This window comes from Python bivittatus, unplaced genomic scaffold (genome assembly GCF_059951505.1).
Source record: "Python bivittatus isolate LINGU-HERP-01145 unplaced genomic scaffold, Pbiv_v1 ctg000020_np1212, whole genome shotgun sequence".
Taxonomy (NCBI): domain Eukaryota; kingdom Metazoa; phylum Chordata; class Lepidosauria; order Squamata; family Pythonidae; genus Python; species Python bivittatus.
In genome coordinates, this window is record NW_028277030.1 from 110387846 (window position 1) to 110676203 (window position 288358).

General features: G+C 37.0%; 2 protein-coding genes across 5 annotated transcripts; one reads left to right on the forward strand and one right to left on the reverse strand.

Annotated features, from left to right (window-relative positions):
• Nucleotides 1-25950: 25950 nt before the first annotated feature.
• On the reverse strand, nt 25951-118149 carry SPATA17 (spermatogenesis associated 17). 2 transcript variants are annotated; one of them, XM_088146602.1, is made up of 10 exons: nt 117946-118149; nt 113061-113152; nt 112084-112165; nt 108920-108970; nt 104738-104841; nt 87578-87701; nt 64761-64955; nt 57769-57917; nt 48860-48992; nt 25951-26432 (listed from the first exon to the last, which is right to left on the reverse strand). In XM_088146602.1, the coding sequence occupies exons 1-10, from the start codon at nt 118147-118149 to the stop codon at nt 26352-26354; spliced, it is 1215 nt and encodes a 404-aa protein (XP_088002728.1). In that variant the 3' UTR covers nt 25951-26351. The 2 variants fall into 2 exon arrangements, with proteins under 2 accessions (XP_088002728.1, XP_007423374.1); XM_007423312.3 differs by lacking the exon at nt 117946-118149 and adding an exon at nt 117670-117822 and having other exon boundaries at nt 113061-113150.
• Nucleotides 118013-233677, forward strand: GPATCH2 (G-patch domain containing 2). Of its 3 annotated transcripts, none has more exons than XM_007423310.4 (10): nt 118013-118203; nt 128113-128826; nt 132467-132528; nt 134999-135181; nt 137423-137502; nt 191574-191641; nt 193130-193169; nt 195441-195511; nt 214577-214659; nt 231458-233677. In XM_007423310.4, the coding sequence occupies exons 1-10, from the start codon at nt 118148-118150 to the stop codon at nt 231625-231627; spliced, it is 1527 nt and encodes a 508-aa protein (XP_007423372.1). In that variant the 5' UTR covers nt 118013-118147; the 3' UTR covers nt 231628-233677. The 3 variants fall into 3 exon arrangements, with proteins under 3 accessions (XP_007423372.1, XP_088002704.1, XP_088002705.1); XM_088146578.1 differs by lacking the exon at nt 231458-233677 and adding an exon at nt 229440-231451; XM_088146579.1 differs by lacking the exon at nt 231458-233677 and adding an exon at nt 229440-231451 and having other exon boundaries at nt 137423-137478.
• The last annotated feature ends 54681 nt before the right edge of the window (nt 233678-288358 follow it).

Sequence of the window (288358 nt, forward strand, 5' to 3'; positions counted from 1 at the left end):
ATTCACTGTGCAGATGTTCCTGCACACAATGCCAGCTACTTGGTTGTGCTGTTCAGTGTATGCGGTTCCTGCCTGCATCTTAGAACCTGCCACTATGCGTTGAAGTATCTCTGAAGCCTCTCTGCACATTCTGCACCTTGGGTCCTATCTAGTGTGAGAGACCCCTTTCTTTGGATCTGGTGCTTTGATGTCAGGCCTAGCCCAAGAACAACGATGAAACAGTTCAGTTCAGTCCAGTCCAGTCCAGTCCAGTTCCTTTATTAGCTTACACCTTATAGACAGAATCTTGCCAAACTAAATCTATACTACTGCAACTATTGGATTTCCCCGTGAGATTCTATGGAGTGGCTACCCTGAATCTCTTTCTCTTCTCATGCTCCCCCTGCAGACTGTATTGCCTCTTGCCACCTCCCCCCTCCTGGAGTGCATCCCCTCCTTTCTGATAGCCTTGATCTCCCACATCACTCTCCTCCATGTAGATACATTCCATCACATTAGTGCCTGTTTTTATGCTGCTATTATCAGTGCCTCAGTGCTGTCCAGATCTTTCCAGCCACTGGTAGGAATTCCCAATATCGGCCACCTCACCTATCTGGCGATGGTACATCCCACACAGGGTCTTGTCTTGCCATGGGACTTCCTCTGCTTGAGCTTCCTCCCATGTCTGCTGCTGCCTCAGGCATTCTCTCAGCAGCTCATCTTTGGATGCCATCTTGCTGATGTACTCCTGGGTGCTCTGGGTTTTGTCCAGGACAGTGGCTTTGACACTTACCAGACCCTGCCCACCCTCTTTCCTGCTAGTGTACAGTCTCTGGGTGTTGGACTTGGGGTGAAAACCTCCGTACATTGTGAGGAGCTTCTGGGTCTTTACATTGGAAGCCTCCATGTCCTGCTTTAGCCACCTCACTATACCGGCAGGGTATCTGATGAGTGGCAGGGCATACATCTTGATGATATGGATGTTGTTCTTCCCATTGAACTGGCTCTTCAGGACCTGTCTTATCCTTTGGTGGTACTTGGGTGTTGTTGTCTTCCTTGTCTCCTCATTGTGGTTCCCATGTGACTGTGGGATGCCAAGGTACTTGTAGCTGGTCTGTATGTCTGCTATGTGGCTTGCTGGTAGTTCCGCTCCATCAGTCTTAACTACCTTCCCTCTCTTTACTACCATCCGGCCACACTTCTCCAGTCCAAAAGACATCCCAATGTCCTCACTGTAGATCTGCGTCAGGTGGATCAGCGAGTCAATATCTCGTTAACTCTTTGCATACAGCTTGATGTCATCCATGTAGAGGAGGTGGCTGATGGTTATTCCACTTGTATCTCTCTATATATTCCCATTTGCTCTTCTTGATGAATCTGATACTTGAGGGATAATGTGCCTAAAAAGTCAGAGACCATCTGAATGAATGGAAATGGCACAAAAGTAATGTTAATGTGATTCACAATTGCTCCTATTCTTTCCATGTTCTGGCTTTGCAAAAAATACCATCCTGATGGATTACTCCTTTGGATTTTATCTATACTATAACTTCAGAAAGAAGATTCAATTAAATTGCTGAAATACATAAATCTATAAAGCATTTGGAGAGGCTGGACGATACATTTCATTGCTTTACATGGTTGTGTGAGGGGAGGATCACACTTATTATTTTTTTTTTTATTATATTCACACATTTTTACATTTATTGTAGCTGTCTTTCAATGATCTTATCAGTCAATCTGATTTATCTGCTACCAGAACACATAATTTAGGGCAATTGAGTTATATTTTCAAGATACATTTATTTTGCAATGTTGTCTTCTGAGGACTACTGAGCTGAAAATAGGGGGTTGGGATACAACTCCCCCCCCCAAATACTGGGGACAATGTTAAGCCAGTCTGGCTGAAATATCTTCCAAAAAATTCCATGTCACAGCAGTTTTAACATGTAACACAATTTGATGTGCAGGGCTATAAAGTTCATGGAAACCTTCAGACTGCTACCAAAAATATTATTGTGAAGATTTCTGGAAGCCACTGCTAATAGTACCTGGAACTGTAAGTCAGTAACATTTGGAGAGCCACAGGCTATCCATCCCAGGTATGTGAAGGATTCATAAAGTGGGGCTGTAATGCCAGCAGCATGGGGAAGCTATCAGTCTATTTCAACTGCCTTGCATTTGTCTAATGTAACATAAAAATTAGCACTAAATCTTCCAATCTGGGCTTGTTCACATCTGCAAACTGATGCCTACATTCCTACAGTAGTTCAGAATTAGAACCAACCAGAATTACCGGCAATCGATGCAGGTAATTCATGTCAATGGAAAAGTAAATATATTTCTCCCTGGCAGCCAGCCTGTAGATTGCTCAGCCCATAGAGGCTCTGCATCTATACTAAGTATGTAGATTTGGCATAAACAGAATGGCTTGCAGAGCTTTTGGGTCCATTTCCCATTATCCTTAGCAAAGATGGCTAATAATGAAGGAAGATTTGAACTACAGTCCAATGATATCTGGAACAGTATATACATTATTGCCCACCAACAATGGAGATGAATTTGGGACCACTGTAAATGGAAGCCTCCCACTTAGTGGGATATGAATGGATAATGCTTGAGAACTGGACTGTCCTTTCAGTACCTCCTCTGGCTTATCAAAGGCTGTCACATTCTTGAAAATACAGTCACTCCAGAGTTGGTTGCAAGGTCCTCTGCTTTACCATGGTGGCAGAACCTCTAGATAGGCAGACATTTTTCCTCAACAACTATTTGCTGAGCCCAACAGTCTGGAGATTATATTTTCCCAGATTAACAGCAAGAACAGCTTTGAAGTGACTGAAGCTTTTGGGTTACAGGACACTCCCATGTTGTAAATATTGTGAAATAATTATTGTGAAAAGTTGGTTGTAAACCTTGTACTTAAGCATAACTAGTGGAGGTTTCTGCCACAATCTGTGGTGAAACCATGGTCTGTTATAGTAAGGCAATCTTAAACATGGTAGTATGTCCACTGAACTCATTAAACCTTGTTCATGTCTTCCAGGTCCAATAATAGCTGTGAAGGATCTCAGCTATAGCATTCCTACTAAAGCTTTCTTCACCTACCCTCAACACTTCTTTTATACTCAGTGATATTACAGACATTCATTGCAGTAAGCCATGGCTTGTTTAATTATAACTTCTTGAATAACCACATTGGCTGGGTTCATACAACACAAAAATATAAGCCACTGACACACTACAGTGGCTTCACACGTTCCATGACCCAAGCCAAAGAAAAGAAATAAAAATGACTTTTTTCCCCCTTGGCACCACCCAGAATTTTATGACATCAGTATCTGGTTTTTGTTTTCTTTGTCCTACTTACAGTATATCACAGAATTGGGAAGAGTCCTTCTCAGAGTTTACTGCAACACCACTGAGCCATGCTCTTCACACTCAGGTGCTCCCAAAGAAGTTGCTGTTTTTGAAGGCTGCAACTTGGTGGCTCAGCCCATAAGTCTTTAGTCTTTTGCTCATTTCCCATGAGGGTTTCAAACATCAGTGATAAAGAATTTCCTATATCCACTTTCAGACTGTTGATTAAATGGATTGATAGTGATAAAGTGACACCAGAAAAGCTTTATTGCATAAACATTTCATCTTCCAAATCCGAGAACCATTGAATTTCTTGGTCTTATTTTTTTAAAAAAATATTAACTTGGTTTCTCCCCAGGAATAATTGAAGTCTGTAATATCTCTCCCATTTATTTTTAACAAACAACCACAATGCTGTTTTCCATCATTTGTAATGAAGAGACCTGCTTGGCAACATTTCATGTCAGTCAAAAGTCTAGGTCAGACACTTATCAATTGACCCTGTGTTAAAGGTAGACACTCATTTCAGCATCTGTCAATAGCATCTTTTGATCCATTTATAGTGGAGGCTGCATCACTAGAATGATTTATACGTGAGCGTGCATAGACTTTCAAGAAAGGGAAGCACTAACGAAAACTGGGTGGAGGAGAGCAGAGGAGGCACATACCCCCTCCCCTGCCAATGGACAATCTTGTTTATTGGAATTTTAGCCCTTGATTGGAATGCGTCATTTGTGATGCTGTAATTTAGGATCTCTTTGACTTATCGTAAATTTGGCATCACTCCTTAACAATGAAAGTCCTTATAATAGCAGCACCCTTTTTGGAAATCAGTGCCTATTCATAAAGCATTCTATTATCTGTTCTGTACTTATCATTATGAGCAGTGCTTCCTGCTATTTCATAACCTAGGCTTGGTCTCAAACCTTCCCTGTTGAGGTTTTAATTACAAATCTGCCAATTCCGAATCATTTTTAAACAAGACAGGAAAAGGAATGTAGACTTTTTTTTTTTAAATGACCCATATACACCACGTCGCAGAGGGGCCCAGGAAATATTTTCTTGACACACACCTGCTGTGATACTACAGCAATGGAAGAAGCTGTCATTTGCCTGTCAACCTTTGACCTCACCCAGGCATATTATGAAATTATTTGAAAAGAAATATCAGCACCGTAGCATTGTCTTCTGCTAGCTTTGCATGCCTGTCCTTGATGTCAGTTGGGGGCACTTAACTAGCATCCAACCAATCTTTTTTTTTTTTAAGAAATTCCTCACAAAATATCAAAAATGTCCTTTGTTACCAAGACCAGCTATTGTCAAATAATGGCTTATGACATAAGGTATTGTTTACTTAGGCATTCTTCTCTTACTTGCATTTTAATGAGCCTAATTAATAATAAGTTAGAAGTCCTCTGCTACTTCTTCACAGCTGGACCATATGCACTAATTACACCAAGAGAGTAAATTTCAACTAATCCCTTTGATCGAAAAAAAAACACTTTAATTTCAGAAAACCCTCCATGCAGTTAAAAGCAACATAAAAATATCATAGTTTGTACAGAAATTGAAATTAATGTTGAAGGGATAACAGCCTATGCATTTAATATAGAATCAGACAACCATAGAGTTGGAAAAGGCTATTTAGGCCATCAAGGTCTACCCCATGCTCAGTGCAGAAATCCAAATGAAAGCAGCCTAGCCAGATGGCTGTCTAGCCTCAGCATGAACCCATTCACTGAAGGAAAGCCCAACACCTCTCCTCAGTAATTGGTTCCATTGTTCTTATTGTTACAAACTTTTTCTACAATTCCTTTGGAAATGGCCATCTTGTAATTTAATTCTATTATTCTATGTCCTACCGTCTGAGTGAAGAATAGGGCCTGGCCTTATTATGTGCAACATCCTTTCCAGTATTTGAAGAGGGCTATCCATCTTCCCTCAGTCTTCTCTGCTCAGGATTTTTTTTTTTTTAATCCATTCAATCATGTCTGATTCTCAGAGACTGCCTGGACAAGTCCCTGCAGTTTTCTTGACAAGGTTTTTCAGAAGTGGTTTGCCCTTGCCTTCTTTCTAGGGTTTAGAGAGAATGACTGGCCCAGCTGGCTTTGCATCTAAGGTGTGACAACAACTCCCGGTCTCCCGGTCTCTAGCCTGGTGCCTTACCCACTACACCAAACTGGCTCTTTCTCAGGGTTAAACCTTCCCAATTCCTGCCACATCTTTTCATTGGACTTAGTTTTGAGTCTACTAATCATCCTTGTTGCTGCTCTCCAAATTGATTCCAGTTAGTCTGAATCATTCTAAAAATGTGGTGCCCAGAACTGGAGCCACTACTGAAGGGGGAGGTCTGATCAATGCAAAATAGAGTAGAAATAGTATACTATTTTTCTCAGTGTTGGCTTTATTCATTCAAGGCCCAGCCAAACAATGACTACCTCTTCATTGCCACCAGAAATAGCATTGCTTTCAAAAGCGTATTCACAGATTTTTTTTTTCAAACAAACTCACTGGAAAAGCACACTGTACATCTAGAAAGTCTCTTTTTCAGTCCCTGCCATCTACAGTAGAAGTCCCACATGCAAATCCAGTGAGTCTTTTCACTGGCATCCTAGCTTGATTGAAAGCAATGGCCTGAACTATATTCTGCAGGGATATTCCCTGGTTGGTGCTCTCCAGCTATGTAGACCTGGATCCACAGCAGCATAGCACATAATAATTCAGCTTTGAACACCTCCAGGAAAAGTGCTGAGTTCTGGTCTTTGGTGCTTCCTTCAGACTGTGTCCTGAAGCCGGACATTTTTATTTTACAAGAACAGTTTTAGAGGCAGACCTGTTTATTTACCAGCTGATTTTCAGTTTTTCCAGTACATTTCCAGTGGAAAGATGAGGAATTCTCAAAATCTCTCCAGAGGCACATGGCAGTGAAGAAGAGAGATGAAATCTCCCTTCACTACATGCAGAGTACCAATGAAAAATCAACCTAAGTCTGTTATATGTTTAGATCATGCAACCACAAGGCCCTATTTGTTATGAATGATGTATTTTTTAGCATTATGCCCAAGTTTGATCAGATATATCCATATTGGACTGTTGTCTAATTCTTTTTTTACTGATCCCATTATCTCTGAGTGCAATGCCAAAAGTGTATTTATTGCTGACCAAAGTACAGTCATAACTACTGCTGAGAAATGAATGGGGTGGGGTAAGGGTGAGCTTCTTATCCAGCTGAGTGCTTGGGAGATTGTCCTACCATGAGTTAAACTAATATTAACAATATCCATTCCTTTCCCAGAAAATATTTATTGTCCTTTAGGAAATGCTGCCTGATTCATCTGGCCTAAATTCCCTGTTGGGTGTGTTTCCCTTTATTCCATTAGCCCTTGTTAGATCATACTGGATGACCCTAAACAATTCTACTAAACAATTAATGATTATCTTATCCATCCTTCATTGGATGTTTAGCTACAACTATATGCCTTTACTCCTTTTAATCTTCAGTTTAATGAAGTGTAATTAATCAGGCTCACAATGAAATATTGGATCTTGAAATTTCTCAATTCTTTCATAATAAGCTACTTCATGCATAAAAAGCTGACTTGGAAGAAGAATGATCACAGCTGCTTTCTCTCCCTTGTTTGGGTAAACAATCTCTGTCAAAATGGGAATATCACTTAACAAACCTGTAACAAGTGTTATTATAGTTTGCAACAGAGAGAAACTTTCCAGAGACACAATTTAAACGAGCTTGAGGTTTCTGTTCTGCGGCGTTCACTTAGAAGGCTGAATGCTATTGATTACTTGTCTAATTTGTATTATTTTCCAAGCTTCCCAGACAACTTGACTGTTTTGTTATCCAATCTCCTCTCAGGCTTGCATTTGTGTTCAAATCCTTGCAGCCACATTCAATACTCAGAAGTCTTTTGGCCCATTTTGGTCATTTTCTTTAGATGGCAGGATGCTGAGGGGAAGAGGAAGAATTGACAACTCAACTAAAGAAAAAAGAACCCCTCCCTGCTGTGCTCTTTGGTTTCTTACGCTAAGGAATGTTAGCCAAAGAAAACCCTCCCTTTGTTGCACTGGGGAATTAGAGAGTGTCCCCGGGCCCTTTCAGATAGGTAGACAATCAGACAGTTATCTCAGCCCCCCTACATAGAAGGGGCCACATCCAAAGGATAATTCAGTATTTGAAATGATCTGATGGATTAATGCTTTTCAATCAAGGCTGTGAAACTGATCCCTTACTACAAGGGAGGTTGTGCTACGAATGGTAGGTTATCATGGACATCCATGAGGCCAAAAAGTCAAGATGGCAGCTGCAGCTGTGCAACAGAAGTCCCCCTTTTTTATATGCTTTGCACCTGTGATAAAACACAATCTTTTAATCAGAGCATAAACTGTGTAATAAAAAATGGAACTTCAATTGCAGTTGTCTTCCTGCCTTTTTTTGATATTTTCCCCCAATGTCACTGGTGGTTTCATTGTTTTGATACTGTAAGGTGGCTAGGGTCTGGTGGAACAGGCAGCATAAAAATCTTTGTAATGAATGAATAAAATTATGTCAAGCATTCTTTCAGGGTCTGAATTTCACCACATGCTTGTTATTCATCTATTGACTTTAGAGGGGAAAAATGGAGGCAAATGTATACTGACATTGCAGAAAGAAGGCAGGGTGTATCTGTGTATGAACATTTTGCCCAAGGGCCCCTGAGAGCCCTAAAGTACACCAATAAGAGAACCCTCATTTTAGTAGGTTTCATTAGAAAGTTTTCAGATTTATACTGAGGAGTATATCCCATTTAATTATAAAAGCGTTCCTGGTTCTGAGTAAACATCCCTAAGCATGACCAATTTTTCACTCTGTTTGAATGCTATTATGCAGATTCTCCATTTTCCAGTGGCTGGCTTATATACACATAACATCCACTTCTCAGCATCTCTTCAGTGTAGCATTTCAATAGATTCTTCAGAATCATGTCTTTCTATTCCTATACTGTTTTGGCAATATATACATTTTTTTAAAAAAATGTATTTAAAATGTTTTAAAAAGGGGTGGTGACTTCCCAGGACTTATCATGACTGATGATGATGATTATATGCCATCAAATCATTGTCAACTCTTAGTGATCACATCAATAGATTTTCTCCATGGTGATCTTTCCCTAACCTGGTCCCTCAGCCCTTCCAACTGTGCACTCATCGCCACTGTAACTGAGCCCATCCACCTTGCTGCTGGTTCTTCTTTTCTTCTCCTTCCTTCCACCTTTCCCAGCATTAGAGACTTTTCTAGAGAGCTAGGTCTTCACATAGCGTGTCCAAAACAGGATAATTTCAGCCTGATCATTTGGGCCTCGAGTGAGAACTCTGAGTTGATTTATTCGATGATCCATTTGTTTGTTTTCTTGGCTGTCCACAGTATCCTCAGGAGTCTTCTCCAACACCAGAGATCAAAGGCGTCAATACTCTTCTTAATCTGCTTTTTCAAAGTCCAACTTTCACTTCCATATTTCACAGGGAATACCTTGGCTTGCAGAATTCTGATCTTTGTAAGTATAGAGATATCATGGCATTTGAATATCTTTTCCAAGGCCTTCATGGCTGCTCTACAAAGTGCTACAGAGTTTTTCTGGAGTGCATGTTCCTTTACTATTGATGGTTGATCCTAAAAGCCAGACGCTATTATCCACCAGTTTGATATCTTCATTATTAGTTCTAAGGCTGGTTATTTTACTTATTGTCAATAGTTTGGTCTTCTTTAAATTTAATTTTCATCCCATTTTTTCTTTGTGCTCCTTGACTTTTATTACTAAGGCTTGCAGATCCTTTGAATTTTTGGCTGCCAGGGTAGTGACATCATCATAGCGTAGGTTATTGATGTTTCTTCTTCCAATCCATCTTCCCTCAAAAGATTTACCATAGTTGTGAGTTCTAGTCCTGCCTTAGGCATGAAAGCCGGCAGGGTGACTTTGGGCCAGTCACTCTCTCTCAGCCCAATACACCTCACAGGGTTGTTGTTGTGGGGAAATAGGAGGAGGAAGGAGTAGTAGGTATGTTCGTTGCCTTGAGTTATTTATAAAAAAATAATAAAGGCGGGATAAAAAAAATCTAAAATCTAAATCTAATCTAAAAATTATTTTATGCACGGTGGCAGTCGGATTTAAAAGTAGTAGAGTTTCTTTGATGAAGCTCGGAAGTTTTCAATCTCAGGAGTCTCAAGGGTGATAAAATAGTGAGCAGAGGCAGCCAAAATTGCCAGGTGGCTATTGCAATAGTTCACACTGAGGTCAAAAATATGTATGTAGGATAGGCAACTTCCTGAAAGCATTGGGATATGAGCGGTCCTCTAATGAAACTACCCAACTTTCTAAGACTGGGAACTTCTTGCAGCATTGTGATGGTTAAGATGTTAGGATTTGAAAACGGGAGAAATAAAACTTTTGTCCAAATCCAAAGGATGACAAATGTTAAGAAATTGGACCAATTTCTAAACTGTCCAAAGCTTTGGCTTCCTGACCTGAATGCTTTTAGAAAAAGGAATTTTAATGCATACTGACAGATATGTTGTTGAAAATATATATGAATTACCCTGATTGAAAGTGATATGAGGGCTATTAGAGCTGTGTTCAAGGCTTGAGCCAGGATAATCTGCTCCATACGTGCATACGATATGGTCAGCAATGGACCATCCATTCTGCCCTAGCACCGGTAGATACATGTTGCAAATTAGCAGAGAAGTAGGACAAAAATCAAGCTGATTATTTTTTGATGAAAAAGCAGCTTCAGCGGTAACCCTATTTGGTAAGAGTGTTTGCGTTACTAATTACAAGTTAAGAATTGCATTTCTGAGTTCAGCAGCTTATTCCCATCTATGCACAGGACTGTGAGATTCATATTATTTTGGTTTAACTGGACCACTAGTTCCTCTGAGCATAAATAACAGAAAATCTGTGCATGTACATGTGTGTATTTATTTCAGTTATTTGTAATCAAAGGAATTAACACTATGGTTAAACTCTATAGCTGTGGGGTTCAACACACTTAACCCAAAATTAAATTAAACATGGTTTTTCTTTACCCAAATTTTAGGGTTCATATAATATACTGAGCCATAAATTAACTGCCCAGGCCAGGTCCAGGGTTCACACTAGGCTAGGGCCACAAAAATCCAGATTACCATTGGATAGCATGTAATACGTGTTTTTTTCTTGTCTCTTTGCTGCCATCTAGTGATTTTCTGAACCTTTGCATCCCAGGTCTGGGAGACCTACAGGAGGCCAAACTGCACTGCCTAGTTTTTTGTTGTGTGTATCCTGTGAAAGTCTCTCCCTGTTTATTTTTTCCATCCAATAATGTGATCTGGTCACCGTCTTGAGCTCCTCAAGGAAAGATTAACTATAAATCAATCAACTAATGAACTAAATAACATTTCAAACAATTCTATCTTCTTTCCACTTTCATGTGGATATGAATGTGGATTCTCTTATGGAAGGAGCAATGGGGCCATCATAACAATCTTCTCCATTTAAAAATTTACAGCTGTACCCCCAAGGCCATATCCCTGACTGTAGAAATTCCTATAATAATTTAACCCAATACAGGAAGCAGAGGCAGGGTTATGATTTAGTGATTTCATATATTTATACACCACTTTCTGTGCTGAAGAATCTCAAAGCTGTTCACAATAACAGCAGTAATGAAACACATAATAAATGAATATTTATTAAAAAGTTTGGCTTTTCTATCTATCATATCAGGAAGGCACAATGAACACCTAGAAGGAAAAAAAATCAGAAAAAATAGCATAACCAATGCATATTCCATTCAAGAGCTTCCAATGAGCTGTTCTTCTCAATGCCTGAGAAGAAGAACTGGGTTTTCAGGGCTGTATGGAAGGCCAGTACAGTCAGGGCCATTCAAACCTCAGGGGGAATGTTATTCTACAGGGTAGGCACTGTGGCAGGGAAGACCAGCTTCCTGGGACTTGCTAAGTGACATTGTTTTGCAGAAGGGCCCTGAAGCATCCTCATCCTGCCAGATCTCATGGGAGAAGCAGAGAAAATTGGAGACAGACAATCCCACAAATAACTAAGCCCTGTGCCATGAAGGGCTTTAGAAGTATTAACCTGAACTGTGAATTGTCTTTAAAGCTTACAGGGAGCCAGTACAGCTCCCAAAGGAGTGGTTATTATATGGGCATACTGAGGTATACCCATAGCTACTCGTGTTTTTGCTTTCTGGACCAATTGCAGATTTGGGGTGATTTTGAAATTAGGTTAGGATGTTTCCATCCAGGAAAGAGCATAGCTGATATATGAACCAAAGCTGGAAATACACACTTCTAGCTGGAGAGATCACTTGGGTCTTCAATGACAATTATGCTGGTTATTTCTGAGGGAGCACCACATGTTCTAAATGTTCCATATCTGGGAATCACCACCCAAAAAGTCTCTGTCTTGTTGGGAATCTCTCTCAGTTTATTGGCCATCTTTCACCCCCTCACTGCATCAAGGGAATCATTTAGGACAAGCACAGCCTCTCCAGATTCTGATACTATAGAGCTGAGTGTTATAAAATATAAAATAAAATGCATTTATTTCTTGCCTCATCCTAATTCCAGTGCAATGATTTGTTTTAGTTGGGGGGGGGGAGTGTAAAATTCATTTTAGGGATAGCAATAGAGGTCATGTGATGTCAATTTAGGGGTCATGTCAATGCAAATTTGAGAACCCTTGCCACAGGCCATTCATCACATTCCTTATGTCTGTGGGACAGACTATCTTCATGATTCGTCACTCCTTGGAGGCAGGGATATGATGCCATCAGGCCAACCAAACTTCACCAGATGGTAGTCTGTGACAACTATATGGTTCCTCATTCACACTGGTAGCAGGGAATCACACATGCAAATTGAAAGATCTGCTCTGATTGCCAGCTCTTCAAGTACATTCTAAGAAAACTGGGGTTAAAACTTTAAAGAGTTCAGGGCTTGACTACCAAAGAATAAGACTTTCTTGTTCTGAATCTAGGAATGAAGATTTGCTAGAGGGCCATTCTGACAATACTCTTTCTCTCTGTGGCTTGTTTGTTAAGCAAACAGGAGAGGAATTTCATTGCCTTCCCCACCCCCACCCCCATCATCCAGGCCTTTAAATGTCAATAGCTTTAGTATTGGGGTTCTAATTTGTTTTAATCCTTTGTAATTTTGGACTGTTAAAATGCAAGTCATTTTGGACATTCAATATGAACAAAAAAGATGACACCAATCATTCAACCTTTCCTCAAAACCCACCCTTCCCGTAATCCCAAGAGGCTGCATTTCCTGCATTTTTCATTATGTTTGGCACATTATAAGTTGAATATATCCTGCTCATTCATGATGCAGCCTCCAAAAAGAAGTAGCATTTTCCCCTTCAACCTTTCTTTTTAATAGTTTTCTTGGGAAATGATGTTTAAATACCAGCACACTGATGGTTGGGCTTTTCCCCAATGGAAGTCTTACTTAAGAAACCAAATGTTTGCCAGAGGAAGCTCATGACATGCTGTATGTTTAATTATGTTCAATTCATTAACACAATTAGAGTAGTGAACAGTTTATTGACACAGCCAGAAACACTTAGAAACAGCCAATAAGTCATAGATTATAGAAACTCATTCTTTTGCAATGTGAGCAATACTCTGGCAAACTCTTAAATCACTTCAGAACATCGCCTGAGTCATAGTTTAGTTTTTCCAGTCTCTGATGCAAACCCTTCCAATAATTAAACAATGTTTGGGAAGAAAGGGCTACATATATTGTGGCCTATTAAATTAAACCATTAATCACAAGATATCACTTTAGCTCTGGTATAACTGGAGTTATTTCTTGGTTTATAATTTTCCTTTAAAAAAATATATGTACAAAGCAATTCTGAGGCAAACTGACATTCTCAATGGTTTGTTGTTACAGCTATAGGAGTCTGCCATTCACTCCTATATTAGATACAGGAGCATTGGGCCAAAACCAGAGAGAGCCAGTTCAAGTCCAGCTCCCTTGTTCAGCTCCAGCTGGTCACTCCCTCTTTTAAATCGCTGTATAGATGGTGGTGGTAAACAAAGGCGAAGGGATTTATCCAGCGCCTCAAACTTCCTGAGGCACTGAAAAACATAATTATTGTGTTCGTAAATTAGCATTGAGTTGCCACCTTTTTTTCTAGCCAAGCTCCTCTTCTTGCTTTATCTATCTGTAAGAAGGGCTAAACTTCAATAGGGACACTTTCCCCATCACTGTCTGCCCACACTGGGGAAAGCAATGTTTATTATATTTTTGTTCATCTTGGCAAGATGGTTGTCAAAATCAACAGAAGTTCTGATTTACCATAGAATCTTAAAGTTGGAGGTGAACATAGAGGTGTGGCTGGGGAATTCTGGGAGTTGAAGTCCATACATCTTAAAGTTGATAAGGTTGAAAAATCCTGCACTAGAATATCTCTAATAAATGATCATTCAGTCCCTGCTTGAAAACTTCTAGTGAAAAAATAAAATAAAAGACAAAATAAAAGGTCTGTTTCAAGGATAAAATAAGTAAAAGAAAATACAATAATAAAATATATATGTCCTAAATATAAAGAATCAATGTTCAGATAAATATATCACCTTTACATGATACCCTGATCTGTTTAATATAATGAATTCTTAGCTGAACTGCTTTGTCTATAGACTTAGCAGTCCTGCTCACAATGTATATGTTAGACCCCAGGAGAAAATAGGACAAAATTCAGTTCAGGTCCCAGTAGGCTGTCCTTTCAAGTAGGGATTTTAAACATCTAAGCCTAAAAGGGGCATAGAGTTGATACTCAAACAAAACATGAGCAGTATCTTTGATGGCTGGGGCACCGCATATACACGTCCTCCATTGATATGGCAAGTGATGGAAGTGCCCATATTTGGCCATAGAATCCAACAACTCAAAACCTGCTCTAGAATAGGCCCTTCTTAGGAATTGCATCATTCATTGACAGGCATTTTTGGATTTGGAAAGTGGTTTTGTCCTTAGCCAACCAATTTAAAGATCTATTTTTTGCCAATAACTCTGTGTCTGTTTGGGCACTGATATTTAAGACTCTCTGTTTAAAAATTTCCTTTGCCTGGGAGGCAGTTGAGAGTAAATATTGGCTGGAAAACCCATGCTGTAAAATAACGGCTTACCTAGGAGGTGGGCTGAGCCATACTTGTTCAGCTAAACGTATTTTGGGTAGCCTATCAGGGTCCATTGAATAGATCCTCTGCCAATAAGTAAAAAAAAATATTATTGAGTGGCTATGTATGGAGTGGATACCTGTTTCTGCTCTGACCGCAGGGGCTGACGTGTTCTTGTCACTTCCCAGTATGCTTCTTAAAAATGGGTCTGAACTTGCTCAAGTGTGGTAGCATTTGTAAGGCCCCACAGTTCCATGCCATAGGTCAGCATCGGGACTATTTTTGCCCTGAATACTTTCAATATGGGGGTCAAGGTACCTGGGTAATTGTAATTAAACAATTTATATAATTTTGGGGTACTTTCCTCAGCCCTCATCAAGCTTCTTTTAAAATGATTTGCCCACGACTCTGTGTTGGTAAAGGCCACTCCTAAATAGGTGAAAGAATTCACTTGTTCAGTAGGCTCCCCATCCAGCTGCCAGTTATATTTCACACTTTTTTTTTTGCTAAATACCATCACTTTAGATCTGGTTTTATTGATGTTTAGAGAATTGAGAACGCAATATGTATTTAGCTTTCACAACAGTCTTCTCAGACCTATTGAGAATGTGCCATTAGAATCATCAGCATATAAAAGAATATTAATACATTTATCATGGCTCTTTGGCATATGAGGGTCTGAAGCATACAGGAATCCTGGAATATTGTTGACATAGAAGTTAAAAAGCTTTGGGGCTAGAATACAACCCTAGCACCTTTATGAGTAGGTATACTCTGAATTAGAGAATCATTTACACCCATACACACTTTCAAGTGGGTGTTTGAGTAGAGGGCCTTAACCAGGAGTAAGAGTCTGGGTTCCATGTTGAAGGTGGCCAATTTCTTCCACAGAATGTTTCTGTTTATGGAATCAAAAGCCACACTGAGAACTATGAAGGTGGTAAACAGTTTCTTCCCTTTAATTGCTTGTTTTGTTATGAGATGGTATAAAATAAAACAATTGTCTATTGTGGAGCACTCTGGTCTAAATCCAGCTTGTTCCTCCACTAAGAGATTTTTTTCCCCATTACCCAGTCTTCTATTTTACTCATAAGGTGTTTTGCATACATCTTCGCCATGATTCCAGGTAAGGCTTATAGTCTATAATTTTTTGGATCACTCTTGTTTCTTTTTTTATATACGAGGACTGTAACTGTGACCTGTGTTATTTATATGAAAGAACTGCCCTGCTAACAATGGGGCCCACCAATCAATATGTGTTCTGAAGTGTTTCGGGGGTAGAAAATCTTCCCCAGGTGCCTTGTTGGATTTCGGAGAATAAATAATAGATTTGATTTCTGAATCACTGGAGGCTGGGGGGAAGGTTTTCAAAGGCTAAGGGGTCAATGATTTGCTTAAAAATGCATAAAAATCCTCCAAAACTGAAGCTGGAATAGGGATATTGAGTTGGAATTTATGTTCCTTCAATAAACCAGGTACAGTACTCCAGAAAAACAATGAGTTTGTTCCTTTAGCTGAAATTTCCAGTTCTGATCAGATTTTAGCTGTGTACCAAGCTTTTTTAGAGGCTATCAGTTTCTTATAATCATGCCTAATTTTTAACATTTTAGTGTTTTTTTTGGTAGGGTGTCCTGGGCCTGGCGCAATTGCTGCCCTCAGTAACTTTCTGGTACGTAGACAGAATCAAACCAGTTAGAACTTACTTGCTGTTGATTTCTGGTAGGGAGTTTATCTATTAAGAATTTTCCTAACAAAAGATACAGATCAGCGTTTTGAGTCAGGATTTTTATCTGGGCCTTGGGTAGGGGAGGAAATTGCATTTCTCCAAGTCTGGGCCTGTTCTGAGTTCGGAAAGGTGGATATTGCCTTAGTATCTATCTTAGCCCAATTGAGCCTTCTATTTTGCCTCACTTTGAGATTAGCTAGTAGCCCCTTATCATGAGGCACAGATAATCTAATATCAGGTCTGCCTTGGAAATGTCCTGTGATTGGTTGGTAGTTGCTGTCCTCCCTCACGTGGGCTTGGATGTCTGAAAACAGCCCAATTTTATTTTGCGCAACACATATATAGTCTAAAACACTGGAGTTTCTTGAATGACATGTAAAAGGATATATAAAACCAGGTTCTTTACCTCCTAAAATGTGGAGGTTACATTTATACATCAAGGAGACCAATTGTGAACCTGCCATATTTCTTTTGGGGTCTCTAGAGTGTTGGGGTGGGTCATTTATAAGATCTTCAGGGACAACACCCAGATGTACAAGATTGTGTAAGGAGACTGGCACTGAGGTCTCCCACTGGAATTACAGTAGCTTTAGGGTGATTTGAGTTTATCTTTAACACTGTTTTTTCTAGGTTCATCCAAGTATCAGGGAAAAAGTAGGGAGACAAGTCTGGGGGTAAATACATGTTCAGTAGCACCATTTCAGAGAATCTGTATGAAAATTTAACAGCTAAGTAATGGGGAGAGTCATCTCCGAGGACCAGTTCCTGTCCTTGCCCACCCAGCTGTGCTTTGGCAAGTGTAGTCAGTCCTTTTGATGCCCACTCTTTAGTCTTATATTTCCTTCCAGGAATAGTCCGGGAACTAAAACCTGGTAAGTGAACCTTTTCATCATATGTGGTCAGCCATGTCTCTTGGGGTGCTATGAAGTCAAAGTCAGAAAGGAACTCCACCAGGTCCCCATCTGTTACTCTCCTCTTCCAACCAACGATATTCAGTGACAGTAACTAGATAGAATCTTTGTGGTTAATATCAGTGGGGGTCATTGGGAAAATATTGTAATTTGAGGTTAAAGAACATGAGTCTTTCAGGAGTGATGTTGTCCAAAATTCCTTCATTGTTGAAAAAAATGCACTGGTTTGAAATTTGTCAACCTTCACTACTACCTTGCTGTTGTATGAGCTCTGACAGGTTTTGAGGTAAGCAGCAATTTGGGTGGGATGCTTTTGCAGGTTGGCAACTCTGAATAGTATCAATGTCCAGAAGGAATGCCTTACCCCTAGGCGATGGTGATCTTCCTGCTAAAATTCTCTCCTTAACCCATTTTGGACTGCCTCATGAGCTATAGCCGTAACAGATAATTTGGGGCTTGTGTCTATTTTTAGAAGCATTGAGCTAAAGGTGTCCTCCTTGTAACTCTGTCCTACTCTACGGCCAGCCTGTTAGTAACTCACAAAGATTTGAACTGCATCTTGCATCTTCTTGTCTATTGGCCTCAATTATGATTCCATTCCTTATGTTCTCTGCATAGTATAGTATTTCATCAGGAAGCAGGGGGAGTATGGTAGAAACTACTCCCAAGGACTCTTTGTTGTTCTTTTACATGTCAATATTCTGTATTAAGATAGGAGGTGAACCAGCAGAAGGTTTCTCAAGATAGGTACTATTTTCTTGGGCAGCTAGAGTGACCAGTTCTATTAAAGGTTTAGCAACTTTATGTGTTATTGATAATAATTCCCTCAGATTGTCTTGCCTTTTTATAATATCCACTTGTTCAGTATCTGGCAAGGTCCTGAAAGAGTTAATCGAGTTTGTCTCTAAGGGTTCTTCAGTAGACTGACTTGCTGTGGGAGGTACAGATTGTTTACTCGGACTGTCTCTTCTCAAGGACAGTGGCGATAGAACGTCCTTGGAGCTACCTACTTTTATGTTGCTACAATTAAACTTTAAGCTAAAAGCACTCTTATTGCCAAGATGAGTTATTAATGGGCTAACTCCCTCTGTGTGAAACACACATAATGGAAAGAATTCAAACTTGCTCAGAAAAGGCTTTATTTTAAACAACATGCTGGCAATAGTAAAATGCTTAAATGTTAGAAGGATTCGTTTAGAGTCTCTCCTGGATGGAAGGAATTCAACCTTCTGCAAATCAGTCAACTGCCTTTCGCAGTGTAGAAGCTGACTGAGGGAGAGAATAGCTGCACTTCTGGATCCCCATTTTCCTCTGTTATTTTGGATTTGTAGAGTAATCTGATTTGACTGTAAGTGACAGTTATGATTTATTTGCCTTTGGTCCAATACTTCCTGGGAGAGTGGTGCTTGCCTCGCACACTCCTCTGGATGTAGGTTTAGATCTCTTAACTTATTCCTCACTTTCTTTTTAGGTTCCAAAGTAGAATCCACCTTTCCACCACTATTAGTGGCGTTTGAGATGCAGTAGTTGCTAGATGTGCTTGTTTTGACTGTCTCAGCAGTAGCATTTGGATGACTGCGTTTAAGCTTAATAAAGGCCTCTTTTAGAGCGTCCACTTTATTGTTAACTGTAGTTAGAAGCTCAAACGTTGGCAGTACTGTTTGTGTCATCAATAGGCATTGCCTGGTTATAATTTCAGTAACATTTTTGTTTTTTAGGTCCTCATCCCTTTGTTGTATAAGCCTTGCAGCAGCTGGGCAAATGGCTGCAATCTGCGAGGAAGAGGCTTCCTCAGACAGAGAAGCAGAAAGATCTAAAAGTTGGGAGCTCTCTATCTCCACCTGTAGATCCCATTCCAGGGGGTCATATCTATTAGAAAGGCTATCAGGAAGAGCGATGGGGGTTGGATATTTATGGCAAGTAGCTGTTTGCTTTTTAGATATCTGTCAACTTTCCGCTGTTTGGTAGTCTTGAGTGAAGTCTGGGAAGCAGAATGTGAGTGCTGCCTCTTCTTCCTTTTCCCCATAGTAAAAATACAGATCTCCAGCAGAACAAGAATGAAAATGAAAATAAAATAAAATGGAATAAAAGCAAAAGAGTTAATTAAAAATTGTCTTTAGAGGGAGCTCTTAGCAACAGATGCTACCTCAACGCCATCTTTCTGGGCTCCCCCGGATATAGTAAAATCAGTTTCCCGCTATAGGACCCTGCTTTAATTTTCTTGAAAGGGTTTTTTTTGTTTTTGGTGCTCCTAAAATTGAAGATGCACATCCAACTACGCTGAGGCCATTGCCATTGCAATTACACATTCCAGGAGAACACTTGAACTTCATCAACCAATTGTCCCCAGTTACTCAGGGTTAAATCCAAGGAATACATTCCTCTCGTTTAGTTCTGCATGTTCTGAAAGATGAAACTCGCAGCAAAGCAAGTGCTCCATTTTTAACAGAGTCTGCCTTCCAGCAGATGTCAGGGTAATTGAAATCACTCATTATTACTATGGCAGGAATTCAGAGGCATTAAAATCTCATCCTTATCCTCATTCCAGAAGCCAGCTCTTGTTTCTTGAAATGTTGGCTCACTCATCTGTACTTGGCCTTCAGCTGACTGAAGCATTGGAGAGTCAACATCTCTTGGTCTTGAAATCCTTTCACTCAGCCCTCGATTTACCTAACAGGAGAGGCAAGTGCCAGGCGAAGCTAAGCCACCACATAAAGGGTTTAAGAGCCAGTTTTCTGGAAGGGCCTCAGCAGGCAACTGGTAGGCCAGAGAAGAACTCTAAAGGGCTGAATTGGACCTGCAGGCCAGAGGTTTTCCATCCCTGCAGACATGCTACAAAATAAGCTCAATATGAAATTGTGCGTTTCCAATAATCTTGTAGACACAAGCAGCATGAACTTGATATTGTGCATGAAATTAAATTCTTGAACAGACCAATTCAGTAATCTCCAGCTAATCTGCCAGTAACAACAAACCTCCTCTTCTCTTTTTCAACATAAAAAAAATACTCACTTTGCCATGCCCTTTTTGTTGTTTTTCTGATGTTGGGAAAACTGGGTTCTAAGGCCAGTTGATGTCATAAGAATATTAGCTTTTAAAGGCAAGTTTCTAGTCTTGCTCAGACAAGGATAAGGGTTGCATGGGAAAGAGAAGGGGGATCCAGTGACAGTCTTTATCCCAGTATGCATGCATTCATCAGATTTTCTTCACTCTTTCTAGCAGTATAATCATAAAATTGCACACTCAGATGCAATAACTGGGATTAGATAAATTGCCAATCCATCATGTGCCTTTCAATTTTAGCTCAGTATGTTGTGTGAACTCAGCCACTGTGGTTTGTAAACCGTGATTTTGCGTATTGTGTGAAACCAATTGTGGTTTCATCAATAAATCATAGATAAGTAAAGCACAACACAAACCTGCCTTATTCATTTCATGCTTTTTCTTAAATTCAGATCTTTCCCTGGTAGTGTAGTGTTATATTTCTAAATCTAAATATATTGGTTTATTCTAAGATGATCACATAGTTTACCAGAAATATGCAGCAAAGTGTTAGTTTCCACCATTCTTTCATGTTGTCTCTTCTCCTTTTCACTCTAAGATGAAATGTATAATTCTGCTTGCATATTAGTGTTTTCTTATCTGTTATGGAGGCTGCTGGATTTACAAGAAGCAGATATGGGCAAAGCTTAAGAAAAAGTTGAAAAAAATTAACATCTTGAAATTGAAGGAAATGAAGATGTGCTTGAATTTCCCTTACCAGGGGTATCCACAGGGGAGGGGGGCAGGGTAAAAAAAAATCAAGATGGCATCTGTGACTGCATGTTAGAAGCTCCACCCCTTTCTAGGTGCATTACATGCAGGACATATATACATATAAGGCAAGGCTTCAATTGCATGGTTGCAGCTGCAATTTGTTTGGTGAGCGTGTGCACACACACATGGACACGCTTGTCCCTTAATGTTGTATCTTTTCTAGTGATCAAACAAAGGACTCTAAACGCAGGAATAGGTATTTCTGCTGCGCGCTTTACTGAATCTTCCAGAATAATTAATTTCAGTGAGTCTGTAAGAATTCGAATACAGCATATACAGCCAGCCCAAAGTAACTGAGTAACAATATAAAATCACAGGCAAGCTTAATCAATCATAACTATAATCCAATACACTGTATTACCTTCCTGTGAATCTCTGGTTACTTGTCTGCATCTTTCTTAAAATGCAACTCAATCATGCTGTAGTTTAATCAATTGGCTCAATCTGAAATCAAACAAATTAGCGCCCTGCCATTTTGTCCATAAAAGTATATGATTGTGTGCTCCTAATATTCAGGTGCCTGAGTTGCTGAGGAAAGAAGCACCTGAAATTTAATTTCCAGCTGACTTTTTTCCGTTAGGAATAAATACAGTGCATTCAGAAAGTATTGAGACCCCCTTCACTTTTTTCAATTTTGTTATGTTGCAGCCTGATACTACAATTGTTCAAATTCATTTTTTTCTCATTAATCTACACTCAGTACCCCATAATGACAAAGTGAAAACAGAATTTTAGAAATGTTTGCAAATGTATGAAAAAGGAAAAACTGAAATATCACATTGGCATAAGTATTCAGACCTTTTGCAACAGCACTTGAAATTTAACTCAGGTGTCTCCCATTTCTCTTGATTGTTGCTGAGCTGTTTCTACACCTTGGTTGGAGTCCACCTGTGGTAAATTAAATTGACATGATTTGGAAAGGCACACACCTCTCTATAGAAGGCCTCACAGCTGACAATGCATACTGTATCAGAACAAAAGCCATGAGGTCAAAGGAACTGCCTGCAGAGCTCAGAGACAGAATTATTGCAAGGCACAGATTTGGGGAAGGCTACAAAAAAATTTCTGCTGCACTAAAGGTTCCCAAGAGCACAGTGGCCTCCATAATTCTCAAATGGAAGAAGTTTGGCACAATCAGGACTCTTCCAAGAGCTGGTCACCTGGCCAAACTGAGCAATCGGGGGAGAAGAGCCATAGTAAGAGAGGTGACCAAGAACCCGATGGTCACTCTGACTGAGCTCCAGAGATCCTGTGTGGAGATGGGACAAAGTTCCAGAAGGACAACCATCACTGCAGCCCTCCACCAATCTGGGCTTTATGGCAGAGTGGCTAGATGGAAGCCTCTCCTCAGTGCAAAACACATGAAAGCCCGCTTGGAGTTTGCAAAAAAGCACCTGTGAGGAACAAGATTCTCTGGTCTGATGAAACCAAGATTGAACTGCTTGACCTCAATTCTTAATGTTATGTCTGGAGGAAACCAGGCACCGATCATCACCTGCCCAATACCATCCCAACAGTGAAGCATGGTGGTGGCAGCATCATGCTGTGGGGGTGCTTTTCAGCAGCAGGGACTGGGAGACTGGTCAGGGTTGAGGGAAAGCTGAATGGAGCAAAGGACAGAGATATCCGCAATGAAAACCTGTTCCACAGTGCTCAGGACCTCAGACTGGGCCGAAGGTTCACCTTCCAACATGACAATGATCCTAAGCATCCTAAGCATCCAGTCAAGACAACACAGGAATGGCTTAGGGACAACTCTGTGAACATCCTAGAGTGACCCAGCCAGAGCCCTGACTTGAACCCTATTGAACATCTCTGGAGAGACCTGAAAACGGCTGTTTACCAACAGTCCCCATCCAACCTGATTGAGCTTGAGAGGATTTGCAAAGAATGGCAGAAAATTGCCCAATCCAGGTGTGCAAAGCTTGTCATGTCATACCGAAAAAGACTCAAGGCTGTAATTGCTGCCAAAGGTGCTTCAACAAAATACTGAGTAAAGGGTCTGAGTACTTAAGTACATGTGATATTTAAGTTTTTTCTTTTTAATAAATTTACAGACATTTCTAAAATTCTGTTTTCACTTTGTCATTATGGGGTACTGAGTGTAGATTAATGAGAAAAAAACATGAATTTGAATGATTGTATATCAGGCTGCAACGTAACAAAATTGAAAAAAGTGAAGGGGGCCTGAAAACTTTCTGAATGCACTGTATATGTTTCTCATATACTTACTTGGCATTTTATTTGATATTTATTGGTTTTCTTTTTTGATCACAAACTGGATAAAGAATGAGATTTCATAGAAACTGCTTTGGAAGGCGAAAAGGCAGAGGAATATAAACTGTGCCCAGGACAAGCTTACATTTTGTTTTATAGCTATCAAATGTCTTACTGATTGTCTGCTCCTAGTCCAGTTTACAGCTTCAGAAAGAACCATAGTCATATTTTAAACTCAACATTAATGTGAATTATCTAAATTAGATAACAACCAATTCAGATGTACCTCCCACTTCCCGCAACTTCTGCCTTTCCCACCCCCATCTTCCTAGGTCCTCATGCTGCCCCACCATTCACCCCATCTTTCTGGCATCTTTTTCCTACTGCTGCTGCCCTCTCTACTGATCTGCCCCACATTTTAATTGCATGTTTTGTTCAATCTAGCACAGAACAACAAAATATGAGATGCAATTTAGAAAAAAAAAATTAGCAACTGGCTCATTAAATACAGTGGTACCTACTTCCCCAAAACTGATGTTGTTCTTCTGCAGTGCTGGAGGTGGAAAGCTGATGTAGTGGTGGGCTGTTTCATATATAGAAGAACCTGAACATGCCATTTATTAAAAATGAGCCAATAGTGTGGAGCTTCAGCAGTCATTTCAATATGAGGGGCACATTCCTGGTTTATACAATGGCACTAAAGCTGCAGTGTGGCAACAAGGGGATGTTTATGACATAGGATAAGTTACAGAATTAGTAGAAAGAGTCTAAAGAAGGGGTGGAACAGGGAGAAGCTTAAGCAGACTAAGGAGATGAAAATGACAGAATAACCAAGAGAAACATTAGCACTACTCTCTTATCACAAGGAAGCAGCACTAGGTACCTTCCTCTGGAATTATCCCTTCTAGAAACTTAATTGCCTCAGCTAAGGTTGAACTCCTCCCATATGAGCAGTTGGAAAAAGAATCCCAACCTTTAACTTCTAAAAGCTGTATTAACCCTAATATGAAATATACGCCTGGAAGAAAACACAAACATGGACTTCTGAAATAAATAATGCTCATATTCATTGCTTTAAGTACACCCTTTCCTACCAAATTCAATTAGTGCAAAAAGGGCAGAATGCTGTCCTCTTAAGTTGATCTCATAAAATCCACAGGCATATTTTGCCCAGGGAGTGGATTATTAAAATTGGCTGGGAAGGAAGGAAGGAAGGAAGGAAGGAAGGAAGGAAGGAAGGAAGGAAGGAAGGAAGGAAGGAAGGAAGGAAGATTGAATAGGGTCTGTGTGGTAGATGAACGAATGGATTAGAGTGAATGGGAAGTACTTTTCACCTGAATATATGCAGAGAACTATCAACAATTGAAACTGGTTTGGTTGGCATAGGTTATGTTTATAATGGGGTCAAATGTATTTAAAAGAAACCAAGAAAGAATATTAATCTGAGAAAGTATTGGCAGATCTAATTGGACTGATGGGAAAATGTAGTAGAAAGGTAAGTAACAACATAGGGTGAATTATCATGAAGACATAAACTACCAGAAAGCTGGAGCAATCAAAGAGATAGCCCTCACATCTAAAAATTACTGTGGCCTCCCTATTCATCAACACCTTTCTATGAATGCATTCTGACCAGCCCCCGTTCCCTTCCTAGAACAAAAGCACTCAGATTTATTTGGTGAAATTAAATTTTTATAGGAGGGACTTGCCTTAGGTTGCCATTCTTCACTTACCAGAATTAAAGGACATTCATTTCCTGTTGCTGGTCATAAATACAAAACTTTCAAAACTTTGAATTTGATGATCCGCCTTACTCACAGAGACACATCCAAATATGCTTTAAAATTTCTGTCAATTTTTATTTGTATTGTTATCGTTTTAAAAATGATCTATGTTTTGTCCCTGCCCAAGAGCTTGGCTTTCTGTTCTTTCTATCTCATAGCATCAGATATTATGAAACAGGATGTAAAATGATACGGCTGAATCTACTCTAGCATTTAGCCACTTTTTATGTACAGAGAACTTTTGGAGGGCTCATCAACCAAATTCTATGAACAATGAATTTCTAAGAAGCAGACCAATGAAGCAGGAAAATTCTCCAGTGATTCACTAATGGTCTCATAACCCCTCAGTGCCCTCTGTAACAGTGATAAAAAAGAGAAGGATCAGCTAAGTTGGGGGGTAAAAGAGAAAGGAAAAGAAAAACAGTTGGAGTAACATAAGGAATGGGAGACCATGTAAGTTGAATGAATGACATGGTCATTCATGGCATATGTCACGGCAGGGCTGGCATATATAGTAAAAGTAAAATAATCCAATCATAAGAAAGTATAGTTACGATTGGGTTGTAATATTTGATTGCCCCCACAGAACCCTGTAGAGTTATGCATTGCTCTGGAGAGCATGGGGGGTGCTCAAAAAGAAACTGCGAACAACTCCTTAAAGCAGAGGTGTCTTTTTCCCAAGACCATGCAGATGTGCTCTGTTACTGCAGGATGATCCTGGGAAAAGCCATATTTGGTCTGAGCTGCAGACAGGTGCAATGTAAGCATTACACTCAATTAGCCATCACCAATACAATGCCCTCTGGATGTGTTGGAGCTAAGACTCCAGTATACCCAGGCAGCATGTTACTGGCCATGCTGGCAACGAATTCTAGGCATTGATTTTCCAAGATATTTGAAAGATACTAATGTAGGGAAGGGTGCAGTCAATTAACAGTTTAATAATTTCATAAGGATGACATCACATCATTAATGTGTTTCATTTTATGTTTATTTATTCTTCAATGGAAGAAACAGGTTACATTTCTGAAACAACTGTAAAAACAATGGAGAGTATCTGATTAAGAAAATGTACCAATTCTTGAAGTTATTGCCAAATACCACTGATTTTAAATTTTATTTCTTTTTGGAGCTTCTGCATATTGAAAGGGGAAGTGGAGATCTGTTCCTGAGGTTGTTTTCAGATATCCTTCACGGAAATGATGACAGCAGTTGATAGTTTGCTGTGGAACCCTTCTTTTAGTTCAAACTCCACAACTCGATTATACTAACAATGTCTGTATAAGAATCTTCAGCTAGAATGTGGTAACCATAAGCATCATTTTTGGCCTTAAAAGGGTTAGCTTTTAAAATTTCTTATAAAACTGGTTGGAGAAGTAGTGTTTAAACAAATTGCCCAGCTCTGGAATAGGCCTGGCCAAACTTTCCAAACAAAGGAATTGATGGTAGCATAGTTAAGAAATCCTAGAGGGGGAAAAAAGATGGAAAATGTGAGAAAATTTAAATCTGCTTCCAGTTTTAACTGAATGATACTTTTTTCCTATGTCTCTGTGTACAGAATAAATATATGACATACTCAGCCAAACCATCAACCCACGGGTATTCTGTCAGAACATGTTGCACACACAAATAACTCCTATATATTTATAGATCTGCAAACAACAACTGAGGCCCTCCAATAATTCAGTAAGACTATCTGAATTGGGCCTAGAGAGGTAAGATTTATGTTTAAGGTTCCTCCATGGTGACAGAAAAGTCAGGCATGACAGCCACAAGTTCAGAGAAGTCCCTTGGAGAATCCCCAGGTCTCAGGGTGCACCCCTGTCCCCAACTTAGAATAGGTTCCAGCACTACAAGCAAGACAAGAAGACTGGGCACTGCTTCAGTAAGGAAAAGAACTACTCGTTCTTACTGTTGTCCAAACATTTTATAATAATAAAACATTAATCTGGCAAAGTAGGTATCCATATAAGCGAGATGGGAAGGAACAATCTTTTTCTCTAACTATATACAAGAAAAAAGTGGAAGGTACTTTTTTTTTTTTTTTGTGCACATTAGCTGATCTTTCCACTCTGGTGCTGAAAATTAGTTTAGTTTTGGGCCAGAGAGCTATTGGGAATACTATTCATTCAGCTTTACTCTCCATGCTGAAGAGGATGGTTTCTCGTGTGGCAAAGGAAAACCCAAAGGTAATGATCACTTGGGACTTCGACTCCACCAAATTGTGAAGATGGTGATCCGATATTGTCACCACTATGCTTGTTAGGGTTAGAACACTTTGGATTCCCTTTCTCCTATCTTTCAAGGTCTATGAGGCTGGCTGTTACTGAAATTGTGAATCCTCAATTTCAGAAAAAAATCCTCCAAAGGAATCGCAGAAGGTAGAACAGAAAGAACTGAGATTCTACTTTATCTAAGCTCCTACTGCTCAGTGTCGTGTCCCCAAATTATGTAAAATTTGGACTATCTCAAGAGTCAGTCTAAAGTTATTTCCTTTAGAGTGTGTAATAATGCAAAAATTGTTGTGTAAAACCCAAAATAATGGATTTTAAAAACAGGCAAGAGAGGTAGCAAATACTTCTAATTCTTCCTTCTTCCCTGCCAGCCTCTGAGTGGATTATACTGTAAAACATTATAAAAATATTTACAATATTTAATATATTACACTTCTATTAACTTACTTCTAAGTGAAAAGATGAAAGAAAAAGAGTTGAGTAATGTGACTGCTACAGGCTACTGAAGCTGATAAAGGTCTCTTTAGCTGATTCTTCAAAAAAATATTTCTGATGAATTTCTAGGTACCATGAGAACAAGAAACTTCTTTGAAAATACAAAAACTATAACGAAAATGTGTTTTGCCAGATTCCAAGAATATAACAGATCCAGAAAAACAAACAGTTTATATTCAAAGAAACCAAAAACTGGGAACTGCTCCATGTTTGGATAGAGTTAATTAGATTTTATTGGGGAAAACAAAGGGGGAGGGAAACATCAAATCATAATAAACTTGTTAGGAAGTCAAAATCAGAATGTAATAAAAAAACAGCTGTCATTATTCTACTCTCAGTAAATCTCTGCTTCAGTCTCCCATCAGGTTAAAACAAGAACAGCCATTTCTGACCCCAGAAATAAGCAGTGATTTGAGAGAGCAGACGGCTTTGGCTATTAGGATGACTTGCCAGACAATAACAACAACTGACTGCCAGAATTAGCTCCTTGGGACAATTTAGGTTCCTTTGAAGTGAATGGCTTTTTGAGCTGGAACTGAGCCCACGTCCAGCTTCAAATCCAAGTCAAAATGACAAAGAGGAAGTCTACTGTGCCATTTTAGTCCCTTAGCATAAGATTACTTTATGTTGGCAGCTGTACTGTTTATCTTGTTGTTTAAAAGCTATTTCACTACATGGTCACAGCTGAATATTTAAACTAGTGGATCTGGTCATGGGTTGCCTCTGACTATAGCAAGACAAGTCTTCACCAGCTCTTAAAACAATTATAGTTCACATGGTTGTGTAATATTATGCCAATGAAAGAGTATATTAAAATATGATTCTCTTCCTATTTATCTCATTATTCAAGAAATATAGTAAATGCCCAAATTATTAACCAGATTTTGGGGGTTAGTTCATCCAAGCAAACCAGATGCATTCCCCACTCACAAATTCAAATGAATTCTCTTAGATAAGACTTGCTGACATTATACAGGAGCAATTTGGAAATAGCTTGTCCCTCTGTGTAAACTCACTTCTAAAATGTGTATTTAAAAAAAATCTGAGTGTTCTAAAGTTAAACAGTTACAGAATTATTTCTTTCCTGGGCCATCTTTTAAAACAGTAATGGGCCACCATTTTGAGGAAAGGGGCGCTTAGGCTTTCTGTAAGGGGCAAGGGCTATATTGGGCAGGTGATGAAGTAAGGGTGTGTGACCATATTACACATTGTGTGAGGCCAGGAGTTTGTTGTTTTCCCACGTTTTGCTGGAAGAGGTAGTTTGTTGAAAAATAAAATAGATTAAGCTAATGTGATGTAGTGATTAAGATGCTGGATTAGGCCTAGGGAGACCCAGATTCAAGTTCTCTATATAGTAAGCTCATTGGAAACTCACTGACTAACTTCAGGACAATTTCTCCTTCTATTTCAAGGCTAGTTGTTCTGGAGATAAAATGAAGGGAGATCTCATATAAGTTTCCTTGAGATTCTGGATTAAAGGCAGGATATAACTCTTATTTTTTTCTTTCTGGTGTTTAGGATATAACTCTAATGAATAATAATAAATAATTTAGAAGATCTATCACAACGTTGTACATTTCCTACCTTAAAATGGAATGCCACCAATTTGTGTTAATTATTGGAGAGAGCTCTTAGAGTCCCCCCACCCCACCCCAAACGAGACTCAAGGTTACTAATATCTATTCTAAAGCCTCAGTTTTCACATTTTGGGGAAGGAGAGCCTTCCTGAATAGAAATGGTTCTTTTTTTAGAAGACAATCTATTATATTATACAGCCAACCTTTTTTTCTATTCGGTTGCAATTAGTACTAAGAAATCTGCCAATATCTCTTACGACAAGCCAGCATAGGAATGAAACCTTTCTACCTTACAGTTTTGAAGTAGTTGCAAATAATAAGCAAAGAATCAAATAAATTAACAACTTCATAAACTTGTATTACGCTCTTCCAATCAGAATGTCAAAGAAATATTTTAAATCCATTATAGTTGATATAGTTCATAGGTAACCTGAAAGCTAGCAAAGTGAATATTCTCTGATATTCTAATCCTAATTCCCATTACATATTTTACTAAGAGGATATCCAATTTCTTGGAAGTAAACCCCCACGGAACTTAATAGGAACTACTTCTTAGTTGACATATACACTATTGCACTGTAAATTATCTTACATGTTCAATAATTTAACCCAGGCTCTCTGGTGCCCCATTTATGATGGATTATATTGACCATGCTGACTACATATAATAGAAGTATAGCCTAATATTTCTGAAAGGCAACCAGTTAAGGAAGACTTGACCAACAAAGTACCAACTTGAGAGTACTTTTACAAACAAATATATGAAATTTTGAAATATATTTGTAAACCTCCCATTTATATTTTGAAATATGAATGTTTATTTCCATTCTTAAGCCTCTAAATAAGTTCTCAAAGAATGATCCTTTAGGCAGCTCCTAAGTATGATTTGGGCTTATTATCACTGAAGGTGTTTCTATTGTTCAACTGATGTGTACTCATGTATAACAAAAACAACACCATCCATACATAAAGAAGAAGTAATAGGAGGCTTGGAAATGTTCTAGAGTATTTTGTAGAAATAGTGGAAATCTTTAGAAAGGAACAGTGAACGGAAAGTGGGAATTATTGAAATTAGCCAGATGAGGATAAAATGGCCCCAAATTCTGATTGACTGACTGATTGACAGGAAGAAAACAAGTCAGATTATGGAAAAATGGAAAGGGATAGGGTAGAAGTCCAAATAAAGAAGATGTCACTCTGTAATACACTGCTGAAAGCTCCACCTATATTTACTGTTTGGATTAAAGCTAACAGTCTGCATCTACAAAATAATATAAACACAATTGTCATAGTTCTTAGTAGTGGGATTGACTATAATAAACTATTATTAATAATCAGAGTCTATCATTATTACTGAGAAAGGAGGCTGTAGCAACAGAAGCAGTAATGACATCATACTAGATTTTGTAACTGCTACTTGGACCTTTAACAACTTCATATTTTTGTAGTGATATTAAAGAGTATGCAGAGTTTGTTACTTTACATTAATCAACAATAACTTTTTTGCATAAAGTTATTCAATATCTACAAGTGTTATCTAAAAGAGGAAAAATAAAACTTTGTAGCATATAATTCATATTGACAAAAATACTACTCTGAAACATTCCTTCATTCATGTCTTTACAAATACAATAATTCTTGAAATACGTCTTAAGTTTGGGAAAAACTAAATACTATTCATGTATATAGCCATTTTGTAATATAATTAGAATTGCACTGGATTGTGTCTTCTAAACTATTATAACCAAAGGCTGATAATCCAAACCTGAATGCTAAAATTCCCATTAATTTTGTAAGAAAGCACATTCATTTTCTGATCCTATTAACTTTCAAGAGAATATAGTCTAATATAGTCATACTGACTAGACCAATAGACTCAATGACCTTTTTAACGAATTGACAATTTGACTGTCATATAGGTTAATCAGCTTATGTACATAATTCAAAGGCAGCAAATGACATTAACCAAGATCAGTATATTGAGGAGTATTTTTCCGATTCAGCTAAAGCAATCCAATGTCCCAGTCTACCCATATAGTCAGTGAACCCAGAAGCAGCTTCATGCATATATATCTCTAACCTAGATTGGCATGCCAACAAGTGCAGTATGCAATTCCCCAGCCTAATCCAAAAGCTAAAAAATATTTATCCAAACTGATCTAGTAAATTTTGGACACTATGTATAGTAGATACACTGAGCAACATGGGTCTCAGGGAACATAAGCAGCTCCTCAGTTGGATTAATACAGTCCTGCTCCTCAATGTTTAGCATTTTTGAAAACAAAGCAAAGGGGCAAATAGATCTAAAAAACTTAATACAAAAACTCTAAAGGGCCAAGAAATCCATCCATGTCCACTGGATGATGATATAGCTGCATCGCTCATTGACTAAATCTTGGTTTAGTGATGAACAAGCTGGACAATTATGACCAACATATGGAAGTATGCAGGAGATCCTGGATTGAAGAATGTCTAGATAAGAGGGGGGAAATCTCTGAACTTTCAGCAGTGTATTATAGTGTGGCCTCTTCTATTATGTTGAGATGGAAAAGATTATAGCTGTAATAGATATATCACTTAAGGAAAAATTCTCAGAGGTATGTTTAAACTGAAATCCAGAACACAATTACATTGAAGCACAAATTGGTTTATTGACAGGATTGATATTGGAGGTGGACAAGTGAAGCCTAAAGAGGGGTGAGGTTACAAGACCTCTTTATAGACTTATGCAAAATATCCTTTCATTTTATAGTTTACAATAAAAATTAAAGATAGTCATTAGTCATGTAATAGGACATAGCAGTCAATGTGATTGATAAGGTTAACCTTACTGATTGGGTGAATTCATAAGCATATTGCAATATCTCATAAAGAGTGGGGAGGATGAAGCAATACATCCCTGTAAAATGGATTCTTTGGATTAAATAAAGGGGTCTAAGAATTGGTGTCTAAAGTTATTATTTTAGCCTAGCTGCTATTTAAAAATCTCAAATTCCCAATGCTAACTTTTAATTCTATGAGGCCAAGTCTACATTCCTGCAGTAAACACTTTCACTTATCTTGTTAGCACTTGTTACATTTGGAACGCCTAACAATTCCTAATGCCTGGTTGTTTTCTTACTTAACCTAGCAATATTGTTTATATAAAACATATTACTGAGTTGGACACCTCCGATTTTCTCCTACATCATTTAGGATAGATAATGGATCTGGATCTGTGAATGAAAATGGATAAGGTTCTTAGCTAGGAAGATTAGATGATGAACATTTGAAAGCATCTCACTGGTTCACCTTGTTAAGCAATTTAATAATTTACATATATTCGTTTGTTTATAAACTTTTAAATAAATACAGAATGTGAATGCTGTTTATTTTATTTTAAAAAGACGAGAAGGAGAGAGAGGGAGAGAGAGAGAAAGCAGAGAACAGCCTGTATTGAGGAGTTGCTTTAGCAGTAGTTACCTAACTAGCCATTTTTTATTATTCCATAAAATAATAAAGGCTGCAATCCTATACTCACACCTTGGAGAAAGTCTACTAAATTAAGGCCTGTAATGTAATAACAACTTTTCAAAGTTGTATATACTAGATGGACTTTGTCTTGATATCAGCATACTAAAGTCCTATTTATGAGAACAGTAGTTTTTTTTTTTTTTTGCTATCCAGCAAAATAGCATTGAATTACAAGATAAGGCCATCTTGGTCTGAATGACTAAAATCATTCTCTTCCAAAATGTGCTTTTGGAAGAAAAAAAATTCTCTTGTCACTTTGCTTCACAAACAGAGTGACAATCCTACAGTTACCCACAGAAGATTTATAAATGAATTCTGTATTTTTCATTCTAATGCCTATATTTAAAACTAGAGTCTATACAATATCTAAAATGATTATTTCCTTGGGTACCAGTCATTTGTTTCGATGTTAAATAGAAAAGTATATGTTGTTTTCAGATGCTATCCAGTGCAATTCTACTTCTATTTTATTTGGAATAAAGTATACAGGGGCGCTTAATGGCAAAGATATTTTACGAGAACTCAGTGGGAAGTTCTGCTTAAAAATCAATGGCAAAAAATATGGCTCCCTCCATTTAACTCTAGGGGTCCTCATCCAAGACTTTCCTGAAATCCTAATGCCTGTAATGGCAAAATAAGAGCTTTGAACTGAGAAGCTGCAAGACACTTCACAAACTTTTAATGACTGTGCAGTGCTATTTAATAGGAAAATAAAAGGGGTGGGGAGGAGGAGTAAGATAAAGGAAAAAAGTGGGAATCTACTATTAAAATAAAATGTTAATCTAATGAATTGGGGCTTCCCTTTAATCATATTAATACTGGTTAACACTTCCATCTAGTACAAAGGCTTTTGACATGACAAAATAAGTATAACAGGCCCTTTTGTCAATACAACACAAATGTCATTTAAACTGCTCAAAGCCACTAAGCTACCCTAAAAAAGATTGATTTATCTGCTCCAATGTTTCTTTGGGGCAAACTTTCCTCAAAACTGAAACCAATTAGTGGGCCTGGCACTTGTAGTGCAGAATGTAGGTCAGCATCAAGTAATAAAAAAGTATTGACTTTTCTCTGTCTGTAAGCAGCATGAAAGGGGTACCATGGCCTTGTCGTATATGAAAAGAGCTCCATTAATTTCACTTATTTCAACAAGGGCTGTCAAATACTAATGCTGCTATTGCACTTTTCACACAAAGTACACTGACACCAGTATTGGCCTCAGTGAAACAAGTTTAAAATATTTCAGCTAATGAAAGGGTCCTATACTATAATTTTCAATTCCCACTCGTACATTTAGACACCTTAAGTAGCACTGCTCACAAGGAGAGAGATGACATGGGATATTAACCATAACCAACAATTACCTCCCAGGGCCAAAGGAATCTGATTCTTATGTATAACCTGATCAAAATAATCATCCAGAATGTTCGGCATTATCTTTTTATGGAACAGCCAAATTCATCAGTTGTAGATTTTATATCAATAAACATTAAAAAAATCAATGACTGATCATTAGGGTTTTGCAAACCTTTAAAAAGGGGCACTTCACAAACTTTCATTGTAGCATCTGAAGAAAGCTGGTGGACTATCAGAGGCTATAATTTAAATACATCTGATGTAACTTAAGTTTTGTTATTAGCAAATGTTCTATATACATTACTTTTCGGCAAAGAAGATTTTATTAACTGATCAAAGAAGGGAACTTATTCTGGTCATTTTGTGAACAGCTAAGAAACTCATTGATCCATAAATGAAAAGGTGATTTTATTTAGTTTTTGTATGCTGAGAAAGAAGCCTTGCACCTTTTCAGTTACTTTATTATATCTTCTATCTATAATCAGCCTCCACATGCTTATGATACTATCCTCCAATTCATCTGAAGCCTGAGTACCTTCCTTAACTGCAATCTCAGACAAAGTGTTTTCCACATAAGGATTTAATGGTATTTTTCAATGAGCTGGAGGACTGCCTCTGAAAGCAGCATGTCTAACTCATTGGCTAATTACCTCCTCCAAATGAAAGTAAAGCTAACAACAACAAAAGATTAACTCTCCACTTTAACAAGACTAACTGACAGAAATTGAGGCCAATTTTCAACTTTTTAATGACTTTATAAGAATGCTTGAATCAACCTGTCATTAATTTATAAAATAGGAAAACTAGAAATCATAAAAGTTTTTGTGTTCTTCTGCATGCTTTCATCATATTATTATATTCTGCTTCATAGTTTATTTGGCTAATGACAGCAAGTGAATGATAACACTTTACAAATATCAGGAAATTATTCTCACAGTGGGAAGTCTTTAGCAACATTAATATTTTTATCTTTCAAAGACAAAAATATATTAATTGCTATTTAATTTATGCAACAGACATTTCATTATAACAAATGTTGACCAAACATCTTAAAAACTAGAAGCTACATACATCTCTCAATGTTTTTTCAATTTTAATTGTTGGTCAATGGTTAAATATCAACTGATACCTCATAACAGCTGATTTATTTTCGCAGTAAGTCATCTTTGATATTGTAGCAGTCAAGGAATGTATATACATATACATATTTATACACAGACACACTGTGTGTGCGTGTAAGTAGATTTATAAATCTATTTCGGTAGCACTTGTAGATCAGAATGAGACTAGAGTTCAGTTCAGTTGCAAGACAAATAGAAAAGTGAGAGGTAAAAGAAATAGTATTAGGAAAAGGGTGAGCTGCTAGTTTTCCATAGAGACATAATGGCTCATGCAAGATTTAAAACATCCATGGAATTATAAGATATGATCATAACTGAACAGTTTTTGAATGTGATCTATATTACATGTGCAGCTAACACAATTTCTTCTCCATGTATCATCATTACAGCTAAAATCTGTTCAAGTTAAGACATTTTCATGACATCATCTTAATTATATATTTTCACTAGATTCAAGGATGCATATAAAGGTATCATGAAAGAAGTTGCTGTCATTGGTGACTCTGCAAAATCTCTGCCTAAGTAGAAACTTCCTTACATATGCTAGTTGGCTTTGTGAGGATAAACATTAAGACTTCAGAAAACAAAGAAAGGCTCATTTTAGTCTGCTGAATTGTGTTTAGCTTTGATATATTATAATATGTTATCATATGTGCTAATACATTTACTGTCAGTATTTCTGGGCCTGTAAGACTGAGTGGAATATATATTTCAATAAAGAAGTAAATTGCAAAAGAATACCTTTCTTTATTTTTCTTATATCATAGACTGTAAAAAGTAGTGTGGGCTATTATTTTGTCCTGGCACTTCCTAAACATGCCTAATATCTATATTTCAACCCAAATTGCCAGAGATAATATTCTATTTTTGGAACGAATGCACTCTTCATTACAACTAAATTAAATTAAGAGAGTGATGTGAATTTCCTCACAAGCTATTTCATACTTGGATACCCTTGAACTTTACTGAATCAGAGCTAAAAAACAAAAGTACAGATGAAATTGTTGGACTGGCATTTTAAACTTATTGACTGTTGTTACTGAAACAGTTTAAGTCTTACAGGATAACTTCCAAAATTATTTTTTTCTAAAAAGAGGATAACAGGTACTTTTTCCTGCATGTTTAATAAATGAAATTTGTCAAATGTAAAATTTGCCACTGTATAATACATATTCTTATTAACACAGTAAGTTGACATGAAATGAGGATTGTCCCTAATATTACTGTTTATACATAAATATGTTAAAAGATTTTGTGATAGTTCAGAAAAGAAATAATCTCTAAGATTTTATTCTTACATTTTCTCACTATCCCTTGACATAATAAAAAGAATAAAATTGATGCAGGATGTGTAAGAAGGCAATATATATTTTCAGCAATTAAACCCCCTCATATATTTGAGGGTATTTTAGTAATAACTTCACTTTTTCCCCCCTCACTGGACCTTGGTATGTCTTAATAACAGATGAAAGTGAAAAAAAAAAGTCCCATAGTTTATACAAGGTAGTTCAGAGTCTGAAGCGGCTCTGAAATACTTTTCAAATGAAAGGATGCTATGCAATTCTGAAACAAATCTTTTAATACTTTCATAAAAAAAAAGGAGGCTATCTGTCAATGTATCAGACATTCTTGCTCAGAAGTATTCTTCTTTAGCTAGATTTCTTTTGTTTAATCTTTAATCTCCAGGTTGTTTATTTTTGTGTGGAAAGACAAACAAACAAGGGGTACCTTTAGACTGATTAGATAAGCATTTTTTTCCCCCCTAAAGAATTTGTGGAATTAGGACATTCTCATGGATTCAAGGCTGGGTAGTCTTCGGAATGTAGTCTTCTGTGGCTCTCCCCATGTTGGCATGGTATCCTTCTTGGTAAGGTGCCAACAAGGCTTCTTTCCTTTGGCACAGCCTATCAGCTGTAGCTTTCCTTTGGAAACCTCTGAACTTTGGAAAGCAGAATCTTTCGTGTAACCCTTGCTGGCATTGGATCCCTATTTTTTAGAAAGTTCCACCATTGTTAAGAACACACTTACAGCTACATTCAAATGTGCCTCCTCATGAGATCTAAATTCCTAAATAGTTGATCTCTATTAATTTTATTGCTCTAGATATTTAGATCTACCTGAAGAAAACTGAAGGCTATCAATAATTGTCATTTAACTGTGGAAATGGAGTCAATGCAGAGAATATAATCCATAATTGCTTTTAATTGCATTCATTTTTCAGATTTAAACATCAGGGCTTTCAGAAAACATGAACCTTTCTGAAACAGAATATAAACTCAGAAGGCTGTAAATGTTTGTACTGTAATACGCTATAATTTTATTTTTGATGTAAGCTATATTTATATTTTTACATATGGTATTTGTTTAAATTTTAGTTGGTAAGTACTTTGACCCAGTGAAAAATGAAGTGGAAATGTTATGCTGAATTGTATATAACCATTTCTGAGAATTACTTATCTTGTTCCATATTTATTCATAATATGGTACACAAGTCAGGAAGTTATTCTAGATTTCATTATTTTGTTTTGTTCAACTAAATCAGTTTTATATATATTATAGAATGTCACCCCAACCACTCATTTAATTTGAAACCTCTGATTATAGTTAGGCTACCCATTCTTTGCCCTGTGTCTCATGTGGTTATGCCAGTATGCACTGAATCCCAAGAATAATCACTCATATGCATATATGTGAATATGTTCTATTGTGAGATGGATTAAAAACAGTATATCAAATGTTACTTTTATTAGTTTTCTACCAAGTGATCAGCTGATAGAAGTAATATATATAACATGCACCCACGCTGACCCACACACATACGTTTGAGTATTTTATCCTAAAAAGATAATATTTCAAAAAACAGCCTAAGCTTTGGGGAAAAACCAATTACAGAAACAGCTTTAAAAATGCCAAGCACCGGGCAGAAGCAATTCTAGATCAGTTTAAAAAAGTGATTGATGAAACTCTAATCTGAGCTGAAGGAACAGTTTCACGACAAGCTGTGACCATTCCCCACACTTCATTAGCTGCCATAATTAGCCTGGTGTTTCAATTTGTTAGAACTGGTGGGGACAATTTTACTCAGAATACAAACATCAAAAAGCAGGGTCTCTTCGACTTCAGAAGTGGCTGATGAAAGGCTTTCTAGTCCTTCTGTTAACTGAAAGATTAATTACAGCTGATGGGAGGCTGCACTTGGAATGTCACTCTGTCTCTGTACATTACTTTTAGCATTAGAAGAAAGACATGGTTGACACTGCACTGCTCAGTCAAGCAGCTTCACATCAGGGCACCAAGTCTGTTTTAATATGCATGGACTTATATTGTTTGATTGACTTGTTCTCTCCTTCCCAAGGACCCAAGCTCTGTCACCAACTAGACTGTATCAGCAGAACATAGAGCAGGTATAATACTAAGGACATGGTTAATTTACACCCACATGGAGCCAACCTCATTATTATCTTGGCTATTTTTATGAAATTATTTCAGAATCTCATCATAGCTGTCCTGCTCTGAATAAAATGACAAAAAAATAATAAACTTCTAGAAAATAGCATTTTTAGAGAGAAAAGCAACTTTATATTATTATAATCCTCATTCAATAAGCATAACACCATCAGCACAGATACAAACAGTAAATGACCTGATTTCTTAGCTCATTGCATTCTGTAAAAGTTAGAAAGTCTTGAAAGAAATATTGTGTGCATGTTTAATAGATCACTTGTCTGGCTCTTAGGATGTGTCAACTAAAAGCTGTTATCTCAATTGGGGTTTGGGGCCATCCCTATCTGTATTCTGGAATAGAAAACAAGAGTATAGCCAAACTACTTCATCAGAAATAGAAAGAGAAAAGCAGCCCAGATTCATAGGCCCTCTTTATTACTAGGACCAAATAAAATATCATAAAAAGTACCGTATGCTAGCTTTCAAATTTTCCAGAGCCCTTCATCAGGCTAGGTGGTACAAAAAAACAGAGATAGCAGGTGACACAGGCCTTAAGAACAAGGGATTGCAGAGTTATTGTATTATTCATTTATAAGTGTTTTGGTTGTTCTTTTTGATGACCTCCTACAGAATGGAGAAACGGACTATGAAAAACTCTTGGTCTCAGCTAGAATCGCTTCATTATCTGGATGAATGCAATGATAGAGTGAAGTGAGATGTTTCTGATGCTAGTTTATATACCTAGAATCCTTGGGGAAAAAAGCAGTGGTTGACCAATCATTGTCAAAAGCATAAAGGGAGCTTTAACTCAGATAAGCTCCCATGTGCTGGCTAGGCAGACAGCAAAAGAAAAGTGAAATATGAGAGTATTTATATTAGCAAAAGCAGAGCTCAATTTTATGTTGCACTATGCCAAAAAATGAATGTCATTATGAACAGCATAACTTTTAGTATTATGAGCTTTCATGTCGCTATGGGTTTTCCTCTCTCCTGGCCTCAATGTGTAGCAGGATTCAGCATATGTTGGGACAACCCAGTATGCCCACAGAACAAATCTGGATGACTTTGCAGAGAGATGAGGAAAGCTTTGCACAAGATGCCTGCAGCCTCTGCTCTATGAGGTCTCCAAAATGTGTGTGCTGTTTGCCAAGAGATTAGCAGTTGTTAACAAGATATCAAACTTTTCTACTCAATCATCTCAGTAAGAAGAATTGCTTGGAAAGCTGAGATCTTTTTGTATGCTAACTGAGCAGTTATCAGAATGCAGATTTTATTTCCATCCAGAACTAACTAGCTTTGTTATTAAGCACTGAAGGTTGGCAATAGCAGACATTTGTCATATAATAGACAAATGACACTGGATTGCTGGTTAGATGGTATAATAAGTACCATATAATTTCTCTTTAGAATCTGTTTATTCTTTGAAATCCCATAGTATTATCAAAGCACAGCATTTTCCTGCTGAGAAATTACAGAACTGAAAATCAGGTTTTATAAAATATTCAACTGGTTGCTGACAAACCCTTTTCAAATATGTTAGAAAGTGCTGACAATGACTTTTCTCATGCAAATAATTTCACTGAATGGCTCAAATCCTCCTAATCACCACTTTATATTCTACCTTCCAAATTATTATTTTTTGATCCAGCAGTAACCTTCAAGAGAATGCTGTTGGGGTGTATTTGTGTGCATTTAGCCTTCTACCTATGATTAGGGAACATGAATGTAATTATGCCACTACAAACATGGTCTGTGTTTTTGTTTTGGAGACAGAATTTTTTTGCTGATTGACCTGTACAGCTACTACAGTGGGGCAAAAAAGTATTTAGTCAGCCACCAATTGTGCAAGTTCTCCCACTTAAAAAGATGAGAGAGGCCTGTAATTTTCATCATAGGTATACCTCAACTATGAGAGACAAAATGGGGAAAAAAATCCAGAAAATCACATTGTCTGATTTTTAAAGAATTTATTTGCAAATCATGGTGGAAAATAAGTATTTGGTCAATATCAAAAGTTCACCTCAGTACTTTGTTATAGATCCTTTGTTGGCAATGACAGAGGCCAAACGTTTTCTGTAAGTCTTCACAAGGTTTTCACACACTGTTGCTGGTATTTTGGCCCATTCCTCCATGCAGATCTCCTCTAGAGCAGTGATGTTTTGGGGCTGTCGCTGGGCAACACAGAGTTTCAACTCCCTCCAAAGGTTTTCCATGGGGTTGAGATCTGGAGACTGGCTAGGCCACTCCAGGACCTTGAAATGCTTCTTACGAAGCCACTCCTTCATTGCCCGAGTGGTGTGTTTGGGATCATTGTCATGCTGAAAGACCCAGCCACGTTTCATCTTCAATGCCCTTGCTGATGGAAGGAGGTGTGCACTCAAAATCTCACGATACATGGCCCCATTCATTCTTTCCTTTACACGGATCAGTCGTCCTGGTCCCTTTGCAGAAAAACAGCCCCAAAGCATGATGTTTCCACCCCCATGCTTCAAAGTAGGTATGGTGTTCTTTGGATGCAACTCAGCATTCTCTCTCCTCCAAACACGACGAGTTGAGTTTAGACCAAAATGTTCTACTTTGGTTTCATCTGACCATATGACATTCTCCCAATCCTCTTCTGGATCATCCAAATGCTCTCTAGCAAACTTCAGACAGGCCCGGACATGTACTGGCTTAAGCAGGGGGACACATCTGGCACTGCAGGATTTGAGTCCCTGGTGGCGTAGTGTGTTACTGATGGTAGCCTTTGTTACTTTGGTCCCAGCTCTCTGCAGGTCATTCACTAGGTCCCCCCGTGTGGTTCTGGGATTTTTGTTCACCGTTCCTGTGATCATTTTGACCCCACGGGGTGAGATCTTGCATGGAGCACCAGATCGAGGGAGATTATCAGTGGTCTTGTATGTCTTCCATTTTCTAATTATTGCTCCCACAGTTGATTTCTTCACACCAAGCTGCTTGCCTATTGCAGATTCAGTCTTCCCAGCCTGGTACAGGTCTACAATTTTGTTTCTGGTGTCCTTCAACAGCTCTTTGATCTTGGCCATAGTGGAGTTTGGAGTGTGACTGTTTGAGGTTGTGGACAGGCGTCTTTTATACTGATAACAAGGTCAAACAGGTGCCATTACTACAGGTAACGAGTGGAGGACAGAGGAGCCTCTTAAAGAAGTAGTTATAGGTCTGTGAGAGCCAGATATCTTGCTTGTTTGTAGGTGACCAAATACTTATTTTCCACCATGATTTGCAAATAAATTCTTTAAAAATCAGACAATGTGATTTTCTGGATTTTTTTTCTCATTTTGTCTCTCATAGTTGAGGTATACCTATGATGAAAATTACAGGCCTCTCTCATCTTTTTAAGTGGGAGAACTTGCACAATTGGTGGCTGACTAAATACTTTTTTGCCCCACTGTATTTGCTTTGCCACAATCCTTGTCATCAATGAGACTCTCTCAATCACCAGGATTAAAGGTAGAGGGAAAAAGAGATGATCATGCTCTATAAATAGAAGCGCACTTATAAAAGTCAGAATTCCAAAAGTTTTATTAGATCTACAGCTGAATCCAGAACCTACTTAACTGTATACAAAAGAATATTTGGGAACTTTTCTTCAGTTATTTTTTGCAAATTGTATATCCCATTGGAATTTGATTAAATGAAAAATTATTGTTAAATTTTTAACTTTGCAACTGATTAATATAACCTGTGTTCTGAAGAGGAATTGTTTTTGTCATTAATTATCTAATTAATTACCAATATTAATAACATGAAAATGTTTCTTTTTTAAAAAAAGGTTAGACTGCCTATTTTGCAGCAAGCCTGGATCATCAATTTACACGTACATACTTTTTCCTAAGATTATTATAAGATGGACTGTTGAAAACATATTTTATCCCAATCAGTGTGCAAAAATAAAATTATCCATAACCATGCCATGTTCCTCTATCATACAGTTTAGCTGTAATGATCCCCACACACTGCACTCGCACATCAATTATGATAATCATAATCACGGTTGTTAAGCTGAATGTTCATTATTATCAGGATGCTGGTGACAGCAGATTCAATCATCGGGTGCAATGGGCAGGCAGTCACAGTCCCACCCAAGTTTCTCCAGACAGCGTTGTGCCACATTAAGCCTATGATGTGTTCCACATCCCACTTCATTTCAAAAGCTGCAGACGGTAAAGGTCAACTTTATGTTCTGTGCAATATGCTTAGGTTCTCTAAATTAATTCTTTGGAGTACTGTCTATTTTTATGCTTTGTAGATAATAAAATTCTATTTAAAAACAAATATACAGGCACAAATAAGAAAAAAGGCTTAGAGCTGGGTGGTAAGTCACCAATAATAAGGTGTATGACATAAAGTACTACCCACAGTAAGATCTTAAAATGCCACTTCCTCATTTGGGGAAAGAAAGAAAACCTCTAAAATTGCTGCCATTAGAAGTCATTGGTCTAAAATCTTCATACAACTGGTTTCATTTTTTTTTTTTTATTAAAGGCTGTGGACTATCATTTCACTTCAGTGGATATGAAAATGTAAGCATTTTGACAAGTGGAAGATTATTTAATGGTTCTTATCCCTTAATTACCTCATCCCAAGGGACGAACCATTGTTGATTACACTTACGGTGCCTAGTGCATTCTTATTTCTAAAACTTCATACTTCCTGTAAATGTATTATTAATCATTTGGGACTTTGAACCTAGAAAACTACTTTCAAGTATAATATCAAGCAAAAAAGTGTTTGAGCAGCATCTTTAAGCAAACTTACCTCATTTGCACTTCCTGGGCCAATATGCAGATTAGGATACAACTATCCTTCAGATTGTGTTTGTCTCTGAATTTTTAAATGCAGTTCTCAGTTCAAAATCACATCCAACATTTGTATGTATTGTAAAATGTCAAACTAAAAAGTGCATATCACAGAAAATTATATAAGAATGTAATGCTAGGGAAATTGTACATGAAAATAAATGTACATTTTTCTATTTTAAAAAAAGACTGCAAAATCATTCTGAAGGTTTATGAAGACATAGCTGAACATGTCAGTTATATTTATTTAGAGATAAAGAGCTAAGACTGATTAAGGAAACTTTTCTTTAAACAATGCACTAAAATAAGCAAACATATTTGTAACGTATCAATGACTTGTTCACATCACATTTTTTGTTATAGACTTGTACATCTGATAGCTTTTCAACAGTTTGTTCTTTTTACCTTTGCTACACGGGCTAGAGATTGGATCTTCAATCCCTTGAGCAGGGAAAAGTGAACCTGCAGTTGCTACCACATTGGCAGTACCCACTGCAGGGTAGGAGCAGGTATTTGGTGAATATTAATGTACTATTTGCTTAATAAGAAAGAGAGCTGTCATCTGGTTCATTCTGTGGCATTTATTGTAAAAAAACAATCCATTGAACTGAAATCCATTGATTTTGGTTCAATGGATAAATCAAACTCTATCTGTTGAACCAATGCTCATTTTTGGTCCAATGATAAAGATGGATCAGTAAATAGTAAAGTTTTTCTCAAGTTGAGTTTGATCCCTGATGACAACTTGTCCATGTTGTTTTCCAGGCAAAAATACAGGAGCGCTTTGTTATTACTTTGTTCTGGAATGTGTTTAACTTCCAAGTTTAGTCATAGCTTTGGGATTTTCTGAGTGTTCCATTCAAATACAAACCAGGTCAAACTCTGCTTAGTTTGTGGAGTCCTTGGTGCTCTCTGAGCTTGGTTGTTTGATTGCAGATGTTTCATTACCCAACTAGGTAACATCATCAATGCTAGTGAGTGTGGAGTTTTCTCCCTGTTTATATACAGTAGTTTGCCCTGCCAGTGTTGGTGGGGGTATGGTTTTCTTCTTGGTAGTTTCTTGACTAGGGTATAGTTTTCTGCTTGATTGTTTGTCTGCTTGATTGTTTGTCTCCTTGGTAGTATATTGTTTCCTGCTTGATTGTTTGTCTGGTGCTAATCCTTGCTTATCTGGGTGTAGGCTGCTAGAGAAGATGTGTGCTGGTCTTTTTGACAAAACTCCCTAGCTGACAGGATCCGCAACATGCCTCTCCTGATGTGATGGGCAGATGTTACTGGGGAGAGGTGGTCCTTCACATATCCTGGTCCCATGCCATGTAGTGCTTTAAAGGTCAAAACCAGTACCTTGAATTGGACCTGGAAGCAAACTGATAGCCAATGCAGCTTGTGAAGCAGAGCTGTAATGAGTGCAGTTCTTGAGGCACACATAACTGTATTTTGCACCAGCTGAAGCATCTGGATACTCTTCAAGGGCAGCCTCATGTAGAGTGCATTATAGCAGTCCATCCAGGAGGTGACTAGGGCATGAGTGACTGTGAGTAGAGCCTCCCAATCAAGGAATGGGTGCAACTGGCACACAACATGAAGCTGTGCAAAGGCCCTTCTGGCCACGACTGCCACCTGCTCTTCGATCAGGAGTTGCGAGTCCAGAAGAACTCCCAGATTGCACACTGGGTCTATTTGGGGTAGTGCAACCCTATCCAGGACCAAAGATGTTAAATCCCCAGATACAGAAGTCTCTGTCTTGTAGGTGGAAGCTAATAAATGCAATAGAACTGTAACTGTACTGTCTCGTGGAGTTCTTTGGGCTGAACCTGACATCAATCTCGCCAGACTGAATATAAACTTCACTTCACTCAGGGTCCTCTGAAGCTGTTGCAAGACCACCTTTGCTAGAATCTTCCCTAGAAAAGGAAGATTGGACACTGGACAAAAGTTGCCCAGTATAGTCGGTCTAGCGATGGCTTCCTGAGGAGGGGTAAACCAATTCATCATGAATTCAGCACTGCTAGAACCCACTCACATGTCACCTCCCCAGGCAGCCTTAGTCAGCCAGGAGGGGCATGGGTCTAAAGAGGGTATGGCTATGCTCACAGTCATAAGGACCCTGTCCACTTCCTCAAGTCCAACAGGTTCAAACCACGCCCAGATAACAGGGCAAGGCTGCACCCGAGGCATCTCCACAGGACCTGTACAAATGCTGGCATCCAACTGAGAGTGAATCTGAGTGGTTTTATCTGACAGATGCCGAGGAAATTCTCAGCATGACTCAAGATGAACCTCAGGGTCCCCCTTACCCAGCAGGGTCCGGGTCATCCTAAATAGGGCTGCCAGTCAGCTATCTGCAGATACAATAAGGGCGGAGAAGGATTGATGCTTCGCCACCTTTACTGCCATGAGATAGTGGCTCTCACCCATGTTTGGTTGAGTTTGCTCCTCGTTGATCTCCAGTGGCACTTCAGATGTCTCTCAACCAGTTTCGTCTTCCTCAACATCTCTGTAAACCATGGAGGGTGTTGGGATCCATGGGGAGGGAGAGGTCGCATGGGTGTGATCCGATCCAAGCCCTCAGCCACCCTCTTGTTCCAAGTGACAACCATGGCCTCAGCTAGACTGTGCAGCACACCATCAGGAATAACCCCCAGTTCCCTCTGGAACCCATCTGGGTCCATCAGTCGCCGGGGATGGACTGATTAAATAGGTCCTGCCTCCCTGCAGTGAGGGGCAATGCCAGAGAATCTCCTGGCCACCAGGGAGTGATATGATCAATATGGAGGGGGGGGGTCAAAGAAAACTTCCCCACTTCCAGATCACATTTCTACTGCTCTAACAGGTAAGACTAGATCAGGTGTGTAACCACTGTCCCATGTAGGGCCCTGGATGACTTGAGATAGACCCATGGCTGTCATGGTAGCCATGAACTCCTGAGCCACCTCAGACCTCACTCCCAGGGAGGCAGACTGAAGTCCCCCAAGACCATAAGTCTGGGGAACTCCATTGCCACCCCTGGGATAGAGTTGAGGAGCTCAGGCAGGGAGGTTGCTATGCAACAGAGAGGCTGGTACAATAGCAACAATCTCAACTTATCCCTAGAGCCCAATTTAAGGAATAGGGTCTCACATCTGGCAACCTGTGGAAGAGTGCCTTGAAAGCCTTAAGAGACTTTCAGATAATAATCACCACAGCCCCACCCATTCTTTTTAAAGAATATATGGTTTAGTAAAGTTTAATAAAAATATCTCAGGATAAAGGATATTTAACCTCTTATTAATTATGGTACAACTGTCACTACACTAGGTTACAGGTTGTCACTATGCAAATAAGTTGTTTTCATTAGCTGCTTCATATAAGACCAAACCATAGTTAACAGTTACATTTCAACTGGCAACAATAGTTATATGTATGAAGCAAATCATGATTTCAAACCATTATTTTTAATTTTGATTGAACAACTTTCCAGTCTGGATTTAACAGAAAACTACTGAATTTTACAAAAAGGTTTTTTTTCCCCCCTTGAATGAAGAATGTGTCAGGAGTCTGGAAAAGGAAAATATGAACAGGGCTTATTCCCTTTTTATCAAATTATGTAACTTCTGAAGCAAGCCATTGTTAAAAAGCCATATGACTGATGTGGTAAAGGCTGTAATTAGCATACACTATGTTTACATTCTCAGATTTAAATAAGACTGCAAACACTAAGCAAAACCGCAGATCACATGAGCAATTTTTAATTGCAATAGATTAAGGAGCTATGGGCTGGATATATTGAAATAGGTCAGTGCCACAAAAAACAATATTTTAATTTGCATTATTTTACCCCATAAACTCTGGATGTAGCCAGCATTCTACAATTCCTGTTTCAAGATGCTCTTCACAAAAACATGTTGTGCTATGTTAACACAGCAAAGTCTGAATATGCCACCTTCTAAATCTGTTGTCAATTTTAGTTCAAGTCGGTAGGAGTTGGGTGGCATATAAATTCTTATTCTTATTAATAAAAAATCAGAATCCATTGGTTCTCAAACTCAGAAAAGCAAGCTGAGAAGCAATTATTCCATTGTTTTCTTTCTACTTCGTTCTTTGTGAGTAATGATCTACAGTATATGAATGTTAGTTTTTAAATTTCTGACATTCTCTCCTGTTTTGAAGTTTTTTTGCTGAAAGTTACTTTTACACTAAAAGTACATCATGGCCAATAATAAGAAATTCTGGAAATGGTTTTAGCAGTTAGACAAGGAAGATGTCTGACCAAACAATATATTTCCACTCATTTGAATTTCTTCATACAAAAGTATCAGCCTGATAATTTTTGTATTCTGTAACAAAAATAATACAAAATAATTACATCTTGCCATTATTGAAATGATCCAGTCAGCATTTTTCCTTCCACTGTGCTTACTTGCAATGTAAACACTATGCTGGGGTGAGAATTGTCTTAAATTATTGTTCAGGTTATCCAGAGAGGGTGAATTCACTTTTGAAGGAAGATGTGGTGAATCTTACTGTTGGTGGGGTGGGGAAGTAGGGAGAAGCTCATCTGTGTTAAGAGGAATTTATTTTCATGTTTACTTTTAGGTTTGCTATTCACAGAGGTGGACCCCACTCAGGACCTTTCTTTACTATTTTTTTCCCCAAGTGAAATAAAAATACAAATAGTTATGGAAACACACAGGATGATTTTGGGCCAGTCTGTTGTTGTGGGGATAAAATGAAAGAAGACCCCATGTGAGCCTCCTTGAGCACCTCATGGAAAGATGGGATAGAAATCTAAGTAATACAGTCACCAAATGGATGGATAGTTTTGCACAGGCTAGGCATTAGAAATTATCTCAGCACTTCTACTCCTGAAGTCTATTTTTGAAATCTGTTGAATACATACACATACAATCATTATAGCAGAGGAGGCTATATTCCACATTCCACATTCAACACCTCCCTGCCTCCTATTATAATGACCTTGCATTATTAGTAAAAAAGTAAAAAGTCCAAGCAGCAAAGAAAGTCACAAGTCACCTGTACCAGGACATTGCAGGAAATTTTTAATAGTGGATAACTTGCAGTGCTACAAGAGAAAATACTGTTACCTCGTTTTTTCTTTTTTAAAAAGTCTGCATTACTTTTTAGTAATTTCTAGTCTCGGTTATTTGGTGAGATATAAAAAAAGAATGAGCTCATATTTTACTCTCCCATGGAATGCTTACTAAAAACATTCTACAGTTTTCCAAATGAGCTGTTTTGTCATTTTAGTAGAAATGGATTCAGTGGAGTATATTTGATTGTTTTTGGTAGTTTTAAGAACTTGCAACTTAGCCTTGGTTATCCAGTACAACTCACCTTGTTTGTTATCCATTTCTCTGGGTGTTCTTCCCGGAAATGCTTGATTCCATAATCTGACTGACCATACTTGCTTGCTCTCTGAATGGATGGAATATATTCGTCTGGCACATTATATGAAAATGGCATAAACCTGAAAAGCAAAACATTATACATAATTATTTTTCACCTTACTAATTAGAAGACATGTAAATTACAACAATAAGAAAAACGTATTTTACAATGACTTTTTCTGCCATAATTATCAGTGTTGCTTTATAGTGTTCTACTACTAAAGCTATAGTAGTAATTGTGCAAACAATAGTATAAATCAGTTAACTATTGAATCACTCATTGGAGAGCACACAATACAAATAAGTTAAGAATTAAATTACACTCAGCTGTCAGTCCCAAGCCAATAGAAAAGTTAATCTAGATATTGTCTCCTGTTGAACTGTACATGCAATTGTGTAAAATTTTGCCCTAATATGCATGATAGAATTATTTTTATTTGACAGAAGTAAAGAAATGTAAAATTGCTCTGAATGGCCTGGGAATTGGATTAAAAGAGGTGTAATATATTTAGTGCAGTAACTGTTTGTGAAAAGTACAATAGAATGAAATACGCATAATGTTTTCTATCAGTCCTAATCCACAAGGACAGATATACTCCTTATGTGGAATATATCAGTATGTAATGCTTTTTTATATATGGCCCCAATTCCTTCATTCTTCTCCTTGTGTTCATCAAGTCATTGAAAACAATGGAACCTGCCCATTCTGGAGTTAAATTAGTGTTTAGTTTAATTAAACAAAGAAAAAGATCAATCCTCGATTACCTTATTTTGATTTCTAAGCTTTTGGTCTTTTAGCTATATTGATACATTCTTTCATTACCTCCTGCTTGGATTTCTGTAGTATGTTTGTGTGGGGGTGCTCTTCAAAATGTTCAGAAACTACAGCTGTTTCAAAATATTGCTGCCAAAGTGCTAACTGTATGACTCCTTTATTGCTCCAATAAGTAATTACTTTTAGAGCTCTAAACAGTTTGGGATCAAGATGCCTAAAGGATCACCTCCATCTGTACAATTGCATCTGCACTTTAAGAGGCCATTTCCATGATTTCATCCAGGTCATGAAACTTCTTTCCCTCAGAGATTAATCAAGAATGTTCCCTACTTTTAGTTATGCTTGGTAGATATTTGTATGTGTTTCTATTAAAAGTGTTGAAAATGAAAAAGAAGATTGTGTATTTGTGCAGAGGAGGGAGGAAAGAAGAAAAGGGAAAATAAAAGCAAGCAAATAAAATAAAATAAAATAAAATAAAATAAAATAAAATAAAATAAAATAAAATAAAATAAAATAAAATAAAATAAAATAAAAACGATATGATACGATACGATACGATACGATACGATACAGACTGGAGACTGGGACTGGGAGAAGCAGCAGACAGCAGAACAAAAGGGCATGTAAGTGAAAAGCTGCCTAAGCAGTAACAATAACTTGAAGGCAGGGGACAAGGTTTGACAGCACAGAGAATAAAGGGGAAGCCAACAGAAATTAATGGGAATATGAGATAATGATGGGAATCGAATAAAGGAGGAGGTAGGTATCCCCAAGTCTGGGTGGCATAAAGCAGAGGAGTCCTCAAGGGAAGTGGATCACGTTGCTCTGACAGACACAGGTCTCAGTATGGTAGAATATCAGCAGTCTCTATAAGTAGTAGAATCAGTGGAGTAGAATTTTGGAAACTATTCTAAGTAAGGAAGTCATAATCGGCTACTTGGCACAGGAATTACTGAGGAAAATCCAGACTACCGCCTCTGAGGTTTAGTTATTTAAATATTTTTAACTTGCTTTATATTACTGATTTATGATGGAGTGCAATAAATAGACTATAGATTCAAGAACAAATAAAACACAATGTTTAGTAAGCCAACCAAAACATAAACTGAGCTCAGTAAACTCTTTAGGCTTGTGTAGATAGGCAGGTCTTAACTAAGTGCTGAAATAAAGTGAATCCTGAACCACTGTAGGAAGAATATCTCATTATCAGACTGCCAAAGCAGAGAAGGACCCATGTTCCATCTCCTCATGATGAAAGAATGCAGTGAAATCTTTCAGCAGCACTTTATAGCTGGGCAGGTACATAACAAAAGGGTTGCTGATATAAATGTAAATGATTGAATTTTTACTTCAAACGTTGATGCTAATGCAGAGCAGAAGCGCATCGTCCTTTGGTACAGCTGTTTCAGGACTACTGCTTTAAATACCATTTCTGAACAAATCTAGCTCCTACATCGGGGTTCCCAACCTGGGGTGCCCACACCCCCAGGGGGTGCAAGTTGGAATTTCAAGGGGGTGCAACAATTTTATGCACTGAGTTAAAAGCTTATTAAGTTCAATCTGTTTACTTGCATTAGAAATTAGACTTCTTCATCTTCAAATGTGATATTACTTTTGTAGGGGGTACGAACATTAATCAAACATTTCCTAGGGGTATGGGGCATAGAAAAGGTTGGGAACCACTGTCCTACATTGTATACTATGAATTGTAACACTTCATCTTTTCCTCAAGAGATGTGCCACATCCAGTACTTCTAGCTATAAGCCTTCATGGGATCATCTTCCATACTGAACTCATCTCTGGGTTTTGCTGAATTGTAATAACTCATATTGTATCAAACACCAATAAAACATTAATGATAACCAACTTAAGCATCCTTCATGTATTGTTTAAGAACATAACACTGCTTCCATCTGTACCAATGACAAAGAGTTATGTTCTGCCAGTTGAGAAATGTGTAATCATAATATTGTTGCTAAGCAAGAGGACATTTACTCAGGTTTCAGACAAGATGCTGTAATAATCTAATCAATATATCAGGGCAATTCCAAATACCCTTGTCCTACTTGACAGTAATTCTGGTTGTGAAAAAAAAACATGTGGATCACCTCCAATAATTTAGCTCACCACAGAGATCTATACAAGCAGGTAAATTGTTAAACTCTTTCTATACAGAAAGTAAAAATGTAGTTTTCTGAGAAGTTATACAGAAAAGTGTGAAAAAAATGGGATGGGGAGGAGAGTCTTATTTTCTGAAGAATTAGCAATATTAAGATGTATTTGCTGTGTACTACTTTTGTAATGTCAATTAAAAAGAAAACCTAGCCTGCTTATTTTAACAAACTTACTGAATTTTATTTAAAATGAAAGAAATTAATATTTTATCAGCTGTAAATTACATCAATAAACCTTCCTTGTGGAGAAACAAATTGGTCTTTATTAGCATCTGGCCAGTCAAATTGCCCATAAAGCCTTCTAAACCAAGGGCTCTTGAAAATTAACAAAACAAAAGCACAGAAGAAGCAGAGCTTTAAATTATACAAAGCTACAGAAGCATGTATATACTCATGGGACAGGTGGCTCTCATATAAGACGGATTATAGCACTTCCAGGGCTAATTTGCACATGGGATGGACATCACACACACAAAAAATTAATGTGGCCCCAATGTCCCTGAGTATACATAGGAGGTACTGAAAGCCGGCTGCTCCACTTACAGTTTTTATCACTTCTGAATTGCATTTTAATAGTACATTTTTCTTTGGTTCAGACATTAAAGAAAATTGGCTCTCTCTAGGGATTGGATGATGACTGAAATGACAAGGCTAGTACTCAGGAATTTGCCTGTGAAAGCATGGGATTTAGGTAGTCTTAATATTCAGAAGTTTTGCTTTTTGTAATAAGGTACACACTGTTGTAAATAATCAATGACAGTGTTACTTAGTTACTATAAAATTATGTAGAGATTCTATTATTTAAAGGATTACCAACACTACTGCTAGAAATTAAACTTAAATTTATATTCCAGGGAAACATTTTATAATAAAATAAACATGGAGAATAGCCAAGATCAGAAAGAGATACTGAAGGTATTTTTGGAAAATTAAAAAATTAATAATCCAACTGTATTTGTAAGTCACATTAAAACATATAATCAATAATCAATAATAGCTGTCACTAAAGTTTGAATATGAGATTGCTAAAGCAATGGGAGCAAATGCTGAATTTAAATAGTTTTAAATGCTTATACAGAATCAGACTTCCCTGTTTAAATTTTGAAACTATACACTTGGATCAGAGAGCTACTTACTTCGACATAAAGTTAAACATTAAGTTAATGTGAATAAGCTGAACATTTTGTGCTTCTAGAAAGTTGTTCCCAAATAAGTGTAAAAAATCATGTGTTTTATTTCACGGCCCTGAATGGGAATTCGATTCTTATAGGATGTGTGTTTGTGCTTCCTAGAACCAAACTCAAGTACTGCACTTTATGTCTTAACAGTGTTCTTTTTTAAAAAAAATCAATAAACTTTTCAAGGAAATATAAGACAGAACTATATTCAGGTAAAGGATAATGCAGTGCTATAATAGCTGCAGAGCTTGCCCCATGCACTATACTATAAAGTGCTTTTGTTTTCTGAAATAATACAATGTACTCAGCATCAAATTGGGAGAAAAGAAACATTTTATATAAAAGATTGCACACATTTGATGAAAAACATGAATCTGAACATAAGTTAGTTGAGAACATTTGAGTAAAAATAAAAAGAGAAGTAAATATTACTGATATCATTGTGGGAATCTGCTTCAGATACCAGGACAGGTAGAAAGCTTAGATAATAACATCTTGCCGTGTCCACTGCCTACTGCAAGGACACAAAAATGACAACATACACACGGTAATGTCATAAGGCAAATATCATTACTTACTTGTGTCCTCATACCTGACACAAGTACATAAGAAAAACATGGCATTTGTGTGATGGTGTTTTAATGCACATTTTGCTTCCCCTACCAGGGAAATACCTACTGTCTTACACCAAATTACCCAGGAGAAATTTGGATGGATGGAGAAATTTCAATAATTTTAATATTTGTTGGAAGATAAATTCTACCAATAACAAATTGTTTAATACATTCCTGATTTAACCTGTTGACTTTATGTAGAGGAAGTCATCATCAAATTAATTGGCAGTAACACACAACAGGATAGAACATCCGGATTTAGAATGGTCTTGGCAAGCTGGAAAAGTAGGTCCAAGCCAACAAAATATATTTCACAAATTCATTTTAGACAGGAAGAATAAGCTGTATAAATATAGGATTAATGTGTAAAGAGCCAAGGAGATGGCCTTAAAACAAATATTCAGAATCCATTACATAAATAAAATGGACAGAAGCATTCCTTAATTCCTGGGAAGGCATTAAGGATGATTCCGCTCTGACTTACTGGGGTATTAGAGGGAGGGGAGGAAAAGCACCACCAGACTTTCAGCTATGCTATGCTATGCTATGCTATGCTATGCTATGCTATGCTATGCCCTCAATAAATCTCAATAAAGTATAGTTTTGGTCTTCCTGTGGAGTCAGTTTCCTGGTCTGGACTACCTCTTAGGGCTCACATAATGAAAGCTGACAATCTAAATAGGAGTCAAGACTGCAATACAGTAGGTAAAATCTAATGATTCTAGATTACATTAACAGCAGCCTAGCATTCAGATCATGGAAAGTAACTATACTTTTCATCATGTTTCAATCAGTTCTTATTGGAATCCTGACACTGCTATTTAAGGATATAATATTTTAGCACTGCTGTTCAAGGATACTAACAGACGTAAGTGTGTCCATAAGGATAAGTGAAGATAGCATATCTTATTAGGCAAAGTTGAAGAAGATGTATATATTTTTATCTAAGTAAGGAAAGATTAAGAGCTGATAAGACAGTCATTATCAAATATTTGGAGGATTTTCACATATATGAAGAAGAAAATTTAATTGAGAGAACTCAAACCAATGAGGTCATATTGTGAAAGAAACTATTTCCGCCAAACATTAAAAAACTCTATGCTGAAAAAAGGCAGAAAATTCTGGCTAGATAACATTTACATTATTGCCCAATTATCAGTTTTTAATATTTTTTCCTTCTCATTTTCTGATATAACTATAAATCATGAGGCTGTTTGATTGTAATACCAGTTTGTAGGAGAAGCAAAAGTTTCAGACAAGTTCCTATACAAGCAAAAATAACAGAGACCTCTTCATTACAGACAAATTCTAGAGCTCCTTAATTATAGAGAGGCTTATTATCTACATCCCCAGTGTTATAAAATACCAGAACTTCATTAGAAAAATTAAGGTGGAAAAATGAAGGCATCACTTTGTAAATTTCCACTGGAAATTAGCTAGAAGAAGCAGAGGAATACTGGATCAAAAGAGGGTAATCATGCTTAACTGTGCCCTAGAGCACCCGCATATATAATACGATTTGCACAGTAACTACCATTCCTATTACTGCTTGTTTGGGGTATTCTGTGTTAATGGGGTTAGCTAATTTAGTATTTTAACTTAAAACGGCTCTGCTGATTAATAAATGTCACACACTGTGCTAGTAATTAAAGGAAATGGAAGAGTTACAAACAGAAGTTTGAATGGTTAAGAAAACATTATCTGAAATATATGATAATCCCTATTTATCAGAGTACAGTAGTAGTCCAGAAAATATGCAAATTGCTGAAGTTAGAAAGCATTTGAAAAACTAGACATCATTTGAAAAAAGTTTTGATGTGAGAGATTGGCTCAACATAGTGTTCAGTGTTCGTTTTACAACTTCCCTTTGCTATTCAGATTTGTGAATACAAAACCAAAATCTCAAATAATTTGTTCAAGTGAGGACAATAGGTATCTGGAGGCATCTCATGCTACATAAAGATAGTATGGGCAAAGAATTTCTTGATAAACAATTCTCAGAACTTGATGTAGGTAAAACTACTTAAATAGTATTTTGACATGACCTCTTTTGGAAGATTGATGAATCAAATCCAGGCTATTGTATTTCACATCCCTTCCCTGCTCCTAAGTAAGCCTCAGTGATGGATCTGCTCTGCAACCAACTGGAAGTGGTAATTAGTACTATCAAAACAGGCCAATCCTACCATGACTAAAAAGGCAGATGCCTCATATAACTGATCGTGCCTTGAAAATGAAGCAATTTATTGTTCAATTTATTATTATTTGACTTGAAAAAATAAGCTATTGTTCAGTTTTGTATCTCAGGTACAAAAATAATATTGATTTCCTTGGATAGCAAATATCATGACAGGTGGGAAGCATTATTTGCCGTTCTACCCCAGGCAGCAAAACGTGACCTGACTCTGGCTGCTGCGTATGTTCAAACACATACAGGCAGAAACATTTGACTGGGCTAACTACCTTTGAAACTTTTGCTATTACAAAATCTTAGGGTGATTAAAAACAATTAATCCTTCGGTATGCAGCCCTAAAGGAAGAATGAGGCATAGTTCCAGTTAAAATTGCACAAACATTTTTTTAGACTAGAAATGAATTTTTCATATCTAAGGGGCTAATTGTGTCTTTCTGAACCTGTTCCTATATTCTAAGGTCCATGATACAGTAAGTTCATGATAAAATTCAACTATTAACCTAAGATTTTCTAGATGATAAAAACATATCTGACAGTATGAAATGTTGAAACAGAAAGAGGTAATCTGAATGATGGGATTACCAATTTAGAGCACATAAAGGATTAGATCCATGCAGGAGAGTGGATGGTGTTCTTAACTTAGATTTAGATGAACTTTTAAGTGTGTCTGTATAAAGATGTAAGAAACTTAGCTTGATATTCATTTTTTTTTTTAATGAATTGCTCAGTTAACAAACTTGACCTGTTTCCCACAGAATCCACGTTTTAAAGATTGAATATGTACCAATATAAACATTCCTGATTTTTCAAAGAACAACAAAGATTTAGCTTCTTGGGAGGACACCTGGACATTAAGAGTGATGCCTGGAATTGTTTTTAATCTTGAGTTGCTATTATTATATTAATGGTCTTTATCATTAATATTCTTTGTTTTTTTAAAATATCTGAATGTTAGCTATCAGAATCTTTGGAGCAGGGCAGAATACAATGCCAGTCAATAAAAAAATAAATAATTTCTGTTTGTTTTTGTACTATATTAGTGTCTTTATAAAAAATGATATAAATAACTGCAAATTAACAAGACAGTGCTCATTGCCAGTGGAATTCCTGCCCCCACTCTCACAATCCAATGTATTATATATGTTGATCTGTCTTGGGCTGCTGCCCTTTCTTATGAAATGACTTTTAGATCCTAAATTTCATTTGTTAAATGGAAAACTACTCAGGACAGACCTTCTGAATGCATTGTGAGTTGTGGGCATACCAAATTTTAATTTTCTGTATGGTGTGAAATTACAATAATTCCTTAAGTATCACCTGTTAATGTGCATTCTTCTTATAATGGAAATAATATATAAATTGAGTGACAGTACAGGCTGGTACTGAAAGCTGGTTGGAATTCCACATGTCTGATGGAGGAGTTGATGGAGTAATTTCTCAGGAGTATATAATTTATTTGACCATATTCAGTGCTGTACAATAATTTGTCATCTGAAGCAATTAATTGGTATTTTTAAATTTATATAAGTATATAAATATACATATTTATATATTTATATTTATATATGTATTTGGAGTTTTCTGAGATATTTCATATATTTATATTGTGAGCCTGTGGGAATGGGCAACAATCAATCAATCAATCAGATTACTACATACAACCAATGAATCAACCCATTTAGAAAACTTAAATTTAAACAGATGTGGTCCCCATTCACTCCAATGAACTAAACAAACTTAAAGCTAAATAGTTCTTTCTTGTGTGGTAGATTAGAGCTTATGGTAGCTGAGTGTGTTGGTCTAAGAAATTAGACATAATGACTTTCAGAACTGAGATCTTCTTTGTTCTATCAGTAACAGTAAAAGAAATAAAAAGCATCAGTATATTAAATGAAACAGAAAAGAAAACAAGTCACATACGCTTCATCATGTATACGGTTTCGCCATTCTTCTTGCTTTTCTTCTTCTTGGGTACGTCGAAGTGAAGAACTCGAGGCTACCACCCGCACAGATGGTTCCAAAGGTTTGAAGCGTTGCTGCAGTACTTCGACAGTATCACGGAAGGGTCCCTGAGAGTTTCAAGTGAAATGGTTTATTTTTGCCTTGTTTTATTTTGGGGGAGCTTAGATTGTATACCAAGAAGAAATAATGTTTGCGATTAATAACTTCATTTTAGAAATGTCCATCCTACGTCTCCAAAGACTAAAATTAAGACTACCATGAATGATCAGCCTTGTAGATGCTGATAATTTCTAAAAAATGAGTCATGGTAGTCTCTTACAATATAAACAATAATGATTGTTCACAGTTTGAAGCTTAAATGTGATTTTTTAGTTTTATTGTGCCACAAGTTTGTTTTTCTCAGATGCGGACCATATAAAGGCATAGATAATATGTTTTTACAATGCCAGAGGAAATTGATAAAGATGTGTCCCAACTGTTTGTAATTCTTTGTAAGACCAGCTCACTTAAATTGCACCCTATAGCATACCTACAAAGAATAGCTTAGAGGATTTTTTAAACTAGCAACTGAAGTATAAATATCATTCCCACTAAATTCTTGCTTTCTGTACTTAAAGAAGACGAAGTTTTTCTACATCAGAAACATTCTATATATATATATATATATATATATATATATATATATATATATAAATGTTTTGTTTGAACAAATTGATTTTTTTAAATGTTAAACAATTAATAATTCCTATTATTAATTTTTAAAAATAGTGTATTAAATTTCTATTATTTTAACCATGGCAAAATTTACTATATTTTTAAACAACTATTATAAAGCTGAAAAACACTTTTGCAATTATCTTAAAGAGTAGGCCTATTTTATATATACCTAAACCTTTTGATAAAAAGCTGCATTTAATATTTAATACAAATAAGCAATTATTTTCTGTACATTGAGTTATCATAGGCCTTTCTATATTTGAATAGCCAATATGTCTTTTATATTAGACCTCATTTCCACAAACTTTAAATGAATTGGAAAAGCACTATCTAGACCATAAAATTTATGGGTGCATAACAATTGCTTTTGTACATGAAAAAAAACCAACCCTTATCACTAGCTGTCACAGAGAAGAGTATTATCCCACCTTTCTTTTATACATGACAATGTTCAATATGTATACATACTGTAATTGCATTCAGTTAGGATTAATTCTTTGGTTTGTTGATAGCAGTGGTAATGGTGTGGGATATTTGAACATACGAATTGCTTATAAACTGATCTCTACACTGCAGATTTCTGGAAAAAGACATCATCAGGCCTTGTAAAAATTATTTGTATCACCTGTTGCCTTTAGGTGATTGTGAGTATACATTCACCAAGACTATCATTAGCACTATAACTTGATGCCATTTACAGTCAGCTGTGACTTTGCTGAGCCACTGATTACAGCCTCCTTCCTTTTTTACCACTGTTGTTCTACTTCTGAAGTAAGGAAGCAAACGCCCCTCCTTCCAAAGGAAGTGGAGGCAAAATCCTAATCATGCCTCTTCTTCTGAAGGATCTCTTTAAATAGGTTATCACTAACAAGTCACAGCTGGAGTTACTGCAAGAACTGAGTGAAGACTGCAGGGCTAATAAAAAGAAATGATTCACGCCTCATTTATGTTCACTTATGTTTTACATTAATAGAAACCAATAATAGGAACCAGTTACCATAAAAGTCATGGACCGTAAATAACACAAATGGCAAATAAGTATCATCTAGTACTTTTCACAGCTGGACAGGAGGATTGTTATATTCGAAAGTTGTTAATGGATTTTTACTGGAACTTTACTTTTTAAAGGCACAAACAGCACTCAGATTCCGTACAAAATGACAATAATTAAAGTAGCTGTTCATTGTGCAAGATTTCTTCTACATCCCCAGTTAATCCACTTCTAGGATCAGCATGCCAAGATTAAACCTAATTTAATGGGGACCCCTTCAGAACTTTTAAATGACTGCAAAAGAAATTTAAAAGATAATTATGTCACATGAATTGGGATAAAAAAGTTAGTGACACAAAATAATACACATTATTTATTAACATTGTTTAGGAAATTTGCAACTAAGAACAAAAAGTAAAAACAGAATTAACTGTGACCTTATATGACTGTACTCTGTAGAATACAAAATGAGATACATATTACAAAAGAAAAGGGGAGGTTGTATTTCAAAATCCATCCAATTCTCCATATGTGACATTTCAGCTTTGTAGTGCTGGAGTTAATAGTACAATCCAGCACAGAAGCAAAGTTGGCATGGAATGGAATGGCAATTCACAATTCATACAAAGCTGCGGGAGGGTGCTAGGGAGCATGGGTGGGCTGGTGGGAGACACAGGCTGGCGGGTGCTATGGAGTGCAGGTGGACGGGTGGGTGCTATGGAGTATGAGATCTCTGGGATCTCCCTGGGATCTCATACTCCCTAGTGGGGTTCCTTGGGAGAAAAACTGACAGAAGCAACTTAGGGGAGCAATTATGACCTTCCCTGCCAGCTTCCCCATTGATTTTGTTTGTGGGAAGCCAGCAGAGAAGGTCACAATGGTGAACGTGACCACGGGATGCTGCAACCATTGTGACGTAACATGATTGTATCACTTAACAACAGCAATTCTGGCAGTCCTGGTTGTTGTCGTTAAGCGAGGACCTCACATGACCGCGACTTCCAACTTCCTGCTGGCTTCCCCACTGATTCTGCTTGAGGGAAGCTGGCAGGATACATGAGAAATTGTGATCACATGACTGCAGCTTGTTGCAACATTATAATCATGAGCTGGATTCCCGGATCACAATCACATGACTGGGGGGGATGCTGTGACAGCCAGAACTCTGAGGATCAGTTGTAAGTCCCTCTTGTTCAGTGCCATCACAAGTTTGAACAGTCACTGAATGAGCAGTCATAACCTGAGGACCACATGTACAAACATAAAATTGTAACTGGATCATCAAGGCAATCATGTTGAGTTTTATAGACAGTTTAACAAAATTTTGCTACATTCAAGGAAACTGAATTACATTGGTTTTACAAGAGTAGCTGTACATAAAGTAAGTCAGAATTGTCTGAGTACTTCACCAAATAGGGAAGTTACTACCACATTAGGAACATATGGGGCCACTAGAAATAAAGTCCTTAAGAAGTTACATAGATCAAACTCTTTCCACAGAGGCAAAGTAGCAATATGGTCCTAACTGAGCTCCAAACAAGAGTTGTGTGCCTTAGCCAAATATAATTTTAGTGCTGCTGGGTTATGCTGTGCCCCTCTAGCAAAGTAAAAGGATTATATTGCTGGCCACTGATTTTTGTACATTTTGAACTATGTAATTTCGATATGCCTTGTATTTGATAAAGTTATGAAAAACTATGTCCAAGTATTTAAAGATTTAAATTTGTCTTATCATTTCACTTCCAGGAATGCAGCCTAAGTCACGTGGCAAAAATTAGGATCCTGGTTTTAGTATAATTGAGCTTAAATACTTCCTCAAAACAGTAAGTGGCTAAGGCATTCAGAACTCATTTTAATTCAACTGATATTTGCAACAGTAGCACTGCATCATCTCCACACAGTAAGATTTCAATGTGCTTATTGGTTTACTTCTGAGTATGGTGCTCTGAATTACTCATGTTAGTCACAAGGGAGCTGATGTACAAATTGAGCAGCAGGGGACTCAAGATGCATCCCTGTCTTATCCCTGTTTGAGATCAGATTTCTTTAGTATAGTGGCCTAGTGACTTTGCATAAAACAGCAAATCTTTATTCTAGAGTTGTCATGGAATTTCTATACTAGCAGGAGTAGCCACCTATCTATTGCAGTGTTTCTGAGTTTGCCCCACAGCTTTGTTCTGGAAAGAAGAAGATTAAATGCATACCTGAAATCGATAAATACAGTGTATAATGCAGAACCTAGCTTGGATGGATGCTTTTCAGCCAGAGCTTACAAAATAAGAGCATTATCAAAATTGAGATTCTAGCTCTGAAATCTGCTCACTCAGCTGCCAGTGTATAGATAAATACACATATACACACCTGATAAACATAGAATAGAGGATGAATGGCACTGATATACCTCATCTCCTCCAAAGATATCTGACTAGCAAGTGTCAGCAGTGCATTAGACACAAATATGTAGCTTTGGATCACTTTTCTTAATAAATGAATGAACAAGTATAATGTTTTTAACTCTTTTTTATTGGGTTCTCTTTATCTAGTTTTAGGACATGTGGAGAACAGATCATGTTTAGGTTGTATTTATGCAGAAATATTGAAAATTCAGAAGTATTCACAAACTTTTAAGCACCATGAATATGACAACAGTCTGTATTTATTTCTGAATTAAAAATCATAGTTCTGATAGAACATACATATTAGCAGTATAAATATTGATACATATAGTACCTATATAAAACTAAATGCCACTTTCCTTAAGTGAGATCCAAAGAAGAGCTAACATTTATACCCTTAAAATTTGAAAGAAATGCAACTCACACTTCAACACTCTCCTTGAGCACTTTTTTTGCTATCATATCACACGGTGGCTAATATGGAAAGTACAGTTAATGTCAAATACTGCTGTCAGAAAGAACTAAGCCACAAGCATGGTTAGTAATTATAAATCCCTCATTTTAACATCACCCAGCCATTTTCAGAACAGTGGATTCTCCTGGATTTTCTTTCCCAGCTGTTTCATCAGCTCAGACCAATGTCCTTTCCCAGAATATACCTCTAAATTGTGTTGTCCGTGGATTTAGCCGTGTGACTCCCATTAACATCAATAAGAGTCACACAGTTAAATCTACACACAGCACTTTGAAAATTTGCTCCACGGTGTACATCCCAGGGCACTGAAAGGATTAAAGTATTATAAAGCAAATTCCCCCTTCAAGACACCAGAAAATAAACAAAACTCGTCTGCTTTGTTCTAAAAGGCTTTAAGTTTTTTTTGTGTCTAGACTAAGCGGGAGAAAAGATTACAAAATAGACTAAAACAAGAGAAATATCAGATCAACACATTGTATAACAATTTGCGGTTTTACAATAGCCGATCATAATCAGGATACTCTATCCACCCTAAGGAATAGCTTAATTGGTTTTAATTGACCACTGAACACTATAACAAGTTTTTAGCAACTTGAGATTTCATAGTCCTATTATAAATACTGGCATCTTCTTTTTAGCTTTTAAAATACTCATATGATTCCTATATAATGTAGACCTAACAAAGATATATCTTCCAAATGTATGTTGCCTGTTGATTTTTTAAATCTCTTCAATTTTCTTATCTGTGGAAAATTTACTATAATTAAGTTGAGTGAAAAGAAGATTACGTTTTCAGTAATGTAGATAATTTTATCACTTTTTATTTTGCCTGAGGCTGCAAATGAGGCTAGTGGAAGACCATGTAAAGCATTCTAACAATATAAATCTTTTTTTCTCCTAATTACTGAACTGATTTCAAAATGTGAGACATACTCCACATGAATGCAGAACCCATGTGCATCGTAGTCTCATCGGGTGGAATTGTTTCCTACATTTTGATATTCCTGCTATGCCCCTTGCCTTGAGCACTATTATAAAAGGGCTACATGCTATTTTAGTAACAAGGTCATCAGTTCAAAGCAATGGGGGAGAAAAGAAAAATGGGAAATAAATAGGAAGAAATAGGAACAAATTACAAGGTGTTGGGCTTTACAAATATTCCACTCATGTAATTGCTTCCATGTCCCCATGGTACCATTTTACCCCCCCCCCCCTTAGAAACCATAGTGGGGGAAGAAACAAAACTAAACTAAACTAAACTAAAGAACTACAGGGGTAATCATTGAAAAAGCATCGGGGGAAAAACAGCAAGAGATGCAAGGGATTGGGAACCTCCACAATGAGTCCCATCCAGGACTCAGCTTGCTGATTTTCTAAACATTTTTAGATATATTTTTAAAGAACACTGATTCTTAAAAAGTAGTGGGTACTCTATTGAGAATTATTGGATCCTAATTAGCTCCTAACTGAGCAAGACTAAATATGGAAATATAGCAGAGTGGTCTTTCTTGATATTCTAACCATTACTGCCTTAGAAAAATACAACTCTGGATGGTTAGCTACTGAAAGAAGAAAGGACCCAAGAAAATCAAGATGCAGGAAGACTTGCTTACTCACAAGTATCAGCCTTACAGATGTAAGAATTGGTACAAATGGAAGTTGGGACTGAAGAAAAAGGGATAAGGAAGTTCAATACTGCATAATCAGGAAGTAACTTGTTGTTTTCTGGAAGGATCACCATATAACAACTTTAGAAAGAAAGCAGCTACTAATAGCAATGAATGCCTAAAAGTCATGAAGCATATGACTTATTTGAAGGACTGTCTTTTTCCAGTTTCATCTGCCCGACCCACCAGATCAGGGAGGCAGGATATTATATTGATTTGATCACTTATATTGATTTGACTGATATAATTTGAAACAACATAAACAAAATAGTATTGGGTCTTTAGATTGCAGGCATATATAACTCACCTATTGAGTGACCCTTCCTTAACAGGGTTCCCTCTATTAAGGAAGTCCATCTAGCGGGACCAAGAAGGATCTTCTCCATGGTGGCTCCCTCCCTGTGGAACATCATCCCTGCAGAGATAAGACTGGCCCCCACCTTGATGCTCTTCCACAAGGCCCTGAAGACATGGTTGTGCCAGCTGGCCTGGGGATCCCAGGTTGATACAGAGCCCATCAAGTGATTTGTTTGAATGTATTGTTCAAACAATACCAGGGGGGTGGGGGGGTGGAGTGAGTTTTGTATTGGGATTTTTATTCTTGTAAGCCGCCAGGAGTCACCCTGCGTTTGGTGGCCATATAAATTGTTTAAATACATACATACATACATACATACATACATACATACATACATACATATTACCTGTGGTTTTTGTCTTCCAATTGGAGGAAGAGGTGGCATCACTTGAAAACCAAAGGAATCTGCATAAGTGTGCCATGGAAGATCCATAGCATTCTCGATTTTCTTCTTTTTGTGCCTCAAAGGTTTAGCTTTCTTTAACTGCATTTCCCACGGATCAGGTGACTTTCGACAGGGTGAGTTATATATGCCTGCAATCTGAAGACACAATGCTATTTTGTTTATGTTGTTTCAAATTATATCGGTCAAATCAATATAAGTAATAACATTTTAAAAAATTAAGTGTTTACTCTTGAATCAGAAAAGGACAAAGTATAATACATATAATTTTCTTTTCACATTGATTACAATTTATTTCTTGAATTGAAATTTTTCATAGTTTTCAAAATTCTTTCTGCAGGAAACCATTTCCATTAGACTTCCAGACATAACATTTAAAGCATACTGTGGACCAGAAAGGTAAAAACTGCATGCTATTGTTACCTTACATAATGTATATTTCAACACATAGTTGGAGCATATATGAGTATAGGAAGGTTTCTTAAAGGAAGGCAAGGCATTTGTCCATCTAGCCCAGTATTATCAATTCTGATGGTTCCATGTTCTAATATTGAGATTTTTTCCCATCACCCACTACTTCTGCATCCGTTCTTTATCATAGGGTGAGGAGGAGAGGCTGGGGCAGGGACTAAATTGGACTCCAGCTCCATACCTGTTGTGTGATAGCATAAAGATTATATGTCATGCAAACTGCTGTTATCACTCCTTCTTACAGAAACTAAGGAGGGCACTGGTAAATGTGGTTAAGCTACCAATAATTTTAACTAGAGACAACAGCCGAGAACTTCTGCACACAACACCAGTGTTAGGACTGTTAGATCTCTTCTGTGACTCAAGGACAATGGTAGTGTAGGATAAACCATTTATTCAGAGAAGTTTGTTTCCATTGATGATTTCTGGCACATAGGAATGCCTGATAGACTTCCAGTTTATTGATGTGATTCTATATAAAAAAACTTGTTATAAAGGCTTTGGGTATTTATCCTGTATGTGTCTGCTATTAAACTTGGGATTGCAGAAGTCAGCAAGACTTGTCATAATGTTTTTTACCTATTTCAGGGGATGGGAAAGGTCTAAATTAGATCTCACAGACTGTCATTTTGGTTAAAATTGATAGTATGATTTCATTAACTTAAATACTGCATGCTCTACTTTGGATCTTTGCTGAAGACCAGCAATGCATCTTGAATAATAAATACAATCCAAAGCATCTTACACATAACACCTCTCTTACACATGTAATTTCAAATACAGAACACAAGCATTCTTATACCTGCCTTCAAAGAGTCTATACTCCTAATAATTGTGTCTGCCATTTCCTGGCTTACCCACTTTTCAGGTGACAAAAATAGAATTCTGCATTGCATTTCAAAAGTGACCATAAATTAATTTATATACAGCTATTATGACTTGGCTATCCTTTTCATAATAATCCATATTGAATAATTTGTCCTTTTTATCATTACCAAAACTGAATTTATGTTTTTGTGAAATTGTTCACAATAACATTGAGGAGTCTCTCTTTTGCTTTCTTTAGTTTACTTACCCACTGTTCACATTCCATCTTTGTATGGGTTAGTTCACATCTTGGGTAAGCCACAGTGTGATATGTTTGGCTTGGGCTAAGTGCAAAGCCAGAAAACTATGGTTTACCCAACAAGCCAACATTCTCTATATTAACATGTGAAATCAGCCTGTATGAGAATTAACTGGGAATGAGGACTGGCTCTAAATGGATCACTTTACCTACATGGCCATTTTGTTTCCTATTCCTATTCTTTCTAAAAAAAATTATAGATTTTCTACCACCCTCCCCCCACAATACAATCCCAAGTATTCTATGGAGAACATGACACATTTTTTCTGTATCCATGTCTTCACAAGCATCTCTCACAAGGGCCTCTGTCAAAGCTAGCTTTCTGGGACATCATTTTCAGGAATAATTTTCTGAAGTGACAAACACTATAGGGAAATCTGTGCTAACGGTTAAAAAACCTACAACTGAGTTATTTGCAGTACTGTCATGCTAACTTCCAACTCAATAAGACCAAAGAAACCTCTGGGGAAGGTTCTGCTAATAGCTTCTCACTGACCTCCTTGCAGCACAGTCTTCTGCTGAATAGTGCACAGTGGTGAATATGGCAAATGAGGTGTGAAAGCTCTGTTGGTATTCCCTCCTCACCTTAAAAAAAAAACAAAACCCTACGATTCTGACTCACTAGAAAAAGAAAAACGAAGCTACACAAACTATTTCTACTTTTCTGCCCTAGAATTCTCTCTTCACCCATGCATGACCCATAAGCATTATTAATTTTACCAGATCCCGAGCATATGAGCAAATGTATCATTTGTTACTCAGCCATCCTTAGCATTACATTAATATTTTGAATCATTTTAATGTTTCATTTTGCTTTCTTCGTATAATTTTAATCTTGGTAATGAGAATGGCATGCAAATAAAAAAGGATTTTCTGGAAGGAATCAAGTTAAATGGATATCATGTCCAATATTTTCAGTCTTGCATTTTTTTCCCCAAGACCGAGTAGATAATTTGTAAGGACCCATGTTCCTAATTTCCCTTTGATGATAATAAAGAGTTATGATATTTGCACTGATACCCAAGGATTTTTAGACATTGTTTAAAAATAGAATATTAGGAAAGAATATGCTTTTTGACTGATGGCTGCCCAACTTATAGGGAAGTATACTAGAAGCAGAGTTATCAATTCTCCAATGTTCTGCTAATTGGGCAGAGCCTGGAGTTTTCTTTGAGTTTGCAATCAATTGATTCAGGGACAAAAATCTGTCTTTTCACTTAAAAACTTCAGCTACTGCAAGTTCTAACAGGTTTTTATTACCAACCTGAAAATACATTTTAGAAAGTATCCATAGAAAATAATACAATTCAGAATATACCTTTCTTCCTCAAAACATAGGAATTAATTAAATGCCTGCAGAATAAAAAAGTAACCAAATCAGACTGAACAGGTCATATTTGCATTATATGAGGAAAGAATTAAGCATTTAAAAGTCATTTTTATACAGACTTAATCTAACCAGTTTGGGACAATGGGACATTAACTTATAAAGCTTAACCATGTTGTGGCTTGTCAAACTGTTGTTTGAGTATCTTGTGGCTTATTTTCCAGACCATTTTTTTTTTAATGGAATGATGTAATGGTCTGCTGCTCATTTACTTGGTTTTAACCATAAACGATTATGTGTGAATCCAAAAGCTTATCCTTGGTTTGTTTCTTTGGGTCAAGTAAGTTGCCTACCAGAAAACAAGGGTGGGAAGCGAAAACAGCTAGGAAAATGAAACTACTCTACAGACTAATCTGCTCTTACTGGTATTTTTATTTCCATTTTAGTTTGTCTGACAAGAGCCTGCTCCTACCTCCCTAAGCCTCACAGGTCATAAAGCCTAGCTTCTCTGCTCCTATTAGAGGAAAGGGAGATTTAAAGGGATCACAACAGCTATAATAGCATCTCAGCTTGAAGACATGTACAAAACACCACTTCACTCTCTATGGGATACCCTGACTTTTTCACCCCCAGAGTTGCAGATAAATGCCTTGCAAAGTGGGGAGTTTTTATTTTTTGTTTTGTTTTGGGAAGAATATCTTCTGAAAGTTATTCTCTCTCTCTTTTTTGGTCGTACCAAATCCTAACTGCAAGACCAAAGTGACTCAGATAGGTATTTCTCCTCACACATAGACCAATCATTATAGTCCTTAGGATCAGTTTTACTTATATACAGTATATGGTAATCAACATTTGCTAGGAGTAGATCACACACACATACTGGGTTGAAAAATCCCCCCCTCCTCTTCTTTGGGAAGAGTTAAAAATAATCCTAGGAACTGCAAATGAATTCTTAACAAAGTTTGTAGAAACTGAAGTAGCCTTTGGGGAACCTTTTCCCACCTTACACAAGGTTTTGTGCACTATAAATTAGAATAAATACAATTTTTCGAAGACACAGTTCTGGGTGACCCATATATAGTACTCTGGAATTAAGTGAATCTGCTTTCCAAAACATGTCATAGAGTTCCAGAGTTTGGGATCAAAGTGGTTAGTCAAGTTTCACTAATGTCTAAATGAGTGTGGAGACTTACATATGGATGTCTAAGAAAACATGTTTGCAAGACTTAATATTCCATCACCTATTGGTAGAACATCTTGAAGAAAAATTAACATGTAACAGGCCCACTCAAGAGAAGAGATGCCAGCACACTGCTAGGAACCCTACTTTATTTAAGTTGCCAAGACAAGGGGAGAACAGTAGGATAATTTGATATAACAGGGGCTTTGTTCATATAGTAAACTGTTTAAAAAGTTCTGTTAGCAAGCATGCACATGCCATTATTTTTCTTTCTTATCTTGTGTTTGAGGCTCACTATGTTATCCAACCTGAAACAGCCACCTTTTTGGACTTTATGATCCATGAATAGCCTTGGTTAGAATGCTCAAATGAGATGGTTCATACAATATGCAAGGCTAATACATGGTTGGGTAGTTTATGATTCAATTTACTATGGGAAATTGAGCCACTGGGAGAGGGCAGGGGCTCTTGGACTCTGTGGTCCGTACCTTGTGCCTACCTAACATTCATTATAACAGCACAGCATTGCTTCAGGAGTTGGAAGAGGAAAGTTATCTTTGTTATTCTAGTTATTTATTTATCAAACTTATCCCCACCCATCTCCCCCCAATGGGGGACTCTAGGCGGCTTACAACAGATTAAAACAATAAATATATAGTTAAAATTTATTAAAAAAAGCATTTACACAAAATAAAAGGAAGAGGAAAACTCCAGGAGGCTGATGGAAGCAACACCAGGCCTCTAGGGGGCTAGCCAACCCCATACCTGATGACCTCCCTCCCCACCCCAGGCCAGATGGCAAAGCCAGGTCTTCAAGTCCCTCTGAAAGGCTGGGAGTGAGGGGGCCTGACTCACCTCTGGGGGCAAGATGTTCCAAAGGGCAGGGGCTACAGCAGAGAAGGCCCGCCTTCTGGACCCCGCTAGTTGGAGTTCTTTTGCCGAGGGGGTCCGGAGCATGCCCCCTCTGTGTGATTGGGTGGGATGGGTTGAAATCGTGGGGGAGTCCCTCAGGTAGCCTGGCCCCATGCAATGTAGTGCTTTAAAGGTGATAACCAACACCTTGAATTGGACCTGGAAGCAAACCGGTACCCAATGCAGCTCACGGAGCAATGGTATTATATGGGTCCTTCTTCGGACCCCAAAAATAGCACGCGCAGCTGCATTCTGGACCAGTTGAAGCTTCCGGATACCCTTCAAGGGTAGCCCCATGTAGAGCGCATTGCAGTAGTCTATCTGGGAGATAATAAGGGCATGAGTGACCGTTCAAAGGGCATCCCGATCCAGGAAAGGGCATAACTGGCGCACAACCCGGAGCTGTGCAAAAGCCCTCCTGGCCACGGCTGCCACCTGCTCTTCGAGCAGGAGCTGTGAGTCTAGGAGGACCCCAAATTATGCACTGGGTGTGTCTGGGGCAGTGCTACCTCATCCAGCACCAATGATGACAACATCCCAGATACAGAGGAGCCATGAACCCACAGCCACTCCGTCTTACCAGGGTTCAGCTGGAGCCTGTTGTTCCCCATCCAGACCCTCACAGCCTCCAGGCACCGTGAGAGGGCAGTCATGGCATCACTTACCTCACCAGGGATGGAGATATATAATTGAGTATCATCAGCATACTGATGATACCTCAATCCATGATGACGGATGATCTCACCCAGCGGTTTGATGTAGATGTTAAAAAGGAGCGGAGAGAAAACTGAACCCTGTGGCACCCCACAGAGGAGGGGCCGAGGATGGAACCTCTCGCTCCCTATCACCACCGACTGGGACTGGCCCCAAAGAAAGGAGGTGAACCAGCACAAAACTGTGCCGCCCACCCCCAAGTCCCTGAGCCATCCCAATAGGATACCATGGTTGATGACATCGAAAGCTGCTGAGAGATCAAGGAGAGCAAAGATGGTCACACTTCCACCGTCCTGCTCCTACCAGAGATCATCCATAAATGCGACCAATGCCATTTCCATTCCATAACCAGGCCTGAAACCTGACTGATAAGGGTCCAGATAATCCGTTTCCTCCAGAACCCTTTGGAGCTGTGATGCCACCACTTTCTCAGCCACCTTCCCCAAAAAGGGGCGATGGGAGACTGGATGGAAATTGTCCAGTATGGTAGGATCCAGGGAGGGCTTCTTGAGGAGGGGGTGCACCAACGCCTCTTTAAAGGGCTCTGGAAACACTCCCTCCTGCAAGGATGTATTAACTATCACCTGGATCCAACCACATGTTACCTCCTGAGCTGCTTTCACCAGTCAGGAGGGGCATGGGTCCAGATGACAAGTGGTGGCCCTCACAGTCTGGAGGATCCTGTCCACTTCTTCAGGAACAACAGGATCAAACCATTCCCATATAACTGGGCAAGAATGATCCCCTGGTATCTCCCCAGACCCTGCACTACGCTCGGAGTCCAACTTGGAATGAATCTGAGCAATTTTATCCTGCAGGTGCTCTGAGAATTCCTCCACGCGGCCCTGCAAATGAATCTCCAGATCCCCCTTACCGAGGAGAGATCTAGTGATCCCAAACAGGGGTGCCGGGTGGCACTCTGTGGACGTGATAAGGGCGGAGAAGTATTGGCGCTTTGCCGCTCTTATCGCCACAATGTAGGCCTTAATAGTGGTTCTAACATGTGTTCGGTCAAATTCGGTCCGTGTCTTCCTCCAGCGGTGCTCTAAACATCTCTTGGCCCTCTTCAGCACCCTCAACTCCTCCGTAAACCACGGGGAGTGTCGGGGCCGATGTGGCAACAGAAGTTATCCCAGAAGACAGTTGTTGTTTCACAATACTCTTTTTTATATGGAGGCCAAGTTTCTCAGGTAAATAGGACAGAAAATGGCCTCCAATGGATGAAGAACTGTACATCAATCCAGTGTTCTTCTACTCTCATTACACAGGGTCTACAAACAACATTTGAGGAAAAGGTCAAATTGACTTCCTATTAGGACTGAACAGTGCTTCAGATTCCAATGCAACATGTTTCAGAATGCCCAGAAAGGTGCACACAGCACCTGTCTGCAATTCTTTAAACCAAATGTGTCTTTTCATGTGATCACACTGCAGCTGCAAAAGGCAACCCCATAATCCTGGGAACAAATAAAACTGCTTTGTTTTACTTAAGGAGCTTTGCATTTCATAGTAATACTTTCTATATTTCTTCACAACATTCCACAATGTAGCAGAACTCATGCTGATTACTTGTATGGTGCAGATGGTTTGTGTGAATTACATCCCCCCAAGCAACCAGCTACCCAATGAGTAAATTTCAATGCATTTTTTAAATAAAAATAAAAAGAATGAAGTAATGAATGAAGTGGAAAAGTGTTACAGCACTGTTAGGTGCTTGATCTAATGTTACAAAGTATACATAAGCTTCCATGAACTACAGCTCACTTCATCAGATGCAAAGGAGTGGTTAAATTGAAGTAGGATTTAAATTGAGATGAAGGGAGGAGGAGGGGAAGACAGGGCAGTTATGCAGTTTACATATGAGGCAGGTTACAAGTACCTTATCAATTAACAACAATAATGTGTTAAAAATCCATTGTTTTTGTTGAGACTTTCAAAGACAGCCTTAAAGCTTTTGATGTTTAGCAGTCTCTCTCTCAACTGTGCTGGAAAGGTTTCTTGTTTTCCACAATGGCTACTTTGAGATTGGTAAGTGTGCTGGAAGGCTGAAATGTTCTGATTTTTCTTTGTCCTTGTTTTGAGTCTTAACTAGCAACTCAAGGCAGCTTACGAAAGGATTAAAAACATTAATTGACAAGGCAGTGAAACAGTAAAACAGCAACTGCAGCAGGGGAAGATAAAATCTTAAGACAAAGAATCCAGTGGGTTCAGAATGATAAACAATAGTAAAGTACTTTTAATAAGGGGAACTCAAATTCATTCCTTTAACCTTAACTGTGATTTAAAACCTGGGGCCCTCTATTTTAGCGTGTAACAAATTTTTAAAAAGGAGCTCATATAATTCATTTCAGAAGGATTCTACATCTAAAACAATTCTAGGAGTAGTAAAGATAGAAAGGATGAACATGAAGAAAGAGTGATGTCCTCTAGCTGGAGGACTAAAGAGTAAGGAACGCTGCTGAGTAACATGTAAAGAGTAATCAAGGTAAAAAAAATAGTGGAAAAATTATACTGTGTAGCTAGCTAAAGACTTGGTGAAGGCTATACATGAAATGAAATGAGATGGGGGAGAATCGCATCTGTTCATGAGCTACATTGGTTACTGGCATGCTTCTGGGTACAATTCAAGATGCTGGTGATCACCTCTAAAGTCCTACATGGCTTGGAGCTGTGTTACTTATGGGACTGTCTCTCCCCAGTGGTGTCTATCCATCCTGTTAGATCTGGCCAAAGAGGCATGCTCTGGGTCCTGTCTGTGAGAAAGTGCCATCTGGCAGGACATGGCACCCACACTTTGGAATATCATCTCCCCAAGATCAGACCTGCGCCGACTCTACTGGCCTTTCACAAGGCATTAAAAATTTGGCTTTTGTCGTCAAACCTGGGGCCCTGATAGTGTGGGTGAACCCATTTCTTGGCTATACTGATTGTGGAATTGATCAATAGATCAACATATCCCTATCCTTTATTTTAACTGGTAGAATCTTGCAGCCACAGTACATGCAAGGTTCCCTTCTAATCCTTTTAGTACTAACAGCAGCTACAACTCTAATGCAGGTTGAGTAACAGCCAGAAACTTGTTTTATCAAGCCCACATAGAATAGCCAGCAACAAAACATTTCTTTTGACCAATAACAAGCCCCACCTTACTAGTGCATTACCATCTCCTTTTAGCAAGAAGGAGTATCATTTACTAAAGGTCAGGCTATGATTGCTGAAGAGGTAAAAGGAACTTAGAGCTTATCTCAGAGCTGCAACTATACTGAACTCTACTGTATAGTGCAATATTAATGTAACATCAGGGGTTGTGCAATGGTGAATAGAATGTGAAGGATGTGCGTTTTTTATTCTATGGTTTTTATATTTATAAGGTGCACTGGGGATGGCATTTAATTTCGTTGTACGAGGTACAATGACAATAACGTTTACAAACAAACATACAAACGAAAGGATGTGGAAATCCACAGTATACCTAATTTTGTTGGGTAGCAGAAATGCTTATCACAAGCCTGCAGTTTATAGATTTTGCTGCAAATAATTTGCTTGAGTTTGAAAAGATATAAAGTGCCTCATAACTTTGTATCTTCTGTAGATGTTTTTAGGTGTCACTAGGACAGGTTTGACTTCTAGTGACTGCTAAGGTATACATATGGATGGAAGGATTTTTTTTCTGGGAACTTAAAAAAAAAGCAATATTGAATATTTTAAAAAGCAATATGTAAAAGCTTATCAGAAATGTTTACTTTGTATACAAACAATAGTTGGGCTTTTCAAAAACTTAAAATTTCTGTTATAAATGAAACACTCTCATAAATATTTTACTAGCTAATACCCTCAGTGTAATGGGTCTACGCTTTTGGCAGGCATCTTCTGTAAAGAAATTTGAAACATTGCTGTTCTGAAGACAATAGCACAACAAAAGTTTAATATGTTAGAAGAGGTTCCTCTGGATTCAAGTCAATTAGGACTTGAACCAGCACCAAGCAGTATAGATCCTGTAAATAACTCCTGCCTATATGTCAGTAACAATCACTGCACCCTAGACCTGTGACAAAGTTCAATGCCATCAAATTGGACCCAACTCCTGATGACTGTATGGACAAAAACCTTCCATCTCAGCAACCCACAACTTTTTCAGGTATATTCCAGTGATCCTCCATTTATATCTCATGCCCAAAATATGTGAGTTTCTGCTTGTTAATCATTGCTTCAAAGGAGCAGTCTTTTTTCTTTTCTTTCAATCCATGGTTCTATTATTAACTTTTCAAAATCCTTAATTCAAATTCAAATCTTCTTTCTCTCACTTTTTCCCAGTATCCAGGTTCATAGCCCTACACTACCACTGAGAAAACCATTGCTTTAACTATTCTGATCCGTGTTGTCATAGAAATATCCTTCACCCTTATCTAAATTTGTCACTGCCTTTCTCCCTTGGATTAATCTCCTCTTTACTTCTCTAGCATGCTATCTTTATCTATTATTGAGCCTTAGAAAACAAAACTGTCTACCACCTTCACTTCTTCATTGTCAAATGTAAATTCCCTAAGCAGGCTGGTTAATATTCCTTAGTTTTCTTAATAAACATTAACCCACATTTTTCACTATCCATTTTTGCTTTCCTAATGAGCTCTTTCTGAGTCTTCTAAGACCAAGTAAGTGAAAATCTATAGTCTTCTAGGACTTCTTTACTTTCAGTTAACATATTATGATCTGCATATTTCCAATTCTTAATGTTTGACCTCCAATTCTGAGTCCAGTTGTTACTCTTACAATTTTACTATGCTTATATTCATTGTACAAGTTAAACAAATAGGTCAACATTAATATTTGTCTCATTCTCTTTCCTATTCTGCACCCTCCTATTTCTCCAAATTCAATATTTACAGGACCTTCTTTTTCATTGTAAAGGTATGCTGTGTTTAACTTTTTTTAAAAAAAACTGCACAATATTGATTATATTGAAGAACTGAAACTAAAAAGCTACCAAAGCCTTTATGACAATGATTGAAAAAAATGTGCATACATGAGACCCATGTAATCTGTTTTACTTTGTATACATTCACAATATGAGAAAATAGAAAAACAGATTTGGGGAGGGGAACATAAAAGCAAAAGAATGGAGAGGTTCAAATGAAATATTTCCTAGAAATGGAAATGCTGAATCAACACTGACCAGTGCACTTCATCATAATTATCAGGACATACTACTGCCAAGGGATTTATAAAAATCCCACTCAGCAAATAATTGCCTTGCTGTTAGGAGACAGTCAAGAGTGTTAACACACTGTCATAGTCCAGAATTTAGTCAGATATTCAACATTCAATTACTCTTGCTGAGAACAGAAAAAAAGCATGATAGTTTTTCAACCACTACAGTTATGCCTCCACAAGAATTCCACTGAACATTTCTGCTAATCTCCAGCTAGAGAGGAAGGTTACAGCTGTACTTCTCTACTTCTGCAAAGAGATTAAAAAAAGGAGTTGGAAATTTAAATATTATACAGAAAAAAAAATATTTTAGAAACAGCATTTTTTTAAAAAAAAGAAAAGCCAACATTTAAAATATGAACACCTATTTCTAAAAGAAATGAACAGATTAATCTATTCAATGTGAATTTTGTCAATAGGGTAAAGCAGCCACTTTATTGACCCTAGAACCACATACCTGGAGCCATAGCTGAATCATATTCCCCTTTGGATGCAGAGACAGTTTATCACATTGCAACTTTAACTCTGGACAGGCCAAAAAGTACCTGGTGAAAGTTGGGAATAACATGGTGCATAGTAACGGGCACTACCCATGATTCAGAAGAAAATATATAACAGCTACTGGGCTGGTCAAAATTAATTTGTCATTCTTGCCTTCTTTATAGTAGGTAGGAATTAAAAAAAAAAAGTGTTTGTGACAGGAGGTGCAGCTAAGCATTGTCTCCTATCCTACCAAGTCGCAGAAAAGCTTTGCCTGAAGGTGATAAGTTGAGGGCTGAGAATGAATGAAAATGGAATAGATACGGTTTCCATGTACACACAATTTTTCTCACAATCTGTAAGAAAGGAAGTGAAAAACTGGCCAATCAGTTGGCAGAAAAGGAATAACTGGAGTTTTTGAGAATAGATGATGGCTAGCAAACCAAGATGGATTTAGATTCTTTTGATTGTTGAAGATTAACTTCTTCCAGGATGAATCAAGAGCACTGAAGAGTTCCAATGATAGGAGAATCATCAAAGATAGGAGAGGTGCACATGTCAGCAGATCATGCCTATCTGACCAGATGAAGAACAGAAGAAAGGAGACTAGCATTCTTCCAGTCTGAGTGATTGCTAGTTAAGTGTAAATAAAGGGAGGCAGGGATTTAGGGATAGCTGAGGCCTAAGTTGCGCATTGCCTCATTAAAAGAAACATTACATGGCAAGCAAGGAAATCATTAATGGGAATGATTTTTTTAAATTATTATTGCATATGAAACTCTTTCATAGCTGAAGTTTTAAGAGGGAGTTGAGAGGGGAAGATGGTTTTGCATCCACTTGAGCTAAAATGCTGCTTGAATTAGCCTTGCACAGCTAAATGAGAAAGCAATGCTTTCCACTTTGTACTGTTACAAATGAAAAGGGGGAAAGTTCTCAAGAAAGTTCTGCGTGCTGGAGTCTGGTTGGATCTTGAGAACATAACCTCCCCCCCCCCCCCAAAAAAAAGCAGCTTTGTGATAGGGATATTTGTAAATTACTCTTTTCCTTCACTTCACTATAACATTGTGGAACTCTTGCCAGCATTATACAGGAGTCATTAGAACATTCAAAGGTTTGCCTAGTAAGAACAACTATGCTAATGTCATGGTATATATACATTTCTGTCAGTCCTTTGAGGTAGTCCAGGTCAGGAAACAGACTCCCCATGTTTGACTGGAACTCTTTATTTATTGATAGACTATAGTAACAGAATCTTGAAATCCTGTGTTTTCATTTCCCTCCCTCTTATACCTCAGGGAGTTAGGGCAGAGCCAGTTTGAGTTTACTTTTTATGCTTTTTCTTATTTCCCACGTTTAGAGCATGTTTTTGTAACTGTTGCTACGTAGTTTCTCCAAGGTCATCTTTTGGCACTCTACAATTTTTGATCAATTAAGGATGTTATCTCTTTGTTAACATTCTTTCTTTTCACTCTAATGACCATTATTTATATTCTTTAGAACAGTATAACAAAAGATTTTTGCATTTTGAATTACCGTATTTTTCCGTCAATAAGACGCTCCCATGTATAAGACGACCCCCACTTTTCCAACCCAAAATTAAGAAATCAATATTTTAAAGATAGTGCAGAATACATTTTTATTTAGTAATTAGGTAACATTTACCTGATACAGTCGGGGGGAGGAGGTCCAAACCGTCATTCTGCAGCTCTATTTCTATGCTCTTTTGCATAACTGATTACATTCAATCATGAGTGAAACTGCCGATAGCTTGTCTCTGCAAACAGACTTCCTCTAATTGGTTTGTTCAGCATCAGCTGACGTCAGTTACATAAGGCTCGTGATTGGAGGAAGCCTGTTTGCAGAGTCAAGCTATTTCACTCGTGATTGGAGGCTAGAAATAGGAGGAAGCCTCTCTGCAGAGACAAAGTATGGGCAGTTCTCTCCTCGGCTTACTTCCTTGAATAAGACACCCTTCAATTTTTAGCGTAAGGATTTTAGGAAAAAGTATCATCTTATAGTCGGAAAAATACGGTAAATGCATAATAAAAATGAAGAGAAATCTATTTTGTTCTAACTAGATTTTTTTCAAAAAATTTATATTGCAACCTCTCATTAAATACTTATAAGAGATTAATTTAATACTAAGGTAACTACATGTGGAGGATATTTTTTCATTTATTTTCAAATACTCAGAGTATCTTTGTTGTTATTTGTCTAGCTGCCTTTGCAATGAGGCATGGCTAATTAATGATTTGGACTGGTATAACTGGGTGAATTCACCTTCATGTCTACAAATGGTTTAAGTGCTGTGGATTATTGCTTAATCTTTGAATTAGCACATAAACTGTTTCTAGAATGTTGAAACTATAGAAAAATACATCAGCAAGCTTATGCCTCTCCAATAAATATTAATATTTCAGTTTAATTGTTACTGGAAACATTTGATACTAATGTTGGAGGAAGAATATTAAAAACGGCAATGGGAATAAATTGAGCAATTGTTTTACCTATTCTATAGAGCTGTATGGAAATTTTAATGTAATCATTTAACGTTACCAACATGCAAATGTAATGATAAACAAAATTAACGGTATGTCTATATATAAAAATGGAGAGAAATCAGATTTTTCCAGTTAACATCCAGACAGTCTGTTGCTTGTGGGAAACTTTATACTTTACATTTGTACTCAAAACTTAAGGACTGGAACTAGGATTCTGAATATTTATATTTAATGAGCTCTTTGTCCTGCATATTACAGTAGCAGTATCACAAGTAATAAAAGGATTAAGCAGATCTGGGTTCTTATGCTATTTATCTTTCTGAGCTGTCTAGTATCTGAGAAAGTTTTAATACTGTTATATAGATTCACATGCAGATGATACCTTTTTGTTAACTCAGTCTAAATATGGTTTAATAGGCTATTAATGCTGATTTTTCCCCAAAAGAGAAGGATAACCATAAAAGAGACTTTAGATAAGTTTAATCTTATCAATATTCAGTCAATCTTTCCTAAATCAGGTCACACACAGTGAATGTATGTTGGTGAAGGCCAAGAACTGCTTGTTTTATTTCTTATGTACAAATAATTTTCAGTATATGTGAAAAATTCTCTTGAATTTAATAATAATTGCATTTATGTAAGAGACAGAATGTGACATCTTGCTTATCTAGACATAAAACTAGATGAGTCCAACTTGCTTAATAAAAAAATGTTAACTAAGTTTTCATGAATTCTAATTTTTTATTTAGATATTAAAATGCCATGATGTCTCTATACCTATAAAGATCAGAATTGTGCAAGCCATGGTATTCCCTGTGACACTTTTTGGAAGTGGAAGTTGGACTTTGAAGAAGCAGGATAGGAAGAGTATTGACGTTTTTGAATTTTGGTGTTGGAGAAGACTTCTGAGAATAATATGGATAGCCAAGAAAACAAAAGGATCACCGAACAAATCAACCTGGAGTTGTCACTCGAGGCACAAATGACCAGGCTCAAATTTTCCTACTTTGAACACATAATTGAAGACCTAATTCCCTAAAAAAGGCTGTAATGCTGGGAATGGTGGAAGGAAAGAAAAGAAGAGGACAACCAGCAGCAAAATGGATGGACTCAGTTACAGTGGTGATGAGTGCACAGTTGGAAGACCTGAAAGACCAAGTTAGAGACAGATTGTCATGAAGAAAATCTATCTATGTGGTCACTAAGAACTGAAAATAACTTGATGGCATATAATCAATCAAATCAATTTTTTATTTGCTTCCTTTAGGTCCACAAATGAAGAACATTTTTCTCAAGAATTACTACAACTAGCATTTAAAGACCCACAATAGAAAATTGCATTTTGGTTGTTGGTGTTTTCAAGTTAAGGATCTATACAAGTGACCCTGTCCATATTTTAAAATATTCTAAATTGAGAAAAAGCAGTCTTTAAAAGGATATTATAATTATCAGCTTATCCCATTATATTGAACATCATGAGAACAGTGAGAAAGGAAACACAATTCTATTCTAACATTTCAATTTGGGACATTTCCTATTTAACTTCTTGCTCTAGGATCTTTTCCTTACTTAATATTTTCTCATGGAAAAATTGTTTTTTTGCTTCATCAGTTGTTCATACTAATAAAGGAAAAGTTCAGTGCTTTTGATACAAACTTTATAATTTGACAGTTTAGTATAAAGTATTGTATTTTGCTTTAACAGATTTGTTTTATTAATCTCATATATGAGCTATGCATTTGCTAACTATATTTTCTCTATAAGATATTTATACATAACTAAATATTATTCCTTTTCAGGATAAGTAATATTATGAAGACCAAAGGAACAGTATACAAAAGAGTAGGGCAGAGAAATTAAAGACATGAAATAAGAAAAGGAAAATCTAGTTAAATCTAGTTTATTCTAGCAACCCAGTCTTGCTCAATGTTGAACCATCAGCTAAGCACTACATTTATTCTTAGATATGCTTTACTTCCATCACATACCATTTTACTGCATTCAAGCAATTAACTTTCAATATATTCACAAAAATCTTAATTCTATTCACTTTATTATATACTTTCTCTAAATCAACAAACATACAATAAACATACTTTCTTATATTCATATATTTTTCAATGACCAGTTCAAAAAGAAAAAAAAATGATGTGTATTCTCTCTGACTAGAATAAAGCTACACTGCATTTCTCAAAGTTTGTCCTCAGATTTCATACACTTACAATCAGAATTCTGGCAAGCATATTTCAAGGGACACTAAACAAACTAATCCCATTGTAGTTTTTGTATTCACTCTTGATTCCTCTTCCTTTGCATGGGGAACAGTAGCAGCATTCTTTGAATCAGCATAAATGTACCCTTCATAGATACATTAAACAAGTTGCACAGCCACTCCATAAGCAAATCATATTTTTTTATTTTAACATTTCTCCAGTTACTCAATATACACCTACAGCATTCCCATTTTTCAAAATTCTCCCAATGTTTATGATTACCCTTTCATCCCCTTTTTTGCATAATTTTTTAAAGATTTTTTAAAAAGAAGATAAAAACTAATATAAACTAATACAAGGTGAGAAAAAGAAAAGAAAAAAATCAAAGAGAAAGCTAAAAGTGCAAGAAAGGAAAAAAGAAAAAAAATAGAAAAGAAAGAAAAAAGATACAAAGAAGTAGCTTCTGATCTTCTTTAAGCAGTTATAAGTATAATTATAAATTTACCACTTACTCTATGGTTACAACATAATTCTCTTTCTTCTATAATCTATTCTGTCTAATCATCAAAACCATAAATCATAAGTTCATTTTTTTGGTTTCACTCAAAAAGTCTGTAAGGGGTTTCTAGTCAGCAATAAACATAGATGTTATCTTTTCTCTGATCAACGAAGTCAATTTAGCCATCTCAGCAAGTTCCATCATCTTCAACCATTCTTCCATTGTGGGTAATGCTAAATCTTTCCATCTTTGTGCATACAACAATCTCACTATAGTTATCATGTATAAAAACCAAGTTCCATTACTTTTTTCCAACTGTTTGTCCACCTATCCCAAAAGAAAAACCTTTGGTTTCAATTGTATATTAATCTTTAAAATCCTCTGAATCAGTATATATATTTGAATCCAGAATTTTCTAGCTTTTTTACAAGTCTACCAAACATGATAAAATGTCCCTTTTTGTTGTTCACATCTCCAACATAAATTTGAAGTGCCTTTATATATTCTAGACAATTTCTGCAGTGGCATATACCAACAGTACATCATTTTATAAAAATTTTCTTTAAGATCGTAACATAATGTAAATTTCAGTCCTTTTAGCCACATATTTTCCCATTGTTTCATCTGTATATTATAACCAAAATCCTTAGCCCACTTTCTCATACATTCTTTCACTTGTTCTTCTGTTTCAAATTTCAATACTCATCAGTCAATACAAGTTATGGTTTTAGTTGGGGATTTAAACTGTATACAAAATAACCCTGTTTCTTTTTCTTTTTTTATTCCTTTCTTCATCCAGATTTTTATGAATCAAATGTTTATGCCCTTTTTTTCTAATATGTGTCTCTTGTAAGCAAATTAATTCTTGTTTTAATTTTTTCAAATAATGATTTCTTTTCCCTTTTGAGGAGCATTTGCTCGATTTATATTCTATGTTAAATATTTGAAATCCATAATTGAGCCAAAAATTTAGAAAAATTCATACCTGTAGTGCCTAGTTCAGTGCCATCCCTTTCAGTTTCCTGTTGCACCTGTTAGAGTTTTTGTGTAGTATCCTCTGACACCTCCATTTGAATCTCCTCCAATTCTTTGAATTTTTCTAGAAATTCCCTCGCCTTCTAGACAGAATTCAGTTGAAAACTCTGTTGTTTGAAAGTAAAAATCATACCTTCCAATTTGTCCCATTGAAATGGGTTCTTTTTCTGCTTTAATCTCTCAGTCAAAAACAAAACAAAACTCTTTTCTCTTATGTAAAATTCTGATAGGAATTTAAGGACAATTATATCTGTATTATCAATCTTCAGTCTTGTATCAAAATGCTGCTTCAAAACTTGATCCCTTGTCTTCTTCCTGACAAAGTGCGCCAAAACATCCCTTGGATCACTTTTTATTCTCACAAATCTTGTATTTTTTCTATATATTTTATCAATTTCTGCCTCTGTATCCTTCTCACCCCAATCCAAAACATTTACTAAACCTTTTCTCTAATATCTTCACCAGAAACCTCTGGGATTGTTCTAAGTCACAAACAAAATTCCTTCTCTCTCAATTCCAATAGAGCTACGTCTCTTTCCAACTCTGTCTATAACTTCTGTCTTACTCTCAAAAATTTCCACTTTGTCATTAATTTGTTTTACCACTCCAGACACTTGTTTTACAGAACTTTCCATCTTCTTAACTTCTTTCATCTCCTCTTTCATCTTTACAAGTATTTCATCCATTCTTTGTTCAAAAGCTGTCGATTTAGTATCAAGTGCTTCTAACATATTACTCATCTGCTCAAATAATTTCTGAAGCAAATCTGGTGTAATTCCTCTCTCTGCAGGCTGCTCTAGTGATCCTCCCCTCCCCTCCATTCTTGCTGCTTTTCTGGTGGTTTCCATTATGATATTATAATCCAAAAATGAAAGTGTCTCAAAGAAGGAAAAAGAAAAAGCAAGCTCCCTTTCCCCTTTTTCCTCTCTTTAGTCTTCCTGTGTCTTTAATTCTTTCATCTCTAACGGCACTCCATAGTTACGGCCAGCATCCCAGTTCACATCTCCCTAGTTACAGACAACATCACAGTCTGGCTCACATTACTCCTGTCTTTTTGTTTTGTAAAATCCACCAATTGTCTGCACTCTTTTTCCAGAGACAATTTGTCAGCCAGCATTCACTGATCTCCGCCGCAATGTTGTCCCCGCTCCTTCAGGGGCCTCTAGTTCGCCATGAATCCTCACTGGAAGCTCCCTTTTCATCACTTTTTGAAACAATTTTACAGCATTCCTTTCAATTCTACTACTTGATTATATCACTATCTTTGTCAGACATTATCTCTAAAATACTCAATTTCATCCCAAATTCTTTTATCACTTTTATTTTTAATTTCATTCATTCTACTGGAAGATCCTTATTTAGCTTTCTTCTCCATACCAAAATAGTTTAATTTCCATCAAAATTGCCATTTACTCTGCCTCTTTTAATTTAAAATCTTTCTTGCTCACTTTGACTCCATTCCCTTTATTTATTTATATATCGAATTTGTCACTTGTTAAAAAGCAACTCTAGATGGTTTACAGAAAAGATAAATATTGATTAAAAATACAATATAACAATAGTCCTAAATAAATAATAAGTATATTCCAAGGATTGATGGTAACTAGAGAGTATTAGGCTTGGGGAGCATCATCAGGACAAAAGCCACCCCCAGGGCTGGTTAAAACTCTTCTTGTCCCATGCAAGCTGGCAGGGCCAAGTCTTTAGTTCTTTCCAGAAAGCTGAGAGGGTAAGGGCCCAACTCTGGGGGGAGAATATTCCAGGGTGCAGGGGTGATGGCAGAGAAGGCTCTCCTCCTAGGCCCTACCAGCTGACATACTCTTGCTGACGGGGTCTGTAACCTACCTTCTATGCCTGACTGGATGGGATGGGTTGATGTAATGGGATGAGACAGTCCCTCAGGTAGCAATTCTTTAACAATTCTTTTTATCTCATTATATTTTTCTCTCACCCTCATTTTTGCAGTGATCATTCTTTTCCATATATTTTTTCTCATCTACCATTCATACTTTCCACCAGTGTAACTTCACACACTTTTGTGGCATTCTGTAATATAATTCTGTCCACTGTTCCATGTAGCTTACAAATCCTCTTTCCTTATATTCACTTTCTATTCACTTTGTTGGAAGATAAATCTATCTTCCAATATTTTTTCACATAGGATTCATACTTTCTCTCCCTGCAATTGTTCTACTTCTACTCTTTAGTTTTTATTCAGTATTTTAAAAGTGGCTAGATCAACTAATACTGGATCAACAGCCATTTCCCTAACAGTCATTTCCCCTAAGTCTCCAATAGAGAGAGGGAGAAGAAGAAAAACTGGGCAGATTTTAGATTTTACTTGATTACATAACCTGTACTACCATGAAGCATAATATATTATTTTTACTGAGTTATTTAAAAATGGAAAGCAATGTGGGCACATCATTTTTGTTTTCAGTTTTGGAATGCCTGCTTCAACCAATATAGGTATAATGAACAACTTAGCTGTTTTAAATCTAGAAACAGAGTGAAAAGAAACTTGTATACACAGAATTGTTTTATAAACCAGGGTACTAGAAATAGCTCTCATGCAAGGTCTAGCTGCAAGGGCATTACTTATTAAAACCTCAAATCTAAAAATCTAACTTTTTTTGTATTAGTTTTAATGCTACTACTGTTGTTTTACTGATATTGCTAATGAATCTTAGATTATTGGAAACATTTCAATCAATATTTTTATAGATCAAAATTTTTAAAAAGCAGAATTTCAACAAAAATTTTACTGAGGAAATTAGGAAAGATACAATTCAGGGTCCAAAACTGGAAATATATGAAAATGTGTCTAAAGTTTGAACAAAAAGGTTTATACTCATTTATGTTTAGCTCATGAACAGCCTTAACACTAAAGTATAGTTTACTAATTATAGTGCTTCCTACATTATTATTTTAAAATGGGTTACGTTGTTTTTCTATATTTGATTTGTCATAAAAATAAATGTTTTATGCTGTCATTACAAAAATAATAAAGTAGGAATAGTGAGTGAGGAAACAATGGTTCACATTTTTTGTTAATAAAGGTTCCTTTTGTTTCTCACAAGAGCAAATTAAAGAAAATAAAGGTGAATTCAAATTCCCTTTTCAAATCTTGTCAAATGAACAGAAATAGGAATATAAACAGAGGTTTCTGTATTCTATGGGTGCATTTTTCAGTGCAATTATGTTGCACAAGGCAACCAGTAGGTGGAGCAGATAACATAATTTATGACTTGGAAAACATTGGCAAAGATTTTATAGCAGGTTTCTTCATAATTATAGGGATCATGAAGAAAGAATTTTCTTCAAACAAAGGAAGGCTTAGATGTGTTAGGTGTTACTTGACTAGTTATTGAAACCACAGATAAACGAAGAACGTTGATTAAAACCTCAATATTTCATAAGTATCAAGTTTTAGAGCTTGTCATTTATTTCTCCAGGCATCATCCTCTTGTAATCTGAGTTTTAATCAAAATACGATTCCAATTCTATATTTAACTTCTTTTCATGCTTATTTAATACCAGCTTTAGGCACACTGAAAAAGCAATGTAAAGGAGTATAGAAAATCTGTATACTATAATGGATGTAAATAATTACCAAAAAAATGCATTTTTTTGTATATTTGCATTAACATGCTGTCCACCAGATCAGAGTGAATGTGTAGTACCTTTCAATGTTGCAAAAATAATTGGGCATGGGGGGAGGTTGAAACTTGAAATGCCATTTCTTAAGTAATATCTCAATGAATACATTATATTTCAGGCATGATCATAATTTTTGAATGTTTATTCCCAAAGAAGCTAACAGATCAAAACTGCACTAAAATTGTTTTTGAAGTTTTCTCCCAAATCATGCAAACCAAAGATTTTTAATTTCCACATTAACCTTAAGCTCTCTATTCTTCTGCCCTGAATCCAGTTTTATATATTTTTTCCTAATATTTGGAGGTTATTATGTATTCTAGTTAAAGTTTTAAAACAGTATGAAGTGTTTTTGCAGAGTGATTATTCTCACAGTACTCTTTCTGGCAGCATATGAATAATTCATTCTTAATAATATTCATGTACTAATTAGTCTTTTCTTCTGTTTCTTCACAAACAAACCTTGATTTCACTAAATTTACAATTAAAATAACTAATTTCCACTAATCAGTTCACTTTCCCATAATTAATTGCCATGCAGCTTATGTAAACAAACTCCACCATTACTTATTCATGATTGATGTGACAGAGAGAAAAAAGAGGGGGAGACAATTTTTGTTATGAAATCACTTGGCGTTGTGTTTGATCCTTGATTGTAGGAATGACACTTGTTAAGCAGCAAGTGCACGTGCTGTTACAACAAAAAACACTAAAATTCAATAATAAATATACTTAATAAAGATTGAAATAATTGTGCTGCACTTGCTAAATATAAGTAGGCACTAACTACAGGCATATTCATTCTCACTGATGAGAAATCATGTTTAAAAAGAGATATACCTTCCATATCAAATAGCTCTTCAGAACTGAGACACATTTTTGAGGGAGTAACTAGATTTGTCTGAACACTTTCAAGAGTAACAAAGGAGCAATGAAATTAAATGTGCAGGGCCTAAAGGAGTTATCCAGAAAGTTTTTAAAAGACATCTTAGACTTACAATATAATTCAAACCCCCAGCAAAGGAACGTAATTCTGATCCAAACATTAGCTCAATTAAAATTAAAAAAAAAAATCAAGTACCTCTTCAGCTTAATAACTTGTTAGTTTTTGACAACTGAGATAACACAACAATAAGCCAGTCAAAATGAGTTTTTAAAGTGAGGTTATGCCCTTCCTGTTGTGTTATCACAGTGGCAGATCAAACTGCTGACTTGGGCTCTTTCTGCCAGCCCTGCTAATGCTGTCTCTATGAAGCTGCTGTCACGCAGCAGTCATGGTGCCTGCTCTCGCCTATAGAAATGCACTAAATTGAACTCGAAGTAGTGCCTTTGTGATATCTTTTCAACAAGTCATGTCCCATTCAGCCTGCTAGTTTATCTCTGTCAAGCTAGGGGTCCCAGTGGTTTGCATGAGCTGTCAGGGACAGGTACACCAACCTGCTGAGTGCTAAGGAGGTAATGCATCTTTCGGGCTAGGTAATCCTTTTTCTTTTTTTCCCTTTCAAGAGCTTTTTTCACCTCTTCTTTCTCCTTCATCTCTGCAAACTCTTCTAGCTCTTTCCTGCATCAAAACAATTTTGCATATTACTTTTTTAAAAAACAGATGATTACGAAAAGAAAAGAAAAACTTATTTCACAGCCTCGCTTTCCCAGTGATGATATGCTGACTCTTTCCACTGTTTATTGAAATCATCAACATCAGGACCTGCTAAGTCCATTTAGCAATGCAGGCCTCGTACTGTTAGAACAAAAGCATGACAGCCATATTCTATCAATGTGCTGTAACGACTGATCTTTCTGTGTGATTCAGCTACATGCTTGTTTTAGCTGTTTAGCAAATGGAAGACGGAAGCTTCATAGATAATAGAGAGACACAAATGAATAGCTTTTGTCTAGATTAAAAAAAAAGTTGGCTTGGAAGTTATATATAAGGATTTTAATTTCATTAATTCAGAAATATAAAGCAATATTCTAATTTCCAGGCAGAACTAAGAGAAAGAAATAATATCCCCACGCACATATAGTCATATACATACATACCACAGTAATAGTCTAATTAACATTTGTTGCTAGTGGTATTAAGAAAGAGCTAATTTAAATTAACCTTGTGTGTGAAAGACATAAATTTTGTTCAGTGAAGTATGTAGATTTAATAAATGTTAATTAAGTATGTTATGACCTTTTTCTGGGCATCTTACATAAAATGCAGCATTAAAAATAATTCAGTTCCTGTAGGGTAAATATTTATAATACTTCAACATATTCCAAAATCAATTAAATAACAGCAGATGCAATCCATATTCCATAGAAGTTAATAACAGAATCCCCATTATTAATAAGGGCATCCATCTATATCTAGTATATTTTAACAGAGAGGATTCAAGTTCTCTGCTGTGTGCACATAGGCAGTTATCAGTTTTTCCCATCTGGATAGTCCTATGACGCGTGCCCCTTGTTCAGAAGTTCTTATGATTCTGCACAGCAAATTACGAAAGGGACCAAAAAATCAAGGCAGGAAGGTGCAGTTAAATAAGTCTTTTTTTCTGGCAGACTAACTGTATACAGTATGCTTGGAGCTTGTGGTTCTCCTTCTGAAGAAAAGAGCATATACATACATAACTATCATGCTCTTCCCTTTCTGAACAAGCAACTTTTATGCAAAGTGTGAAAAGGAAATGCAAAATGCTAAGCCAAAGAAATTAAAGGCATGAGATAATTAAAATTAAATCTAGACAAATCTAGTTTATGGCAACACGATACCTTTTCATGCCTTTCTATCCTTGCAAACCATCCTTGCATTCACCACATCCATATGTTGCTTCAGATAATGACTTTTGTTCTTCAAACATCATACCTCTCTCTTTCTGAGGATATCATTAACTCTATCCAACCAGAACTTTCTCAGTCTTCCCCTTCTTCTGGACTTATTCTCTCTTCATTTCTTTGTTTTGGGATTAGATTCTCATTCATTCTCTTTACATGACCAAACACCTAAATGTACTTCTTTTATACTGGTCAGACACTTTTGCACTCAATTCAAATTCAAACACCCATTCATTCTTGATCTTACATCCTCTTGTTTACTACACACATTTCTTAAGTATCCCATTCCCTAACATTCCATGTAAAAAATGGGCAGAAACACACTTTTATATTCAGCCATTTTCACTTCATTCTCACAGTTGTCTACATACTAAACATTATTGTTCTGTCAGTATTTATATGTTTTTAAAAATTCCATCCATTTTCTCATCTTTAGTAAATATTCTGCTAAGATATAAAAGATTAACCTACTTTCTACATTTTGCAATAACTTGCAATTGTCCAGTCCATTTCCTCTATCAAACAAAAATGCCTTGGTCTTTTTAAATCATAAATCACAATAAACATAAATGTTTGTTGTGAATCACCCAGAGTTCCCTCATTGGGGGGAGATGGGCGGTTGAAAAAAATAAACAAACAAACAAATAACTTCTCACTGCATCAGTTAAAAATTCCCTTCTCACACCTATGGGTGGTATGTGTCTTCCTCAGTCTTAGGCCCTCTACCAGAAGCCTGGGAGTTTGAGGGTTCTGTGCAGTATCTTAGCACTTCCTAGCAATGCACTTTTCTGGACAGACAGCTCTGATGTTGTTCCTGGGATCTGTTGGAGCCACTCTCCCAGCTTAGGAGTCACAGCCCTGAGTGCTCCTACCACCACTGGGACCACTTTGGCCTTTACTTTCCATATCCTCTCTAGTTCCTCCTTCAGGCCTTGGTACTTCTCCAGCTTCTCATACTCCTTCTTCTTGATGTTGCTGTCACTTGGCACTGCTACATCTATCACTACCACTGTCTTCTGGTCTCTGTCTACTACCACGTCTGGTTGATTGGCCAGTACCTGCCTGTCCATCTGGATCTGGAAGTCCCACAGGATCTTGGCTTTGTTATTTTCCACGACCTTCTGTGGAATCTCCCATCTGGACTTGGGAGGGTTTAGCCCATACACTGTGCAGATTTTCCTGTACACACTGCCAGCTACGTGGTTGTGCCGTTCAGTATATGCTGTTCCTGCCTGCATCTTACATCCTGCCACTATGTGTTGGACTGTCTCTGAGGCCTCTCTGCACAGTCTGCACCTTGGGTCCTGTCTAGTGTGGTAGATCCCTGCTTCTATGGATCTGGTGCTTAGTGCCTGTTCTTGTGCTGCTATGATCAGTGCCTCAGTGCTGTCTTTTAGTCCGGCCCTTTCCAGCCACTGATAGGATTTCCCAATGTCAGCCACCTCAGCTATCTGGCGATGGTACAACCCATGCAGGAGCTTGACTTGCATTGGTACTTCCTCCACTTGAACTTCCTCCCATGTCTGCTGTTGCCTCAGGCATTCTGTTAGTAGCTCATCTTTGGGTGCCATCTTACTGATGTACTCCTGGATGCTCTGGGTTTTGTCCAGGACAGTGACTTTGACACTCATCAGACCCCGCCCACCCTCTTTCTGGCTGGTGTACTTGGGGTAGAAATCTCCTACATTGTGAAGAGCTTCTGGGTCTTCACATCGGCAGCCTCCATTTCCTGCTTTGGCCAGCTCACTATACCAGCAGGGTATCTGATGAGTGGCAGGGCATATGTCTTGATGGAGTGGATCTTGTTCTTCCCATTGAGCTGGCTTTTCAGGACCTGTCTTATCCTTCAGTGGTACTTGGATATTGCTATCTTCCTTGCCTCCTCATCATGGTTCCCATGTGACTGTGGGATACCAAGGTAATTGTAGCTGGTCTCTATGTCTGCTATGTGGCCCACTGGTAGTTCTACCCCATCGGTCTTAACTACCTTCTCTCTTTTTACTATTACCCAGCCACACCTCTCCAGTCCGAATGACATCCCAATGTCCTCACTGTAGATCCATGTCAGGAGGATCAGTGAGTCGATGTCTCGTTCACTCTTAGCATACAGCTTGATGTCATCCATGCAGAGGAGGTGGCTGATGGTGATTCCACTTTTGAACCTGTATCCATATTTAGTCCTTGTGATTATGTGGCTGAGGGGGTTTAAGCCTATGCAGAACAGCAGTGGGGACAGCGCATCACCTTGGTGTATGCCACACTTCATAGCCACTTGTGCGAGCTGTCTTGAATTGACTTCTAGTGTTGTCTTCCACGGTCCCATTGAGTTGAGAAAGGTCCTTAGCATCCTGTTGACTTTGATCATTGGGGTATTCAGAAAACAAGCTTAATGTCTGTGTATAAAAGCACACATACATTCAAATCACCATCGAAAACACCTTCAATATCACCATAAGCATTCTTTCCACACTTACAGATAAATATATGAAGTGTTTATAGGTCATCACCAATACCTCGAATTGAATCTGGAAGCACACTTGCAGCCAATTCAGCTCACAGAGCAGAGGTATAACGTGCACTGATCGAGGAATCCATATATGTACCCATGCAGTTGCATTCTACACCAGCCGTAACTTCCAGATGCTCTTCAAGGGCAGTCACATGTAGAACACATTACAGTAATCCACCCAAAAGGTGACCAATCCTGGTACGTATCTATACCTTCAGCCTTACTATTTTTCAGCATTCTCCCAATATTTATGACTTCCTTTCCACCAACTTTTTCTTAAATGCTAACATTTATAGCACTTGTTTCAGTTCCATTCTTTGCTATATAATTATTCATTCTCATACAAACCTCTAAAATACTTCAGTCCCTCAATTCATTTTCAACCCAGTTTTTAAAATCATTTTTGTTTGTATTTCCATGTATTCTGCTTCTGATCCTTATTCAGCTCTGTTCATTGACTTCCAGAACGACAGTTTATATCCATCAAAATTACTCTCCATTTACTCTACATCTTGTAATCTTAAGAATTCTTCTTCTTTTACACTACATGTGTTGCTTTGTATCTTTACACATATTAAATCTTTCTGTCTTCATTTCGGCAGCAATCATTCTCCTATATGTATTTCCTTATCCACAGATTTTTTTACTTCATCATTCTACCAAGTGTCCCATTTCATACTTCTCATTAGCATAACTGTATCCTTCTATAGCACTCCAAATATTTTTTTTTCACTGTATTCTTGCAGCTGTTTGGCTTTCATTCTTATTTCTTTCAGTTATTTCCTTTCCTTCCATTCCATTTTTTCCAGATCCACTCCTATCAAAAAATGGTGCAAAACCTCTCATCACCCTTGTATCCCTCACTAATTCTTTTACTCCTTCATCATAAACCATAAAATAAATAACATCTTAGATGTATATTCTCTCCTTTTCCATGTGAATGCATGAATAGACTCATGCTTTTAATCCATGTATTTGAAACAGAGAAACTTTTTCTAAGCACATATTCATGATACCATTACTGTTGTTACTGATCCTTGGTCTCTGAATGCCCCAATCACTTTTTCTCAACATATTCCCACCTATCAGTTCATTATTTAAATAATCAGCATTATTTTCCCCCTTTACATTACATTACATTACATTACATTACATTACATTACATTACATTAATTCAGAATGTTACAGAATTCTTCCCAAACCTCATCTCTGGTTCTTCCATTATCATAATTCACTGGAACATGAAACTATCACTAAATTATGGATTCCTACTTTTATATCCATCCAAAACCTAGATGATACCAATTCATACTTTCTGAGATGTGCATCTTTTTCCTTTCCCTGTATATATTCAACTCCACTCCACAATCAGACCACCTTCATTTAGATGTATTATCTCCTTCTCCATTCATTTAGCTTCACAAACAGGCAAAATATCTATTTCTCTTTCTTTCATTTCATTAATTAATTAATTCATAGTCTTTAACATTTACTTCTTTTACATTCCAAGTTACAATGTTCCAGGAGTCATGGTCATCACCAAATGGGCCCACAAATATCGACCGCACTGCTCATCAGGGCTTAGGTCAATTAATCCGTAAAACATAACACTTTTAATAAAACTGAGAAGATGGAAATAGGTTACTGGCCTTAGCTGGACCAGTGCTACAAGCAGTATTAATGATAAGGACCGCAGTTGTCAGTTTTAGCATATTTTAGCCAGTATATCACAAGCACAGCCAAAGCTCAGCATGCCTATATTATTCTGTGCAAGTTATGATCTCTATGTAGAGACTACCCTGCAAAGCAACATAGTGCCCAATTTGCACGTATATGGAATGTAGGGAGAAAATTGTAAAATAAGGCAAAAAGAATAAACACAGATAAGGTCATCTTATTTTGAAAAAGCTCTGAAGAATTAAAGCTTCTGAAAGGTGCAGGATTGAACATTTCTTTAACAGGTTGAGCCCACAGCAGTAATACTGCATCAGACTGGAAATCTCCTGTGTTCTGTTGGTGAGGAAGGGACAGAATAGGGCACTGATGGCTAGAAGGAAATACAGGATTTAGAGGGCTTTGGATAAGGAAGGCTCACTACAGCGCTTTGATAGAATACCTACTCTTCCTGGGGACTTGCAGAGGGTTCACAGCTAACTACACACTCATGGCAGGTGGTAGAGCTATTCAAACAAATATTGAAACATGTGTGAATCAACTCTGTCTAGCCAAGAATTGGAGCATATGCAGCACATTGCAATTCTAAATATTTCCACTGCTGTGATAAGATATATTTATGTCAAGACCATAATGTGGGAATAATTCTATCAAAACTATATAACACTCTCTAAAAATCTACATGCTGTTCTGCCTTTTTTAATTAAATATTAACCCCTGGTATATAGTATATGAACAAATGCCAAGGAAATCTTACACATTTTTTCCACCAAATGTACAAGGTAAAAGTAAAACAAACAGAAATGAATTAAAGATAGAAGAAGATATATTATTCTGTTTTGATCTCTGGAATTTTTTTGTTGCCGTTTACTGTTAAAGGTTCCTTATACAATATTTCATACAAGGTTACTTATGAAACATACTGACATTTAAAAATCACCATGCTTTGCTTTTGCAGCAGTGTAATTTTTTTTCAACATAAGATTAAATTGCAAAATAAATGAATTACTTAGAGTGGCATGGCCCCCATTTTGCCACACTTCTCTTGAAAATTGCTTATTAATATGAAAAAAGAAGTTGGAAAATAGCCTGCTTTACTTTATGCATAGTCTTTTGAGGCCTTAGTGCCTGAAGACCTGGACTTCCTGCACATTTTAGATTGTGTTGGCAAGTGGGTACACTGACCTTTCTGACCTGCATCTCAAGGCTATTATTAATCGCTAAGTAACCTGGTAAAGCCAAACAAATTTGTTTCCATTGAAAGGATCTCTATCTGTGTCTGAGAATTTGTGCCGTACCAAATCAACCTCATTAACTGTGTCCACTTTTGACAAAGAACTAGGAGTTGGAGAGACTGGTGACCTTTCTTTGTCCTTAAGGAGCACAGCTCAGCTTTGAAATGGGAGTAAATGAGCATTTTTATAACAGTATTATTAAACATAAAACATTCTCAGGTTTTTAAACAATTACACTTGTCAACACTGGTGCACACATCTCTTATTTAGTAATTACATTTTTTTTATTGCTGATTAGTCTGGGGAACCAGTATCACTGTGAGCAGCTAATAAAAAGCATACAAAGGCAGAATTATTTAAATTGTCAATATTTCAAAGGTACTGTATTTTCGTATTATGCTATTCTTCGTAGATTTTCCAAATGCTCTTTATTTACCCTAAAAACTTGCACTATCCCAAAATAAGTGCTAAATAACACAAAAGAAAAAATAGTTATGTATATATACAACTGAATTTGGTTATAATAATGTTTAAAATAATGTTGTTACAAAAACTAATTATGTATCAGAACTGAGGGCTTTTCCTCAAATGTGGAACATGGACATTTACTATAAAGTATCATTTCAGTATAACAGCTTTCTACTGGGAAAGCACAACCTTCTCCCTTAAAATCTGATGATAGTCCATAAACCTTTTCTCTTTACACTGATTTTAAATTTTTAAATCCATAGTATAGAAGGAAGGACAATATATATACTCCAGTGGTCCCGCATGCGCAAACATACATCATATATACCATACTACATTTTTGTATTACAGTATGCTATTCTAAACTTTTGTGAGCTCTTAATCACAATGTCTCAATGATAAATTATTAAAAAACATAGAAAAGGCTATTATGTTATCCCCCCCCCGCCCCCAGAACAATATAAAGCTCAATTCTGCCAAGACAATCTGCAAAATGATAGTTTTCATCTCTGAATAGCATTAGAATGTACAAATGCAAAACGTTTTATTTTATTTAGGAAATTTATATGGCTGCCCAATTTAAATAATTCTGCCTATGGGCAACACACAAATAAACAACAAAGTACACAGCAAGAAACACATATGGTTAAAACCAGCAATAAAAATTAATATACAATCAGAAACTCACATTTCTCTTACACCTTCCAGGTGCAAACTTCAATCAGTTTGGGCCCAATGCCCAAAGAAAGAACCAAGTTTTTAGTGCCTTTCTGAAGCCTAGCAGGATCACATATATTGCCATATATTGGGGGAAAGGAGGCGTCATTCCAGATGGTGCAACAAAAAAGACACACTTCCTGGGTCCCGCCCAATCACTTGGCTTCAACGATGGGACCCAAAGCATACCCATCTTACTAGAGCATGTGGGTCAGGCGGATACCATTGGGGAAAATTAGCAGAATTAAAATCTGTAAGTATAAATTTACTACATCATCCTTCTCTCAGTCTGGTTCCTCCAGATGCACTGGACTTCAGTTCTTTTTACCTCCCACCCATGGAAGCTACTAGTCATGCTAGTTGTGGAGGAAAGGAGATGAACACCTGGTTGAGAAAGACAGTGGTATATAGATTCACTTATGGGCATCACAGATAGATAATACAAAAATGTGGGGGAGTCCTCTTTCTATAAGAGTTCTAGACATTACCTAGACATGATTGATTTTATATAATTTCTATGCTGTCCCAATCATAAAGCCCTGGACCCCTTGTAATAATTTAAAGTACAGAAAACCATAAAACTGAAAATCGCAATAAAAGTATAAAATACAAAACCCCAGCCAATATATTAACAATATATTTAAGAATCAAGATCCAAAAGCCTAATGGAAGAGAATCATTTTAAGTTCCCTCCTATATGCCAACAAAGAAGAGATCATCTTTCTTTTGGGGAGAGGGGGAAACTGTTCCACAGAACTGGGGCAGGAACAGAAAAGGCATGTTTTCTAGTCATTACCCTTTTAGCTTCACCTCTGTGGCATGTCCCTTTAGAGGTGTCCTAATCTTGACCAGGAACTTAGCATTCCCATTCCAAGGACATTGACCAAAGGAAGCTAAAGTGAAAGTTCATAGGTTTTAAGAAAAGATGCCATCCAGGAAAAGATGCCATCCACTACAGCCTGCTGAAACAAGAGGATCCAGGCAACGCATTGTGTAACATTTTCTGTTACACACCAAATCCTTAGAGGAAAGCCGAGAGTGTTCTTGTTTATAATTTATGGGCCCCAACATCTGGCACCCCATCTCCCTCAGCAGAACTATCTTTAAGATGTACATAACCTGCATTGCTGCCAGAATCGCCAACTGGAACATCGTTTGAAATGTTACTAGATGGGTTCTACTGTAGCCCTCCTATTAGGTGTTTCTGTTCCACACTTTAAATGCAAAGTCCTGCTCCAATCCATGATTGTCACTATCTGCTGCTTCTGGACAGTTTTTTTTCCAGGTGCAATTCAAGGTGCTGGTACTACCTTTAAAGCCCTAAACAGCATGGGAGAGGCTAATAGCCTGGAATTACCTGAGGGTATCTGTCCATCCCACCAGGTCAGATAAAGTGGGTGCACTCTAAGTCCCTTCCTTTAAATGTTGTAATCTAGCAGGCCCTAGGAAGCATGCCTGTCCCTGCCCTGTGGAACACCCTTCTCCCCAAGATCCGGCAGGCCTCCACCCTCCTTGCCTTCCTGAAGGCCTTGAAGAGCTGGCCTTTCCTACAACCATTGGGATAGAATGAGGCTGGAGCCCAGTATGACAGTGTGAGGATGCATGGGAGAATGCTGCCCCTAAGTGCCATGAGTTTTTAATTGAATTTTAATTGATTTTTATTTTGATGGTTTGGGGATTTCTGTTGTTTTTATGGTGGCTATTTAAGTCTTTTCAAATAAATAAATAAATTGTCTAATACCCTTTTTAAACCATCCAAGTTACTGGCCATGATATATGAAGATAGCAAATTCCAAAGTTTATCTATGAATTCTGTAATTTTTTTTTTTTTAACTGATCATGAATCTCTCCCCACTTAGTTTCAATGGATGATCTTGACTTTTGACATCAGGAACATGATCATCTGAAGTGGCCTTAGTGAAGTATTCATTAAACCCTTGACAGCTTTGTTTTAATCCGTTTTTCCACCTGGATAAATATTACTTTTCTGCTCAGCTTTTGTTCTGCAAGCAAAATAATTTCTGAGTATTTACAGGCTATATATTACACATATTTCCTATCCATCTCAAAAAATAGTAGATTGTGACAGTTCAATTATCCTAACAATTACTTAGGAAAATCTATAGCAGATTAATCTGATCTATTATAGAGCTAGACTAGATGGGATTCTCTTCCATTAGGCATAGGAGGGAACTTAAAATGATTCGCTGCCATTATTTACTAAATAGCAGCTAGGCAGAGAGGTGAATTAAAACCATTCTCTCTGTCTGTGTATGTGTGTATCTTTCATATGGGCTTGATCTAAAACCAGTTTTATATCGGGACAAAGATCTGCTATGGGGGAAGGGGACATAGTATGGAAGCAAGATGGAGTAAAGCAGGAGTTCTCAAACTTTGCAGTACCATGAACTCCTGAAATGATAAATGAATGTGTTGGCTGCTTCTAGTCTAAGCGCTCCTGCTGGCCTAAAGTCCGCAATAATCCCCAGGTTTTTCTTTAATGGCCTTAAAAAGCAATACAAACCCCACATATTTAACCTTACTTATAATGACAGTTTTGAAAGTACTTTTAAGCCCAGATACTTACGAGAATGGATGTTTATTAGACTTATATCCTCTGAAGCACTGGTATCAAACTTAAATAGAAATGGGAGTCACAAACTGTACATATGGATCCCTGCAGGCCACGTATTGACTTAGAAAACCAAATGTTTATATTTTTCTTTTTTTATTAATACATCAACACATTAAAATCACCTAGGAGCTAGATATAACTAAGACATAAAAAGAAACATATTATTAGGACTATAACAATTTGTTTTCAATATTTATGTATATTTTATACACACACACACACAAATATATATATATATTCCCACCACCCCACTCTGAGCTTCCTCCCAGTCTACTGACAAATTATCATGCAAATCACCTCAACTCCTTCCCACACTTATCACCTCCCTGCAATGTTCCCTCTAATTTCTGATATGCTATATGTGGGGGAAAAAACTGTTTTTGCAGCTTTTCCCAAAGCAAGTACAAATTTGTGTACCATGAGAATATGAATAAATTACAAATACATGTAATACTGATTTGTAGAATATTTACATATTTCTTAGTTAAAGTATGGAAACTAAAAAGTGTAATAGCATGTCCCATACATGCTTGAAAGTTGTTCCTTCAAGTCATTTTGGACTCCTGGCAACTGCCCCCTGTACTTTTCTTGACAGTATTTTTCAGAAGTGACTTGGCAGTTCTTTGTTCCTAAATGTGAGGAAGGTCACACAGATGGCTTTGTGCCCAAGGCAGGACTAACACTCAGCATCTCCTGGTTTTTAGTCTGACACTTTAACCACTACACCAAACTGGCTCCACACACATATGCTTACAGATTACAATATAATTCAATTATATTGATAACTGCAATCAATATCAAAATATTGACTGCAGTTATCAGTGACTAGTGAGTTTACAAACTCACTAGTCACTGATAACTGCAATCAATATTTTGTAAGCATTTTCCTTTCCTTTCCCTCCCTCCCTCCCTATTTAATATTGCAATGAAGGAATTTTTTTAAAGACAGAAAAGCATTATACAAAAAGCATTTAGATCACCCCCTCTCTCTCATTTCCCCCCATTCTTTCCTTCTTTTCTGGATGTATTCTGAACGTATTTAAACTTTAATTATATAATTCAAAACTTGACATTTGTATAAAGCTAATAACAATCATGGACCTTATACAGCCTGAAACTCAACAGATATTAATTAAACCTGTTTTGGAGGGAAGCGGGAAATAACATTCAACCTTTTCAGAGGGAGGAGGGAAATTAATTTAATCGGTTTTGGAGGAAGGCACTCCTTTCTGCACTGGCGGCTGTGGGGCCCGGAGCAGGTCAGCTACCAGTGCAAATCTGGACGCCTGCCTGCTGTTCTGGGGAAAAGGCAACAGCTCACTGCTTTAGCTTAACTGCAGCATCAAGGCTGCTTGGAGCTGCTGCAGCGCAGACTGAGGGGGAACTTCCGTTATGTGGTGCTCCTGCTCAGTCTGTGCCATGGAAGCGCCAAGCAATCCTTGCTGCTGCAGTTAAGCCAAGGCGATGAACTTGTGCAGGACTCCTCGTGAGTCATAAGCTCAGAGTTTTATGGTGATTGGTGACTAAATTTATTATTATTTAGTTTTAAAATGTAATATTATTTATGTTTGATTGCATTTTTAATTTATTTTGTTTAGTATTTCCCATTTTGATATGGTTCGGGCTGCACTCAGGAGTGTTGTGGGCCAGATGTTTGACACCTCTGCTCTAAAGGTGGCCACTAAACTGGCCTTGGGCAGACTTTGGATAAGTTGTGGATCTAGGAGTGCAAACTGGTACAGAATTTTTTATTAGTTCTCTAGCGGCAAACTCAAAGCATGGAGCACTAACAGAAATGAACCATGGTGCCTACACAAGTGGCATTTGTGTTGGGTTGGCATCACCATTATAACAATAGGCTCCCATAGGCTTTATAACCCAACCTACAATCATGGTTACAATTCCCATGAAAATCACTTGACTGTAAAAGTATGGTATCATGTTGTTATTACAGCTTTTAATGAGAGCTTTCATGCCAACAGCTCTGATTTTTTAAAGAAAATGGCTAAATGCACAGAAGATGTATTGATAATGGGGGAGGGAGGCTAGTCATTTCTCTCCCCTCCCCCTTTTCTGGGTTTACAAATACACTGTTTTAATAATGTATTCTGGATCCTGGATTCAAACAGAATGCTGTTCCTTATGTGAAAAATGTAAACCAAAGTATGGTTTAGTGTTATAAATGAACCCAGATTTATTCTTCTTCATTAATAGGGTCAAGGGAAGAGTTACAGCTCAAAACTGGAAAAGCAGAATACATGTTTCATCAATGACTGGGAAGGCACAAAAAGTAAAACTGATGATATATCGTATTAGTTAATTGATTCAGTATACTGTTTCTAGAGATAAAATGAATTATTTTAATACAGTAATTAGAAAGCAATGTATAAAATAGTTTTAATCACCTGCTAAATGATTGTTTCTAAAATTCAAGAAATGCTTATGACAGCACTAGAATCATACAATTTTCAATATTAATGTAGAAATCTTTCTTCTGCCCATCAATTGTTTGTGTTTCCAGACCAAGACCTTGGCTCTCTTACTCTAGGCCATAGATATATTATCACCTGTCTGCAATTATATAACCACCATACCACTATAATTTAATCTGTTACAACCCAAAAACTCTACTTTGATAAATCAAATATATTAATATATAATATGTAGGTAATCACATTTATACTCTTAATTTATACAATATTTATGATGCTACATGTGTCCTTGAAATAGGGACACCATAGTATGACAAACCAAGCTAGCTGCTGGAGTTCATAAATTTTGCTCAGCTTTGGATGAGTTCAAAGAATTGCCATGTAAGAAAAGCCTTACAGAGGGAATTTATCTGATTATGGCAGTAATAATTACCCAGCTGTTTATTGCAGATAGAGAAATAATTCATGTAGGCAATAGGCCGTGGTGGCAATGACACTCCACATTTAGTAAATATGCAAACTGTTCACTTCTAATTAACCAAGCTAGAGGATGCCCTTATTAAATGTATAAACTAAAAGTGCCTTCCTGACAAGTGATGAATTGTTACATTGCACAAACTCTTGCCACAGAATTATTGGAGTGAACTTGGGGCTTAACTTCATTAAGAGATCTTGTGGGATAGTTAAATGAGGATGGACAGCATAACAAGGCCAGCCTGACAGCCAATGATATGTTAGAGCTTAATGAAAATGCACCTTTTCCTTCTTTTCTCCTTACTGTACAGTTGATTCCACTTTAGATAAAGAAGGAGACTGTAAAATCTATTGCAATCAGGCAATGTAAAGATTCATTGAGATTTCAGCATCAGAATCAATCTACAGAAGTCACTCAAGTCCATATATCATTACAAAAAATACATTAGCTTCCAAATTATTTCTTTGCTATTCTCTAGAACTGCTTTACTACTGGTAACGTTGCCCAAACTTGAAGTAGTAGTTTTAAATTTTGACAGAACTTGAAATTGTCCCTGTAAGATATGTATAACAAATGTTAAAGCTGGAAAATAGTTTTAATTGTGTTTTTATTTGCCATTCCCTAACAGTAAGAGACCAATTGCCCTTTTCCCCCCAGATAAAAGTTGGTGAAAAACACTTCTGGCTGTTTTTGGTGAAAAAACACTTCTAGCTGTGCAAAAAAAAAAAAAATCTATTCCTAATAAGGACTTTTGACTGGAAAACTTTCAGGGCAAAGCAAAAATCTTATTTAAAAATGTGTTTCCTACATCCTTATGCATAGGAATTGGTTCTTTAATCTTCCAAATTAATCACTGCACAAGATTTAAACAATTTTTACTGAAAGCTTATACCATTAGTCAATACTAAACTTCTCTCCACATCAATCATAAGTAAAAAAAAAAATCATAAAGAAATGAAGTTTTGAGCTTATTTACTAACCTTTCTAATACTTTGAGTTCAAAGATTTTGCTAAGCCATGATATGCTTTGTTTGGTTTTGGCTTAGCATGTGCTATGAACCCAATTATGTGGCTCATTCAACAAAAGGTAATGAAAACAAACTATGGCTTAGCAGAATGTGTGAGCTCAGACTGTATGTGTTCATTTCTTAGAGCAACTGGCCTTGGTGAGCAAGATAGTATCAGCCTCTTTTTTTTTTCCTTTTTTTCTTTTTGGTGCCTTTGAGTCAGTGTTGACTCCTAGTGAGTGCCTGGACTGGGTTATATTTTAGTATTTTGTCTGGTCAAAAGAGAATAGTCACTAATTTTCTGCTAGATTCAGACTTTATTTAATTCCTGCTCCTGACTGCAAGTTCTATATTTGATACAAATGTCCATGCCAGCTACCCAAGTCCTGACAAAATATTTCCTCATAATCAAATGGAGTATGTGCCACTACAGTTCCAAGATGTTTCTAAACTGTCTGAAATATTCAGTATTCTTAGGCCACCACAATGTACAGCTACTGTCCAGATCACAAACCCCTAATAGTCTAACCTCAGTGGGAAGGTCCTGCTTATTATCTGGAGATAACAATAATGTCACCAACAGTCCAAAACAGGTAGTCATCTTTTGCCAGGCAATGTTATGTTCAGTTCTGATTCTTGGCCCTGTATTGTACTGGAAGTCTGCGTGTGTATGTGTTTTTATATTATTTACTGTGTTATTTATTGATTGTTTTTACTGTTTTGTTCTTTTTATTGTTTCAAATCACATTCTAATCCATCCAGAGATGCTCACTTATTGGACAGAACAATAACAAATCAATGCTAATGTATATAAAAATAAAGCCTTCCAAATCCAAGTCATGGAAAGTTTGTAGCACAGAAACATTTGATGGGAGGGACCATATGGCCTTTGTACTGTCCGGTGATTTTCTCCTATAAACATAGTGCCCCAGTTATTCCTGTTGTGACTGTGTGAATTCTAGAGCTCAGGCAATCTCAGCACAGTCTAAAGTGCTTGGAGAGGATTTGTAGGGAAAAGCTGACCAGCAAGAGAAGAACAAGCACCTCCTCCATTTAATTTTTCTCTGCAAATTCTGAGTACTCCTGCAATCATATTATGAGTCCAATACAGTTGGGAATCCCATGTTTGTCTCATAATTTCTAGCTTAATCCAATGGTCTCCAGTGAAACCCTACTTCAAATGAAGCTTAATGCCACGAGCCATAGCAGAGGGCTTGTGGATAACAGGTTCTAATGAACTTAATCTATTTCGGAAATTACTCATTTTCTCAGTTGATTGCATGATACCTTTAATGCTGCAAAACATTAAATAAAGTTAAAACCACTGTGTATCTAAAATAGTAAAAGAAAATCTAAGTGTAGTGAAAAAAATCCTTTTATCAGCCTTATAATATTTTCTGAATGCTGCCTATCTCTATCTATGAGACTAGTTTTTAATTTCATGAAATCATTTTCTCATTCATAACCTGGGGCAGTTTTTGCATATGAGGCTATAGGTTACAAGTGTACACCTCTAGCAAATGCATACTCAGCCTTTAAATTAATCAAACCAATTTATCTTTGTGAGAGGCACAGTATCCCTATGAAAACATTATCTTATATGTGTTACATAAATACAATGACAAAATGGCCTTTCCAGACACCTAGTTTTCTGATCTTACTGCTATCATAGCAATTATGTTTCCAAATGCCATTAAATTTCTAAATATGTATTATTTGTATTAATAGTGAATGTTAAACCATACAAAATATATTATCACTACAATAACAAAAGGTACTGTACGTTGCTTTACAGCAACACAGTGCAATATTTCATCTGAACAAAAACTATTTCCAGAAGGTTAAAGTAAATGTTAGTTGTCTCCCAGAGTTGCTTAAAAGAAAAAAAAAAAATCTGCCAGATAAGGCTTCCCCCATTACCTTAGCACTACAGTAGGAAAAAACACACCTAGTGATATATAAAGATACAGATGCTCTCTCAGGATTTAGACCTATAGCCTAAAAAAGCAATAAAGCCCAAGGAATAAAAGGGATGGAATTTGAAAAATTGATTTTAAATCAATAGCTAAATACACCATGGAGGAATGGGGATTAGACTAATCCTAGGCTGGCCCACTCGAGGCAGACTTTCTCAGTGGAGCACATGTCAATATGTATCCCTTGTCTAAACCTGGCAGCTCGACCTACTGAAAGGCAGTACTGATGCAGTACAGAATTATCCTAGTCTCACAGTACTTGCCTTATCTCAGCTCCTTTGCTCAAAATTACAGCTCACAAGTAGGTTGCAATAGCAGATCTCTAACAGTACTGCATTATTCTGCAGATTTACTTACTCAGGAGGTCCACAGTACTTTTTCTATGGAAAGAAATTCTCTGCTGTATGCATTTCAGTTCTGCCCCAACTCAAATAGATTCAACTGTATCATACATACAGTACATGCATACTGCTGTAAATTAAACAATAATTTGAAAACACACGTTTAGATAAGAGGGTAAAAAAGGCTAGTTTTCATACTGGATAAAGAAGGCAATTCCTTCCATGATGAATAGTCTAATTAGCACCACAACTATTTAAATCTATTTTAAAAGTAAAGTTTTATCATTCAGTACTTTCATCTTTACCTGACTGTCTCATTATTCAGAGCAATAGCTTCCAAGTACTTCTTTAGCGCATAATAATTATGGATATATTTTCGGATGTAATAGCCTCGCCATCTTTTTTGAATCTAAGGGAGAAAAAGTGCATATATTTGCTTCACTGTTTTTTTTTTTTTTTTGCAACAGAGATATACTGTCAAACATTATAAGAAATATTTGTTCTGTTCTGCAAGGAACACAATTGCTTCAACACTAGTATGCATACATATTTGCCTATTCATTAATATGGATACAAAAAACTAAAATTATTACATTGACAGAATATATATATAAAAAAAGAATACTGCACATAAAACATATTGAACTGAGCACAGACTGCTAAGTCATTTTTAGGACAGCTTTTAGAATTAGAAATACATACATTAGTTACTAAGGCTACCTGCCGTTAATACTGTTAATAAGTGAAACCAAAGTTGATAAGGATAACTACATGTAATGAACAACTAGACAGCTAACTTCTTTGTATTTCAAATTTTGAAATATCATGTGATTCTTCTAACAACATTGGTATATCACACAGAAATCTGTCCAACTCTGCCTGTTTAGAACCATAAGACTTTTCTTCCAAACAAGTGGGGAAGGCTAATTAAAGTACCTGCTTCACCAGCCATCACTTTTTATAACATCATAATTAAAAACTTCTGAACAGATTGTGGGATATGGGAGTCCCTTCCTGTAGCTGTTCTCCAGAAACATATTCTCATTTCTACCTTAGTAGAATGAAAATACTGATAAGAGATCATATCAAACATGTTATGAATCAGGATATGCCTTTACACCATATAAAAGTTACTTATCTACCACCTTCAGGCAAGCAGCTTTTCAGTGGGTAGTGGCATGGCAACATACCTAGCTAAAAGACACAGCTAGTATCTTTGCTCCTTTAAACTTCAGTAAAAACTATGCTGTTTAATAGGCACTGAATAATGAAAAAGAGCTCCCAAAATTGTTAAGTGCTATGGAACTTCTGATGAAATTAATTCTATATTCAGTGGGGTGAACAAATAAATATGTTGTTAAAATTCCTAGGAGTAACAATGACATTTCTGAATTTGCCCAATCTTTACTATACACTAAAGAAAAACAAGCTAGAAAAATGAGCTTGGATATTTAAGAAATTGCCAGAACTACCCTGGAAAATGAAGAATGATGTAAGTTGGTACATAAAAATAAATTTTCACATGTATGTCTCCATATTCAGTTACTATTTCAAAATATTTTTATCCCACTCTCCTATTAAAAGTATAAAGTGGCTATTAAAAATCAGTACAAAAAATTAAAATATACAATATTTATTTCAGACCAAGATAAATAATACATAAATCAATCCAGAAGGATAAGAACCAACTAGAAAACCAAATATAAACAGTGAAGCCGCTGGAAGAAGCAAATTTCTTAAGAGATATGGGGCCCAACATATTTCAGGCAATAAGGAGTTCAGTAAAAGGGGAGCACCATCTCTTCTTTCCAAATAATGAAATTGATTATAAAAAAACAAATCTTCATCCTTTCTAAAAAAAAAATATGGAGCTTCAATAAGCTTCAGAAGAATTTGCTATGAGCAGAACATGGATATTCTTCAGTCTCTGGTCCAGTTAAAAAGAGCTAGCCTTCCATCCAGAATTTTCTTCTAGTTTTAAATAAATTGGGGGGAAAAATTACTTTCCAAAATAGTTGCATTTTAACATCATAACTGGCAAATGTCTGGAAGAACAGGAATAGATAAATGATATTTTTTTCAGCTGAATATGTTTAAATGTCTGGTATAAGTGAAATGGTATAAACTAGTATTAGGTTGTCATACAGAGCTGATAGGCTATAGGTAACTTGATATGTTTAGTGTTCAATCCTAAAACAGAGATATTCCATAGGATGTATGTTTGGGAGAGTTCTGTTTATGTAACCCCTTATTAATTTTAATCATTGCATGTTGATATAATTTTTTCCCCACCATTAGCGCAGTCTCTCATTTTCCAGTGCGTCAGGCCTTTATATACTCTGCATCATTTGTATACTAGGACCATCCAACATAGAAAGGAAAATGTTAGATATTCATGTTGGTTTTAGAGAAGCACAAAGAACAAGAGACATTATTGCTCTTATATGCTGGATAATTCATAAAGCCAAAGAATACTAAAAAAAGTCATTATGTTGACAATAGAAAGGCTTTCAGCTATATTATGTCAAGCTATAGAATGTCCTTAGGAACATGGGAATCCTAGAACACCCCACTGTCTTCATGCAAAACCACTGGGCAGGAAGCCACAGTCCAGACAGAACATGGTGAAAAAACTGTCTCCAGGTCAGCAACGAAATGAGACTAGGCTGTATACTATTTCCTTATTTATTCAACCTGTATGCTGAACACATAATGAGGGAGGCTGGGCAGGAAGAAGAATGGTTTTAAATCTGGAGAAAGAAACATCAACAATCTGACACTACTCTGATAGCTGAAAATGCAAACGAACTGCAAGCTTTAATAATGAAAGTGATGGATAGCTTCTGCTATTTAAGATCAACTATCATTAATAAAGGAGCAGCAATCAAGAAATATGTCGAAGACTAGCACTTGATAGGATAGTAATGAAAGCCTTGGAAAAGATATTCAGATGCCATGAAATGTCTATATCTACAAAGATCAGAAGTGTGAAGGTAATGGTTTTCCCTGTGATTCTCTATGGATGCAAGGAACTGGACTTTGAAGGAGCAGGACAGAAAAAGTATTGATGCCTTTGAATTTTGGTGTTGGAGACTTTATGATGCATAATCAGTCAGTCAGTCAGTCAGTCATTTGTATATTGTATAAACCAAAGAGTCCTACCCTGTACAATTTTCCTCCATATATCAAATCATTTTTTCTGATATTACCCAATAATCCCAATCCACCAATACACACATCTCACAGAAAATAGAATACTACTTGTATCACTATATCTTATAATTTCAAGGTGAATATTTACATACCCTTACAAAATATGTGCCCTTCAAAGTAATTATCAAGTTTCTGCGGTGATTGGTACCAAACAATTATTGTCATTGATCAGTACCAAACAGATAATTTTAAACAAAGTCATTGTGTGCTCAGCAGATTACAGCTTGTTAACGGGCAAGTTCTAAATGACCTCTTAAGCTAGTCAAATCAATGATGCATATTCCTCATTAAGTAGCATCAAAATGTAAGTGGTCTTATAAATAATGTTTATTTTAAATGCTAAACAAATGGCAAAACCTTGATATATCAGAAGCCATCTGCTCATACAGATTTTTTTTAAAAAATGGGGATTACTTTTCTTCACAGCAACCCTTAAATCTTCCAAATGAAAATAAGACTACTATATCACAATCTACTATTCTAAAAGTAAATCTGATTCAGAGAAAATTATGCATTACAATTATTGTTTTCTTTGTTATTTTATCTGACTCCAAAGGTGAGAGTTTGAAATAGTAGGTCAAATATAATTAAGGAACAATATTAAAGAACATGTGATGATACAGGACCATAATTACATTAGCCAGGTGCTTTTCTTTTCTGCCTGTACCTAATTTAGAACTGTTTCTAAAAGCGGAATATATGTTATATTTATGCAAGTCCTACTGGAAAGTCTTGCACTACTGGGAACCATACCTGATTAGCTGGTAACATTTATAGTTCTTAATTTGGTCAGGGAAACATGGGAAAACATGCTCTAGGTATATCTATGGCAGAAAGTTCAGGCCATTAAGTCCATAACAAAATGTAAATTTGTTTCTGTATTTTTTTAGTCATATCACAAAATGTATTTTCTAAAGTTAAGTAGATATTTATTCAGTACCTGGATGAGGTCAATAAATGCTATCTACACAATCCTAAATTTCATATATAAATGCAAATGCAAGCAAAGATAAAAAATGTTTTTTCCACCTAAGATGAAATGCCCCAATATTTAGAAGAGACAATGATTTTGTACCTTTAAATCTAACAAAATTTTCAAAAATGCAACTTGGGATTACTTAGAGTAACTTGAAATTTGTAACTATCTACCATTTCCTCACTTTACCATCAGCATATCAATCAAGTTTATATTATTCTGGGTTGCTTATTTTATTAAAAGCAAATTCAGAGCACAATTGACTTTTCATTTGTTTAACAAGTGAAGAAATATTTACCCTGACAGCCATTTCATTGTAGAAATTCATCTTCATAATAAAATATGCTGTCTGTGAATCAAGAGGTGAGAAAAGAAAACAGCATACATTTCAGTTACACAAATACTATACTTCTATCTTTACATATAAAAGGTAAGAATTTTTATACATAATACATAATAAGACTTCTAGGCTTAGACGGAATAAAATCAAACTTAGAATTAAAGAGATGGGCTTGCTAATACATAATGCAGGCTTAACCAGAAAAATCTATGGTAGTCAAACCAGCAGCTAATGGAGATATATGATCATAAAATGCTCTCCGCTGAGTTTGATAATCAATGGTGCTCTACTGAGAGTAGAATAACAAAGCAGAAATATTCACAAGTGCTGGTGGCATATAGTATTATATGATTTATTCACCAGGGTTCTTTTAACCAAAACTCACAGAAACATAAAAGGAATTCATATTTCAAGATGCCTGGTTTAATGAAAAATTCAAAGAAATGCTGTCTTCAGTCGAAATCGTTCAAGGATATGGATGCAGTGATGGAGCAAAATTGTGCCTTCCAACCATCTGTACTAAATGTTATGTACTTAGTTGCCTCCTGAGTAATCCTTGGGAAATTTGTTTCATTTAATATTCATTCTAACATCATAAAATCATAAATACAATGATAACATGTTACAGTGAATCCCCTGATATAGAAAACATTTCCTGGTTCCCTTCCAATAAAGATGAATTCCGCTCTTAGTGAAAGAATCTCCTGTTACAGCAAACACTCACTTGGCAAGATAGGTTATTTTAATGGATACATCACTTTACACTAAGCTTTCACATCTGTTCCACCCTCTAATTACCAATGCAAAATGAACATAATTCACAACTGTATCATAAAAAAAGTAAAATAAGTACTTTCGAGATAGAAGAACGTCCTTTATTTAGCATAACATGCAGACTCTGGGGGGTTGGGAGTGTGTTTTAACTACAAATCAGAGAGAAAGAACTTCTCCTTGATATGCAGTTCCCTGTACTCTCGCTCTTCCCTCCTGGCAAAGAAGAATTCACTGTAAAAGAGTTTCACTGTAATTAGTGTTATTTGAATTGCCTAGTCTGATCCAAAGCAAATTGTCTGTGGAGAGCAGCAGGACTGGATTATTTATCAACTGTCTGGGCAATTAAGAAGCAGTTGGCTGCAATATGTTATTTACAAATGAACACAATGATGCTACTTCATTTTAGATTCACTTTCTTCATTATATTAGTTGAAGCATTATTCCTTTTGTTTAATTAAGCCACTTTTTAAAATGCTTACCTTAATATTATATTGCTTAATAATATACCCAAAAGAAAAAAAAAAGAGAGAAGAGACAGTTCTTTTGAAAAAAATTAATATATTTAAGCTAAGAAGTCCTTTAGTTTGGTGATAAAATTCACCTCCTTTCCAAATCCCTACAACAATTGATAGAAGCCAACAACAGGAATATTTTTCTCCTCCTTCCATAACTCAAGTCCTTGTCTAGCTTTCCTAGCATATTTCAAATGGCCTGATCGGGGAATGGAATGCTGTGGATCAGAGGTGGCCATCCTTAAATAGGTAAATAAAACTGGCAAAGTAAAACACATATATTGTAAAAGCCTAATGTCCCAAATCGTTTTAGCAATATTAGAACTGCTACTGTAGTTTTTTAGGGTACTAGTAATTGGGCTTGTATACTATCTCTGCATTACATCTATAAAGCTTTAAGTCTTATATCTTAAAGTGGTTGAATGTGGGACATGATTCCAGTTCTAATGCAGCTTATGCATAGAGATCAGGCACCTAGGCCCTCCCAGTTTTATACCTTTCCAGAGTTCTTTATGGTCTACTTTAATGGGTAAAAGAAGAAAGCTGTATTACTCTCCTCAGCTTCATGGATGTCCATTCTTCATTCATCAGGTATGGAAGCTAGATAAAAAAGTAAAGATGCCCTCAAACTGAGTGTGATTCCTGGTAACTATGTAGATCAGGATGTGGACTTCCATTCAGTTTTCTTGGCAACAATAAAGAAGTTCTTAATCACTGCCTTATACGCTATGTTTTTCAACTTCCTAGTCTAGTCTACATCCATGGAATTCAATCTTCCATTCAAATACAGGTAGTCCTCGTTTAGTGACTCCAATTGTTTCCAGCAAAATGGCCATTAAGTGACATGCTCAGTAAGTAAACCACGTGACTGAGAGAGAGAGATACTGCAAAGATAGCCAGTTGCTGCCATAAAGTTCTCTCATAGAGTGTCCTGTACCTGTTCCCCCCCTTTTTTCCCCCTTGCAAAGAGAGATTGCTTAAACAAGCTATCTCTTCCTCAGCTGCTTTTCTCTGGGGTGCGGCACTTCCCTAAAAAGTGTCAACCACAACAAGCTCAGCTCTGTGACCTTAATTAGTTGATTAGATCCCTCCCACCAACTCACAGCTGCTGCCTGAAACTGACCAAATCTTAATCAGTTTCACACTGAAGGCTTTTGTTGTTGTAAATGCCTGCATTGGTAGGAAAATGATTTTTATTACCATTTATTACTATCATATCTGCAAACAGCCACTATCTAGGCAGTTGCTAAATGAGGACTACCTGTACTATTAAGTCTCCTTTTGCATAACTTCAAATCTCAGACAAGGCTGGCCTGTTGTACTACCTGCTGGGAATTCTAGACAAAAGCAGCAGTGTCCACAGGGATGGTAGGGAAGGTTGAACTGATGAAAGCAGAGTTGTAGCATTGTGACACAAGCCCATCCCTTTTCTACAGACATTTGATGTTGCATGTACACCCAAAAAGGTCGGAACTTGTGATGCAACAACACTTGGTCATTCTGACAAAAGTAGCAAAATCCTGTGGACACTGCTGAGACAGAAGGTAGTGGCACAAGGAAGTAATGAGTTCCTATTTTGCAGTGCAGCAAGTTCCAAGTATCAAAAATGTAAGATTTATTCATGATTTGTGTTATCCACCTAGGCACTTTAGTAAAACCTAGCCTATTTGCTTTATTTTTCAGATACCTGAATGCTTATGCATGACCGAAAATGTGTAAATCTGAAAAAGCACAACATATTAATTATTTGTTCCAATAAAATAATTTCACCTGTTTTGTGTTGATGCAAATTACTATGGAAAACTTAAAATATTGTTTTAGAAAGTTAATTTTTACCTCTGCCATTTTTCTGAACATTTTCCGCCCTTGATAACCCCGCCACCATTTTTGAATAAACACCATCATCTTGTTCAGATACCTAAAACAAAATACTTTAATAAGCATATTAAAAAGAATTTTACAACTTTTAAGTTTCTGAATATGAAAATTCAGTATCTAATTATTTTAGGGCAATCTGTATCCTGAATTTGAGAGACACTATCTTGATATTTACATTCAATGTAGTATGTTGAATATCACTCCTAATACTGTTTGAGGCATATGCCCTTTTCAGTATTAATTTGTTATAGAATCAATAAAATGGTGTACTAAGACCTGCCCATGTTCTTTCACTAGCTCCCCCTACATACAGGTTTCAATACTACTTTCCTTAACCAATTTCACATAGCACTGAACATGGAAATGTTTATGTAATCACTTTTTACACTTTGTAAGAAAATGAACATTAAACCTAAGCTTCCCATTTCACATAAAATGGGAAACCAATTTAGAAATTAGACAAGAAAAAGCACAGCAACAAATGTAAAAATAAAGAGGACACTTCTAGGTTTGAATCTAACATTCCTAACAGACTCACTTAATATTCCTGCAAATAAAGCAGCATACACTGGGCTTTTGTTGATTGCTTTTTCTTTTTCTTTTTTTTAAGTTCCACAAACTGACCTTTGCACAAAAGTTTTCAAAGAAACTTAATTGTTCAGCATAGCAACATTTACTTTTTAAAAAAATGCTGGTAAAACTGCAGTTCAGTGGATAGGTGGTTCCTGAATCTGGAAGCTGGGTTAAGAAAGAGTTTCATTATATTTATTTCCATATATGTTTTTAAACACAGCCTAAAATATATTAAAACTTTTATTCTATACATACCTATGAGAATAACCATGAAATTCAATGAGACTGTTCTCTACTCTAAGTAGGCATGTATTCCAGTTTTCAGGTAAACACATTCATGATGCAGGCACAAATTATATTACCTGATGTATGCTCGGACTTTGCACCCTCGAAACCAACTCTGGATTTTTACAGCGGCACAATATTCTGTTCTTCTGTATTCATCTACAAACCTAAAAGAACAAGAAATAACTTTCACAATTTGCACTGTGGTCATTTACATTAAAGATCAGAACAATAATCAAACAATAATCAAACAGTATTGTTTTTATTAAATCAAGTAAATGTATTTAATATATTTTAACCACTTTTAGGACTATGATCTTAAGATAGCTTACAATAACCCCCTCCCCCCAATATTCACTATAAAAGCATTTGAAACTGAAGTAATTCTATGTCAATTACTGTACAATAAAATATAAATTCAGAAAACCATAGGATTAGAAGGAGCCATCAAGTCCAAACCATGCATAGGGAAAGAATCCAAATTAAAGCACTGCTGATAAATGTTCATCCAACCTTTGCTAGAACCACATGCAGGGAAAAATAGCTCACCAGTTTCCTTATTACTGGTTCCACTGTTAGGTTGTTCATGCTATAAGGAAGGAATCTGCCTTCCACGTTCTGCACTGTGGCATGACAGAAAATAGGTCTTAACCTTTTTATGAATGCTGTTCCTTCAGGTACTTGAAAAGTGCTATCATATCCCCATCTCCATCATCTTTTCTGAAGGCTCAACATACTCAATTCCATTAATACTCAGTAGGAACTTAGGTTCTAGTCCTCTGATTATCCTTATTGTTTGTACCTGTTTCAGTTGTTTGAATCTTGTGGTCCCCAGAATTGGACACAGTATTTGAGGTGGAATAAATAATGCAAACTAAACTGGAACAATGATTTCCTGTGATTTGGAAACTATATTTATGTTGATGCACTCTAAGATTGCATCAACTTTTGGGGGGGCAGCCACATCACACTTACATTTGGTTTGTAATTCCAAAATCTTTTTATAAGTACTGTTACTAAGAAAGATATCCACCATCTTTGGACTTCTGTTTTTGAAGTATTATATTTATCTTTACTATATATCATTCTGTTATTTTCAGCCCACTTTGTAACCCACCAAGATCATTTTTAATTTTTTTTTAAATGTTTTATGAAAGAGGTTTTGAACATTTTTCAGGCCACAAAATCTATTAGTTAAAAAAGAAACTTTAAAGAACCCCTGATCAATAGGCAAAGTTTTAGTGATAGAAAATTGGTTGTGTTTATTTTATTTTATTAGAAATAAAACCTCATCAAGTTCTTGTAAAATCCTGGGATACCCTGGAACACAGTTTGAAAAACCATGCCCTAGAATATAAGGTCAATCTCCATTCTCCTTCCAAGAAACCCTGCAACTTTGCTTAGGATGGAAATGGGCTTACCTTTAATTACTGTTAATGTGGCTAATGGGATCCTTGTATATTTTAAAAGACTGGTGAACATACAGATTCCCATTTAGCCAAGCATATGTCTGGAGGAAGAACTAGAAGGGGGTATCAAAGCTTAATTTTGTTTATAATATTTCACACATTACCCCCACCTGAAGAACATAAGCATATTTCAGGATTTAAGGATAAACTGAGGGAGTGGCATCTCCTGGTGGGTTCTCTCCAGGTTCGGTGCATAATTTATAACACAGGGTTTTCTAAAGTGTTTCATATGACTAAATTGTGTACAGGTAGTCCTTGGTTAACAACAGTAATTGGGACTGGAATTTCCATCGCTAAGCAATGCAGTAGTGAAGTATGACATCAGGTGACTGCATCGCTTAACGATGACAATCCCAGCACTCCCCATTGCCATTGTTAACTAAATCCCACCCAGTCGTTAGGCAAGGACCCACCCCAAGCCAAGCCAAGCCATTACCAGCTTGGTCCATCCCAGTCCCGAGCCAGCAGAGCCCAGGGCGGCAGGGCCAGCAGAGGCAGTGGAGTGCAGGGCAGCCAAAAGGGCAGAGATGGTGGGGGGGAGATAGGCAGGTGGGGGGAGTTGAAGCACCCCTGCAGTTGTAAGTGCAGGTGGGCTGCCAAGCACCCAGATTTTGATGATGACCGGGGGGACACTGCAATGGCTATAACTTCAGGGACCGGGTGCAACTAACCATTCATTCAGTGCCGCCATAACTTCCAATGGTCGCTGAACAAATGGTCGTTAAACAAGGACTACCTGTAGTGGAATGTCTGCTTATCTTCAGGCCTTGAAAGATATCTACTTGAGCCATGTTTTTCAGATTTTTACTTTCAATAAATGCCTTCATCATATCTGGATAAGAGGTACAAGGGGGAAACAGTAGTGAAGCCCTTGTGTATCTTCTCTGTTCTGAGGGCAGAAGATTTAATGCATTATGTTTTGATCTGTAAATTATACTTGGCATTAAGAATTAAATTTATTTATCCACTGTTACATCAGTTAACTGGTATATATAATTCAGAAAGCAGCACTGGATGGTGCTGCAGCAAGGAAGATTAGAGCAAAAGCAGTGGCAACCATGACAATTAATAATAAAGGAGATAAAATAATTTAACATTGTGTTATTGTTTCCCTCTTGTTCAGGTGGTTTTATGAATGTCATTTGTATATTGGGATTTTGTTTTTAATTAAGGAAGGGGCCAATCTCCTTTTTTTCTCCTTTCATACTCTATGTGTCTTTGTTTTGTTAATCCATATGATTGCAATATTGTCAAACTATCCCACTCAATTCTGTTTCTGTGAATTTGCTAAACATTCTGTCTAATAAAAACACTGAAGAGCACAAAGCCTAGGACCTTATATTTATATGCCTATATTTAAAAAAATAGGCCTATTGAAAAATATTTCAAATATTTAAGAGAAGTTAGAGGATGCAAGTATGTTTTAAAAGTATGTTTTAAAATGCATTTACATATGGAGCTGGTCACAACTCTCTCAGGGGCTGATGGATTTGAAATGTTAGGAACCACTAAAGGCCTTCTATTTAGTCCCAAACAATCCTACTGATCTTACTGAAGTCCACTGAGTAGGACCTCTGAAAAAGTTCTTAAAATCATGGGCATATTCGTACTGGAGTCAAGAAATATGCAGCAGTCTAGCACTTGGTACAGCAGCTATGAAGGCCTTGGAAAAGATTCAAATGCTGTGATGCCTCTATACCTACAAAAATCAGAATCATGCAAGCCAAGGTATTCCCTGTGATACTCTATGGAAGTGAAAGTTGGACTTTCACGAAGCAAGATAGGAAAATGTACATCCTTTTGAACTTTGGTGTTGGAGAAGACCCCTGAGAATACTGTGGACAGCCAAGAAAACAAACCGATCATGAAACAAATCAACCCCAAGGTCTCACTCAAGGCACAAATGATGGGCCTCAAATTATCCTACTTTGGGTATATTATGCAAAGACCTAGCTTTTTGGAGAAGGCTGTAATGCTGGGAAAGGTGGAAGGAAAGAGAAGAAGAGGAGGACCAGCAGCAAGGTGGATTGACTCAGTTACAGTGGTGATTATGGCATAGTTAGAAGACTGAAAGACCTGGTTAGGGACAGATTACCATGGAGAAAATCTATCTATGTAGTTGCTAAGAGCTGAGAATGACTTGATGACACATAATCAATATTCATAACACTGCCCAAAACCATTTGTGGCTTAGAGAAGAAAAATTACATCTCTTAACTCTGTTATGGAGATCTAATGTGTGATTATGACAATATTCACATTTATTCCAATTACCATATTATTTTTTTTTAAATTACACAATTATATACATAAAGGCAACTATTTGGAGAATTAGGGATATTTCAAGAGCAGTTCTTCCCAACCAGATACTTTTCAGGTATAGTGAGTTACAGTTTTCATCCACCCCAACCTGGTCATGCAGTTCCAATGGAAATTGCAGCCTAACACTTCTCAACTACAAACTAGTCAATCACACTTTAAACAACATGTTCTGCAAACTTAGTCGATGGGTTAGCTTATGTTGAGACTGATGTGCAACCCTCCCCCCCACCCCACGATTAACCATGGGTAAACAAATCATGTAACCTCAGCTGTTGTCAACTTTATTCCTTACAGAACTGTTTAGGCAAACTGCTTTCTATTGTCATTTAAAGTTCCCATCACATTTAAAGGTGTCATTTAAATTTCCCATCACATTTGGAAAGAACCAAGATGATGTTTTTAATGCTAATGATGAGGGCCAAAAGCAGAAGTAGGTGCCTTCTCTCTGTTGCCAAGATGAATTTGGAGTTAACAGCCATTGAGGATGAAGGAGCCACAATGGTTACTTCTTGGGGTGACTTCCATTTTTAGAAACAGGAATATCATCATTACTCGTTAGCAAGCTTCGGTTTTCCACAGCACTATACCTCATGGTGGTGTTTCCTTCTGGCAATACAACATGAACGCCGTTCCCTTTCAGTTCTAACACTCCTGAGAAACACGCCCTCCCTGTTCGTTCCACCTGAGTTCCCTATTACTCTTATTTATGTTACCATGACGACTGATTCACAGGCGACACGTGTGAACCTCACCCTACTTTGCGGGGTGGGAATTCCCGATACTTCTTGGCTAGAAAGAAAGGAGCACCCGCAAACCTGGAGTCATCTCTGGGGCGGGAAGGGGAATCGCTTCTTGGCGAATAATTAAAGGGCCTCGGGAAAGAGGCCCTAGTTACCTGTTTCTACTGAAATACTCCTGCTTGAAGCTCGGTAGTCGCTCTTGCAGCCGGGCCAAAGTGGCCATCTTCCCCCCACCCAGCCGGCTCCCATGGATGGTATACAAGTTTTCGTCATGGCAACTGGATCGTACCACCTGAGCCTCGTCGCGGAGAGGGGAGAGAAGGATACGACTTCCGCTAGGAGAGAGAAGGGCTGCGGATTCAGCTCCGCGGGCTGAAAGGGGGTAACAAGTTAGGCCAAGCGGCGGCAGTGGGAGAACAGCTCCCTCCCTGCTGTTTCACGTCCCTACGAGAGAAGCAGTCATGGTCGAGTCCGGTTTCCTTCCAACGCCGAAGCTGCTTCCGGGATACCATCATGAGGAAGTGAGAGGCGCGGCATCCCGAGCGCGGCCCGGTGGACCGTCCTCCTCCTCCTCGAGTTCTGCAAAGCGGCACCTGTCTCCTCAGGGAGCGGCCGACGGCGGGCGCTGAGTACATGTTCCGGGTGGCTCAGCCCAACCCGAGCAGACCTCCGGCCGCCAGGAAGAGCTGGTGAGGGGCGGGGAACAGGGTCGCGAGAGGGGACAGAGGAACGCCTGGCCCTGGGGCGGAGGGAAAGGGGCGAGCTTGAGTTTTAGGGCCGACCGGGCAGGTGGCCCTGGGAGTAGAGTTGGCAGCGGAGGAGGAGATGACCGCAGGCTTTACGCAGCTGGTCTTCAGAAATCAGCCAGAGCAGTTGCAGCATGTTATCATTTCCCGATGTCGTCTTTTAAGTCTGCTGGATGAGACCTGGCTTTAGGGTCTTGTGGAAGAAGTTGGCGTTCTGTGTGTGAATCCCCAATCATAAGGAAAAGGAGTAGAGTTTAAGTTTTAAAAAAGGCAGAAGACTGTAGCATATTTTCTGAGGTGAGGTGGAATGAGAATGCAAGGAAAGGGCTGCTAAGGTGTGAACCCTTTGCTTGGAAAAGGAGGTCTAGCTAGATCATCTGCTGAAATTCCCTCTTTTACAAAATGGTAAGAGATTGCCCTGCCCTCACTTGCATTGGATCACCCTAGGTAGCAGGAGTACATTGTTGAGTGCATTTTCCATAAGTTGGTGGATGATCAGGATTTGAGGTGTGATTGGTATGGTTGCTGTCAAAGGGATTCTTCTGAACAGGATGATGTTTTGGACATGAACCAAGAGCACTTTTTTTGCCACAAGAGTAAACATCCTTAAAATTCTTTTAGGCCATGAATCCCTTTCTAGCAGCTGAATTATTTGCTTCTTTCTTTCATGCTCTCAATTTTTGTACAGTTGTCTTAAATGCTTACTACATATAAGTAGGTATATAATAGGAAAGCCAGAAAGATAGGGCAAAAGTTGTTTGTTTTCTTTTTGTAAACTTATACAGTGTCTTCAGAAATGTAGTCCAATAGAAGTTTAATAGAAATATCAGTAAATGTGATGGAATGGAATTATGAAGGCCAGGCTCAGAGAGATAAGCGTGTTCTTAGTTCACTGGAGGAGCGTGGGAAGTTCAAGAGGATGAGGCTGGCACCTCCCTGAGGAATTTGTGGAGTTGTGGCTGGCTGGCTTGAGAGCTAGGTTTCAGTCTGGGGAGATTTCTGTCTAGAGGTTGTAGCTAATAAACACAGCAGAACTGGATTTGCATTGTCTCTTGGAGTTCTTTGGGCTAAACCTGACAGTAAATGCACAACAGAAAAAGGAACTCTGCTGCAGATCCCAACACATTTATTGACTCTTCATGAAGGCATGATAAAATTCTGAAATGTGAAAACAGGTTAAAATTATAGAGTTAATCATGTATTTATATGGAAGTACAAAAGTAGTAGATACTGCAAATCTGGCAAGCAGAAAACAAGGATAAGAAATTCATTTTTATAATTAAAAAAATAGGACAAATATTGAAATAGGTAAGTTTTTACTTTAAAGCAAATAATGTAAAATATATGCAGTAGCCAGATAAAAGAGAATAGCACAGAAATTTGTCACATCTGCAGGTAATTCCAGATGCTTATAAGATAGATTTTCATATGGTAGAGGGAAAACTAATTTTTGTGTAATTGCATATAAATAAGGCCAGGGGAGGAAAAAAGTTGTAGGGAATATAGAGCAGCAGTTACAATGTGATATATAAATGAAAAAGTATTTTGATTCACAAAAGGGAGGTTTAACTCTAGTGTATAGTGCTCTCTAAATAGCCATGTTATTATAAACTTGACTCATTCTATGGGCAGAGCGTAGCAACCACTGGGCTCCATTTATGTAACAGTGTTTATAATACTACAGTGGTGCTTTAAAGTTTGTGAACTCTTTTGAATTTCAGTATTTCTGTATAAATGTGACCTAATATGAGATTTGTTCTTCACACAAGTCCTAAAACTAGATAAAGTGAACCCAATTAAACAAGGAGTAAAAAACATTTATTTACTGAGGAAAATGATCCAAAGCTACATATTCATGTGTGCAAAGTATGTGAACCTTTGCTTTCAGTAGCTGCTATGCCCCCCTTGGACAGCAATAACTGCAACTAAAAGTCTCTGATAACTGTTGATCATTCCTGCACACCAGCTTGGAGGAATTTTAGCCCATTCCTCCTTACAGAACAGCTTTATCTCGGGGATATTGGTGGGCTTCCTCACATGAATTGCCCATTTCAGATCCTTCCACAGCATTTCTATAAGATTAAAGTCAGGACTTTGATTTGGCCATATCAAAGTGTTACCCTTCTTCTCCTTTAACCATTATTTGATTTTATGACTTGTGTGTTTTGGGTCATTGTCTTGCTGCATGATCCACTTTCCCTTAAGCTTGAGTCACGGACAGATAGCCTGACATTTTCCTGTAGAATTTTCTGGTACAATTCAGAATTCATAGTTCTATCAATGATGGCAAGCCGTCCTCACCCAGAGGCAGTAAAGCAGGCCCAAATCATGGTTCATCAGATGGGATAAGGTTCTTATGCTAGAATGCAGTGTTTGTCTTTCACCAAATATAACGCTTTTCATTCAAACCAAAAAGTTCTGTTTTGGTCTCATCCGTCCACAGAACGTTCTTCTAATAGCTCTCTGGCTTATCCATGTGGTCTTTTGCAAACTGTAGTCAGACAGCAATGTTATTTTTGGAAAGTAGTGGTTTTCTCCTTGCAACCCTACCATGTACACCATTGTTGTTCAGTGTTCTCCTAATGGTGATCTCATGAACACTGACATTCGCCAATGCAAGAGAAGCCTTTAGCTCCTTAGATGAACCCTGGGTCAACCATCCTGGGGAGGGTAACAATGGTGCTGAATTGCCTCCGTTTGTACACAATCTGCCTGACAGTAGACTGGTTTAGTCCAAACTCTTTGGAAATAGTTTTGTAAACTTTCCCAGCCTGGGGAAGCAACTGTTTTTCAGAGGTCCTCAGAAATCTCCTTTGTTCAAGCCATGACCCATTTCCACATCCCTGTGTTGTGAAGATCAAATTTTGATAGTGAATACCCAGAATTCTGTTCTTTAAATAAGGCAGGATCTCCCATACTCACACCTGATTATCATCCCATTGATTAAAACACCTGACTCTAATTTCCTGTTCAAATGAACTGATAATCCTAGAAGTTCACATACTTTTGCCACCCACAAATTTGCAGCTTTGGATCATTTTCTTCAAATAAATAAATGAAGAAGTGTAATGTTTTTTACTCATTTGTTTAATTGGGTTCTCTTTATCTAGTTTTAGGACTTGTGTAGAGAAAAGGTTGTGCTTTAGGTCATATTTATGCAGAAATACTGAAAATTCAAAAGGTTCACAAACTTTTAAGCACCACTGTAAATACCAAGTGCTTTCTTATTTTTATTTATTCATCTTCTATTACTTGTAGACTGCTACAACTGCACATTTTTAGTGATTCACAAACCTAAGTCAAAGCAGTAAAACCATAAAATCTAATTGTAACTACCCATTAAAAAGATCAATGAAAAATGTAAAAAAAATAGCACACCACCAAACAGATGGCAGGCAAAGTGCAGATATTAATCTCCATAAGGTTGGTTGGAACAGCTGATTAAAGTAGATGCCAGTTTGATCTTAGAAGTAGGGTTGTTCAGGAGAAGCACTGCTTCTGTAACCCCACCAGTTTCACTTTCCAGACTGAAGGTATCTGGAGCACCCTCTCATGAACAGAATGAACAGGCCAGCCAAAGTCAAATTGGAGAAGACAGTTTTGTAGGTATTCTGAGTCCATACCCTGTAGAGGTTTATAGGTTAAACCAGCCCCTTGACTTATACTCTGAAACCTATTGGAAGGCAGTGCATCCCCTCAGTGTAGATTTTACTTTGTTGAATCAGCTCACACTAGTCAGTGTATAGACTACTGCATTCTGCCCAATTGCAATCTGCAGGCAGTCTGCAAGGGAAGCCCCAGATAGAGTGCACATTGCAGTAACCCACTCCGGGGGTTATCAGGACAAGGATGATTGCTATCACAACCTCCTGATTTGTAAAGGGGCTGTAAATGGTATAGGGCTCAGCCTGATAACAACCACTGAACTACTCACCTGCCTAACGCTTATAACTGACCAATACAACTAAGCCTACCTTACTACCCTTCCATCCCAACTAACATTTCTGCAGTGTTCCCCCTTTCCTGGAAACCTTTTAGCCTTGTACACTGTAATATAAACCAGCCAATCATATTCCCCCTTTATCAACCCTCACTGGCTCTCATCTGGGGAGTGCATTCTAATGAGTCCCAGCTAGTTTCATATAATTTTCTTCAATTTACTTAACCTTTTCAGTCTGCTCCAAGCTGGATTCTAACACAGCCAGCCCCAAGCAGCAGAAATCTTCTCTGGCAACCCATCACATTTCTATGGTCCATTTCTAGCAACCATCAAATTCTTTCCCCCACATAGAAATGCTACCCATTCTAGTTTCACTGTGGTGAAACTACATCAATCTTAGCCACAGCCTAGACTAGAACTCAGGAACCATGCTCCAGACTTGCCATGGTATCTGCTACTGTTCTTATTGTCGTTGTCTTAGTAGTAATAGTGCAACAACCTTTTGACATCATTCCATGACTGCTCTAGCTAGTGGCACTACCAGTGCAACTCTCCTCAAGACAACGTCCCTCATTCTTTAGGGATACAGCTCTCTCCAAAGTGACTGCTGATAAGGTCTTAGGCAAAACTGGTACTGGATCGTTTAAGCTTCTCCACTTAATCTTTCTGATTTCTCTATCATTACCTTGATGTTCCTACTTGATTTTATTTTGGCTTCCATTCCAGTGCCCTCATTCAGGATCCATCCAAACTCAATCATTCTCTCACTTTTATTTTCTCTCTACATATTTTCATTCCCAAAACACTTTATCACTTCCTTCCTCCTTATCTTTAACAAACTACCATTCCCAAATAAACACCTATACTGTACACCATCTCATAGTGAAACTTAATAACAATGGCCACCACGCCTTTTTATGCACATGGAAGGTTACTGGACAAAACCATTTGACATCTAATGCTCTGAGCACTTTGTTCTCTGATATGATTTTGAATGCGTGTGGAAGAAGATCTACTGAGAATCTCTCCCTCATATCCTTTTGTTAAATCCCACTGCCACCCATGACCACACACAGCAAGGTGCTTGTAATACTTGTGCAGACATACTGCACACTTGGGAATTGTGATTAGGTTCCTAAATTGTACTCAGTTTTTGTGAACACTGTAGACTTGACAAGAAGACCTTTGCCCTCCAATGAGGCACAGTTTATTCAGTGTCTTTCACACAATGTGAATTTTATTGCACAATTAAATTAAGTAGGACAAGATTGCAACCCTATAAAAGTTAGATCTGACTGACTAAAGTGGGATTGCTTCTGAGTGAGGATTGGGCTGAATAAGCATGTATTGAACTTTCCATAAACAAATGCTAATTTTTAGTATAATACAGATAGTCCTCGACTTGCAACCACAATAGGGACTAGAAAATTCATTGTTAAACAGTGTGGTTGTAAGCAAGGCATCGCATGACCACACCCAATTTTATGACATTTTTTGCAGCAGTCGTTAAGCAAATTACACTGTCATTAAGTTAATCATGCAGTTCCCCATTGATTTTGGTTATCGGAAGCTAGCTGGGAAAGTTGCAAATGGCGATCACATGACCCCAGGATGCTGCAACCATTGTAAATACATGTTGATTGCCAAGCACCCGAATTTTGATCATGTGACCATGGGGACGCTGCGACAGTCGTAAGTGTGAGAACTGGTCATAAGTCACTTTTTTCAGTGCCATCATAACTTCGAAAGGTCGCTAAACAAATGGTTGTAAGTCGAGGACTACCTGTAGCACATTGTTATAGTATATTTGTATCTCAGCTTTTTCCCAGGAGCTGAAGCTAAGCATAACATGAAAATCACCCTGCATATCCTCTCAACAACAGTCCTGTGAGATATGTTAATCTGAAAGATGGTGATTAACCAGAGTCACCCAGTGAGCTCCATGGTTTAGTTCATACTTGAAGCTGGGTTTCCTTCAGTTCCAGAAAATGCTTTAACCTCTATGCTATACTATTTATCATGACTGTTCTGTTTTGGCTAGTATATACTTTTATAATTTGAGAATGAACATACATATTGCAAAACTCACTGTTTTTTAAAGGGCAGTAAGCAATACAAAATTATTCAGTGTCACTAGTGATAATGCTGGTGAAATGAAGAGTGGAATCTCTTACATTTGCCTAGCGTAGATGATGAAGAATAATTGTGTTGAACAGAAGCTCAAATAATAACTGATATATATGGTCTTGTTGGAAACGGACATTTAGATTATCAAGTCCAGCCCTTCGCTCAGTGCAAGAACCTGGGGCCAAGCAACCTTCAGATGGTCACTTATGCCCTAATCACTTCACAATTGGATTGTTGTAATGAGCTCCATTACATGGTGCTGCCCATGAAGACCACTCAGAAGCTACATCTGGTCTCCAGTGCAGTGGCCCAAGCAGTGTTGGCTATGCTTCAGTATGCCCATGTAACATCATTGCTCTGTGAGATGCACTGGTTGCTGGTGAACGTCTAGGTGCAATTCAAGGTTTTGGTTATCACCTATAAAGCCCTTGATAGCATAGAGCCAGGTTATTTGAGGCACTGCTTATCTCCCATGGTTTCTGCCTGTCCAGTAAAAAGGGGCAGAGTTGGTGTGCTTTGGGCTTCCTTGATCAAACAGTGTCATCTCTTGGGACCCAAGAAGCATGCTTTCTCTGTTGCGGCATCTGTCCTCTGAAATAAGGTCCCCCCAGAGATCTCTGTAGCTTTCACCTGATGATGTTCCAGAAGTCTTTAAAAACTTAGCTATTCTCCTAGGCCTTGGGGTAGGGTGCATGTGGAGCACTTGTTTGTTGTGCTTTTTGGTATATACTGTAGTGTGTGGTTGTCTAGACAAACAGGATTTTTTCTTTATTATTTTCTATTTTCTAACTGTAAGCTGCCCATTTATCTAATAAAACATCATTGTCATCATCCAACTGTAGAGACTTATATAAATTGTGTGTTCCTTCTAAATCTTTATCTCAAAAGTGCTGCATTTATCATAAAGGAAGATGACTGAATATAAGATAGTCCCCCCTTACCCAAAGCAAGAGTAGGCAGGATATTTATATGTGTATAAAATTGGAGGCAAAAATCTGTGTCAAATTCAGCTTCCCACATCTTGTCAGGGTAGGATTGCTAAGCCTGACTGAAACCTTTTCTGTTGATTCTCTTACCTAACAAATGTATGCATGTGACATGCTTATATGTGTGTTCATCTATCTGCCAGGAACCACAATCCAGAAAAGGAGAGGGTCAGACAAAAAAAAAAAGAGAGAGAGAGAGAGTGAATTAAAAGCTACCAATGAAAATTTAATTGCCTGGGGAAAAAAAGCAAATAAAAATTAATTGATCTTCCATCTGCGTATACTAAACATTATCCATCGTACATACAAATTCAAATACATGCACGCAGAGAGAATTTTGTATAACTTCAAGCAGAAACAACAAATAAGAAAAAAGATATATGAGATATGGAGAAAAGTAGCTTTACAGGAAAGAAGAAATGAAGGGAAAACAAAGCTGGATATGTGGAAATGAGAAGAGGTAACTGAACTGAAAAGGAAAAAAGAGCAAAACTCTGTTTAGATATTACAAAAAACAGCTCCTCCCAGGCAGTAGTTAATGTTTAGTCTAATATTCAAGTAATCCACACTTTTCAGGCTAATCCTCAGAAGTATCCACTTTTTAAGCAGCAGTGCTTGCAGTCATTTATACCTCCTGCTCATCTGTTTATATTCCACAGCATTTTCTTGGCAAATGTTAAGACAAACCTGCACCCTCTTCAGAGGTATTATTGGGGAGGGGAGGTCCTTGTTTTTCTTTCACGTAATTTGTTAGATATTACTCTATTTTATAATTAGAATAATAGCTTTACCTTATTCTGTTTCCTTTTAAACCATATACAGTATTAAAAGACTCTGACTTTAACTGAAATGCATTTTTAAAAAATAATTTTGTTTGTGTTTCTATAATTACTTATCCTGAATTTCCAGGCAGTTTTATGATGTAGAACATAGTAAAGATGAAATATACGATGCTTGAGGGAAGTTCATTAGGTATAACTTAAACTATCGTAAAGCTAACATATGATGTGTAAATAACTTTCTCATTTTAAATGCTATTTATAGATAATTTTTTAAAAAAAGTTTACATACTAGATTTTCTGGACTAGAATTGATATTACTAGTAAACTGGGTAAAAGAACAAGACACTGAAAAATTAGCAATATTACTTCACATTTTGGTTTTGGTTACAGTTTATTCTTCTTTCTTTTTATCCTTCAACATGCAACAGCTTTCTTTCTGCTGATGCCATATCATCAATATGATTCAAGTTGTATCTTTAAGAGACAAACAAGCCAGTGTACTTCCTACATCCATAATAAAGTGATTTTAATGGGATTTCTCAACAACTGTCTTCAGACTGGAAACAAAAATAAGGTGTTGAGTAACTCACAATGCTTATTGCCCTATCTCGTAAGCATATCATGCTTTACTGGTTTTTTTCAAACAATGTCATTACTTGCACAAACTGTAGGGCAGACATTAGGATTGAAGAATAAGACTGCATGGATAAGAACAGGTACCTGCAAGTAGATGGTATTTCAACTAAATTTACACAATTTTTATTGTTGATATATACTCATATTTATTTTATATTGTACAGTACAGAGCTGTACTGTTCTTTCATTATAATTAAGAATGTTATAAAAATCTATCCTATAGCCCTACTTTATCTCTCTTCTGTTGTTCTTGGATTACACCATTCACATGTTAAAATATAGGCGTAATTGATTTTTGTGGTCTGAAAAGCATTAGACTATTAGCTAGTTCAGATGTTAGTCAGTTTGTGGTTGCTGCCCCAAAAAATTGTCCAACTGAGCAACATGGATAACAGAACAAAATACATATTCTAAATGCATTGGCCTAAATGATATTCCATGTTTAAGAAATATTAAATTAAGTGTAATTGATCTATATACATATAGAAGACTATTTAAAGATACTCATGTTGTGGGCTTAAAATGAAAGGAAATCCCCATGTAAGCTGCCTTAAGGTCCTGAAAAGGCAGGATATAAATTTTAAAAAAAACTAACTTTTTCATATAATATCTTAGAATAAAGTAAAACTAAAGCAACATATTCTGTTCCCTACCTTTGTGTTTTGAATTCTTTTCTGATACTGATTTTCAGTATGAGGTCAGAAATGAAATTATAGCATATGAACATTAGTAGGGCTTTCTTTAATCATTGTGCTAAATTGGTACCTTACCAACTAAATAGATTGTTCTCTGGTACAAATATTAACATATTAAAATTGTGTGTTGTTATGTTTTTGTTAAGTTTGTCTAGGAAACATGAAGCATCATAAGAATTATTTTGTGATATTTTATTCTGGAGATTTTCTGTTAACAATTTTTTGCTCTAGTTATCTATGATTACTATTGAATCCTTCCTTTCCCTGAATATACTTTTCTGCAAATTTGGGTGTCTGTCTGCCTCTTGTTCTTGAAAAGGTAGAAATAATACAAGTAACTTCCGCAAAAGCTTTTCACAAATTATAATGCTGTATTATATGTCTTACCCTGAGGACTCAGAGGAAGGCAAGATATTGTTTTGCTCTTGTAGGGTTTTGCATAAGAAAAAAGGGAGTGAGAGCGGTGGATTATTCCTGTATTACCCACCGTCTTGTAGGTAAATGGTTAGGTGAAGAGAGTCAGCACTGTAGTACCACCAATTCCAAAGTTCCACATAAAGTGAGCAAAGATGCTGTCTTTTCTAGTACCTTATGGGGGAAGGAATAGCCCTTTCACTGAGCTATTTTGCTAAAATAGGCACTATAATAGGATATTAATTAGGAATTGATTTTTTTCCTATTTACAGGCATTTCAGTAAGGCTATGGAGGAGCTAGTTCACGATCTAGTCTCTGCACTGGAGGAAAGTTCAGAGCAAGCAAGAGGTGGTTTTGCAGATACAGGCGATCATTCTCGCAGCATCTCATGTCTTCTAAAACGCCAGGCTCGAAAGAGAAGGGGAAGGAAAAGACGTTCATTTAATTCACATCATCCCTGGGAGACTGGACATTGTTTAAGTGAAGGTTCTGATTCCAGCCTTGAGGAGCCAAACAAGGATTATCGAGAGAACTATGCTGCCAATAAGAAAGACCATAGTGATTCGGATGACCAACTGTTGGTTGCAAAACGCAGACCAAGTTCAAATTTAAATAACTTAAGAGGCAAAAGACCTCTCTGGCATGAACCTGATCTAGCCGTTGACAATTTAGGTAACAGGACTCTGCGTAGACGTCGAAAGGTGAAACGGATGGCAATTGATCTACCTTCTGAAGTAACAAACAAAATTACATTGCCCCAACAAGATAACATTAAGGATCAGGAAATGGACAATGACAACAAATCTTGCCTACATCAAGAACTATCAAAGAGTAAAGTAAAAAAAAGAAAACTAGCAGCAAATAGGCAAGGCCCAGACATTTTGGATGAAGGTGTGGTCATAGAGAATGATGAAATCAATCCTGCAAACAAGGATAAAATGGAGTATGAAGAGCAAAAGGGTTCAGATGAAAACATGAGTGACAGGTTGTTTTTAGTTTTTCTTTTAATTATGAAATTTAGATTACTGTGGTGCTGTTCTTATTTATGTTAAAATATTTTATTTTGCTTCAGGATCAAATATAGTGATGATTTTGTAGTATACAGTACTGCCAAAGTTGAACTATTTAAAATTGTTTAAAGTCTTGCTGCTGTTGTGCATTAATCTTTTGCCTCAAAAATACATAGGTTAAATTCATGTGCAATGCTATCCTATTTGGCCTAATTTGTAAGTAAATCTTAGAGGTCAGTGGTACTTATTGTCAAACAAATATGCAGAGGATTTCAGTAAAATAAATTCAGCCTTGTCATTTTTTCCCATGTGTCATGACATATGTTAAAATATAATGAGAGGAAAAGGGCAAATATTTCAAATTTTAATTAAGAAAATTATGAATTTATAAAGTTAATAGAATACTGTTGTTTGTTTTCTTTTCAGAATACCTCATTGCAGATTTTTAAATTTCTTTTAAACAAAAGGCATTCACAATCCTGAATACTTTTTCCTCTCCCAACTAAGTCATATTTAAAAAAGAATTCGTAAGTTGAAAAATATTAAAATAAAAATGACTTCTGTTTTTCACTGCCATAACTATTCCTGGGTGATACATCATAGTGTTTTTCAAACCAGATTTCCACTTGCTCTATGCTGGTAGCAAGTTCTAGATTATGGGTTTTTTTAATCTATTTATTTCCCCTTTTCCTTCTGTGTGTTTGATAACTCAGGTTTACATTTAGTGTTAAGGTTATTAGGTGTTGAAATGAGTTTTTGAAATAACCATCTATATGCCTCTGCCTTTAAAGATACTTTATTGATGAATTTCCATCTTTTTCCTGGGAAGAGATAAATTGGCAAGAAGCCTGTTTTCAGAGGCTCTTTGCTGGAATATCAGTAAGCTAATTTCAGGATAAGGATGGAAGGTGAACATTGTGGTGGCTCTATACATATAAATAGTAACCTGAAGAACAGAAGATGGTCAAGGAAGTAGATTTAAAAATTTTCCACAATCTATAGCCATTTACCATTTTTTGAAGATGAGAAGTTGGGTGGGATGATAATATATACATTTTTAATTAACAATTTATATTTTTTTCCAGTGTGAATAAAGTTGTGTATCTCTACACTGTGTTCATACTTTTCCCTTTTAAGCTTTCTGGTAAAATACCCTTTCATTGCTAAGAACTTTCATCCTACAATAGTTGTAGTTACTTACTGAAACATTTGCCTCCTCTTCCCTTTAGTAAGGGAAACAAAGACATTTAATAACTAATAACAGCTTGGGAATGGGGTGCAGCTCAATGGTGTAGCATGTGCTTGGCAAGCCAGATTCAGTCCCTGGCCTCTTAAATAGAGGTTGGAAAAAAAATATGCCTAAAACCTTGAAAACCAATGCAAGTCAATTTCTGCCCTAACAGAGGTAAATGGATCAATAGGTTGACTGGTTATAAACAATTTTCAGCATTCCTAACTGTTGTATACAATAAAAATTGCCAAATAATTGTATGAACAAAACTTTAAAATAACCACTGAAGAACTCTGAAAGGCCTTCTTTAAAAATCTTGGTAGAAAAAACTCCATAGGCATTTATAAAAATTTCTAATTTGATGTTTTCATGGCAAATGTTGTTCATGTTCTGCTTAACATTTTTGATATAGAGCTGTCATAGGTAATATCGGTGGACACATGACACACCGAAATATTGAGAAGCATTTTTAACTTACGTGAAAACCAAACTTACTGCTTAAGGACTTTATAAATTAGCACCAGCAGAGAGAACCAGCAGTTCCCTCCATAGTTACAGTCATGTGATTGCACAATTATACACTTATTAAGCAAATTGGCATTGTAAAGCTTTTGATGGTTTTTAAGTCCAATCCTTATTATTGCAGAAAGCATTGCAATCAGTTCTGGCTAGATGTGATGAGTGGATGATTGCTGAATCCCTTCTAGGTATGATCAGAATTCTTTCCTGATTATAACTGTCACCTGCTTCTCTGCAGTCCTAAACTATACTAATTTCTAATTTATAATCAATGAAACCTTTTTTGGAGGGGTGAATGTTACTGAACACAGATGAGGAGTTTTTAGGATTATTAACAACTTCCAAATCTTTACCAGAATTGATGAAATTCGCAGCATTTCTTTTGCAATTTGGCAAGTAAAAGAACACGGGTTTAACTGAGTGAGCCCACAGCAAAATGTATGTAAAACAATAGCATCCAATTATGTACAATAAAATTTTAAAACCTTATAAGCACACTTTAAAATAAAGAAAACGAATTCATCAGGAAAAATAGGCACCAAAAATTGCTAAAAATCCACGAGATAACCCAGTTCAAAGATATAACTTTAAAATAAGTAGCAATAGTAAGTTTAAAAACTGAAAAAAAAAGTTGGTAAAATATATCCTAGTGCAGTTTTCCAGGGAAGGCATTCTACAATAGTAGAACTACTACTGGAAAGATGTACACACAAGTAATCACAGGAAATGATACTTATGCTTCATTTCAGATTTAGGATTAGTTTGTATTAAATTACTGATACTAAGTCAGTGGACTTGGTTTAATATTATAGTTACAGTAAAATTATTCTCTATAGGATTCATAAATAGATGGGAATTAACCTCAGCCATAGAGAAGTGAAAATTCACTGCAAATGAAAAGGTGTCCTTTTGATAATCAAGATTACATTCCAAATAAAAAGTGTACTTCAAATTACTGCAGGATTTTAATCTTTTATCTCTTTTAGAAAAATTATTATTTGTGTAAAACAGTATATTTCATCATTGTTGTAGTGATATTCTGATATATTTTAAAACTCAGGACTGCTTAATGATAGAAATGTTTGGGCATTGCTTGCTTATTCAGATTTCTGATGCTCCTATATCAAGGGCTCATAATATTAAATCTGAATATGTGCATTTTTTACTTATACATCTGAAACATTTGGATGATAAATATAAAAATACAGTGTGAGATACAAACTCAATTGGAAAGAAACAAAGGCAATTTGTATTTTTTTTCTGCTGTTATATTTATCATTCTTATTTTTCTCAAGAAGCCTTTCACTTTGATTTAAAAAGACAGCATTGTATAAATGTTCTTTTTTTAAATTAAATAATAGAATTACATTGAATAATATTTCCAAATGTTAAGAATAGGTATTCTGACTTGGGATACTTACGTTTCATGCAACAAAGAAAACCTGGAATAGTTTTGACTCAGGTTCCCCCCTTTATTCCTATCCCTTTTAAAAAAAAAAAACACCTGAGCAATGGTTTTAGGATCAAGCTGAATAGCACAGCATAAGAAAGGAACAGTGAACATTTGATGGAAACAGATAATAAAATGCATCAATTGTGTCAGCACCTCATTGCAGTCACATCTGGCTTACTGTCAGGGTCCCATTAGATTCCTGTGGTTTTATGTGCCAAAAATAATATGTTCTGTAGTTAATGGAACAGTGATATTTGCAGTTTGATATTTCTTTCTTTTTTTATATTATCCTATTTTCTTTTAGATTTTGTTAAGGCTTAAGTTTCATCTGAGTGCAATCTTGTCTGTTTAAAATTTTATGACTGAGATATCAATTGTACTTCTGATCTTTTCTTTTTCCCTATTATCACAGTGAATCGAGCAGCCTCAGCAGCAGTGATGCTGGTTTGTTTACCAATGATGAGGGAAGACAAGGTATTGAAACATTTTTAAGAAATGTATCAGGTTAAGTTTTTGTATACTACATAAGCAGATTATCTATATTCCAGTTTTTGATTTTTACTTAAAAACACATTATATAGAAAATCTGGTTTGTTGGGGTATGTGTTTTGTTCTGTTTTTATTTTAAACATGACATTATTTTATCTTTAGAGTTTGAGGCAATAGCACAATTCATTCAATTCCTATAAAATAAACATAGGATTCTTTCTGATAAAATTTTATATGAAGCCTAAAACATCATGGTGTAATGTTTTGGTTGATTGGTTTTTAAGAAGAAGAGAACAATTATTAAACTACAGTCATCATTTTCTGACTCCTGATATTATGTAATGTGGTGCTATAATATAATCCAATGCTCTAAATGCCCGAATATGGACAAGAATTGTCCTGGCGGTGATCTGATTCTAAAATATTCTTAGCTGCTGAAATTTATGTAACAGAATTGGAACTGAAGTCTTGATACAAGCATTGTGTTTTATTTTTATAGTTTCATTAAGGACACTTTAGTCCAAATGTACTCTTCTTTTTCATCATGACTGAATTTAAAGAGATGTTTACATTTTAAATTATATATTTTTTCATGGTCCCAAAGAATTAATTTAATTAGTACTCAAAGATAATATTTTCAATTTAAGACTGTGTTGCAGTAAATAGGAATTTCTCTATTTAGTTGTGATCAGTGAACATGCAATATTTTTCATTCTCTGACTGTCATAACAAGATGGGGTTTATTCATGTTTATGTTCCTTTGACATTGAGCTAGTTAATATGGAAGTTCTTTTTTCCTCTCTCTCTTGTGATATCTCTGGTTGTCCAAGAATGCTTGTCTATCAGTGAAGGACTATTAAAAATGGTAAAGCACAGAGAGAATGCATTTGCATGGGAGAATGTTTAGTATTGGCTTACTGTGGTATGTAAGCGTAGTTACTGAGATTTTAGGATTATTACTGCTTCATCACAGGGTTTCATAAGATGCCAGGACAGTTTGTCTAGGAAGTTAGCAACTAGCTAGGTGCCAGGCTGGGCAAGGTGCATGGCCTGTGCCTCTTCTGGGGCAAGCTTCCTAGTGTCAGGACTGTGGCTTGCTGGCAGCACTCTACAGTATATTAGTTAATTAGCAAAAGCAGCCAAAGCAGTCAGGCATAAGATACAATTTTACTTAATCCTGTCCCACTCCCATTCTGTACATTAAGCTTTCAAAACAACTTATTCAGGGGACTAAGGCTGGCAAGATTGCAGGCAGAAACTGGAATTGGCAAAAATTACATCCTTTCTCTTTATAGGGTGAAAACTACGCAGCATAGTTTTCGCTTTTGGGTAATCTGGATCTCCATTGTGTCAGATACCAAAAATGCTTGAATTGTTTTACCATCTCTTTTATATCAAGGATAACTTTTACCATTTATCTTTTCATCTTGTTTATCCTCATTGAGAACAAATTAATGCACATTTTCTTTAACAATAAATCAAGCAAACAAATGAAAAAGCAAATCTGGATATAAATCTCAGAAAAGAGATTTTGATCAAGCTGCATCTGAGTCATTGACTGCTTTCTTAGTGTGCTCAGGCAGACTTTGGGATGAATTCTTGTGAGGAGAAGGGTAACTTCAGATATTCCCATATTACTACTGAAAGGCAGGAAACTAAAAACTTTATTATATGTCCATTCTGGGGTCGTACTTCCTCATAGTGATACTGAAAATATGTTGCTATCAGCCAGGCAAAAAATCCTTACTTCAAGTGGCTGCTTGTCCAGGATGGCATCTCTGACACCCCTTTTACCAGTTGTATCACTCCAGCCATTGGCCCTACATGGAAAATAAACCATGTTCTAACAAAGATAATTTTGTGAAGGGCATACTTGTGATTTTCTTCTGAATTTTTAGTTTCTAGGAACCCTTAAAATATCCCTGGATACTCAATGTTTCTGTGAAGCTGTCATCTTTCATTTGAAAACAACTTTTTCAAAACTTATTTCTTAATTAACCTTAATAAAATTAATTTTATTTGGTCACACCTGTTTATGATTGTTTCCTCCTTTTATGTACCACACAGATCATAAAATTAAGTTAATTATATATGACTATAATCTGCAAACAACTGGTTCCACAGTTTTATACTTTTTTAATTCCCTACAGGGGATTAGAGTTTGTTTTATTAATGTTGAAACCACACTAACTTAAATAGATTTGCCTGCTGTTATCACTAAAATATTAGGTTTTTAAATTATTTCTCACATTTTTAAATGAGTTGCAAGAAGAGGATTTTGTTTCCTTTGAATCTCATGCTAGTAAATGAGAATTCCCAGTTAGAGTTATGCTGCCAAAGAAAATACAATATAGAAGAGAAAGAAGAAATAATTCTTATTACAGATGATACATTTGGGGAGATAATAAACTTTAATATATCTTTTTTTAAAAAAAACATAAAATGTTTGTTATAGGTGATGATGAGCAAAGTGACTGGTTCCATGAAAGTGAACCTGGAGGTGCGTGTGGAATTACTGGAATTATTCCTTGGTGGGAAAAGGAAGATTCAGCAGGACTGGAGAAAGAGATGCCTGACCCTGTCTTTCAAAGTATTTTAACAGGCAGTTTTCCACTTATGTCCCATTCGGGCAAGAGAGGTCAGTAACTTTTAAAAGACAAAATATTTTAAAATTAGAGTTAAATTAAATTAAACGTTAATAGAATTTGAGGTCTGCAATCAACTTACCTCTTTTTGAATCCAGTCTAAAGCTTACTTTGTTGTATACTGTGAGGGCATTTGGATCCCAACTAGGGTTGGAGTTTCACTGTGAAAAATCCAGTTATTTATGGAAGAGAAAAGGACATGGTTTGGGCTGATTGTCTCCTTCCTTGCAACTCCGTTGCTTCCAATACTTTTCTAAAAGTTATTCAGTATTGTAGACGATATTCCCTCCCTCCCTCTCTATATCTATCCCATTGTGATCTCTAGTGAAAACTAGTTTTTTTTTTCTTTTTTAAAGATTTTGATACATGTGTAAGCAGTAGCTGGGGAAAAGCCAGAATTAGTTTTCAGCCCTTAAACAACAGTGTGATGTGTTTACATTCTGAAGTAATAATTGAAACCATCTTCCAAGGAGATAACAGTGCTGCTCTGTTACAGCAAATATGTCAAGGACCTTTGTAGCATGTACATCTGGCAAAATGAAGTATGGCCCACAAAAAATATGCACAATAAAGTTAGTCTTCATGGTGCCATGAGATTCTTCGGTATTTTGTGCCAATTCATCCTGGTTTTAAGCTTGGTTATTGTTAGAGATATGCAGAGCATTTCTAATTCAACCTTTTTCTAATTCAAAACACCTCATCATTTTAAAAGAGCATCAAGTTTAAACAAGTTTTGAGCTTTGTTTGAGCTTGAAACACTTCCAAATGATAGACAGCCTGTTTTACACTTGAAACAGCTATTTTGCAATTGAAGCGAGGCACTTCAAACTTGAAATGGGGTGTTTCAAATTGGAAGGAGTTTGAATGAGAAATCTCTAGTTATTATCTGAAACATCTTCATTTATCCCTTTTAAAATTATTAAAAGAAAATGGAGAAGACTTCTCAGCAGTACCATGCCACTACAAATACTCTGTTTCGTGTTTTTTTTTATTTTATAACTTTCCTTAAATATTGAAGTCCAGTAAAAAAAATCTAATTGTACATTGTTGTGATGGAATGTATCTACGAGGAGGAGAGTGATGTGGGAGATCAGGGCTATCGGGAAGGGAGGGGTGCATTCCAGGAGGGAGGAGGAGGAGGCAAGAGGCAGCATAGTCCTCAGGAGGAGCGAGGGAAGCGAAAGAGGTTCAGGATAGCCACTCCCTAGAATCTCACAGGGTATATCCACTAGTTGCTGTAGTATAGATTTAGTTTGACAAGATTCTGTCTATAAGGTGTAAGCAAATAAAGGAACTGTACTGGCCTGGACTGTTTTACCATTGTTCTTGGGCTGGTCCTGACGTCAGTCTTGCCAAACTAAATCTGTACTACAGCAACTAGTGGATATACCCTGTGAGATTCTAGGGAGAGGCTATCCTGAATCTCTTTCTCTTCTCACGCTCCCCCTGCAGACTATGCTGCCTCTTGCCTCCTCCTCCTCCCTGGAATGCACCCCCCCCTTCCCGATAGCCTTGATCTCCCACATCACTCTCCTCCTCATAGATACATTCCATCACAATTGTCTGGTTATTCATCTTTTGGAAGGTAATATGACTACCTTTAAGAGAGTGAATTATAAATATGTACTTGATGTTTCCAGTGTTGGAATGACTCCAGTGCAGTGATAGAATTAAGTGTTTAATCAGTACAAGTAAATTTCATATAACATAATGTTTATGTTGATCCATGCCTGATAATGCAACATGTTAAAATTGGAGTAAAACAGATTTACCATCATTTATTTTCAGATAAATGTAAATAAGAAAAAGTTTATGTCTATGTCGTCATAGCTGGTATAGGATGCTAATACAGTTATGTAGTAGAAAATTTAACTGACATAGGTTTCATACAATTCTGTATAACTAATCGCACAGAAGTTAGCCTACTAGAGTTTAGGAAAGTACATGAGATATGCAGGGTAAAAGACCAGATGCTAATCTGTCATCAGCAATGCTTTTGAAATCTATTTACTATAAGGAGATTGTTGTCTTCTGTAGATAATAATCGCACATTTACTTTTATGTCTTTGTACTACTTATGGCCACTTTTTTCATACATCACAAAGGATAATAAATTTTAAACCAACAGAGTTTTAAACTATTTCAAACAAGAGGAAAAAAACCTTTACTACTTAGATTGTCCCTTTATAACTATATGTTATTATATATTCATTAAACTGTAACTTTATTTGTAGATTTCCAGACAAGGCTTAGTCATCTTCATGGAATGCCAGCAAGGAATATCAAAAAGGTAACAGGAAACACAACTGCAATGGTGAGCTGGTTCTCATAATTTATTGTGAACCACATTTTCTTATTAAATTATAGCATATGCTAGTATCTACTGTCTGTGCATAAGTTAAAATAATTGCCCTAGAGGACAAAAAACATTTGATTCTTCAGACATTTTTAATAGTTGGCTCTTTTTTCTGAACTATACCAATCATGGTATGCAAAGTATAGATATATTAAATGATGGTGTGGTTAAATGATGATGTGATAGACAAGATTGATTGATTGATTGAGCTAGCTAGCTAGCTAACTAGTAAGCAAGCATAGTTATTTATCAATTGCCTCAAACCTCCATCCTTTATGTTTCTGTGTTTCTGTGGTTTAAATGACCTATTTCCCTCTTAGTTCTGGAAAATTCATGTATCTTTTACCCTAAAGTAATTGAGCTTTGATGATTAGAATGCAATGCATGCAATACTATAGACAGGTTTGGAGAAACCTAATCTTTATTTTCTTTATTAATAAAATCATTTTCTTGTTATGGAAACTAAGAATTATTCTGTTATAGTAGACAAAATATAATCTGAAAACAGAAAAAAAGCATGTACCTGTCAAGTTTATTTGAAATGATAGGCTATAATTAAAATATCCTGGATTTTTACATGTACACTTGATAAACATGACATTGTGTTAGCACAAAAAAAATCTATTTGTGAAAACTAGTTTGGCTAACTAAGTGAAATCTTAAATTTCTTTGTGCAAGAGTAGCGGTTCTGGGTTAAATCTACTTTAAAACCTTGGCCTGTGAACTTTGCCTTTAGAGGTAATGAATCAGATGAATGGTATCTAGTTGCTGGTTACAGATCTCCCTATTTTTATTTTTGGTTCACTGCTTGCTTGAGCATATCTGGGATTTGTAGCCCATTTTCTAGGCTTACTGCAATCTCATTCTGGTATTTTATAGATGCTATTACAACTGATAGATTAAGTTCATGGTATTGATGATACATGACTTAACTACACTAAAAACTGCATATCTCTTCTAAATTGTAAAAAAGATTATTATGTTTCAATTGATGGAACTATAATGTGTGTACGTGTATATACACACACGTGTGTGTGTGTGTGTATAAATAAATGGGAGTCAAGGTTTTTTTTCTGATATAAGATCTTAACAGCTGAAACATTATCTTTTTCCTGCAAAATGCACAGTAAATAATATTCATTAGTATGATGCATAGACATATTAGAAGTATTATGCTGGATAATTAATGCTTTTTATTACACAAGTTATTGTGTAACAAATTACTACTGTTCATTTTAGAACATAGCATTTGCGGGGAGGATAGTATTCTGATTTCTTTGTAGATTTGGCAGGGAAAGCATTTTTTTGGATAATTTTTATTCTGATAATATTCCATCTCTCTTCCCATATATATTAAGCTTGCTTTGTATTATTAGTATGTATGTTGCTGCTTCATGCAACTTAAAGAAGCATGAAGTAGTAACTTCAGTATAGCTGATTTCCTGCTTTACCGGCAGCCTATACTTCCTACAATCAGTCCTCCAGACACACCCAATAGATTTGCCTTAAAAATTTGACCTGTCAGGACAGAACACATAAAGTTATTAGTTATCAGTGAGGGAATCTCAAAAGCAATCTTAAAAATGCTGAAAACCAATAACAAAAGGAGGAATCTAATACCTGTGACATCTGGTAATGCTGAACAAGAAGTAATTACTGCTATTAGATTGTTACACTGAAAGCAAAAGTGCTTTCAGAAAGATTGATTTCCTGAGCTAAATAGGATAGTGCAAATGCAACTCTTTGAACAGAATTGAGATGATGACCTAGTCTTTCACTTTTAACACGGGTGAGTTTGCAATGCCTGTACAGGAACAGTGGCTCAGTGCCTATGAAGAGGGTGGGGGTGGGGGGACAGGACACACTTTCTGATGAGGTATCATCTGAGTGCAGGGCCAAATCATAAACTGCATAACAATGCACATACAGGTCCGACCATGCACTTCTGTTCAGTTTGATTAAATCATATTATGTAATAGATTTGGGTTTCCCAGAAATGAGCTAAGTATGTATAAGTTAACTACACAAATATCCGGGATGGCTTTTCGGAACACCCATCACTTAACTTTTATAACTATGATGATAAGATTACATGATGATAATACCTTTATTATAATAAAGAGTCATAACCCATCTTGTTTGTTATTGGTTATTATGACACATTATTATTATTTAACCTTTTAAACAAAGGAACACAAAAGACAGCTTCAAAAAATAATGTAATACCTGACAAAATGAAAACTCTTTGAAGGGAAATAGAATGTATTATGTCAGAGTCCTAGCTCATTGACTTTAGTACAACTTATTCAAAGAAAATTGGAAATAAAACCCATTGAACTCAGTGAGATAGTCATCTCAGAAACATGGCAATATTATTGAAGATCAGAATCTTGGGAAAAAAAGTTTGTTTCAATAAATTATTTTTCACCTTCCTCTCTAAGGCACACTAGTGGAAACAGGTGTACTTCACTTAAGAGGCTGTCCAGATTCTGTGGCAGTATTAGCCTCTATGTAATAAATCATTACATAATACATTCTTTGACACTTATCTGACTAATCAGTACTTAACACTCTCATAACAAAATTCTCAGACATCAACCTTTCTAAATAAGATTGCTCAATTATAATAGGCAGAGATATAAAATTGGTTTTCAACTATTATCAACAGTAAATGGGAGTGCAGTGTAGATAAATTCTTATTCTACAGTATTAGTGCACCCTAAGAACCGACTTAAGTGGGTCAGGAGTGAAGGAGTGAAGACTTCATAAGCTTTTTTTATCAAAAGTGAACAGTGAGGATATTACTCAAAAAATGGGCAGTCATTTGTCACAGATGCTGGAGAGGCTGGAGTCTGTATACCTTATTGCTGGCAATTCTGCATTTATTATATATTTATGTTGAAAGCTCTAATTTGTTTCTTCTGTTAGAATGGAATTATTGATATCTAAACTTTGGAAGTATAAATACTTCCAAGAGGCATATACATAAAATCAAAATATAATCAGAATCATACTGTCATTATTATAATATAAAGACTTATACTGTGATTCAAAATGCAATTAAATACATAAGATTACTTTTTATATCTGATACCACTTTAATTGCAGAATTCATCTCATACATGAGGAAATGCAGGGTGGGGGTATTAATAGTTAGTAAAATTTTGTAAAATCAAAGAAATTAATTGTGCTGTCTGAATTGTTGGGAGGGGTACATCTATCCCAATATCCTTAGTGTAATATCATTTACTTATTAGTAGATACTTTCAGTGGTGGTGGGTGTAGTTATATCCATCTGCTAACAGTATTAGAACATTACTTTTATTTATTTATTCATGCATGCAATTTCTATAGCCGCCCATCTTAATCCAAGTGACTCTGGGCAGCAAACAATTTCAGTAATTAAACCCATTAAAACAATTACAAATTATACATATAGGCAGCCGACAGTTATCATAAAAATTACATAAAAAATCAACAGGGCAGCCTAGTAATGGGGCCCTTAACGCTTTCGGGACCCCAGGCTCAGTCACATAGCCAAGTTTTTAAAACCTTATGAAAGGCTAGCAGGGTCGGGGCCATCCTGAGTTCCAAAGAAAGAATGTTCCAAAGAGCAGGGACTCCTGCTGAGAAGGTATTGTTATGAATTGTAGAACAATATTTTCAGGAATGTTTTTGAATGTGGTAGCTTGGAGTTGATATAGATTCTGTGAAATAGGTGGACAAAACATCTCAGATCTAGATACTGCCTCATAGAATGGGTGCTATTGTATGCATCTGTTTGTCAGTTTGTGCTGCCTGCAGTATGGAGATAGAAGTTCTGAAAATTTTGTCAGATTCTTGTAAGGATTATTTGGATAATATACATGGAGGTCAATGAACATTCAAGAAGCACTTTATGATGTTGTTTTCTAGCAAGATATGCACTGGAAAAAAATTGTCACAGACTCCATGTCACACTGTGAATCTTTGCTTTCTCTACTTGAAAAATCACGTATTTCTTAGTAAAAGTTGTAAACCATAAAGTAAACACATGGGTAAGCTTGTGTCCTTATTGGAAGAGAGGATGAAAAAATTTGAAAAGACTGAACACTGAAATACACAAGGGAAGCTAGGAAATTCCTGGGAAGGACAGATGAAACTCAGGAGGGGTAGAAAAGGGAATAAACACCAGAGAACATCAGGGGGAAGACCAGTAGAAACTTGTGACACAAAAAAGCAAGAGAAGGTATGGTTGGATCTCACAACTGATGGAGCTCACAACTAGTATCAGTCTCTCACTCCTGAAGACAGTCCACACCCACCTGAATAAACCTTGCCAATCTCAGAAGACAGACCCCCATGGCTCAAAGAAACCCAATAATCACGTCGAAGAAGAAGTGTATCATGGTCCATAATGCCCTGCTGAGAGAAATTGAGGTTGCAGTATACAGATTTAATATGTTGCAGGAGGTATGATGTTTTCCCAATGCTCATATGCAGGATGTGGCAAGTAGGCTTCTTCAGATCAATTGATAACTAGTCCTTCTTAATAATGATTTTGGGGATGAACAATGCTGCTAGAAAAAACCTTGGTGGAACTCCAGAAAATATGGGCCCTGGCCAAGAAAATGAAGGGACCAGAATGCAATTAATATTTTTCTAGTCTTTCCAGTTGAGGGTCATGTTGAAAGAAAGGAGAAGAGGTTCCTAGAGGTGAACTACTATGTAAATGGAGTTACCGGAAAGGATTTGGGTACTTGACTCCCTAAAGGATTTTGGCAAGCTACAGGCTATATCTGACAAAGACTAGGAAGGAGATACATGGCAGACATCTTTTCAATTTCATCAGGACAGCATTAAACTAGAAAAAAAAAGAGGTAGCAAAAGCCCGCAATCAAATATACTTCAAATGATTGGAGCAAACAGCACAACAAAGGCGAAGCAAAGGTTTGGAGAAGGAGGGGGCTTAAGATTGGTAGAAAAATTAGTAGTGGATTTCACTCACAATTTCAAATGTTTCTGTACCAATACAAAAAGTACAGGAAACAGGGGAAAACTGGTATCTTACTTAACAGAGGAAGGCAAATATAATGAAAACTGGTGGGATAACATGCATTACTGAAATGTAGCCCTGGAAGAGGTTGTTGCCCTGTACATAAAGAAAACATAAGCCTACACAGAAATTCATGAATTGGAGCATGAAAACCCTGTTGACAGCATTTGGATAAGGATAAAATGAAGAAGAAACAAAATTGATACTGCCATTGGAATTTATTATAGGTGGCCTGGACAAGCAAAAGACATAAATGAGGGGTTTCTATGCCAGCTGACCAAACCTTCAAGAGTCATACAGTAGTGACAGTGGGAGATTTTGATTATTCTGGGATCTGCTGAAAATCTAATTCTCCAAGAATCATAGGTCCAGCAAATCAAATCATATTTATTATGATGATCAAAGATCAGCATCACAGTCCAACAAATTCCTGTCTTCTTGCTGAAACTTTCATTTATCAGAAGGTAGGAGAAGGAGGAAGAGTGTGCTCTCTTTATTATTAGAGAGGAATTGGTTGACCGGAACCGAGGGAGAAAGTCACCATGTTATCCTTGAGTTCATGACATTAAGGGGAGAAGGCATAGAGAAGACTCAAACTTATATACTGGATTTCAGAAGAGCATAATCTGATGAACCCAGATAGAAGGTAGGTCAGATCCAATGGCTTGAAATTCTGAAGGGCAAAAGTGTCTAGAAAGGATGGGAAATCCTGCAAAATAAGACACTAATTGTACAATCCCAAGCAGTTCCTATTAAAAGAAAACAATATGAAGAGGTAGTGTAGATACACACAGAGGTTCCTGTAATGCTGAAAAGAGAAAGGGACACATACAGGAAATGTAAAGAGTCTTACAAGGCACTTGCAAGAAGCTGTAGAGATTGTGTCAGAAAGGCAAAAGTACAGTGAGTTGAGGCTTGTAAGAAATGCCCCAAAGGCTTTTTCAATTGCCTCAGAAACAGGGAAACACTAAGAGGCTTTTTTTAGTGACCTGGGTAAGGGACTGAGGAAATTATCAAATCTGAAGATAACTCAAAAGTAGTAGTAGTGGCTGACACTTCAGAAGAGAAAAAAGTAAGATTCAAAAAGAATCTAGACAGGCTTGAACAGTAGGCAAAAACAAATAGGATGAAATTTAACAGAGGGAAAGCTAAAGTCCTACATCTGAGGAGATAAAAATGAAAAGCACATATATAGAATGAGGGAGACCTGGCTTGGCAAAAGTACAATTGAAAAACATCTGGGTGTTCTAGTAGATCACAAGTTGAACATGAGCCAGCAGTGTGATTCAGCTGCTAAAAAGGCAAATGCTATTTTAGGATGTAGTAATGAGCATAGAGTCCAGATCACAGGAAGTTATTCTCCATTATATTCTGCTTTGATCAGGCCCCATTTATAGTACTGTGTCTAGTTCTGGTCACTGCAGTCTAAAAAGGACATTGTCAAACAGCAAAGTTCAGGGCAGGGCTGTCAAGATAGTCAGGAGCTAAAAACCAAGCCCTGTGGGGAGCTCCGTATGTTAAGCCCACAGAAGAAAACTCTAAGGGAAATATGATAGCAGTTTTTGGTATCTAATGGATTGTTATATAGAGAAATCATTGGTCTTGTAGCTTGTCACCCTAGAGGGCATGATCATAAACAGTGGGCTGAAATGATAGGAAAATAGATCCAGGCTAGATATAAGAAGGAATTTCCTGATAGCAAGGGTTGTCAGTTAATGGAATAAGCTGCCTGATGAAAGGGAATATACCCCTTCATTGGAAGTCTTCAAATAGAAGCTGGATCTGCCGGAAATGCTTTAGCACAGTGTTGTCCAAACTTGGCCACTTTAAGATGAGTGGACTTCAACTCCCAGAATTCCCCAGCCAGCTCATCTTAAAGTCCACTCATCTTAAAGTGGCCAAGTTTGCACAACACTGCTTTAGCAGATCCTGCCTGCAATATGGGCTTGGGCTAAATGACCTTTCTAATACTATGATACAATGACATTTATCTCTGCCAGAAAAAGAGAGAATGGTACTCCTGAAATGATGCTGTAGCTAATTTTCCCCTTCTGACTAGCATATCATTTTGAAAGAAAATATTTTTCATGTATTTGGGGGATTTCTATTTCAAAATCACCACATTCAAGCAAAGAAGATACCTTGGGGGGAGGGGTTATTTATTTATTTATTTATTTATTTATTTATTTGGGGGGTTTTTTGTTTTTGTTCTATGAAAGTAGGAATGAGGAGCGCATTTTAGTGTATTAGAGGAAGAAGTAGCTGGCTATAAACTATCCTACAAGTTTCTTCTTGTTTAGGGGATGAATCAAATAGTCTTAAAATCAAAGCCAGCTAGTTCATTTCTGAGGTCTTGATCCATAATCTTTGCACGTGGACTTTCTAAACAGAATATAGACAGTTAGCTCTAACTGTTACAGTGCCTTCTGGGAGCAAGGACTAGATTCCTCCAAAATAAATTAATCATGTTGCCAGTGTTGATTTCTTATTAACCCAGTCCAGAAGAATCAGCATGTGGTTGTTTGTGACTGCTAGATATAAAACTTTCCACCTCACTTTGTTACATTTTGCAGGTTGTTTCATACACAGAAGCCAGCTCATGCACACTTAGCTCTTTTTTATTCACAATGTGTGTCTTTCTAAAGTAATCTAATTGTACCTGCTACAGGCTATATATATTTTTTAATTTCTGGTATGTTAATATATATATTTTGCTTTCAGTTCTTAAATGTAAGAATATAATTTAAAGCTACACCTTTCATTAATGTCTTTCTTTAAAAAAAAAGATTATATTTGAGCTGTTATTGGTTATGCTAAAACTACATTTTTAAGAAATAAGAAACTCCTTTTGGATTTGATGGATTTCTACTCTTTAAAGAGAAACAAAACACTAAATATTTCTAATCCTGCATTATTTACCGCATGAGTGGGTAAAATACTACTTTAAGTCTCATAAAATTTAGAGGAAGAAATCTGCCAACTGTAGCAGGAATTAGATTTAGGAAGAGAGGTACAGAGTCAAAATATTGCTACAGAATTAAATGTCAAAAATCTTCTTTAATAGTAGATATATAGTTCACAGTGTCTGGTTATGATTAATACATTTAATCTAAATCACTGAAAGTTGCTCTCTCCTTTTCCATAAAATACAATGAGACACAAATCAGTTTTACTATAGGTGGATAACAATTGGAAAATAATGCATCTTCCTACCCAATAAATTGTCAGTTATACCTTTTAACTAAATCAATTCATCTTTTGAAAATTTATTGCAATTTCTAATAATAAATCTTCTCAAATGTTTATTCATTTGCTGCCTGATACATTTGCACCACTTTTGCTATGGTCTACTGTTGTTGGTTTTTTTTTTCTTTTGATTCATTGTAAATTAGAAATCTATTTTGAGTCAGTTTGCTAGTTAAAAGTTAAAATCTATAACCCATCTCTCTTTTTTGTCCTTTACACATTTTAATACCCTTGATCTTTGATTCAATCTAATAAGATGATTAGAAGTCTTTTTATGGTAAGTTATTGAAAGGATCAGATAGTAAAGCAACTGGTTGCAAGTTTAATATTATAGATTTTATTTGCGTACAGCAGTTAACCAAATGAACAAAAAGTAAACGTGAGACAGTTGAATATGAGCAAAAATAAATGTGCTGTATTTTGTATCCCTACAATAAAATAGCGAGCATCTTTTATAATAGGATACCACACAACGCCACAGATGCATATTACATATACTTAGATACATCTTTCCCATTTTCATCTTTTGCTTTTTTAAAAAGAAACTGAAACTATCTGAAAAGTAGTAATGTAAAATGGTGATTTCTATAAAAATATTGAATTTTCCAGCAACCAATCCGTTAAGTGCTCAGATAATTTTCCTCTTTTCATTAATTTGCTACTGGGTAAAAAAATAAAAAATCTTTTTTTCCAAAGAAGTGGCAAAACATGTTTACACCAAAATATCTTCTCTGCTTCAATAAGGCAGCATTTCATTCCAGTCCTGAACTTTGATCATGCTGTGATACTTAGAGTTCAGGAATCCCATCAAGTTTCCATGCATGATGATGAACTTTATACATTAAAAATAGATGTACTTCCTACACTGAAATGAATGGGAAACTATTTACAAGCAGGATTTTATGTACATCTTACATATATTAATAGGTTCTGAGTTGTGGGCTATTTCATTTAATTTTTAGCAACTCAGCTAATCACACTAACAGATAATTGATATTTATGTCTCTCTTTATGTAAGAGAGAAGGAAAAAACATGCATAAAAATGAGTTCTAAGGTACCAAAAATGGAGCTTTGCCACCATTTGATACTGTAGATGGGCGTTGTGTTTATTTGATGATGTCTCATATAAAAACAAAACAAAAAAACAGCAACAAAATATCCTTTCATGGAATGGGAAACATAGCCCCAAGAATTATTTTTAAAAAATAAAATTCCCTTAAACTAAACTCAACTCTGTTTACCACCCAGAGTGGTTTATGTGAAATGGGCAGCTATGTAAATTGAATGAATGAATAAATAAATACTCCAAACTGATTATATGGACACATAGTCCATGTAGAAGTTTTTGGCAACAGTATGGAAGTAGTTTGCCATTGCCTTCTTCTGGACCAAGAGGTTATAGGCCAGATCTTGTTACTTATTTGACACAATGTAGCATTAAACATATGAACCTCCTCCACCAATTTTGCAGGTAGTCCCCAGTTAAAGAACAAATTCTGTACCCAAGGTCTGTCCTTAAGTTGAATTTGTATCTAAGCTGGAACAGTATTATTGTATAACACTGTATAGGTAGTAGTGTATAATTAACTCGAACCATTGTGTATTTAACTTGAATAATTGTGTATTTAACTCGAATTTTGCTACAGTAGACTCTGTTCTTAACTATGGGTCATCCTTAAACCAGCCATTCTTAACCCAAGGACTACCTGTATAATTTGAGTAGATAAGTGCATTGAACTTTTCTTACTTACATATGTAAGGACTATGAGGACTCATTTTATTGCACATATTGATCCGGCCACTTTTAAAGATCACTCTATACATCTTACAGATTCAGATTCGCTATTTGGCTTTATATATTGTTACTACATAATTACAATTGCATGTAATTATGATAAATGTAATAACTCATCTTATTTTGTTTGTACCATAACATCAAAATGTTGATAAACTAGGATATTATAAAACACTGCAATGACAACAGAGGAACAATGATATAATAAATATAGTAGATGAAATTGAAGCTGTTTTATACTGTATTGGTAAATCTGATTAGAGCTGATAACATATTGGGTACTGAAATGATTAATTTCAGAGGTAAAGAAATAATTTGCATGGAAGCATTAGAATTCATTAATTCCACTAATTACACAGTGAAGAAAGCATCTGGTTTCTTCACTAAAGAGCAGACATTAATTATAGGTCTTACCTGTTCATCTAAAAATAGTGACAATATGTTCAGTTTTTCTCTCTTTAAATTGTTGATTTTCATAAAAAGTCTTGCCGTTATGGAATTGCCAAGACCTCATTAATAAAGCAATTTTCAAATAAAATTATGTTAACCAAAGTATTAAACTATTGATAGTTCCTCAAGAGATGTTTTAGATTAGAACACCCAAATTTTAATTAACAAAAATCTGTTAATTAAAAATCTGTTTTTCTAATTATTTTAGAATTGTAGTAATGTAATTTATATACATCCAGGAATTTGAGAAAGAGAAATGCTCTGTGTGATATATGTTAGGATTAAATGCCCATGACAGATAATGAAGGCAAAAGGAGAGTTTTTAAGTATAATCCATATGCTACATTCATGTATCGACCTCTTCCAGACTCTAGGCTGAGACACTGGCTTATTTCTCTGCAAGCCCAGAATGTTCATTGGAAAACAAAACAGAAGTGAATTCTCTGGTAAGCTTGCCAGCTTTAGACAGGTACAGGTAATGATGTATGAACTGAATGTGCATAATTAAGGTATGTTTCTCCAGCTTTTGTGCCCTGACAGGTTGGAAGAGTCACATGGTTAATTTACCAGCCATGTAAATTACAGTTAGCTAAAAGAGATTGCCCAAAATTAATAAAAGCCAAGGAGTTTAGACAAAATTGGATAGACATTTCAGAAGTAAGCTTTTTATATATGAAATATATTAAGCACCTTTTAGATTTTCTGTATATACTTTCATGACATGCTGGTATTTTCTGCCTAACAGAAATTAGGAAAACATAAATCATTCAAATATCCAGTACAAAAATATAATTATTCTACAAAACTTTCTTCTATAAACCAACATAATCCTGTGACTTTCATTTGTAAACTGGTGTTGCTAGGTCAGCTTCCTTTAAATATAAACTCACTTGTTGATTTTAGCCTGTATTCTCTTTAATTCCTCATCTTCAGTGTGAGAACAATTATAGCATGCTAATTTACAGGATGCATTTGCATGATATGCTGTACCATTTGTTATTTATTGTATTATCCAAAATGGACAAAGTCTGAAATTGCTGTTAAGGCAGAGATACTCTTTTAATCTTGGTTACTTTAATTGTGGTGTTATATGTTTCAAGCTGTCTGACCCTTGGCTTTTGGTTTTAGAATTAACCAAAAGGCACCTTCACCTTCTAGCCTCTGAACATAGATCAGGTGGAAAGAATAGTTGCAGGGTGAAACCATTCCTGGAATAACAGTTCCATTGCTGGTTTTTGTTTTGTTTTGTTTTCCAGTTAATTCCAGAGGTACATGGAGATTTATAGTTAAATGCTAAGAGACTGATAGAATTAGTCCCCTCACCTGTGTACACAGACATTAGTCCCTTCACTCATATACATAGACATATTTATGGTTGGGATATATAAAATTATGCATGGTGTGGATAAAGTGGACTAGGAGAAGTTATTTTTCCCATCCCAAAATTCTAGAACCAGAGGTCACCAAATGAAATTAAATCCTGGAAGAATCAGAAGAAACAAAAGGAATTTTTTTTTTACACAACAGGTAATTAAACTTTGGAGGTCACTACTACAAGATGTAGTGCTGGCTACCAGCTTGGCTGGCTTCAAAAAAGGGTTGGACCAATTCATGGAAGTCATGGGGATCAGGGGCTATTAGCCTTGCTGAATGTGTGACTGCCTCTGAAAGCCATGTGCTCGGAAATTAGTGGGATTCTTTGTGCAATTGGTTGGCCACTGTGAGAACAGACTCCTGGAATAGATAGGCCAGATGTCTGGTCCAGCAGGACACTGCTTATTTTCTTATGTTCTTACTGATCCTCACTGGCTACCTACACTTGAATTTTTTTTTTTTTTTGCTCATAAATCAAAAAACTAGAAGTGACATCTACTCAACCACTGTATAAGTGACAGATGTTAGTCAAGGAGGGGGAATTGCAAATCACTGGATGCAGAGTTTTGCTGTGTGTGAGCCCTGTCAGGAAACAGACACTACACGGACTATTGGAACTCTACTTTATTGTAGGGTATAATAACAGAGTCTTGAAAGCCTCCCAGAGTTTCTCTCTGACCTCTTAATACTATGTACAATCAAAGCAGGATTATTTTGAGTCTCTTCCTTATGCTTGCCACTTTTCCCAGAGCTGAGGTTTCGTTTACTGTCTCTTTTATCTGTAAACATTTTTTGCATTCCTCCCTCTGTATTGTGACATCTATCGTGCATACAGTGGTTAAGTCTGTTACCCCCATAGACACTGATGTATTGATATTAAGTATAGGTCTTAACAGTTCATCTAAAAATAATAAGTTTGGGTTTTTTTCTTCAAATTTTTTATTTTCATAGGAAATCTTGTGAAAGCTTTGGATACAAATTTAAAATAAATTTACTGAGTAAGTGAAGTTCTTTTAACAGTAAAATAGGATTTTATAAAGCATTACATATTAGTTACATTCCAGTGAATTTGTACTATTTTTATGAAGGTGTCTCCTCCCATTTTATATTACTTATGTAGAAAGAAACTTGGAACAAAGTTGATACTTTCAAATAAATGGGGGAAAGAATACCTTTAATATCTGCAAAACTGATTTAAAGTATCTGTGCTTCATTTTTTATTCCATATTAGAAAGACCGGAAGTATATATAGTTCAAATGGTTTTGACTTTCACAAAACAAATTATTATAGTTAAATTGATAGAACCAGTTCAACATTGTGCTAAATTAATCAAATTGGACAAAAATGTGACCATAGTAGCAGTTCATAGAAACTCTGTTGGCATCAGTCTAATTAAATATAAACCCATAATGTTTGTCTGTAGCTCTAAAAAAATGTTGATGGAGCTGAAGCATCCACAGCTTGTGAAAAGGAGGACTTTTGGGCCTCACTTAAACTGTTTATTTTATCTGAGAGTATCTGTCTTGACATGGCCCTCACTGTAGAAATAATCATTGAAATCTTCAATGGTCTGTCCCTTTGCAAAATGCCTGACACAATCACTTGGACCATATTGTTAAAACTTTCTGGATATTTCTTAGCACAGACATATTGAAAGAAAATAATATTAAGGAAAAGGTAGCTCTTTTACCTGGATTATCTGATCTTTCTTTTTATTAGATGCAGTGAGGGTCCAGTGCTGTCTGTAGGCCTACTATACTTTTATCTAAATATTTTTGTAAACAACCAAATTATTTAAAGAACATGTTAAATGATTTCTTTCCTGCAGTTCAGAGGAGCAAAAGCTTACCAAATAGTTCATGTTGAACATATTACTCCTGAATTGTTATAGTTGTTTTTTAAGCAGAGGTATATGTTGAGTGAGATCTAATAATGTTTTAATGACTAGTCCGTTTTTTCCCTATTTGTTATACTAAAATGTATGTATAACATACATGTGTGTGTGTGTGTGTATAAATATAAATCATGACATTCTTTGTACGTATGTGATACATGTATGTGCGTGTAGTATATTTATTTTAGGTGGCTGGTGTGGGTCTTCCGGGCTGTGTGGCCATGTTCTTGAAGTTTTGTTTCCTAACGTTTTGCCAGCACCTGTGACTGGCATCTTCAGAGTGCAGGAGCACAGACAGGAGCAGTTCTCTCTGTGCCCAGGGTGATGTGACCCTTCTGTGGGTATTTATAGAGATCTGGGGGAGGGGAAGGGGGGGATTGGGGGTGTGTGGGGGGGTTGAGTTACTGAGTGGCTGCTTGTTTTGGTGTCAGCATCTGTGTGTATCTTCCTGGGGATTAGGCAGGGTTTTTTCTTCTATTGAATTGTTAACAAGGGGCTGCTGGGGGTGATTAGCAAGTTCATTGTGTGAACTGTTCACATGTCCTGGTGGTTGAGCTGAGTTCGTTGACCTTTTGCAGGCTGTATTTTTCAGGATTGGTAGCCAGGTTTTGTTGATTTTTAGACTCTCCTCTTTTTTATTGAAACTGTGCTGGTGTTTGTGAATCTCAATGGCTTCCCGGTATAGCCTGGTATAGTGGCTGTTGGTGTTGTCCAGTATCTCTGTGTTTTCAAATAGGATTTTGTGTCCAGTGTGCCTGAGAGCATGTTCAGCTACTGCAGATTTTTCTGGTTGCTGTAGTCTGCAGTGCCTTTCGTGTTCTTTTATCCTGGTATGGATGCTGCGTTTTGTGGTCCCGATGTATACTTGCCCGCAACTTCAAGAACACGGCCACACAGCCCGGAAGACCCACACCAGCCATCGTATGCCGGCCGTGAAAGCCTTCGACAATACATATTTATTTTACTTCATTTGTATGTTGCTCAATCCTAAAGGCTCTAGGTGGCTAACAGTATCATCACAGAAAAGAAACAGTAACAAAAATTACCAAAACCAAATGAATGCAGAATAAAAAAACAGAAAATAAGAAAGCCGTATGTTCACAAACTCCATCTGCAGTCAGAGCATCTCCTTCTCCTGTGTTAGAGGTAATAAATCAATCCTGACAACTTTTTTAAAGCTCACAAAAGATAGAACAGACCAAATTTCAATGGAAAGGGAGTTCCAAAGTATAGGGATATCAAAAAACCTGCTTCCAAGCCCCTCAGATGGGCAGTCATGTAAGGATGGGACTTGGAAGGAGTTGACCTTGTTTGATCTAGTTGGCCAGGCAGATGAAAAATAGATATAAATATAGCTATAGATACGCGCGCGCACACACACACACACACACACACACACACACGAGAGCCAGTTTGGTGGAGTGATTAAGGTGCCAGGCTACAGACCATAAGTTCTAGTCCTGCCTTAAGCATGGAGCCAGCTGGGTGACCTTGGGCCAGTCACTCTCTCTCAGCCCTAGGAAGCAGGCAGTGGTAAACCACTTCTGAAAAGAAAACTGCATAAACTTGTCCAAGCAATTTGCCGGGAGTCAATACTGACTCGAAGGACAAATATAAAGAGAGAGAGAGAGATACACACACACTAAGTATAAGATTATACTAATCTTTAGATAGTTGTTTCATTTGACACTGATACTTTCTGTCTTTAAAGGATATGTTGCTTTAGCATTAGTATGTGATAATTTTTAAAACCTCCTTAGTCATAGGAAGCAACAGCAATTATACTGTTGTATTCAGCCATTGTATAAACCAAATAAAGGGATGTTACTGCCTTCAAGTTTTTTCATTAATCAAAAACTTTAGCCCGACAGCCATTGTGATCACGACAGCCATTGTGATCATGTTGAATATAAAATTGCTGAAACTTTTTGGAGATGACAACTAGAAGTGAATGCATTCATTTATTTCTTAAGGAGTATGAATTACTTGTAGCATATTAAAAAGCAGAGACGTCACCTTGCCGACAAAGATCTGCATAGTCAAAGCTATGGTTTTTCCAGTAGTAATGTATGGCTGTGAGAGCTGGACCATAAAAAAGGCCGAGCGCCGAAGAATTGATGCCTTTGAACTGTGGTGCTGGAGAAGACTCTTGAGAGTCCCCTGGACTGCTAGGAGGTCAAACCAGTCAATCTTAAAGGAAATCAACCCTGATTGCTCATTGGAAGGATCGATAATGAAGCTCAAGCTCAGATAGTTTGGTCACCTAATGCGAAGAGAGATCTCTTTGGAGAAGACCCTGATGCTGGGAAAGATTGAAGGCAAAAGGAGAAGAGGACGGCAGAGGATGAGATGGTTAGATAGCATCACTGAAGCAATGAGCATGAAACTGAGCAAACTCAGGGAGGCAGTGAAGGACAGGAAGGCCTGGCACAATATGGTTCATGGGGTCACAAAGAGTCGGACACGACTTAACGACTAAACAACAACAAATGAATTACTTGAGATATATTATAGTCAGCATTGGTTTCTAGATATTTTTCAAGTAACACCCAGATTATTGACAATGACCTATGAAGTTCCAATTTGCTTTGTGCCTTAAAATTCATAGCGTCTGTAACAATCATTAACATGCTGGAATCATTAATATGATTCCATGTTAATCATTAACAATCATTAACATTAAAATATGCTGGAATAGGATCTCAGAGGTTAGAATTAATCTTATCCTCTATTTTTTCCATTAATATTATTTCATTTCACTGGATATAATTATAGGTGTTGACTGAAAAAAGTATTCCAAAAATAGATAGATGGAGCACAAGATATGGAATACTCATAGTAAAGTTAAAGAATTATGAGATATGCATAAGAATAAGAAGTTTAGTTCACTAGGAACTGCAATTTTGAATATAGTATAATTGGCTTAGAACCTATTAATCTTAGTGGTATTTAAGTAATCAAATTCAGCAGTGTAGATTCTTTCTTTTTAGTGACTGCACAAGACAACCAATTTAGGGAGATCAAGGAAATTTTTAAAAAGTTAAATTTGCAGTGCAAGGAATGCCCTGTAGTATCTTGATATTAAATTGCATAAAGCATACATTTTTTATTATTTGTGCTAAATATATAGATTTTCTGCTACAGTTTGAGCATTTTTAAATTAAAATATATCACTCATTCTGAATGTATTGATTTACACATCTTTGTGGCAATATCAAGTCAAATGACTTTTACAGTAAGTTAAAAAAAATTGGCAAGGCAGATTTCATTGTGTGGGTTCATTTAAATTTATATTTGTACTTCTTACTTCTATATAAAACATTTTCACTTTTTACCTTATATTCTTAATAAATATTAGAATTTTGACATGTCCTGTAATCCTAACACAGATATAATTCTCTTTAATATTTGTAATGGACGTGCTGTCCCATTAAATAACTGTCTATATATGTTAGCTGTTCAGACAAAGTAATTGATGGGACAGATTATTGTTCTAATCTAGATACAGTTATTTCAGTGTCAATTAATTTTATTACTCAAATAAATGTGCAGGTTCTATTTTCTCCTCAGTATTGAATTCTTCACTTAAAACATAAAACTAGCATCTTTGGGTAATTCAGAATTAATTTAATCATTTTTTCTCTCTCTGTCTTCCTTCGTGTGTGACATTTTTGAACACTTCCTTTCTGATTCCAAGAGAAACCTACTCTAAATATTATTGCTATTTACAGTATTGCTCTCTGCTTTCCTGAGAGCAAAAGCTCAGGTACCTAGATATTTAAAATAATGATTTCCACAGACTCTGCTGGGTTTGGGATAATATTGACCAAAATGAGTCTGGGCTTCATAAACTAGCCTCCTTGGCTTTTTTAGTCTTTTACTTTGTTACCCCACTTTAAACTAGAATTCCTTGTTATATTCACATCAAAAACTCTGGCTTAATGTCAGCTAATAGACTAGGATAATCACATCCCTGATTCAGATGTACCAGGAAACTCTGGCTCAATACAAGCTTTATTGTATTGAGTTTATTGGATCAACAGCAAGATGCCCTGCACGGTTGAATAAGGGGGTGTTTATTCATTTAATAACTGTATGAAAGAGTGCCACAAAGTTTATTTAAAATGTTATCATTTCTGACATTTTCACTGTATAAAGTATGTAGCAGACCTTGTAAAATCTGTTTGGCTTGTTTGAAAATTAATCCTAAAATACTATTGTATCAAATGTTCAAATTGTAATTGCTTGCAGTTTCTCTTGGTTAATCAAGAATGTACATAGTGTGAAGCAAACATTGTTGATGTTCTTTCACCCTTAAAAGTCACACGGCTTGGGTAGCCAAGTGAGGCCAGTGAGTGTACATTAATACATAAAGTAAATATGAAATTTGCCTAGGTTCTCAAAATAAAAAAATAGGTTCTATATCATGCTAGATAATGTTAACCAGAGTATATTACGATCAGTCACAAGAACATAAGATCTCTTTTAGTGCTTGTAATGCCTCAGTATATCAAACCAATGATAAAAAAGGTTATGGTATATGGAAATATGTTGAACAAATTTTACGTTACTTTTTGAAAACCTTCAGGGATTTAAAAAAAAAAAGTTGAAATTAATTTGTTCTGGAAAGAATACTTTTTGCCAGTGCTTGCCAGAATATAATCTTACTGGGGGTTCATTAAGCCTTTCATTCTGGAGATAATATGTTATAGAAAACATGGGTGGGAATGTAAAATATATGCAACTTTCTGAACACTCACACTAGTTTAATCATGTTGAAGCCATGCAGTTTTATTTGCAAGGTACAGGATACTGTATTCTAGCTAAAAGAGAGCCTATAGAATACATTATTTATTTCTGCAAGTTTAATCTTCCCACTTAAGTGCCTTGGATAGATTTTTTTTTCCTATACTAAAGATTAAAACTTTTATTATATATTTTATCTTCTATTCATCAGTCACTTTTTATAACGTCAGTAGATATACATATGTACATTGCTATTTATATATGCATAAATATATATTTATCTGCAGAGGTATGAAAGGAAAACATTTAACTGTTCCTGCTAACTGATATCCTCTGGAAATGTGACTAGAAATTTGAAATGACCTGGTTCAGATATTCATTCCATGTTTGCTAATTCATTGTTTAGCAACCACAAATTAACAAACAACACATTATCTGACCATCCTTTCCGTGATTATCTTCCTTCAATTGTTTCATTCTGTGTCCAAAAGAGTTTAATGTTGGTTTATGAATCAAATCCTTAAGCCAAACTGTGATTTAAGATTCTAGTTTAAATGGTCATAATGACTAACAGTGATTTTATTAAACAAGGTGTAAGTACTGTGGAGAGAAAAAGAAAAGGGGAAGGCAAAGTAGAAAGTTCAGTTCCATTGCTCATGCCAAGCTCTTAAACTAATTAAAGAAGTCATGAGTAGAAGATTCCAACAGGGAAAGTATCTGTTTGGTTAGGAAAAGAATGGAGAGTTATTTAGGTGTGAGGGAGTTAGCACTGGATAATATTTCATTACTTTCTATTCTGTTTCTTTTTGAAAGGGTTAACCTTTTTACCAATGTTTGATTCTGCAGTTTAGCTTTTATTGTAACTACTAATCCATTTAGAATTTATTGTGTAGACGTTCAAACATAAATCCATAGAGTGGATTTTAATTACTATTTATAAAGCCATTAAATCAGTGATTCTCAACCTTTTTGAAGCTGCCGCCCCCCTAAGGAGTGGAAAATTTTTCATCCCCCCCCTTGTGAAAATCCTGTAATTTAGGGTATGGGGAGGGGGGGGGAGTTACTGAATTATAAAAGGCAAAAATTTTAAGTAATTTTTTTCAGTAGACTTACACACCAAATTTGTTTGATTTAACTCGATACTTTTGCCCTGGAAGGTAATTGCATTCCTTTTATTAAAATTAAAATGACTAATGCAAAAAAATGCTTAAATGCTCTTTTAGGTAAATACGTTTATTTCAAAATGCTGTAAATATGTTTATTTTTTTGATGCTCTTTTTTAAAAAAATTTTTATTTTTAATTTTATTTTTTTTATTTTTTTGCAAATGCTTTTTTAATGTTTAAAAATTCTTTATTCTTAATTAGATAATTAAAAAAACAGCAAAAAAAATGCTAAAAATTTTTTTGATGATAGTCCACAGTCCTGGGTAGAGGCGATTGATGTTACTTTGAAGCCAAAATTCTGTGAGACGATCACCATTCTGGAAGCTGGCTTTCAAAGTTTCATTAGTTTCTCAAAATTAATAATTCACGACCACGATAAAGAACTAATAAGCGCACTTACCTAGCCGACTGGCCAAATAAACAATGAAAGTAAATCGAAACTGAGGGGAAAAAATAGAAATGAAGCGAACGAAAAGCAACTCAAGAAACACGGGTCAAATCAAACATTCATATTGAAAGGACGCTCAACGCACGCACTGCAATTAATCGTGCGGGAAGACAGCTGACGCATGCGCTGTGCTGGTTGGGATCGGAGAAGAATCGTTGTGTCGAGTTCTTCAAGGTCACCTACCTAGAATACAAATTTGTCTCACCATTCTTAGAAGTGCGTGAGGGCAGCCGTCGCGTAAGTTCGTTTTATTGCTGGTACAAATGGTGTAAACCAGATAATCGATTTAATAAATTTTTGGGGGAGTTTTAAAATTAAGTTCAAATGCCAAAACATGCTCATTGCCCCTCTACCGCCCAAAACATGCCCACCGCCCCCCTACCGCCCAAAACAAGTTCACCGCCCCTCAGCATCCTCCCACTGCCCCCTGGGGCGGTACCGCCCCCGTTGAGAACCAATGCATTAAGTCTATATTCATCATTGTAATTTTTTTAAAACAAAATTTCCTGCCCAAGGAAGAAAAGACACAATTGGAACACAAAATATTGAGGAAAGACAAGGTTATAATTAATATTGTTTTAGTACAAAAAGAAACTAAGGAAATTATTGACAAAAGTTAAGGTTCCATCCTTTGGAAGCCTATATATGATAATTGCTTATTTTTATATACTAGCTAATGCAATGTGATTTCCCAACAGAAGAAGAATTTGCCTATAACCAAAATCAGCAGCGTTCTCAATCGTGGGGGTAAATGAGCCAAATATGTTAGCCAAATATGTTTCATGTGCATGATCATGAAAATATAGCTCTTAATTTCTTCTGCCCTTTCAGATGTAACACCAACATACAGTAATAAAGAATGAAAACTTCAGTCTCAGATTCTCCTTCCTTTCCTTCTCTTCCACTAGGACAATTATGAAGTTTGAAAACATTTCTTTCTATTTCAGTGTAAACACAGGACTAAATTCACTGTAGTTATTTGCTGAAAGAAACCGGCTTCCGAAATTATGGCATATGTGTAAATTGCTTGCATTCATTGTTATATTTATGGTGATATCCTGTGCTGAAGGGCAGTACATATATCTGAGGCAGTGCTGTCTGTGGCAAGGGGGCGGGCAGAATGAGAAAAGCAGTGTTGTGCCATTGTGATGCATTCCTCTTGTGCATGCTTCATGATGTTCCCTGCATATACCAAAGGGGCAGAATTTGTGATGTGACAGTACACCACTGCTTTCATAATTTTAATGAAAGCAGCAAACATCTACAGATCCTCTTGGTCTGAAGTAAGCTACAACTTACTTTTGGTTTTTGGAGCATTGTTTAATATTCTGTTCAGACACAGCCAGTAATTTCATTGCTCCCTATCTGTTGCAGCTCATGCTTCTACAAGATAGCAGGGAGAGAACCAGGATAGGCAGGAAACATTGATGATTGAAACAGGCTTCTAACCTAGCTGCTGATTTACCTAAACCTGTTGTACTTTGTCTTTTTAAAAGCCTATTTAGCACAGGGCTGAATTATAGAACATGTACAATACTGGTTTTTTGCCTCCTGTCTCAGTTGAAAGAACCAGTTGCTCTTTTAGGCTAAACAAAACTTTACTAATAATAATTTTAGTTTAGATGCAAACAAATTAAGGAACATGTGTGTTGCCAACATCTTTACATCAGATTGTGTCTCTTCATATTGGGAGTAATGTTTTACATACATAATATATCCAATAAATATCCTGCATTGGTTTCTGTACATCTTAGTATTGCAGTCCATGTTCTGTAATAGAAACTGCATTCACCACTATTAAGTTCATGCCTCCCAGACATCCCTTAGTACAACTGAAAGAAATCACTTGAATATTTTTAAAGCTTAATTATTTAAAATTACTCAGAATCCCTAACAGCATTAGGTAATTGTTAGTGAACTGTGTTACCAAATTAACAGCATAATATTTTGTTGGTGCATTCCAGTAGTGTAGTTCTGTATTCATTCAGTTGTATATTTTCTTCTGTTGTCATACTATATAAATACCTATTTTTTTCAAGGATATTTTGAACTTCATAATATTATACTGGATGCGAAACACTCTTTTACTTTCACAGGCAGGGTTTTTTTTAAATTATGCAGCAAAGCATGGCAATGTAGCTAGTTGTATACTCAGTCATCTGTTTAATCCTTATCCCCTTCACATTGTCAATACCCATCTAATTCCACTTTAACAACAGTAATTGGCTGATGGAGTAGCAGATATAGATTTGTTTTCCTGATGACTCCTTGACTTTTTTCCTCTGGTAATACTAATAGAATTCCAAATCCTTATTGGTGTGATCATGTCATGAGTAGGTCAACAGTCATGTCAAGGTCCTATTGGAAACTTCATAGCCGACATCTTAATTTAGACTTAGCAGTTGTCCCCCGCCCCCCATGTGCATTTGTAAGCAATTCTTTCAAGTCTCTCAGTCATTCCATTATAATAGAATTCATTTAATTCAAAAGGAATTACTTCATGATGTGAATGTATTTGGATCACTGCAGTTCAATAAAAATAAATCTAGGAATATCCGCTCTGAATGCTTGATATCTTTCAGCCTGAATGGTAGAATTATTTATTTACATATTTGTTGGCTGTATAAATTGACTTTTTTATACAGTTATTTATACCATATTTTATTTTAAACCAAGGGGGAGGGGAGGTCTGACTGTACATGGTAGAGTAACCAGTATTCACCACATGAACATAAATTATTTATTTTATGTTCCCTTGATATCTGTTAATTGAATTCTCATTAAACCATTGCCAATCACTTCAAAAATCTATCATTTGAGATTTATGCTCTAGAAACTATGATCCACCAATTACTTCTGTCCTCCTAATTTTATTGTTGCTCATTCAGAATCAGCAGTTGCAGTCATTGTTTACTCAAAAAGAAGTCCTATTGATTTCAGTTAGATTTTCTTGCAAATAAGAATGCTTTCAATTGAAATGCTTACACTGTACATTACTTACATTGTCACTGAGTAAAGTTTTTGTCAATCCACTTGTAACTGTAGATTCAGCATTAATTTTGATAGAACATCAGTGGACCCATGAAAAATTTCATCCCTATTTTCAGTGAACCAACGGTCTGCTCTAGGCATGAGTGTAAGAAAAGCCATACTATACTATATAAGATCTGTGTAATATTTATGCAGTACTGGAAGTATCAGGAAATGTCTTACCAGAATTAAACCTACATTGAAAAGGGGAACGTTGCAGGCCCTCCCTTCTCATAGAGTGCATTGGATGAGGATCAGGCAACAGACCTTCTCAGTGGTGGCTCCCACTTTATGAAATACTCACTCACTGGAGGTCCAGATGTCTCTGCTGGCACTTCATAAACAATCAAAGCAGTTTTGTTCCAGTACATGTTTGTACATGCTTAGATTAGTTTACTGTAAGGGTGCCTGTGATTTTAATAATGATTTTTATTATAATGATATAATTTTAATTGTTTATATTCATTTTCCATGTTCGTTTCTTGCCCAGAGTTGATCAAGATTGAGACAGGTTATAAATATTGTAAAATAAATAAAAATAAAATGTTGAACATTCCTGACACAATAACTGGATGCCATTTGTCACCTTTCAGATGTTCTGAGCATTTGCATGTCTTTGGTGCTGAAAGTTATCAGAAATTAATGTAGGTTATACTAATATAGAGAGAGAGTTTAAGAGAACAAATGTCATCAACATTTGGTGCTTGTTTCTTTTATTCCATAAACAGTCATTCAACATGCAGTGTGTCAATGTTAAAAAACATTGTGTAACTGGTTGTATTACCATTAGCTGCACTAACTGCAACTGTCCATTTCCTGTAATTGATGATCAGATTCTCAGATTGCTGGTCTACTACTTCAGTAACATTTGAGGTTTTCTAGCATGAACTGCTTGTTTCAGATCTTGATGCAAAATTTCTGTGGGGTTTAGGTCTGGAGTTTTACTTGGCCATTCCAAAACATTGAATTTGTTCTTCTTCATCCATTCTCTTGTAGACTTGCTTGTATGATTGGGATCATTGTCTTGCTGCATGATCCACTTGCACTTCAGCTTCAGCTGACGGACAGATGGCCCGATACTCTCCTGTAGAATTCTCTGACACAAAGCAGAATTCATGCTTCCTTCAGTGATGGCAACATATCCAGGTCCTGAGGCAGCAAATCATCCCCAAACCATGACAATATCTTCTTCACACTTGACAAGTTGGTATGAGGCTCATATTGTAGAATGCAGTCTTTCATTTCTGCCAGACATAAAAGTCGCAGACTTTTTGACTCATCATTCCATAAAACTTTCCTCCAGGAATCTGGAGAATCAAATGTGAGATGATCATCACTGTTGTTCTTAGTAATGCCTTCCACCTTGCTGATCTCTCATGAATCTCATTTTTATCCAGTGCTTTTCTGACAGTGGAGTCAGAAACACTGATTATAACTAAGGCAAGTGAGGTCTGCAGATCCCTGGATGTTCTGGAGTTTTTTCGATGTCCTGAGTGATTTTATGCTGCACTCCTGGAATGATTTTGATAAAATGACTACATTTGGGAAGAATCACTATTGCCTGAAGTTTTCTCCATTTCAAGACAAGTCTCTTAACCATGGATTGGTGGAGCCCTGGAGTTTTAGAAATGTTTATGTAACCTTTTCTAGATTGATAGGCATCAATGAATTTTTAAATAATTTAATTTCTAGACAAGATTTCTAGAATCTTTGTGGTGAAAACTTCATTGTGTACAGGGGAACCTTGTGAGATTTATATAGGACAGGGCTTGTACAAATCAGCCCATATTGCTAAATGAAGAACTCACACAACTAGCCCTAGTTATCCATTTAATTGAATTGACTGAATGAATGAATGGGGACATATTTTTTTTCTTACTGGCACATTGCAAGTCAGAATATTGTCTCTGAAATAAATGAAACAAGCACTAAACTTTGAGTTATTTTTCACTCAATATCAGTAAAACCCACATCAAGCTTTGATAACATTTATTGACAAAGATATGCAATAAACAAGAGAATATCTTTCACAGAATTGTATGAGAAGATGACAAGCATGGCATAGAACTCTCCACTTGTGTTCTCAACAACTGCTCTTCAGAGGTTTATTACCTCTGATACTTGAGATAATATGTTGTCATAATTAATAGTCATTTGTAATGCTCCGGTCTTTCCTTTTGAAGACATCAAAGTTGGTAGCTATCCTACATCATATGGAAGCAAATTTCATCATTCAGCAATTTGCTGTGGTTCTGAATCTCTCACCATTCAACTTTATTAGATAATCTTGAGTTCTGATATTAGGTAGAAGTCGTCTTTGGTACTATAAAATAAGCCTAGTTACATTAGAAGAGTTTGAGGCACTGATTTACAGTGGTTACTCCTTCCTAAAGAGGCAGTTATATTCAATGGTGATAGGGATGGAGAGATTGAGCTGTAAGCTCATCCTCCATTGTATGATGCTTCAAAGCTCAACACTCCCTGCTCCTATTAATATCTACATGAAGCCATTGGGAAAGGTCACCTAGGGTCAAGTATAATTAGAATGTAAATAATACTCAATTTTACATCTCCAATCCTGGGCTGAATAGGTGATACAGTACTAAAGTGCTGTTGCGGTGCTTGGAGGCTATTAGAGCCTGGACAGGGAGAAAAAGGCTTAGAACCCAACCCCTACAAGACAAGAATGGCTTTGGGTTCAGAAGTCATCAGATTCCAAGGTAATTCCATTTGATTCTCAATGGCTCCTATCCTAATTTGTAGAGAGACAATTAAAACTTGGCTGTTCCAGCACACCTTGGGGATTTTAATGTTTTTTTCTCTGGCTTTGGAGTACTTGTTTAGTGTTATTTGTATTGCCAGTATTTATATATGTACTGTAGATGTACTTTGATTTTTGTATTGCAATTCTGTTATTTTTTAACAAATTTACATTGGATATGAATACCACTCAGAATTATCAGCAGTTGGAATGGATATAGGTAGGTAGGTAGGTAGGTAGGTAGGTAGGTAGGTAGATAGATAGATAGATAGATAGATAGATAGATAGATAGATAGATAGATAGATAGATAGATAGATAGGAATCTGTATTGAACCTGTATTCTGTAATTTGAGGCACAGGCTAACTATGCTATAGAATGTCTGTAACTATTGAGACCATCTCAGGTACTGAATATTGTCCCAATTTTACACATGATTTCAACTTTCAGAGCTTCCATTGTAAAGCTGTACCCTCCCCCTCCCCCCACAAGGATGGTTTTCCACTGGCTTTAGAAACTCAATCCTATTATTGGAGCATGTTCTTTCATTAATTTTTCCATGAACTTAAATGTTCTCATTGGAAGGAGTGCATGCTGGTCAGTTCACTACCATCCTATAATCCCTTTTCTGATGTATAATTGGCAGCTGAGGTCTCATGTATGTAGTTGTTACCCTAATATGTATTATTTTACACTTGCTTTCTTTGCACTCCATTTGCCAATGTTAATTCCTCCATGAGAGGGAGAGGGAGGGAGGGAGGGAGAGAGAGAGAAGTTGTTCTTGTCAGGACATTTCACTGTTCATCCCTAATTCAGATTCATTTATGTATATATTAAAAAGCACTGGTCCCATTAGAGAAACTTCAGGAATCCAGCTGTTTACCTTCCTCCACTGAGTGACTTCTCAGAACTGTTAATTTATTTCTACTCTCTGCTTTCTCTTGTTTACCAATTAGTGATGTAATAATGAAGACTGACTTACAGTACTGATTTATAAAAGTACTTCTCTTGTGCCTTGTTGGCTAGGTTTGCTTTGGAGTCCTTGGTGAGGGACTTCGTTTTGAAAGCCCAAGCAACTTCCATTCTATCCACATTGCAGGGACAAGACTTATTGCAAAAATTATTGTATCTTATTTCAGCAAACTTATTTTTCTATATGTTTGATATATAATAATGCTTTCTACCATTTTACTGGGAACAAATGTTGCTTGGACTGTAATTTTTTAAAGCATCTTTAGGACTTTAAAAAAATGTTACCAATTACAGTACACAGGGTGATCTTCAGTACATGATGTATACTAATTAAATCAGTAGATCAACGATTTATATTGGAATTGTTTAAGAACGGATTTTAACCACTAGTTCTCAAGAAAAATGTATAATTTTTATTAAAGACATTTTAAATAGCAACCATACAGATGCTGAAAAGGAATAGAGTAGATAAAAATAGTTCATAATGAAAAAGAGAAAAAAAGAAAAGAAAAAGAAAAGATTATGAAGCAGCTTCCAATCTTCTTGACAGCAGTTAATGTGAGAATATCATTTTCAACTTGCTTTAAAAACTTGCTAAGGAATTGCTTGTCATTTTCTTAAGCCTTTATTATACATTTTCCTGTTTTCTAAATGTCGGGCCAGTAATAATGTTTAATCACACTGTGTTGTATTATAGTTAACAACCTTAATAGGTTGGTACCAAAAGGACATCTACCAGTTTTGACACTGAGAATTAATTATGAAGTGAAAGACAGATTTTTGCTCAGGCTAGAATTAGCCCAGCAGTTCAAAATATAAGCAGTCACCTTGGATCTGCGTAACATAAAGTGACACCCTTTCTTTGACTATGGGCTAAATAGATCTTGTACAGTTCAGTTAGATAGATCAACTGTCTATTGCATTTGTTCTTCTATTTAATTAATCTGAGAAACAGTTGTTTTTCTTTGACATTGTCTCAAAGTTCGTATGTGTTAAATAATGCAAGAAATATAACAAGGTTAATTTTTTTCTAAACTAAAGAGGGTCAGATAGTTATCAGAGGTTATTTTAAGTAGGAAAAAGGTGACATTTAAATGTAGAAAGTTTCAACAGGTTTATCTTTAATACTTTTAGTTCTTTTAATTTGTGTTTGCATGAGCTATTATAGAATGCTTGGGTCTGCATTTTGATACTGCTGTTTTCCAGCTGACCATAATTATGTGAAGGTTGCTAATGTAACTAGGCTTGTACCAAAGACCTGTTCAGATAATTCATATTGGTTAATGCAGAGATGTCCTATGTTAGTAGGCTGAGTCTGAATGCACAAAAATGTGTTGGAGGGTATGGATAAGGCATCTCTGAGGCCTGCCCCAAAAAATTCCAGAAAAAAAAAATCCTCCTCTGAAATAGGCAGTTAGGCAGTGGTTAGAAAGGTTGCTAATTCCTCCATTCTATGGCCCTCTCCTTCCTTTCAAATCACATGTCCTAGAGCAGACCTGAATGAAATGACTTGTGATAATCAGGTCCCTTCTATCTGTTGCTATAATATCAAGGTGTGAGCAAAATCAGGTAATGTTTTCCTGATTTATATCTTGCTGACTACAGCTGGGATGACTTGGATTTTTTCAAATGCTTTATTACAAGTACAGTCAAACTGCCCTTTACCATCATTTAGCAGGATAGGTAATTCTATCTATTATATTAACCACAGTTTTGAATTACTGTACATGCACTTTCATGCTAACCAGGACTCTGTTCCTAATCAGAATTTGAAACTTAAAGTGTGCTTTCCAAAACGATGTTAGAGAAAACTGCTTATAGTAATAGTACTTGTAAATTTAAATCATAGAGGCAGCTACATAAAGAGAAGCATGCAGAGTGAATGAGTTTTATGAGACTGTCCAAATGTGTGAACTATTTTCACTTACTCAGCACCGATTCAGAACTAATACTGCCCTGTAGCAATAAAATTTGTTGGTTTTGTTGGTTTTATTTGCAGTTTAATTAGGATATACCTATTTTCATTAATAATGAAATGACAATTTGATTTCAATGAAATGAATGAAGAGTGAAAAGAATCTGGTATTGATTAAATTCAAAAGGACTGGTTCTGCTATTATTGGCTGTAAACTATACTGCAACAGTTTCAATTAAAATTGCAGAAAAAGATTTTAAAAATCAGATTTATGTTGGCATGCTTACAGTTACTGGGATAAAGATATGATGATTTAGTGATGTAATGTTGAAGTCAAAATAAAGTATTTTGCTGTGCTGAATAAAACTAATGGAAACATTCACTGGAGTAAGACAAATGGTGTTAAATGAGAAAACACACCATGAATTGCAAATGGAGCTGAGTTAATTTGTTGCTACAGTAGTGTTGCCCTACTGTTAAATGAAGACTGTGTAATTATCTTGCTGGCAGAGATAATGTCAAAACCTCATTTCTCCTTACATGCCTCGTTTTTACACGAGGGCTAATTGAGCTGCAAGGTGACAACTGATTATATATGGCTATCATTGGGGTCCTCTTGCTCAATTTGCAAATAATGTTATCTTTCTTAAGAGATTACTTTTATATCACTCGTCAAATTAGAGGTAGTAAACTTTGGTACTCTTTTTAGTATGTGCCCTGTAATCAGCAGTATATTATCCTGAAAGATGCAAACCCCACCCTCACCACCACTTGTATTTAATTATATATTTAAGATTTGCCCACTTCAACCTTTTCTTTTTGAGTATCAATAAGCAAGCTAATAATAGCACCTTTATAGTACTGATAACTATCAACTATTTTGAGCTATTTCTGTGTTCTAGTTAAATCACTGTGATTTCAGCTAAAGTAATATACATCGCCTTTTGAAATTAAAAATTTTCCTTGTTTTTAATACAAAATGCTTGAGAAACTTTTAAAATGTTAATATGTTTCAACACGTTTTCCAAAGCTTTTTCAATAATTCTGGCCTTCATGCTTATAAGTAACAGATTTGCTTTTAGTTTAAATGGGAATGCTAGAAGACAATCTTTGGTGCTCGTTATATGAACAAGACAATGTACCATATTGACTGTGGTTTTCTCTCCCATTTACCAGTTAATCAGTTAGTTAATGAATTATTGCAGTACTAGAGAATTATTTTTGTTTGATTTATGCTCCATATTTCCTCCAAGGCAGCGTATACAGAGATCTACCTTCAATTTATCCTTATAACAACATTGTGAAGTAGATAGGATTCAAAGTTATGAGTTTCCATGGCCTAGAATATACTTGAACCTGAATTGCCCCAGTCATGGTCAGAAACAATTGCCACTAGAAATAATATATTTTCTGTTTCTCCAATTTCTCCATTTGGTGCAAGGGGCACCAACTTCAGTGGCTCGTGCATGCTATTTAAATCGTGAAATAAAGACTATTATCTTTTTCATGCTTGGAGTTAACTTCTTTGTAGTTAGTGGGAATTGTTTCTGACCAATTAGCAGAGAACTAGCTGAACAAGTGCCATTCTTCAGTTTGTTTACTTGCTCTTAATCTTTTCTTTAATATATATTTGTGTCAGGATTAAATGAAATGTTCATGTTTTATGTGATGTGCTCAGAGGCTAGAATTCATTTATATATATTAGTTGTGTTTCACGTCACCATAAGCTTCATTCTCTCTCCAACCTTTATTTGGGAGAAGGAATTCAGAAGGTTCTTGAAAACAATCATTACTATTAACCAGAATTGTGGGTCTGGAAAAAAATTTAATCTTACAAATCTTATATGACTATAAAGAAGGAAAAGGGAATGGAGGAGTTTTCCATCCTAAGATCGTGTGGATTATTCTTATATATGCACATTGCAGTAAGTATGGGTAAACAGTTTTTTGGCAGACAGACACACTGTCTTTACTATTATTTTTGGATGCTCAAGGCCATATTGAGATGAAATTATGATGTAATGACTTCAGAGAAATGGGCAGATGTATTTTTCCTTGGTTGTTTTTTGCTTTGTTCCTTCAAGTCAGTGTTGACTCCTGCAAACTATCTGGACTAGTCCCTGCAGTTTTCTTGGCAAGATTATAGCAGTGGTTTGCCATTGCCTGCCTCCTTCCTAGGACTTAGAGAAAGTGACTGGCCCAAGGTCATCCAGCTGGCTCCATGCCTGAGGCAGGACTAGAACTTATGGTCTCTTCGTTTATAGACTGATGCCTTAACTATTACACCAAACTGGCTCTCTTTTCTCTTGGTAGGTTCAGTTTTATTGGGATTTCTGATCTTTTGTTACTTTAAACATACTTTGTTCTGTCTTTCTGTCTTACATGTATATTAGAGCTTTCTGAGAGTTTTGCAATGAACTCTTTGATAACTTACACTGAATTAACTTGGGCTTTCCATGAAGGGGGACAGCAATAGAAAATCTTTTCAGATTTTAATGATGTCTGGGAGACATCTTTTCAGCTATGAAGATGTTTTGTTATTTTTATCAAGGTAGTGGCTATCCTATGTCCAGACTTTTTCCATGTCATTCTTGTAGTCTGTCGTTTGTAAATCCACTTTCAACTCTTGAACTTGTCAGGTAGAACTTGTTCCTCTTCCGTAACATCTTTTAGACATATCTTTCCATAGAGGCAGATGTCTCTGTTGACACTATTAAAATTAACTTCTGAGTCCATTGTTCAAAAATATCCTTCAGTATGTCCAATGTTAGAATATTTTGCTTCATTCTGTAATTGTAAATCAAGTTTATGTGTTCTTCTCCTTTAATTGTCATCTTTAGTTCTGTGTAGTTCCCTCTAGTGTCCAATTTTTAAAATCTCATCTTATTTGTTTTTTTGTTAAAAAAAATCAAAACAAACGCATTTTCCCATGGGAAGGATTCTTTATAATTAATTCCAAAATCTTAATTTTAAATTTATCTGGACCCTTAGTCTGTTTGTAACTTTCTAAGAACATCCTTTTGCTGTTTATTCAAAAAAAAAAAAAAGTAGTTAAAACTTTATTTCACTAAGGATTGAAGGAAACTCATCTGGTGCTATCAAACTTGTTCATCCAAAGGTTTCTAATAGTTAAAAAGCAGTTAACAAGCAATTTCCAAAAGTGATTAGAAAAGGAAGTATGCAAACTTAGTGTCCTTTCAAAGGGGCTGACCGCAGTTTGAGCAAGATGGCTTTTCCCTCATCTCCCAGAGCTCTAAAACCACCAGAGACCACTATCTTGCACTTATGGGCGATCTCAGGTCCTCTCCTTGTCCAGGGAGGAATTATCAAGGAGCCGGTCTACTCGATGACTCTTCATTTCATCATGGTCATCAGCTTCACTTTTTGGAGCCATCTTCAATCTGCCCTTTCTTCATGCGGAAGTCCTTTCGCAGAAACTGGCTGATACAATAAACCAAGAGAGTGACCTGGATAATTTTCCTATATTGGATTTACAAAAGAGGCTTGTTTTTGAAGAATCTTATGAGAAAGGACAAAAAATGAAAAGAAATCAACTTCTATGACATTATTTTAATGGACTAAAGATTAAGATTGTTAGAAATAAAAGGAAGAAATATAAAGTTGGTTTATTTGATCAAGGTTAAAATAGATATGTTGTTATCTCTGGTAAACCTTAATGGATCTGTTTATAGATAAGAGACGGGATATGGGAAGATGAGATCGTTTCTAGTATTTTAAGAGAAGGTGATAAGTTACTAAAATTGTTTATACTTGTGATGAAGGTAGGAAGTCACTTCTTTATGTATTTCTTTTCTTCACTATATTCTTATTTTTCTTTTCTATTTCTCTTTCTATTGTTTCCTTTTTTCTTTTCTGCACCTTCTACTCTTTCTTTTTATTCTATCTTTTTTCAGTTTGTATTAGTTTTTACTGTTGTAATTATAATCTTTAGTAAAATTACTATCGAAAAAAAGGTAGTGGCTATCCTTTAGCAATACCAACAACTAGTTTAAAATTAATTATATTTCTAATTGTTTTTTAGAATAATGCAAGAGGGCTACTGCTGTATCTTCTACTATACTCTAAAATGTTGCCACCTAATCCTCTTGTTCCAAATATACATTTTAATTCCTGTTCATCAATCCATGCCATAGTTTTTATGGAAGCAGTGTTATGTTTTCATTTATATACGGTACTGTGCAAAAGTTTTAGGCAGGTGTGAAAAAATGCTGTAAAGAATGCTTTCAAAAATATATATCGTAATTGTTTATGTTTATCAATTTACAAAATGCAAAGTGAGCGAACAGAAGAAAAATCTAAATCAAATAAATATTTGGTGTGACTACCGTTTTGCTTCAAACCATCATCAATTCTTACACTTGTACACTTTGTACACTTGCACAAAGTCAGGAATCTTGTAGGATTAGAGTCAGGTGTATGATTAATCAGTTGTACCAAGCAGGTGCTAATGATCATCAATTGCATATGTAGGTTGAAACACAGTCATTAACTGAAACAGAAGCAGCTGTGTAGGAAGCTTAAAACTGGGTGAGGAACAGCCAACCCCTGCTACTAAGGTGAGGTTGTGGAAGACAGTTGCATGTCACAGGTCATACACCATGGCAAGACTGAGCACAGCAACAAGACACAAGGTAGTTGTACTGCATCAGCAAGATCTCTCCCAGGCAAAACTTTTAAAGCAGACTGGGGTTTCAAGATGTGCTGTTCAAGCTCTTTTGAAGAAGCACAAAGAAGCGGGCAGCATTGAGAACTGTAGACGCAGTGGTCGGCCAAGGAAACTTAATGCAGCAGATGAAAGACACATCATGCTTACTTCCCTTCGACATCGAAAGATGTCCAGCAGCGCCATCAGCACAGAACTGGGGGAAACCAGTGGGCCCCAGGTACATCCATCTACTGTCTGGAGAAGTCTGGCCAGAAGTAGTCTTCATGGAAGAATTACAGCCAAAAAGCCATACCTCTGATGTGGAAACATGGCTAAGTGACTCAACTATGCACAAAAATATAGGGACTGGGGTGCATAAAAATGGCAGCAGGTGCCCTGGACTGATGAGTTAAAATTTGAAATATTTGGCTGTAGCAGGAGGCAGTTTGTTTGCTGAAGGGCTGGAGAGCAGTACAATAATGAGTGTCTGCAAGCAACAGTGAAGCATGGTGGAGGTTCTTTGCAAGTTTGGGGCGGCATTTCTGCAAATGGAATTGGAGATTTGGTCAGGATCAATGGTGTCCTCACTGCTGAGAAATATAGGGTTATCCATCATGCCGTTCCATCAGGGAGGCCTATGATTGGCCCCAAATTTATTCTGCAGTAGGACAAGGACCCCAAACATACAGCCAATCTTATGAAGAACTATCTTCAGTGTAAGGAAAACAAGGAGTCTTGGAAGTGATGGTTTGGCCCCCACAGAGCCCTGATCTCAACATCGAGTCTTTGTGGGATTACATGAAGAGACAGAAGGATTTGAGGCAGCCTACATCCACAGGAGATCTGTGGTTCTCCCAGATGTTTGGAACAACCTACCTGCCAAGTTCCTTCAAAAACTGAAAAACATTCCTGATGTTTCCCTTCTAGTGTGGAATAGCAATATGGAACATAATATTAAAATATTAGAATATATTTAATATTTAGAAGTTCTTTCTAATTTGGTAGGTTGAACCTACACTAAATTAACTGTGCTTAGCTCATTTGAAATGTTCTTATATTTTCAGTTGAACTACTTTGTGACTTGCAGTTAAAAGATTCGGGTATTTTAATGTATTGGAGTTATTTGATACAGTACTATAAATATGAAATATATGCAAGCATTTGCACCTTCTGAGCATTTTTGTAATATGGATAGCATATTGAGCTTTCAGATACAACAGAAGTACTAACTATGTTGTAGAAAATAAAAAATAGTTTCAAGGACACAGTCCTCCATCCTCTGGACTGGTATTGTAGGGGCAATAGAATTCTTTGGATTCTTTCCCCCAGCATGACAGAATTTTGCATTAGAGATTCTCTCTTCCATTTTGGCAGGTGACATCTTCTTCTTTGGGAAATAACATCCTCACAATGCCATAATACAATATGGGGAAGGGAGGATAATCTAGGGGGCTGGCACATGGAAAAAATGGCTCAGAATTCAACCATTTTAAGCCCTTGGCTTTCATCTAACTCCCGGGGGGGCGGGGTGATTTAGAGAAATCATTTAGCTGGCCTAAGCTTTGGTTGGTTTTAGAAACCAAGTGAAGTAGTTGATGGAACAATATAGACATTTCTGTTTTTACTTCCACTTCACCAGGCTATATCCAACAGAGTGATCCAATAATGTGGAATTGTTCTCCCCATGAATTTCTAGCTTAGATTGTAAGAAGAAAATTACCTAGTTTATATTTGCAATGAATGCTTTTGACTCTAATGTATCATACTACCACTTTTTTTTCAAGGCTCTCTGATGACTTACTTTAACCCAGCATTCTATTTCTGAATACTGGTTTCTTCTTTCCATTTAATTTCTGAAAAGTACAGATGAGTGTATCTTAGAATGTGCATGTGATGCCTTCCTCACAATTTGGGAAACAGCTAATCTTAGAGAGGAGGAAAAGTTGCATGTCAAAGGATATAATTTTCAGCAGATTAAAAGTGTGCATCACTCATTTCAGAAATTTTTAAGCTATTTCTGTAGTATACTCTAGTAGATTTAATGCCTTATGTTAAAGACTAGTATCATTGTCATAACCTGCATTTATTTCTATTCTATTCTATTTCAGATGCATTGTCCACTATCTTTTCTCAGGCTGAAACAAAACAGCATTAAGCTTTTAATACTTGCTTTTTTTTTTTTAACCAATTGTGGATTTCCAATATTTCAAGACTATTATGTGGGCAAAATAAAAATATAATCTAGAATTTCAATAAGGTTGGCACCAACTTTTATTTAGCAAAGAGCAGTCCTGGTATTTTACAGCAAACATTTCTTCTGATGCATAGAGCTCTCTCAACAGTGGGCTGCCCTAGGTGCTGACCTCATAATTTCAAGAAGCAGGTGGAGGTGGCAATTATAGCTATGGCCACTATCTTGAACCTTCTGTACTAGGTGATGAATTGCAAATGGCTAGCCCAGTGCACAACAATAAACTCAAATAAATCTTCAATGTGTAATAATGACAAGACTGAAAGACTGGCAGCTATAACAAGGCTGCTTTTGTCACCCACTTTACTGTAGCCTTGATATCCATCATTATCAGCTGGAGCTAGCTCAAGAGCTGGACAAGAAGGTCTGAAGAAGGATGAGTTGTTTGCACTGAAGCGTCCAGTAGGTCCCATCTGGCATAGAGTAAATGGGATTTTTTTTTCTTTCTGCCTGTTCAGTGGGCCAGAGCTGTCCATCATTTTGGGCAGAGATCTGATCACTTCATGCTGTGGGACAATATGGCTCAGTTGCTTGATACAGCACTGATAATCAAAATAACAGAGTATTATATTTTTACTCTTATTACTGTTTTGCCCAAAAATATTTAACAAAAGAGTATGCAATGTCATTACATTTAAACCCTGCTGTCTAAAACATGCATATGTGATTATTATATGCTTCTATATAGATGATATTGTCCTCAGCTGTTTAGGGTTACTTTGAGATTTCCCCAAACACAACAGACATTGTAAATGCCTCTTTAATTTGATTAAGACTCTAGCAAGTTTCAAAGAGCAATCCTACATACTATTTGGAGAACTGTTTTACTATATTAGGGCTCTGTGTTTGCCTTCAGTCCAAAAGCAGATTGGTTGAGTTTATACCATACAATTAGCTTTAACATATTAAAGCTGAACAAAGCATTTGAAGGGGGCCTCCTCAGTGTCCCTTCCTTGATGTAGCCACATCCCTTTGAAGTGGCTTTGAGGGCTTTTCCAAGTTTTTCCTGAATGAGAGTGCAGGCACAGAGGATACATTGCTTTGCCAGCAGTCCCAGTGGAAGTGCTCCTCTTTGCAAGCAGCTTGAAAAACCCCTCCAAGCAGCTGTGCCACATCTACTGGAGGATGTGACTACTTCTATACTTTGAAATCTGCTTCCTTTGTGCCAACTTGATTAACGAAGTGTCTTTTTGAATGCTTTGCACAGCCTTATAAAATATGCTTATCTGTCAGATTCAGTCCAAAGAACTCCAAGAGACAATGCAAATACAGTTCTGTTGCGTTTATTAGCTTCAACCTCAAGACAGAAATCTCACCAGACTGAACCCTAGTTCCCAAGCCAGCCAGCCACAACACCGTGAATTCCTTAGGGAGGTGCCAGACTCCTCCTCTTGAACTTTCCATGCTCCTGTTGGGAGCTAAGAACACGCTTATCTCCCTGAACCTGGCCTTCATAAGTCCATTCCATCACATTAACCAAGTAAAAACCTGGAATGGGGAGCCTTCCAGAAAAGAAAGTAGTTGGTTGGTTTCATGGGACAGTAGATATGGCATGGTTTTGTTATATCCTCCGGGTCAGTTTATGCTCCAGTTTTATAATGTGCTCTGGGTCCCATCTGTTAGGGAATGCCATCCAGTGGGCCCCAAGAAGAGAGACTTTTCTGCCATGGCGCTCACCCTTTGGAACATCATCTCCCTGGAGATCAGATTGTCCCAACCCTACTGGCTTTTCATAAGGCCTTAAAGATTTGGCTTTGCCATCAGGCTTAGGAATCCGGGTGTGCAGTACAGCCTATATAGTGGCTATGCTGATTGTTGTTGATGGTTCTTGACATAACTTGATTACTAATTGCATGGGTGTATGTTTTTTACACGTTTCTTATATTGTCTTTTTGTTTTTGATACAGTTTTAATTGCTGTGATGTATTTGAGATGGGCAGCTATATAAATTGGAATAATTAATGGTTTTTATAATTAAGGAAGTTTGATAAAATCATACAGTTAATTAACAAACATTTTCATCAGTTTATTCTACATTGGCTCCTCTTCACTATCACCTCTATAGATGCAGTTATTTACCTGATTTAAATTATTTCTATTAAATCCTTCAAAAACACTGTTATTGACCTGTAGTTTATTTATCTTAAATGATTACCAAAAAACCAATGTTGTCATTATTTTATTGAAAGTTGGCATATAGGTTTTTAAATATTTAATGTGTTTTTAGATTATTTGTGGGCAGCTATTTTCTAGGAAGCCTGATGATGATGAGTCTATCTGTTCAATCGTTTATGATTTTTGGTGAATCTGTGAACCAGCTCTCTCCACGTTTTCTGACATTATACAGCTTCTTTCAGTTGTTTTATGCTCTGGTTGGTGTTGGCTAACTGCCTTTTCCAGTGAGTTTTATCGCATGACATGGCCTAAATAAGTAAGGCGGAATTTGTGATTCTGCCTTCCAGCTGTATGTTTGGTTTTATACACTCTAGAATTTGCTTGATTGTCACTTTTGCTGTCCAAGGAATGTGCAGGAGCCTTCTCCAACACCACAGCTCAAACGAGTCAATTTTCCTCCTGTCTAGTGTTTTCATGGTCCAACTTTCACAAGCATAGGTAGCTATGGGAAACACAATAGTGCGGACTAATCTACATTTAGTTGCCAGTCTGAGATCCTTGCTTTTCCATATCCGATTCATGCTCATCATTGCTGTGTGACCTAGTGTGATTCAATGCTTTATTTCTGGACTGCATTCACTGCTTTGATCAATCTGTGATCCTAGGAAAGTGCATTCTTTCATGCATTTGATCTCTTCACCATCAATTGCTATTTTGACATTTCCATTCCTCGCAGTAGTCATGAGTTTGGTCTTTTTGATACTCAAGAAGAAGCCAAATTTCTTGCTTTCTTCTTTAATCCTTTTGATCAGATGTTTCAGGCTTTCTTTGGTTTCTGAGAGGAGAGTTGTGTTGTCGATGTATTGAAGTTTGTTGATGTTTCTTCCTCTAGTCTTTACTCCGATTGTTGGTTCTTCAAGTTCCAGCTTCCTCATGATCACTTGGCCCCACAGGTTGAATAAGAAAGGTGAAAGAATGCAACCTTGCCGCACTCCTTTCTCTATCTTGAACCAATCAGTGTCTCCATATGGTGTTTGTACAGTGGCTTGCACCAATTTGACGAGATGTGTGGGCACCCCCAGGTCTTCTAGGGCTTTCCACAGCTTGTCATGATCAACACAATCAAAGGCTTTCTTGTAGTCAATAAAGCAGATGTAGATGTTCTTTTGATATTCTTGAGATTTTTCCATGATCCAGCATAGATTTGCAATTTGGTCACGAGTGCCACGACCCCTTCTGAAGCCAGCTTGAACATCTGGTAATTCCCTTTTAATGGTCAGTGCCAGATGTTGTATGATCTTAAGGAGAATCTTGCTAGCATGAGGGATGAGGGCAATTGTGCAGTAATTGGAGCAGTCCTTGGAGTCACCCTTTTTTGGCAATGGAATGAACACTGATCATTTCCAGGCCTGTGGCCATGTGTTCGTTTCCCAAATTTTCTGGCACAAGGCTGTGATGGTTCTGGGTGATACAGGCCTCAACAGTTCTGTGGGGATGGTATCAATACCTGGGGCCTTGTTGTTTGGCAGTTGGCTCATTGCCTACACGACTTCTTCCTGAAGGATGGCTGGTTCTATTTCTGCTTCCCTTTCCTCATCATCCTAAGAACACTGGGCCTCTTTGCTCCTGGCATATACCGTATTTTTCCGACTATAAGATGATACTTTTTTCTAAAATCCTTACCCTAAAAATTGAAGGGTGTCTTATTCAAGGAAGTCAGCTGAGAATTACACGGTTGCAAAACTGCCCATACTTTGTTTCTGCAGAGAGGCTTCCTCCTATTGCTATCATGAGTGAAATAGCTTGTCTCCCAGACTTCCTCCAATCACGAGCCTGATGTAACTAACGTCAGCTGATGCTGAACAAACCAATTAGAGGAAGGCTGTTTGCAGAGACAAGCTGTCGGCAGTTTCACTCGTGCTTGAATGTAATCAGTTATGCAAAAGAGCCTGGAAATAGAGCTGCAGAGAGACGGTTTGGACCTCTTCCCACCGGGTGTATCAGGTAAATGTTAACTAATTACTAAATAAAAATGTGTTCTGCACTATCTTTAAAATATTGATTTCTTAATTTTGGGTTGGAAAAGTGGGGGTCGTCTTATACATGGGGGCGTCTTATTGTCGGAAAAATACGGTAGCTCTTCTGTATATTCTCGCCATCTGGTTTTGACACCTTGTTGATCAGACAGTTCTTTTCCTTGCTTGTTTTTGATGATGCTTTTATGAGAAATAAATGGTGTTCGAGTCCTTTTGACTTGTGCAAGTGCAATCCTGGTGAGGCCCTTCATGCTGTCCTCTTCTAGCTGCTTGCAATGCTGGTCCCAGTAAACTGCATTGTCTTTCCTTGATGCTCTTTGGAAATCCACATTCATTCTCCTTGCTTCCTCCCATTTTCCTGCTGCTTTGGCTGCTTTTCTTCACTCGGCTATTCTGACGGTTTCATCTGAGAGTGAGTTGCACTTTTTCTCTGACTTTTTGTATGGTATGTGTTCAACTGCTGTTTCAATGATGGTCAGTTTAATTTCCTGCCACAGTTCATCGGGCTTCTTCTCAGTAGTGTCCAGCAGTCCAAACCTATTTTTCATCTCAGTTGCATACATGAAAGGGATTTTAGTGATGTCAGACTTCTTTGGTGGTGCTGTCTTTTTGAAGTTGAATAATTTGGCTCTGATCTGCAGCAAGGCTTTTATATGCACAGAGGTGGAAAGATAAGATACTACCTACAATGGAGGAATGGATGGTGAAGCTGATGGAGTTGGCTGAGATGGCGAAATTGACGGCTTTGATTCAAGATAAGACATTGTGTAATTTTAATGCTAACTGGAAACCTTTTTTGGACTTTTTGTGGGAAAAAGAAAAAAATGAAATGTATGGATTTGATGATTAGAAATAATATGGGCTAATAGAAATAATGGAAGTTGTATATTTAGAGCAAGAGTTTGATGTATATTGTTACTTATATCTATTGCAAGGAGGGTTGGAAGTCATTTCTTTTTTCTTTTGTATCTTCTTTACTTTTTTCTGCATTTTTTATCTTTACTATTCTGTTTTTTTCTAATTTCTCTTTTCTTCTCATTCTTTTTCTTAATACAGTAGAGTCTCGCTTATCCAACATAAACGGGCCAGCAGAACGTCGGATAAGCAAAAATGTCAGATAACACACAGTAACGATTGAGTGCAGTTAAAAAAAAAAAAAAAAAAACCGATCCACTGCACCTGTTGCAGTCGATTTTTGTGTTGTGGCGCCACCGTCAGGAGCAACAAGAAAGTACACTCACGCTTGCAAACAAGTGGCACACTTTTCTCATTGCTGATTTATGTGTGTTGTGTTTTTTTTAGTGGCGTCGGAATGTCGGATAAGCAAAGGTCGGTTAAACGAGACTCTACTGTATTAGTTCTTGTTAGTTTTTACTGTTCTTTTTAAAAAATTTTAATAAAGTTATTTAAAAAAATTCATGATCTGAACCACAATCAGCACCCAGATATGTCTTGACAGTGAGGACTGAACTAGACCATCAATGGCTGCATAGGACATAGTCAGTCTGAACTCGGTGCAGTTTATTTGGTGAGGTCCACGTGTATAAGCAATGCTTGTGCTGTTTGAACCAGGTATTCGTGATTTGAATCGATTTTCATGGCAAAATTATACCAAATGATCGTTTGCATCATTCCTTTCCCAAGTCCAAAGCTGCCAGTGATGCCTGTTTCTCTTGGCTGCCAATTTTTGCATTAAAATCACTGAGTATGTAAATGATGTCTTTTTGGGGTACTTGCTTCAGAGTTTTTTCAATTCTGGCATAGAAACCCTCTATTTCAAGTTCCGTTGCTTCAGTCATTAGGGCATAGACTTGGACAACTATGATTTTGAGGGGCTTGGCACAGATTCGGATGGTCATAATGCAATCATTTACCATCAAGAAGCTTTCCACTGCTTGGGCGAGTTTCTTGCTTGTGATAAATACCACTCCATTTGTTTTCCTGATGTCATGTCCCAAGTAATAGATAGTGAATTCCTCAGACTGGAAATAACCGTTGTCTTTCAACCTGGCCATCTTGCTTTTGACAATATCCAATTTACTCTGGCTCATTCCTCAGACATTCCACGTTGCTATCCAATGTGTCTTTGTGCAGCGCAGACCCTTGCTTTCACCGATGGCTGCATAAGCAGCTGGATTCCTGCTGGATTTGCCCCAGGTGCATCATTAATGCCTTGGCTACTCACTACAGGTCCTTGCTCTTCCCCAGTAGCTTGTTGGGTACCTTCTAGCCTGTGGGTCCTACCATTGGGCACCATAACTGAATCATTTGAGAGCCTTTCCATAAAATTTTCTTGGCAAGGTTTTTACAAGTTAGGTCGCCAGGTCTTACTTCAACCCTCCCCATTTATCTGAGCTTGGGACCAGCAAGCAAGTACATGGCTGGGTCCTAGGAAGCCTAGCTAATGCTTAATTAAAAAAAAAAAAAAATCGAACAGAACAATATATACTTGATGGTATAACTAAGTATCCAGTGCCCAGTAGAGTGATTTTCTTTTTCCTTTTTGCTTCCTCATATTTTCAGTATGCTGTTTAAATATTCAGTTTGATCTCTGATAATTTACAAATAAATTTTTATTGTGTGGGCTGATTAAAAGAAGAAGAACTAGGAAATTTCTGCCTTTCCAAGTGCTATTTCATAGCTAGGGTCTACCCCGCTGTGATATATCATCATTCTTTTTTTTTTTTATTTTCTAATACATTTTTTGAACCTAGAGCATCAGGCTCATGCAGAATTGTCTGGAATTCTGGGAGCTGAAGTCCACACATCTTAGAATTGCTGAGGTTGAGAAACACTGGTCTAGAGCACATTCTATTTCATTGTTACAGACCTAGCAATATCCACAAAGAAATGCACATTGAGAACACTGTTTTCCACACAGTTTGTTTTCAGCCTAAGAGCTGTTTCCAGCCTATTTTAGGAGCCCCTTTGTGGCCTGACTAAATGATCCAACATACTGTATTAGTTACATTGTAACATATGGACTTTTTATCAGCTGAAATTCTTTTGGATACAGGCGTTGCACATGGAAAGACTGGCTAGTATAACACATTCAAGTAGCCCTGCTTATATGGAAGTAGTATTCATGACAGTATTCAGCACAGAATGGGAGAGCTTAATAGGCATAAAGGAAAGTTACTCTCACTTGTGAAAAAGGATTGCATTATCAGTAAAACTACTTTTTAAAATTATTTTTTCAATAAACAGTCCAGTAAAAAAATTGAGTAAAAACTTTCTGTAAGAATCTCTAACTTTCAACTAAGACTGCTGCCCCACTAATGAGAACTATACTACTCACCCAGTGTTCAGTTGTTTGGAAAGATGATGATGACGACGACAAGGAGTCGGATTTTATTTACTCTATGCCCAGTGCTTTTAGAACAGGTAGTAATTTATTTTATTTAGTTAGTTTGCTCAATTTATATGGCCACCCATCTCAACAAAGTGATTCTGAGCAGCTAACAATAATTAAAAACAACATATCAACACCAAAACAAATGCATGATGGCAGCCAAGATAAAACAGCAAACATCCCTACGTACAATCACTTCACCAGCTCCAACTGACATTCCAATCCCTGTGCCCCAGAACATAGCTCTGTTGTGCACACCTTGCAAAAGGCCAACAGGGTCTTTGTGGTAGTGGGTGATGTTCCATAAGGTAGGCGCCATGACAGAAAAGACCCTCTCCCTGGATCCTGCCAGATGACACTCTTTAGTAGATGCAACCTCAGGCATGCCTTTCCTACAGGATTTGATGGTTTTAATCCAGAGATGTTCATGTACAGAAGGCTTCGCATGCAGATAACATAATATGCAAGGAAATGCACACATATCATGATTTAAACATATATTCATATCACAGCAGAAAATGGAGAGAAATGTACATCATTCTCTACCCTGTGTCTAGCCTTAGTGGCACTGCAGAAGTGCTAACATCTGGGCATTGTCCCCTCCCTCCCTCCCTCCATCGTTAACTTATATTCACAGATCCTGTATATAATTCTAGTCAGCAACAAAAGTATAAAATGAAATACAGGTATTTGGCAGTTGCCTAGAGACAGTGATGGAGTGAAAGTGGGCCAACACACTGAATATGAGGCAATCTTTGAAAGTGGTCTGGAAGTTGCAGCCTGGAGAGAATTATTGTGAGATGGATATAAAACTTTCTGGAAACTGCACTGGCTGTCTCTGAGTTGCCAAACCCATTTTCATGTACTGATATTAGTCTATAAAGTCCTAAATGGCTTAGGGGCCAAGTACCTCTCTACCATTCATCCTGTGCACTAAGCACTTCTATGTAGTTACATCTGTACTGATCTGCGTATAACCAATTCATAAGGCTTGTAATACCATATAACTCTATTCAAGATTATAGCTTTAGAACTAATTGTAGGTGCAAACATTAAAAATGCATACATTTAGAAAACAATTCTTTGTAACATTAAAAGCTTTACTGTTTTGTAAAACAGATCAGTTGAAGGCTTTTGTGCTATTTATTTAATTTATTTATTTATTCAATTTATACAGTTGGCCATCTCACAATGGTGACTCTGGGCAGCTAACACAGTTAAAAACACAACTAACAGTAAAAATAAAATACATAATTGACAGCCAAGGTAAAAAACCAATTGAACTATGATTAATATAACCATTAAGACATTTTAACCAGTAAGACTTTACTATAGTAAGATATTTCTGATTTGAAGAACAGAATAAATGAAAATCATTAAATGCACAGTTCTAAATGTTTCTATTCAGTAAATCCTGCAGAGTTCAAAGATTCTTACCCTTAGACTAGCATAAAGCAGGTGTCTTATGCACACCTTCCTATAGAGCTAACCCCTTTGTTCACAGTGGAATCTCTGAGTAAACATATATAGTATTCTGTCGTAAGCTTACAAACTATCAAATGAGCAGTGAACACAACAGTATTAAACTCATCAACAGATGTGTGATTTAATTTGCTTTATAGAATATAAGGACACATATTGTGGAAACCACAAACAATCAAGCAATCACGTCTTTCTGGTTATCTGTTGCCATCATTCCTTGTGCACTGAGGTTCTCACTGCAGCTATTACTATAAAACGTTCCCTAAGTACATAAAGGCTCTAATCGTTAAGATTTTTATTACCAGCCACCCATACAGAGCTGCAAATTGCCTTGTTTCAGATTTATTATGTATTACTCCAGAAATTCTATAAAGATCAAAAGAACTGATTACAATGTTGACCTTTGCATTAACTCATCTGAATTTAAATTCAAGTGTTTGATTTGGGAAAATAAGTCCATTTATCATAGGTCTGCTACTGAGGGGATTGTGCAGCCCTGATTGGGAATGCTGAGACCAAATTCATTTATTGAACGTGGGCTTGAAAATTGTTTGTAGGACACGAGGAACAAAAGTTTGACCTGTTATTCTGGTGTGCCGAGGGAACAATGTAGCAGTTGCCCTTTTCAAAAATCTAGTGGTCAATCTGTTTCAGTATTGAATATGAAGTTGCATGGTATTAATAATTAAGACATGGACACATAGTTTTCAACAGGTAAATCATCATTAGGCTTAACATCAATTATCGTTTTTAGATGTGAGATAAAGTGGTACAGTATGAGGATTACAGCTCAAAAATATGGTATAAAGGAATTGGCACCGTGAAGTATTAGAAACATTTTTTTCACAGTATGCATTTACAATATATTTCTATCTCCCACAATTTACAATATATGCAATATATTTGATGAATAAATGAATATATATATATGGTAGATTATATAAATCACTCCCCTTATCTTGATACATCCACTAACAATGGAACTTACAAAAAGGCAAAAGAGAAAAGTGAAGATATTTTTTTTTCAATTTAAACTGATTATTGTTAATTGCTTAAATGCTCATTTCAAGATCCAAGAGAAGGATTTTTTTAATTGTGGATTTTAAGTGCACTCCGTTTCATTTGCCAAACATAAACTCTGTAAATGAAAACAAAAGATTGGCAGAGTTCAAACAGATGTCATACTGAAATGACTGAAAAAAGTAGACTTGGATGCAAATTCAGAGAATATCAGTAAAAATGTATTGAAGGGCCCACTATGTCTTCCTTCAATATATTTTTGTGAAGTGCTTTAGTCTCTTAAGCTGATAATCCTCAAGCCAAAAAACTAGTTTTCTGTCAAATTATTCTGTCCATTATCCCTTTTAGGTCTTAAAACTGAAATTCTTTTTTAGAAGTTTAATGATGCCTCTCTCCTCCTTGTTTTTCAAAATCTTGGCTTAACTCTTTCATCTTAGCACCTGAAATGAATGTAAAACGGATGCAAAAATTGTGGTGTGTGGTAATAGTGCTTACATTCACTCTTGGTACTCTTGCTTCGCCTGTTGTCATTTATTTTCAATTTTTTTTCTTTTTTGTTTCTCCCTTCTTTTTCCATGTATTTTTCCCATTTAGATAGTTTAGATTGTAAATGTTCTGAATCTGGCCCATTTGTTTTTGTGGGAAGGTGTTCTTACACTACTTTCACATATTCTAGAGCACTGAATACCAACTTGTAGAAATAAATAATATTTATCTTCTGCAGTAAAGATGAACAATTCCAAAAAGATGTCCATAAAGTCCGAAAGTGGCTTTTTCCTCTGCATTTCTTCTTTTTCCTCCTAAAGTGTGTAAAACAGAAAGACTTTGAATAAAACATCTCTCTGACATACATACACACACGCAAAAACAATCTTATGGGTGTTTGTAGATGTGTCAGTTCAGATGTCTGTCAATAATGAGGTACTAGTACATGGCATGACAGCATGTTTGCTGGGTACTCTGTCATGCTATTCTGTCCATGAACAATTTAATGAAAAGGAGAAGCAGGTGGAATCCGAATCTGATTTCTAGTGTGAAATAAGCTTGCCTTGTTGCATGGTTTATGGTGATTTGGAACTGTCAAGGCACTTTGAACAGCTGGTAAGATGGACAGGTTTTACTAGCAGAGCTGATCCACATTCTACCCCAAGGAGCTGCATAAGATGTTTTGAATGCAGTAGCTACTTACTTGGGGAACTGAATAAGTTCTTTAAGATATTGTATTGCTGCTGAATTACAATGTTTTGACAAAAGGGCTTCTCATTATTAATATAATATTTCATTTTATTTTTGAGAAAATCAAAATCTGGATATTTCAGATTCTGTATGCATGACCATTCATTGCTTGCATATGTGCTTGCTATTTCTTGCTTGTAACATCTCAAATATTCCCATGACATTTAACTACACTAGATTAGGGCCAGTTTAAAATTTCACAGCACATGTGATAGACAGCAATTACCGATATTCTCAAACAGATATGCTGCTGCTTTTAAAAAAAATACATGTCATCATCTAGATATTTTCTAGATAAACATGTCATGAAGTTTAACATATTTTCTTGGTCAAGGATATATAACTTCCTTCAGCTTGAGGGCCACTCCAGTGTTTACATTCATGTCAAGAACTGCATTGCAGGAATTTTAAGGGATAAAATAGATGCCATAAATATAAGACTTAAGGCACCTATTTTACCTTTAGCACACACACCCTTTTTTTAAAGGATAAAAAAGAAATGGGACTTCGAGGACCACAAAAGGGATGTTGAGGGACTGCCCATTTTGTACCCTTGTTCTGAGCCTTCAGCTATCTTTCAGTGATTGTGAAAACACTATTGATCGAGTTTCCTAAGTAGTGACATCATGAACAATGAGCTTTGGACATTATATTAAAGTCATGTTTAAGTAAATTCCATTAAAGAACCATTTTGAACTGGCAGGAAACTATCCAGCAGAGAAAGAATAGGCCCTGTACATGGAACAGAAAATGATGTCCTTAATATGATATACAAAGAAGAGGCTACATTTATCTTCATTGAACTATATTTTAAATACAAAGCTACTGCCAAAATATAACTGCTAGCTATTGGTGAATGATCCTCTTCTCATTCATAACTTGAATGTTTTCTTAAATCTGTGAAAGCATAATGGTAGCAGGCATGATTTCATTTAGATAAAGAAAAATAATATTATGGCAATGAATATATAATTCTCCCAAACTTAGCAGCAACTCAGAGTTAAGATGTTAAGAATATGGTCCCTTTTTTCTTGCAAAAGGAGGTCCTTGGCCTTTAGTGAACAATGGTAGTACTTCAGAAAGTGGTTAGGGACGAAGCAAAAGTGTTGTATCAAGTTATATAAAGATTACCGAACAGTGTTGGTGAGTAACTATTTGATTGGGTTACTTTCATTTAAGAGCAACTTATTTTTTCTCAGGTGACAGTCGTTACAGAATGGTTAAGCAATCTAGCCCTTTTCATAAAATAATGAAATCAACCTGTCACAGCATGGACTAGTGTGAAGCTTTTTGACTTTTTTTTTTTAAATTAAAAGGCAATAGTATAATTCTCCTTTAGAACTTAATTTGAGGGCTTTTATACATTATTAAGAAGTGTTAGAAGGCTTTCCTCATGTATGTTCATAAACTTTTCACAAGATTAAATATAATTCATAATTGTAAACTATCTTTGAATTAAATAGAATTAATAATTCAAAAATTATTGGGGACCCTTTCTGTTTAGTCTTAAACTTTTTCCCCCAAAATGATCCCTGTTAACTATATAAGGCTTCATCTATAGCAAACTTATTTTTAAATAGATTCCAGTGAAATTTGTTTGATTTGCTTCCCATGTAACATTGTTAAAATCAGATGGTAAACATTCAGCATTATTTAATGTTTCTAAATCCTCTAATAAATTTATTTTTGTATGTCTGAAATCTTTTTTTTTCAAAAAAAATACTCGCGATAGAAAGCTTTTTATAAGCAATCCCTTACCTAGAGCTCTCTTTTTGTGTGGTATATATTTCATGCTAATAATCAAGGATTACTGTGGGTCAGCATGTCATATCCCAGTGGTGTCTAGTGAGATGGAAGGTTATCTTATATGTCAGCTAGATAACCCTGTGAACAATTTTGAGCAGTCAAGATAATGGGACTGAATTCTGAAGCAAAGTAGAACTCTAAAATAAGGCCAGAAATATCCCAGAATACCATGCTATATGTCTGCAAAATAATATTTCTTACAACTACAGTCACCTTTTGGCATCATTAGTCATTTAGGTCTGACAACATTCTCCCTAATAGGGTGCAATTAAGGGAATGGTAGAATCAAGTGCATAATCCCATAGTGAACAAGAGAGCAAACCTTCAGTCTTGACAATGCTTACTTAAAGCTAATTTCCATTAAAAGTAAAGATATTCAAAGAATATTTGTTTAGAAGTAGAATCACTATATGAGACAATATTGTATTGCAGGTGTATCTTCCATATAGGAATCTTTAAGTTTTAAACATCAGGGCAAAATTGATAGATTTTTCACAGTGGTGCATTCATATAAAAACTGGCTGAACCCCCATCTGTGTAATCAGGAGTGTGACCCCTAAATAATCATTTATTTGCTAAAATATCTTATTGATTAGATCTTTCAGTAAATATTAACAAAAAATCTTGCAACACCTTAAAGGCTGACATGTGTATGTGAATTTTAAGATTCTGTGGACTATAGCCTATTTCATCAAATGCAATGGAGTATTATTCTTAGTTGACAGGCATAATACAGGGTTGTGTGGGCAGAGTGGGTTAAACAGTAAGTAATAGTAAGTAGAAATGAAATGCAAAAAGGGAATGCCATAGCAATGTTATTAAAGATAAAATGCCTGTAAGGTAAAACACTGGCCATTTAGAAAAGCAGTGTTTAGAACACAGATTAACTTGGTGTTGGTCAATTAATGGTGGCCTGGAGTTATTTTATGTTGGCATCAACTCTACCTGATTCCAAGTGTTTCCAAAATTACAGCTCACTGTATTAATCCAATAAGACTGAGTCATTCATTACAGGTAGTCCTTGACTTACAACCATTTGTTCAGCAACCATTTGAAGTTACGATGGCTCTGAACGAAGGGATTTACAACTGGCACCTGAAGTTATGGCCGATGTAGCACTCCTGCAGTCATGTGATCAAAATTTGGGTGCTTGGCAGCCCGCCCACACTTAGGACCTCAGGGGTGCTTCATCTCCCCCCACCCACCTATCTTCTCCCCCATCTCTGCCCTTTTGGGTGCCCTGCACAGCAGCATTCCTTGGCAATGGTGGCAGCACTGGGGCTGAATTAGAGGTGGTGGAGATTGTGCAATTGGAGAATGGCAGGCACGCCCCATTCTCACGATGCCTTGGAAGACCTCAGAAACTTTCCAAAGGTTTTCTGAGCAGTGTGAAAATGGAGTGTGTGATTTGGAGAACCGTGCGTGTGATTTGGAGAACAGCACAAGCAGTCTCAGGAAGAAGGGCTGGCACATCCAGCAGTAGTCTCCTATAAGGCAGGCCAGCTGCACCTCATCAGCAGTAGGAGGAAAAAGTGAAGGTTACCTGAGCATAGCAGGGTCTGCAGAGCGCAGGGCAGTGGAGTAGCTGGGGCTTTGTTCTGTGGCACTGGGGTGGCTGGCTGTGGCACAGGGCTTGAGGCGGCACTCCTCAGCAGCGGTGCTGGCTGCACTGGGACTGAAGTAGAGGCCTGGGGGCAGTAGCGGCTGCTGAAGGCCCCAGGCCTCTAATTCAGCCCCAGTGCTGCCACCACCTCCAAGAAATGCTGCTCTGCAGGGCACCCAAAAGGGCAGAGATGGGGAGGAGATAGGCGGGTGGGGGGAGTTGAAGCGAAGGTGAGCACAACAGGGCAGGAGAAGTGTGAGGACTACCTGTATATTCTGTCCTGAAATAAAATGTCCGTAGGCAGTTTTGTTTGAGTGGTATTGTCCTGTACAGATCATAGGACTTGGATTGGGGGTTTTCTTTTTTCTTTTCTTGTTTTTGTTTTTGTACATAGGACTTCCTCTAAGTGCAAAAAACACACAGTAATACTCCATAATATCTAACGTAGATGGGAATTTTGTTCTCCATTTTTAGTTCAATATTTTTTATTGCAATATACTGCTGTAGGCTTTCACAGCAGTGTCAGTCAAGCAGGGATTCAGCCCAAAAGTTTATCACTGCTTGATTGTTTATTGCAATTATTAAAAGTAAGAAATGGTAAGACTAGATATATAGAAGATTAGATCCAAGTTGTTTCCTGAGCTTGCTTGCTTTGTAAGTGTAATAGCAACACCTAAGAAAACAAAAGTTGAATAATTGACTGCCATCTCCCTGCTTTACCATCAGTGCTAATTTGTATTTACATGTCTCTTCTTTGAAAAAAAAATACATAATGTGCCTTACATTTCCTCTTTATACTTCTGCATAAATGATCTTGTTCATGCCTTAGTATTACAGAAAGAGATTACATACAGCACATCAATAGCCTTTCTTGAAATGAATAAACTTTGTAGGGTGATAAATGAAACAAGCCTCATACAAAGGTATTTCTCTTCAGCTATTCTGAAAGTGCTATCATAATAATAGATGACAAGGTGACTTATGTAGCCCTTGGTCAGCCAGTAGAGGCCACTCACTGCGTGCTACATAAAGCTGGACACTGATTTGGCAATATATTTTTCCTTCTTTATGTCTGTATATACTCACTCTAAACATAGTACAATTACCTTGTCTGAGCCTGCCAACATCTTTCTAACTTTCTGTTTTTGTTCTTCACAGCCTGTTTTTTTACTCTAACTGAATAAATTGAACAGAATTGTTTAACCACAGCTTTCATATTCTTTCTGTATGGCATCTTTCTAGGTTTGTGTAAATACGTGTGTACATTTGCATTTTATATGTAAAATTATTCTGCATATTTTTAAAATTCCAAGAGGACATTTTCAAGAATGATTCATTTAAAAATTTCCAGCTTATTTTGAAATCAGCCATGTAATTTTGCCCAGACATCTAAATTTGCCAGAGTGCTCTGACCTGGAGCTGACACATTTGAAACTGCAGTTTACTTCCAAATAATATCATATATGGGTTCTCCACCCACAAATCCATAAATCCACCACCACCACCCTGTTTTTACAACTGCTGGTAGCATCTAGAATAACAGTGCAATATAGTTCTTACATTTTTGACAGGAGAAAGACTGCACTGAATCTTTTCTGACTTCCCAACTAGAACAGAACTGTTAGGAGTAAATACAAGCAAAGGAAAAGCTTCTCCCTCCCTACCCTAAAATATTTTTGGTATGTGGAAGAAATTTGAACACCATTCAGTCGCTGACTGCATAAAACATGCTTTTGTTTTGTGTACATTATCTGCAAATTGTGTTTTGTTTGCTGTTCATATTCTCCTTATCCTTTCCAATGTATCTAAATGACTTTCCATGGAATTTCCACATTTATTAAATTATGGATTATGTAGTTTGAACTTAGAAACATTTTTCCATAAGTATGGCTAGAGGTAAACAACCATTTTTAGTTCAGAAAATAGCTTCTGCTTCTGTCAACACATTGTTTATTTTCTCCATGAGATAAAAAGTTCAGTTTTCTGATATTTGTACCAAGATAAAGTCAGTAAACAAGATTAATATAGTGTGGAAAAGGTTGTCAGCAGCCCTGGCAAAGGAAATAAGTTGCCTGTACACAGAACATACTGTAAACTGAATAAAAGTGTCAGGTCCACCATGAGATAATGTGATCATGAACCTCTAACAAAGCATGACATAGGCACAGTCGGCTTTTCTTATAGCCACAGTGTAGAAAATGGATTACTATATTCCAGGGATACCCACTGGAATAGCATGAAAACCTCATTTTGAGTTTAATGCAGGATGCAACTCGAGCTATGCCAAATGTTTACCTGCAATGTTAAAATAACTGTCAAATCGTTAATGTTATGAACAGTCATTCATATTAGTTACTCTGATTTTTGTATCATTAATATTTCAAACCTGTCCAGAAATATCTTTATATTTTCTTCCTTCTTGTTCAGTGGAATTTAACATTTCAGAAAGTATCAGCAATTACTCATCTTTTAAAAAAAAATAAACATATTGTTGTGTTATGCCCGGATGCCTATGTTCTATGCCAGGAACTTAGACACTAGACCACATAAATGTTTCCGCATCAAAAAGTGACAAATTGTACCCTTTGTGATTCTGGGTATTGAAAATATTAGAGGTTGTTCTTGTTTATACCCAGTCCAGAATCCAATTATCTGCTGGCCCTGGTGGGTAGGCAGACATTACAGAAAACTGTAGGTGAGGCAATTACAACTCTCTGCATCAGGCATGGAGAACTCCCACCCCATTGCTGCCTTCTTCAGACCTCTTCTCTTGTCTCCAAGCACATCCTTCCTGTCTTCACATAGAGAAAGGGGCTCATTTTGTTACCAAGCTTTGTGTATAGTTTGGTACGGGAAGTTTGCTAAATGTGTCATTAGATTGCCATGAGAAGTTTGCTGACTTTTTGTCACAATTTTTACATTTTCTAAGCATGTGTTTGACCTAAACCACTGATCATATTTGTTATCCTACATTTTATCCCATATCCATTTTATTTAAATCTTGAATAAATCCCTTCTCTGTTGCATTTTACAGATTGTTTATATCTTACATAGAAGTGAAGCTATTAAAAATTGAAATTGCACAAGGATTTTATTGACTATTTTTTTAGTGTCATTGGGGTGCATTGTAATTTCATATCCTTACTTGCCCCTAGATCTCCTTACTTTTAAAATAATATAAACTAAGCTATGAAAGGTTAATTGATGGTTATGAATTGCGTAGTGCATCTCTAAAAGCCACTATGTGCTCTCTTCATTCTGAAGTCCTGGGTAGCAGAAAAAGCTTAATTATAAATAACCCTTGTGGTTTTCTGTTTCCATTACTGCTATACAATACAGTATTTTCTGCCCATCCTTTTCATGTCTGTTGCAGGACATATTTGATAATTCTGATAACTTCCTCAAAATAATATAAAAATAGAGTTCAGATTGGAGCAGCCTTGCTGGAATATACTATGGACTGGGGTCTGCTCAGGATATCTAATTGTTTAGAGAAGCTTGGCGTACAAAACTGGTGTTTCACAATCAGCATCTGTACTAATATCTCAGTATTTCAAAATAGTTTTCATGCTTTAAATGCTTTTAAATCCCCATGCACCACTAACAATACTTATTTGTGCTTTTTTTTAGATTAATACTACAGGTTCATGCAGTAACAAAAAAGCTGTGCTTTTATCTCAGGAATTCCATCACCATGAGTAAGTGTCCATATTATTTTTTTCATTCTTTTAATTTACTTTGCATTTCTCCCAGTTTTAATTATAAGCTGAATTTCATCCTAATTGTTCAGTCAAATCATAGAATTCTGGCCATATGCAAATGCTGTCCTTTCCAATATCTTTTGGAGAAAGGTACTATATGTGTTAAGTTTAAAATGGCTCAATTCCTTGTGTGCATATATTTTTGTTTTCTCCATCCTAGGAAGCACAGTATCTTATCTCACTTGTGTCTCTCCAGAACTACATGACTCGCTATGTGCTGGACAGTGACTTCTCCCTTTGAAAAAGATATTTTACTGTGTAGTGTTATTGTTTATTATTTTTCTGTTGCTATCCAAATGCACTGTTGATCTTGCTGTTCGTCACCGAAGAGAAATTCCTTGTATAGATTTTATACTTGGTCATTAAAGTATTTTGTATTGTATTTGTATTTGTATTATTTCTTTGCTTTTGCATTGGGATAGAAGGACAGTGGTTGAGAGAAGTGCACAAGCTGCTTTGAAACATTTAACAAAGAATTTTGTGGCACATGTAAAACTAACAAATCGATTGTGGCATAAGTGTTCCAAGTGTTAGAATCCCCTGAAATAAATATCAGAGGGAAATGAAATGCAAAATTTCCAAGTATAACAATTAAATAAAACTTGATATGTATGTTGATTTGGTATTGATGATAATACAATACTTTGGCATCTTTTAGGTCACTGAAACCTGTAGCAAATAAAAAGAGCAACTAGTGATACCAAAGTGTGTTTAATGATTTTTTCTCTCCTCTTGCTAAAGCTATGATTGCCTCAAGTTGCAGTAACTCATTGAACTGGGAAGGGGAAAATGTCAGATACTTGTCAGTTTTCAACAGTGGTGTGGTTCTCAAAGTTCACTTGACTTTCTATAATACAAAAAGTAGCCATGATGCCGCACTGGGTTGTATTTAAGAAACACTGAGGATGCAATTCTGTATACATGAATTGGTCCTGAATATCACTGAAAACTGTGGCTTTAATTCTGATTAAATTTTTGTAGGAATACTCTGTAAATGATGTGTATATATGTATGCAAAAGTCTTAAATCCAAAATGCTAATAATTAATAAATATGTTTCTATTAGTCAACAACATTTCTGTAAGGTTTTTCCACTTGCAGTGGTTGAATTTTCATTTCTGTAGTACAAACACAGAGAAAAGTTTATCAGATGTATTATATAAAGAATTGCAGAATGGCATGGCACTATTTAATGTATATTCACTTGCTTAAATAGTAGTAACCTGAGGAATGAGATACATTGCTATGAAAACTGTTACAGACCTTGAGAGTTCTGTAAAATATCCTATTTAAATAAATCATAGCCAAAGGCTACTTTTTTCTGGTGGACAATAAAATACCCAAGAGCACGCACAGGCTGGTCATATGACAGCTCATGCTTCAGTTAGCTATGTTACTAACCCTTTTTTTTTTTTTCTTCCCATAGCCATTGGTTTAGCCCTGCGGCTAGAAAGGAACATAGCCAGGTAAGAACCACTTTGATCAAGAACATTTTATTTTATATATTTGAAGGAATTTAACTGTCACTTGTCTGGAGCAATAGGGACACCAGTTTGTAAAAGAAGGAGCAAAATCTCCTGATTTTGTATTGAAAATGACTGACTGAAGATATTTAGCAGCAAATAGCTCATTATGAAAGCCTCATGGGTATGGCAGAGTAGAGCTGGCAATTATCAGCAGTTCCTTTTACTCAAAGAATGTTTCAATCAAGTGCGCAAGTGGATATGTGCTCCCTTGAGAAATAATTCAAAGAAAAATGCAGGGGAAACAGAGCCATGTGTATTATCTCCAGATCTATCAGCTCCACCTCAACTTTTACACATTGAGAATTCTCCCTGTGTTCAGAGTCTTGTACAGTCATACTAAAAAGAGGCCTGTAGAAAATTCAGTTTAATTTCAGACTGTTACAGTATGCATGGTAACACATATATTACCAAGTCACTATAAAGAGGCTTCAAGTCTCTAAACTGATAATGAATGAAACTGTTAACATGGAATAGATAGGAAAAGGAGTGGCAGGGGTGTTTCAGGGACGATAAAGGAATCTTTTCTGATCATAGTGTTCCACAGCTGAAACACAGAGTAGAATTTATAAAGTAGTTTTCATAACTATATTAAAAAGATTTTGTTTCCACAGTTGTAGATTTAAAATTATTATAGACTACCTCTCAAAACAATCAGAAAACTAAAATAATAGTGGACAATAATTTTGCAAATATGTTTTAAGACTAATTACTATCTGCAGCAGGAGCTACCTGTCACCATTCTTCTGTGCATTGCTACTGTCATTAATCCTAACTGTAGCTCATTCCTTCCATTGATCTGGACTGAAAAGAGTTCCAAAAATCTTTCTCTGTACTGAGTGAGAGGGCAACAAAATGTAAATTTCAGTTTAGTGTATGTAAATATAAAGTGATGCACATTGAAGCAAAGAATCCAAGCTTCATCTATGCAGACTCATACAGTCTGAACTGGCAATGATTGACCTGGAAACTTTGAGTCATGGTGAATAGATAACTATATGAAAATATTGATCAAGATGCAGCAGCTGTGGAAAATGTGATAGGAATAATTAGTAGGTCTCTCTGAACCATTCAGAGAGATGTTGTACAAAGTGATCAAAGCCTCTGTCCAAACCCACTGTTCACATTATTTCATTCTCTGGAAATCATGTTATATCTTTCTGAACATCTCTTTTGTTACTCTTTTGGAGCTGCCATCGTTTTCTTGTTAATTGCTTTTACAATCTGAAATTCTGTTTATTTTTTTAAGAAAACAGTTAATAAAGACTACAATTAAATGTTTGCAATAATTCCCTTTCCCAATTGACTCTTCCCAATTCTTCTTTCCCAATTCTTCTTCCTTAAAATAATATTTTGAGACTCGTCTTTCTGATAGTGAGTAAACATAGCTGTGCCCATAGTTGTGCACTCATAATATACAACTTTATTATTTAAATGCAGATTTTTTTTAAAAAAATAGTATTTTACTCTAGGAGAATTATCTCACATTGCAAACATGCTGCCATATGTGAAATATAAAATTAAGAGCAATTCTAAATAGTCTTGATTGTTACAACATGGTAACTTAGCAAATCCTGTTTAATTTAGCCATTCCTGCTGTTAGCAAAGGAACGTGAGAATGCCACATTCAAGTCATTTTTAGGTTAGCCAAAATTCTGTTGAATTGAAGAATGCAGGAATTGGTAGCTCACGGTAAAGCCATAATTAATTCTAAGGAAAAGCAATGTGGGGTGAAGAAGTGATCGCATAGTGGAGCCATTTCTGCAACAGTGTCTCTTTTGCTCTGCTTTTCACCCTCTACTCTCGGGAAGTGGGAGCTTCTTTTGAGAAATAAAAGGACTAGGGAAAGGATTAGTACTTCGCATTTCAAATATGTTAGTTTTAACTTCAATCAGACAATGAAAAGTTTTTGTTACAATTTGCAAGGAAATATTGCCCTGCACAAAGGTTGCTGGGATATCTGCTTACAGCAGCAGAGTAGGTGGAAACTACTGTGGGAATGGGTAACTTAGTACTTTGTCAACATGGTCATAGTTACATGGAAATAAAATAAAAACTGGTATTAAGGTTTTGGTGTATTGCCAACTGTGGACTTGTAAGATTATTAGTCTCATTAAAGAAAGCACAAAAGCATAATAAAGCCTAAGATATACGGTATGTACTTCTAAACATGCAAACTTTGTTTTTCATATATATTCTGAATGCTTTATGTAGCTTCAACTATTACGAGATAACCGATCAGAAAGAGGACACAAGAAGAACAGTTCAGTGAAAACAGCCAGCAGGTAAGTTTACCATGCAATGCAGTCTATAGTTTACATTACAATTAAATCACAAGCTAATATTTTACCTAACTGAACTGCTGATCATACAGTGAGATGGAATCACTTCATCTGGCCCAGCTCTTCTCTGCTTCTGACTGCTTAAGAGGGAGGCACAGATAACACTGAATATAATCTTTGTGATCCATGATTCAGAGAGGCAAGTTAATACATATAAAGTAAATAAGTATCAAATACTTGTTTCTTTTTTGTATCTGTGTCTGTCGGTTGGTCTGCTATCTATTTATCTCCATACGCATATTTAGAGACAGTAATGCTTATATTCCATTTATTATTGTGCTTTTTTTGGGGGGGGGGGGCAACTGGGACAGCAATCCAGCCATCTGTAAGCACCACACCTGTCTTTAAAATGAGACTTGTTCTGCCCTGAATTAAATAGCAATTCCTCTGTTTATCACGTATTTTTCACAAGCATTACAAGTACAACCTACTACCTTTATTTTGTTCACAATATTAGAAATGAGAGTTACAGTGTAAATCAAAGGGTTGATAGAAATATTAAGACACGGATTTCATGGCCAGTGAATCCATTACTAAAATAACACAGTTGATTTTTTTTTCCAAAAAATTGATCCTCTGGAGGATCTGAAAACTGTTCCAATCGGCAGGTTGAGTGATACTGGAGGAAAATGTAGAATTAAAATAAATAATCTATGGGGGGGGGATTATTTATTTAAACATATCTCGTATCTCATATTTACTTATTTTCTTTTTAACATATACAGCTTTGTTGAGCTTCAGATTATTTTCATATCTGGAGTCAGTTATATTTGTATATTTATATTATCTTTTATTTTGATATTCTGTAATCATAAGGTACTGAAAAATAAAATTGGGATTGAAAGGAGATCAGAACAAAAACTTCTATTCTGGTTGTAATACATTTTTTCCCATTAAGTTTGTGGAAAACTCTTTTAAAATGAAAGGTTGTTCATTTTCTCCTGATAATCCAGGTGACTATATTTTTGTTACACAGATGTAACAGATAGAATTAAAGTGATCTTTATTTGATCTTCTAGAAGCAAAATATGCCAGTGCACCCTGCTCCCTTTTTTCTTCCACGTCATCTGTTCTTTGGGAAAGAGTTTTAATTTACCTCAGATAAGAAATTTTTCATTACATTGCATTTTTGCCCAAAATAAGTGAAACCATCAATTACTACATTTTTCAACAGCTGTGAATGGATGTGGTTAGTAAAATGGTACATTACTCTTAGCATTTCATAACCAGAAGTATCATAGTTTAATATGGGTTTTGTGGCAGATAAAGACAGCATCAAAGACTGGAATACTGTATATACAATGGGAATACAAAATAGAGGCTATCACTTGAATTTTTAAAAAGCAATGTACCATTTTTATATTTACCCTGCCCATTGAAAGGTCAATCCAATGGCAGAATAATTTCAAGCTCTCTGGACTGAAAAATCCAGCAAAAATAGAGTGAAATGTAGACAAGTAGTGGACAGCCAATTGGGAAATTAGCAGACTTTGAAAGGAGCAGGCAAACCCCCCAAGCAAGTTCTAAAAGGGGAGATGGCCAGTCGGGCTATTAATGGAGAGGGAAAAAGAGAGGATAGGGTACCATCACACTGAAACCTCAGAAGAAAATCCTGCCCCTTTTATCTTCTCTTCTGCAACCTGATATGATTAAACATAAGGAATAGTTGCGTGCGGGACAGAGTAAATCAGTCCAGATTGACTTGGCCCCAAAGACTAGCAACCAGATATTTCATCAAAGCACTGGTTTGATTTAGATTGCCTGGAAGCTAAGAAAGCCCTTATTTGACTTTTTAATAAATAAAAGGAAGATCTGCAGGCATGGTTTATTGGCTATCTATTATTACAGAAAAGACAATACAAACAACTGCTTTGCAGGAAGAAAAGGGAAGCAGTTAGAACTTCCTGGCAGTAGTTGATAATAGCAGCCCAGGACTGAAATTCAATTTAGTTTTGGCAATTTTACATGCACAACCAATAAACCTATTGTTATAGGTTTTAATTGTATATTTATTTATTGTTTTAACATGTTGTGAGCCGCCCAGAGTCCCCCATTGGGGGGAGATGGGCAGGGGACAAATTAAATCAATCAATCAATCAATCAACCACCTTGTCCCACTTTTATAATCCCAGCTGAGATTTGGGAGGCACATTTTAGTTCCCTTAATGGACAATGAGAAACCAATCCAAATTGATTTGAATGCCAATTTGCTTTGCCAAGAGCCACCAGTATCAACCTCCAAAATTAAAAATTTAGTTAACCAGTTTAAACCAAGAAAGGCCCTAGGTGATGATTATTGAACAGCAGAAAATATCTGTAACAATCTGGAAAGGTGGACTCTGGCCCCAGTCTCCCTGTTTTCTTTTACTAATTGGATTGCAATGGTACTGAAATATTGGGGCACAGCAGTAATAATTCCAATTTACAAAAAGAGGCAAAGAGACTTACCAACTAATTATTGCCCAAGCAGTTTGTTACATATCATCAGCAAACTGTACAGCAAATATTCAATCAGATAATTAGATCAGTCTCAACTACCCAAAGCTGTTTTCTTAAGTATCCAATCTCCCACTCTCAGTCTTGCAGGATACTTAAATTCGATCACAGTTTCCAAGCTGAGAAGGGGTTTAACATTAGCTTGGTTTGATGTTCTGCCATCCATTGTTCTAAAAATACCTTTCACTGCCCAACTATATCCTTGTGGCCCAGGTACCCTAGAATTTACTGCTCATGTTTTATTATGTTGCAGGTTTTACTAGGATTCCAGAGCTCCTCCCATTTACCCTCATAGAGCAAAATGCCCTGGGCATAGGGGCTTCTTCTATATGCAAACCCTCTTCTTGGACCAGCCAGATCCCAATTCTTTGGAGGTTGCCAAATTCTGCCATACTGCTATTAAAATTAGACGGTAGCTGATAAGCTCTGACTGCTGTCATTTGTTGACTGAAATAGAGATATCCGGTGACGGATATGAAGAAACGTACCAATTCCTTCTTAAGCTATATCTAACAGCTCTACATTTAGAATTTTAGTGATATTAATGGAGTGTGATTTTTTCAAACTCCTGCTTCAGTAATGGTTCAGGATATGTTGTATGTAATGTTTAAACAATACCATAATTTTATTCTTGCTTTTTAGGTCATTCTTAGTTCAGGTTTTAGGTCGTTTTAGTATTCATAACAGCATGTTAGACACATATGCCCATACATAGAAAGCATCAAAAATGAGGTTTTCTTAATGGTGCTGTTGTTTGATCATTTCTACTTTTTATGCTGGTCTTTGATCAAAATAAAAAATGAGGAGGAGGAGGAGGAGGAGGAGGAGGAATCCAGATTGATTCCCTATAACTAAATAGGTTGTTTCAGGATTTTAAAATCCTAAATAAGAACTCTGCAGGAACTTGTAACAAGATAAATTGCTATCTTGCTATCTTCTGTTGCATACAGTAGAATATTTCGTTCCTTTTCATCCATCCTGCAGACTTTTGTATAAAACCTATATTTGCTGCAGAGCAGTTTTGAGGAGGTAGGCTGATCATTGATATAAAATGATTAGTTGACAGCATGAATTGGAAAAATCCTATCAAGCCTGTTAATACTATTTTTAATCAAGCCTTTTTCAGATTTAACTCATAGGTACAATTACTATCTCAACTATTTTGCTATAAGCTTTGTTATAATTAGTTCTAATATTATCTAATAAAAACTTTTCAAAAGAGACAGAAATGACTGTGAGGAGGAGGAAGGATAATATGATTTGACTAACAAAGCTTCAACAGGAATATGTATAGATTTGATGACATAAACTTTCTAATGTGGAGAGAGGGGAGTGATATAGTAGCACCCGGTTTTAGAATTTTCAAGGGAATTGTACTTCACAAGTAGAAATGACTTTGTTTAAGCTATTTGTCTCTTTTATGCATTGTTCCTTAACACAGAAGTGTTCCTTAGCACAGAATAATCTTTCATTTTCATTAGAATTTAATTTAAAAAATGAAGTCCTATGCCACTGTAGTAGGACATTTCTGCAAAAATTATTTATCTTTGGTTCTGTTTTAAATGCTTTTCCTCGATATTTTCATAGATTTTTGAGCCTTGGTATTCTGGATATTGTACTCTGATCATGTTAGTTGATTAACATCAGATTTTTGTTACCTGTGACTTGTTTGTAAGATGAAATATTGGTTTAGATTTGCCTTGGTCTTAGTTATATACTTCTGATCAATTCCAGCTCATGCCCAATTATATTACATTCCATTAACATAATTCAGCAGATGTTGATATTTAAATGCTTTCAGGCATTCACATCTTGGACAGCTGTCTTAGAGCTTGGGGAAAAGGCAAACATTTAGAGTTAAATGCTGAACATATGCTTAAATTACTAATTAGAAGCAAGAAAAAAAAACACTGCATTATCCTTTCTGAGGACAGCAAGACTCTAATACAGATATTTAAAAATCTTTTTTGGTTGGTATAAAGTTCATGAGTCTCTAGAGGCACAGTGATGGAGTGCATTAAGAATAACTCTACAATTGGACTTCATTTTCTGGCAGGTTTTCTTTCTTAAAAAAAAATTGCAACCTGCTTACTGCAGGTGACTCTACAACAGGCTCAGAGTTTGAATAAGGCTTGGAACAGCTAGGAGGTGTTAGTGTACCATGCATGCAAGACAAGCAAGTCTACTAGCAAAAGAAAAGGGTTTGTTTTGTTTTTTTCCACTCACGGTCACATTTGTTACTGTTCTTTGTAAAGCAAATGTATTGGCATTAATGCCCTAATCTTAATATGGTGGAATAAAATGAAAGGAGTATGTCAGGATTGAATTCTTCTATCACATCTAATATTTAAGTATATAAAGAGGAATGGTCATAGCTCTTCTTGGTTAATACAATAGCACTCTGAACAGTGTGAAAGCAGATGTTTCAGTGTGCATTATGCTGATGATGTCATTGTTCTAACTAAGCCTGAGGAAAGACTTCATAACTAGGCAAGCCAATAGCTAAATCCAGTGTAGAATTCTGATTACACTTGCTCTGTTCCACATAACCATAACATCCACATCTATTTTCAAATGCATTTGTTTTAGAAACAACAATGTTTTTTAATAAGGGGCAAATTATTCTACATGTTTCTTGTAGGGGCTGGTAGGGAAAATCAAAACACAATTAGAAATTGCTTGGTAACTCCTTTGCAAATGTACATTTGTATCCCACAGTACCTCTAAGGAGGATTTTATCCTTACTGTACCTCTTAAGGATCTAAAGGCTGTAAGACTTGTTTTCTACCTCATAGCAAGAACGCATTTCATTTCTAAAGCTGTGTAGAAGGAAATATTTTGGTTACAGAGAATTTTACTGTTTTCTGTGTCTTAATATCTCCTTTGCAATATAATAACAGACAGCTTACAGTTTTTTAACAAAGAACTCAACTGTTACTCTTTCTGGATTCCACCCTACATATTTAAAAGCACAATAATAAGATAAACTCTTACAAGATGAACACAAATTATTTATCCAACTTTGTGATTGAAGAGGAATTCTTTTATATGGAAGTGCTTCTGCAGTGTTATTTTTTTAAATAATTGAGAAGAATGTATTCAGAAATCTCTTTACAGTTTTGTTTCTTTTTCTGGCATAAAATTGAGTAATATGTTACATTCAAAATAACTGCACATTTCTGAGAAATAAAACTTTCTTAAAGTATTTCTTTTAGTAGGAGGTAATTACTATTTGTATGCTTCAACATATTATTCAGAGGTTACTTGAAGCTGCTGATGTGAGACCTTAAGGTTTCTATAAAATCTATAAAGTTAAGGAAGTAGTCTATGTCATTCTGTACTAAGTAGGCATGCAGTCTGAATAAGGAATTTCATATGCTTTCCATCTTCTACCTTCTTTGTGGTAGAAATTTCTGTACAGTTTGCCAAGATAACACATGTAAAAATAACATCTCTAGATACAGTATTTGGAGTGCAACTACCATTCTAAGCTAAACTTGTTAGATAATAATGTGCTACATTTTGTTATGAAAAATGCATGATATTCCTGTCACCTGATTTGACTGAACAGTCAAAGAAGTAAGACATGTAATGTCAACCTGGGGGGGGGGGCGGGGGGGAATACCTTTTTTTTTTAAGAAGCAGTTGCCCCAGTTTGTAAATGTTCTCCATGTTTATCAAATATATGACAATTCTCAGAAAATTAAGAAATGAGCCCAAGGTTTATGCTGTCTAGATGGCCCACAGGAAAAGCCTTGTAGGTGGCCTATCCTGAATACTACAGTATTAATTCCAGGGAGATATTTCTCTTCATAATATAACTAGCCCCGTCTTGCACTAGCATTTAACTCTATAGGTTGCAACATATTACCAAAAAAAAAAAAAAAAAAGTGGGAGGTTCTCAGTGAAAAGCTACCAAGGAATCATTCCTATTACAACCAAAAAGTTTGGTCTATGAAACAGAGTGATTAGGTATTTCCAGACAGTTATTTCAAGGTCTTCAAATTCTGATTGGACCATTGAAATACAGACATACTGTTTTTTTTTTAACATTGCTGAGGAGGAACTTACCTAAGAATGACCTTGATATTATTGGAAATGATCATTGTAAAAGGGTCAGGGGATTCCCAGGGAAAATTCCCTGGAAATTTTATGGGAATACCTGCAATTCCCATAAGAACTTTCCACATTTCTAGTTTGGTATCACAGTTTCTAAGAGGAATTCAGAAAGCTGCAGTCTAGTTGTAGCCTTCAAATAAATTGTGTATTTTCTACCTTTCAGTTCAAGCCGTTTTGGTGAACAGAACTGTGAACAAAAATCCATTATGTGAATGGCAGTAGAAGGGCACAGTATATCATCATATGGGCTGCACACATATAACCTATGGAAGACAATCTATTTTTGCATCAGTAATTTTGAAATTATAGAATAATATAACTAGACAATGTTGCATTTCAAAGAATGTCTTCTATATCAACTACCTCTGTTTCTAACTGTTGTAATTTCCTTTTTTCCACCTGCAAATAACAAAGCTTCACTGCTCTCATGGTTTTATAACTTCTTGATTTTTTTTCTTTTGTTTTGTGTTTTTTCACATTATTCTTGATTAAGATAATCTAATTAGGTGAAACTACCATGTGGCAGAAGGAAAATATATATATCCTGTAATCTGTTACCTTTCTTTCTTTTCAAGATAGTAGCTGACTTTTAAATTGCATTTTAAAACCTATTATGAATGTTTTAAACCACAATTTAAAACCAGATTACTACCTTGAAAAGAAAGAGCAACAGATAATAAGATATGCACACATTTTGTAGGATCTGTATTAAAGAGGATAACATTCAGTTTCACAGAATGTATTAAGTATCAATAAAACATAGCGCTTTTTAAAATCCAATTTACAAGTTAGAGGTTGGAAAGTTTAGTTGGTTTTGAAACCCAGAGTACTTAAAATCTAGAATCAATTGTCTGTATTGTTTAGTGTTAATGTACACAAGCCACAATGAGCATTGGACTTATGCATTCTCCTCTCCTGTTTCACTTTATGGTAAGGTGCATGAAGGAGCCTGAAAGAGGCTTTTTCCCTGAAAGAGGGCAAGTTCAGACCCTTATCTTCAGCTTGCTGGCTCAGATTACATGACAGGCTGCATACCAAGATGTTTCCACAATTCTCATAGCCTCACCAGAAAAGAAGAGAGGGGGCAAGGAGAAATACAAAGCTATGGAGTGGACAACTTTTTTCAGCTCTGAGGGCCGTACATATTGCTGGGTCACATGCGTATGCACCCTTTACTGTAGATACACCTCTCTCTTTCCCATCTACACCTCCTCCTTCCTGCTTTTTTTTTTTTTCTCTCTCTCTCATGAATCACTAAGAGAAATATACAGCTTCGCCACAGCAACCTACTGCAGGCTGCTGGCCATTATCAGTTGGGACACCAGTGACATTATTTCTTTCAGGTAACTGACCTGATCATTACCAGCTGGGTGAAAATTGGGGAGGTCTCCTTACAGCTTTAAGGACCACACTTTTGGTGACCAAGGACCACATCTGTCCCCAGACGTTCTGTGTAAAGATACTAAGGATTTTTGCTTGGCCATATCATTCTTGGAATTCAGTTGAATTATTTAAAGAATCTGTCAATCTTCAAGCAATGCATTTTGGGTGCTTCTTTTTAAAATAAAACTTCTGGAAGAAATTTCTTCTCCTGGTAGCCAAGGCTGTCTAGTGCCTTCCCAACAACTTCTTCATGTTTACATTTACAGTTAATAAAAATCTTACCATCTGAGTTCTGAGCAGAGTAAATCCTAAGGAGCTGTACCTAAGAACCATGTCACATTTCTTCTGGTAGAAGTGTTTGCCATACATACATTTATATTCAGTACCATCTGTCATAGTACCTGGAAGGGATGAGTTAGTGACAGAGTATTCTTGGCAATTCCATTCCTGTAAGGTTAATCCCAGAACATGTTCTTGGAAAACTACCTTTTGTGGATGGCCTTTTGTCTTTTGTTACTACTTTCCACAGCTTTAACACCTATAAGAATCATCAACCAGAGATTTGAGCTAAAGTATCTTCAATATGCAGATGGCACACAGCTCTGTAACTCTGTATCTCATTTCCATTATGTAATCTAATATAATTATTCAAGTCAGAGAAAATGTTATTTAAGAATTCTGCCTCTCCAAGGAAGGTTTTTACAAATTTTTCTCATTAGAATTAGTCTCTCCCAGGAAATGATATGCAGCTTGTGGTTTTCCTGGATCCAGTGGTTTCCTTTGATATCCAGGAGATGATATGGTAGTTGCCAGGTTGTCAGCTTTGTCAAAATTCTATCACATACAGAATTCTTCATGGAGTATAGATTTGTCATGAGAAAGGAAAGCTGATATCCTATCATAGAAGATAAAAGCACCCTTTTCCATGAACCAAACAAATGTGAGTTCATATTTATTTATTTATTTATTTATTTATTTATTTATTTATTTATCAAATTTGTCACCGCCTCTCTCATTGAAATAACTCTGGGTGGTTTACAAAGCAGTTAAAATCAATTAAAATTACAATATATTATTAATAAATAGATAATAAATAGATATAAATAGAATAAATAGATCCCAGAATAATTGGCAGTCACTGAGGAAGCATCGTCAAGGCACCAGTCATCCCCAGGATTGGGTAAGATTGTTATCACCCCACGCAAGATGGAGAGCCAGGTTTTTAATCTTTTCCAGAAGGCAGGAGGGTACAGGCCTGCCGCATCTCTGGGGGTAGAATATTCCAAAGAGCGGTGGCAATGGCAGAGAAGGCTCTCCTCCTGGGCCCTGGCAGCCAACATTATATACTTCCTTTTATGTATGTTCTGCTTTGTTTCACAGAATAGAAATATGATAAATATTATGAGAAAACTAAAGTGCTTAGTTTTTATACTTGTTTAACCAAAATGGAGCTCCTGAGAAAGAGTATTAACTTCCTCAATGAAGGCTTAGTAGACTTAGTCCTCACAAAATACTGTGTCCCTGTTCTTAGGTAGAAACCAGTGGAATTGAGAAGAACTGGCTAGAACACAGAAAACACATGTTTAAACACTGCAGTATTTTATGCATATCACCCATGTTAAATTCAGGAATCTAAAAAAACAACAAACAGAAGTACAGGATCAAAAAAACGGAGTGAATGGTCAGGTAATAATATGCCTTGTTGGTGAACGTTATTTTGTTTCATGAGGACTTAAGAATTTGCCATTAATAAATTGCATAAATATTCTTAATGCAAGCTGCAGTTTATACAGATAAGGAGATTTGTTTCACAAACAACATGTATTTTTAATTCTACATAATATAATATTTAGGACTTGTTAACATATTTGCTAAATGTATTAAATTTAAGTTGCAGAGTAATATGCCATCTTTATCCCCCTTGAAATCAAGATTAAGCATTACCTATGCACTTATACACATTGGTTTGTTCTTTAATGTCTTGATGCCCTGCCTGTTAGATAGCCGAGGCAGCCCAGAAAATTAATCAGTATACATTTTCCATGTAGCTGCATGTGTGCATGCCCTTTGGGTGGACAATTGTGGAGATACAATAGAGGATACCTGAATATTTAATATATTTGCAGTGTGATCCTACAAAAATCTATCTAAACTTAATTATTTGATTAATTAAGGCTTCAGTTTTATAGCTTATAGTAAATGAAAATACATGAAGAGATCATTTTGTGTTCTATTTGTCATCTCATACAGCAAAATAAAATCCTTCTTAAGCAAAAATGCTTTTTTGTCATTTTGGGGATGAAGAAAAGTCTAGCACTTTTATCTTTTCAAGATTATCTCTGATACTAACTCTTATCAAGGCTATGATCCAGCAACAGAGAAAAGGAAGAAAAAAATCAAAAGGTTCTAGAGCCATCTGCAGGAAGGCATTGATAGTGTGCCAGGATTTTGTTCCTGTTTTCAGAGAATTTCATGATTTTAATTACGTGAAACTCTTGGTAACAACAAAGTAAAACCAAGTATGAAGTGAAATCAGTTTGCTTCCTGAAAAAAAAAATACAAGAAAAAGAAATTAAGATGCAATGCACTGCAATACAGTCCTTTCTGAATCAGTTGTTCAGAAGTGCTATTCATACAGTTTTTGTGTGTGAATAAGATAAACACTATTTTCATTGCTGCTTCTACCAACGTTTTTTCCCCCTGAATTTAAATTCCAGCAGAGAGTCCGGATGCCATAAGATAAAAAGGCTTCTGGTTCTTTTAAGAATTATGAACCAGGATAATATGCCGCAGATGCTTTTTTAAAAAAAATAGTCTCTATCTAATTGGAATGTTTAAGAATTCATAGCAAAGAATTCTTTTTGCCTTTTTTTCTAATGAGTTTTTTTTTAGATTAAATATAGAAAAAGTAGAATGTTAACCTTAGGTATGATTATATAGAAAAACACTATTATCCTCAACACTTTTTTTAGGGAACAAAATCCCTTAGTTTTGATGGAATGTTCTTGGAAGTAGAAACATTTAGAATTATAATATATACAATGGAAGGTAGCCTAATTTATTGAAGCAAAATGAAATATTAGATCTAGTATCACTTGTACTCCTTAGTTCTTTAGCTGGATTGTTATAGGAAATAAAAATAAATTTCTTCATTTTCAAATTTAAAATCTTAATTTTATACATTCATATCAATCATCAGTAGTTCCAGAAGGTATGTCTCCATTAGTATTTGTACTAATGTATTTCTCATTTATTAGAATCATGGGTTGGAAGGGACTTTGAAGGTCTCCTAATCCCATTCCCTGTCCAGGACAGGAATTCTGAGACCATCCCAGACAAATTACTGGCCAACCTTTGTTCATAGTGATGGAGCACCCATAACTCCAGCATTTGGCTATCCAACTGCTTAATAGGTCTCACAGTCAGGAAATTACTTCACAATCCATAGATATTGATGCCTAGTTGATTGATCTGTAGTTTCCTGGGTCTACTTTTCCCCCCTTTTTAAAGATTAGGACAACATTAGCTCTTCTCTGATGTTCTGGAACTTCCCCTGTAGCCAAGTGTTCTCAAAGATTACAGTTATTATTTCTGAGATCTCATCTGCCAATTCCTTTAGCAACACTGGGATGTTCTCTCACCACTTTCTTGTCTATTTTTTCCTGCATTTCTGTTCTGCATCCCATGATGCACCTTCTAACAGGTTGGATCACTTTTTCTTTTTGTAAAAAGATAGATGCAAAATAGGAATTGAACAGTTTGACCTCCTCCCCATTGTTTGTCACCATCTTGCCATCCTCTTGACCAGCAGATCAACCATTTCCTTAATTTTTCTCTTGTACTACACATATTCAAAGAAACCTTTTTTGGGCAGGGGGGAGGGTACTTTTTTTGCTTCGTTGCAAGCCTCAGTTCATTCTGAGCCTTGGTCTTTCTGATCCCATCCTTACTGATTCAGGCGGTTTGCTGAAAGCCTACTTATTATATGCCCCTCTTTCCATTTTTGAAACTTGTCCTTTTTGTTTCTCAGTTTATCAGAGTGCTCTTTATGCAACTATACCTGTACAGTGCAAAATGCAATATACCAGTCTTCTCTGATCTTTACCACTCCAGATGTATTGGATAATATCTTCCAGAATTCCCTACCACCGCATAATTGCCAGCAGAATGACAACAGAACAAAAATTATAATACTCTCTTTCCAAGATTATCGCATCTCCACTGTAATGAAGAACAGTATTGCTGGCTGGGGAATTCTGGGAATTGAAGTCCACACATCTTAAAGTTGCCAAGTTTGAAAAACACCAGTTTTGTGCATGCTATCCATTATCCTGTTGTGTTACAGTAAAAAACCCCACTTGCAAAATTATGTCAAAGTTGGGAGACATGAAAGAACAGGTTAGGGATAGATTGTCATAGAGAAAATCTATCTCTGTGGTCGCTAGGAGTTGAAAACCACTTGATGGCACATAATCATCAAATGTGGGACTTTACAGGCTACTTTGTGAGCTTTGTAAGAATTTAGCATATAATGCTTTTCCCAGACTTAGATAACCTTTCTAAAGTTTTCAGTTTTAAGAAACTCACCGCTTTAAAGGCGCTGTTTACATTGGTATATATGGAAGCTTCTCTTCTAATGCAACCTGGAATGGGTCAGACTAACCAAAGTGGAATGGGTCAAACTAACCTGCTTGTTATAGTTTCAGTCCTCATTAATCAACTATAACAGTTACAGTTCATAATTATTAAAAGATGCATGTAGTGTTAATAACATTCTAATGTCATATATAGTTTAGGAGACTCTAAAAAATTAAAACAGCAACCATATTCTGTCTTTCAGTTTTGAGTACAGTGGCTGGTAAAAATGGTTTGGGCAAGTTACAAGAAATATTTGCTATACAATGTAATAGAGTATGAAATTAAATCATAAGTATCTATTCAAAAGGAAAGAAAGCAGTTGTGTTGGCATCAAATAGCATATATGTAGCCATAGCTGTTAATACATTTTCAGTATCATAATTTTTTCCTGCTGTCTGTTCTGTGTCTCAGAATTTCATGTTATTCCACCTATTCTTGTCATTTATCACATAAGGAAAGCAAACATTGCATATTATATTTTTTAAAAACCCTTTAAATATTTAAATGAGAATATTTTTCCCCAGTCTTCTGTTTGCTATTTTGCTTAATGTCAGAAGACATGAGAATAAGTAGTATACAGTATGTTTGGCCTACTCGTGTAAGTTCACACTAGTCTGGCTTTTCCAGCCGGGTTTTCCCCTTTGCCACAATTCTTTTGCCACCATAATACTTGCAGGCCTGCTTCACCGTTGTGCAGCTGATGCCCTGTCGAGCCTTATATCCTTCTTTGTGACAATGAGTGTTCTTGCCAAATGCCAGGGACCATAGTCACATCTGTTTGTCTTCTGAGCTTGTCTGAGGCTGTTCAGAACACTCTATCCAAGGGGCAGCTTTAACTAGGCTTAATACTCTGGAAAGCCCTGTTTGTAAATGTGTACAAAGAGGCGACAAGTTTCTGTTGTCTTTCCTTTAGAATTATTCCCTTTGACACAACTTGCTCGAGTCCCTGTCACCAGCATGTCAACAGCCAGGTTTTCAGGCAAGGTGGTCTTAACAAGTTCTCTAGCCCTGCCATCTAGTATCCTGAGCTCCCTGCCAGAACACTGTTTATAAGTGATAGCTTGCAGCTATCTCTGGATAAATAGAGCGGAATCAGGGGAATTAGCTCTTTTTAATCTTCAAGGCTACAGTTCCATGCTAAGGAACATACAGGCATTGTTGAGTGACACTTTGTTTTCCCAGGTCCCATTGAAGGTATTTAAAATGTATAATTAGGCAAGACATTAATATTTTTGGTAAATATTAATTTAGTTTTATCGTGGGCTTATTTTGCTTAAATTCTTTTTTTCAAAAAGTAAATGTCTTTTTTTCAAAAAGTAAAGAAGGCTTTGAGAGAAGCTTATATAAGATAACTAGGAAAAATAACATATCATTAAAACAATATAAATAAATTATTTAAAGAGGTTACAGTTATGATTGTATTTCCTCATTTCCTGCTCACAGGCATTTGCTTCTCTCTGAGGGGAGGTGGGGTTTACTCTCAAAGATGATCATAGTATCTAACCTCTATTAAAAGCTAAGTATTTTGGGTAGTATTCATAGTCTTATCCTTAAAAAACAATTATTTATATCATAAAATGTAATGGTATGTGGGAAAGACCTTGAGAGACTGGGCAAAGAGATGCTGCCATGGGAATGGTCAGCTAAGAGACAGTATAGCAGGCGGGGCAAGAGGCTCAGAAGAGACCTTCCCTAGTTTCTTGGGCTTTAAAGAAGCCGGGGGAAAGAATCGTACTTTCAGACTTGTAAGATTCTGTCAATGTAGCTTTACAATAAAGTAGAATTAGCTCATCTGGTTGTGATTCCTATCTGGTTTACCGCACAAGGCTGACATCAATCTTCCAAGTCTCCTAACTCTCTTCCAAAAAGAGAAATTTCAGGAATGGCCTCCAGTCCTTAAGGAACTCTGCTATCTGCCAAGCATCTGGCAGCAGCATTGTGCAACACCATCAGCAAGGTGGATGCACAGATGACCAATTTGCAGAATGTCTTGATACAACTAACACAACAGCTGGGACAGAATTTGTCCCAACCTGTGGCAGCACAACAACTTGCACTCAGCCAGTGCTTTTGCATTCCCATGGGAGCTTTCTGGAGAAGTTCAGAGGGGACCAGGATCAATTCCGCTCAGTGTGAAATGTTTATGGCAGGCAGGCCAGTGGAGTTTCCCACTGATAGCACCAAAGTGACTTTTGTGTTGAATTTGCTGAAGGAAGCAGCAGCTAAGTGGGCAATACAGTTCACTGAGGGGAACAATCCAGTGCTGGACAACTATCAGGGCTTCATGTGTAAGCTCAGAGGACACTTTGGGGATCTCATACATAGAGATGCTAGTCAAGAGATCCAAAAGCTCATGCAGGGACAGAGGAGAGTAAGGTCATATATTTCAGACTTTAAATTACTTGCTGGTGATGTAGGGTGGAATGACTTAGCCCTGATTGACCAGTTCAGAGAAAGGCTGGCCAAGGACCTAAGAGATGATCTGGTGAGGCAAGGCACCCCAAATACCCTGGAAGAACTGTATCAATGTTGTATAATAATAGATGCCCAACTGGAAGAGTTAAGGCAAGGAAGGAATGGTAAGGGGAAAAGAACCTACAGCTGTGTCATGACAACAAAACAGCAGGAAGTGGGGGGATATTTAAACCCCAACATAGAGTTTTCAAAGAGTTTTGGTGGCCTCTCACCCATGCAAACATTAAGGGTTATGTTTCCTCTTGTCATGTCTGTTGTAGAGCAAAACCAATCCCTGGTAAGATGGCTGGGTTATTGCAGCTGCTAGAGACCCCATCACAGCCCTGGGACACTGCTTCTCTAGGTTTTATCACTGATCTTCCTCCAGTGTGGGGTATACAAGCATACTGGTAGTAGTGGATTTATTTACCAAATTGGCTCGTTTTATTCCTTGCAAGGGCCTCCCAACAGCCCAGGAAACCTCTTAGCTCTTTTTGAACCACGTCTTTAGATATAGAAGATTGGTCCATCAAGTGATCTCAGACAGAGTAAGTCAATTCACTTCCAAATTTTGGAAGGCCCTCTTGCATTTATTAAATGTTAAAATTCATTTGTCTTTGTCGCATCATCCGGAGTCCAACGGAGAATCTGAGAAAGTTAACCAGCTGTTGCAGCAATATTTAAGATGTTGTATTTCATACCAGCAAGACAACTGGACTGATCTCATACCTCTTGCTGAATTTACTTACAACAATGCAGCACCCTCCTCTATCGGTATGTCCCCATTCCAGGTAACTTAAGGATTCCACCCACGGGTCTTACCAACAACCAGACAAGAAAGCACTGGATTTCCTGCACGAGAGGCAAGCGGCCCAAAGCCATTTAAAGGAACAGCTAGAACTAGCAAAGGTCTCATACAAAAAAGCAGCAGATGCATGCAGACAAGAGGGAGCTAGAATTGCAGAAGGGGATTTGGTGTGGCTTTCTACAAAATTTCTGACTTCTGCAAGGCCTTCCAAGAAACTAGACTCAAAATTTATTGGCCCTTTCCCAATGATTAAGCAAATAAACCCAGTAGCATTCCATTTTCAGTTGCCAGCATCAATGAAGGTTCACCCTGTATTCCATTGGTCTTTGCTAGTGAAAGAGGTACCCCCCCCCCGGCACTCTGCGTTCACAGACAGCATCCCCCCCACAATGCTGGCAAACAGGGAAGAAGAATATGAGGTGAAAGCGGTGTTAGACTCTAGACACAAATGAGTTGAATACTTGATACACTGTAAAGGCTACCCAGAGTCAGAGAGGACATGGGAGGCAGCAACAGACGTGCATGTGCCACAACTGATACACCACTTTCACAACCAATACTCTAACGAACCCTGTCCTTGACAACTACCAGCCTTGCAGGAATTTGGTGCTGACCAAAATGAGCAGGAGGGATTCTTTTATGGGTTGGAGGGTCCCTCGGGGATAGCAAGAGACCAAGTAGGGGGCATGGGAAATGACCCAGCAATTTGAGGAAAACATCGTGTGTACATAAACCAACCCCACCCACTTTCAAATTGCTTTTTAGATTCACTTTTCACCATGAGATACAGTATCAACATGCAGAGTAGCTGTTAACTTCTGTATTTTATTGGAGAGGGCAGGGGAGATTTTTAACAATTTTTATTGCATTTTCCATTCTTTATCATAGTGTTTAATTGTTTTCAGCCTGCTGGAAATCCCCTTTCCTCAAAGTGGGAGGGAGGGAAGGAGGGAGGGAGAAAGAGAGAGAGAGAGAGAGAGAGAAAGAAAAAAAGAAAGAAAGAAAGAAAGAAAGAAAAGGAAGGAAGGAAGGAAGGAAGGAAGGAAGGAGAGAGAGAAAGGAAAGAAAAAGAAGGAAGGAGAGAGAGAAAGAAAGAAAGAAAAAGAAAGCAAGCAAGCAAGCAAGCAAGCAAGCAAGCAAGCATCAATATTCTTACCTTGGTTAATGATCAAATTGCTATGCTTTGCAGATACAAATGATTCATTTATGATGAAGGAACAGAGCTGCCTTTCACACATTCATTGATTTTAAATTAAAAAGCAACTGCTATGTTTTGCACAAGGGTGACAACTATAACAAAGTAGTCCTTACTTAGTGTGGTTTGGTACAACTTCATTGTATGTGCCAAGCGAGAAGCAAGGAGGGGGATCTAAGTTCCATAATCTAACTGATCAATAATCTAGATATCTCAATGCAGTGTAACAGATAATCAATATGAGCAGAATTACTTAAGCAGAGCTAGCTGTTATTCCTGCTGCTAAGGTCTTCAGGTTCAATTGGCTGACTTTATTAATTTTTATCTTTCATCCTATTTGAATTCTGGTTTCCCTCTTTCTCATGCCTTCTCAGACTTTCTTTATTGTAGCAGTGCTAGCCTGAGCTACATCTAGAAGTCCACTGCTTTTGATGCTGTACAATAATTTTAGGAGTTACTTTGAACAAAGGAGGAAAACTTAAGTTATATTAAATTCACATAATTTTCAGTTATCAGTTTATAAACATTCCACTCCTTTAAGACATGAATTTAACATTTCATGAAATCTAATCGGTTCAAATATTGACATCCTTTACAACTTAAGACTGTGATTGGTGCAACAAATATTGTAGGATACAGTGGACAAATTGAATATTTCCTGACAGAATATATCCAATTAAACCAGGCTTTTGTAGCTCCAAAGCTGTATGGTCTGTTTGAACCAGTATGAATAGCTGACATGGAAGTTCTCACTCATGCATGAATGCTATATATAATACATTATATTGAATTTATGTCTTTTTGGTTTGCTCTGTTTCGTTTTTGTTTCTGATAAAAACATTAAATCTCTTGGTTAAATTACTCTGTCAGTTCTGATCTTGTGAAATTCTCATGACCTCATTAATGTCTTTATTGAACTATTAAACTTTTAGAGAATTGTGTATCAACTTTAGTAGCAGACATAGAGTTGAAGCAACTAGTTCTCATAGTTAACCAGAGTCCCCACTACCCAATAATCTAATGTGTCAGGATTATCTTTTTATAGTGCATATTTGTCTAGCATTGATTCCAGTGGTGACACTGAAATAATTAAATTCACGGTTTAGCCAGAATACTTCAAGATCCCAGGTTAAAAAAAAGAAAGGTGAGGAGGGAATTCAACTAAGGCAGTGTTGTCCAAACTTGGCCACTTTAAGATGAGTGGACTTCAACTCCCAGAATTCTCCAGCCAGCATTCTGGGAGTTGAAGTCCACTCATCTTAAAGTGGCCAAGTTTGGACAACACTGAACTAAGGGATGTGAATCACAAGTGATTTAAAAAGCAGTGAACACTATGAAGACAAGATTGTGAAAGTTTCCCCCACTTACACATACATGTGCACACAGTTCTTGATATAAAAACGCTGGACCACCAAACAAAAAAGACAAAAACTATTCTTAAAGACTCCCAGCTGTTCTTCATCAATGCATAATTAATGTAAAGGGGTTTTTTTTCTTTTATTTTTTTTGGGGGGGGATCTGATAAATTATGATAAACAACTTGAAAATGAAACAAAGTACATTTCTTTTAGCATTTTGTTTTAAAACTCAAGGCAATTTTTTAAAAAATGACTTTGTTTGCCACAAGTTTACATCTTTTGAAAGGCTGCTGTTTACTTCTTTTTCTGTTTAGTCAGAAAGACTGCCAAATTGAGTAGTTTAAAGTATTAATGTACATTATTTATTTCTACAGTTATTTATATCACTTCTGCTTCCTGTTTATCAAGAAACTCAATTACATTTCAGTTTTAGAAGGAATTGTATATTTCCATCTTTACTGAGATTGTTTTGACTGTATCACGAACTTTATTAGATCAATTGCTCCAGGTAACTATTTGCTTACCATTTTCCCTACATATCTCTGATTTGATTGCAGACAGACCAGTGTCCATTTAGGATCCTTATGTATGGGTGATATCAAACGAAGGAGAAAAGCAGCACCACTACCAGGACCTGCTGGTAAGCAGATTAAGCATTGTGATATATGTTACCTATGTATACCCACTTGAATAATTTTAAAGCATTTTTAAGCACTGGCAAAGGGGTTTTGAGGCTGTAGTCCCTTTAAATCCTAGGGGGAATTGCTAATTACTAGGGAATTAATTCCATTGACCTTAGTGGGGTTTGGTAATATGCATGTGATCGTAGCCTAAATATTAAAAAAAAAAAAGATCTAAAGCAGCTTGTTGAGGAAAACAGTATGAGTAGCTTGTATAGGTTATCTCAGTGATTGGCCCTGATCTATTCTTTTGAGAGATTTCTTCATGTAGAAATTTTATTCCTCATTGGAGGCACTAATTTTGATCAGAACCATGGAGGTAAGGGGAAGATTAAAGCTTCTCCCCATTCCATCACAACCCTGTGGTAACTACCGTCCTTATAACTAAATTGTAATTAAATACATAGCAATGAATAAATTTAAGAACAACCTATTTTCTCATGCCTGTATTTAGAAGTAGAGATCTTAAATGGTTAGCTAGGAGAACAAAACCCAAAGTCTCCATTGCCTGTGCTTGTCCAGGGAAATAAAAAAAATATGCTTTATTCCTGGTTCATCTATCCAGAATGTAGTGAAAAGATTAGCAAGGCTAACCAAACTTACTGAAATTACCCATTCTTGCTTATCCATGTGTGGATGAAAGACACTGCTAGAAGAACTTCAGAATATTGCAGGCAGTGATAAAGCCCTAGGAGGGTGCTGGTCCTGGAAGATGGTGTCATCAAGAAAGATTTGGACTGATTGATTGATTGAATTTATTTAGCTGCCCATCTCAATTGCATGTGACTCTGGTGGTGTACACAATTAAAACAAAGCTAAACAATCTACATAATTCCTTGATTACAACTTACACCACCAGTATAAGGGATTCTTGCATGGAATGGACTACACCTCACAAGAGAAGTAGAAAATGTGTTTGGTGAGAACTCTATCAAGGGGGCTTTAAACCAAAGAAGAGAGGGAGACAGATGCATGGGCCCAGGTAGAGAACTGCTGGACATTAGAGGCATGGCTGTGCAAGCTCACAGAGGAGGAATGAGGCAGGAAAGGGTACATGAAAGTCCTTACTACATAGTAGTAGTAGTAGTTAGTGATATCTCTAGTAGTTAGCAACATCTCCAGCGCCTGTTCACCGGTGCACAGAATATAGGTAACAGACAGGAAGAACTAGAAATCCTAACACAGGAAGGCATATCACAGTTATCACAGTAATGTAATGAAATGAGAATTATAATTGGAATGCAAAACTGGAAGGTTATGACTTGTTAAAATAAATAGCTCCAATGGAGACAGAGTGTAAATGTATGTAAAGAAGCTATGTGCTTGTGAAATAGTTCATGTTCCTGAGTATGGAAGTCTTGTTGAAAACATTTGGATAAGATAAGAAGGAGTAAGCAATAAAAGTGATAGAACTGCCACATACAGAGGCAGAGGACACGGACAATGCCTTTCTTAATCAATTCATCAAATTCTCAAGAAGGCAGACTATAGAAGTAATGGGAGACTTCAATTACCCTGATATTTGCTTGAAAACTATTTCAGTTTTCAGAAAATGGAAAAAGAAAAATGCTATTCTGAACCTAATCCTGATCAACAGAGAGGGATTGGTAAATTGACTGAAGTTATGAGGCACCTTGAGGAAAACCAACCTTGTTTTGTTGAAGTTCAAAATTACTAGGGGACAAAAAGCAGGGAGATCATGTACCTTGGACTTCAGGAAGACAGATTTTTATGAACTCAGAAAGGTGTGCAAGATATCATGGCTTATAATCTTGAAGGATAAACATGTCAGAGAGGGCTGAGAGATTCTGAAAAAAAAGAGTGAAAGCACACCTATTTATTCGATTTAAATTCTGCCTTTCATTTAGGAGTTCAAAGTGTTCCCTCTTTCTATTTTTCCCCACAACAACCACTGAGGTAGACTGGAATGAAAGAGAATAACTGGCTCAAAGTCACCCAGTGTCAGCCCCACTGTACATCAGTGTCAGACCAGAACACCAATGCCAGAGGAAAGCTAAAACGACTTTTATTGAGATTGGCTATAATACCAGAATCTTGCAAGTCTAATCGTGCTGTAACTCTCCTCCTCATCACTCAGTGAATTAGGGAGGCATGTGCCTAGCCCCTTCTGAATGTTATCTTGCTGTTCTGGACTTTAAAAATGCTTCAGGCGCTTTGCCTAGGGAATGGTTCCTGCATATATCCATCTAGATTATCTTCCTTACTCTCTACATCCAGTAAGCTTCCATGGCTGTGGGTGAACCCAAACCTGAGCCTCCCTATTGCTAGTTCAATATCCAATATAGAAAACAATGCTACCATTAACAGGAACCAGCATGCATTTGTCAAGAATGAGTCATGTCAGCCTAACCTCTCTCTTTCTACTATAGAGCTATTAGTTTGGTAGACCAAGGGACTGCTATGGATATAGGGTTTGGTTTCTTTTTTAATCATTAAAATATCTGCCATGGTTTGTTATTATATTTTTGTGGCCAGCATGGGTAAATGTGAACTAGACTACACTGTGGTCTCATGTATTTGCAGCTTGTTTAAACAACAGCACTCAAAGGGTGCTTTTAAGTGGTTTAGCAACAATTTTGCAAGGGAAAATTTAAGCAGGGTCCTTGAGGTTCCATATTTGGCCCAGTGTTAGAGAGGTGTTGGCATAGAGGACAAAATCACTATTCAAAATTATCACAGGCTTGAACATTGGGCCAAATCCAACAGGATGATTTAAGGTCCTGCTCCTAGGTAGGAAGTGATTCTGTGCTGAGTTAAATGAATGGCTGTATTTTTGCAGCCAATTTTCTTTCCTTTTATATTTGCCTCCTTATTCAACTATGCAAACTACAGGCATCCACAAGGATGAAAATAGAGTCAAATGCCCGGCAATACATGCATCATGACATCAGCAAATGATGTGACTTAAAACCTGCATTGGGCATGATGATGTCATTCCATAATCATGCCATTAGCACAATGGTATAACAACTCAAGTGTCATTATTTTGACAACATTGTGGCTTGATATTGTTATCTAGGCTCACCTTGGCAGCAATATTCCATTCTGCCTGGATGAATTCAAATCAGTATTAATTTGTTGAGGTAGAGAACTTGTTTATCCAAAGAAATTCAGTGGACAACTGTTCCTATGTCTAATGTTAATTCCATAAGACTGATTTTGTCCAAAGAGCACTGGTCTCATGCACAAGAGTCTCTCTTCCCCCACTGCTCCTTTCAGGAGAACTAGTTCTGCTTGATGACCCCTATTGGGTGATTAGAAATATCCTCATATGTTGGAGAAACTGTGTCTAAATCCATTTTTTCTGTCATACCATGTTGGTGTTCCATACCAATCAAATATGAATGGTTCTTAATTTTGAGTATTGCTTATTCAGAGCTTAATATTAGTTCGCAAGCATAAGATGCTGAGTTCACCATACAAGATTTGCATTAATGCATACAGAAGGGACTGCATTTTTAGATATATCTGAAGAATCTCTGTATTTATTCAATACATAATACACCTTTGAAATGGCTTCTGTGAATTGTCTATCTGTAATTTCTGCGTACATTTAAAAGTTAGGAACATAATCTTGTAGTTCTTTCATCCACTGATATTGAGCTGTTCGCTGGGATTATCTAACTTTGGCATTCCATTAGAATGGCTTTAGCCTTCAGTCATCACTGATAGTACCAGACCAAGAACACTCTAAAAATATTGCTACAGCACCTTGGTGGTAGTAACATGGAAAAAGAAAATGGCTAGGTCAGGCCCCTAAGACTATGGCCATATGTGTAGTAAGAAGAAAAAATGCTTAATAGCTGAGGAGAGGATAATATAATGATTTCTACAAGGTGGTTTTAACTTCACAACTTGCAAGTGACAGAAGGACGTCATTTTGTGAAATGTACGAGCATCATAAAATTAATTTTAGAATACCTTTTATTCCAGTCTTACAAATGATTCTCTATCTTATTGGGTTGTGTACACTGATATAGCTGCATAGCATTTTTAATAATGCAGCAGGAGCATTAACATTTCTGAGCATTTTGCCCAAAGAAAAGAAAAGTTGTTTCCCATAGCCACAGTTTGACAGTGTTCAAGTGATGTTTTGTGTTTTTGTATTTTCCTTTAAGTTACAAATTCAGTATGAACTTGAATGCAAATAATGCTTAAAGATGTTACTGCTCTACAAGATAACTCATGGAATAGAAATAAAGGAAAATGCAACTCACTTCCTGTAGAGGTATTATTTGAGGTAGGGAATAACACTTAATGGAAAGTCTGTGGCTGTGGGGTGGAGCACTTGCTTTCCATGCTAAAGGTGACAGTTTTGATCCCCACACCTCTAGGGAGTGCTGGAATATTCCTCTTAGAAATCCTGAAAGATTGTTGCTGCCAGTTAGCATCATCCATTCTAGGCTAGGTGGACCAATAGTTTGATCTGGAATAAGGCAGCTTCTGGTGTTTTTGAGTGCATAAACTATGATCCCTCTGGATCACATTGTGTTTCAGTCATGTGTTCATTAAATGGCCTCAAATAAACTGTTCTATTTTAGTTTTGTCCCCATTTCCTCAATAATATAATAAATTAGCTCTCCTGCAAGTACCTAGGAATCCTATCTTAACAATGTAAAGTAGAATAATTTACCTCTGTCTGCAAATTAAAGCTACCTTTCAGGTGGTGACGGAAATATTTGTTCCAGCTCAAACTCAAGAGGTCTAAAGACCCTTTAGAAATCACATCAAGGGTGAGAGAAAAATCAAGAGTCTTGCTATCCTGGTTTTCAAGGCCCAAATGTTTTATGATATCTTTATAATGGATGAGTTATTTGCTGCATTTTTGAGATAGCTTATGATAAAATGGCAGAAACCGTGAGCCCACTGTATTTCTAGAAAATATGACGCTATGACTTAATGCTAATCTAAAAGCTATATCCTCTGATCTGGAAGCACTTTCCCTAATAATTGAGGACTTTCTGTCTGTAGATACTGAGTTTTATTAAAAGTGGACTGGTGCTTGCCTAAAATTTGCCTTTATTCTTGCTTGGTATGTTTCAGAAATGACATGAACAAAAGATTTAGGGCAAAACTTTTCCCTCCATTTCTTTCCTCTGTATCCTCTTCAAAAAGCTCAGATCTGCTAAAGAACCTCTAACCTTCCAGATCATATTTGAGGAGCACACAAATTTGACTACTACATTATTAACATACATACTCTGCTCTGGGCAACAGGAATGGCTGCCCCTTTGAAGACAATAGCTACATTCTTGAAACTCTTTCCCTACTACCAGTTTTTGCAGAGTTCTACAAAGAACAAATTATTAGTCATTATAACCTAACTATGTTAAAATGTTATTATGGAGTATTATATGGTAACCCTAATCCAAATCAATTGTGCCCCCTTCAACAAATAATTTAGGTATGTGTAAGTGAAGACATATTGGTAGATAAATCTGATTTAATTCTTGTCTCATTTATTTATCTTTGTCAAATTTATTACAAAGATTTGGATCTGTAAGATCTATCACTTAATACCAGACTCATGAACCTAGCAAGCCTGTGAAGAAAAGGTTTCAGTTGGCACATTCTTAAGTGTCAATTGATGACAAATGGTTTTCCCTGTCTTTGTATGCAGTATGTTGAATGGCCTTAGTTATGCACGTTCAGAAGATAGATAGCATGGTGGAGCTAACACGCTGTTGGAATGAGGTTTTCTGTAGATTTTGAATCTGTGTTCAGCATCGGTGTGACTGTGTACTTTCAGATATGTGACAGGGCTGTAGACTACTGTAGCTAGAAATGTTATTGGTTAAACATTTATTAATTGTGACAAGAACACCCAATTTATTTCAGTGCTCTGGCTTATTTACTGCTCTTTCACCTTTGTATTTTGTATTGAAAAAGTAAAATGAATATTGATAGAGTTAGCTATTGATTTCTAAATTTATAGCCTCTTCTCAGCCTTGAGACAAAGTCACATACCAATAGCATTGTGTGCATTAGTAACAAAGGATGTAGATTTTATCATACCTCAAAGAGAACTGTTGAAGCAAGAAACTTTTATCAGACAACAGCATTTTATAGTTTAAAAAATGTCATCTGTAAAAGTGAACTAAAGCAATGAAGAAAATAAGCTGAATTCTGTCAGATGTTTCCAGTCAATAGTTGGAATAGAAAAATCTGTTATTTTTTCCTTGAACAGGAAATATTTGACTAAGATAAATTCTAAATAAAACTTCTGTTTAAAAATTGAGCAACAAAGCAGTGAAACAAAATACAGTTTTCCTTATATGTTGCCTACAGATTACTGTGTTGTTTTTAAAAATTATGAAATGTACCTGGAACGCTTTGGTCCTCTTAAGGCAGCCCTAATTCATTTAAGGAATAAATACTAAAGGAATTGATTAGTAGTAAAAGCAGTACCTGACATGGAAGGATATTCTGAACATCTTTGCTGACTTACTAACCTTCAGAGGAGACTTTAAGAGGTTTCATTGCAAAAATAGGGGCTTCATTGGAAGTTACGTGCTGTTATTGATATAAGCATGGTACAAATTCACCAGATGTGATTAACAACTGTGTGAAGTCTGTCTGCATCTTTTTGACCAAGAGCATTCCTAAAGACCAGTTGTCCCCATGTCCTACATTCTTTTTTCTGATTTAACTTAGTTCTTCTTCTGCTCATCATAGGAGCCATCAGAAGAGCCCACAGCCCTTTAAATGCAAATAATATTTAAATACAAAGTTTAAATATCTAAATACAAAGTTAAATACAGAGGTTTCCCTTTTATTCATAAAGAGAAAAGGGCAAATAAATACATATAACAGTGGAAGCTCTGCAAACAAATGCTGTATATAAAAGACCAAGTTTATGTATGAAGGTAAAAGCATATTTCTTGGTTAAGTAATACAGAGTCTTTTGTTGTCTGCATTTAGATCAAAATTTCATTCTAATTTTATTCTCATTTGCATATCAAATAAATCAAAATATAATTAATGAGTTTCAAAACAGAGGAGTTCAATTTTTCTTTTTTATATAGTAATTTTATAAAAGATTATAATTACAACCGTAAAAAGTAATACAAACTGAAAAAAGATAGAATAAAAAGAGTAAAAGGTGCAGAAAAGAAAAGGAAAAAGGAAAAAACAAATAGAAAAAGAAAAATAAGAATATAGTAAAGAAAAAGAAAAGAAGTATATAAAGAAGTGACTTCCTACCTTCATCACAAGTATAAACAATTTTAGTAACTTATCATCTCCTCTTATAATACAACAAATGATCTCTTCTTCCCATATCCCATCTCTTATCTATAAACAAATCCATAAAACATCGTCATTTCAGTCCTGGTGTCAGCAAAAGTCCATTAAGGGTTACCACAGATAACAACATATCTATTTTAACCTTGATCAAATAAACCAACTTTATATTTCTTCCTTTAATTTCTAACAATCTTTAGTCCCTTCAAATAATGTCATAGAACTTGATTTCTTTTCATTTTTCTTTAACCCTTCTCACAAGATCCTTCAAAACTTGCCTCTTTTGTAGATCCAATATAGGAAAATTATCCAGGTCACTCTCATGGTTTGTTGTTTGTATATCCCTTTTAATTATTAAGACATTAGCCAGTCTATTCTATATGTCCAGTGTAATATCTTTTTCCATGTCATTCAAGCAGCCTTTCATTTGTAAATCCACTTTCAACTCAGTCTCAATATTGTTACGTAAAACATGTTTCTCTTCCATAACATATTTTAGACACAGTCTCTCCATAGAGGCAGATGTCTCTGTTGACACTATTAAAATTAATTTCTGAGTCCATTGTTCAAAAATATCCTTCAGTATGTCCAATGTTAGAATATTTTGCTTCATACTGTAATTGTAAGTTGAGTTTAATTGTAATCTTTAGTTCCCACTAGTTCCCGCTAGTGTCCAATTTTTAAAATCTTATTTTTTTAAAATTCAAAACAAAAGCATTTTCCCATGGGAAGGATTCTTTATTAGTTAATTCCAAAATCTTATTTCAAATTTATCTGGATCCTTAGTCCGTTTGTAACTTTCTAAAATCAAAGTTTTAAACATCCTTTTGCTGTTTATTTTTTTAAAAATGTTTTAAGTTCTTAAACTTGTAGGTAAAACTTTCATTAAGGATTGAAGGAAACTCACTCAGTGCTATCAAACTTGTTGATCCAAAGTTTCTAATAGCTGAAAAGCAGTTAACAAGCAATTTCCAAAAGTGATTCCCAAAACTTCCCAAAATATGGTCTTGATGAGATTTAGTGATGAAACAAAAGGAATCTGGATATGAATGAAATAAACACAAAAGAGCATCGTGATATAAAACAAATCATTTTTTTAAAGAAACTAGTTGTTGGGGTAGATTCTACAGTACTCATGGTAAAATTGGTATGAATTCATCCTGCCCATTTCAAAGAAGTCCACTGAGGGAGAAGATTTATAAATTGTACGTATGGAAACAAAGTGGACTTCTGTGTGTGGAAGAATCTGTGCCTGCCAAGTGTAATGTCTTACTCTGAATACCTCAGAAATTAAGTTCCAGTCATTCAGCGGTGTAGTTCCATGACAATGAATGAAGTACTAGTTATCTAGATGACTTAAACAGTTTTTTTTAGTTGTGAAGGATTGGTTTAAAAATTCACATGCAGCTTGATAGTTAAAAGAGATCCACCTATCTGTAAAATATTACTCTTTTTTTTTTTAACTGATTTGCTTGCTTTAAGGGATCCTTGGGGAAAAATAGCAGAGAATGACAATGTATACTTTTGAGAGTACAGCTAGATACCACAGCTTCCCTGTATCAAAATCAAAGCCTAGCATTTTTAAACATTTGTATTTTGCAGGTTGCTTTGACAAACACAAATAGAGAACTGATAGGAATACCTTGAATCTTAAATGTCTTCAGAGAATAGAGGAAAAGGTATACTAGGTTATAAGTGAAGCAGCATGTATCTCCCTGTTTCCCATTGGTTGTTTATTCGACATCAATACAACACTTTAGAAGCCAAATTGCTAAACAAGCTGCCAATTAGGCTTGCAGTCAGCTGGATAGATTAGTAGCTAAGAGAAGCAGTTACAAGATTTTCATCTCTTGAGCCAATTACTCAAGTGAATTACCATCCACAGTGCTCCTTGGGAATTTAAGACAGAAAGACTTTCTCGGCTATGATAGGCATAAGTGAGACCCAGGATAAGGGTCAGAGCTGTCAGACCACATAAACCAAAAATTGGCCAAAAGGGGACGGGGAATCCCATCTAAGAGAAGACTTAAAATATTTAGGATTTATGGCTGCCAGGAATGCTGGAAAAGAAAATAAGAGTAGCAAACTTAGTTAAATTTATATAATGTTAATCTTATAAAAAGAGGCAATCAGAATCAAAACCGATCCAGCATGGAATAGAATTCTACTATGATAAAATGTTTATATTTTTCTCTTTTACATTTATGTATCACTAAAAAGGTTAGGTAAGTAAGATCAAACAATAGTTTATGCTAAATAATTTAACTCTACTATATAGAGTGATGAAAATCTATTGTGGGTGCATGGGTGTGTGTACAGAAAGAAAAAAAGAGAATTGCTTTATAAAGCTTCAGCCCTAAACATGTGTATCTCCTGTTTCACCACAGTAGCTTCTCCTGAGTTCAAGAAGCTGATTCTCCAGAAGATCTCCCAGCAAGATCCCTTCAGCTTCTACATAATTCACTTTAAATGCTTTAAACTCTTTCACCAGTGGGGAGTTCTAAGAGATAATTCCATCCCCCCACACACATTCAATAAGAATCATAACCCCCTAGTTATTAACAAATAAGTACAGCTTTCCAATTCCTCCTGCATGGGTTGGACTCATATGCTGGTTTGCCTGAATCTGCTTCTCTTTCGGTTCTTTAGGTCATGATTCTCCCCCAGTAGGTGATTCCCACACAGGTGCAACTTTTTTATCCACATGGGCTGAGTGTACCAATTGATCCAAATCCCTCACACTTCCAAAGTTGCCTACTCCCTTGGTAGCTGTTAGGAGTAGGAAGCCAGATGGGCACAGTATTCCAGGGAGAAAAGCATTGTGCTTTCTTCTTTTTACCTCTTCTTCATGTATAGTCTTTCTGTCTCTCTTGCTTTAAAACATTGCCTTTTATCCCCTTTGCAGCTTTCATCTTACTAGACTTACCTTTTCATTCTTTTTTTTTTTCCTAGCAATGCTTTCATACTAAACGTCACTCCAGTGTATGTGTGCGCGCACCCTCAGGTCCACAGCTTTTTATACCTTTTTCAAATTCGGAGTTTTGCTTTTCCCTCGCTACCTTTCCTTCAGAGGTCTTGCCTTGATCGCCATCTTTATCAACCTATTTGTCTTAGAATTTCTGAAGATCCTGTTTCCTCTGCTTCTGACTTCTTTGTGTTGCAAAGTTGAGCAACCAGATCCTAGCTCCTAGTTTAACTTCCTTACTTTTCTTGGCAAACTTCCTGACAGTATGTATTATTTATTTTCCAACTCTGCTGTAGCTTTCAGGGATACACATGTTTCAGTGGAGAAAGACTATGGAGCATAGTGGGTATAGAATTGTCCTGTAGGACAATCAATTAGGTTGACTGACTGAAAAGTGCTTCCAGGGAAGTGGGAACAGTACATGAAATCTGTACCCAGTTCTTTTTTTTTTTTTTTTTTTTTTTACATATCGAAGAGTATCTATAGATTTGGTATCACAACTGCCGTGACATATACTTGAATTATTTAAAAGCAAAACATCTTTCTTTCCGAATTAATTGTTTTGCTCATATGCTAGAGCTCATAATATTAATCATTTAAAGTGTTCTTAATTAATAGATGCCCTAATCTAGTATTAAAATGCAGTCTACAAATATATATAAAACTGTCTAGCCGTGAAATATATGCATATAGTATATGAAAGTATTGGTTGTTTCTTTCTAAAACTGCAATAATCTAAAACATTATGTCCCATGAAAATGGCATTTTCTGCCAATCTTGGATCTTTTAAATGTATTCAGTACAGTGTTTTCTACAAAGCATAATCCTGTAAATTCTGTGGCCTAGAATATTTACAACCTGCCCAACCTGAGTGAGTCTTACTTCCTGGTAAGCATACTTTGAATGGCAGCATCAATCTTCTGTTAAACATAAAGCAGCATAAATTTTATTACAGACATGAAAGGGAAGGATTTTTTTCACTTGTAGTGCTAGGAGTTAAAGGTTCATGCTGATTGAAAATGACATTTTTATTTAATTGAGGCCAGTTCTGTATTGAGCTAGTTTTCAAAAGTCCATTTAAAAGTAGCGTTTAAAAACTGGCAAAGGAAAAGCTGTAAATGTCAGAAAATACTTTGTATATTAAATCATAGTCAATACTTCTGATGTTCTTTTCAGTTAACCAAGTCCTACTGAAATTCTCAAACTATTAAAAAATTCTCACCATTTTTAAATACTAAGTAGTTGTAAAACCTGAACTTCAACAAGCTGCTGTATCCTAAAATGATTAAACAGATGTGAAGCCTGTAGCAGCATTAGACCTCTGATCTGATTTTTAGCTTACAGATGGAATTAAATTAATTCATGGCAAACCCTGTAAAATAAAGGGTATGGCACTGAATGCTAGTGCTCTGTTTAACCAGAATGTACCTGTTCCAACAGCTGTTGAGAAAAATTGCATGCCTTAATTTTCATAGAAATCTACCTTTAATGACATCATAAATATTATTTTGAAATAAAAATTTAATTGCAAATTTGTTTTCTTTTTGCCTCTTTTTTCTCTTTTAAAGGAGTCCCCTGATTTACTACATATAGACTATTTTGCTTTTACAAACTTTATATTACATTTTTAAAACTTGCATGCATGAAAAGTGTCCTCAGAAATTTTGAGGATAATTTAATAACAAGATTGTGTAGTTTACTTTGGTGTGATCATTCAGTGTAGATTTATGAATTGTGCAGATTTTGTTTTGTCAGTGTAACTTACTATGCCATCAAGGTGGTGTGGGTGTGTCACAGTAACCTTTCTACTGCTGCCCACTCAGCTGGCCAACCAGGCCAGGTTTCAAGTAGTAATCAAATTTAGCAGATTTTAAAAGAGCAGAGAGGCTCGCGTGCCAGTGGAACATCAAAAGCCTATCAGCAAACAGCATTAACTATGATGATTGTCACAAAGATTTACTGGCTTTGTTCACAAGCTGTTTGAAAAGTTTTATTTCTTATTGATGGCAACAACTTGCATTAATCTTAATCACCGTGATTAGAATGAACTCCCCAACATGCCACAGTCCTTTTTGGACGAACTTGCTAGGATGCTCAGTTATGAAACAGACTGTTGAAAAACTAACCAACTTTTCTTTATTGCAGAAGACTGATTACTGCAATGCTGCAGGACTTTAAAAATATTTTAGTTACTAAATATATGCAAAGTAAAATAATTTTCAGTTCCAATCTTTGCAGTCCATGAATATCAACACTTGTTTGCATGTTGTGGCTCCCCATTAATCTTAGGCAGTACAGAAGAGATGCGAGAACCAATATTACAGTAATTTCTCCCTTGCATAGAATGCAGTGTTTAAATTAAGCCAAACAGTGTTCTACTTTGCTAAATCTCTTCTGATTGAAGCATCATTTTTCCAATATTTAAAAATGTACTACACAGCACATGCCTTTTGCAAAGTTAAATGTCCACAGATATGGTTCAGGTGCAAAGCAGCCAAGTTACCAAGCCATACTTCGATGGTTAGGAACATGAGTTGGACATGGGTGCTTCTTAATTTTCTTTCTCACATTTCACAGAATTTTGCTCTTCCTTTTTAAGTTGTATTTCTGTAGTGCATTAAAGCTATTAGTAGCCATTCTGCATTTTGCAATTTGTTTCTGACATTGTTTCTACAGCGTTTGGGTGCTGGCAGTAGTTGTCTCTAAAACTGAAAGCAAAATGACAGAACAGCCATGCAGGAAGCGCTTCCCATCCTCAGAACATGATTTGGCAGGGACACCCTGTTACATCTTGCACTGGTCATTTGTGCTAAGAATAGAGGGTCAAAGGGGAAGCAAATTAGCAGGTAAAAGTGAGAGCTGATTTTCCATCTGCTTCTAGTTTGGTGTGAAGTGATTGCTAGCTTTTAAGTGTAGATACGGTTTAGCTCTATGCATACATACATGGAGGGTGTATGACTCTGAGTCAGACCGTCGAGCCATCCAGCACTGAAGAGACCCAGACATAGTCTGCTTCAGCCCTACCTGGATACGCAAAGAAACTGAATCTGTGACACATTGTTATGGTCCATCCCTTGTGCTCACCATGGATACACATTTCAGCATTCTCAGATTATCATTAATAAGAACAAAAAAATGTGTTTAAGAATTTTTGTGAAGGATGACATATGTGTGTGTACACACACACGTAACAAACATAAAGCATATTGTTTTTCCCTACAAAAATAATAATATTTTTTAAAAACTCTGAAAGTTGTTGTTTTTCTGTAAGTCTGTGCCGAGGCATCTGCAGGCTCTCACTCCATTCATCAAAATTAAAAAAGCAACATCATGGCAGGCTCTGTCCTTTTGAGTGCAAGTGTGATGTTGTGATGCATGTAGAAAGGGGGTGGGGCTTGTGATAACAACAAAGCTGTTGACAACACTGACTCCTCTGCAGATTCCACTGCCTCTGCTCTGTTCCATATGCATTTATAATTCTAATATTTCACTTTGTCCTCAAAACATAAGGAAAACTATGATGGTAAGTAGCTTTTGTTCAAAGGCATTGAATAAGATTTCATGGCCAAGATTGAGTTCAGATGAATACTGATTCTCAACAAAACCTGGAAATCAACTAGCTTGCACTATGTAGAAGCAACAATAAGCAGACTTTGTTGTTGTTGTTTAGTCGTTAAGTTGTGTCCGACTCTTCGTGACCCCATGAACCATATTGCGCCAGGCCTTCCTGTCCTTCATTGCCTCCCTGAGTTTGCTCAGTTTCATGCTCATTGCTTCAGTGATGCTATCTAACCATCTCATCCTCTGCCGTCCTCTTCTCCTTTTGCCTTCAATCTTTCCCAGCATCAGGGTCTTCTCCAAAGAGATCTCTCTTCGCATTAGGTGACCAAAGTATCTGAGCTTGAGCTTCATTATCAATCCTTCCAATGAGCAATCAGGGTTGATTTCCTTTAAGATTGACTGGTTTGACCTCCTAGCAGTCCAGGGGACTCTCAAGAGTCTTCTCCAGCACCACAGTTCAAAGGCATCAGTTCTTCAGCGCTCAGCCTTCTTTATGGTCCAGCTCTCACAGCCATACATTACTACTGGAGAAACCATAGCTTTGACTATGCGGATCTTTGTCGGCAAGGTGACGTCTCTGCTTTTTAATATGCTATCTAGGCTTGCCATAGCTCCTCCCAAGGAGCAAGCGTCTTTTAATTTCATGGCTGCAGTCTCCATCTGCGGTGATCTTGGAGCCCAAATAAATGAAGTCTGTTACTGCTTCCATTTCTACCCCTTCTATTTGCCAGGAATTGATGGGTCCAGATGCCATGATCTTAGTTTTTTTAATGTTGAGTTTCAAACCAGCTTTTGCACTCCATTTCAGTTCGCTGATTCCCAAGATGTCGACGTTCAATCTTGTCATCTCATGTTTGACCACATCCAGCTTGCCTTGGTTCATAGATCTTACATTCCAGGTACCTATACAATATTGTTCTTTACAGCATCGGACCTTCTTTTCGCTTCCAGATACATCCACAGCTGAACGTCCTTTCGGCTTTGGCCCAGCCGCTTCACTCTTTCTGGAGCTACTTGGAATTGCCCTTCGCTCTTCCCCAGTAGCATACTGGACACCTTCCGACCCGAGGAGCTCATCTTCCGGCGTCATATCTTTTAGCCTTTTAACATTGTCCATGGGGTTTTCTTGGCAAGGATACTGGAGTGGGTTGCCATTTCCTTCTCCAGTGGACCACATTTTGTCAGAACTCTCTGTCATGACCTGTCCATCTTGGGTGGCCCTGCATGGTATAGCTCATGGCTTCACTGAGTTACCCAAGCCCCTTCACCACGACAAGGCAGTGATCCATGAAGGGGATAAGCAGACTTACCATGCAATGAACACTTTTTTTCTTGGCCGTTGTATTTACAGGCAATGAATAGAGCAAAATGCATGGGTTTCAAACCCTGGTAATGCTATCCTACGTTGAAGAGGAACATTTATTATATTGCATATTAAGAGAACGTAAGCCTCTTGTCAGAAACAAAAGTCTTTTGAGCCAGTCACAGAAAATGGTATGTTTTGTACTAACAGGCTGGCATAAAAAGCAGATACTCATGAAGTTGCACATTTTGAAGTACAGGTTGTTCAGAAGGTATTTCCATGTAATGTTGGTTTTTATATAAGAGCAATTATAGGACTATAATTGCTGCAGCACCTCATTCTAATTTTATGTATTTGTTGTTACATTAGAATCCCAGCTGTAAAGAACAGAGAGGCTCATGTGATACCCACAATAGCCTTTCTAGAATGCTATCGAAGGTAAAGGACAGGATGGTGCCCCCATACTACATACAGAAGCCAGCCAGCCCAGCAATTGAAATAAGATTCATTTCAATATCAACAGTACACTCAGTGTACTAAGAGATGCAGAACAGGACACACAGCTTTGTCCTTTAGTATTTCACTGCTCCTCCATTCCAGTATCTGCCTAGTGACAATGACAGTCCTGAAATTTCTGCCAAGGGGTAAGAAGAATTTAACTAGACAGTGGCATCACAAGTAGATGTATGGAATGTAGTGATCTGTCTTACTTACAGTAACTTGCTTGGGGTACCCAGTGGCTTATTTTTTTTAATCAACATTATAAAGGTTCCAGCAATAGTACTATGAGGAGTTTACATTATGGATTTTGAAACACGCTATTATTCACTTGTTAAATTTAAGAAACACTACATGATTAGAGAAGAGAATCGAAAGAATGTTTTAAAAAGTAATCTAGTTAACCACATAAAAACCTATTTAAAAGCCACAATGGGAATAGTTTCTCTTTCTGACATATCACCATGCCATTAAGGCTAGAAGGAGTATTAAAAATTTAATTCTGCAGTGTTATGCACCTACATACAGTATAGCTGGCACTGCATAGACTGAAACAGAATGTTTCAGTTTCTTCCCACACTGGCAATGATCTCACATAATATTTAGGCTGTGCAACACTTTGAATTTGATTCCTAAACAGTGTTTCAGAGCCTGCAGGTGCACAAACATAGCATCTGTTTGCAACTCTGTAAAGTAACCACATGATCCCGAGAAAAACTGCAGCCATGAAAGGATTGCAGATGTGTGCAAAGCACCTTTTCAGAATTGAACTACTGTATAGACCTAATATATGGATTTAAATTTGTGTGATAAAGGCATGGCATGAAAAATCCTATCCATATTTCTGCTTCGATTACTAAAGTTTAGTTCCTGTAATTTATATAAATCTTTCAAGCATTTGGCTAAAAGGAGTGTCTAACAAAATTGCATCACACAATGACATTATCACATTCATATAATGCTTTTTCTTTGAAATAAGGAAGGAGATCAGCCTATACCATTTTCAACTTAGCATTCAACCTGGAGGTCAACATGTACAAAGACATCCTGTTCAGCAACCTATTAGAGAAATTAAGAGAATAAGAAGGTTTAGAGCTTATTGGGAGATTATTTTGCTTTTCTGCATGTGGCTATACTGATTAATGCTGAGTATTCCTTTTTGTCTTAGGGTTTGTTGGTGAAAACGCTCAGCCAATCTCAGACAGCAACATTGGGAATCGGATGCTCCAAAGCATGGGCTGGACGCCTGGCACAGGCCTTGGGCCAGATGGCAAAGGGATAGCCGAACCAATCCGGGCAATCCAGAGGCCAAAGGGACTTGGACTTGGATTCAGCTGACACAGAATCCAACTGCTGGTTCAGACATCAACATAACTAACTTGAACTCTGAATACCTGAAAATATTTTAATCTGTTGCCAAAACATCCAGTGATTCTTACTATAATGTTTGAACAGCAACGCCTCATTGTTTTCTGTTAAAGCTACATGGGGTCAGTCGTTAGGGCAGTTCTAATGTTTGAATCCTGAGTATGTAATGATGATCATATTTTAAATTGTACTTTTTTGTTTTCTGTGGTCTTAATTAGTTCTGTTGTCAAAGATTCAAAGAACTAGTTAATTTCTTCTCCCACTTTTTAAAAGGCTTGCCAACACCATACATAAACCCCAGTTATCCTTTACTGGTTTTGTCATAGATCTTTTACTCTGGAAAGCTGCTTTGTTACTAAGACACCTTGTCTGGGAAGCATTTTGCTGCATTTCTCCCATTCATTCCAAAAAGTTGTGGTGGGCAGTACACAAGGAAGCCTGCTTACAGAATTCTTTTTGTGATAAGAGGCAGAATTGGAATAGGAAAAGAGATCAGAGTTCACCTTTTAAATCAAGATGCACAAAATGTTTTGGGCTAAAAGCATATGACTCTTTAAATGGGGTTAACAGTGTCAAAATGACAGGTGGAACCAGATGATTTAACCCCCATCCTTTTTTACATGGGTGTGATGAGTGTTAAAAGGGGGTGGGGTTTCAATTATCCTGTCACATGGGAGATTTTTATGCTGTTGACATCCTTTTCCCCACAGATGCCCCCAGCCTATATTCTAAAAAATTAGGGACAAAGCCTAAATTAAATTGTTTGTATAATTAAATTAATTACATACAACTAATGTGACCTTTTATTCATTTAATACTATTCATCTTTGGTCAATATATAAAATTTGGGGGTCACATTTAGCCCTGGAGCCTTGGGTTATACACCCTTGTTTTTAAAATATTGCCATCTGGCTCTATATAACATTGATTCATAGGGCTCTTCTAGATGGTTTAATATTGGTTATATGCAATTTCTTTAGATCAGCATAAATTGCCTCTTGCTTCATAGTGTGCAATTTTGCATGAGAAATGCAAAATGAAAAATGACAAATTTGTTTTCCAACATTTGCAGCAGGTAACTCCATTCTCTTTTCTTATTTACATGCCCTCCAAGTACAGTTTTAAACTTTTTTTTTTCTTTTACCTTTCTTTCTGGTGTCTTAGTTTGTATTTTTAAAATAAAAATTTTAAACCAATTCTACTGCCACCTTTTACCTATCACTGTGAGTGTCTATCTTGAGGGGATGGATTTAAATTGGGACCATATCAACTAGAGTCTATCAGTCATAGTTTGGGGAATATTTCTACTATTGACAAATGGTGACTGCTAGTGAGAAGGGAGGCTTCCCAGGCACAAATTTTTTAAAAGCAGCAAAAGAAATAGTAAAACAGGCAATATTTTGATAAGATTAACAATATTATACTTAATATTTGGACTTGTCGTCGTGCTGACATCCCAAATTCATTAAAGAGGATTTCCATCAATGTATTAATGATGTGTTCTAATTATTATGCTGGAATGGCACACTTGTTCCCCATAAAAAAAAATACTCCTACCAAAATATGATCATATTTAGATGTTACACCTCTGTCTTGTGCTATTTTTGGCATGTCAGCCTATACAGATCACTGTACCAAACTCAATGGACCAGATTCAAAGAACTGGGACTAGAGTTCTTACACAGGGTAACTTTCCTTTCCTTCCTGTTGCAAACCCTTGCACCCCCTTCCAAATTCTCAAGAGGCAATGGACCCTACTGTCACGGGTTCTTTTTAAACCGTACCAAATTGGAGTGACACAGACTCAGTCTCAAAATATCCACCAAAGCACTGGACTCTGGACAGGTGGTTTTTTTAATATCTCCCTAAAAAGGTTGGGGAGATGTGTTATGTTGAAAAAAACAAGATACCAAAGTGAAATATGAAACAACTCTATATGTGAATGTTTTCTATTGCCTCTATCCTATATTCTATTACTACTATTTCTATATTACTATCCTAATTACAATTACTATTCTATTACTATTACAGTATTTCCTCTATACTATACTCTATTGTATAACTATTCTATAACAATGTTTTCTTCCTACAAATACTGTTCTGTTTTAATTCCTCTCTGGAATTTCTTCTGCTTTTTTCTTCCCTGATACTGGCCAGCCTGTGGAGTACTTGCAACTTTCCACATTGTGCTTTTATACTTGAGCTTTTCCTTGCTCTGCCTCTGTATTTCTTTTCCTCTGGACCACTCAGTCTCTGCAAAGGAAAAATGCCTTCTTTTATTCAGCTGCTTTTCGCCGCTGCTGCACTTCCAAAACACACACACACAAACACACCTCTCCACCTGTTTGAAGGCTGCAGATTTTATAAGCAACCCAGCTATGCTGATGCTGGGGAGAAGGCTCAAATAGGAGGGGATGAAGGCAGCACAGGTGCCTGCAATTTTGCTAAAGAGCCTGCTCTTTCACATCTCCAAAGTAGCAGGTGACACAGGGTTCACAGCAGGGGTAGGTAACCCTTCACCTTCAAGTATACAAAAGAACATTTGAGGTAAGTTGAGTCATAAAATCCAGTACCCTGGTTCTACTTGTACATGAATGAGCAAGCACTCCAATATTACTGTAGCTTGAGCAAAACATGAAGTTGCGGCAGGGGAGGGCTGATTTCTGAATGGCTACCAAAATGTTGAGTGATTGATTATTATATGCCATCAAGTCAATGTTGACTCTTAGTGACCAGGTAGATACACCTTTTCCAGGATGATCTGTCCCCAGCCTGATCAACAGAGCTGGGTCTTCACATAATGGATCCAAAGTATGTTAATTTGAGCCTGTTCATTGGTACCTCAAGTGAGAACTCTGAATTGATTTGTTCTATGATTCGTTTTTTCTTTTCTTTGTATCCATGGTATTTTCAAGAATCTTCTCCAACATTAAGTTCAAAGGGATCACTACTCTTTCTATCCTGCTTCTTCAAAGTCCAACTATCACTTCCACAGAGTGTCATAAAAAACATGATTGCCTACACAATACCTATACCTTTGTAGGTATAGATATGTCACAGAGAATATCATATGCCTATAAAAATTCTGATCTTTATAGGTATAGACATGGCATGGCATGGCATGAGAATGTCTTTTTCAAGGTCTTCATTGCTACCCTACCAAGTGTGGTCTGCAGTGCATTTGTTGGCTGTTGGTTCCTTTACTGTTGATAGTCATTCCTAAAAGGCAGATGCTATCTACCACTTCAATGTCTTCATTTTCAGTTCTAAGGCTGATTGCTCTACCTGTTGTCATTAGTTTGGCCTTTGTATATAAACTTAGTCCCATTTTTTCACTGTGCTCCTTGACTTTCATTGCTAGATCATTTGCATTTTCAGCTATCAGAGTAGTGTTATCAGTATAGCACAGCCATAATTTGGGTAGAATCTTTACTGATTCCTCTGTTACTTTTCATGTTTTTGTAGATATTCCATCAATTCTTGTAGCCTTCTAACTTGGTACTGACCAGAGTGCTGATCTAACTTCATCTTATTAAGAGTTTTTTGTAAATAGGGAGTATTTTCTGAAGTATCTTAGATGTTGACATCTCTACTGCACAGAATTTCAGTATACTTCCATCTCTGTTTGATCTTTTTTTAATCAGTTACTATCTCTCCACTTAGCATACCAGTTCAAGGTTGCAATCTCTTTACGAGTTCAGGGAACTTTTGGAAGACTCATTTTTCAATGGCTGTTTCTATTTTCAATGTTTTTACAGATATTGTTGTAATACTGCTTCTTGTCTCTTCTAACAGCTCTCTGAAATTATGTGTTAAATTCCTTCCCGAGATTGTTGCTTTGACTTCTGTTTGACTTTGGTTTCTCTTCTTGGAAATTTCCATTTATTCTGACTTTATCAGCCCCATTAGGTAGACCAGACCAGGAAATCAACTCCACAGGAAAGCTAAAACTACATTTATTGTGATTAGCTATACTAACAGAATCTTGCAAGTCTGATTGTGCTCCTCTTCCTTCTTATATTTCCGTCAGTTAGGTAGGCATCTGCCTAAGCTGCTTCTGAATGTTATCTCATTCTGGACTTTAAAAATGCTTCAGCCCCTTTTGCCTAAGTAACAGTTCCTGCATATCTCCATCAAGGTCATATCCCTTATTCTCTACAAATGTTCAGTTTGCTTTCTTCTACTTCTTTGTCTTTTTTTATCTCTTTTCACATTCATCCTTAACTTTTCCTTTATTTCATTCCACAGTGTCTCTGGTTCTTATCTGTGAGGTTCAGGACTTCAAAATGATTCCTAACATTCTCCTTAAAGTTGATGGATATATGCTGAAGATTGTATTGTGGGAACTGTTTGGCTTTGTTCTTCCATTTTAGCTTAACTTGCCAGCCAGTCAGCTGCTGGCCACATTTTTGCTGTTATAACTGAGCTTTTCCACTTCTTTGTATCAGTAATATAGTCAATTTGATTTCTATGTAGTCCATCTGATGATGTCCATGTATATAGGTGTCATTTTGGTTGTTGGAAGAATATGATAGCAATGAAGAAATCATCACATTGGCAGAAACTGATAAATTGTTCTCCTGATTCATTCTGTTTCCTAGGCCATACTGCCCAACTACATTTTCCTCCTTACTATTTCCAACTTTGGCATTCTAGTCATCAGCAATGAGCAGCACATCTTGCATGTTCTGTTGATTAACTTGACCATAAAACTCATCAACTACTCTTCTGCATTAGAGATTGGAGCATAAACTTGGATGATCATCATATTAAAGGGTTGTCTGCAAAGTCTAATAGATAACATTTAATCATTGACTGCATTATACCCCAGTACTGTTTTTACTATAGCCTTCCTGACTAGGAAAGCAATGCCATTTCCTCTTTGTTTTTCATGTCCTAAGTAATAAATTTAAAGGATCCAATTCCAGTCCATTTCAATTCGTTAGTCCCTAAGATATCAGTGTGGTTGATTCATTTCATCTTTCACTGTGTTGAGTTTTCCACGTTAATGCTTCTTATGTTCTATGTTCCCGCTGTAATTCCCTTTTGGCAACTCTGGATTTTTTTTTCCTGCATGCTAACTTCAACAATTGGATGTCATGAAGGTTTTAATTGAGCTGCGTCATAAACACCATTCATATTTTGAAAGATCCTCAGCAATTCCTCAGAGGGGCCCATCAATGGCACTATATCATCAATCACCTTATCTTGTCTATCCACATCGTTTTCTTGATAAAATGCAGGAACGTTTTACCCCACGCAGTATGAAATAATGCCTCTCTGCTAAAGTGGTCAGCAGCACTTTTCTATATCATTGCTGCCCAATATAGGTGCTTGCTTGCTTTAGTTGGATAGCTGGGATGACCTTCATGCCTTGGCTGACCCTGCTGGTATATATTCCAAGCATTCTTTGCTCATCCCTTCCAGGAACATCCCTGCCATAATAAGGCAGGACTTGAAGGGAAAGAGTTTGATAGAAGCAAGTAAACAAACAGCTGCCAAAAATGTGCCCCTTGCCCTAACATTGAGACATTTGTCAATTGTGTCATTTCCCTAAATTGTAATCAAACAGGCTAAGTTATGGGTAAGCTCATGTTTCCAGTGAAGAAAAAAAAATGGCAAGGAATCATACAGGATAGACACACCCTTGAAATTTGAAGCATTATGAAAATGATTCAGATTGAGTTATATTCTCCCCATGTCAAATATGCCTAGAGTAGGCCTGTAAAAGTGTGTATCCGATATGCTTTGCTGTTAACATTTGCTTTGTAAAAGTTATTTTCCCCAAGATCCTAACATGACAACCCTCTGGGCACGTGAAGAAAAAAGAATGTCAAACAGCTTTCAAATTTCATTTTTTTTTCCAGGAGAAACTGTTCCTTTGCCCTTTCAGTTTATGCAGTCTCTTGCTTTCATCTTTCCCTTACCAAAATGCAGAAAACCTGAAGAGTGAGGTAAAAAGAAGCCTTAGGTGTCCTGCTCAGACTTTACTTCTGATAAAATATACCCAGATACATTGTCACTTTTCCTTAATCACCATTGCAGTCGTTTCCTTATTTGAATAAAGATGAAATTGCCTTGGTAAAAGACTGAAGTTGGCAAGAACAATAACATTACAAGTTTAATATACCTTCCTGTAGCCTCCTCTTGAACCCACAGTTTAAAGTGGAGTGTTCATATAAACCAAAGTCCAAAGGACCATACTTCTTTGGATGTCCATTTCTATACTAAATAGAAGTATAGTTAATAACTACACTAAATATCTTTCCATAATCCTTTCCACCATGTTACTGACAAGGTATCACTGACAAGGTTGGGAGACTCTGGGGCTAGAGCAGATTGTCCTGCCCTCTGTTATCTTCACCTCTCTCAAAACTACAGCAATCAGCAGTCATCTTGTCACTCTAAATCCATGACAGAAAAAGACAGAGGTGGTTAATGGGAAATGGGGAACCAGACACCAAGACGAGAAAAGAATGCAATAGTATAGAAACGGGGTTGATAGATGTAGTTCTAAAATGTATCACCAAAGCATCAGAAGGGGAAAAGATACATTTTTGTTTCCTCGGTTATTGTAATATTATTTAAATTTTGTCTTTGAGTACCATACACGTATATATTCAGGAAGTAATGTTTTCTGCAGCATACAGTTAACTATGGAAGCTGCCACAGTCAGATGTGAAGATAGCTCCCAGTTTAAATAGTCTTAAAAGGAAAGCAGACAAAGACATGGGGATCAAGACACCAACAACTACTAATCTCTATTATATGCCATATAACAATCAGTATGTCTTAAATACTAGTTGCTGGAGAGCAGTGGGAAAAGCCTAACCTTTTCATGATCTGTGTGTAAACATCTGGGATGCATCTGGCCTGCTCTTGTCAGAACGAGAACAGTTCTATTTAGGAACTATGTTCTCATCTGACTAGAAGAGGCTTTTCAAATACTTTACAAAAGAGTTAATAATATATGCGAGATATATATTTTAAAAAATGGGTTATAGGTGTCAGGATCTAAAACGTGTATTTAATTTGCATAGGTTTTTAGCAAATTTAGCAAAGGTTTTTAGCTTGGTAAGAACAGACAAACCCCATCTCTAATTAAGATTACTCTTTCTACCAGTATAGCTTAAACAGTAGAATGGCTCGCTAATGGAAGTTTCTACCACCATAATTGAGGTTCTGCTAACATATTTTTCATAGCAATACTCTGTGTGTGTGTGTGTGTGTTTGTTTGTTTGTTTTGCTATGATGGTGTATGATCCACTGCATCCTACAGCCCGACAGCCAGCAGAGCTCTGTACACATGTACAGTCTCTTTTAGTTTAGCCCATTTCTTAAGTAACTCTGTGCTTATCCCATACTAGATTATGGGAAAAGAGAATGTTAGTTTTCTAAATCTCTTTTTGAATCCAGACAATGTTTACACACCAGACAATGGTGTGTAAATCCAACATTTACACACCATTCAAAAGAGACAATAAAAAACCTAGGAAGGAAACAAAAAGCCTTCAACACATCCCCTCCAGCAGCCCACATTCAGATAAGCAGGGATCAGCACCAGACAAACAATCAAGCAGAAAATAATAATCAAGAAACCACTGAGGAGGAAACTACATCCCCATCAAAACTGACAGGACAAGCTACTGCAAATAAACAGGCAGCAAACCCCACACTCACTCACATTGATGATGTTAGCTAGTTGGGTCATAAAAAGACTGCAAGCAAACAACCAAACTCAGAGAGCACCAAGAACACCACAGACAATCTTAAATTGTGTTACCTCCAGATCAACCCATCCCAGAATCAGGAGGTCTCTGTGTAGCTTTACCAAACATCCACCACAAGAATAAAACCCTACATTTCACATGGTTTTAAATCTTAGGTATCACCAGTCTTGCCTACTATAATATTCAGTAATGCATGAGTCTTCCACATGGTTTATTTCTGTAATTCAGGAGGAGAATCGTCCTGTTTTACATACATTTACATCAATTTTTAGAAATGCTTTGATTAAACTCAAACGAAATTTCTCCATTCCCACTGCTCACTGCTTAGAGCTAACATGTAAAAATCTTCCAACATGATCTAATGAGTCAATTAAGTATTCTTTTTTCATTATTATTCCCTGGCTTAGTTCTAGTAGATGAAATCTAAACATAGCTTTTGTTGCTACATTAGCTTTTCCAATATTATTGACTGTACTTAAAGAAACATTGATCTATTAGAATCACAAGTCACCATCAGGATAAGGGAGTGTTAGGGAAAAAAGACTTACTCTCCCCCCCTCCCCGCCCCACAGACCCCGTCATTAGGTATTAAATACTCATTGATTTAACGGGTTTGCTGTAATATATATTCAACTGACAAGTGGACCATGAAGGCTCCTTCTGGTGGTCTTCTACTAAGCACAGACTCATTACTTTACACACCTGATATTTTAAACAGATCCAGATTTCTCTGCAGTGAGTCAGTCCCATAAGCTGTCAATGCAATGATCTACTATTGCCATTTTTGGTTTTCTCTGTACGTTAGAGATGTCTCCTGTCTTTGAATTGTCAGACAGTATAAATCATCACCCTGATTCAGACATCACTGTGTTTGCAGTGGAACAAGGAGACCTGATTTCCTGTCAACTTTTTTCAGAAAAATGTGTCAGTGTGTGCATTTTGTCACAATTGCCTGTTTATTTGTGCAGCCGAGTTATGTGAGGAGTTATAACATTCTCTTACAATAAAATGCCATACTAATCTCTTTCCCCCAGCATGTATACATTGGATCAACAAGCAAAATAATTGAAATTGTGCAACATTTAATGATCTGTGGTAAAACCAGGCTGCTTAATAAACTAATTACATTAATGGTAAAGCAAGATATCTTTAAATTTAGCTCAATTCTTAGAGGCTTCATGTACAACTATGTTGTTTTCTTGACAGGGTTACAGAAGTGGTTTGCTGTTGCCTTCTTCCAGTTTTATTTATTTAGTTATTATTTAAATTATTAATTACTTATTAAAATTATAATTTTAAATTATTAAATAATTATTACCTCAAAGTGTAAGCTGTAATCCTTGGATATCCTGGTGGCCTTCATAAAAGTCAGTTTTATGCAGTTTAGGCTTTTTTCGAGCTGGATCACACTAAGATATGTGATTTATGTACTACCAATTTAAGGTTTTTAGCTGTACAACTATTTCATATTGAAATTAATTCTTTTCAGTCTGATTGGCTTAAAATACAAACACTGATATTTGAGTGTCATATAACAGCACCTTCCCTAATAATGTGGTATTTCTCCTGGATTAATTACAAGGGGATATCATTTCCAAATCATTCCACTTCTGTTGAACTTGCTTAATAATTTTTTTTTCTATAATTAATCATTTTACTATCACATTTGTATGCTGCTCCTATAGATAAAGAGTACAGTGTGTGGCTTAAAATCATTAAAGTGTAGCTTTCAATATTTTAGAAGTATGACAAATGTAACTATAGTGCAAATTGAATATTTGCCCTCCATTTTTAATCATGGATGTCCTAGCGGCTTGGAAGCCTAACCTTTTGGAAGATGGAGCCAAATGGGAAGAAAGGGGAAATGCACATGCCCACATAGAAGCCAATGCACAGGACATGATGTACTGTCTCTTACCCATTTGTCTAAAAAGTTCAAAAGACCCTCACTTAGTTCAACCACAATTAAAATTTAACTCTTTTTTTTTTAATACCTTCGAGTCAGTTTTATTCCTGGTGACTGCCTGAACAAGTCTCTTCAGTTTTCTCAGCAACATTTTCAGAAGTGGTTTGCCATTTCCTTCTTCCTATATTTAGCCCAATGCAATTAAACCTGAATTTAAAGCTGGTGGTAAGAACCTGGTTTTACTCCCAGAGCTGGAAGACTTGAACTGTGCAATATTTTGCTGGTGAAGGCAACATTTACACTCCACTGAGATCAAGACTTGTCTCCTCAAACATGATGGCATCCAGTTGATGGGGAACTTTGGGAACTATAGTTCCAATATTTCTGTATTTCTAGGTTGGGACACATTACTTTAAATCTTTATTTTTAAAACATCAAACCACATTTTCACATGGCAGAGGTAATTGCCACATGATGCCAGGTAATCCTAATTTTTCCAATTTTTATACATTTAGTATACATCAGACTAATCTTTCATAGAGTTTTTGATTAGTGATGCCCTTTCATTTTAAGTTACTCCAGACCTTTGTTTGAGTATTGGAGAAGGTAATGCTTCAGCTTTGAAAGTTCTAATCTTGTACCTCTGATATGCCATATGCAGACCATCACTGTCTAGCTAATCTCTTTGGCAGACAGAATTGTTAACATAACAGCTCTTAAAGAAGGAATTCCATAGTCTTCTATCTAGAGGGCTGTATTAAACCAGATTCGTACTGAACAGGCCTTCAAATGAAGGGTTGTAAAGTACCATATATGGTCACTTTCTTCAATACAGGAACAGTAAACAACTAAACAGAAGTTCCCATAGTTATCTGAATGGCACATCTGCTCCAATCATAGATAATCATGCCATCAGAATTCATTCTCCAAGGGTGCTGGGTAAGATGCTGTATTCAAGTGAGAGGATAGAAAAGTTGTCATCCTCTGTCCTATTTTCTTTTAAATGCAGAAGGATTTGTAAATTCTATACAGGAATAATGACCTGACTGAAGGCAGATATGATGAAGTTGTGTATTACATCCTTTTAAAACGGTAGTTTATATTTAAGCTACCTTTAAGTTTCTTTTGGTTAAGGCATCAGTCTAGAAACCAGATGACCAAAAATTCCAGTCCTGCCTTAGGCACAAAGCCAGCTGGGGGACCTCAGGCCAGTCACACTCTGTCAGCTCTAGGAAGCAGGCAATGGCAAACCACTTCCGAAACCTTGCCAAGAAAACTTCAGGAACTTGTCCAGGCAGTCACCAGGAGTCAACAATGACTCAAAGACACATCCACACGTGCGCAGACAAATTCTCTGGATGTATGCTGTTTTTACCCCCACTCAGGGGAAATGTCTGAGAGGAAGTACTGCCAGATTTTTTTGTGGGGTGGGGGGATGAAAGCAAGCAGTATTTAGGAAGAAGTGCTTCTGAGCTGCAGTCCCTGGGAAAGAGCATCCTGGCTGCTGCCTTCTGCCGTAGGGCCTGAAAGAAAGGGGGTGTGACTAACAACCATATAAATAAAAAGTGTTGCAGGTTATAAAGTACCTGAAGGCACAGTCCAGGGTGTATGTGGTTCCAAGAGAGACAAGGAAATAATTTTAACAATGTATTTAAGTAGCAGAGTCTTTTGATTTCATACAAAGACTGGCAGAGGCTTTTTAAATGTCTTCATTATTACCTGTCTAGGCAGCAGAGACTTATGATTTCATACTACAAGCACTGTTTTATGTAACTGAGACTTTTGATTTTGAAAACTGCTTCAGACCCAGTTAGTTCTGGTGGGAGTGACCAAAGGAACTGTAGCTGATTTAAAGATCCATCTGCAGCTTCACCGTGGCAGGGGAAGAAAAAGAAAGACATATATTTTGCACGGTGAGCTACTTCTCCAGAGTGTCCTCTTCTTCAAAAACAGAAATATGCTCTGCCTAATTAAATTAGTCAAGAGTCTCTGAAAACTCGATTTTCAAAATATGCACCCCTTGCAAAAATCCTTGTCAAAAATGACTGAATGATTAAAAAAAAAAAGTGTGGCATGAAGAAATAAGCTGGACCCCAAACCGCAAATACTGTACCTGTCTTTTAATAGTGTCGGAGTTGCGTTATTACATTTGCAAAATGTTTCATAATATTGAAGCAGACAACAACTGAGGAGAATTTTTAAAAGGAAGGAAGAAGGCCCACCCTATGCCGCTCCCACACTATTGTATTTCGCCATTATGTCGTTTAACAACGATACTAGAAACAAGCAGCAGATTTTTCTCCACTCTGTGAGTAATTGTCTTCATAGCAGTGACAGATGTGCAATATAGCAGCTTCTTCAGGAAAAAAAATTAACAGTTTGTCCAGCATGTCAGCTCGCTCTTTTTAGTGCTTTGGAGGTCCTGGCCCCATTATGGATGATTTAGAAATTGAGGCAAGCTAAGACCAGCTGCCTACCCTGAAAGGCTTCGTTAGAAGGCCCTCATCTGCATTCCAGGATTCACGTACAGCTAGAAATTGGTCGGGCCCCTCTGGCCACGAGATGAGTGCAGGCTGACAATGCCTTGATTTGTCGAGAGAGAGAATAAATGGGTTTTTCAGAAGATGAGGAAATATCACCATTACTGGCCAATTTACAGCATTTTATCTGTTCTTCAAACATGTCACTTTTGTTATTGTTGCATGGTAATTACATAGTGAAACAGAAAGAAAACAAATTCCGGTTACATATTCAGATGGATTGCAAAATCATATAATTCTGATAAATGCCCATTTATGATACACACGGATGGAAGGTTCATTTTAATTTTGAATAGCCAGCACCAGCCTTAAATACGATCTACGATTAGATCCCGCTGAATCTGATTATGAAAAAGGAACAGTATTCTTCTCACATTTTTTTAACAGACAGCAAATTTGTAACTTGGGTGCGGTGGTATTTAAAACAAATAAGGTTTGAGATTTATTTGGAAGTGATTTTAGTGTTGTTGCTTTTCTGGTTTCCTACAATAAGTTTTAGAACACTTTTTCCCCCACTGGCTCTCTTAGATGAGATTTATCTCACTAAATGTGTACATCCTGTGGCATCAGTTCAAAATTGGATGTTAAAAGCTCACAGTATCCCAAGAAACAGTCTATATCTCCTGCGCAAGGCAGACAATTTCATTATACCAGTTTCATTATTCAATTTCATTATACTTTCATTACATCAGTTATTATGCCTAGCTTTTTGAACAGAAGGCTGAAGTCAAATGCTAAATTCCTTGTGACAAACAAAGAAAATTCCAGACAACTTTAAAAGCTTCTAGTTAAGAGGTGGTTTACTAAAACCTTCATAGCTTATCAGATGGAAATTGGGCTGTCTCTTCTGTCGATGATAAAAACGCAATCCACCAGGAATGTCTCCTGCACATGTCCCATTTAAGATAAATATGAGTTAGACAAGCATCAGACAGATCACCACTGGATAAGGCCCCATTGCACGGGGCTAAAAGATAGACAGAAATATGATAAATTCTTTCAAACAATTTTCTGAAAAGAAGGAAATCATTTATATATGTGGAAGCTGTCCTGAGCAGATTCATCATTTCAAAGATGAGAGCCATGTTCAAGCTCCTGTTCCATTTTGAAGTTCACTAGATAGTGAGCAAGGCAAAGTAGTAGGTATGTGCAGAACCGCGCTTGTCTTGTGATAAAATCGTAATTTTGCAACAGAGTTAGATTAGAAGCCCACAGATGTAATTATGTAAATTAAGCAAAGTTTCCACTGAGTGTGTGTTTGAATTATTCATGTGGCACCAAAGAATCAAAGGCATGGATAGTGACTATAAGGAATCACTGCCCAGCATTTGAAAAGTTTACTTAGCCACTGCTTTAGATTCTTTGATTTCATTGGCATTGTATATGGACTTCTCCATAACAATCATACTTCAAAAAGAAAAAAATATGATAACTAAATTTTTGAACTGAATATTTTATTACTGTGTCTTTTTTTCCCTCCGTTTGCTGCACAACAGACAGCCTTGGACATAAAACAGTCAGTTCTCAACTTCTAGAATAGGATGGGAAGGAAATGGAAATGAATTACATCACCACATCCCTTTACATTTTTAACAAAAACATAGCAGAGATTTATATTTGTGTTAAAATCAATCATCCTATTCTTTGGCTAGCATTGCATTAATGGCCAAATGAGACTGCCAGAAATTTAGCTGGGTGCAGTCAGATGGAGTATGCAGATTTTTAAAGAGCTACATTGGCTATTTATTTAGCTTTTTGGAGTACCTTTAATGCTTTAAGAAATTTTAGGACCAGTTCTTAAAGGAACACTTCATTCTGGGTCTTAAGAATGTCAGATGAGGCATTTTGGCCCTTTCAAAAGACTCCTCATTTGAAGAATAGAATGAACCCCCTGAGCCCAGAGAATCTACAGAACAAAGACAAATGGAGGAGCAGGTAAAGGCCAATATTCACAATTCCTGAGGCACGGGTTCTTATTAGGATTTGACCATCAGTACACTTCATTGAAGTCATTAATGAAAATGTTGAAGAGTACTGGGTCTAGCACCAAAGCCACAATCTATGAATAAAGTTACCCAATCAGAAAATGAAATGTTATTAAACTGTTAAGATTTGTGTTTGAATGATTCATGCTGACACTGCATTGTTTTCAAGGTATAATTTAATCAATTGATTAATTGATTCAATTTAATATAGCTGCCCAACTTCAGAAGACTCTGAGCAACTTACAAATGTCATACAAAAGTAATAATACCTGCAAACATGGGCAGTCCAGACTAAAACAATTAGAACAACAAACAATATAAAAAAATAATACAACAGGGGCTCAACCAATGAGTCCAACCCGCATTAACCCCAGGCCTAGGAACAGAATCAGGTATTAAGGCCTTTCCAAAATCCCAGGAGAGTGGATGCCATCCAAATCTCTGGGAAGATGTTGTTCCAGATGGTGGGTGTCATGACAGAGAAGGCATGCTTCCCCAGTCCTGCAAAAGATGGCAGCATTGAACTGTAGGGATCTGGAGTGCACCCACTCTGCCTGAATGTAGCAGGCAGTCCAAAACAATTGGAGATATCCGATCCATCAGATAACCAGGCCCTATGCCATGAAGAGCATTATAGGTGGCAGCCAGCACCTTGAATTGCACTAGAAGCCCACTAGCAACCAATGCAACTCAGATAGCAGAGGTGGCACATGGGCATACTGTGAAGTGTCTGTTACTGCTCATGCTGCTGCATTTTGTATCAGGTGTAGGTGATGGATGGTCTTCAAAGGCAGTCCCATGTAGACCACATTACAGTAGTCCAATTGTGAGGTGATCAGGATGTGAGTGGCCACCAGTTGAGGAAAGGGCGCAACTGGCACACAGGATGAACCTGGGCAAAGGCCTGCCAGGCCACAGCTGCCCCCTGCTCTTGGAGCAGGAGCTGTGAGTCCAGGAGGACCTCCCAGTGTGCACCAGTCTTGAGTGGGGAAGTGCAACCTCATCCAGGACCAATGATGGAAATGCTCCTGCCCCAGGGGGCCAAACAGCCACAGCCATTCAGTCTTGTCAGGACTGAGCCCAAGTCTATTCCTCTCCATCCTAACCTGAACAGTCTTCAGATACTGCATCAGGACATTGACAGCTTCATCTTCATCAATGTCTTCATCTGACATTGTCCTGTCAACCTGGGACTGAGATGTACAGCTGGGTACCTTCAACATACTGATGATACTAAACCCTGAACTGACAAATGCCCTTACCCAGAAGTTTCATGTAGATGTTAAAAAGGAGGGGAGGGAGCATGAAAACCTGACTGGTTGATAGTTGTTGAAGACTGTTGGATCCAAGGATGGCCTCTTGAGGAAGCGGTGCACCAATGCCTCTTTCAAGGCTGGAGGTGCCATCCCCTCCATCAAGGAGGCCGACATCTAATTATCTGTGGAGCGATCCCCCTGGAAGCCATCAGAACCTCTCAGATAACAATAGCCTCACTCCTGCCCTACCCTACAGTTGTAGCTGGAGGTACACATGAAACCCAGCCAGGCACATTTCTGAAAGGATACCCCTCCCCTCTATGGTCAGCTAGGTTTCAGTAATGCCCACAAAGATCTCATCCACAATAAGATTGGGATGAGGATATTGTGGATATTGAGATGGTTTGATTATATAGAAAAAAAGAATGAGGATGAATTCCAAATATATGAAGGAAGAGTGAATTAACTGAGACGAAGGGAAGACTAAGAAATTTGTAGTTGCATGGAGTTGAAGATATCCTCGAGAAAAGACAGGTGAGAAATTTAAAGGACAACATTTAATGTATGAAGTGGTATGGACATGATAGAAGCAAGGATTTAGCTATATTTTCTTTTTCTTATCTCATGTCTTTAATTACTTTTGCTTACTATTACTTTCTCTTTTTCTGTGCTGAGTCTAACATTACCTACCCAAAAAGGATAGTTGTTACTGGATCACGACTGATGTGATAAGGCTGATTGATCAGGTACTTTCCTGGATTTATACATGTGACACCTAGATGTTCAGCAACACCCACACATTTAATTAAGGCTCAGATTTTTTTTCCTCAATACATTTTAACTTTTCTTTAGAAATAAAGTGGGAATTTTACAACAAAGTACATCTCTTGACTACTAGGATTCAGTAGATTCAGTCCAAGTGACCTTAAGCTGGGGTAATTAGATGTTATACAGGTGCTGAAGAAACATCATATAGGCACCTCACAAAGAGGAGGGGGGCAAATCATTCTAGAATACAGGTCCATCATGAAGAAGTCCTTTTCTTCAAGTAATAACAAAGATATAGTACATTCTTGTCTCATCACTGTACTGTAGCAGGTTCTTCTCAGATGAACAACCAGATCTGTGACAGTGAAGGTAATCTGTCAGTTACCCTGTTGGCAATCTTGGCAGAAGCAAACACTTGAAATGGTCTTTAACGGTATGTGCAGATGGACATTGTATAATATCCATTTTGCAAATTGGCTAAAACTGTCACACACAGTTGAGATGGAACATTTGGAATGCAACCTAGTCATTTTTTCTCTACACATTCAGCATATGGTTATTTTAATGCACCTTTCAAAAGGACTCAGAACCATAATGGCTTCTTTTGAAATACACACACATAAATCACACACGCGCACACCACACACACACACACACACACATTCTATGGCTTAAATCTGAGAACTATAGAAAGAATGATTACCTAGCATTATTCCTCATAAGTGGAAAAACAGTCAGTCATGACCAGAAAACGTACCATTTGGGGACATGGGAAATTACTTGGAACATAGCCTGGCTCTCCTTCTACCTTTCCATTTAATATAGCCCAGAATAGTGTACATGTATGAGAGTGTGAGTGTGTATTGGCAGAATCCATCAGCAGTTCTGCAAGTCTGTTCAGATCCTGGAGAAGAGCAGAGGCTTGCTGTGTTCTGGAACTAATAAAGATGTTCTATCATGATCCTGTCATGGATAAATACAGTTATGCAGTTGCTAAAACTATGTCAACTATGATTCATTTGGGGATCATTCTTATTGAAATGTATCATAAATATGGCTATATACTAGCAGTTTGACCAAGCACCCTATAGCTAAATCTGCTCTGAACTGATTAAATTATATCTGCCTGAACTTCCATGGCCATGAAATTGCTTAAACGTTTATAGTTTTAGATCAGATATGATGGACTATTTAATCGTTATAATAAGCCTAGGGATGATGCAGAAAAATATAAATGGCTACTATTGTTTTTTATATTTTATCCTAAACTGGATAAGGTAATAAAAGTTATCTACTGCCTCATATTTTGGACAACAAAACTAATACATGGCCTAAAGATGTACATAGCATAACTTCTAAATTGGTGGGATGCAGAAAATAATATGCTGACTTGCAAAACAGCATTTAGATTAGAGAGTTTAGCTTGCATAGAATAGCATGAGAATGCTTGGGCTTTTGTTGTACATGTGGCATGAAACTGACTGGTACTGACTGAAAGAGTATGAGGGATGATGAGCAGAATTTGCTAGTGCAGTGAAGCTCTATGCCAGGCAGTAGATGGGCAGACCAGATTTTTCCTGTTCATCAGGTCACTGAGAAATTACCCATGGGAGAAAGAAAGATGTTTATATATTAACATTTTAGAAAAAGCATTTGATAAAGTGAATTTGCACAAATATGGAGCTGAAGATTAGGGGCTGAATGTAGTAAGAGCAGTACCTTCTGAAAGAAAAGCATACATAGCAATAAATCAAATGCTTAGCCTATGGTTTAGTGTTAAAACAAGATGTGTGATTTCCCTTTTGCTGTTTATGGTTGAATGTATAAGGACTGCTTATGGTGACATGACAGATGTGTTGGTTGGGGATGTGAATGTACATGTAATTTTGTATGCAGTCAGATGATATGCTGTTGGTTGAGAAGAATGTCATATAGATTGTAAAATACAATGAAGAATAGGGATCTGAAAATTAATATATTAATAATTAATAAAAGGCCAAAGTAATTGTGATTGAAAGGGAAAATGGAGTAAACCAATTCAAGTTATACATAAATGGTGAAAAACTAAAGCAAGTATATGAATTTGTGTTCCTCTGTAGAATGTTTACTAAAGATGGGAATTTGGTGGAGAAATTTTAAAACACTGGTAGAAAGGTTAGTGGTAATATGCAGTCTTTTGCAAGGAATGAATACATGTCAAAAGAAGTGAAAATAGCTATTTATAACAGCAAACTTCTTCCCTCTTTGTTATATAGTTTTGGTATGTCAGGGGAAACATTAAAAGTAAGTTGAAAACAATAGAAAAGGATACTTAAGTATGTGTGATAAAAGAAGAAGAGATAGCGGCGAGAATGAAAGGATGATACATGAGTGTGGATTGAATACAGAAATGAATAAGTAGTATGAAAGAAGTATGAGATGTATTGTCGAAGGCTTTCACGGCCGGCATATGATGGCTGGTGTGGGTCTTCCGGGCTGTGTGGCCATGTTCTGGAAGTTTTGTTTCCTAACGTTTCGCCAGCACCTGTGACCAGCATCTTCAGAGTGCAGGAGCACAGACAGGAGCAGTTCTCTCTGTGCCCAGGGTGATGTGACCCTTTTGTGGGTATTTATAGAGATCTGGGGGGGGGGGAAGGAGGGGATTGGGGGGGTTGGGTTACTGAGTGGCTGCTTGTTTTGGTGTCAGTGTCTGTGTGTATCTTCCTGGGGATTAGGCAGGGTTTTTTCTTCTATTGAATTGTTAACGAGGGGCTGCTGGTTCCTGAACCACCTAAACAGCGTCCACCCCAATATACAATTCACCATGGAAAAAGAAGTGGACGGCCAACTTCCATTTCTAGACACGTTGGTCATACGCAAACCAGACCTCAAATTAGGACACAAAGTCTACAGAAAACCCACCCACACAGACCGGTACCTGCACAAAAACTCCAACCACCACCCACGTCAGAAAAGAGGCATTATCAAAACCCTCATGGATCGTGCCAATCGGATCTGCAAAACCCAATTCCTAAACTCTGAACTTAACCACCTTAATTGGGTCCTACAAGCAAACGGCTACTCCAAGAATGAAATAAAAAGAACCATCAAACCAAGAAAACAACAGGCGACTGAAGAAGAAAAACAGCCACCTACCAACAAAGTATTTCTGCCCTACATCAAAGGGGTCACAGACCGCATGGGAAAACTGATGGAAAAACACAATTTCCAAACAATCTTCAGACCCACCAGAAAAGTACAAGAAGTGCTAAAATCAGCAAAAGACAAAAGGGATCCCCTCACCGCTGCAGGAGTATACCGCATACCATGCAGTTGCGGGCAAGTATACATCGGGACCACAAAACACAGCATCCATACCAGGATAAAAGAACACGAAAGACACTGCAGACTACAGCAACCAGAAAAATCTGCAGTAGCTGAACATGCTCTCAAGCACACTGGACACAAAAACCTATTTGAAAACACAGAGATACTGGACAACACCAACAGCCACTATACCAGGCTATACCAGGAAGCCATTGAGATTCACAAACACCAGCACAGTTTCAATAAAAAAGAGGAGAGTCTAAAAATCAACAAAACCTGGCTACCAATCCTGAAAAATACAGCCTGCAAAAGGTCAACAAACTCAGCTCAACCACCAGGACATGTGAACAGTTCACACAATGAACTTGCTAATCACCCCCAGCAGCCCCTCGTTAACAATTCAATAGAAGAAAAAACCCTGCCTAATCCCCAGGAAGATACACACAGATTCTGACACCAAAACAAGCAGCCACTCAGTAACCCAACACCCCCCCCAATCCCCCCCTTCCCCCCGCCCTCAGATCTCTATAAATACCCACAAAAGGGTCACATCACCCTGGGCACAGAGAGAACTGCTCCTGTCTGTGCTCCTGCACTCTGAAGATGCCGGTCACAGGTGCTGGCGAAACGTTAGGAAACAAAACTTCCAGAACACGGCCACACAGCCCGGAAGACCCACACCAGCCAAAGTATGAGATGGTCTGGTCACATACAGGGAATGAATGAAAGTTGATTTGCAAAATAAATACAGTATATTAAGGAAGAATGACCCCTTCATGAATCACTGCCTTGTCGTGGCGAAGGGGCTTGCGTAACTCAGTGAAGCCATGAGCTATACCGTGCAGGGCCACCCAAGACGGACAGGTCATGACAGAGAGTTCTGACAAAATGTGGTCCACTGGAGAAGGAAATGGCAACCCACTCCAGTATCCGTGCCAAGAAAACCCCATGGACAATGTTAAAAGGCTAAAAGATATGACGCCGGAAGATGAGCCCCTCAGGTCGGAAGGTGTCCAATATGCTACTGGGGAAGAGCGGAGGGCAATTCCAAGTAGCTCCAGAAAGAGTGAAGCGGCTGGGCCAAAGCCGAAAGGACGTTCAGCTGTGGATGTATCTGGAAGCGAAAAGAAGGTCCGATGCTGCAAAGAACAATATTGTATAGGTACCTGGAATGTAAGATCTATGAACCAAGGCAAGCTGGATGTGGTCAAGCATGAGATGACAAGACTGAACATCGACATCTTGGGAATCAGCGAACTGAAATGGACGGGAATGGGTGAATTTAATTCGGGTGACCATTATATCTACTACTGTGGGCAAGAAACCCTTAGAAGAAATGGAGTTGCAATCATAGTCAATAAGAGAGTCGGAAAGGCAGTAATGGGGTACAACCTCAAAAACGACAGAATGATCTCAGTGCGTATCCAAGGCAAACCATTCAATATCACAGTCATCCAAGTCTATGCCCCAACCACTGATGCTGAAGAAGCTGAGGTTGACCGCTTCTATGAAGACCTACAACATCTTCTAGAACTAGCACCAAAAAAAGATGTCCTTTTCATCATAGGGGATTGGAATGCTAAAGTAGGAAGTCAAGGAGTAATCGGAATAACAGGCAAGTTTGGCCTTGGAGTACAAAATGAAGCAGGGCAAAGGCTAATAGAGTTCTGTCAAGAGAACAAGCTAGTCATAGCAAACACTCTTTTCCAACAACACAAGAGACGACTCTACACATGGACATCACCAGATGGTCAAAACCGAAACCAGATTGATTACATACTTTGCAGCCAAAGATGGAGAAGCTCTATACAGACAGCAAAAACAAGACCAGGAGCTGACTGTGGCTCAGATCATGAGCTTCTTACTGCAAAATTTAGGCTTAAATTGAAGAATGTAGGAAAACCACTAGACCACTCAGGTATGACTTAGATCATATTCCTTGTGAGTACACAGTGAAGGTGATGAATAGATTTAGAGGATTAGATTTGGTAGACAGAGTGCCTGAAGAACTATGGACGGAGGTCCGTAACATTGTACAGGAGGCAGCAACTAAAACCATCCCAAAGAAAAAGAAATGCAAGAAAGCAAAATGGCTGTCTGATGAGGCTTTACAAATAGCTGTGGAAAGAAGGAATGCGAAAAGCAAGGGTGAAAGGGAAAGATATAAGCAACTGAATGCAGATTTCCAGAGAATAGCAAGGAGAGATAAGAAAGCCTTCTTAAATGAACAATGCAAAGAAATTGAGGAAAACAATAGAATGGGGAAGACTAGAGATCTCTTCAAGAAAATTGGAGATATGAAAGGAACGTTTAGTGCAAAGATGGGCATGATAAAGGACAAAAAAGGCAGGGACCTAACAGAAGCAGAAGAGATTAAGAAGAGGTGGCAAGAATACACAGAAGAACTATACAAGAAAGATCTTAATGTCCCTGATGTCCACGCTGGTGTGATCGCTGACCTTGAGCCAGACATCCTAGAGAGTGAAGTCAAGTGGGCCTTAGGAAGCATTGCTAACAACAAAGCTAGTGGAGATGACAGTATTCCAGCTGAGTTATTTAAAATACTAAAAGACGATGGTGTTAAAGTGCTGCACTCAATATGCCAGCAAGTTTGGAAAACGCAACAGTGGCCACGGGATTGGAAAAGGTCAGTTTACGTTCCAATTCCAAAGAAGGGCAATGCCAAAGAATGCTCAAACTATCGCACAATTGCACTCATTTCACATGCTAGCAAGGTTATGCTCAAAATCCTACAAGCTAGGCTTCAGCAATACATGAACCGAGAACTACCGGATGTACAAGCTGGGTTTCGAAGAGGCAGAGGAACTAGAGATCAAATCGCCAACATTCGCTGGATCATGGAGAAAGCACGAGAGTTCCAGAAAAATATCTACTTCTGCTTCATTGACTATGCAAAAGCCTTTGATTGTGTGGATCACAACAAACTGTGGCAAATTCTTAAAGAGATGGGAGTACCAGACCACCTTACCTGTCTCCTGAGAAATCTGTATGCAGGCCAAGAAGCAACAGTTAGAACCAGTCACGGAACAACCGATTGGTTCAAAATAGGGAAAGGTGTACGACAAGGCTGTATACTGTCACCCTGCTTATTTAACCTATATGCAGAGTACATCATGAGAAATGCCAGGCTGGAAGAATCACAAGCCGGAATTAAGATTGCAGGGAGAATCATCAACAACCTCAGATATGCAGACGATACCACCCTAATGGCAGAAAGTGAAGAAGAACTAAAGAGCCTCTTGATGAGGGTGAAAGAGGAGAGTGCGAAAGCTGGTTTGAAACTCAACATTAAAAAAACTAAGATCATGGCATCTGGACCCATCAATTCCTGGCAAATAGAAGGGGTAGAAATGGAAGCAGTAACAGACTTCATTTATTTGGGCTCCAAGATCACCGCAGATGGAGACTGCAGCCATGAAATTAAAAGACGCTTGCTCCTTGGGAGGAAAGCTATGGCAAGCCTAGATAGCATATTAAAAAGCAGAGACGTCACCTTGCCGACAAAGATCCGCATAGTCAAAGCTATGGTTTTTCCAGTAGTAATGTATGGCTGTGAGAGCTGGACCATAAAGAAGGCGGAGCGCCGAAGAATTGATGCCTTTGAACTGTGGTGCTGGAGAAGACTCTTGAGAGTCCCCTGGACTGCTAGGAGGTCAAACCAGTCAATCTTAAAGGAAATCAACCCTGATTGCTCATTGGAAGGATCGATAATGAAGCTCAAGCTCAGATACTTTGGTCACCTAATGCGAAGAGAGGACTCTTTGGAAAAGACCCTGATGCTGGGAAAGATTGAAGGCAAAAGGAGAAGAGGACGGCAGAGGATGAGATGGTTAGATAGCATCACTGAAGCAATGAGCATGAAACTGAGCAAACTCAGGGAGGCAGTGAAGGACCGGAAGGCCTGGCGCAGTATGGTTCATGGGGTCACGGAGAGTCGGACACGACTTAACGACTAAACAACAACAACAAGGAAGAATGAAGGAAAGGGAATACTGAGAAAATCATGATTTGATTTGTTTGTTTCACTTGTATGCTGCCAAATCGAGAATGACTAATGGTGTGATGGATGGAGCTGATGAGATTCTAAAAAAAAACAAGAGATGAGAAGTTTAAAGAACAACAGGCAACATATGACAGATGTGGTAGAACAAGGATGGTTTGCATTATAAAAAGGTATGGAGAAGTATGGTGAATGATGGTGATGTAAAGTAGATTTCAATTATATATCTTTTTCTTGTCTCATGCCTTAATTTCTTTGGTTTATTATTTCCCTTTATGTGCTTTACATGATATTGCCTATTCTGAAAGGGAATAGCATGATGGATATGTTTGTCAAGGCCTGATCTAAATTACAACATCATGACGCAATCCTGGAAATTGATTGGCAAGTTAAATAGCTTGAGGCATTTGTCTCTAATCCTTTTCTTTTTCTAGGGCAAAACACAACAGAGTAAAAAAATGATGATGATGATGATGATGATGATGATGATGATGATGATGATGATGATTTTTACTATCCACAGAAATGGACACAGTAAAAAGGATGCCAGTTGTGTTTCTCACAGCATTCTGTAGTAGAGACAAAGATGCTTTCCCAATATTTATTCTTGTTATTACAGGACTAACAAGATATTGACAACTGGGAAATATATTAACAGTTTCTTCGTTGCTTTCCTGAACTTGCAGAAAATTGGGCAAGGACCACAATATGCGACACCAACCAAGAAAAACTGGAGTGTTTTATTGCTGAAAAGAAAGAATTTATCATTTTATTACCTGTACCTGTATGAGGTGAAATATTTTAGTTTGTTGTCCACTTACTAGCAAACTGCCATATTTTGGGCAGCTTGAATTTTTGCATAATATAGGAACCAAGAGAATGCTTGAGTGAACTAATCAAACTGCATTTAGTGACAGAAATCATGTGTTTATTAGGACTAAGATTCCATCCGTACTCACTCCAGCCCTCCAAAGAATACTGAACTCTGCCTGGAACACACAGCTTTTTAATTTAAATTACTTCAACTCTATTAGGATCTTGATTCCTTTTTAAACATTTCAAAGCCTTTAGTTTTCTCTAACATAATCTCTTTTGTATGTTATTATTACAAATATATTCTTTTTTGTTCGCATTTTTTGTTTGGCGAACTACACTGCAGAATTTGAAGAAGTAGAAATGGCAAATTACACCTTCATTTCAGTTTTTGTACTGATTCAGAAAAATGTTTGTTGGGTACAACATGATTTTCTCCCTAGTCCCAGTAGCTAGATTAGTCCAGGAAATCACAGGCTCATTTTAGTTCACAACTCCAACCAACAATACAGTACATGTGCTTCAGGCAGAGAATCTCCTTAGTGCTGTTCCTTTCTAATAGCTGGTTTTGGTGTGTTAAGTGTTTCTATTGTTTAATATTCCTGCTTTTCTCATTCATATTCTGTGAGATTATTGTTAGTGCCAATTCATTTGATATATCATTTAACAAAAGCACTTGTTCAAAAAGTCAGCACTGGATATTAAACGATGATTGTCTGCAATGAATTTTGTCTCAACATCTGCAAAGACAATTTTGTCTTTTCTTCTGCCACTTAACTCTAAGTGAGAGATCTTAAGAATACTTAAGATATGAAAATAGGATTCATAATTTCCTGTGAGCTTGATGTTATCTCTAAATTGAAGTTGCTGTGGAGCCAGCTAAAAATGATCTTCTTAAAAATTAAAATCTTCCTGAGAAGACAAATAAGAAATATATGTATCATAATCTGTTCAGAAAATGATGTCAGCGAATTCAAGTTTCATCTGGCATAATGGCACTTCCTTCAAGAATGCTTTTGGGGGAGGGAGGGGACAAAATGTTGATATCAGTGCAACATTTCTATTAATAATACTAGAATTCAGTATTAGTATTAACTCCTCTCCTTTAAAATTTCACAGAGAAATCTTGACACCATTCCTTGGTTGAATGTAAAAGCTATGAAATAAAAGTATATCAAAGGTTTGTAGCTGAGCACTTTGCCAGTACTTCTACTGGCTGTAGATGGCTGGAATATGAGGGAAGGACACATATATAGATCCTTCAAGCTCCTAGAAGAAGATGCTAAACCATTATTGAGTTGCTTGAACATAAGTGCCAGGAGCCAGGGCAAGGCAGGAGGTCCAGTCAGTGCAAACATAGATCTGGATATTGCCTGGTGGTTGGCATTTTAGGGAAGATTTGTTGGACTTCCATTCTGGACTGTGATGATTTGGAGAGGACATCAGTGCCCTCCAGCTGGGGTGATTTTGGAAGTGCAGGATGGGTGAGGTTGGGCTTGCCTGCCACTCTTGGGTAAGAGATGAGGTGGTGGGGGTGGGGGGTAGTTTCTGTCTGCCTTTAGCTTGCTGTGTGTGGGGAGTTCTGCCCTCTGAACTGGGTGAGAGCAGGATGGTGGTGGAGTAGTAGAGTGTAGGCTGGGCTAATGTAAATGTGTGGTGTGAGAGGAAAGGAATGCCCACGTTACAGGCACTGAATGCTTGGCAGAAGCTCTGGGTGCATGGCTTATGCTTTCTGCCCTCACCTTGGATGGAATGTGTTAGTGAGGTTGGGAATGGGTCCCTCTGGCCTGGGGGTGGGAGAGCAAGGGGTGCTGGTAGGTACCAGGGGGAGAATGTAGGTGGTAATATCAAGTTGATCATGAGTATGGAGATATATGGCAGGAGACAGGGGGTGGGGAAGACGGCCTTGGTACCAGTGTTGTGTTCCAGCCCTCTGGGCTCAGCCCCAAGACCTGGTCTCTGGTGCTTAGGAGGTTCTGTACTCTGACTGTTGCTATTTAATGCCAGGTCGGCTGTAATAAAGCTCATCTCATCCATGATTTGAGAGAACCAACCTCATATATATTACTAAAGCCTGGTTGGGCATGGGGGGGGGGATTCCTCTTTCATAAATGTGCCCCTCCAGGTTTCACGTGTAGCATGAGCCATGACTCTGGGGTAGGGGTGAAGATTGCCATCTAGAAGTCTGTGATGGCCTTTAAGGGCTCTGCCCCAGACATGTGAGATAAGGAGTAAATCTGACCAAACTAAGATGAGAGCTTTTATTAGGACTTACCTTGTGCCAATAAGAGTGGCAAAGCAAGCTTACTTTTCTCTCATTGTATCCTGGTGACCATGTCCCTCCTTAGTAAGGAGGGACCAGGGGAACCCTGGTTGGGCCACTGTGGGGACTATTCTTGGCATCTGTCAGATAAATAGCTTGGATTCACTCTGAATTGGACTTCAACTGGGCAGGTCCTGTTGAAGGAACTGAGGTGTGTCTTTGGTTGGTTGCCTGAAAACAGTTTCAGCCTGTTGGTCCTGAGGAAGTGGACAGGATCTTTGCAGCTGTGCCATCTGTGTTCTGGACATATGTCCCTCTTGGTTGATTATAGCCTCCCAGGAAGTGGTATGTGTTTGGGTCCAAGTGGTTGTTAATGCCTCCTTTTGGGAGATGATGGTGCCACCAGGACTGAAGGAGGTAGTAGTTCATCCTCTTCTCAAGATGCCATCCTTGAACCTGGCTCTGTTGGACAACTTTTGTTCTAATCTCTAATCTTCACTTTCTAGGGAAGATAGTTTAGAGGGTGGTAAGCACTCAGATGCAAAGATCCCTGGAAGAAGTGGGTTATATGGACCCCCTTTTCAACTGGGGTTCAGATGGCGTTGGTCACACTTGTGGATACCTCTGGAGGGCTCAGGTTGGGGGTAGTGAATCCACCCTAGCCCTTCTGGAACTCTAGATACCATCAACCATGATATTCTTCTGGACCAACTTGGATGGAAGGGGGGCACTGTTTTATGATGGTTCTCCTCCTTTCTCCATGGACGTTTCCAGTCATTGTTGGTAGCAGGGGAGAGGTTAGGCTCTAGGGCCTCCCTTATGTGGGATGCCTCAGGGCTCAGTTTTCTCACTCCTCTTATTTAACATCTACATGGAGCCCCTACATGAGGAAATTCAGCAGCATGGAGTGCAGTATGGAGTGCAGTATCATTAGTATGCTAATGATACTTAGTTGTACATCTTCACCCAGACTGGCAGGCGATGCTGTTCAGTTGCTTACCCAATATCTGAAGGCTGTACAGATCTGGATGGGGAGGAACTGGCTATAACTCAACCCTAGCGGGGGGTTTTGGGGTCCCTCTGGATCTGAAGAGTTGCCATCTTGTTCTCTTGACAGGATAGCACTCCTTCAAGGACAGCTGGCTTGCAGTTTGGGGGTCCTCTGGACTCATGGATCTTGCTCAAGGAGCAGGTGGCAGCCCAGGCCAGGGGAGCCTTTGTACAAGTTTATCTTGTGCGCCAATTGCACCCATTCCTGGATCAGGAAACCCTGTTCAAGGTCTGCCATGTCCTTTTTGGACTACATCAATATGCTCCTCATGAGGCTGGCCTTGAAGACCGCCTGGAAGCTTCAAATGGCCCATAGTGCAGCAACACATACAGTTGTGGTTTGCCAATGTAACATCACTGCTGTGCAAGCTGCACTGGCCCCCAGTTTCTTTCTAGGTGTAATTCAAGGTGCTAGTTATCATCTTTAAAATCCCATACGGCATGGGGTCAGTTTACCTGTGGGACTACCTCTCCCTGAAAACATCTACCCATCCCATAAGATTGGATGGGGGGGGTTCAGTTCAGGTCCCCTTTCTTCAATGTTGTTATCTGGTGGGACCCAGAAAGTGAACCTTTTCCATTGCTGCTCCTACCTTGTGGAACACTCTCCCTCATGAGGTGAAAAGGAACCCTACCGCCCTTGCTTCCCAGAAGGCCTTTAAGACCTGACTTTTCCCTCAGGCAAAAAGTTAGGAGGGGAAGGGAACCTGGTATTTGTGGTTCTATGATGGGATTGTTATGGTCCTTGGTGGTTTGAAAAGGCTTTTTAATTTTTTGACTTTTGTTATTTGTTTAATTGTTGTTAGCTGGCCAGTTATTTTATAATATGAGTGGCCATACAAATCTTTTAAACAAATACACTAGAAAAGTTGTTGTTGTGGCCCCCGCCCTGTGGAACAGCATATCCCCAGAGATATGGATGAGACCCACTCACCTGGGGTTCCAAAAAGCCCTCAAAACCTGCCTTTGGTCCCAGGCCTGGGCTTAATATGTTGGGAAGGGGGGAATACCATGTTGTGCTTTATAGTGGCTGTTTTAGTCCAGGCTGTCTTGTTTTGTCTATGTGTTTAATTGTTTTAACTTTGCATTAGATTTTGTAAACTGCCCAGAGTCTCTTGAGGGGGGGGGGGGGCAGCCACAACAAATTCAATGAAATAAAATAAAATAAAAGTAATAAAGATCTATTAAAAGCTGATCCATGCTGAGTTCTGCATATAGGCAAGCTAATGTCTGGAACTGTGAGAGCAAGTCAATACAAACAGACTGGGTATAGAGTTTGTCATAGACCGAGATGAGTCATGAGAACAAATATAAGATCTCTTTTATAAGCTGCATTTGCTTTGTGGCCATGTTTGTCATCTGCCAATCCACCTGCTGTTCTCTATATGCTTGTTTGAGCCAGCAAACACAGGAAAGCTTTCCAACATGCAAGTAATGATCATTGTAGCCAGAGGCTGAAAACTTTAATCATGGCAGAATGCACAATAAGAACGGAAGTCAGGGGCTTCCAAAGTGGTGGAGGGAGGAAAGAGAAGGAGTCTAAAATGAAACAATTTAGAAGTCTAAGTTGTACCAATTAAATTGAGCACATAATCAATTTTAATTCTCATTGATTCCAAGGCAAACATCTAATTACAGTAAATAGCTAAATTATTCCCCTAAATCAGAATATAATTGAAGCCATACTGCATTCCCTTTCTCATATTTATTTGCATTGTTATTGTTCTGCTGGAAAAAAAATTAAGTAGTTAGAAATAATTTCTATTAATTTTAGTGGAGTTTATGTCCAGATCAGTGTGTTTGCAATCAAAGCTTAGACGAAAATTTAAAACTTAAAATACATCATGTATTTCTGTAGTCTCTGGGGCATTTCCTTTTTTAAAAAAATTGAAACATGTGACTGTAGAACAAAAGGAAATTCTTTACCACTTTTACTTTTCAGCGCTATAATCCCCTGGCTGGTGATAAGCTACATGTTATCCAGTATATGACAAAATAAGAATAATTAATAATCTTTTTCATGGCATTATCAGCTAGCATTTTCAATAGAATCGTAATGCAAAACTGAACATTAGGCTAATACGGAGCACTCTGGTATTCATAGGACAAATGAACAATGAAACAGGTTAGGTGATGCTAAGAATGCATTTGATGAAGAATTCACCATGAAGGTGATGGATTACACATTTGAGGACATGTACCCCCTTTAAGGCCTTACAAAGAAATGCACAGCTCATCATGTGAGTAGAAAATAAGCACCTCCCCCTCTCTATAAAGTTATGCCAGTCTCCTTAAGTGCACTAGTCTGTGGCAAAAAGCCTTTGCCGGTAGAGCTGAACCTGTAAAGGTTTCCATATGATCCCAAGCAGGTCTTCACCGATGTCACCAATATGGTGTCACAGAGGGTAATGGATGCTCATCACTACTGTCATGATGAGGGTTGTACACTTTTGCAAGACCTGAATGGATCTCTTTAATGGGACATTGGAGGGACTGAAAAAGCTACCCTCCTGCGTGGTCTAGAAGCTACAACTCATGCAAAATGCAACAACAAGATTATTGTGTGGTGCGTAACTCCTGTCACCTTACATTAGCTACTAATTTTCTAGAGGGGCTGCTTTAAGACTTTGGTATTTCCTTATAAAATTCTTGGAAGCATGATACTTGACAAAATGACTTCTCCCATATAGATCAAACTGGCCAGGTAATCATAATGTGAAACCTTTTTGCTTATGTAAGGATGTTCATTTGGTGATCATCAGAAAAACTGACGTTTCTGGTTTGTTACCTACCCTTTGGAATATTTATTCCACTGGAATAAAATATACATTGATGCAATTACAGCTCAAGCACATGTTGAAAATATTTTCTTAACATGCTTTGGCATTTGATGATTTATGATATAGATTTAACCAGATTGTTTAACTGAAGTGTATATTTATATTGAAGGTTTTACTATTATACACTGCCTAGTTAATATCTCAGGCAGTAGAGAAAGACCTTTGAAATAAATAAAATGAACTCCATAGTAAGCCTATGTTCTGCACGGCACCTGACTGAAGACAGTGATGAATATATTGATTCAACAACTTTTAGTAGCTCCTCTGAAGCCAACAGCGAGTGTTGTACAAATGTGTACTTAGTGACTCTTAAATAGCTCTTATTAATGATTCAACAGACCAAAACTGCTAAGAAAGAAATGTTGTGAGCTAGGATGTAAATCTTCCTTAGTTCACCAATGATTATCATTATGTCAAAGGTTGCTCTGTGTTCAAGTTGAGATATGACAATCATATTTGAAATTTTGCTCCAGTTGGGCTTGTTTGCATAACCCTTTTGAAGAACATCTTGCATTTTAAATTTTGTTTGCAGATTCAGCCTTTCCCAACTTCTTGTGAGCGCAAGTGTCAACAATGTTTTTGTCTTGCTTGACATGTTAGAGAGCACAGGTTTGGGCTGTGTGGAACAACTCTGATCTGAAATGCTGGAGAAGTGTTGCCAACCAGAGTCAACAATACTGAGCTTGAAGAACCAAAGATCTGACTCAATGTATAGCAGCTTCCTATGTTCCTATGTTCAGAAGTATGATGACATTTACCAAAAATGGTACCTACCCACATTAAGGAGAATAATACGTTTCTCATAATATGTTAGTTTGTTTTTGTTCCAGATCAGAGCTGGGTCCAAACTGACCTTAATCATAGCCAGTTCACCTCTTGCATTATTTCCTCCTCATAAATAAACAATAAAAAAAGGAAGAGATGCTACAAAATGTCATTATGGAGAGCAAATGGGAACCTTGAAAAGTGAGCACAATTTCAATTAAGCTCTTTTCAAAAAAGGAGTTGCTTTATAATGTTGTTGAAAATCTTAATAAGAACCACAAGTAAGCTTATATGCAGCCAAATTTCCTTTCTCTTGTATTTTATTTTCTGTTCTAGCTTAGGACCTAGGATGCTAATTTTCAACCTAGAATTCACCTTTAATTCTCAACAGTAATGCCACAGATATACCACACATCCTTTACTAGTCTCACATACAGCTCTTTTTTTTCTATTTCCAAACCAAACTGTACTTTCATTCTCCTATTAGTTAAATAACTGATTTTAGGTACTCACCACTGTCTTTCATTGATCCCATTTAGACTTGTCTTTGTTGTTTTGCAAAAGAAGGTTGAACTTCCAGCACAATTATGTGTTGCCTAAGGAGCACACAAGGGTTTAGATTGCATCTTTTCAATGCATTATGGCACTGCAGCCTAAAGCCATTATTTGTTTTTAACTGGCAACCACCCTAGCCTCTGAATGGAGGAAACAGGCTGCCTTTTTGCTGAACACTTAGACAAGGTACTGATTTAACAACAGTGGACAAGCAGCTGGGAGCTGGGCTGTCAACCTGTCACAGACTGACAAATCTGTTGTTCATATTCAGGCAGGATGGTGGAGTCAGATTTTCATTTTTACCATAGGTATGCAAGATTCCTACTCCTACTGCACAACCATACATCTTTATGAAGGAAACTAAAGGGGCAGGAAAGAGAGAGAGAGAGAGAGAGAGAGAGAGAGAGAGAGAGAGAGAGAACGAACAAATTTGCTTTTTTTAAACCTGATCTTCTTCAGTAAAGCAGTAAAGTATTATTCTGGCTACCTAAGTCTTCATTCAGTCAATTCCTTTAGCTTGTAGATAAGAAGGTCCATGGGCCTCACTAGGGCATGCCATTTGCTTTCTTGAAAGAAACATAATACAAGAATTATCTCTTTGCCAAGGTAATAGACCTATCATTGGAAATAAAGCTGGTGACTATTTTTTTTTTCACTTGACAAGGCTACTGTATCTTTGAAAGTCCACATGCCAGGCAAATATTTAGCAGGCAAAATTTGTTTGCCAGGAGATGAAGTGAAAACAAAAAGAGAAACTTATTCACTTCTGGCATCTCTAAAATTGTAAAAGATATTGGGGTAGTATTTATAAAAGTACTCTCTCACACACACACTGTTTGAATGTGATGATCGTATAAGAGATCTGTGGTACCTATTTATGCACTTTTCTATTTTGTCCTTTATGTTTGGGCATTACTGATCTAAATATACAATGAAGACATAGACAAACCCACTTTGGTTCTAACATATTAACCATCATTATTCACTCTTCATACAATCATTTGATATTCTGTGCTCAGCATTGAGATCGCAGCAAATGTTGACTGACAGGAAGATAACCTAATAAACCTTCATCACAAACTAATTAATCACTTTGAATGCAATGTTAAATTGGCTAACATTAAAACCCCAAAGACCTGGGTGTTGGACCATTTTCAAATGACCTTAGTTAAGCACAAATACAGCCAGGTGAAAAATACTAGTAATATCTCATAAAATAGTAACCTCTGGACTTAGCAGATTTGCCTGTTTAAACAAGGAAAGGATAAAAGGGAGCTTCAGATATTCTGCCATACATATACACCATCGTGCTATTCACTTTTCAGGTAGGCAGGGTTATGCAAAGCACAGAGAAGGAGTAAGAAGTGTGTGTGTGTGTGTGTGTGTGTGCGTTCAAGTTGGTGTTGACTCCTAGTGACTGCCTGGAGAAGTTTCTGCAGTTTTCTTGGCAAGATTTCAGAAGTGGTGTGTCGTTGCCTCCTTCCTAGGGCTGAGAGAGAGTGATTGGTCCAAGATCACCCAGCTGACTTTGTGTCTAAGGCAGGACTAGAACTCACAATCTCCTGCTTTCTAGCCTGATGTCTTAACTGCTGCACCAAACTGACTCTTGTAAGAAATAGTAAACCAAAGAAAAAGAAAAAAAAATTAAAGGCATAATACAGTATATGACAAAGATACATAGCTAAAACTGGTCTACACCAGCCCTATTCATTCTTTCTCTTCTATCTTTCTATCCTTACTCTACCATGCTCATACATAGAACTTCTTCAAACTTCTGACATGTTTCTTTTTCCAGGATCTCATCAGCTCCACCCAGCCATGATTTTCTTGGTCTTCCTCTTGACCCTTTCATCCTTCCTTTGTGTTTTTGGCATGTGATTCTATCTTCTGAAACTACAGAGCCAGGCACTAAGTATGCCATGCTCAAAGATGTCAAAAAGATCAAGGAAAATCAGTATCTCTTTTTTGCAAAGGCAACCACGGCTATCACAATTCCTCAATTAGGCCTGAACTCATTGGCTTATTGTGCCATATTGTACAAAGTCAACCTAGGAAATATCTGACAATCTAGATAAACTGTCATTTGTTTGTTAAATTACATTTTCCTAATGCCATTATATCAAGCTGGCTTGCATCGTTTTTATCCTCAGCCCCTCTTGAGGATAAGTTTGCATCGTTTTCTCCATCTCATCCTTTTCCCTGCCATTTTAAAGCAAGTGTTATCAAATGGCTAGGATGTTGAACTAGAACTGGTAAGGAGAGCTTGGATTCAAATCTGATTCTTGCACCTTCAAGCCCAAAAGCAAATTGCATGGCTTTGAGCTAGTTATGCTCCTTCAAACTAAACAACTTTAAAAGTTTGGGGTGGAAAAAAGTGAGGAGAGGAGGAGAAACAGAACCTTACCCACTCCTTTAAGCTCCCTGGAGGGAAGATGGAATAGAAATGCCATAAATAAAAATATTAATGAATTTAACTTGGAATGGCCATCTGAATTATCTCATCATTCTTTGGGAACTGCCCCCCAGGCTCAAATTATAGGCAGCCCATTTCACAGGCACTATAGTAGCAGCATTTGTGGGAATCTCAATGAATTGTCAGCTGCTCTTGAATATACTTATTTACCCCTCAAATTCCTCGCCCTGCTTTACAATAGCTTTCCCTTCCTTCTTTCCTTTATTCTTACTACTCAGACTAGAAAGGGGAAAATATTATTTATCATGAGCCTGTTGAAAATGAAAGGCTTTTACATTTTAATGAGTACTAAATAGGAGCAAGGAAATATTGTTCATTAGCTGTAATCGGTGGAATTGCTTGAGTGAGCTTCTTTTAGAGGCCGCTTTAAACGGTTCACTCAAGTAAAGCAGTTTATATGGTAATTAAGGGAGCATTTTTCTGTCAACATCTGTGCTACTATTTATAATGCTGAAGGTATCTTATTCCTCCACTGGAGAAGCATGAAGTGGGGGGGGGGGTTGACCAAAGGGAGCTTATAGTCAGTCTCTCTCTGTCATATTTCACTTTTCTCTTTCTATCGCTTTTCTCTTTCTTGTTCCTTCTTTGAATTCCCAGGGTAGGGTGAAAAACAGCCCTCTGGTTCCTAATCGAACAACATTATCATTCTGATATCTTTTCATTAATCTTTCCTTTTGCTTAGCAGCCAGCCTGGGAGACCCAAGCTGCTTAGGAAAATTAGAGATCTGTCAGTCAGGCATTGTAATATCTACTAGGCTTTGCTTTTTAGTCTCTAATAAATACCCACATCACTGGATGAACGTACCACAGTTTCCAAAGGTGAGGCAAGCCATGTTTTGGGCTGGTGAGCACATTTTAGATTTTGAGAACATGCCATGGCTCTTTTTCAAAATGGCTGCCAGAGAGACTTGCACATTCATTCAATGGCTGCTGTGGTGCACACATGGCCACACACAGGGACCCATTTATTATTAGAAGGAAAACTCTACTGTTACCCCTACTTAGCTTACTCCCAGCTGCTCTCTACTCCCCACCACAACTTCTTTTAGTCCTTTTTCTGGACAGGTAAGCACACTTCCAGATGAAGATTGGGCTGTAGCTTCCTCTCCTTTTTATTTTCTAAGAATGCCTGTAAGACCTATAGAAGACCAAAAGGCATGCTGAAAAATCAAGATTAGTCTAGAGGCTTCCATTTTTTAATTTCAAAAATTAAAGAGAAGGAGGGATGTTAGCTGGTCTGGTACTACCTTAACTATTCCTGTTTTAGGACATTACCTGTACCTGAATAAGCCTTGTCTTTTATAGTGTACACAAATGGATCTGACTGCTTGTTCATTTTGCTGCATCCACGCATCATGTGGTTTGCTTTAACTATGATTTGCTGACAAAGCCATAATGGCCTATTTTACACAATGCTAAATTATAATTTACAAATTACAGTTTTTGGGCTCATCCATTCTACCTAGCATAAAGTGAATAGCCACAAGAAGATTTAGTGAGCTGTGTGAACCCAGACAGTTCCACGGAACACTTTCGTCACTTTCTCATTCTTATTTCTGCCATTTTTCATTTCAGAAGCAGAAGCAGGGAGGCAGAAGCTTTATTAAGGCTGATCTGGGAGATCAAGATTCGAGGAAGAGGAACCCTCCCATGCTCTCCTGCCTCCCTTCTCCTCATTTTCCTCCTCTTACGTTTCCTGAAACCTTGCCCCCCTGGCACTGATTGATAAAAACCCACAAAGAGGTTGCATTATTCTGATTGCTGCTTGGCTTCAGTAACTGTTTCCTGCCATTGGCCTATTTCCTTATTAGACTGGGAACTTATTTCAATATCTGAACAAATCTCCTCCCTCACGTGTGTATGTACAAAGACACAAAAGCAATTCATCAGGCGTTCTTTTAGAGGCAGTGGTGTTTCAAAGGGTCTTTTTAAACTTTCCGTTCTTTACTGACAATGTAGCATTGCCATACTGCACAAGCACACGGCGGGGCATGTTTTAGTGGTTCATTAATACCCGTCGTGGATGTGCAGTCGCACACATTCAGCCGCCTGAGGTGTATATTAATGGACCATTAAAACATGCCCAGGAGTATCTTAAAGCTGTTACAATATGTCTCTGCAATTTTAAATTCAATTTTTGTGGGGGGTTTTCCTAAGGAAAAAAACTTTGCAAAACCATGTTTTTTCTTCCCTGTTTTATGAAGATTAAAATAATGGCAATGAATGACAATGAATTAGGAGTTTCAAACACTTAACCTCCCTTTCCCAACCCCCAAGCAGTTTTTCGTGGTCTCATTCTCCTTTAAAATATAAGTTGTTGTAATCACATCAGTATATAAGACTTTTAAGTGTTCATCATGTATTAACCAGTGACAAATGTACTTATGCTATCACAAAGGCACAAAGTTGTGATCCACAGACACATACTGGTGGCTTCACGTTCCTGACGACACATACTGGTGCCTTCAAGTTCCAGGCAGCCAGAAATGTGTATTTTATTCATGCACTAGCTTGTTTGAAAAGCTCTTTACTGGTGTTGGTGTTACAGAAGCTGAGCACTGCTTGAACTATGCTATTTGCATCTCCACAATGTTGTCTCTTAGAGGGATGAATATTGATCTTAAGGCTTATTTCACATATTATACATCAGCAAATCAGGATAAGCTAAGGAAGATACACCCAGTGGAGACCATAACTATTCCTACTCCAACTCACCATATGAAACATCTCACTACAAACGTTCTGCTCACTTTCATCCTTGGTATGTTTAATTGTCCATGTAAAATTACTTAGGGGTGTGTGTGTGTATAAATATTTATTGGTGTATATATAAATATACAAATGTGTGTGTGATATGTATTATGTATATATCTGCATGTGGGCTACGTATACAATTTACACATTTCAAAAACTATTTGAAAGAGATGCCTCGGACTTTGCACAAATGTAAATGAATCCCCTCTCTGTTATTCATTAAACCAATCTAACTTTCTTGTCTTTTGAACCTGAAAAAAGTAACTTTATTGAGTGGATTCTTCCAAATGATTTCTGAAGCATGAATAGTATCATAGGTGGAGGATATGCCAAAGATCTCAGATTCCAACAAGATAAATTTCAGTACACATTGACTTCTCCTGAACCATTTTTCAGTATTTGTGCCATAACTCAAAGATAGAAAATCTTAGTTTCTCTATCAGCCAAGCAAGCTAATAATATAAACAGCATTAGTTTAAGCAGATAAGCAAAAGGATTTCTCCTCCCTCCTTTGCTTGACTGCAAAGACTTCAGAAGAAAGGTTGGAATGCAGCAGCTTAATTTATAACTTGATTATTCTAGCATTCCAACCTATCTCCCTACCAGAAAGCACTTCTGCTGCTATGTCAGTGTGTCTAGTCTAAAATGTAGCCATATATGCCTAACTTAAACTATATTATATATGTATAGCTATTGCTAAATTCCACCCTTAGAGTTAATCAAGGGCTTTAATTACACTGAGCTGGCAATCATAGCTAGCAAAACAATTGATCTTCTTGGGTTTTCTTTGGATCCTTTTCTTGTCAGGTAGACATGAACTCTCATACTCTGTTACTCTCTTATCTTCAGTGATCTTATCAATTCAGAACACTTCACAAAAATATATGTGGCCCACCCTGGAACCTGCATGTCTTCAGCAGTTAAATTACCTAAATCCATCCTAATTTTCCAGCTGTGATCTTCTTTTCCCCAAGCTCATCAGCCCATTTCAACTTTCTCTCTCCCCCCAACTCCAACTTAAGAACATCTTTGTGTATGAGACAATCTTATTTGTTTCACTCACTGTTTTTTCCCAAACCATGCTTTTCACCTTCCAAATACAGTTCATGTGTCTGGGAGAGCACATGACAATGCTTAGTTACTTCATTGTATCACACACAGTTCTATGTAGCAGTTTCACATGATGTATAAAATCATTCCTCATCTTCCTAAGTCTTTGGAAAGAGAGAAGGCAGATAGAGTGAGGAGTGGATTGAAAAGCCATGAAAGTTATATGCTGAACTTTCTGCAAAGTATCCGTAAAGGACTTGTCCATTGCTGCAGCTGAATGACAATTTGTACAAGGGATATAGTATTCAATCAATAGTATGTGGATGACTGAAGACTGGCCCCAAAGCATTACTGATGGCTATTATTAGAAGACAATAGAAGTAGAGGTTGTTAGGGAATAGGATGATAATGCTCTCTTTCTGTACTAGGCAGTTTGGGCTATCTGACTGCAAGTGGCAATTTCAGCTAACCTTGATATCCCTTAACTTGCAGCAGTGCCTGCCACTGTGGGAGTTGGGACTCTCACTCCCAAACTCTCTTCTGCAACCTTAGACTTGTTGGAAAATTACTGTGGATAATTTCCAGTTTCGTTTGCATTCAACACATTCCCAGTCAATCCTTATATTCAGATCAGAACAAACATACACATACACCACTCAGTTCAGCAAATGTCAAAACAGTTAACTGGCAAAATGGGACAAAAGTAGAGAAAGAGAAATTTACAACAGACAGGAGATAAAAAGGGTAGAGAACTTAATAACAATGTACATTCTTAATATCTCTATATCTATCCAAAGGAACAGAACTTTCTAGAACCACTGGAAACAATACTCTGGGTAATTAGCATAGATGGACATTGCCAAAGGGGGTGGCTTTTGGTTATTCCAGCTTTAACCCTTCTATGTACAGAGTCCATTGGAATTGGGCAGCTTATCAATTCAAATAAATAAAAAATAAAAGCAGTAGAATAGAGATGGAAAGTAGGACACCATGTAATCTTTCCTCTCTTCTGCACCATTCAAGAAACATTTGGTAGATTGGGATGATATATCCAACAAGACTAAGATTACATTTAGTTCTCCCTAACTTTGCAGAAGCTACTATTGCTACAAAAGTCAGCTGTTTATGTTGGTTATTATATCTAATGAAAAATTCAGACAAAAATTGAGGGCACTTGTGACAAGACACTTAGCTGCTCCAGAGCTGAAGGAAAGAAAAAAGCTTTATAAACCAGTAAAACTAGCATTAACTCTTATGAATTTTAGCTGGAGAACAGGGGGAAGCTTCAATGCTGCCTATCGCTCTCTCGCTCCCGCTCTCAAATGCAGAATACCTCATATGTCTTCAGAGAGTCTAGGGCCTGACCTTGTGGTAACGAGGCTTTTAAATGGTGTGATAAAGCAAGTGGCAAAAGGGCAACAATTCTCAAAAACATGCGGAGTTTTTCTCTCTGCCTATGGAAGCAACCATGAGCCAAATACAATATATAGGAATATAAGAATACATATATATTGCCAGGAATGGAGGGGAAGAGATGTTTGCACATTTGTGCATCGTGGCCATCACTGTCCGCCTGTAATTATTCTAATCAGGACCTAGCAGAGTCATTAGAAAATGTTGAAAAAAGAGGTGGGGGGAGAAGTAGCATGCAAATGTATTTTATTGAATATACTGTGTGTGTGTGTGTGTGTGTATATATATATATATATATATATATATATATATATATATATATATATATTTTAAACATGAGTACAACATCTGTCAGGAAGCTCTACCTCTAAAGCTATTTTAGAAAATGTGCTGCTTTTTGAAGCACTTTAGGAATGTCCTATAAACTGCTTCTGTGGGAAAAAAAAATATTCTGTTAGAATCTGCTAATCAAGGCTGTCGGTCTGGAATGATTAAAAAATGTGTTCCGTTCCCCTTTTCCCTTGTCCTGATATCTCCTCACCTCCTATCTTCCTTCCATGTTACTCTCAGTTTCTCCATATTCTCTATCCTCTTTTGACTCTGATGACATTCCTAATGTGTGAAAATAGATCTCCACTAGTCATATCCAAATTCAATCTCATACCATCTTGCAACCTACCATTGCTAAACAAAAGGTTCAGGAATCCTGCAGGCTGAGTCTGAAGGCAACAGCTACTTACAATGAACTTTTTCCCTCCAAAACTATTATTAAGATCAATGCCACACCTCAACCTGGATATTTTCTTTAGCTGTCTTAACTAGAATCACTGCCGTGTCAGCTGTTGAACTTCATGTTATTCCTTGGACTTCCCTCCTTCCTTCTTGCTTCACTCATCCCTACTCTTCCCAGAATATTTGAACAATCCAAATTTTTGTTGGTGTAGGCTTTCACGGCTGGTATCTTTTGAGCAGTGTTGGGCTTCAGGGTTTAATGACTATGGTCTAGACAATAGATTTCCTGATGTTTCGCTGGCAACTGTGGCTGGCGAAGGCATCTTCAGAGGCAAGGTGGTCTGCAACTGAGGCAACTGAGCAGGGACTGTCTGGGCTTCTGTCAGGATAAAGACAGGGTTAGAGTTAAACAATGAAGCCCAACACTGCCCAACAAATTTTTGTTGTTATATTTTAAACTTATCTCAGGAACTCATCATGTGTAAAAGCTCCCACTGCACTTGCATGCAAACCTTCAGCAGGTATGTTGTGTTCTATCCATTCACTGGCTTTATGAATAAAGCACTGATTAGATTTAGTTAAAAATTAAAAAAAAAAAAAGATTTAGCTCTTCTGGATAGCATTGGTTATCTTTAATATTTTCTCAGATTTGACATCCACCTGACTCACTGAATGGACTCTCACAATGGCTTTTCAAATAGTGCAGATACAAATAATATATGAAATTGATAACCTAACAAAATATTGATCATAAACTCTTTTTAAAAATGTAGCTTCCTAATAACTATGGTTTAGTAACTGACTCCCCCAAACATAATAAATGAAACACAAATCCCAAAGGATTGAAATCCTCTAAGTTAACCTTCCTTGTAAAGGCTTTCATGTCAGGAGTGATGCCATTAAGATGGCTCTGAACCTGATAGCTTCTTAAAATAATTCTAGTGACAAAGGGATTCCAAGTCAGTGCTCCTGCATTGATCTTACAGCATGGTGGAAACATCTAGGAGGAAACATTCCTTTAGTTTCAGACCAATTAGAATTTTAAAGATCAGCACCAGTGCATTTAATATTTAATGCTATCTTGTCACCATGTCTGTTTTCTCTTTCTGCCACAATACATTCATTTTCTTACAGTCCGTGTGTTTATGGCTTTATGTATCCTTACAAAAGTTTCAGCCAACCTCTTGAGATTTACCTCTGTCCCTTCACACATATTTTTTTTTATCCTATGTTGTCCATCTAGAGATCCATGATACTTATTTCACTTTATTCTTTTCACATTGTGCCTGGTTCATTCATTTGCTTTTTATTTGCCTCCTCTTCCTTCCATCTTCCTTCCTCATCTCTGGGTAAAGTCACACATACATGACATAAGCATCAAATGGTGATGTGTACATGTGGCTGTCCATATTTAATCAGTTTGTCTTACTCTTTCCACATCCTTCATAATTTTGTAATTCAGCAATATTTCATGAATCTTTTTCTTTCTATCACATTTGTCTCTAGAATCCAGGAAATCTAAAAAGTGGTAAATGTGTTTTTAATTGCTGAATCTCATTTTGCATATCCTTTGAAACCAGTTAAAATAATAGTACCAGGAAACCATGTATGTGGTAGAAGCAGTAGTAAATTAAGAGGTTCATTACCAACTATGTTATCAATCCAAAAATATTATCTACCCCTCGTCCCTTTGGCCTTTGCACATATATTATCTGAATCTTAGGCGTGCATGACTTTATACTGCTGGAACTAATAACTTATAGGTAGAAATATCTTTATATGCATTTCTAAGTTTCAGAAATCTTTATCTGTAACATTTTATTATGCTAGTTACCGCAAGGCTCATAATATAGGATTATCAAGAATAAGGGGGGAAATGGCATCCCTATATTGTCATTAAATTCACATTTCTATAGGAGTATGTTAAAGAGATGATAGCTGAAAATGCAAATGATCTGCAGGCTCTAGTAATGAAAGTCAAAGAGCACCGTGAAATGGGACTAAAATTCAATACAAAGAAGCCCAACTTAATGACAACAGGTACAGCAACCAGCCTTAGCATTCATGAAGATAATGAAGTGGTGGATAGCTTCTGCCTTTTAGGATTGACTGTCAACAGTAAAGGAACTAACACTCAAGCAATATGCCACAGACTAGCCACAATGGCCTTGGGAGAGATATTCAAATGCTGGAATGTATCTATACTTACAAAGATCAGAGTGGTCCTATAATGGGCTGTAAGGGTAATCTTGAGGAACAGGAGGAAGAGCTGCAACCAAGACAATAGTCAAATAAAAGAATCCAAGGCAGAAATATAATTTGAGAAAACTTCTCAGACTTGACTCTCCCTAGTTTTCACAAAGAAAAAGAGAGGGGGGGAAGAGTATTCAGACTTGCAAGATTCTGTTACTGTTAGTAAAAGTAGTGTTAGTATTCATAACTTTGGTTTTCTAGTCTGGTCTACCTCAAAAGGCTGACAGGTACAGGCAGTGGTTTTTCCTGTGATACTCTATGGAAGCGAAAGATGGACTTTGAAGAAGCATAGCAGTATTGATGCTTTTGAACTTTGATGTTGGAAAAGACTCTGGAGAATACAATGGATAGCCAAGAAAACAAGCAAATGTTTTTGAACAAAATAAACTCAGAGTTCTTACTCAAGGCATAGATGATCAGGCTCATCTATGATGACCAAGATGACCAAGATGACCAAGATGACCAAGAGAAAAATGCATGGACTTAATTACAGTGGCAATGAGTGCATAATTGGAAGACCTGAAGGACCAGGTTGAGGACAGATCATCCTGGATAAAATCTATCTGTATGTCCACTAAGATGGTGCATAATCAATCAATCAATGCTAAAGAGAACAGACTTGGAGAGGTTATATAAATGGATTATGCCTGAATATTACATTTCATTTTAAAGATATTAACTGACAATTACACTTTCAGAGGACTACTACAGGCACTTTTGTCATTTTGTGGGCATTTTATCTGAAGAAAAAAAAAACAGAGATATGGAAGGACGCACAAACCAGAGTGAAAAATATGAATGGTGAATGCCATCTGGCACAGATGTAATTTACTGCTATTCATGAAACCTGCACTGGTTTGATTTATTTAGGACAGTTAACATCCATATACATTACTGAACAAAGATGAGTAATAAAGATAATATTTTTAAGATCTTATAGCATGCTAAATTATATGGAAGGCCATTCTTTGCACACAAAGCACATAGATCTATATCTAAATAGCCTTTTCACTGAATAATTAACTAGTCATTATATTTGTTAGCTATTTACTATATTGCATAACTTTGATTGTTTGGGGAATTTCCTCTCATATTTGAACTCTGCTCTTCTTCAAAAACTCCTGGTGGCTTTTATAAGATTCTCAGCTGTCTCTCATGTCTGTATCCTCTGAACTTCAAATAGTTCAGCACTGGATCTATTCAGATCATTTGGTATACATAGAATATAACAAAAATTACTTTCTCTTGTCAATTGTTCTTGCTTTTATCATATTTTATACAAGTAAACTATGTGACTTATGACTTAACATTAAACAAGTTCCTAATTTTTTTTTCTAAAATCTAAAAGGACTGATCAGCAGTTATTCCAACAATATTCTTCTGAACCAAAGCTCTCTAACATAGTCTCCCAATACATACAGAAAGCAGTAAGACTTGCCTTTCTCTGTCTTATACAGGCAGAAAATCCATAGAGAAATGTATTGTGCATAGTTATGAAGAAATGCCATTTGGACTGACAAAATTTATCTTCTCATAGGGAAATTGATGCAACGGCAAGAGCTGTGTGTAGTTGTTCCTCTCAGAAGGTCTATCTGCTTCTTAATACTTAGAGCAGTCCATATTAATATATTAATGCACATGAGAATGGATTCAGTAGACTAAGATGTTAATTCTGACTAGGTTTATGGTAAGTTACTTAAATGTCATATTATTACGTGTAAAAATTCATTCACGAGGCATCTGCTGCTACATTTTAAGGTGTTTATTGAAATCTAGCTCTTCACCAGTCTTCTATATGAATACTGAATGAATGGATCCCCGCCCCTTGTTACTCTATATGGCTTTTTTTTTTTTTTTACTGTTTTTAAGGCATTGGCTTTTATTCTTTATTTTTTATTTTGTAATCCAAAATGTATAAATTTTATAATTTAAAATTTTATTATTTAATAAATAATAATACATATGCTTGAGTGCTTAAAATCTTGGAAGCAGGATGGCCCATCCATGATCAGAATAAAACTTCTGTTTAGTTTGGAAACTCTTCAGGTTTGCAGACATACAGTACATATGCTTCTAAAATAAAAGGAAAAAGAGGAAAAACCAAGGTATTGCCAATGAGGGCTAAGCTTCAGCAACAAGGGTTAGCTGGAAAAAACAATAAGGAGGTATGGTAAGGAAAAAAGAAAGGTCATGGTTCAGCCTCTTTGTTCACAGTATCCCAGAAAAGGTTACAAGGAGAACGCTGATGACTTAGTTTGTAACCTGCTAGAAAAGGTGAGGATGCAGTGTTGTATTGTGTTTCTGAGTCCAACAAATATATAAAATTGGAAAAGAACATAAAAGAAAAAGGCAATGAACAGAGGGCACTGGTAAAGCGAAGCAATATATTATTGCTAACATGTTTAATGTTTTAGATAACAGTACTTTGATGATTTTTCCTCTTTTATACTTTTATATTTTTGTTTGTTTGGTGCAATTATTTCCACCACAAAGTAACTCTCTGCAATTTACAACATTCATCAATATACATGATAGAAAATCCACTGTACAACAATTAAACATAACAACAGAATAAAAGAAACCCACCATATACAGCTTTGTATCAGATGTCAACTCATGCGTCAAAAGCATTCTGAAAAAGCTCTGTGTTATTAATAGCTTGTGGAAAGCAACAGTGTGGGGGCAGATCAATTCCAAAGTACAGATGCCCTCACCAAAAAGTAGCACCTGCAAAACTCTACCCCCTTCCTTTGTAGAGGGTTTGTCCTTTTTATTCATATAGGATAGAAAATGGAATTCAGTCTCAATAAAAACACTCTTAAGACTCCAGCTTAATGGTTCAAGATGGTCAGATGGTCCAAGAGATTGTTTTTCCATACTTTCTCAGACATCTCCTATAGGAGACAAATAACAAGAAAAAGCAGCTTCCAGGATGGTTGGGTGCAAAGTGATGCTTGAGAGTTCATTGAAGACCATTGCTCAGGTCTTATGACATCATTATGACATCATTACAGCTAGATATTGAAGATTTCCACAATGATGTTTCTATAGGTACACTTATGTAACTACTTAGGAGACTTTATTTACCATACCCCATATATCTATAGAATTCTTTTACAGTAATTTTGTAGGATAGCAGAGACTGTTAGGAGGTTCTGAAGAATAAAAGTATTATTACCACCTAACAGATCTATAGTGTGGTTTAGCCATTTAATTTTGAAGCTGTCCTCTTTGGCCAAGGCAAATAAAAGGTAAAAGAATGGGTCAATTTGTTTTGTTCTGTGGGTCAGTCTTTATTGTTTGGAATTAAATCTGTTTGTGTGGAACAGCTGGCAAAATATATTTAAGGATTTCTCCCCTGTATATCACTTGGGTAATAATTTTTCTAGAACTCCCATTCAACTTGATCAAATGCTCTTAAAGTCAATACCAAGACCACAGTTATTTTGTCAGTGTTTCTGACATGAACAACATTTATTACTCACTGGATCAAATCTCTTAACCATTTTTGTGGTATAAACTTAGTTTGGGCAGTGCAAAATGAAAGTACTTGGTGATTTAACCATTCTTGTATTTAGTTCATTAGCTATTGCTTACTGATTATAGCATTCTGACTTATTAGACCATAGAGCTATAGCACCATAATTTCATGTTTGTTTTCATATTCAACATCTTTGTAAAATTTCCATATTTTTCTGTGTTTTTACCAGTTTTATCATCTTTTATGGCTGCCAAAAAAATCCTGTTCAGATATATGTTCATTCAAGATATATGTCCCTTCAAAAAGTCAATATATTTTGTTGGAGTGATATTACCTATTTGAAAATATGACTCAGGTCTCTGAAGATCTGTTGAATTTAGAAGAGAGTTTGCTGATATATTTAATATAAAACATAATTCCTGCTCCCGAGATCCATTTTTCTTCATTTTTAAAAGGCATTTATCAACAATTTAAAGCTTATGTGGCTGAATTTTTGGCCATGTTCTCTTATGTGATAGGGAAACTAAAGTAAGCATATATATTTCTCTTTGTGGTTTACTTTTACAAATATGTATATTCTACCTTTCAGGATAAATATTCTAGGCTAGGTAGCAATGGTAAATTTTAAAAAGCAATAATAAAAATCATAAATCACAACATATATCAGTTAAACCAATGCATAATCATCTTTAAAAAATCATACAAATCAGGCAATAACCACCCATAAATTCCTAGGCAAACAAATGTGGTTTAGATGTTCTTATGATAATAAAATTTATGCCAGTTGCTCTTCTTATACAGAGCATTCCAAAGTCAAAGTGATAATGAGGGAAGACCTTATTATCCCTAATAAGGCCTCGATTACCTTGAATAGTTAAGTTTTAAGGAATTTGAATTATTCTATGTAAGGATAGTACAGTAGTGTTTCCAGAATAAATATAAATATTCTTTTTTATTTTTAATAGATTGTGTAAACATAAATGGGCAGGAGGATAGGGTTATCAGGAAAAATGGAATCTCTGCAAGACTAGGTGATACTGACCTAAGAAGCAGGTAGCTTCAGATAAATTATCATGACTACCTATTTGGGAGTTGCTAGGCATTATATGGCAGGGCTTCTGGTGGCTGTCATTTACTTCATAGGACTGTAGACCATCTATTTTAAGGTTTGGGGAAAAGCGTCTGCAGATTTTGAATATTCACAATAAAAATTGAATAGCACAGAAGCTGAATTTATATTTTGCCTTTTTTTTTTTAAAGCTCAAGATGCTGCATAGACATTAGAAGACTTCTAATTTTATCCCCATACCATCATTGTGAGGCAGATAATGCTGAGAGATTGTGATGATCTAGTTACCCAGTGAGCTCTGCAGTTGAGGGACAATTTGAATCTGGGTCTTCCTGGTGCATGTCAAGCTTGCACCACTAAACTACCAGACGTGTGTTCACATTCTAGGCATATATACATAGATTAAAGAGCTACAGCTAATTTGGAGACCCTGGGCAGGAAAGAGTTTGTTTCCTGACTTTCCTCACCAATATTTCTTATCACTCACTCACTCACTCACTCACTCACTCACTCACTCACTCACTCATTCAGTTTATATGCCTTGCAGTCTTACCCAGTTCTTGCTGTCTTACAGACTTACCACCAAAGTAATGAGATTAAAGCAATATAAACAACATCCATAATAACAATAACAACAAAACAACAATAAAATATACACCACCAAAAACTAACCACACATATAACATTCATCCTCAGGACAGAACAAGCAACAGTCCCCTCTCAGACCCTGAAGACTTGCTGAAAAAGTCAGATCTTAATGACTCTGTGAAAGGCCAGGAGAGTCAGAATTATAATACGATAGAATTAGTCCATTTAATTAGATTTGAATGCCACAATTACACTGGCCTTTTTTGGACACAATCGAAGTTTAACACTACATATATAATTATTTTCTCTATGTCTGTCTAGCACAGCTTAATTTGTTTAATATAAGTTTTTCCAGGTAAACCAAGATCAGAGATAACAGCTTGATGTGAGCTTGTTTGAACAAAACAGAATTTAAACTTGTCAAGTGTTCAGACACAATGTTTTGTATGCACTCATTTCAATAAATGGTTGCAAATGGAAATGCGAAGTTCCAGGCTTGCGGTCACCTCAAAGGAGGAAAAAGAAAGGGGGTGATGCATGATATTTTTTAATTTATTTATATTTCAAATTTAGACACCGCCCATCTCACGAGGAAGTGACTCTGGACAGTTTGCACTAAAAATAATAATAGCCTCTTTAACATGGCACTTTGATATTCTGCTCAAACATGATGCCAGGGAGTATATGATTTATAAAGAGACATTTTAAAAACATAAATGCCATTGTTTAGGTTGCATTTGTAGAAAAGGAATGCTTCCCTTTATCATATTTCATTACTAGTGGATAATTCAAGCAGATCTTGTTTTCTTTCTTACCCTAAACCGCACCTGTGCTTTCTGGTTAAAAGCGACTCAGTGTTAACTGGCTTATTTTGCTCATATGTAAAATCATCTATATCTCAAACATGTGAACCAGCTTCGCCGCAGGGTAGAATCCATTCATCTTATTAAAACCTGATTACTTTTCAGCTTCCAGACTAAGCAATGACATAATCTGATTCACATAGTATATTCCTGTAGGGCAGTGTTTCTCAACCTTGGCAACTTTGAGATGTCTGGACTTCAACTCCCAGAATTCTGGGAGTTGAAGTCCAGACATCTCAAAGTTGCCAAGGTTGAGAAACACTGCCATAGGGTACTGCTTTTTCAGTACGCTGTCCTCCCCACTTCAAGCATTTTATCAAATTAATCAGGGGAGCGGGTACTGGTCTTTCTGAAAATCCTCAAACTGCTTCTATAAAGCATAGTTAGTGACACATGGGAGAGAGCATAAACCAGAAACAGGGAAAAAATAACATCTAAAAAGGAAGTACAGTTGTTGCACTTGTTATAAAGCCTTTTTTTAAAAAAAAAAAATAGTTGCTTCTAAAATTATACTGTTAGCATTAACTACTTTGCTAAATGTAATTTCGGAGCAGCCTGGCTATGTTGGGAGCAATAACGTTTCAGCAGATGTTAACAGTGAGGGAATTTAAAGATTACAGGGTTTCATGGGTGCAGTAAAGCTGCAATGGGAACAGAAATATTACTGTAGCTGTTATGTTCTGAGTGCACCACATTTACTGACAAGTAATACCTGAGTGATAGTGAGGACCAGGGGAACAGAACTTTATACTTACTGGTCAGCACCGTATAAATTCCATAAATTAAACAAAGTTTTATGCATTTTTATTTCTTTTCAGAGTGATCCTCTCCTAGGACAGGGACTTCACATTTATGCCAATCACAAACCAAAGCTCAAAAGGTATTTCCTCACATATATGACTCCAATCTCCTTTCTCTCCATCTTCTTCTCATCCTTCTCCCAGGAGATAGCTTGGAGTAGCTTTGTTCTTAGAGTAGCTCTGGAAACCATTTAAGCAGTGTTCTCGTCAATAGTGAAGTCATAAAGTCTGATTCTATACCTGCATTTACATTATTTCCCCCCTCTTCCCCCCTGCCCCAGTACAGTCAGAATTGCCATTATGTGCATGAAGGAGATTTGGAATGTATAAGTGAGGATTCCTATTTCATTTTTGTTTTTATTTTATTCTATAAGGATAATTGTTGTATCCCCTACAATGGCAAGTGGCCATTTAAAATACAAGGACAGCCTCTTGTTTAGCAGCAGTGTGTGAATCAGCCCAAGTAAGATCTGAATTTGTGATCTGAAGTAGCAAGATTTTATTCAGATTCAAGCATAACTTGGATGAAAGATTTTCCTGTAGACTATAATAGGAAAGATTCAAAATATTTACAGTGCTCGGCTTCATGTTTTTGGCAAGACAGGATGAAAATAGCAGGTATGATAAACCTTTTGGAGAATATAAATCCTGCAAAGTTTAAATAGCTTCAATAGTTTCCACAATTTATTTTATTTTATTTATTTGTGCCTTTAAGTCAGCTTTTGACTCCTGGCAACTGCCTGGACTAGTCCCTGCAGTTTTCTTGGCAAGGTTTTTCAGAAGTGGTTTGCCATTGCCTGCTTCCTAGGACTGAGAGAAAGTGACTGGCCCAAGGTCACCCAGCTTCCTGTCTAAGGTGGGACTAGAATTCAGAGTCTCCCAGTTTCTAGCCTGGTGCCTTAACCACTACACCAAATTGGCTCTTTTTTCAACACTTTTTCAAAAACCTATTTTAAAACAGAGATACATCAGACAATACATCAGCTTCTAATTGCCTGACCCAAAAAACCTATACAAAAGTTTTGGGAAAAAAAGATCCACATTCCTTTGACAATAGTTTTTTTTTTTTTTTAAGCAGCTTGTGTGATATCAGTACTGCATATATTGTGCACTGTGATATAAAGAAATCATCAGTACTATGTGTAACAATCTAGAAGCAAGCAGATTACCTCAACCCTCACACACAGTGAAGGCCTTGCAGGAGGAGAGCCATATTAGTTCATAGTGGCAGAAATCGGAAGGAGTCTGGTAGCTTCTTTTCCAATTAACAAATTTTATCAAGAGGCATAAGCTTTTGTGATCTATCTCACATGTGCCATCAACTGCATAACCAATCTGCCTTCTCCTTCCTTCCCCCCAGCCCCACTTCACCCCACTTAAAATCCTACATGGGTCTAGCCACTCTATGCCTCTGATGAAGTGAGTTGTAGCTGACAAAAACGTACGCCTCTTAATAAAATTTTGTAATTGGAAAAGCTGCTACCATTCTCCTTTGCCCAATGAATAAAATCCACTCACTTAGCACAAATCAAGAGAGACCCATATAGATAGTAGAGATAATTTTTTTCCCATAGGGAGAAGAAGTGGGAAGAGTGAAAAAAGTATGAAAGAGACTTAAAGGAGGGAGCTGACCAGAATGAATCAGACAAATAGATTGACTGTTAAGTATGGATTACATAAAAAGCAAATCAGATTCAAAAAGAACAGCAGAATCAGAATCATGACTAAGAAACACCACAGCTTGTATGGAAGGAATGGCCTTTCTTAAATGAAAAGAATACAGGAAGAAGAATCAATAATGTAAAATGTGCAATACTGAGACATCACCAAACAAACAAACAAAAAAAACCCATTACTCCATTCTTGATTAGTTGCTTTTAAGAAGCAATCGCGTCTATAAATAGTTTGAAATTGAGGAACTGGTTGTAGTTCCATCTGTGGAACATGGAGATGACACGGGCAGCTAACCTATTGCTCCTAAGCACCCTCTTCTCTTCAGCAGAGCTAAAGTGGCCCCTTGGTTTATTTGTGTTAGACTGAATGTAGAGGAAGACAAAGTGGGACCCTTAATCCCTCTTTGTAATCCTACTCCATGGCAGTGGAGGTAGCAATGAGGGCTTATTTCTTTGCATCTGCTGCATCTGCAAGGAACCAGCTGGTGACTCTCAGTTTTTGAGGCATCTCCATCATGATGCTGTGGGATGGGAACTAGAACCATCAGATGCTTGCTGTGAGCAATTTTCATCATACTTTGTAAGCCAAGTCTATCAGTTTGTCTGATGGCTGTACATTATTGGGTTAATATTAACATTATTGCTTATATCCTAAGAGAGATAAGGTTCAAAGATGTAACATGATGTTGAATTATAGACCAAAACCTTAGAATTTATTAAGAACGTTATCAGCCTGGACTATAGATAACAACAAATTTTTGTGTTGTTGAAAAGAAACTACCACCCCAGATTTAAGATATTGGATAAAAGAAATGTTTTCACTTTCAGCCTTTGAACTGGCTTTTTATATGCGTGGCCAAGGTTTAATTCATTTTTTCCACAACTCAGCTGTTTTTATGTATTTATTGTGACATAGGTGTGTGCTTTGTTTCATGTTTCATGTGTGGTTCTTTGTGTTTTGTTCGGGGTCTTGTTATATACATACAGTATACTGTTTGTATTTTATAATTTTTCATAGGCAGACAGATGGATGGATGGATGGATGAAGACAGTAGCCTCCCATTTCCAGATGAAAGTATCTGGACATATTTCAATCAGGGTTTTACCTGGGATATGGCCATGACATGGCTTTGGTTGCTTTGGCATATGACCTATGACCTATGCCTTACACCTAAATCTAGATGGGAGGACTGCAATTATGCTAGCTCTCATCATTATTTTTAAACACAGTATATTTATGGGCTACCTTACAGGGTTGAGGCTTGGGGATCCTTCCTGTCAGGATGCAGGTATTGACCTGCAATATCCCACAGGGCTCTATTTACATGAAGCCACTGAATGAGATAATTTGGAGCTTTGGAACAGAGTGCCATTAGTATCCTATTCCTCCTTATCATCTAATTTCAAGGAAGCAATCAGTAACTTTAAACATTGCTTAACTTGACAATAGGCTGGGTGAGAGAAAATAAACATTACACCCAGACAGGACAAAGATGCTGCTTCTGATCATTTCCAAGGAAGAAATGGTGGACTGAAGACAACTCTGCGAAAAGCGGAGCCAATGACCATAGCAGATGAAGAGTCAGCAGGTAGACCAGCTCTTTGATAATTCCTCTCCGGACAAGGAAAGGACATGAGATGATCACCCACAAATGCTCCAGACATCTGCTTCTCATGAAGAGACCACAAGATAGCAGTCTCCAGCAGGTTTAGAGCTCTTGGAGACAAGGGAATAGACATCTTGCTCAAACCGTGGTCAGCATCTTTGAAAGGACACTAAGTTCACATATTTCACTTTTAATCACTTTCAGAAATTGCTTGTTAACTGCTTTTTGGCTATTAGAAACCTTTAGATTGACATGTTTGACAGCACTGGGTGAATTTCTTTCAATCCTTAGCAAAAAAAAGTTTTAAACACAAGTTTAAGAACAAAAATGTAAAAAAAAATATTTGGGAATAAACAGCAAAAGGGTGATTAAATTTTTTATTTTACAAAGTTACTAATGAACTAAGGATCCAGATAAATTTGAAATAACATAAACTCAACTTACAATTACAGAATGAAGCAAAATATTCTAACACTGGAGATACTGAAGGATATTTTTGAACAATGCACTCAGAAGTTAATTTTAATAGTGTCAACAGAGACATCTGCCTCTATGGAGAGATTTGTCTAAAAGATGTTATGGAAGAGGAACAAGTTCTACCTGACAAGATAGGTAGATGAGTCAAAAGTGGATTTACAAATGACAGGCTAGAAGAATGACATAGAAAAAGAAGGTACACTGGACATGCAAAAGAAACCAGCTGATGTCTTAATAATTAAAAGGGAAATACAAACAATAAACCAAGAGAGTGACCTGGATAATTTTCCTATACAGTATTGGATTTACAAAAGAGTCTTGTTAAAGTTTTGAAGAATCTTGTGAGAAGGGACAAAGAAAAAATGAAAAGAAATCAAGTTCTATGACATTATTTGAAGGGACTAAAAATTAAGATTGTTAGAAATCAAAGGAAGGAATATATAGTTGATTTATTTGATCAAGGTTAAAATAGATATGTTGTTATCTCTGGTAATCCTTAATGGACTTTTGTTGACACCAGGACTGAAATGACACTGCTTTATGGATTTGTTTATAGATAAGAGATGGGATATAGGAAGAAGAGATCATTTATTGTATTTTAAGAAGAGGTGATAAGTTACTAAAATTGTTTATACTTCTTGTGATGAAGGTGGAAAGTCACTTCTTTATATATTTCTTTTCTTTTTCTTTACTATATTCTTATTTTTCTTTCTCTTTTTTCCTTTTTTTCCTTTCTTTTCTGCACCTTCTATTCTTTCTTTTTCTTATTTTTTTAGTTTGTATTAGTTTTTACTGTTGTATTTATAATCTTTAATAAAATTGTTCTATGTGTGTGTGTGTGTGTGTGTGTGTGTGTGTACATGCTGCTTCTGATAAGGAAAAATCTGGATTTGGGGAATGAGTTGAATCTTCTTTTGGTAGTAGTTCCCATAAAAGGAACAGGTTCATAGTTTAAGAGTTCTCCTTGGGCCTGATTCATAGGTAGTGATTATGGCAAGGAGTGCATTTGCACAATCATGGTAAGTGGGAACTCAGAAAAGGTTACCTATCCCTTAGTTATGTCTCATCTTGACTACTATATTGCACTTTACATGAGGCTACCCAAGCAGCTAGGCTGCTGACTGCTATAGGGTATAGGGGTGATATGATGCCTGTACTGAAAGATCTCCATTGGTTGTCAGCTGCATACTGGACATAATACTGTCCTATGATTACATATGAAAAAGAGGAACAAAGATAAATCATGATACATATGTGCTCCTAATTGCAGGGCTGACCACATGAAAAAAACAGAGAACTTTGTGGCAAGGTATTCATTTGAAGTTCTATGTGGTCCTGGAAATTTATCCTGACTAATTCAAAATTAGTTTGAAAGATTTTATCTTGCTTCAATTTATGTATTTGCATTCTCACCTAGCTTTAAAAAATTATCAACATGGTTTATTATATAAAAGCATTAATGTATATACAAATGAATACATTCAAGTGGAATTTCAACAACAATTGTAAAACTTATTGAATTTACTGCTTCTGAATGTGGATTTAAACAGAGCGTACAAATAAATAGAGGTTAATGTGTCCCATGCAATTTGGCTCTTGGTCCCAATTGCTAAGTTTACTCTCCTTATTATGTTTAGCTCCTTTGGATGGTTTCTCTCGTTTCAGCTTTTCTCTGTATTTTCTCTGAGCAGATGGCATGTATTTGAGTGCTACGTTTCACCCAGCCATCATTTTTCATTTTTAAGTATGTCTATGAAGCTGATTTCAGGCCTGAAATCATTCTTGGAAACCACGATGATGCCCAGAAGCTTCCAACTTCTCATTTATTTATTCATTCATATATTTAAAAGAATCCTTTAAAAGCATTAAAGTCAGGTGGAGCAGGGAGCTTGACAAGCATCAAGGGAGAGGACCATGTACATCTTGGTCCCCAGATGCCCCAGGTTGCCTATCTCTGTTTTAACATAATTCCCTTCTCGCCCCTATGGGTGGTACATGTCTTCCTCAATCTTGGGTCCTCTACCAGAGGCCTGGGAGTTTAAGCGTTCTGCGCAGTATCTTAGCTGTTCCTAGCACTGCACTCTTCTGGACAGAGAGCTCTGATGTTGTTCCTGCGATCTGTTGGAGCCACTCTCCCAGCTTAGGAGTCATGTCCCCGAGTGCTACTACCACCACTGGAGCCACTTTGGCCTTAACTTTCCACATCCTCTCTAGTTCCTCCTTCAGGCCCTGGTACTTCTCCAGCTTCTCATACTCTTTCTTCCTGATGTTGCTGTCACTTGGCACTGCTACATCTATCACTACTGCTGTCTTCTGGTCTTTGTCTACTACCATGATGTCTGGTTGATTGGCCAGTACCTGCCTGTCTGTCTGGATCTGGAAGTCCCACAGGATCTTAGCCCTGTTATTCTCCACGACCTTCTGTGAAATCTCCCATCTGGACTTGGGGGGGGGTCTAGCCCATACACTGTGCAGATGTTCCTGTACACTATGCCAGCTACTTGGTTGTGCCGCTCAGCATATGCTGTTCCTGCCTGCCTGCCACTATGTGTTGGACTGTCTCTGAGGCCTCTTTGCACAATCTCCACCTTGGGTCCTGTCTAGTGTGGTAGACCCTTGCTTCTATGGATCTGGTGCTTAGTGCCTGTTCTTGTGCAGCTATGATCAGTGCCTCAGTGCTGTCTTGTAGTCCGGCCCTTTCCAGCCACTGATAGGATTTCCCAATGTCAGCCACCTCAGCTATCTGTCGATGGAACATCCCATGCAGGGGCTTGTCTTGCCATGGTACCTCCTCCACTTGAACTTTCTCCCCTGTCTGCTGCTGCCTCAGGCATTCTCTCAGCAGCCTATCTTTGGGTGCCATCTTAGTGATGTACTCCTGGATGCTCTGGGTTTCATCCAGGAGAGTGGTTTTGACACTCATCGGACCCTGCCTGCCCTCTTTGTGGCTGGTGTACAGTCTCTGGACATTGGACTTGGGGTGGAAACCTCCGTACATTGTGAGGAGCTTCCAGGTCTTCATATTGGCAGCCTTCATGTCTTCCTTTGGCCAGCTCACTAAACCGGCAGGGTATCTGATGACTGGTAGGGGATACATGTTGATGGCATGGATCTTGTTCTTCTCATTAATCTGGATCTTCAGGACCTGTCTTATCCTTCAGTGGTACTTGGATGTTGCTGTCTTCCTTGCCTCCTCATCATGGCTCCCATGTGACTGTGGGATACCAAGGTATTTATAGCTGGTCTCTATGTCTGCTATGTGGCCCACTGGTAGTTCCAGTCCATTGGTCTTAACTACCTTCCCTCTCTTTACTACCATCCTGCCACACTTCTCCAGTCCAAATGACATCCCAATATCCTCGCTGTAGATCCGTGTCAGGTAGATCAATGAATCGATGTCTTGTTCACTCTTAGCATACAGCTTGATGTCATCCATGTAGAGGAGGTGGCTGATGGTGATTCTACTCTTGAACTAGTACCCATATCCAGTCCTTGTGATTATCTGGCTGAAGGGGTTTAAGCCTATGCAGAACAGCAGTGGAGACAGCGCATCACCTTGGTATATGCCACACTTGATGGCCACTTGTGCGAGCAGTCTTGAGTTGAATTCCAGTGTTGTCTTCCACAGTCCCATTGAGTTCTTGAGGAAGGTCCTTAGTGTCCTGTTGAC

Excerpts from the sequence above, each read along its gene's own strand:
- SPATA17 (XM_088146602.1), bottom strand. The coding sequence starts at position 118,149 with ATGTACTCAGCGCCCGCCGTCGGCCGCTCCCTGAGGAGACAGGTGCCG. Across the intron at positions 112,166-113,060 it reads AAAGTCCGAGCATACATCAG|GTATCTGAACAAGATGATGG; the intron begins GTAATATAATTT and ends ATTTTGTTTTAG. Across the intron at positions 48,993-57,768 it reads AACCGTATACATGATGAAGC|GTTTATGCCATTTTCATATA; the intron begins GTATGTGACTTG and ends TTTGCTTTTCAG.
- GPATCH2 (XM_088146578.1), top strand. The coding sequence starts at position 118,148 with ATGTTCCGGGTGGCTCAGCCCAACCCGAGCAGACCTCCGGCCGCCAGG. Across the intron at positions 128,827-132,466 it reads GATGAAAACATGAGTGACAG|TGAATCGAGCAGCCTCAGCA; the intron begins GTTGTTTTTAGT and ends CTATTATCACAG. Across the intron at positions 193,170-195,440 it reads CTAGAAAGGAACATAGCCAG|CTTCAACTATTACGAGATAA; the intron begins GTAAGAACCACT and ends TGCTTTATGTAG.